The sequence below is a fragment of the Podarcis liolepis genome (assembly GCF_965112155.1).
Source record: "Podarcis liolepis genome assembly, chromosome: 6".
NCBI classification, from domain to species: domain Eukaryota; kingdom Metazoa; phylum Chordata; class Lepidosauria; order Squamata; family Lacertidae; genus Podarcis; species Podarcis liolepis.
This window is the reverse complement of record NC_139559.1, coordinates 62,053,013-62,317,492: the sequence shown is the minus strand read 5'-3', so window position 1 is coordinate 62,317,492 and position 264,480 is coordinate 62,053,013. Positions and strand designations below refer to the sequence as shown.

General features: G+C 41.8%; 5 protein-coding genes and 5 long non-coding RNA genes across 24 annotated transcripts; 3 read left to right on the top strand and 7 right to left on the bottom strand.

Annotated features, from left to right (window-relative positions):
• The first annotated feature begins 1,078 nt into the window (after positions 1-1,078).
• LOC310710109 lies at positions 1,079-58,549 on the top strand. Of its 2 annotated transcripts, XR_014527807.1 has the most exons (5): positions 1,079-1,184; positions 8,277-8,406; positions 11,914-12,081; positions 17,994-18,035; positions 56,051-58,549. It is a non-coding gene; the product is annotated as an uncharacterized lncRNA (long non-coding RNA). The 2 variants fall into 2 exon arrangements; XR_014527806.1 differs by lacking the exon at positions 8,277-8,406.
• LOC310710112 lies at positions 8,421-11,999 on the bottom strand. Its single transcript, XR_014527810.1, has 3 exons — positions 11,875-11,999; positions 10,756-10,881; positions 8,421-8,715 (listed from the first exon to the last, which is right to left on the bottom strand). It is a non-coding gene; the product is annotated as an uncharacterized lncRNA (long non-coding RNA).
• On the bottom strand, positions 24,678-27,405 carry LOC310709783 (leptin receptor-like; the record flags this gene model as incomplete). Its single annotated transcript, XM_083509823.1, has 2 exons — positions 24,678-26,313; positions 27,295-27,405. The coding sequence occupies 2 exons, from the start codon at positions 27,403-27,405 to the stop codon at positions 25,498-25,500; spliced, it is 927 nt and encodes a 308-aa protein (XP_083365949.1). The 3' UTR covers positions 24,678-25,497.
• On the bottom strand, positions 26,327-82,072 carry LEPR (leptin receptor). Of its 3 annotated transcripts, none has more exons than XM_083510466.1 (19): positions 81,387-82,072; positions 65,827-65,885; positions 63,287-63,595; positions 62,379-62,502; positions 55,916-56,121; positions 52,872-53,017; positions 51,931-52,075; positions 48,132-48,425; positions 47,928-48,045; positions 40,266-40,465; positions 37,989-38,137; positions 36,050-36,209; positions 35,852-35,934; positions 34,545-34,761; positions 33,897-34,079; positions 33,148-33,243; positions 32,551-32,653; positions 32,028-32,103; positions 26,327-30,937 (listed from the first exon to the last, which is right to left on the bottom strand). In XM_083510466.1, exons 2-19 carry the CDS (start codon positions 65,864-65,866, stop codon positions 30,920-30,922), a joined length of 2,667 nt encoding a protein of 888 aa, XP_083366592.1. In that variant the 5' UTR covers positions 65,867-65,885; positions 81,387-82,072; the 3' UTR covers positions 26,327-30,919. The 3 variants fall into 3 exon arrangements, with proteins under 3 accessions (XP_083366592.1, XP_083366593.1, XP_083366594.1); XM_083510467.1 differs by lacking the exon at positions 81,387-82,072 and adding an exon at positions 81,237-81,260; XM_083510468.1 differs by lacking the exon at positions 48,132-48,425 and having other exon boundaries at positions 47,928-48,078; positions 81,387-81,730.
• A 25,875-nt stretch (positions 82,073-107,947) lies between these two features.
• On the bottom strand, positions 107,948-118,601 carry LEPROT (leptin receptor overlapping transcript). Of its 2 annotated transcripts, none has more exons than XM_083510396.1 (4): positions 118,460-118,601; positions 116,581-116,656; positions 115,172-115,358; positions 107,948-109,921 (listed from the first exon to the last, which is right to left on the bottom strand). In XM_083510396.1, the coding sequence occupies exons 1-4, from the start codon at positions 118,473-118,475 to the stop codon at positions 109,805-109,807; spliced, it is 396 nt and encodes a 131-aa protein (XP_083366522.1). In that variant the 5' UTR covers positions 118,476-118,601; the 3' UTR covers positions 107,948-109,804. The 2 variants fall into 2 exon arrangements, with proteins under 2 accessions (XP_083366522.1, XP_083366521.1); XM_083510395.1 differs by lacking the exon at positions 118,460-118,601 and adding an exon at positions 117,289-118,135 and having other exon boundaries at positions 116,581-117,228.
• A 377-nt stretch (positions 118,602-118,978) lies between these two features.
• On the top strand, positions 118,979-250,058 carry LOC310710040. 2 transcript variants are annotated; one of them, XR_014527747.1, is made up of 9 exons: positions 118,979-119,281; positions 127,589-127,682; positions 205,604-205,670; positions 227,160-227,293; positions 229,026-230,393; positions 232,718-232,796; positions 237,720-237,828; positions 242,973-243,129; positions 249,266-250,058. It is a non-coding gene; the product is annotated as an uncharacterized lncRNA (long non-coding RNA). The 2 variants fall into 2 exon arrangements; XR_014527748.1 differs by lacking the exons at positions 118,979-119,281; positions 127,589-127,682; positions 205,604-205,670; positions 229,026-230,393 and adding an exon at positions 226,550-226,643.
• On the bottom strand, positions 120,834-175,206 carry DNAJC6 (DnaJ heat shock protein family (Hsp40) member C6). Of its 6 annotated transcripts, none has more exons than XM_083510270.1 (20): positions 174,937-175,206; positions 159,873-160,050; positions 147,605-147,755; positions 145,166-145,215; positions 144,884-145,032; positions 142,550-142,684; positions 141,437-141,570; positions 140,106-140,300; positions 139,307-139,424; positions 137,838-137,917; positions 136,108-136,301; positions 135,918-135,998; positions 134,927-135,373; positions 131,136-131,288; positions 130,115-130,186; positions 128,672-128,806; positions 126,220-126,486; positions 125,253-125,398; positions 123,800-123,976; positions 120,834-122,831 (listed from the first exon to the last, which is right to left on the bottom strand). In XM_083510270.1, the coding sequence occupies exons 2-20, from the start codon at positions 159,883-159,885 to the stop codon at positions 122,730-122,732; spliced, it is 2,799 nt and encodes a 932-aa protein (XP_083366396.1). In that variant the 5' UTR covers positions 159,886-160,050; positions 174,937-175,206; the 3' UTR covers positions 120,834-122,729. The 6 variants fall into 6 exon arrangements, with proteins under 6 accessions (XP_083366396.1, XP_083366397.1, XP_083366393.1 ...); XM_083510271.1 differs by having other exon boundaries at positions 142,562-142,684; positions 174,937-175,204; XM_083510267.1 differs by lacking the exon at positions 174,937-175,206 and having other exon boundaries at positions 131,136-131,285; positions 159,873-160,401.
• Positions 185,814-218,734, bottom strand: AK4 (adenylate kinase 4). 5 transcript variants are annotated; one of them, XM_083510387.1, is made up of 6 exons: positions 218,420-218,734; positions 217,451-217,605; positions 195,230-195,349; positions 191,181-191,353; positions 190,022-190,140; positions 185,814-188,540 (listed from the first exon to the last, which is right to left on the bottom strand). In XM_083510387.1, exons 2-6 carry the CDS (start codon positions 217,593-217,595, stop codon positions 188,426-188,428), a joined length of 672 nt encoding a protein of 223 aa, XP_083366513.1. In that variant the 5' UTR covers positions 217,596-217,605; positions 218,420-218,734; the 3' UTR covers positions 185,814-188,425. The 5 variants fall into 5 exon arrangements, with proteins under 5 accessions (XP_083366513.1, XP_083366514.1, XP_083366517.1 ...); XM_083510388.1 differs by having other exon boundaries at positions 218,531-218,729; XM_083510391.1 differs by lacking the exon at positions 218,420-218,734 and adding an exon at positions 218,247-218,327.
• On the bottom strand, positions 237,991-246,563 carry LOC310710055. Its single transcript, XR_014527767.1, has 2 exons — positions 244,026-246,563; positions 237,991-243,880 (listed from the first exon to the last, which is right to left on the bottom strand). It is a non-coding gene; the product is annotated as an uncharacterized lncRNA (long non-coding RNA).
• Positions 250,059-260,730: 10,672 nt separating the features above from the next.
• LOC310710043 lies at positions 260,731-262,612 on the top strand. The gene is made up of 2 exons (XR_014527754.1): positions 260,731-261,797; positions 262,099-262,612. It is a non-coding gene; the product is annotated as an uncharacterized lncRNA (long non-coding RNA).
• Positions 262,613-264,480: the final 1,868 nt, after the last annotated feature.

Below are 264,480 nucleotides of genomic sequence, written 5' to 3'. Positions count from 1 at the left end.
GCTTCCAGACTTACAACAAATCTGGGTGATGGAACTGCTTGTCAGCTTCCTCATCCATTGTCTCAGAATCCAGCCACAGTGTACATTTAAAGCAGTACCATACCACTTTAAATAGTCATGGCTTCCTAGGAACTGTTGTTTGTTAGGGGTGCTGAGGGTTGTTTGGACACCCCTAGTCCCCTCAGAGAGTTATAATTCCCAGGATTCCCTGGGAAGAGGGATTGATTGTTAAACCACTGTGGCAAAAGATGTTGCGAGGTCTGTGGACTGAGCCTGCCATGATGTCAGTGAAGCAAGGCATGAGATTCTACAAGGACCTACTTCACTGAAAGACAATATGATTGCAACTTTCAAGTGATATTCACAGAAAAAAATCCTAAAGGGCCTTGTCCATGGAATATAGAGGAATAATTACAAATATAGAATTCTCTATCTGAGCTGTGGATTGGGGATTATCTGATCTCTTTAATGGGAAACTGTGGTGAGAGTCCTAAGCAAAGGTGATCAAAGCCATCTGTTTGTTGTTGACAGAAGAGTGCCTCCCAGCGAGGATTGATGAAGAGGTGTTGTTTTTAGGAGTTTATACAATCAAACTGCTGTGAAACATGCTATGAAATTTTTTGCCACTTTAAGTTCTTATGCACCTTATAGCACAGTAGTATTCATTGCTATTTATTTTACAATGTATGATCAAGCTTCAAGGAACTATGAGCACAGTTCTTTTAGCCCCTATGAAAATTTGTTAATTTTTGTACAATTTGGTATAGTACTGCCATGCAGTGGCTGTTAGATATATTATTGTTGTCATGAGATTACATTAGGATGATCATTATATTTGTTATTAATTGATATGTTTTAACTGAAGGACAGTTTGTTTTATGATGATTTTAAGTGTTATTTATTTAACTTGAGTTATTTATTGATTTACTTATATTTGATATTGTAATGATGTATTGATTTGCATTTCTGCTGTAAGCCACTTTAAGCATATTTATATGGCAGGAAGAAGCAAGAGATACAAACCCTTCTCCTTCTTGTTGCCCTCTCTCTTTGCTCTCTTCTTCAACCAACCGTGAAAGCAGACATGTCTCTCTGCTTGCTCCAGCTCCAGGCTCCAAATAAAAGTATTTTGCCTGTATAGTTTTTACTGCTGCCTTTGCTGTGAACCAATGCAAGACTATCAAGTAAGTAAATCATATTTTAAACTTACTTTACAAGTTGTTTTTTGTTTTTGTTTTTTTGTTAAGTGAGGTAAGAAGGGGAAAGCCAGCTTACTTCGTTAGCTGGACGTGCTCAAAAGGCAGGTTTTGCAGCCTAATTCCCAAAGCTTCTATTTTGCTGCCAAGGATGAGATTTTAAAACCCTCTTTAACTTACGCACATGGGAGACTGAAGAGATAAATTGTAGTTAATATACCCTCTCATACTCATCAAACCAACCCCACACAAGTCAAATTTAACTTCCAATAGTAGTCCAATAGCAACCATTCTGTGCGTCCAAAATTGATGCGCAGTCACACACTTGTTGCTGATGCAGAAGTTGCCCCAAAACAGGGCCGGGGCTGAACAGGGAAGGCTTATGTACACCCTCCCACCAGATGTCAAAGAGAACAACAACTACCAGACTTTTAAAAGACATCTGAAGGCAGCCCTGTTTAGGGACGCTTTAAATGTTTGATGCATTACGATATTTTAATATTTTGTTGGAAGCTGCCCAGAGTGGCTGGGGAAGCCCAGCCAGATGGGCGGTGTATAAATAATAAATTATTATTATTATTATTATTATTAAGCTTCGCTGAAACACACAGGGATCAGGAATGGAACCCCTGTGCAAAATGGTTGCCACCTGTATAAGAAAGAAGTCCTTAATTGCTAGCATGAAGAGGGATCTCAGAATCTCCTATTAATTTTTGAAAGCTGTTGTTTTTTTGCTCTGCATTTCAGCAGCTCTTAAGATATGATAATGAAATCATGCATAACAATTCCTAAAGTCAAGAAACAGAATTTCGTCTATGTTTTGATACAATTGGACACCATTTTGAATTAAGGTGGTGGACTGAAACTTAAAAACTGCACCGACTTTAACCACTGATTTTTTAAAAAATGCACTGATTTTTCCCACCTTAGAATTCTGAGTAACGCTGGGTTTGAGGCTGCTAGTATCCTGAATAAGGAGAATAAAATGTTATTTGGGAAATTATTTTAAAACATCGCTCCTGTGGATACTCTCAGAGCAATCACTTGCCAGCAAGAGCAAAAAGCTACCATCCTTTCTGCACACTGATGGAACATCCATCATATCCTATGTTTGCTCAGGCTACACCACTCTGAAAAGGACAGGGAGCCCTGGTCCAAGTGTCCTCTGCCCCCCTGCTGTGTTCCTGCTGCTACTTTCTCCACTGCAACACTGGTGACTTTGCTCCCACTCTGCTTAGCAGGTGGCAGTGGGAAGAGGTCTCTTATTTATTTTTTTAAAAATATTTATACCCAGGGTTGGGTGGCTGGGCATGCTCAACAATAAAGTGCTGCTCAGTATTGGAGAATGAAGATGGTGGGCAGGGCAGGACAGTGATACTTGAAAAATAATTAAAGTAGCAGGTCCTGCGTTCATTAAAAAATAAATAAATGCATAATTAATATGACATGAAATATTCTGATGAAGACTGAAGCAATTATGTTGATGTGAACTGCCGTAGATTAAAAAAAACACAAAGCAGGTAGGGTGATAGCAATGCCACAGAAGCAACTTGTCATCAGGGCACAAAACACCTCTTCTGCCTCTGCAGAAGTTTAATTGGAAGCTACAAAGCAGACTCTTGCTAATTCCCCCATATTAATTAGGAACCCTGCTGTGGATTTTCAGATTATGCACATTAGTGAATAAACAAACAAGCTTGAATCATCATTACAATCCAGGAAGTCATGCTACAGAGAGCATTTTGTGCTCATTTGGGTTAGTGTCAATTAGTGTTGTTTATGGGGGAAATGTGCTTATATATTGGTAAATAGGCATTAGGGATGATTTTTTTGTTTTGTTTAAGTAATGGGCTCTCTAATCTCAGAATTTCAGTTGATGTAGTTTTTTGTAGCATTTTTGCAAACAGGATTTTCTCCGTGTGAGTGTGTGTGTGTGTATCCCTAAGTAGACTGCACCCATTAGAATTGGAGGACTGTACATATATTCCATCACAGAATGAAGGGGCAAAATCCTCCATTCTGACAATCCCAGCTTTCATAATTATACAAAAGCAAGTTCTTAGCCACGAAGAAGAGATTAATGTCTGTGAGCAATGCTAAGGTGAAGTCTCCACATCTAGAGTGGGATTCAGTATTTTTAGTGAATGTAAGAACAAACAGCAAGCTATGTATAGTTAAGTAATTTTTGACTCTGAACAACTCGGAGATATCTTACTACCCTTTCCTATTACTGGATCTTTTATGGGGGGAAATTGAATGTCACTGATCCTGGTATACAGGTGCTCAGAAAATTTCTATTACTCAGTAGTTTTTGTAGAGTGACTTTAATCAATGTAATATCCACTGCGTTTCTGCCACCCACATGTGTGCTGATATTCTCAAAGAGTTGGTAGGAAGTGTTATTAAAGCTGGAATGATTAAGCATGTGGAAAAAATCAGTCTTGTAGAAGAAGGTTCTTAATTGCTTCTGCAAAGAGGCATGCTGCTTCACTACCAAAAAAGGCCCTCCAACTGCAGAGGGGGTGGACAAACAAAAAAAGGACTTCTGAATTTGGAGAAAAGCAGAGGTATCATTGGCAGAGGTCTGAGTCCTAGGCTATGTCCATGCAATACATTTTAGGCACATGGCTGGCCCCTCAAGCATCCTGAACTGTGTAGTTTGTTAAGTTTGCTGGAAATTAGAGTTCTTTGGGGAGTAAACTACAGTTACTAAGATTCTTTGTGGGACTGTGAGACATCACATGCTTAAAATGTATTATGAGGATGTGGCCTCGTCTTTGGTGCTGGGCTCTGGAACTATTACTCCTTCCCCCTTTTAAACTTGTTTTTAAAATATCGACATGAAATCAATTTCATATCAAGTGACAGAAAATGCAGTGACCGAAGGGCTTTGCATTGTCTTTGCTATGTGCCCTACATCAGATAAATAGTTTAAAATAAAATAAGGAAATCTGATCAGAAAAGGATTTAGGGGTAAAAAAAGCATTGTTCTGCAAATTGATAGACACACACAATTCAACATCAAGTTCAACTGCAGAAGCTGGAAATTAAAACTGGAAGCTGAATGTTGCATTTCAGGCCTAGTTTTTAATTATTTGGCAACATGGGGGGAAAAATGATGCAACACAGGCTGTGCTCTCTTCACCGCCAATGCATTTTCTTTAATGTGAACAGACCTGAATATTTATAGTTTTATTGATGGTAATTCCTTTGTAGTACAAACCTAGCCCAGAACTTCTTTGTTATGCTGTTTGTAGAAACCTAAAACTTGGATTGTCTCAGATGTTGTGATTCAAAATGCATGTCTAAATAAAAAGGATTTTTATTTAGAAGTAAATGACTGAAAGGAGCATATTAAGACGGGCTCTGTTTTTCAGTACAAGTGCCCTACAGCAGAATCTTTGCAGTGTAACCCCAATCCATGCACAGCGTGCTGCTGTTCAGGATTCCAGGTGGCCTCAGGCAAGAGCCTTTCCTGTTGTTCAGGCTTCTTCAGAAGAGAGGTTTTCCTGTGAATGACAGTGGGGTAAGGTACGTGTCTGGAGAATGATGGGAAGCAGGCCCGTGCAGAGCTTGTCTGAAGCCCAGGATGAGAGTCATGTTAGAATGAAGTTATAAACTCAAACAGTCCCTAGCAGGGTCCCCCTATTAGCTTAGCCTTCCGAGGCCTGGGACAAGTGTACCCAGCTGCCCCCCGCCCCTTTGCATGGGCTTGATGGGAAGAGTTCTTCCTCTTCTCCGTTCTTCTCTCCTGAAACATCCCGCTTTACCGCAAGTAGGTATGGGGGAGAATTTTCAATTCTGTATGCATTTAAAGGCAAACCTACTTAATTTACATTTTCTTTTTTGAATATTTTTTATTAAGAATTTCAACATAGCAATTTATCAAAACCACATCATCCTCATTCCCCCCCCCTGTTTTTCCCTCCCCAAGAAAAAAAAAGCCCAACCTTCCCACCCCACCCCAGACTTCCCTCAGCTCCTCTCTCTGGTTTTTCAGCACATGTTATTCTCTGCATATTATAAAATTGTAAAGATCCTTAATTGATCTATCTATATGTTACCAATAAAAAGTTTGTGTATGTTTATTCAAAACCTGCCAAGGAGTCCAGTTCATTTTGTTGTTTCTTTAAGTGCTTTGTAAAAGGTTCCCATTCTTCTTTAAAGTCACAGTTGTCCTTATCACGTAGTTTGCGTGTCAATTTTGCCAATTCCGCACAGTCCATCAGTTTCTCTTGCCACAGTTCTTTGGTCGGGATTTCTTCGTTCTTCCATCCTCGTGCTATTAAGACTCTTGCCGCCGCCGTCGTGTACAGGAAGATGTTTTTCAATTTCCTTGGCAGGTCTTTTCCAACAATCCCTAACAAAAACACTTCAGGCTTTTTTAGAAATGTTAATTGGAACATTTTCTTCAACTCATTGTATATCATTTCCCATAATTTTTTAATTTTACTACAATCCCACCACATATGGTAAAATACTTAATTTCCATTTTCTGAAACTCTTCCAATTGAAGCCATTCTTCTAAATTGTCACTTCTCTGAATTTTGCAAGGGTATAACTTGCATATGCTTGTGTAGGGTGGTCCAACTTTTCATACCAAGTGGGCTTCAAGAGTGCTTTGACATGGAACCACCCTGTGCTGGGATATAACTGCTTAAAAGTGCATAAGCTACTAAAAATGAAAGATTCGCCACTTCCAAAATGTAAGAAGGACAATTTTTTAAAATATCACAGGATTTGTTTTCCTAGCCCTAATTCCCATTCGCTTTCTGGATACCCTTATAAACTGTAAGAGGCATGAGGTCAATTCATTCATTCCCCTCTTCCTCCAGATATCTAGAGCACTCTTCAACAGTCATGCTTTATCCCAAAGTATCCTGATAACTATAGTTTATGGAGGGTGCTAAGAATTGTTGAGTGACTCCTCAGAGAGGAGAACATTTCGTTCCTCTCTCACCTGCTTGCAACCATAGCATTAACTGATAGACTCACACAAGCTGTCTAAAATCTAGTTATTTTAGACACCTTTTTTCCTCTCTGCGATAGAGGACTTAGAGCTGTTGCTTATAGAAAACAGCAGAAAAACCCAGGAATTTAGTATGCCTGTGATTGGGCAGTTATGTATCCTCTAGGTCTGGGCAATGTCCAGGGCCGACAGTATATTGTAGGTGGGGCTTGCCTGCCAATTTTGTTTTTTAATAATAACTTTATGCTAGGTACTGCAATACCTCTGCTGCTTGGTTTTTAATAGAATTTTGGCAGCTACCTCGTGTGTGTGTGTGTGTGTGTGTGTGTGTGTGTGTGGTTTCATATAAAACTTTCAGACTCTGCCATTTTGACAGTATTTCAGATGGAGCAACTAATGGAATGTTTAGGAGTATAATAAACAAAATTATGGGCAGGATACTTATTTTACAGTAGATTTTCTCCCATACCACGAGAGAGAAGAAATTCCAAAATTCCAGTTCTTTCTCCTACTCATGAAATAGCTTTTGGTAATCAATCAATCAATCAATCAATCATTTACTCTATCTTCCAATTTATTTGTAACTCATATTCCCAAATATCTAATTCTTTGTTCATTTCTCCATGGTGTTTTGGTTATTCCTTGAACATCTTTTAAATTTTCATTCGAAACATTATAACATAGCCACTGTGCTATCTTATAATTTATTTTATAGCCTGATATTTCACTGTAACTAGATAATAACCTTATGACTTATTTATAAGATTTCTGGGAGTGAGACACAGGGATTATATTAGTATCCAAAGAGCCATATTGGATCCTATGAATGTGTATGTTTTCTGTTATTGTGATAGCCCAAGGTTAAATGATCAGAAGGTCTGCGGTTCAAATCCCCGCAACAGGGTGAGCTCCCGTTGTTCGGTCCCTGCTCCTGCCCACCTAGCAGTTTGAAAGCACGTCAAAGTGCATGTAGATAAATAGGTACCACTCCAGCGGGAAGGTAAACGGCGTTTCTGTGTGCTACTCTGGTTCGCCAGAAGCGGCTTAGTCATGCTGGCCACATGACCCGGAAGCTGTACGTGGACAAACGCCGGCTCCCTTGGCCTATAGAGCGAGATGAGTGCGCAACCCAAGAGTCGTCCGTGACTGGACCTGACAGTCAGGGGTACCTTTAACTTTATGGATAAATGACAGTAGCAAAGAGCAGAGGGTATAAAGGGCATCCCTGTCTAGTTCCTCTAGATAAATTTCTTTACAAACTTATATACAACTACATTCTGAGGGGCTCCCATTAATATGTAGAAACATTTACCTTATTTTTGGGTTGTCCTCTTAAAAACTGATACGTATTCAATCACCTGTTAATTATCAAAGATACTGTAATGATACTAAGGACATCACATTTGTCTGCAATCTATTTGTTTCTTATTTATAGGACACCATTTTATATTACTGGGATGTAATTACAGTGCAACCAGTCAGGAGTATGGGAAGTACCTGTGAAAAATGTCAGTATTTTCAACATCTCAGTCCTATACACATTTACCTGAAAATAAGTTCCACTGAACTCCATAAGTAAACAACTAAGGATGCAGAAGAAATTTGATTCAGTTCACATTCAAAGGTGAATTTATCAAATTCACACTTTCTGAAATATTTGAACCAAAGCACAGCTATCCTTCAAAATTCACATATCCAAATTTCACGATACAGTTCTCATACAGTGTTTAGAATTATGCACATATCAGGAGGAAGTGTGTGTAAAAATAAATATATTAGTCAAAATAATATACAAAAATACATTATATTGGAGAAATTCCCTGCACAAATCTGTACATTGGTTAAAATTGCATGCAAAATGTCTTTATGAGGGGAAGAGCTCATTAAAATGCAATGAATTTTCATAAGGATTTTTTAATAAATACATAAATCACAAATTGCTGCAGAAATGTGGAGAATTAGATTTAAGACTGTAGAAACTGAGGTAAGCAAAATCAGCCGATCCTTCCGTCACTAACTGTGACAGCACTAAACCTGTTGTTAATGCTACTTGCTTGTAAATAAGGTATTGTTCAATCTTTCATTGCAATTAGAATTATTTCATTTTTAAGGCAAATATTTGAAACTGAGAAGTACTTCAAATTATGGCTTGGATTTCACCCCTATATTGAAATATTTTTGATGGCAACGAATTCCAGAAGAGCATCCATGTTATTCTGCTGCAACACAAATGGACAACAGGTCTGTGCCACAGGACTTGTTATTGTTTCTGCAATACTTTTGGTGCCTTGTGCATTAAAGGCATTGACAGTAGCCTGGCTTTTTGTGTTTTTTAAAACTGTTGATTCCCGGATTTCACCTCCACTAGACTATCATCTATGAAGAAACACTTATACCACCATTATCTCCAACTGTATTGAATTTGTAGCTCCACTCTAATGCAGTTATGGCCCTGCTAATGCAACCTTGCAAGAACAGATGTTTGGACCAGGATAGCTTCAAGGGTTTTTCATAATGTTCTTTTAGACAGGCTCCTGCCATTGATGAAGTCTGAAAAATGTTAGTTGTCAGAGACTGTGCTAGCAAAGCAGGATATATTACATATATTTGTAACCTTCAGAGGGTGTGCGTGGTTGCTGAGGGTGCAAAACCGAGGGAATCTGCGGGGTCACATAGGGTCCCCATCCACACTCAAAATCCTTCACCCTTTTTCAAAAATAATAATAACCCAGCTATAATTTCCAGTTCCCAGGACTCCAGTAGGCTGTTTGTGTGCTTTAAATGTGTAGTGTGTGTAGCCATGGTGGTACATGTAAGCGTTCTAGCAGTGGAGGGGAGTGGCCACATGGTAGGCCCAATGTTGCAGGGAAGGAAAGTGATCTGACTGAAAGCCAGCTGTTCGGATTTGGGCAGAAAAAAGAGAAAGAGAGAGAGAGAGAGAGAGAGAGAGAGAGAGAGAGAGAAAGCAGCAAACTCCCATTTCAAGCTCAGCAGTGAAGAGCTAGTAATTTGAGTCAATGGTGCTGTCAGGACAGCACTCTGGAGCAGAAGTCAAGGGACTCATACAGCAGAATCAACAGCAATTGCAACAGGGCCTACTGAACCCCCATTCTGATGGAAGTGAAGTAAAACACAGGGACAGCTGTAAAGTCTGGGCCTACAAATTACTCAACAGCACCACAGAGTAGGGCACAATAGAAAGGGGATGACAGTGTTGCTCTTCTTTACTTAAGGAAGCTTCATTAGCAATTTAGAATCTTTGTTTCAGTGCCTCAAAAGTGTTACGTTTTGTTCCGAACTCTTGTGGTGGCGATCCGTAGCCCTCCATTTCCCCCCCTCCCTGGCAGCACCAACCCCTATTAACTCTTCACATTTAATGTGGGGTGCAGATTTAATTCTCTGCTCTCTCGGGCACCTAAACAAATTGAGGCAATAGAGAGAGGGAGGGTCTCTTGAACTCTGCTGCTATTGGCGTTTACTGGGAGAGTGGAATGGATGGGAATTCTGACCAGAATCCCCTTTTGTCCTGGGTTGGGGCAACAAGAGCAGAAAAGCAAGGGGGAAGAAGGGCTATCCAGTACTTCACATTCTCCCATACAGTGGTACCTCGGGTTAAGGGTCTGTTCTTAACCTGAAACTGTTCTTAACCTGAAACACCATTCCGGAGGTCTGTTCTTAACCTGAAACTGTTCTTAACCTGAAACACCACTTTAGCTAATGGGGCCTCCTGCTGCTGCTGCACCGCCAAAGCACGATTTCTGTTCTCATCCTGAAGCAAAGTTCTTAACCTGAAGCACTATTTCTGGGTTAGCGGAGTCTGTAACCTGAAGCGTATGTAACCCGCGGCACCACTGTACTTGTTTTAATTCCAAACTTGCTGGCCACATTGAGGAGCTGCTACTGAGCTAGTCCAAGCTAGTACTGCACCAAAAAAAACCTCTGAGGGCGGGATTCACTTCAGTAGGTGCCCTGTGCAAGGACTCCCTGTTGCACAGCAGGACTTCCTCACCTCCTTTCCCATCCCCTGGCCCCCCAAATTGGTTTGAGGGGGTTCAGGAGAACCTCCAGAACAGCACATGGGGGCAGGAGAGAAGGAATTATTCAATCTGGCAAGCTGAAAAGGTCTTACTGATGGAACGTTTAACATAGCACGGTGTTGAATTTCCTCCTTTATTTTAAAATATTTTCTTATTTGAGAAGAGTACCGTACCCTTAATTCTTGCACTTGTACAAAAGTGGTCTCTTCATGCCCTGTAGGTTGTGGGGGAACTCCAACTCTGAGCCAACCACTGAATGGGAAGATGGATTTAGCGGAGGGAGAAATCTCTCCTTCAGCAATTGCTTATAGGCCCCCCACATATTTTTAAAGAAGCAGTTGACAATTTAAACCATTATGTAACTGCTTAGATTAAAAAGAAGGTAGAAAATTGCTTCCAAAGCACGCATGGCTCTTTAAGTGGGGTGAGGGGAAGGGTGAGCAACAAATTGAATCCATTATAGCATTACGCTCCACATTCAGCATTGTTATCGGAAGTCATTATGCTATTTGGATAACTGGTTTGAATTGGATCATTTGGGTTTAAGGTGTACCTTGGTTCCCAGTTCATCCGGCATAATCTGGTTGTAATTTCAATTTGTGGCTGCGAAAGAAGGACTCAACGTTTCTTTCCAAGTTGTTCAGGGTGGTATAAAAAAACGGACGCATTTGGATTTTGCCTGCAAACAGTGGCGTAGCGTGGGTTGTCAGCACCCGGGGCAAGGCAAGTAATTTGCGCCCCCTAACCCGTGGATTTGCGCCCCCTAACCCTAACCCCCAGATGTTGCGCCCGGTGCGGCCGGCCCCCCCTGCACCCCCCACGCTACGCCACTGCCTGCAAAGGAAGCTTATGGGCTCATCTAGACTTCCTTTCGTGGTGTGTTTCTAGGCACAGGTCCACGTTTTCAAGCTCTGTGTCTAAGAGTTTTCTTTCTTGTTTTTTGTCATGACACTTTCCCCAGGAAAGCCTGTGTTTTACCATTGAATTGGAGCCAAGCGCAGTCGGGTTTTCCAAGGATTGCCATTTGCTCTGATTCAGTGGTAAAATGTGGGTTTTTCCAGGGAAAGCACTAGGACGAGAAACAAAAACTGCTCAGACATGGAGCTTTAAAGCACAGGCCTGTGCCTGGAAAGCATGTCGCAAAAGGAAGTCTGCATGAGCCCTTAGAGTACGCTTCTGATTCTTCCTTTTTACAGCCACCCTGCCTTGAACTTTCCCATGTCTGACATCATGTGGGTATGGCTTGCTAAAAATGGATTTGCAGGCCTGATTAGGCCAGAGGTTCCGCACCACTACACTAAATTGTGGTTTAGCATTATGTTCAAACAAATACATGATGTGGTTTCATCCGTGAATCACATGGGTTGGGTGGATTATCTTGTTACTTCCACTGCCAATATTGCCAGAGCAGACCGAACCCTGTGGAAGTTGCTCTTGTCACAATGCAGTGGGAAAATTAGGGCATAAATCTCCCTTTCCCTCAAGGAACTGTGCAGACACATCGAGTTCTTTATTAAGGTGCCTCCACATAGTGAGTCATGGGCACTCGGATTCATGGCAGGTATCAAGAAGTGGCGTATGCTGGCCATATAGAGCCATTCACTTTATAATTTGAGATGAATCATAACATCAAGGCACACTGACTCTCGCAACAAGTACGTAAGACATTCACCAGTAATTTTGTTCTGTCCCTTCCTCCTCTCTCTTACAGAGCCCATCTGTCTTTCATACTTGAAAGATGAACCAGGCTCTTCACCACTGGGGTTGCTATCAAGAACGAATGTCTAGCAAAACTGAGCCATCAGCCTTTCTGCCTCCAAGTGGTAGTGCATGTACTTTGCATGCAAAAAGTCCTAAGTTCAATCCCCATCATGTCCAGGTATGTTCCAGTCTGAAGAGTCTTGTTAGTCAACATGCACAGTACTGAGCTAGATGGACCAGTGATGTGACTCAGCATAAAGCATCTTCCTAAGTATCACTCATTACAAAGACATTTTGATGCCTTCTGAATAGCGGAGTATTTGATCTGGGCTGGTCTTTCGCAATAGTGTCTTCCTATGGAAATTAAAAGCAGGTTAATGAGTCAGGCAGATCAAGGTTTCCCAAGGAGCTGCTTTCAGCAGTTGATGCAGAGGAGGAGGCTGGGTAAGTGTTGATACTAAGCCTTCTTACATTTTGAGGCGTATATGAGTGGGTTACAAAACAAATTACTAATCTAGGCTGAGACTTCACAGGGCTGGTTGTTCAAGAAATGCTGCCGTCTTCTTGGTATGTGGGCTGGAAATGTCCCCTGACTGAAACCCTGGAGAGCAGCTGCTGCCAATCAGTGTCAGCAACAATGAGATAGATCTGACTCAGTATAAGGCAATTTTCTATGTTCTTAATAAACTTTTGGAGCTATAATAGTAATAATAGCAGAGGTGATGGTGATGGATGAATATTATGTGAGGGTTCTCTGCTCGCCTTCTATTTAGATGAGGTAGTCCAGGTTCACCCAGTTTGAAGTTTGATACTCCAACTACTTGCAACATGCTTCGTATCTCATCCTAACACTATTTTAATGAAGGGAACCTACATGAAGTATCATTTTCTAATAATTGCTCTCTTCCTCCCTCTGAAGTCTCCTTCTCTCTGTTATATTCATGCACACATTTTATGTGAGCTCTACTTAACCATGTAAATATGAAATGCCAGATAGAGTATATTACGTATTGCTTAAGCAGGCCTGGGATGAAATCTCTCGTTATTTGTGCCCCTTTATGCTGTTCATGTATGCATCTTTTTACCTTTTGTGGGTGGTGTTTTCCATTCCTTTTCCCTTTTTTGTGATACATGCACATACCATCCAACTGATCAAAATAGGGATGCTTCTTTTTTGCCCCTGAGTTCTCGCAGGAGCTACATAACTCAAGTGAGAGCGTTGGACCAAAAAGAGGGCATTCTGGGATAGAATCAGAAATCACGATGGCTTCTGTAATTCTAGGGTTTCTCACTTAAAAGTGGACGTTTGAGGGATATTCATATGGCCACCCTGTGCATGTATGCAACTTTACACTGGAGTAAATAAAAGTTTAAATATGAACATTTAGTACCGAATCAAGCTTGCCAGCCTACTGATTTTAGCTGGCTAGGCATATACCTTACTGTATATGTATGTGACCTAACAATGGTATAACAGTTTTGCTTACAATTTATTGAACAAAAGCATACCTGAAAATGTTATGAATAGTTCCATGAAACGTCACAAGCTAGTAGACCTGTTCTGACAATGCATACTCTTTAAGCAAACTGCATGATTTTAAAAACTACTTACTTCCAAGTATGAATGCTCAGCACTATAGCCCTAAGGGATACTGCCTACAAAACAAACAAACAAACAAACAAACAAAAAACGAAGGGAGGAAGACAAACTGTGATCTCTATGGAAGGTAAATTTTCTTAAAAAATAGACTATTAAGGGTATAATCCTATATTTTGGGAGTAAGCCACATTGAATTCTGAGTAAACATGCATAATATTGTGCCTTAAGATATTTATGTTCTTTAGAAAATTAAAGCCTCCTTTTCTCCCAGTTGTAAACCTGTGTCTCAACTGTATCAGTTCTATGGGACATTCCCCCCCGCCCCCCACAAAAACAATCCTTTAAATAGAAAACCTGCTGGGCTAAAACCTTTCTCTTTTTGTGTGTATATATGTGTGTGTTCAGGGATTTAAAAATATATACCATTTGTGTGTTTGAAGGAACATTATGCTATGCAAGTTCCCTGCTGTAGTCTGCAACACACTAATAGGGATGCCCAACACTGCAGTCCAATACATTTCTATGCAGAAATAAGTTCATGGAGTTCATGGGACTTATCCAGGTAAGTGGGTACAGAATTGCAGCCTTAATCAGCCAGTGCATATTACTGTAGTTTCACACAAACATTAATTCTCTTTTTCCTGTGCCTTATTTAAAAAACTGAAGTTGTTTCCATTATCATCTAAATATAATGGGTTTCCTTACTAACTGAAGGCAAGTAGAAATTCAAACTTGCTTTAGAGTCCACAAGATGGCAGGCTACTGCAGCATAAACCTTTGAGCTTAACGGGCAGGGGGAGAGAAGCTTTTTAGTTTGAAATTCAGAGGCAAGATAAATGCTACTTCAGATTTTTAAAAAATTCTTAAGTGACTTTTGTATTGGAAGGAAGCCTTCTATCATTCGACCAAGGTATTCTTTTTAAAAAGAATGTAAAGCTCCAGCTGAGAGATAAAATACATTTTGCTTTTTGTCCTGAGCACTGTATCTAATACCTGCTGTTAGTATGAGCTATGCCATTACAGAAATGTCACCACTTCCTTAAAGAACTTTGGGGGGGGGGGGAATGGGAGCAAGGAATGGCCAAAGGAACAGCACACATGCCAGAAGAGAAGGTTAAAATACACACCATCAACTAAGTCCTTTTTGTAGCCTATGTAGTTGAACATAAGACTACAGGATCCTTGTTGGATCAGAACAAAGGTCCAATTAGTCCAGAATTCTGTTTCCGTTGTGGCCAAGTGGGAAAGGCTATGGGAAGCCCACAAACAGGGCATGAATGCAAAAGCCCTCTCCTGTTTGCATTTCCCTGCAATTGGTATTCAGAGGCCCACTGCCTCAGAGACATTATATAACTATTGCAGTCACTGATTTCTTTATCCTCCATGAATTTATCTAAGCTCTTCTAAAAGCCATTTAAGTTGGTGGCCCTCACTGCATCTTGTGGCAGTGAATTCCATGGTTTAACTGTGCACTAAATCTGGATGACATTCAGAATATAAGAAGAGCCTGCTGGATCAGGCCAGTGGCCCATCTTAGTCCAGCATCCTGTTCTCACAGTGGCCAACCAGACATCTATGGGAATCCAGGAAGCAGGACCTGAATTCAACAGCACTCTCCTGAGGCTTCCAGCCACTGGTATTCAGAAGCATATCTTCGAGAATGGAGATAGAACAAAGCCATGAATTTGTCTGTCCTGAATCTTTCCATAAAAGGTTCAGAGAATGTACTGAATCTGGCAGGAGGCTGACTTTCACAGTAAGGTCTTCACATGTGGCCTCTTGACATGTAAGCAGATCACTGGAAAGAGTGTCTGGAGATGTAAGATACAACTGGGTGGTGTTTTTCTCTAACATTCAAATGATCTCATTCAGTGCAAATGAGCCCAATAAAGCTCAACTGCAGGTATTTTGTCTCTTGGCATGGCATGAGACGCACATCTACAGCAGTCATGTATCTTACTGCAAGTTTCACTTCAGATCTTACAAATAGGCACTGCTGGTCTGTGTATGAGAAACTGTACATCTAGCTGGCATTGCTTCTGTAATGTCTGCAAATTATCTTTGGCACACACCCCTTTTCACCATGTCGGGTCATTTGCAAGTCTCTGTGAACTTTGCCCTCTAAAACTAACCGCTATGTTATGGTTTGAAAGATCTTTATTATTATTCTTTTTGCCAAGAATTGATAAAGAGTCAAGAACCACTGATCTTGGCAGGGACTGACAATTCCCACTTGGCTCCTTTGAAACATATATTTGCTCCTGAAATATGTAAGGAAGCCAGAGGTTTTTAATGAGCCTGGAGGTTAGCATCCCAGGACAACCCAACTGGGTCAATAGGCCTTCAAGGCAGTTCATGGTCTGTGTGTATGCAAGGACAGAGAAACCATGTGCCACACCACCACTAAGTGTGCATTGTGATGGTGGGGGAGAGACATGTACATAGATCCTTCCAGTTCAAGAAAGGCATGAAACAATCACAGGAATTGTCCATAATATACATACAAACTTGCCCTGGTTGTTGTTGGCATCTGTCTGTCTTGGGAGACAATGGAGGAGTACGCCTTTGGTGATGTAGTCATATTACATCATGTTTAGGGAGGAGGGTGCACACACACACATAAATGTGCCGCTTGTTGTATTTGCACATGGACAAACAATAGAAGACTTATACCTGCTGCTCATGTAAAACCTTGCATTCATAACAAAGCTCCGGGAAATTAAGATACTTCCAACCCAGAATCTCCCATCAAGGTGCTAATCTTTTACTTCATCCCTACTTCATAACTGCATTTCAATTTTGAATGTAATGAGTCACTTCAAGTGTAAATTCATTTCAGTGTCTTACCAGGGGGGGGGGGAAACATGGCTTAGCCTTGAGCCAAGGGGCTAATTCTCAGAAATTGTTTTCAATGTCCAGGGCTTAGCTTCAAAACATATGAGGGAAAAATACAGAGTCATGTTCATATTGTTTTTCCTCACTATTGAATGAACCGGAAAACCTTCCTTCTTGTGAGTACATGACAGACTGTGTAATGACCAAGCAAACCTGAGTTCTGTCACCTGTCAGTTTTACTAATTATGCATTAAGATACCATAAAGAGAGTTAAAAGCATATATTGTAGCAGGTGAAGTAACCATGCCAGCTAGTCTATCTAACTAAGCTGGTGAGATTTCGCTGTTTCTGATCCCCCAAATATAGTATCAGGTTTTGCATGGTGCCTGAAACAAAACCCAATGAAGCCTTTTGAAAGGGCATGGGGGTGAGCAGGCCCGAACAGAGGCAGCGGGTAGGGGAGCCAATTGGCATGGGCCTATGATTTTCAGGAGGCCTACTCTGAGTCCCTCTGGTAGGATATTGTAAAGAGAGTCAAGGGGGATCCTTTAACACAACATATTAATATTTTAAAGAAGATACATAAAACATTAATACAAGATAAAATATAGATAAGTAAAAGCAGAAATGGGGCCTTTATTTCCCATCTGGCCTAGGCCTGTTACCAGCTTTGCATGGCCCTGAGGGTGAGGGCACAAATGTTCTCTACCCAATAAGCTCTTTCCAGCCGTGGGTGCAGAAAAGGTACCAAAAGGGTGCCAATGAAGCATCAGAATAAAAATCCTGAAATGTCCTTCACAGAAAGCAATCAACATTAGACCACTCTTTTTGAAGCCATTTCTTGGATAAATAACACTGATGGCCTCTGTTAATGCTTTTGGCCTCTGCTATTTTGAGCTGCGGAAGACAAAATGCATGAACACATGGTGTGCCAGTGAGGGAGGCCCTGATGCTGAACTACTTAGTGGCACAACTATAGCAGCACAACCTGCAAAACTTGATCATGTTGGCAGCAGCACACAGGAGGTTTCATCCTGATATCCATAGTTTTTTACACAAATAGAAACTTCTTTTGGGGGGGAGGATTAGATGCAAAGAATCAGTCTGGAAAGAAAATTGGCTGTCCTTTATTTTTATGCATATAGATTTGGGTGAAAACAGTTGTTTATGAAATCAGGATTTGGAGACCCTGAGTCTCATCCAGCTCTAGTTGCACACAACTGAGTGGAACAATTAGTGGCTCTGGACAAGCTGCACACATATTGATTTTAATGCTTAGTAGTACCTCTTAGCATATTGTCAGGTACATTGATCTTAATAGATGTGTGTACATCACTAAATGTCTCATCATTTCCTCATTAAGTAGCCAAATGTGTATGAACCTTCTGCTGAAAAGTGATCTGCCTGAGAGTTCGCCCAAAGGGCTGTTGGTGGAGTTTTATTTGTGCTGGTAGTGTTGTATATGCAGCCCACCACTAAACGCTGCAGTCACCAAACATATATGTGTTTCCTAAGGAGGAAAAGCAAGTGGAAATCCCTCCCCTGCAAGCCAGTGGGCACAGTATCTAACAACAGCCATGTTATTTTAGCACCTGAGGCAGAAAATCCCACAGGTACCTTTGTTGACTGACAGGCCTACTTGTCATTATTTGCAGGACTCAAGCATTAAGGAAAGAAGACTGTGCCTTCTTCAAAAGGTAATCTGAACATCCATTTCAAATCATTATTAACCATTTCAGTTTGGCTTTTTATTTGCTTTCCCATGCATTCGAAAAGTGCTGAAGTTTTCTTGTAATTCGTTATACAGAGAATGGGTTTGCTGCTGTAAAACAAAAGCACTCAGATTGTTAAATTTGTCATCATCTTTCTTGCAACTGCGAGCTGGAACCATGGGTGGGAGTTTTGCTGTCAAGGCAGGCTGAACCCACCCACTCTTTCTGCAGATATTTGGATGATATTTTAACCTTTAAAGCTAAGTTGCTAAGTGACATTGTTTGAAAAGAGGTAGCCTTTCTGTTTCTGGTTTGTTTGTTTTTAACTAGGACACTAAAAAGAGGTTCACATTTCTCAGGTGTGCAGCTTCTCATGCCACAACTCTGCCTGAGTGAGGAAAGACTTCACCTGATGAATGAATGCCTGACTTTTGCGAGCTCTAAAAGAGGCTGAAGCTGTTCCTCTCCTTTTGGGAACACACCTTTAATTAAAGAACACGTATAATTGCTGGAATATAACCCTAATGCATTCTGAGCTTGCATTTACCTTATGGTGTTGGAAAAGAGGCTAGAGCTAATGAAAAACTAAAGCTAATGAAAAACAGGTGCATATGAATTTATCGCAAATCAAGGGGCCTTATGCACTCAATTAACAGCTCTAGTGGAGGGATAGGGAAGCATTTTCCAGCCACTATTTTTGTTGATTTCTGGGCAATATGGCGGGGGTGGGGGGCAGGCACATGCCACTGGTGAGTAGGGCGAGAGAGAGAGAAAGTGGATAGAGCAAGTAATGTGAATTTTAGCTTGGCAAAGTACACTAATTTCTACACGCACTCACATACCCTCCTCTGTAAAGCATTATCAGAATTATGGGCGACATGCCAGCCAGGCACAAACACCCAAAAAGGATGCATGAAAATGAATGTAGCCTGGCGCGAGTTCTGAAGGTAAGATGGAGAGGATCAGAGGGCCAACTTGGCACCCAGATCTGAGGTTCCCCATCAATTCAAAGAGTTGAGGATTTCAGTGGCATTTAAGAAGGTAAATGGTTTCTGGATTGCTCCCAATGTCTTTAGTCAGTTGCATTCTATAGCTGTTGCTCTCTGCTACCACTGGGTACCCCATGGTAACAGAAGCATTAGAATCTGATACTATGCAGCAAACGTCCTGTCTTAGAAATGTCTGATCAACTACTATAAGTGTATTGGGAATGTCACCATTGTGCTGTTGGTGGATGTGGGGTTCACCGAAAGGCAAGTGACATGTGGCAAAAATATGTAAATATGTTCTACATAAGATCGTAAATATGTAGCCGCTTGAAACCTTCTAATTGCTGCAAGCTTGGGCATCACTGCTCTTGCCCCATATTGTGGTCACTGAATTTCTTCACTGGGCTCCGTTTTGCAACTCTCCAGACGCTTTGCGTCCCAAAAGTTAAACAAAGATTCTACACACAGAAGAGTACAAGGATGTTATTAAAATACAACCTCAACAGTAAACATTTTATTCACAAAAATAAATACAAAAGTACTCTGGCAAGTATTTTAAAGCATGAGCTCAAGAGATACCCCACAACTAAGAAATCGTGGTTCAAAGCCCAATTCAAGCCACAGTTTCGGCAGGAATAAAAACCCAGAACATTTTTACACTCAAATACCAAGGATAGTCAGACAGAATGGCATGAGAGGTTAACAAACCATAATTCTACAGACATACAAAAGCAACGTGGTACTTGCTACTTATGCCACTCACAGGCCACAATTTGAAAAATATAGTTAGATTATCTATCATATAATCATATCTAGCTGCAAATGACCCGTAATAGTGAATAGCATATGTGAATTCAATCTGATTTATTTTCTTGAAGGTTAACAGAAATGACTCATGGATGTATGGATGTTCCACCTGGATGTGTATTCAAGTGTAACCTGGATAAATAATTTATCACTCAGCAAAACTTAAAACTATACTACCAAAGCTGTAAGAATCAACCCTGTTTTGCGCTTAGCAGTGGCTGAGGTATATTCATAGGAAGGTGTTGGTTAAAAACTACCATTAGCACCTGTCCTGGATTCTTCCTGAACAAAAGCTATAAGTGCAGGTTTATGTGCAATTTGGGCACAGTACTACCCAATAACATGTGTCAGCATGCACTATGCTATAGAGTCTGTGGGCAGGAGCCACTAATTCTGATGGGGTTCTCCTTGTCAACAGTAGGTATGTTACTCCTTCTGACTTTCCCTTCACATCCCTCTGTTCCTACAGCACCGTGTGCTAGTGAACAGGCCTGCTATTTCAGGTTTTATAAGTAATCAGAGTTAGTTAATACAGCTTGCTACTTTATCACCTGAAAAAGTGTTGTAAGCTATGCTCCATGTTCATATAAACATATCACTCCTCTAATACATATCTGATACACAATGTGCGCATCACACACACTGTTGTTGAAAGTACTGGAAAGCTATTCATATGTTGCTCTCCAGGGCCAGTGTTCCACCAATTTAAATGACAAGAGTAAGAATCAAAGGATAATAATGATCATTTCTAAATACCTGTATAGATAGACCTGCATGGGCTTTGCTCACAGTGTGGCATTTAGCAGGTTGTAGGAGCTAGGATCATTTTGACAGCAACTGGGATCATTTTGACAGCAAAATGTACGAAACATCCTCTTACCAGCTCTGCTGCTAGAGCAATCCACAATGGTATGCAGTAAGCAAGGGTGATGCACAGAGCAGAGGTACCTGATGAGGAAATAGCTGTCATTGACTAAAACAAACCAGCTATGGCTATTAGCTATGGGTGAGGGCACTCCTTCTCCCCAGCTCACTTCCACTGAGGACTGGGTGGAAACTATGCTTCACCTATGGTGGTTAGCAAAGTGGTTCACCTATGGTGGTTACGAAGTGGGCCGATTTTGGCTGCCTGAGTACCTGCAATTGTCTTTATGACATCAGAGTGCAACATGTAGTGCATGCAAGAGCAGTAACCAGAAACATGAGAGTATTGGGGGTGGGGGGTGAGGAGGTAGCATACAAAGACTGCAAGTGATTGTCTTTGGGTCAGGATGTCCTCTGCTTTTTCAGGACAGGACTTTATCATGGATATCTTTGCATTCTTCCTATTATGTAGATCCCAAACATTTTCCCTAAGCTTAGTTGCGGCGAGGGGGTATAGTGCCGTGGAGAAACTGCCAGTGATGTTCTGTTTACAATGAGAAAGGACCAGTGCTGGGATTGTGTATAAGGCCTCGTTTTCTATTCCTAGCATAGCCTGGCTAAAACAGCTTCATGTAACAGATCAATAAAGGCTTTTGCTCAAAACCATGAAAGGTGCTGCCTGCCAGAATAGGCAGCCCTGGGCTAAATGAATCAATGACATGAACATATAATATAGACCCTTATATTTTGACAGAACAGTGTAAAGTAGAAATAGCATCAGTGTAATGCTTAAAATTCCCCAACCCCACCCCTCCGGTGTCTTTTTCATCTTTGTATGGATAAACAGGGGAATATCAAGGGAGGGCCTGTTCAGATACACTTCTAATCATATGTCCAGTGTTTATATAACAGGAAAGAATTTGGGCAAAAAGCTGTGCATCTTGACCAAATTTACTGTGAGCATCAATACATGTACATCCAAAGCAAATTTGGTTCTGCCTACCTAATTGTATCTCCCTCTTGGGACCTAGAGGAACATTTACTGGTGACCTACATACATTCTAGTTCTTAGAATTTCCAGATATTGTACAAGTGAACTGGGATAATGATAAAAACTTGCATGATGCAAATTCCTTGTCTTTTTATATTGGTCCATGAAGGTAAAAAGTATTCATATTTATTGGAACTGTTTATTTTCATGTCCTCTTGAATGTCCCAGGGCAATTCCGACTGGCAAGGCTGTATTTTGTTATTCACCTCCACCGCTCTCCAGGCAATTTGAACACTGAGATTTTACAAGTCTCATTACAGTGCTCTAAAGTAATGGAAATGCTGAGAAAACAGACCATAGATTGAAGAATCACAAAAAGCAATCGTAAAATGAAGCATTATATAAGAGTTGCCCAGGCTTCTAATCTTCACTGTCGAAGGCCTTATTCCTAGGCATCATTAGCGTTAGCTACAGTAATTACTAAAGATTAGGCTGGGGCATAGATAGAACAGAGCAGATGGTAGATGCAGAATATGCAGATGTTGCCTCTTTTATAGGAGTTTATAGGAGTGCAAGACGGAATGTCATTTTGAGATTTTAATAGCAATTCTACATAGTATATATATGCACTCTGCTTGTCTATGTCACTGAAACTAAGACAAAGAATAAAGCTTCCGAAAACTTGGGAAATTTCTATTTGTTGGTTGCAGTTAAAAACATGAACCTATTTTTTTATAACTACTTAAAGAGCAGCAACTACCCGTGATTTTGCCTAGAATTGTGTGTATACTTTAAAAGTGGGTCGCTACATCCTCCTAACCTGGATTTCAAAGTACGACAATTAGCTAAGCAGTATGAACAAACAGTAAGGCACAGCATTCAGAGTTCAGAGGCACAGCAAATAGAAAAGTTAAGGTGCTAATCAAGATTAGAGCTATGGTGAAAGAGCTGAGTGTTTTTTTTGTTTTGCCTTGCTAACTCATCGTGGTAATGCTTCTTGCTTACAAAACCAACAAGAGTTTTCCCATACATTCAAATACACCAGCAGGCCACTGATAAAACCCAACAGACAATTCCTCCAGGGCTGATTTTGTTCCATGTACCGTACATTCATTAGACAGGTAGCAACTGTGGGTTCAGCTTCAGAAATTATGTAATAGATTTCAGTCTGCAGTGCTTTTGATACCTAAAGTTAAGCTGAATGGTGAAATAGTTACAAATTATTGCTTTTTCTTACTTGGAAAGCTGTGGCTTGGTCCTGTTACCAGAATCTTTGAAATGGACTAGGGTTGCTAGCATCAATTAATTAAATATATATTTAAAAACACACACACAAATGATGACTGGTTGGGGTAGCTATGGTAAAAGTCAATAAATTTGCTATCTCTTTGAATGCCTGTTCACAGTGCTGTCATATAAATGGGTTTTTCAGCAGTTTTGGAAAGTGGGAACACTTTTGTGGTTGTGGCAAAATTGTAAGTTGCCACAATCAAATGAAAGCTTTGAAAACCCCTGTTGACCTGGGATATTGGAGACCTGGACATTTGTGAGACCAATTCAGTCCACCAAAATCCATGGAAGAAGCATGACTCTTCTAAGCCAATTCCAATGAGTTATCTGACCACCTAGAACAATACCTAGAGCATTTGTTCCCACCCTGCTTTGCGTGGGCAGAGATGCATCACTTCTCTACAATTCTCTGCTGAAGAGCAACATTGGAATTGGAACACAGCCTATGCTACCTTTGTATCAGCTCCAATTCTAAACTCATTACTAGTGAGTGAGTCTCATTGGGCACACTGAGACTTAACCTCTGAGCACACACAAACTTAGGCTTGCACTGTCAATTTTCTATCCAAATTATGAAGGAAGGCATGCTGGTGTTTGAAGATCCATTGCTGAAGGCAACGGTGTCTTACTCACTGACAAATCCACTTAAAAAACAAAACAACGTTAGAACTTGATAGCCCTGTCCCTGTTACACTGGGTAAATGGATGAAAAATATCTTTGAAGATTTTAATCAGAGACTGGGCATATGCAAGTGTTGGTACTCATATACTCTTCAGGCATCCCCTCCATGCAATGTGGTCCGAGTCATCATGATTACAGGTGTTGCTCAAGCATATCCATGTTAACAGACTGGCACTGATCCCAAATGACAGGACAAGCTTTTATACTAATCTTTAGTGTCGAGAGATTATATTTTAGGAATATGCTTGCACAATGCCACATCTAGTTGTTTAAGACAGCACACACACACACACAACCCCCCCATACCTATTCAACATTTTTTTCACATGTTCCGGGCTGGCCCACCCATGAGGCAAAAGGAGGCAGATGCCTTAGGCAGCACCCCCTAACACTGTGTGCTCCCCCCTCCCACTGCTGGAGAAGCAGTGGGAGTGGGGTTGGCCAGATCTCGCTGCTGCTGCCGCTTCTCCTCTGATGCCACCACAGTTGCCTCCCAGCATAGAAGTGAGGAGAAGCCACTACCACCTCTCCTCACTGCTGGAAGCTGACGCAGCCAAACAGTAAGCCGTGTGACTCCGACTTTGAGGACGCGCAGCAGAGGCAGCAGCTGCCAGGTGAGGTGGCCCCTTCCTGTTTTGCTTCAGGTGGCAAAACAGTCTGGGCTGCCCCTGCCACCTTCTATTAAAGTCCTGGCTAGAAAATTGTATGAAAATACCCTTGACAACAGTGCTCTTTGGAGGAGAGCTATTACTAGTTGCTTTGCAGATAATGTGTTTCAGGACAACTGGCATTCCCCAGAAAAGCCCATAGTTTAGTGCTGATTTGGAGCCAATAGCAATCGAGTTTTCTACAAATTGCTGTTTGTTCCAGTTTATAGCTGAAGAGTGTGTTTTCCAGGGGGAGGTGGTGGAGCAAAGGCAAAACTGCTTAGACCCATGCTTAGAAAGCACAGGACAAGCAAAAAGCTGTTTTCTAGCCACAGGACAAGCAGAAGGGTGGGTAAGCACTTAGTTTGGTACTAAAAATAACATAAAACACCCTACACTCAGTATAAATCAATATATCTAATATAGATGGACATTTTAAGGGTCTCTTCACTAGATCAAGCAGTATCCAGCCCTCACTTTATTCCCCATGCTCCCAGTCACCCATCCAGTTTCAGTTGCTCACTATATGCTCCCACATAACACATGCTGTGTGCGAGTGCATGTTTCTACCTTTCCGATAGCAGACAGGCTTGCTCTTCTCTCCCAAGTTTCTAAAAATGTGAATAGGGGAAAGCACACACATTAAACGGTCTTTTAAAAATGTTCATAAAATGGTGGGGGGAATATGGGGTGATATAATACAAGGCTCAGCGAGGTTGTTTTTTAAAGGGTTTTTTGTTTGTTTGTTTGTTTTTGCAGTAGCTCCATACAGCAAGAGAGTCCTTTTATGGTTTTGAAAGTTCTCAGAATGATGCAGTCATGGAGCAGATGGGGGACAGGGGAGGAAAGGATTTGTTCCTTTTGAATTTAGTAAGGCCACTATGGCATCCAAAAGATTTGGATTCAGCCACATTTCACATAAAAGTTACAATGGAATTATCGGCCAGGGGGAGGGCAGCAAACACATTTTGCCAGGTACCTAATGCTGTTTGGTTGTTGTACCTGGAGAAAATGCAATATTCTTGCAACAGAAGTGCAACGTTGAATGAAATATGTGGGCTATGAGTTAAAAAATAAATAAATATGGGCCTGTTCATTGAGCAAAATGTGAATCTCGCGGAGAGAAAAGAAGCCTTAATCAAGAGAACATCAAGAGTACACTTCAATAGGTGGCAGCTTAGACTTTACCACTGGCTGTCTCATGCAATTTAATTGCCGTTGTCTGGAACTGTGGCATGTATGGTATGAAAGCTTGAACAGGGGTTTCACACTTGCTGATAAAGGGATTTAGATCACTGGTTATATCTTGAGGAAACTGCATGCCTCCAACTAAAGCATTGGTGTGAAAGTGACAAACCCCATTTGAACTTTCTGTTAAAAAGATGTCATTTTCACTTTTGAGTGAGCTCATTCCTAAGTAGAACATGCTTCTCTTTGGACTGTCTTCCCCACTGAAAGTTCTATCCTGCTCTGAAGGTTCTGAGAAGCCCTCAGATGAAACAACAGAAAGAGAGAGCTTTTGAGGGGACACGTGTTCATCGCACTCAGGCAATAGCAGAAATGATTGATTTCCCACTGCCCAAGAACCGCCAGAGAAAGATGTTGGAACTAAGGAATCATGGCCTAGAAAACCTCTTACAAAAGAACTGCTTAGATCCTTTGGTGGCTCATAAAGCCCACTTGACATGGAGTTGGTTAAAATAGTCGCGTATTTTATATTAGACTGTCCTGTCATTCCACCACGGGTTTCAGCATCATGGACATTCTCAGAGAGACTATCACTATTGAAATGGCCACTAGAGCAAGCAGAGTCATGCTCCAAGTCTTGTGTGGTTGCAATCAGAGAGTCAATAGCTAGTAAGTCTTGTTTGTCTTCGTCTTTCATTGCTTTCTCAATACTGATATCTTCCAACACTATTTCTGACTCCAGAAGAAGAGGACCAAATGACAGTGCTTCAGGATGCTTGAGAAAGAGATGTTCAAAGGTTTCAGGCTAGAAGACAAGATACATTTTAATGCTCATTTATTAATTAATGACTTGTAACGAACAGAAAAGAAGGGTAGGGAAAAGGAAACACATTAAACACTTCAATTTTATTATTCTTAATTTGGCACAACTTGAAAAGCCTGATGAATGTAATGGCATTCACATTTCATGAAGTTGTATGCTTTATTTTAAGTAGTGTGCATAAGCATTATAACAAAAGAGAGATTAGTGCCAGAAATTTGTAACACATTTACATTTAAGATACCATTGGAGTTTGGATAATTTTGAAGGTTCCATTTCAGGTCAGTCTCTGATGAGCTTATATAACAAAGGGAAAAATAATTGTTCTGAACCAGATTATCATTCTTGTCAATGAAGAGGAAGTATGCATGCATTACATTGGCAGTGCTGAAGCCCTGAGTCTTGCTCCCTATTTATGCCTTTGGAGTAGACTGGTAGGAAAAAGTTCCTACCCATTTCCACTTTGAAGAGCTGGGCTATAGTGCACTTGGGCAGCAAACTGGTTCATACAACTAGCACAATGAGCACCCACCCACTTCAGGGAAAAGGACATCAAAATTTGTTAAAGCAATTGCTCTGAGCCAGTTTTTCATTCTTGTCAGTTAGGAGGAAATATGAGAATAATGCTGGAGGGCAAAGTTTTGCAGCACTTAAAACCCACAAGTTGACAAGTAAAATTGGCTGTGGTCAACAATTACAGTCTCTGCAAATTATTAAAGTCCACCCAAAGCCATCCAGCCTGGGTAATTAAGGTTCACAAGTTTTATAGCCTATAGTATATGGAAGAAATGATGCGGTCTATCTGCACCCCTTACTTATCCAATCCGGTAGAAATAATGATGATATACATGTTGTTGGTACAAGTGTTTATCAAGAGCAGCCAGTCCTTATAAACTTCAAGAATTTAGTCAAGTGCCATACCTAACAGGCTACTGTATCCTGATATCTGGTCAAGTTGCTCCCTACTCTGAAGAGAAGTTTTCTGGTATCTGTTAAGTCTGCATAGGGAATTATTCTGGCTTCTTGAAAAATCAAAACCGTTTCCTGCAAATTTGTATCCAGTGGCACTAAACCCATACTCCAATCAGATATTGATTAAAATGTAATGCCATTTTGCTTCCTTCCTACCTACTAGATACCCAGGGCTAGTTCTAGAGTCATGGGATAAGGCGATGCATTCCAGTTGCATAGCTTCTCCTCTTACCCTGCTCAGGTAGGCAGTTTTTATAAGCCCAACAGAAAAGAAACTAAAGAAAAGTGGCTTATAAATCTATATGACTATCAAAATACAAAAAATTGCAGTAGCTAAAATAGGAGAAGAGAGACTGCTTATATAACACAAGGGTCCCTTGGGTGCTATAGAGATTTTCTGTACAGAGAGACGTATGAGGCTCCCACAGATCACACAGTGATAGGGCTTGAGTTTACCACTACAGCTTTCTAATGCAGCTCTCTGATACTTGACCTACAGAGTCAAATCAAGGACACAGATTGCATAAATCAAATAAGCCATATGTTAGCATGAATGAATATGAATTAGAATATGAATTAATATGAGTTAATATGAGTTAGATGTTGTAGGTACTGTTTCCTGGAAACACCCCCCCCCCAATGCTACAATGATAAAATAGTTAAATGCAGAGTAAAATGCTTAAGCATTTGGCTGTTAAATATTTGCTCTTGAATATATGCATCAAATGGGAGTGCCAGGAAAACATTTTTACAGCAATTTAAGCCTGTGAAAAATAACACGAAGGAAGCATTCATAACTTCAGTAGCTGTCATATAAAATTTAGTTTGGATTCAACTGCAAGATAACGAGAGAGTGCAAAATATAGTCACTTAAAGTCCTAGATGCAATTTATTTGTATTCACGATATGAAAAAGTGATCCCACTGACTTCTCTGGGGAAACTGTAATTTGGTAGTTTTGAAGGATTGGGGTGTGGCTGCAAAAAATAATGATTTTTCAATATTCTGTAGACATGAGGTTGTCTGAAACATTAGTCCTACTCAAGAGTAGACCAACTAAGGTTAATGAAGATGACTAATTTAATTTTTACTGCATGCCCTTTGTTTATGTTGCATTTCTCTTTTGTAGAAAATCTCAATTACATTTTGGTATTTCTATGTTACTTTAGGGCATCCTTTCTGGTGTGGGCAGAATCTTATTTCTCTGTCTTCCCTCTCTTCCTGCTCCCTATCCCCAGCTCCCCATGCCTAAGTAATTAAGAATGGCTGGATGGTAGGTGTTCAAATACCTCCTGTCCCCTGCAATACCCTGGTGTGATGCCTGTGTTCTCACCTCTGCATGCATTTCAAGAGGTGACAGTAGAAAAAGGCCTCCATTGAGCCATAGGTACAATGCCCTGTACACAAGTGCTATACTTACACTAGGAAGTATAGTCCCCTTAGTGTTTCCAATAATAAACTTTTTGTTCAAACATGTTCAATATTTTTAGGAGCTTCTTCTAAAACTGAACCTCTACACCAAGTGCACTAAGGTAAACAGGAATTGGAGGGAGGGCATGGAAAATCCTGTTGCTTTCAGAACTCATCCTCTGTTACATATATTGACATTGCTTTTTTAAATGCTAATATGCTATTGATATAGTCAAGTAAATACAATAAAGAAAGAAAAATGAGTTTAATAGACTAACTAGAAACTGAAATATGCATAACCACAGAGGACCCAGTCAGGGAATTAAGGTTTTAAGAATTATGTTCATTTCAAAGGCAATTTGGAGATGTATACAGCTATGAAATGAAATTAAAGTGGAGTAGATGTGCATAGCTAAACAAACAAGTGGGATTTTCCATATATCTTGTTGCGTGACATTCAGTACTCTGGTGGACATGAACAGAAATCACATGTACTTCCGTAATAGTGTTGTCAGGCATCTCTTGTCTTTAAGAAAAGTCTCTTCATACAAAGAAGATCACAGACCCATAGAATCTAATAGCTTCTCATTAACACTTAGCTTCAGAGTGCCCTATTTTGAAGGATTTTGATCTGGAAGTTTAGTTTCTAAGGAAGTTCCTATTTCATATTCCAACTGATAACCTCAAAGACAGTCGAAAGTTTAAAAGCCATAATGTCAGAGTAATTGGGTACTTTTCTTACTAATCAAACTAAGGAGAGAGGGTTTCTTCCTGAATAAAACTGTTTGAGATGTGGTTACTTATTCATGACAGTCTCTTCTTGCTTCCTGTTCAATTTATAGGAAATATTAGAGTAACTGGGAAGAGTTCAGGGCTGTGCCTCTACTGACTATGCTACTCAGCTACAGTGGTACATCTAGTTACAAACTTAATTCGTTCCGGAGGTCTGTTCTTAACCTGAAACTGTTCTTAACTAGAGGCGTGCTTTCGCTAATGGGGCCTCTTGCTGCTGCTTCGCCGCCGGAACACAATTTCCGTTCTCATTGTGGGGCAAAGTTCTCAACTTGAGGTAACTTCCAGGTTAGCAGAGTTTGTAACCTGAAGCATTTGTAACCTGAGGCGTTTGTAACTCGAGGTACCACTGTACATACGTAGAGCTCTATTGAAGCCACAGAATAATCACGTTCTAGGTGGTCAACACACTCAGCAGCACATACTGTGAAGTGTCGGTTCAACTAGCAAAGCATTTTAAAAGACCATTTATAAATAAATGGAAATATGGCAGAAAGATTGATGTTTCTAAGGCCATGGCATTCTGGACTCCTATTGCTATTGTTGTAAACCAAGGATGGGAAATATCAGGCTTAAATGCAAAATCAGGTTCCCTTCCCATACGCCACCCCTCATTTAGCCAGCCATATACTACTGATGTTCTCTCTATGCGTTCATGTCAGTTAAGGCTGGTTAACAGGAGTCTTGGAGAGTAAAGTGAGAATAGCATGGCACACATTGGTTGCATTCACACATTATGCTCACTTACAGTTTATTAATGAACAAGCCAAGCATCTTCTTGAGCTCATATGCTCCTGTGTGGCAGAAGTTTCAATTTTGCTTCACCAGACGGATGCCAGCAAACAGCAAGAGTTTGCCATGTCATTCAGTTATGGACTTGTCATCAACATTAACTAAGGTTAGTTTAAACAAGCCTGCTTCAGAAACTGCAGTTTGAAGTAAGTTTGTTTCTAACTAAACTTAGCCCACGTTAACCAAAGTTGCTGGTCTGGATGACATGGCAAACTGCAATAAACAAAAAGCTGAGCTAAAGGTGTCCAAATTCCTCCTCCCAGCCAAGCAAGAGAAAGAAAGGGATGAGGGTTGCTCTCAAGTGTAGGCTTGTTCCCATGTTATTAAATCATAGTGTAGCATGTCCTCCTAACTTCTATCTTGATATGTATGCTCCTTTTAAACCCAGCAAACCCTTTACCTGGTCTGAAATATGGAAAGTGTTCTCAAAATTGTTTACCAGTAGTGCAACTTTTGAACAAAATCATTTCCAACACTATTATGTATGAACAAAATCAGCAGAATAATGAAATGATATGTAAATAATTCTGTCTTCTGAATTCAAATAGATAATTCTTCTAACAACTCTGTATAGGAAGTCTGGGAGCTGTCACATTGGTTCAGCGGGCAGTGATCATGATTAGACTTCAAAGAATGTCCATTCTCTGTTTAAATGAAATGAAATAAAATTAACAATAAAGATGAGAAAATAAATATTTCACTGGGAATGAAAACTGAAATAACTTATAATGGAAAAAAAACCTAATAAGCAAGCATTCTCCTTAATCATTAGTATATTTCTTGTGCCCACCTCAATTTTTAATATAACATTTGTGATTCCAAGGTAAAATTATCTAATGGTAAACATTGTCATTTAAGCTACAGCAGCTGCACTAGCTTGTGCCACCAAAGAATCAGAGTCCAGTTTACCAATAAATGCACCAAAATCCTATAGAAATGGCTGGTGGATTCACTATGGGAGTGCACCTGCTTTGCATTCAGAAGGTCCTAGGTTGAATCTTGGCATTTCCCAGTAGGATTTGGAAAGGTTACTGTAGAAACCCTGGAAAGCTCCTACCAGTTAGTGTAGACTAGCCTTCCCCAACCTAGTGCCCTCTAGATGTTGTTGGACTTCTATCATTCCCAACCATTCCCAACTAACTCCTATCATTCCCAACCATTGCCTATGCTGGCTGGGGCTGATGGGATATTTGAGTCAAGCAACATCTGAAAGGGAACCAAGTTGGGGGAAGTTAGATACTGAGTGAAATGGTCTGACTCATTCTAAGAGCTTCCTATGCACCAACTGCATGCAGAATATTCTCTTCACGTGGGCTACCCTATTATATTCAAAGGAGAGAGGAGAGCCATGCACATATTTCTGTGAGCATGAGAGATTGCTTCCTGTGATGAAGTAAAAGCCTTGAAGGAGAACAGTTTTCCATACACTGGAGTCTCCAGTTCACATAAAATATCCCTGGATTAGGGCATTTTTTTGTTGGATGTGTACTTGTGGAACCCATGTAGAACCCAATTTCATCAGTTTAATAGTAGGCATTGGCTTTCATTTCCAGAAAGCCCCGTTTATTCTAGTATTTAAGTTTGCATGAGAGTAGCAGGCACATGATTAAGTTTCATTTCTTTATTCATGGCTATTATTTACAGGGTTGTTAAAAAACTTGATGAGTAAATAAATTAGTTAAAAGCAAATAAAGCTCACAAATCACTGAAATGTATTTAAGTGGGAACCCATACCTTTTGGAAGTTAACTCCCTGTGCCCAAGAGCAATTCTTGGGGTTTGGAACATCATCCCAGAATAATTTCTTCATTCTGAAATATGCCGACAAGATATTGATTTGGCACAGTGAAGGATATAATCACTTTTCACTCTGAATACGTATTTCACAAATAAGGATTTATTCTTTTTAGAAGCCATCTTGAAACCAATAGCACATACAGATGGTTTAAAAATGACAACTGAATTTAAAAATTACCTAATTTCAAAAAATACCTAATGGCAGAGCCATTACGGCACACCTGCCAATGTTCTTGCAAAGCACAGGTGTTCCTGTTTCCTTGCTCCTTTCACTCTCCTTCCCAGTAAGCAGCAGTGGCACACTTGCGGGAGGTCAAGTAAGCACCACTGTGGTCGTCGCCGTCCCCCGCCCCTGCTGTCTGCTACTGGAAATTGCCTTTCCAGGGATTAATCTATAACACCTTTCAAATTATTCATCTCAATCTAAACTTGTGAACAGGTTCAATACAGGAAGGTTTTACCTTTGGTGCAAGATCACGAGACCTCCAAGCAGCAAAACGGAGCATGAAATAACTAGGGGTAGAATCACATAGAAGTTCACATCATTCTGTTTTTCAATTCCAGCTGAAAATAAGACCCAGCAGTTTAAAACAGCTATCACTACAGAGAATATTTACAATGTAATCCTACAGAATGAACCTTACTCCCAATTAAGTGAACATAAGATTGCAGACTTGGTTGTTTGCATCAGCTCGTACAGTTGAACTTGATTTGTTATTTCATAAAGTTAAATGAGACTTGGATATATAAAATTGTATCCAATGTTGTGTGAGTGGCATTCTGCTCATGCAATGGGACTTTCCCTTTCTCTTCTCTTGAAACCATGCAATTAAGTAAAAATAATGAAATGCTCTTGTATGCTTTAAGTAGAGAGATTGGAATTGCTTACAGATCATTAAGATTATTCATTTAAAAATTATTGAATTTTCCTGGCATAATCAAGATTCAAGATGTGCCATGCCATTCCCAACGTATTATGTGATTTTTTTTCTCATTAAAAGTTAGAGTAAGAAATCTTGGTTTGAAGGAAAAGTCTACTAAAAATGCCAGTTGCTCACCTTTGGAGAATCCATATGTCACTGTGGGCTTTGTTACTCCTTCAGGAATTATTGGGAACAAACTAAATTTGTATTTCTCAATAAGAATGAAATTATCTGGAACAAAGACAACATACCACATTTTTAATTTGGGCATACTAAATCTTCTTAACAATTCCTAATCTATAAAATCCGTAAAACAGTGTGGGCCTTGCAACGCTGAAAGATTTCTTGATTTCTCTTGATTTCTATCATTAGGGTTAATGTGTTCCTTCATATGTTGCTCCCATCCAGCAAGTCCATTGTTTAGGCATAGTGGGAGCAGTTACCCAACAACATCTGCAGGGCCATGGGTTATCCATCCCTGCTTTACAGCCTTTAGAAATTAGGAAAGAATAAAAAGTCACTACACATAACAATCCTCTGTAACTGTTCATCTCACACAGAGACCATTCAGTTACTGTACCAGTCTTGTCTTAAGAAGGATAATCCACAATAAATTTCAAAGATGAGCTGGGAAACACCATTTCTAACAGAGCAAATTGCACTATAAGAAACCAAGTATACCATTTATCACAGGGAAGGGAAAGGAAACCTGTACTCCAATGTTAAATAAAAGGCTATTGTGGAGTCCTTTTGGAATTTATGTTAAATGTACAATAGTTGCTAGCCTCTACAGTTTTGCAGTAAATCTTTATCTATAATCAAATACTGGTGGAAGATATTGAAACACAAGAGAAGCAGTAATAGATTTTTAAGTACAAACTCACCAAAAATGTGGTACTTCCTAACATTTGAGGGAATCATAATCCATTTAATCTGCTCTTCTTCGTTTAAGTTTGTCCATTCAATTACAAAAGATGTAATTATATAAGCCACAGGCGAAAGTGTCCAGGACACAATGACACAACTGCTGTTCACTGGGTAGGCACTGAGAGACTTCACAATGTTTACTGACAAAACAGGAAAACAGTATGTTGGTCATCAGGTACATTCATTATCCCTTACAAATTAGGAGAGAACTCATCAGATGCTACAGAGAACGATGAAGTATATTTCAACTGCTGCTTTTAGCCTGCAGGTTAAAAATTTGGAAAAGCTCACAAGGAAAGAAACTGGCGCACCATGAAGATCCCTTCTTTTTTAGGCATGTGGAGGCACCTGATGAAAGTTGCATTCTCCACCCCCAAACCCAAATTCCTGCCCAGGTGGCAGGAACCATGTGGCCATGTGCCTCTTAATTTTCTGCTGGCAGCAGAAACTCATACAATTAAATAGGTAGAAGAGCAATAACATGGCCTCACCACTCAAATAACTACTTGTCTAAACACGAACACATTACAAAATGAGAACGGTTTATTATAAACTAGATTACTGAGTTAACAATACTTGAAGCTATCAAAAAATGTTTTTCTTACCTGTGCTGATTTGTTGTGATAGAGTTAAAATGAAATTGACTGAGGAAGTTCCAATTGAGTTGACAGCTAGAACCTTAATGGCATGTACATCCTCCGTCCATGAAAATGTGTAGGCAGTATCATTTTCTACATAGTCAGACCAAGTAATGTTTTCTGAAGTATTATGCTCAACCACATAGTCTAGCACACTGCATAAGGAAAGATTCTTCATCAGTGGCTGTAAGAAAAAATCAGATACATTAGGCAGTTCAAATGTGGATTGAGGCTGGTTTGGGCAGAGGTGTATGTTTTTTTTAAGGAGCAATTGAGGGTTGGTATCTTGTTTTTATGTTAGCAAGACTAAAAGCTACAGTTTATAATAATTACCATGCATCTGTCCATAACTTCTGTCACCTTCGATTACTTCTAATACCAATAAATATAAATTAAAATATTTAACACAGTTTGCCAGGCAAGCAAAGTTGGGTTTAAAATAATCAAACTTAGGTTTTATAGTATGAAGTGTAGTGTAGCACAAAGAGAAGTATCTGGGTTTTTAATTGGTGAAATAAATTTTACATAAGAAACCTCATTTTAAACAGCCTTTTCCTTTGTGAATTAATGCTTGTCATTCAGAATTAGACACCTACCAAATCATCCTCCTTTCTTCCTATTTGATAAGTGATGTTAACAAAAATGAGTGACCTGTGAATTGTTAAGGGAATGCCTGACATCCTGGCAGGCTGCGCAGTAAGGGTGCTTGAAATGCTATTAACTTAATTCAATTTCCCCTTTTGAATAATAATAATCTATGAATAGTTCTTACTTGCCAGGCCCCTGATAGCTTTGGCCAACAAGGATTGGACCATGTCCAAAAACAGATTCTCTCATTCTTCATGAGAAAATGTTTCCGTTTATTAAAAAGGTGGCACTTGGAGATTCAAGAGGCTCTTTTCTTTGTTAGAGATCTTTTTCCTGTGCCTAATGGACAACTTTCTGAGTGGCGGGTCATCATCATGGGATGATCTTCATGGTAAACTCTGACGTACAAGCCTAATTAGACAGACAACAATCCTAATTTGGCTTGCAAGGCCATTTTCTCCAAGCCATTACCACCTGCCCCACATCAAACATCATATTCTGATCTGTCACAGAGCTCTATTGTAAACCTATGTTTCACTAGTTTTGCTAACAGAAATTACCAATGTCTTAGGTCTGGTATCCTTCAAAGCCAGCCAACACCCACAATATATATCATGAATATCACACACAAAAACAAACCTGAAATAGATTTCAAATATATCATTTACCCTCCTCCATTGATTTACCTTCCAAAAAAGAGTAACATTTTTCTGGTTCCTTATTGAATCTTCATTAATGGTTCTCCAGAATTCAGGTCCTCTTAAGGGAGCTGGGGGGGGGGACAGTAAGAAGCAAACAACAGCCTATTTGGTTATAAATCTAGTAAAAAACAAAAAACACCAACCCCAACAAACTGAAAGCTTACAGGTAAGACACTGACTGACCTTTGATATCCTTAACTACTGTGTAGGCGGGTCTGCTCCAATCACTCCAGTAGCCCACTCCATCAATCACACTGCAGCGCACCTGAACAACGTATACTGCGCAGGGATCCTGCACCTTTGTGCTGGCAGAGCTAACTAATGGATCAGAAACCTCCTGCACCTGCAACAAAAAAGGATGTTTAAACTAGTAACAAACAAAATCATTTCTGAGTGACAGGCCGAGATCTTAAATCTTCAATAGGCTAACTGCTACTTAATCTTCATCCAATTTGTAGGGGCCAAAGCACTCCCCAGTGCATTTTTCATTGTGCAAGTCACACGTAAGCTGACCTGAAGAACAGTTCTCCCTGGACACTGCCGCAAATTGTCACCTGTAAAATGTGCCCAAATTTCAGCCAGTTACTACTTTCCATTTTCCTTCGGGGGGGGGGGGACTGCACCAGAAATGCAATGAATTTTGTCTTTTGTGTGTGTTTACAGCCAATGTTAACAGATTGGTGTAGTAAAACATCCCATCATTTTTTCATAGACAAATAGGCAGAAGAAGGTCAAGAAAGGTCATGAAGTTTATCTAACCAAGGTCATGAAGTTTATCTAACCATAATTTGTCTAACCAAGGGCAATTTTCTAGCAGGAGTTAGAAAAACACCCCCCAAAACTATTAGCATTGGTTCTCAGTTGTAATAAAGTTGTGGGTTTTTCTTAAAGAAAGATTACAATATTTTCATTACATTTTACTTTAAAATATAGTTTTTGTTTGTAATTGTTCATAATTGAAAATAACCCATCATATGGTGGAAATCTCATTGGCGTGGAAAATACACCCCAGTTTCCCCCTTCCTCACACACAATGGATGAAAGTTAATCGACTGAAGATAGGCATGTCACAAATGTTTATTTTGCTAGACAAACCAAATGCTGGAATCCACACATTTTTACAAACTAGCGTATTTTTTGCCCCATAGGAGGCACCGGCCCATAGGACGCACCAAGTTTTTTTGGGGGGAAATAAAGGGGAAAAAATTATTTCCCCCCAGGCGCTTGTGGGGCCGGCAGCGGGGAGAAGCGCTCTTCTCCCCGCCGCCCGCCTGCAGACCAGGTCCGGGGACAGCGGGAAGACGCGCTGCGCCTCCCAGCTGTCCCTGGAGCTTGCGGGGCAGGCGGCATGGAGAAGCGCTCTTCTCCCCGCCGTCAGCCTGCAGACCAGGTCCGGGGACAGCGGGAAGACGCGCTGCGCCTCCCAGCTGTCCCCGGAGCTTGCGGGGCAGGCGGCATGGAGAAGCGCTCTTCTCCCCGCCGCCCGCTTGCAGACCAGGTCCGGGGACAGCGGGAAGACGCGCTGCGCCTCCCAGCTGTCCCCGGAGCTTGCGGGGCAGGCGGCATGGAGAAGCGCTCTTCTCCCCGCCGCCCGCTTGCAGACCAGGTCCGGGGACAGCGGGAAGACGCGCTGCGCCTCCCAGCTGTCCCCGGAGCTTGTGGGGCAGGCGGCAGGGAGAAGCAGTCTTCTCCCCGCTGCCCGCCTGCAGACCAGGTCCGGGGACAGCGGGAAGACGCGCTGCACCTCCCAGCTGTCCCCGGAGCTTGCGGGGCAGGCGGCGGGGAGAAGCGCTCTTCTCCCCGCCGTCAGCCTCCAAACCACATCGGGAGACAGCGGGATGGCGGCGTTCTGCCTCCCCGCTGTCCCCCGACCTTGTGGGGCTGGCGCTGCGACTCTCCTGAAGCCTGGAGAGCGAGAGGGGTCGGTACGCACCGACCCCTCTTGCTTTCCAGGCTTCAGCAAAAGCCTGCATTCGCCCCATAGGACGCACACACATTTCCCCTTCATTTTTGGAGGGGGAAAAGTGCGTCCTATAGGGCGAAAAATACGGTAACAGCAAAACACCATTGCACCCTTGCATCTCATGATGCACAGGCTAATTTAGATTAAGTGTAGCCATACCTCCCAGGCAATTTCTGTTCCATTGACAGCATACCGAATCTGAAACTGGAGATCATTCTTTGGAAGTTCTGGGTTTTTCCAGCTCACATTCAGCAGTCCCGCTTCCCCTGTAATTTCTGCTTTGACACTGGAGGGAGAAAACGGCTTCACTAGAAAGTTAAACAAAATAAATTTGACTGGTTTATGAGGTCTCTAATAAAATCCTATAAAGCTGTGTGTCAGCTCTTCCTTACTAAACTGGCATTACAGCAATGTATTTTTCTTATATTCATTATAGCTATATCCTGTCTTCTTAATAATTCATTTATTACATTTTGTTAAAAATATTTATAGCTTGACCATCATCTATACACTGGTACCCAAAATGGTGCCCTACAAGTGTTGTTGGACTCCAGCTCTCATCATCCTTAGGCGGCAAGGCCTGTGATCAGGGATGGTGTCAGTGTGGTCCATAAACATCTGAAGGACACCATGTTGGCTCATTCTGATGCCAGCTTGCTATACAGAGACATGGAACAAAATGGGACAGGCCAAAATAATGCAGCAAAGCAAATAACATAGAAAGAAACAGGGACAGCCAAATCAGCAGAGTACTTCAACAATCACAAGTATAAGACATTAAGATGCCTGGGTAGATAGATAACTAGGAGCCAGAATCAGTGCAACACTGGCACCAGTAATGCTTCTATGAGGAGAACTTTCCGCAGCTGTGGTGCCATCACAAAAGAGAGGCTGTCTTCCTCACCACAACATTAATAACTTGCACCGGCAATGGAACATAGAAAAGAGCCTCCTCTGAAGATCTTAAGAGAGCCTGATGTAGGGATGGCTGATGTATGAGGAGCGGCACTCCTTCATGCAAGAACTGTTTTGTATGTACTTCAGTAATTTTGATGTGTTTTTCAATACCAGTTTTTAAAAAAGCAAGCACAAGGATGGCCGGTGTGTGTGTGTGTGTGTGTGTGTGTGTGTGTGTGAGAGAGAGAGAGAGAGAGAGAGAGAGAGAAATACAACGGGACTAAACTATGGTTTCAAGGGCTAAAATATACTGTGTGGCATTCAACTAAGTTTTACACAGAACAAATCCATTGAAACTACTGGACATAAATAAGTTAGGCCCATTAATTTCAGTGGGTCTTCTCTCAATAAAACAATCTCAATCTCAATAAAACAATCTACTGAAGCAGAACTCTAAAATGTAAAAACACAGGGAGAATAAAAAGGTCTTCATTTGGTATCAAAAATATCTTAATATAGGTAGCAAGTGAGCCTCACTGTGGAGGGCATATTCCATAACTAGGGTGGTACCACCCCCGTTTAAAGCCATGAACACTTCATAGTTATTAACAGCTTTTCTTTTCAAAATGTTCATAATTCTTTAAGTTCTATTCCACATGCCATCTGAAACATTGTGTATGATACTAAGCATATCATCACCAAGGAGCTGAGAATCTATATGAACTGGGTGTAGTTTGGGGATATATGGTACTCCCTATGAATGTATATGTTTACTGTAGTTGGAGACAAATTATAACACGGGGAAAGTAACAAGGAAGTGATGTAAAATGGAAAAGGAGATGAGGAGTAATGAAAATTAAAGCCATTGTTGGAAATATCTAGTTATTGCATGCTGTGGTAATTCATACACTTAATTTTCTTTCAGTTTTAATAAAACCAGCTGTCACTGGCCATCACACAAGCTCACCATCATTGACTGGATAATTTAAATACCATAAGAAAAACAATTACTTAGAGAAGAGACCATAGTGTGTGTGTATGGAGTGGGGGAGATAAGGAACTGGAGGGGGCAGGCACAAAGGCACTTATGCAAGGAGGAAGCATGTTATAGTTCTGTAATTTACAGTTTTCAAATTAATGTCTGAATTACTGTGGGGTAGCTGGGATTTTCCATATTATATGCATCTTGAAAGTGTGGCTAGGATCCAGAATCCCCCCCTCCTCTTAAAAGCTATTGGTATACTACAAAAGTGAAAAGCTACTTTATAAACTACTTTTCCTTGGCATCATCATTTGAAAGAAACTCCTAATGAATTGGATAGCATGCCCAAGTCCCTTGAGGAAGGCAATATACTGCAACCTGTAGATACAAAAGCACCAGGGGGGATGGCCATAGCTCAGTGGTAGGTAAAGTCATCTACCCTGCATGCAGAAGGTCCCAGGCAGGCCCAGATTTAAGCAGCTGGAGGCCCTGGGCTAGGAGACCTTGGGAGGCCCAAACTTATCAATGATCCATTCTCAGAAATTTTTTTCACTTACCTACTTCTTTTGGAAGGATACACACTGGTGGTGATGTCACTGTCCCCAGTGAGTGCTTAATCTCTATCCACATTGTGTATCCAGACAGGAGATAAAAAGGCTGAAAGATGCACTCGTAAGAATTATTCCTCTGTGAAGTGCATTCTTTTACCTCCGAATCAGAAGGCATACTTGGAGAATCTGTACAATACACATCACTCCTTAAAAAGACATGAAAACATTGTTTTCAGTTTAGCTATGAGATTATATGCATCTGGAGATTAACAATGCGAAACTGTCATTTGTATATGCTGTAAAAAAAACTAATACAGATGAGAAAGCCCTCAAACACCATGTTTTTTACCCATCAATTTAACAAAAATTGTTTTTAAGAATTTCTCTCTGCCTACTCAGCTGAAATGGACTAAATATCTCTTTCAGAATCAGTCATTTAAAAATGGTTCCCAAAACCAAAACAATCCCTGTGAACACTGAAAAGGGAATAACAACTCATACATATAATTATTCTTTGCTGTTAAATTATCTTTTTCACCAACATATTTTTGCTTATGAAAGGTATCATGGTGCTAGATTTGCAAGCGGGACTGAATTCTCTTGCAAAACAGAAGTCGGGCTTATCCAAGGGAAATTCTTGTGATAGTTTGAATGCAAAATAGATGAAGCAAGTGAATGTTTATATCTCCCCACTGGCTACCTATAACCACTTTCCATGGCGGCGGGGGGGGGGGGATGTTACAGCCTTCCAGGTCAGTGAATGGAACCTCAAAAAGGTAATGAGCTTATACTGACATTGCTGTGGGTTATTCTTTGCATTGAAATGGCACCCTCATATTAACATGCTTCAAGGCTTGGACCTAGACTGAAGCCATTGCTATCCTCACCATGTTCTTTTACCTGTTCACTGCATCACTGCTCTGTCCCACTGAAGCCTGAAGCCAGTGGTGCATTTAGGAAATTGTAATCTCCAGATTTAATACTATTACAGGGATCCCCTCTTCCAATGGTAATGTGTATTAATTCACTTTGAACTGTCTCATAGGGATTATGGGAACTGTAGTCCAACAACATCTGGTGGGTACCACATTGACTATCCCTTTGGTAAGTCTATTTGGATCTCAGTACCTCTCATTTTAGAAATTAAGCACTATTGGGCTGTAGTCTAAGGAACTAACAAACAAAACATTCAACCTGAGCCGGGCAAATTTTGCAGGAACACATCAGTTTGCAACCTTGGTCATTGTACTTTAGGCTAAGCAAGGCTGCTCTCCATTTCCATTTTAGATCATGGTTACTCAAACAATCATTTAAAAAGATTCTTAATGTACCTATTACAAGATAGATGTAAATGCACAGACCTTGTGACAGATCCATATCCGTCTCGCAAGCAGACGCCTGTACAAACATTCCCTACATTAATGTTTTACATCACAGATGTGATTTGCCCCACTTGACCAAGCCAAGAGTTTGAAGTCTTTCTGAAATTAAGATCTGCCCAGCTCCTATTCAGTTTCACAATAGTCATTCAACAATGGGCAATGTATTGGCAATTTCACTAGAAAAAGAGCATGCCTTGCAGCTTGTTTAAGTCACTGGGAACCCTGCCACATAAAAATTAATAATAATAACTGGCTCTAATGTACATCCTGTTGGGAATATGAATGAATTATTCTAATACTGGCCTAAGAGCGTATTGGAAAGCAGGGGTGGGTAATCTGGGGCCTTCCAGATGTTGCTGGACTTCAGTTCCCATCAGCTGAGCCAGCATGGTCAATGGTCAGGAATGATGGGAGCTGTAACCCATTAATACTTGGGGGATCCCAGGTTCCCCATTCCTGCTGTAAAGAATCAAAACTACCAATTCTATCTGGAATCTCTCAAGGTAGATGGAAAGCTCAAAATACAGATTCTTGAGTAATTTTTATAAAACATGAATCAGCTATACTATTCTCTTTATACACTTTTTTGCAGGCTGTGGAAACTGGGGAAGAGACAAGTTTCATAATTTCCTTCTCGCTCATTGGTAGCATATTTTCATTTGTGTGTGCACTCATGAAAAAAATTATTCAGGGCTATATGTTACCCTCAGTTGTTAAATAAAACTTGTATTTATTTTTATAAAGCTTTTTATAAAGCTTATACTTCACAATCCTTTGTCTTATTCTTCTTCATATTTACTGTGAAGTAGGTAAATAATAATTTCATTTTGAAGGTGGGGAACTAAGGTTCTGAGAGTGCCTACCCAAAGATCCCATAGCCGAGCAGCTTTGAGCCAAATCTAATACTCCTTTCCCTGGCAGGAAACCTCAGAATTGACATGTTACTGCTGCTGCTGCTGCTGCTGCTGCTGCTGCTGCTGCTGCTGCTGCTGCTACTACTACTACTACTATTAATTTGTACTCTGCCCATCTGGCTGGGTTGCCCCAACCACTCTGGCCAGCTTCTAGCATATATATGGTAAAGGCAAAGGGACCCCTGAACATTAGGTCCAGTCGTGATCGACTCTGGGATTGCGGCACTCATCTTGCTTTATTGGCTGAGGGAGCCAGCGTACAGCTTCCGGGTCATGTGGCCAGCATGACTAAGCCGCTTCTGCCAAACCAGAGCAGCGCACGGAAACGCCGTTCACCTTCCCGCCAAAGCGGTACCTATTCATCTACTTGCACTTTGACGTGCTTTCGAACTGCTAGGTGGGCAGGAGCAGGGACCGAGTAACGGGAGCTCACCCCGATGCGGGGATTCGAACCGTCGACCTTCTGATCAGCAAGTCCTAGGCTCTGTGGTTTAACCCACAGCGCCACCCGTGTCCCTATTCTAGCATATATAAAACACAGTAAAACATTAAACCTTAAAAAGCTTCCCTATACAGGGTGGCCTTCAGATGTTTCCTAAATGTTATATAATTACTCATTTCCTTAACATCTGAGGGCATTCCACGAGGTGGGTACCACTACTGAGATGGCCCTCTGCCTGGTTCCCTGTAGCTTCACTCCTCGCAGTGTGGGAACCGCCAGAAGGCTGTCAGTGCCGGATATCTGTGTCTTGGCTGAATGACATATGTATCCCTTCAATTCTAGGAGATGCTCAGACCTGGGTCTGCAACCTTAGAATAAACTTGAGAGTGAGTTAGGCTGAGAGGCTTGCCCAGATTTCTCATAAGAAGGGATTTGAATGGGTTTTCTCACATATGAGCCCAATACTCTAAGCACTGCACCACACTGGTTCTATTTGACAAATTCTCAGCTCATAACAAATGGTAACAGTATGCTAATTGCAGTGGATCTTTGTGAAATGTTAGCAGGATGTTATAGCTTCATTAAATCAAGTCCAACAGTGTTGCCTCTCACATGCTTCCCAATTACAGTATATATTTTTGGGGTGGAACACCACTGTAATTTGAGAAACGCCTGGTGAATGAATGACTAGGATATACAGTGGAACATCTACTTATGGACGTAATCAGTTCCAGAGGTCCGTCCGTAAGTCTATCTGGGTCGGTGGTAGAAATGCCGTTGTGCACAGGCGCATTTGGCGGCAGCGCACTTCTGCTCATGTGCAGATGGCGGCAGCTGCTTCTGTGCATGGGCAAATTGCGGCAAACCCAGTATTTACTTCCGAGTTTGCCACGGTCGCAACTTGGATCAGGCCCAAGTAGAGGCGGTCGTAAGTAGAGGTTCTACTATAAAGACACATTTGGCCTGCATTTTGACAGTACCCTTAGAAGTAGGAATGCAAACACTGCCAGGTTTGTATTTTGATAGGCAGGTTTACCTGGCGGCTTCTCAGCTCACTATGCCATAGATTGTCACTGCTAAACGCCATGCTTTGTCTCCAAATGAACCACAGTTAAAAACATATTGACTCATAAGCAGGCATCCAAAGCACTGTAAATGGTTTTCTGCATCTTCTAGTGGCATTACTTTTCTGTTCTCAAAAGGTCAGAGGCTATTCCAGAGCAGCACACCAAGAGGCTTGAGAGAATGGAGTTGTGGGGTGGGGTGAGGAATCTTCCCCACCACCCCCAGTTTAAGGTGAAGTGCTTTGCACATGCAGATAGACATCTCTGGATATGACTGTCCCCCAACAAGCTTCATATTGGTCTTTGATATTATAAAAGCACAGTTCCTTAGCATATACCCAGTGAAGCTGAGTAGCTGTCTAGACCTCCCACTTCATCTCACACTCACATGGCTCTGCTTTGCCTCTCAGTACAGTCATAGCTTATTCCAAAACAAAACACTTTGTGAGCTCCTTCTTACTCACTCCACTTTGGCAGCAAGTATATGTGCTCCCTTAGAATGACCCAGCTCATGCTTTGATAAACATTAGTCTATTTCATACTACTTGCCTCTGGTTAGAAATATGTCCATTGTGCCCTGCAAGTGTTTTCAACTCACCTAGCAGGTTCACCCATTTCTGATCAAATAAGAATTAGCAATCCAAATGACTGTGGCCACAATTCTAACTAAGACTTCATAGCAAACCTATGTTCAGTGGCAAGCAGCAGACATAACCAAGTACTGAGCTAGTGTAAAAGGGGAGTTGGCACTCAGTGATATAAAATGTCCAACTGGGAACATAATAGGTAAGTTCATATGGGTCTCTGGAATCCTTCTGCAAACATCTGCTTTGACTGTCACATTTAAAAAATAGATAAAAAGAAACTATGGTTTAATGTGCATATTACTGAAAAGTTATCTGGGTGGGTTGGTTGGTTGGTTGGTTGGTTGGTTGGTTGGTTGGTTTGTCATAACCAAACATAGCAAGGCGAAAGTCTACCAGGCTTGGATTTTGAGCATGCTGCTTTATGGAAGTGGGTCATAGGCAACTTACACCCACCAGGAGCAATGCCTTCCATATCTCTGTGTCAGGAAGATTTTGGACATCACATGGCAGGGTGGAGTCTTAAACAAATGTGTGCTCTCCTAAGACCTCATTTCCAGCATGTTCTCAGCGACATCTACTGTGGCTTGGTCATGTCCACAGAATGGAAGATGGCAGGATCCCCAAGGGAGAGCAGCTGGCTTCCACATTAGGGCTGTTAGCAGACCAACTCTGCGTTACAAAGATGCCTGCAAACATAACATGAAGGCTGGCAACATTAACCTCGCCATACGGGAATCCCTTGCAGACTATTGCAGTGTCTGGAGACAGACAGGTTGTATATTCACAACAGTGACCAGAGGAGGAATGACTGTTGGAAGAAACACAGAGAGAAGAAACGCCCTGTTGAACCTGTAGCATCAAAACTAGATATCTTCATCTACTACACCTGCAATACAACATGTCTCTTCTGCATTGGTCTTCACAGCCACAAACACTGAAATTCTCCAATGATTCTACTTTGCCCCTGAAGGTGTACTTTTCCATTATCTTCCGAGACAGATGAACGTCAACAACTACATAAACAAAATTTGTTCTTGAGTGAAGCAAACCATGAGCCCAGGTTCAGTCATCATTATAAACTACACTCTGGCTTGTTTCCTGGAGCAGGAGCAGGAGCAGGAAGGAGTGGAGTGAGACTGTCTCACTAAGTGTACTATCCTGGTAAAAACAAACTATGGTTTAATGTGATGTGTGAGCTGGGCCACTGGTTCTTAACCTTTAACCCACTACCAACCAAGTATGCACAGGCATAAGTAGCACTGTGGTTCGTAAAAGGAGAAATATGCATGGTGGTTATTGTATTCAACCTGGAGGAATGGAACTAGGGAGTTGCTTTGACAGAAGCACTATATATGGCTGAGTCTTAAATTGGCTGATTGGTTGTTGTTTTTTTAAAGTACTGAAAGTATATTCTATATTATTAGAATGACCAGACATACCTGTGGCACATAAACCTTTCAAGCAGGCAGCCAGAAAGGAAATTGCTTATTTAATTGGCCCCTCAGTGGCATATTTAGCTGTATTTTCCCTCTTAATGTCAGACAAACAAATGCAGATTAAATCAGTACAATTCTCTCTGAAGATTTAGCACAGGATTTTTTTATTTTTTTTAATGAAAAGTATATTTCAACTACCAGCATCAAGGGAAGAATAAACATCGAATCATGACTGACCTCCCATTGGAAAAGCATTGCAGAATTCCACCTGCAAAATTTCAGTCAGTGTAAAGATCAAGGGATTTGCTTTGTTTGCTACACATTGTCTCTATCTGAACTATGTGCAGTGTTGCAGTGATACAAGATTATGGTGATTTGGAAACTATGGGCCAGTTCAGGCATAATTCTAGCATGGCTTCATGTTACCTAAACATGCATGGATGAGTCTTAGGCACATAGGAACATATGAAGCTGCTTTATACTAAGTTGTACCATTGGTGCAACTAGTTCAGTATTGCCTACACCAGCCTAAGTGCTACCAGAGAGATATGCTCTACTCCCCTTCTATCCTGCCATGGCTGTGAGATCAGTCTTAAACTAACCACAGCTCCATGTTATGTCCGACTTGGATGACTGTCATTAGTTGATACAATGGTTAGTGAAGAAGCCAGAATCATACACCATGGCTTGATTCCAGCTTGTTTGAACTAAGCATAGTTTAAAGTTGTTCTCATTGGTGAAACTGATGCATGAGATAAAAACAGTGGCCCAGATTTGACAGAACACTAAAACTATGACTTAGAGACAACTACTTACACATCTCCTGTAGAGAATTCCAGAGGTGACATGCTACTTAGAGAAGGCCCAATAACTTGTTACTTGTAACTGTGCCTCCTGAAAAAAGGAGATAAAAACCAGGCCCCCTCAAGGCACAATAGGGAGTAAATGGGTGGAAGTGTTCCTTCAACGCTGGTCATTTTGGATTTTTAAACTGAACACCATCTGTTTTGAACTGATCCCCAAAACAAAATCAGTAACCACTTTAGCTTCTAAAGAATAGATATTATTCAAGACATTCTGTCAGACATTTTCAGGAGTCTAGTTGATGCAATCTTGACTCTTCAGAAGACAATCGCTTAAGTCCTACTATAAGCAATGGAAGGAGTGAGTATCAACTAATTTACATCTCATTTTAATAGGACTTAACAATAATTTTAGCTGGATTAAATCCTTTTAGTGACCCCTGAACACAGAGTCAGCAATGTCCTATCAGAATTCTGATCACTTGATGCAAGTGATAATGGAGCATGGGAATGCCTGGATTTAGTCCCCTCCTCCAAGCAAAGTCTGATGTGATAGAGCCAATAATATATTCACAATGAGTAAGTGTGCTCAGCAGTATCAGGAATGAAGTCTCTAGTGAATACGGCTGCCATACGTATGGATTTTCTATGATATTACTGGTCAATTCCTTTAAAAAAAAGCTCAACAACTTCTTTTGGGGTGTTCTGTTTTTACTTTTTGAAATATGGCAACCCTACTAGTGAATCTCAAACCTGGGACCTCAGTATATGAGGTAAACATTTAGCCTGAACATTGCCATTAAAATCAAACCAGACTGGAAACAGGGGAAAGACTTATAAAAAAATAATTCCCAAACTAATCTTCCTGATTATAAGACTTTCCACCTCAGGCTTTCCTCTTTGGTCTAGCAATAGTGGGTCTCAGACCTGATGCTTGACTGTCCTAGGCTCAACTGCATTTATTTGCTTCATGCTTTTATCCACCACCATTTCCAATGTGACATCTTTTCACAAAACATCAGATTAAAATGAACATGTACCTGTAGTATCTCAACAGCAAAGTGCTCTCCAAAAGCAATGGGTCTGTGTTGGTGGACCATCTGCAAGTCATTTTTTGCAAGTTGCCATATGTTTCACATGTGATGCTGATATTAACATCTATTTGAAAGACAGACTTAATCAACAGAAAATCTAAGAAAAAATGGATTTACCAACATTAATTTAAAAATAAGCAGGAATCTTACCTATTATATATAATTCAGCATAACGGTGATTACATTCCTTGTTTTCATTACAACAGTATAAGGCATTAAAGAGGAAATTCCCTCCAGGCTTCATAGCATTTAAGTTGACAAGTGTTACTTTGCCAATGTAGTCATTCACAAGTGTGTACTGATGCCTAGGGATTTCTTTTGCTAAATTTAGCCACCAGACTATCTTCTCCGATGAGATTACTTTATCTTTGGTTTTGTAAATACAATAAAAGGAAACATTTGTTCCAACACTTGCCAGGATTTTTGAAGGGAAATACATGACTTCTATTACAAGAAACAAAGTGGAAAAAAGACAATAGAGACAAACATTATAAATTGGAAGGAAACAATCACACACCAAAATGTATGCAGTGCAGTAAACTTTCAAAATATATATAATGCGTGCTAATGATAATTTACAATAGAAAAAAATGAATATCCCTTTTCTTATTAATTGTTGTGTTTAAGATTACTTATCCAACCTGTCACATGTGTTATAGTCTGTTTTTAGCTTATTGTTGATTTTCATTTGTTTTTGAAATGAAATTTGTTGTTGTCAAATCATCTTTAACTGTCTTTTGTTGATAAATTCAGTGTTTTATTTTGTAGACCACTTCGAGGTTTTATTACAATCAAGTCGTATATAAATTTTGTTAAAGAAATGAATATATATATATATATATATATATATATATATATATACGCAGTGCTTTTTTCTGGGGGGATGCAGGGGGATGCATACCCTAAACATTTAGTGACTCTTTGTCCTTTTGTCCTTTTACTGTATTTACTTTTCCCGATTTTAACTATAAAATGGTGGTTTTCTTGAGTCAAAATGAGAGTGCTCCCTCAACATTTTTTATAGAAAAAAAACACTGTGTGTGTGTGTGTGTGTGTGTAGAATGTTTAGCTACAGGGGGAAGGTTCAGTCAATTTAAGTATTCAGTGAAAGCATACATAAGATACAGAGAACAGCAAACAAGAAATGGCATGTACATGTACTGGAAAAGGAGTCATACATTGAAAAAGGGCTCAGAGTTTTTCTGTATTGTATACCACTCTATAAAGGAGAAACCATTTTGTCAGTTTAAGAGGACCAGTGTGGTGTAGCGGCAAGGGTGTCAGACTAGGACCTAGGAAACCTGGGTTTAAATTCCCACTCTGCCATGAAGCTCACTGGGTGACCATAGGCTATTCACTCACTCTCAACCTAATGTACCTCACAGGGTTGTTATAAAATGGGAAGGCAGTGAACTATGTACACCACTTTGAGATCCTTGGGGAAACATTGGTGTGCACATGAAATAGATAGATAGATAGATAGATAGATAGATGATAGAGTGCTTTCCCCCCCTTTACAGAATGTTTAGGGGTACTCTCATTTTCCTACTCATATTGAAATACTGCCCCTCAATGAGGCCAAACTTAGATTCACAAAATGTTTAGGGGTATGCGTACCCTTGCATCCCCCCAGAAAAATAGATAGATGATAGATAGATAGATAGATAGATGATGATAGATATAGATAGATGATAGATAGATAGATAGATAGATAGATAGATAGATAGATAGATAGATAGATGATAGATAAGATTTTAGCAACTCAGTGCCGCTTTGGTGCCCACAGCTATGCACATACTATTCTTCAAGAGGACTCCAAAACAGACACACAAACACAGTGCAGATACAGGACATCATAATACAAGCGATCACTATAAGTGATCATAGTATGGAAACATTTATGTCAAATGTCCATATGCTCCAAGCTCAGATTCTAGTACTCCCCGGTTAGGGTGCATGTCACACCAAAAAACAGTTAAATAATTGTAATGAGGCACAGGTGTCCCTAGTGTCCTAATAAGGGTTTATTTTTTGGAACTTAGTCCTGGCACTTCCTCGGTGGGTGCCATTGCCATTCTAAGCGAATGATGGCGGTGTTCATGATGAGTTCTGGCACCTCTTCTTGTGGAAAAATAGCACTGGTCCTAATCCTTTGGTGGGTGACAAAACACAACCAGAGTAACCCAATTTGATCACTAATTGGTAAACTACTACAATGAAGTGTTTCACTATAAAGGGTTAGCTTGCTGACTCCTGCATAGTAACTCTTTAATGAAAGAATAAACATCCAGTGCAGTGCAGTTCAGAGGGAGTTCCCACAAACCAGGCTCTGCAATATGCAGCATTACCAATTTACACTAAGTACAGCCTTCAGTGTTAAATATAGGTCTGAACATAATTCTAATTAAATACATAAATATATAATTGTTTAGTTCCAGCATTTTGTACTTCTGGTGTCAATGGACTGAGGTGAATACAAAACAGCTTCTTTGCTGCCACAACTTCATTAATGGGTTAATTCTTTTTCTATTGGTTTAACATTAGAATTAGCCATTGAGAGAATAGCCCTATCTGAGTTCCCTGCAGGGAAGATATTACCCTTCCTAAGGTTCTCGTCATGCTCGTCACAACATGGTATGTGCCCAGTAAAGCACATGTTTGCTGAATATTAATATTTCATCTTATGCATTAGAGCCTTATAATCCTTTACTACATTGTTTCCCATGCATTCTGTGTGCATTGCCAGAAACTGTTTCTTACAATATACTGGCAAATGGGATGGAGTCCGGAAAGCCAATTGCTAGAGTGAGACAAAGGAGTGGGTCCAGGACTATTTTTCCTTGACTGCACATCCAAACTGAACATACCCTTGAGACCCTGTAAAGAAACTGAAAAATGCTTTCCTATTCACAAGCACAGGAATTGTGTTTTCTCCTTCCTCACACCTGAACCTGATGCCAGAACTAAAGCATGAAAAAATTACAGCCCATCCTTCCATCACCCTAAAAGTTTTTCTTTCCTTAGAAAATGGGAAAGAGACACGTCTTTCAGACACCCTATGCACACTGATGCCTGTCAGTGGGGTTGGTCCACTCACCAGTGGAGAAGTTAAGCACTTTCTGTTTCCATAAAAAAAGGTATTCTCCAAGTGCTTTCCCCCCACTATAATAATGGATAGCTATTTGCTTATAGAGGGGAAAGTAAAATTGGCTTCCTTCTTTCCTATGCCCTTTTAAAATGGGAGGTTTCTTTGGGGGGGTATTGGGTTGTTTTTGTTTTTATTTTAATTATGGATTTTGTGGTTTTGTATTTTTATTTTATTCTGTAGACTGCTCTGAGACCAGTGGATATAGGGGAGTATATAAATTCAATCAATAATAATAATAGGACAGATTATTATTATTATTAATAATAATAATAATAATACTGTAGATCCCCTGGAAGCATCCAGACTTGTGGGAGAGTTTCCCATCTTCTCAGTGGGATAAGGAACTCATGGGGGAATATCCCATTTAAAAAAGGATCCCTTGTATCATTCTCCCACTCAGTGGTCACAGTGCCTATAACTGGGCTCTGCCCTCCGAGAACTAGAATCTGAGCTTGGAGGTGGGGGGAATGTATGTGCATAAAGCAGTTTCGCATAGTGACTGGATAAGTAAGAAATGTCCAGGAACTCTTTGACCATTTTGCTCTTTGAAAGTATGATTTGTTCTGTGGTTTCCAGATGCAGAACCGTGCCACCCAGCCTGGCCTGGTGAAGAAAGTCCACACACATATATTATTCCTATAACATATAACGCCTTATAAATAGGGATATGTTTTTCAAAACAGATAATGATCAAATATTGAGATTCATAGGATTGTAGGGTTGGACAGAACCCCAAGGGTCACCTAGTCCATTCTTTGTCTTCCACAGTACTAGCAAATCAGATTTCCACTGGGGACAAACCTTGTAGATTCAAGTTATAAGGTGTGCTCCAGTCACTCCAAAGGCCTGGTCCGTAAAGCCTTTTGCATCGGACTTGAACTACATATGAAGAATCAAATAGTGTATTGCTTATGATCAATGACGTTTCCATGGTCTTCTCAACCACCTATTAAATTATGTCAAAAACAAACAGAACAACACTATTAATGCCACTCTTGCACCACTTTAACTTGAAGCAAAGACATACATTAATTAGAGGAAAGCTCCCCCCCCCCGGTGGGGGGTTTACATCCAGATATGATGTGGGCTTATGGCCATAATGCAAAGAACTGCATGTAGGAGTTCCATGTACACCTAGAGGTTCTTCCAGATCTCCTTTTCAAGTTCACACAGAAGTGGTTTCTATTTGCTCACACATCTGTTTGGTTTCTGGCCCAAACTGTGCTTGCTTAGCATATGAGTTTAAAATACATTCAGAGAGTGAGTTTTTACAAGTAGCTTGAGCTGGGCCAATGGTATATGGTCCCATTAAAGGTGAATTTTGCCTAATCTCACTTTTTAAAAAACAAACAAACCAAAAAACAGTAATAATCTCGTACATCAGTGCCCCTACAGCACAAACCATGTTAGTGCAACCCAGTAAAACTCAAGTCATCAGTTTTAATCCCTTTGATTACTTTAATTCAATTGATTTCAATAGTACTTTGGCAGCAATGTTTACTGGACCATGCCATGATATGAAACTATCATTGTTTGTATTAGTTACATGAAAAAGTCTATAGTTCTATTCCTGTTCAGAAATTTTGTAGTGCATTATTGATATTATTATTTTTACAAAATTCTCACAAATGAAATGTTCAGGGCTGTTAATATTAAGACAAGGATTTCCTAGATCAGAACTTAACTTTCATCTTTGGCTTGCTTATTTCATAGAGTGAATTTAGGAACAAGAAAAGCATCACCTGCCAAACATTTTCAGTTGAGTTTGCAAAGCATTTTATTTCATACTGAAGTGGATATGATATTGATGCTGGGCGAGACCAAGATATCTTTAACTGTCCTTCGTCTGTCATATCTATATGCAGATGTGATGGAGGTTCAGGCTTTACTGTAAAACATTATAATCAACAAGGTAGTTTAAGCATGCTGAATAGCCACTTATATTCCCGTTTTTATTTTATATTCATTTTTCATAATATATGCATATTATACATTAACATGCATACACACAATGATGCAAAACCTCTTTCAAAGTGACACAGTAACTGGAGCATGCTTTTTAACCTTACGTGGCTTTAAGCTATGAAGGATAACCTACTGCCTCATGCCCCAGTTCACTGAAAGTATTTCAACATATTCATAAATGCTTTCCTGAGTTGTGGTTGTGGTCTGGAAGAGCTGTGGTGGCAGCTTGTTCAGTTTCCAAAAGAAGAAAACAACAATTAATTCAAAATCCCTCTATCATTCAGCATTTGAAGGCTTGGAAGAGAGGCTTCATAGCTGGGATGTAACGATGAAAAGGAACCTCAGCCTACAGTTGTAGTGGTGAAGCAATAAAAGTGAGGAGCTTCTTTCAGTGATGAAGACGACAGTGCAAAAGGATGACATAATGTTTTCTAATTCTCAGGGTGACTAACAGCATTCCCTTAATTGTACCAAAGCCAGAAGGGATGTTGTAGGGGACTTAATTGTCAATCCACAAACAGTTGTTAATTTAAAAAAACAAAAACACACAAGCCACGTATGTTAAATGCAAACATGCATTTGGTCCTTAGTCAATCCTTTCTTGAATGCAAAACTCCATAAGCAGAGGCCCTTAGGGTGGGTGCTGTGGCCAAGTGTTTACCATGTCCTGGAAAGGTCAGTAGCCTCTGCTGGATGGACTTGCACTCCCTTTGAAGGAAACCTGTGCATAGTCTGGGCATCCTCCTAGCTCCGTCTTTGTTACTCAAGTACAGGTGGCCTCAGTGGCTAGGAATGCCTTTTATCAACTTTGGCTGGTACAGCAGCTATGGCCATACCGGTTAGGGATAGCTTGGTCTATGCACTGGTGGATGTCAAGATTGGTTTGCTGCAGTGTGGGGCTTTCTCCTTAAGGTTGGTCTTGAAGCTGTAGCTGGTGCAGGATGCAGCTACTAAGCAGCTGACCTAAGAGACCTACCAACAGCATGTTGTACTGCACTGACTGCCAATGTGCTGCCAGACTAATCCGTAAACATGGGCCCTGGTTTTCTGAGAGACCGTCTAACTCCCTCCATGGACCAGTGCAGTCTCTATAATCCTCAGGAGGGCCATTCGTAGAGGTATCATATGCTCCTGTAGCTGTTTCCATGGTCACCTTTAGTGTTCTAGCACCAACCCTCTGGATTTCCATTTTGATGTTAGAGGAATGCTGGCAATGCTAGGCTTCTGAAACTTGTTCAGTATGTTTTGTTCAGGCAGGCCCTTTCAGATGAGTGATTCCAGCCATACATGCTGGTATTTTCTGTTTAGTGATTTTTATCTTTTTATGGTTCTAGCCTTGTATATTGGTTGGGTATTATGAAATGATAAACAGTGAATAAATACATCTAAGAAAACAATTAAAAGTTGCGATTGGGACTTAAAGTACAATTCAAGCATTTACTGAAAGCACAGTCCTATACATGTTTATTTAAAACTATGTCCCCCTGAGTTCAATGGGAGTTACTCCTAGGTACTGTATATGGATGCAGGGTTGCAACCTTAACTGGATGTAGTCAGTAGCTGTGGTCCAGAGGACTGATTGTACACACAAGAGTATATTCCTTCAAGGCCTTACAGAGGATTTGATGTGAAATGAACTCCACCTAGTGCCATTTTTAATTCTAGATATAATTAAGCTAGATAGTACAGTTTTAAAGTAGCAGGCCACTCAGTGACATGATTTGAAAGAATCACTGTGGCATTATTCCTATAATCCCATCATCTTTCAAAAGCATTAACCTAATTTGTAAGCAACATGAAATGGTCATTCTAAAAGGTTTCAATTAATTACAAAAAAGATACTAAGAAAAATAGGCTACTGAAATGTTCTTTTCATTATGGTGAGAATGTTAAAACACTAAACAGTTCATAAATGGTCAAATGTTCATAAGGAGCTGCTTCTTCAGCCAGAAAGCAACAAAACATTAAAAGCATCCGCCATCTGATTGTACCATTTCCCATGACTTGATTAAAAAGCAGAAGCAAAGCTTTCACCTTTTTAAATGCTAAAATTCTAATTTTAAAAGAATCTGTACCTTGATTTTAAAACACCCATTAATAAGTAACCCTTTAGAACTTTATTGAGTCTCAGCATCTTCTGAATGTACTAGAAACCCTTTTTCCCTCTTGTCTTTTTTCATTGAGCTGGAATGAAAAAGGTTCTAGGGGTTGGAATTAGATTTTCCAACAATTTTTGATAGCGATGTCACCCTCAAGAATCCAGGCAGTTCATTTGAGTTAATGTATATATATTTATTTTTTTCAAATCCACATTGTGCTGTGAAGATGCAACAGTTTAACGATTCCAATAAATGAATATTTCTTTGCACATAGTATGCACGATCCAGCCAGAGTTAGGCATTTAAAAATTCCATGAATTTCAGGAAGGAGTCCTGGGTACAAAAATGATTATTTATGGAAAACATGTCAAATGGCTGTTTTCTTCAAGCTAGTAATTTTGGCAATTTTACCTGCTTTCAGATGAACATTTCCTCCATGCAAAACTTAAAGCCCATTCTTAACTTACTGATTTTACTTACTGTATTTTGCTATACAACTAAAGTATGTTGGGAAAAGCAAAAAAAGGGCTTGCAATACCAACATTTTATTCTACACTAGCTTATGTATTTGTGTGTTGCTTTGAGGGAGGGTGTTTTCCATAGAATTAAGTTCTGTCACAGTGTATATTCAGTGTATATTCTGGAAACATCATTTTGGAAGCTTCCTCAGACTCTTATTGTTATTCTGATTTTAACACTTTGGCCAATAAACTGAAACTTACCAATATCTGTAGGTTTGACTAACATTAGTGGTGACTGAAGCAATGTTATTCCATCTGTGATCTTGAGCCACATAATGTAAATATGCTTGAACTTTGCTGAAGATATCTGACATTTGTATTTTTGGTTTTTCACAGCATTGCAGTGAGTGACCGTGACATTGTCCTTTAGGGAACGTGTAGAGGTACTTCCCAATGATACATCTGTTCTGAATTGTAAAAGAAAAAGAAACCCATCAATTGTGAATATTTTGTATGAAGTAGCATGTCTAAAGCATTTTACTAGACGTTGTTTTTAAGATGGGTTAATTATTTTAGATCAAAACCCTCTAGAAAGACTAGGTTGAACATACCAGAATGCCACTTTTACCCATAGAATGGCAAAAGAAAGGTTGTGATCATTTTGTTTAAGTTTTTCCCAATGCCTAGTCATATTAATCAAACAAAAAAGCAAGAGTACTGCAGTTAATGCCATTGCGTGGCAAGACCCTGAGACCACCCCCTCATTGATGAATAAGACACAAGGACACGGATATTAGGTTAATGTTATTGGGCAAATTTAGGCCACAACTTTCTTGGTTACAGAATGTGAGCTGTATTGGCTTAGGCATTGGAACTGACCCAACTATATCTGATTCCTGCCTGTCACACAGGGAGTCCAGTAAGGGTCAACCACCGGTAGGGGGAGCCCTGTCGATGAAAACCAACTCGAGCTCCCCCTGGGTTCCCAACGGGGTCGTGGCATGGTCCTAGCCCCGCCCCGGGCTTTGGACAAGATCCACACCCCCAGATTCCTTTAACGGAATACCCTTAAGCTTGGAGGGGCAGGTGATGGCCACACCTCCCCTCCCCCATCATAAGATCAACCAATGCCTAACCACCAGTCTTTACAAAGTTGTGACGACTGCTATGAGGTAGGTGAAAGCGAAATGGCCCATGCTAATTTGCCAAGTGGAAAAATTCCTACCAGGCCCCTCAAGGGCGACCAACCGAGGTCCATAGCAAAGCCAAATTCAAAACCTGAAAAATAGGGAGGGAGGGTGGGAGATCAAGGAAGCGAGTAAAGAGGAAGCTCTCCGGCTCGCACCTCAGTTTAAATGGGGCCTGGCCACACCCCCAGCCAGCGGATTGGCTGGTTGGTGAATGACGTGACCAGGAACCTCTGGGTGACGCAGGACTTTGTCCCCCGCCCCCAGAGGGAAGTGGGTGGCCATGTGGTCCACCGCAACTCCTCCCCACTGGGAAGTGGAGGGGATTTGTAGCTTGACTGTGCAGCTTTTATTTATCCAGAATTCTGAGGAAAAAACCATATAGCAACATTTAGTCTTTTCTTAGGAACAACCTACACACTGCATATAAACTTAACATTTTCCAAGTGAGTTCCCACATATGTTTGGGTATGGCTCTACCCTCAATACAGCCTTAAAAACTGGCTATGCCAGCAAATGTCACATAGTTGGAAGCCCTACTGTGGGGACTAAAGGATGGTATTTGTGGAAAAAGCCTCATTATGTATTTTAAAACATACCATAAAATGTTAAGTACAGTGCCGGAAAGCAAGAACATATTTTTACTCACTGGAATATGCTTTGAAAGGCAATAAGAAATTAATTTTCAAGCTGTGAGATTAAAGCCTTGGAACAAGTAGATAAACTTGCACAATATTTTTTTTATAAAAAATAAAAAGAATAATAAACACAAATGCAATAAAAAGTCTAAAACTTTTAAACATAATTTCAAAACAAATCTGGGGCTGGAGAATGGAAGATACAGACTGAAGGAACTGGTGTTACAAACTGGCCAATAGATAACCATAGCTGTGATGCAAATGACAGCCTTTGGGTTGTAGCCAACTAAATTCTACTCAGAGTAGAACCAGCTGAAATTAATGGACCTAGTCCTGTCCATTAATTCAGTGGGTCTTCTCTACAAACATTGGATACATCCCTTTTTCTCCTTTCTGGGGTGGAGGAATGGTGTTTTCTCAGTTTAGCCTGAATCTCACACAAAACAAGTCTGAACAGCATACACATCAGGTCAGGGGGGGAAATAAGTTTACATTATAGGTATCAATGGCACTATCAAACTGCCTTCTCACTCTTACAGTGTTGCATCTGTTTTCAGCAGAAATTTGTTGAAACCTGTTTATACTGAGACAATAGCATAGTTTCCACACAAAGCATACTTCAAAATTCATTAGTCTCAAGTAATCCTCTAATGTTAATTTCACCGAATGTGAGGGGGGGGGGAGTTCATGTTCTGTTTTTAGATAATTTGCTTCTCCAATTCCAAGAAGAAGAAGAAGAAGAAGAAGAAGAAGACTCATTTAAACCCAATCGCTCCTGCTATAGCTTTGGAATAAACCATGGAAAGTATTCATATTCTGGCTTTTTAGCATTCTGTTTTGTTCCTTCTGCAAAACTCAAATAAGCCCAAAATATCTTTGGTTGACCTCTCCAAATAAATTTTGTTTTATGCATTTTTTTAATATATTGGAAAACTCCCATAGACTCAAGCAAAACTTTTATTGAAAAAAATGTACTATTTAACTGAGCTATCCAAAATGTAAAGCACAAACACTACAGTATGAAGTATGCAAGTTTAATGTATATTAAAGACCAGCTGCAGAAAAACCAATTCTTCATTTAATTGTCCATAATAGTTAATGCAAGTGTGGCACCAGTCTCACATTAGACCATCCACCATCCAGAGAACTGTGTAATTAACTCCACACACCAAATAGTGGTTTTAGCTTGCCTCTCACACAGCAGCCCAGCCAAATGACCCCTATTTTGAAACACAGGTTTATTTTAATTTAAATTAATTCATCAGCGTATGAAATGTAAACATAGATGTGGTCTTACTATGCTTTCTATCTTAAACTTCTGTCACTTGTGCTGAGCCTTGGTGATAGTATGGCTATTAACTGAGATAAAGGACCTCCCAATCTGCAGAAAACACTGTTGAGGATACTCTGCGGCCAGGACCCAGATATGCAGCCAGGTCATTTGTTGTTATTTTGCTACAGATGTTCCCAGTGTCAAAGGGGAAACAAAGCCTCCAGCTGTAGCCTTGTTTTCTTCTGCACATGTGGAACACTGCTTTGGATGATGACCCACAAACCTAAGTGAATGTGGAACATGCTGAAATTCATGAAAAAGTGACACATAGTAGAGGATGGTGCAATGGGGCGCTGCCCCACCAACCTGTCTGCATCAGCCAGCCCCCACTTGCCTGCCTTCTCTCTTAGAAGCAGTCCAGGAGGTGGAATGGCTACCAGCATACTCTTCAGTCTCAAGAGCTGCCCTTGTAGAACTCAGCAGGGAGGAGGATGGGACAAAAATTCGGATCCGTTGATGCTACGTATCATTGGTTATGGCTCTACCTTCTGTTGGTCTCCTTGTCTTCCACCCTACCAGTTCCAACATGCACCAGCCACCATTGCCATTAAGTAAATGCTGAGTCCATGTGCCCACTGGACCACTTCGATCAGTGCAACTGGCACTATGACAGGTGCCACATCATACCCATTCCACATTTATAAGAGCTCGGTCATTTAGTTGTGGCAGCACCTGCACTTTGGAACTCCTTGCCTGTTGAGATCAAGCAGGCACCTTCACTGTACTCTTTTCGGTGCTTGCTGAAAAGTAGCACAAATGCACAGCCCCTTTTGAGACTGGTCAGATACGTGCCAATGTGCTGCGGGACAGTCATACACTGCATGTTTGATACTTACAACTTAGCTACAGCTCAAGTAAGCACAGCCTATGTGACAGATGAGCACATAGATCAGCAATCTACCAGAAGTACTGGGTTCACGCATCTCACACCATTCCCAATTTAAATCCTTTCGGTTCCTGCAATACTGAATGCTATAGAAACAAGTTGCCTTTCCTCCCAATCTTGGGGGGGGTATTAAAATTAGGATAAGGAAATTAATAACAAAAAAATAACAATTGTGCACAGTGCAAATAAGTTCAGAATTATGAGAGAAGACCAGCCTTCCAAATAATCCACTGAGCCCCCAAATGATAGTTTCTTCTAAAGCACTCAAAGGCAGTCTGGGGAAAGGGAATGCAAGCTTACTATGAGACAATCACAAACGTTATTGGTGTTTTCGGGTGGTGTTTACAGTTCACAAACCATGAAGAACTAACATGAGGAGATAATGACAAAAGCTCACAGCAGCAAAGAATACTTCCCTTAGTTTTGCAACATGAAAGGTTAGTTCTTGAAACTGGCATGAAACTGCAGAACTTTATTTTTAAAGTTGTAAAATTAATGTTTTCCTGGACCAGACTTTGGATAAACAGAGTGAAAAAATATATACTCTTTACGGTTTGGCTTCAGCTTACACTACACTACTTGAAAGTGGAAAGTCAGCATTGTTCCACTTGCCACCGTTTCCTTCTGTAGTTATAAGAGAAACCAGCTGTGGTATTCATTGGCCACTGTTCTGTATTTTCTCTTTTTTATATGTTACAGTTGCATTGTAATGTGATGGAAAATTCTTTGAAGCACTCAAGAAAAATGTTGTTATTGTTTTAAAAAAAGCATTTGGCAAGGTTTCATTGTTGCCTATTATTCATATTAGAGTTTTGCAAAAAAAAATTGTACTCTAAAATCATCTGTGGAAAATATGTTTTGGGTATTTTTTTAAAGGAAGAATTTGAAATAACTGGGTATATTGGGAGTTTAAACAGCCTTTCAGTAAATTTTTTTCAGCTACCATAGAGATCAGTGTAAGAAGACATATGTTCATATTGCCAAAAGGTAGAAGTGAGAAATCAAATTTCTTAAGAAAAGTTTATTATCTGAATTGGTTGTTTAGGGAATCTGTTCCACTGGAGGAAATATGCAGGTCAATTCCAGCTCATCCTACTGAACAGCGAAGGAGATGTTCTTGGCCAGAGTTAGAAACTGCCTGGCTGCATCTGCATATTTGGTGGTTATGAGGGTACTTGTGACTGCATCCTGGCTATATATGTCTGTTAAGCTGTCTGTTAAGAGATATCATAAATCATGGACAGCTATTCAAAAGTTTGAGCAAAATTAATGCAGCTATTTTTCTCAGTAGATTTATATCCCAATAAATTCTTACACTGCTTGACTCACTGCAGTCAACATTCAGATACCCAAAAGACTCTGGAGCAAGAACTCTTCACTCTGCATGCAGCCTAATTCCACCACCAAATTCCAAGAAATAATCCTTGGTTTCCCTTAGTTTGACAGACTGATTTTAGAACCCTTGTTGTGGCACAAGAAAGTTAAAGTCCCTCTGTTTAAAAGGGGGGCACATTATTATTATTTTTGTCTGCAGTTAACACAGCAGTGTTTGAGAGAGCATGTTGTATTCTATAAATATGATGTGGGATATAATGTTTGAAACTACTTGCTGATACATTTGCAGCCTAATTCTATGCTGATACATTTGCAGCCAGTTCTATTCTAACTCAGAAATAAGTTCCACTGAGATCAATAGGTCTAGGCTTGCAGCCTTCAGTAGAATATACTCAACTCACTGTTCCCCACAGAGGTTAATGTCCAAGGCTGTAATAGCTATTACATATTTACAGAGAAGCCAGTGCTTTCATAAAATATGGGCAGCCCATATCAACAATTGTAGTATTCTTACGATAGGAGATTGGGAAAGGCTGGAAACATGCTGGATCCTCTGTTATATGTTTTTGCACGGTAGGTCTACATTATAGGAGACAAAGATTTACTATAGTATCATGAGTGTCTGATGTTGTGTTTGTAGCTGAGAAGAACATAGTCCTTCTACAAGTCCTAACAGAAATGTGTACCATTCATATGAAAAGCAACATGCTTAGATCAATGCTATCATCAAAGTTAACCAAACATACACTTTTATGACTAAATTTTGCATTTAACATAAAGGACACCAGGTCATGTAAGCAAAACATCTAGCTATTCAAAAGAACACATGGAACAGCAATAAAAAATTCCAAAGGGGCTGCGTGAAGGGTACTGCTGGAAAACATGCCAATAGTAACTGAAGAAATATAAAGTATCTGATGTCAACATGATGAGGCAGACTAAGTTCATCCTTTATGGCTAAACCATGAAATATTGCACAATAAGTATATTGACAGAAGAGACCTCTGATCTAAATAAAATGCTTTGTTGTTGTTTAGTCGTTTAGTCGTGTCTGACTCTTCGTGACCCCATGGACCAGAGCACGCCAGGCACTCCTGTCTTCCGCTGCTTCCCACAGTTTGGTCAAACTCATGTTAGTAGCAGTTTCATAAAAGGACAAAGATAGAGCAGGGCAGGGGGAAATCCCAATGTTAACAATTTGCTTTTAAAGTTTGGTATATAGGGGCAGCTGATAATTTCCTATACTCTTCTCCCAAACCCTTACCACCACTAGTATTAGAAAAAGTAAAGCAGAATTAAAAAAAATAAAATGTTAAATTTCACATTTGACATAGATTATACTTACAATGTGTACAACAGATTCACTGAAAGGTCTTCATCCAGGTATGGTGACTTAGTAGATAATTCCACAAGACAAAATAACTCCTCTGTGCTTTCTTTAGACCAAAACTGTAGATTCCATATTGAATCTAAATGGAAAATTTACATATTTTTCAGAACTTCATTGCAAGCCAAAACCACTGAAATACCATGTACTGGAGAGAACACATTTCTAAGAAAGTTTCCAATATCAAATAAATAATCAAGTGTTCTTAAATTATGGGGTGATATTAATTCTTTTACTGGTACCAATACCAATAAATTCAAAACATCCTCTTACATTTTCTGCAGTTGCTCCCTGTTTGTGGAATGTTCATGCGGGGGGGGGGTTGGTACCTTCAATTACACACCTACACACCTTCAGGTGCCAGGCAAAAATGTTACTCTTCAACTAGGCCTTTGGCTGATTAACATCCTATACCAGGGGTCAGCAACCTTTCTCAGCCAAGGGCTGGTCTACCGTCCCTCAGACCATGTGGTGGGCCGAACTATATGGGGGGGGTGAACAAATTCCTATGCCCCACAAATAACCCAGAGATGCATTTTAAATAAAAAGACACATTCTACTCATGTAAAAACACGCTGATTCCCGGACAGTCCGCGGGCTGGATTGAGAAGGTGATTGGACCACATCCAGCCCATGGGCCTTAGGTTGCCTACCCCTGTCCTATACCCTTTTAAATGTGTTTGTGGGAAGGGATGGAGGTTATTAGTTTGCTTGCTTTTATTATGTATTTTGTTTTTTTATCTTGTATTTTTATGTTTCGAACCGCCATCGAAGATATATGGAAGAAGGGCTGTATACAAAACAACAACAATAATAACAATGATTTTCTACAATAATAATAATGATTGTACCTTTCCCAAGCATACCTATTTGTTGAGATGTAAAAGCACCACTTTCTGAGTATGTAAATGCCTTGATTTCCATTTCTGAAGTATATACAAAACAGTTAATATGTGTATCACTCCACTGGCAACATAGGAAATGATCTTCAGTCACCAGTGATGTGGCATTGGCTTTAATTGTACCATGTTCCTCATTTATGCTAGGACCATTCTCTGCAATTCCAGCGGGCAAAGAAATGTTAGAAGTCTTCTCTGATGGCACACATGGTAGCTGAAAGCTCTGTGGAGGAATCTGATATACCATGCAATAGGAAATTACCATTCGAAGAAAATCTGAGGGTACAGGGGGGGAAAAGGATTAGTCTGAATACCTCATATAACTGAGAGCTAGAACATTTATTAGCACAAGATAAAACAAATTCTGGGCAAAATTACGGAACGCACACTTCCAAAGACATGCATAAAATCACAGAAATACATTCACTGATACTTAAATAATTTTTTGGCCATCAGCTTAATTCCGGGTTCCCCACCACCCCCCATTCTTTTATTTTGTCATTAAAGGTGCCCCTGCCCGTACGGGCCAGTCGTGACCGACTCTAGGGTTGCGCGCTCATCTCGCTCAAGAGGCCGGGAGCCGGCGCCGTCCGAAGACACTTCCGGGTCACGTGGCCAGCGTGACAAAGCTGCACTGGCAAGCCAGCACCAGTGCCACACACGGAAACGCCGTTTACCTTCCCGCTATAAAGCGGTACCTATTTATCTACTTGCACTTAAGGGTGCTTTCGAACTGCTAGGTGGGCAGGAGCTGGAACCGAATGACGGGAGCTCACCCCGCTGCGGGGATTCGAACCGCCGACCTTACGATCAGCAAGTCCTAGGCACTGAGGTTTTACCCACAGCACCACCCACGTCCCTATTTTGTCATTACTCATGAACAAAACATCAAGAACTAGATTCACATGGATATAAAATAACTTATGTAAACTGATGTGAAGCAGTTCAGCCACAGTTCTAGCCCCTGAGAAGCACTCAAAAATTGCCTTCATCTTTCAGCAAGGAAGGGTATATATTATAAACGAATGTATTATAGAACAGCATATTTATATTTAGTAAAATTTAGTTACAAAATTCAGGGGTACAAATTATTATTATTATTATTATTATTATTATTATTATTATTATTTACATCGCTTTATATTGTCGAGTTTTTAAATTTTGCAACTGGTGTTTTTTGTCTTGATACTGGTCACCCCCACTGCCTAAAACCACTCACTTGTACTGACTTTGCAAAAGTATGTCTCTGTACATACAAAGGCCTCGTGCAGTAGATCAGTAGAGGAGAGACAACTATTAGCCCCACCCACAACATTACAGGCAACGTGCAGCCCTTCCCCCTGGAGCTCAAGGGGACAGCACAAATATGTGCAGGGAGGGGGCCTTCCATGTGACCTGGAACCCCCTGCACAGTTAAATGTCCTTTCCTCTTACAGTAAACAAAGCATCATTCATCTTCATATCTTTTATGCCTAGGCCTTGCCCCATAAGACTGGACCCCGCAGTCACTGAATTCCTGCTCTCTATGTCGTATCACTGTTTTTATGATACTGTTTTGTTGTTTTCATGTTGTAATTCTGTCCACTACCCAGATAAAATACTTTTAATTAAACAACTAAATCATTACCACATGTTTCACAGGATTCCAGATCATGTGGAAGCCATCATCCACACAGCTGAACACACAAAGCCTCCCTGCTGCAGAAGCATGTCTGGGTGACAGCAACAATTGCTAGTGAGCACATGCAACATTGGTGGTGGTGTTAGCCAGCACAGCCCCACACACTGGTTTGACATGTGAAGGCGATATATAAAACCTTAGCGGCTATTAACTTTAAGATGGCAATTCTGACCATATATTATGTATATTTTGTAAGAAATCAACAGAACAGAATCATGTTGTTAATGTTGAGATAATATATAGTGTCCCCTATCTTTTGAACATGCACCTGTGTATGTGGTCAAATTATCTTCTGGCACAGCTAGTGAACACAGAATGGGAGTGGGTGTACCTTGGAACCGCAGCTACAGTTGCAATTGAAATTATTTAAAAAAAACCAACCCATTGCAAATAGGGTTATTATTGAAATTTACAGTGTAAGTTGCTAATTGGGGAAACCACTTGAAGCATCTGTTGTGTTGAGCTATTTCAATTGCTTTTGTTTGATTTGCTCATTGCAAACAGCTGAAAGCCTTTAAATTTTGGTAACAAACCCAATTTGCAATGGGGTGGGTTTTTTTTGAATAATTTTGATTGCAACGGTATGCTTGGCTTGCTATACTATTATGATATCTAGAACAATTTCATCACAAAAATGTTTCCTCTGATATGATCTGAGCTATAATATTCGTCTGCCAATCTGTTACTAATTCTAGCATCAAATCCCTCAAAGATACAGAGAAATTCAGGGACACTGGCCAAGAAAGAAGTGCACCAAATAGCGGACTAGCATCTTCTAAGATTATTTTCTTATGCTGTTGTTTAGAAAGAGTATCCGACAACTTACTCAGCTGTAGAAATCCAGTCAAAATATTATACCAGTTCATCTTGGTCTAAACAGCAGATCTGAGGGCAAAAACAATTGGGGGGGAAATAATGTCACACTGGCATTTATAGAAGAATAAAGAATATTTACGACACAGCAAACCAACTCCTACTTAAGGCTGACTGAGAAGGACAGCCTTGGATCTGCTGGATCCAAAGTCCATTGCTTGCCAGTTCTGAGCTCCTATACTTATAGGAATTCCCCTTCCCACTGAAAGCAATGAAATGTGGTTTTTAAATAAATGAATGAATGAATGAATGAATGAATGAATGAATGAATGAATGAAAATAAAATACACCTCCCTCCCAATGTGAACCAGCAGCACTTTGGAAGTGATGGATTGACTTGCCACTTATCTTGTCTCCCACCCCCACTGCCTAATTAGGATTTCTGTGTTACTAGAATTGCATTTCTTAGAGATCCTGTACATAAAGAAAACCTAGAATTCAAAGGCATTTTGTTAGAGGAGTTGATGCTTTCAGCTACGGTAACAACAGTTCTGTATTTGAACTGTAACAAGTTTAGTTCTTCTCCCAATAAGGAAGTTTACATGGTCAAGCATTACAGCAATTTAAAAGGAGTGGTTATAACTGCTATTGTGCATTTGAGAATAACACCACTATAGAAGCTATTGTGGTTATAACATGCTGCCAATGATATAGCAGAAAAACACAAGCAATGCGTCTTAGAAAAAGTCAACAGAACTCACATACATTTAGCCTGTCCATTCATTTTTCTATGGCCTTGAGAGCCCCAACGCACACACAGCACTGACTAGACACCCACCATTCATTTCAGTTGAGAGAGAGCAGAGCTATCTGCACATTCTTTTATGAAGCACAGATCTGCTCTTTCCATTTAAGTAAATGAAAAACACCATACATTGTGCAAGAGTCGTCGTCCCCCACATTAGAAGTCTACATTTTATATAATGCTCCAGTTATTTAATAGCATGTGAAACAAAGAAAATAAAACAGAATATGGGTAGAATTGTCTTCTCACCAGAATAGGGAACATAGGAAGCTGCCTTCTACTCTGTCAGACCATTGTAGGATTTGAAGGTGCTCTTTCCCAGTCCTATGGTAACAAACGCTTCTGGTTATGCACGCTTTGGGCTATGAGCTCCGCTAACCTGGAAGTAGTTGCTCCTGGTTGTGAACTTTGCCCCAGGATGTGAGCAGCAGGCACGCACGCAGTGGGAGGCGCCAGTAGCGAATGCGCACCTCAGGATAAGAACGGTTTCAGATTAAGAATGGACCTCTGGAACAAATTAAGTTCGTAACCAGAGGTACCACTGTATATCTCAACCTCTTATGTAAAAATAAACAGCATCCATTTCTTCTGCAGCCTGTAGTATATATTATCAACATTCACTAAACCCAAATAGCTTTGTCTGCTTAAAAGCCAAAGCCAGAATGTGATGTACCTTTATAGGAAAACTACTGTTTGAGTTATTAGCACAACAGCAGCTGCAACCAGTTAAAGTCAGCTTCAAGAGGTAATAGACTGTCCTTCCCATACATCGGGGTAGGGAACCTGTGACCCATGGTCTAACTAGGCCCACAGGGCCTCCACATTTTGCATATCGGGCCATTTTGGCTAAGCTACATCCACCTACCAATCACTCGACCTCATACATGACATCCGGTGTAGGCAGGTATAAAGGTGGCCAGGTTGGTGCACCCGGTGCATCAAAGCACAGTGCAGGGCTCTTTACAAAGGGCTTCCAAAGAGCCTTGCGCAGAGCTTTAAAGTCTTGCTCATCTGAGCTTCAGAACACCATGAAGGGCTTTTTAGAAGCTTCTTGCAAAGAGTGCTTTGATGCCATGATAATCAGCTGATTGTTGGGACCTCAAAGTGCCGTCCAGGGGTCCTTGCTTCATATTCTCTTTCACTATTAGCAAACCATAATTATGATGCATCTTACAATAACCTTAGAAGATACTCCTTCTAAGGAAATGAAAAATTTAGCTACCTCAGATCCATAGCAAACAATTAATTAAAGTAACCCAAATGGATTCTGCAAATCCACTCTGTTACAAATAAGGGAAGATTCCATATTCACTGAATATGCACCAGTCCAAACTAGATGTGGCTATTTGTTAAAAATTTGTCTGGGGGGTTGGGTGGGTTCTATTTAGTAAACGGCAAGTGAACTGGTGCTGTCAGAGCTGGACAATGGTAGGGTAGGCAGCTTTAATCCAAAAAACCATAAGCTATCAGATCACACAAATCAATCCCCATAAAAGCCTGGGTGAACAGCAACACTGTTTTCAGTCAACACGGAAATATTTCCAATGCTCATGCCACAAATTACTGTGCAGATTTGCATGTACATTCACTTCTCTCTCAATATCTGCTCCCATAAAGACACAGAAAGTGAGTGTTGAGGCAGCAAGCCACTGTGGCAAACTGGGGGTGCAGAGTGATTCCTTAACATCCTGCTTAACTCCCCAGTTCTTTTCTGGGCTTCCACAAGAAACGTGGCACTAAATATGCCTGGATATACCTATATAAGAGCCAAAACTCCAAGCAGTATATAGCTAGAACACCAGCATAGGTGAACTGAGCATGAAATAGCCATGCCACATGGTTACAACTAAATAGTAATGTTGAATTTATTTAGGGAAATCAAGGGTTTGACAACACTGAAAATAAGGAAAAGAAGGAACTTCTAAAATTGGCATCACAAACACACACAAACAGAGAGAGAGAGAGAGTTGGATCCAGATGTATTCCAGAAGAAGAAATACTGACAATGCTATTGTTCTGTAAACTGTTGCACAAGAGCCAGTGGAAGACCTCACACACTACGCTCTTTCAGGGCCAGATTCAACTAGCAAGTCCCGCATGCCCCCAACATTGGCTCTGGGGAGGTCAAGAGAACCCCCAGAATAGCACAAGAATAGCACAAGCACAGAATAGCATGGAAGAGTAGGGAATCGTTCCATCTGGCAAGCAAAAATGCTTGCACCGATGGGACAATTGCCATAGTGCTACATTCATTTCCTCAGTTTATTTTTCACATGTGTGAGGTCAGGAAATGCTCTTCTGCTTGTGGAAAAGGTCTATTTGCAGAAAAGCATCTCTGAATCTTATCCACTGTATCTTAAGCTCTTTACTTCATTGTCAGACAATGTATTAATCTAGACAGGGTCCTTTAAACTTATTTGATTCCCAAAGTTCATTTGTTGCTCAAGGCATTTTCAAATTGAAGACAAGCTGGCTGTGTCTGGCACACACAAAAACCTACCTCATACTGGAAACTCTCTGGTCAATGTGGAAGCTGACTTTGAAATTTCCTGCAGAAGCAATCGCATCTAGATGGGGTGGACTTTGGCCAGGGAAGATTTCCCACTGTCCCTGATGCAGATCAAAGTTGGGAGTTTTAGCTAAGTACTGGGTGCTTTGGTGCATGCCACATCTGGTCTCACAGAAAGAGGAAGATGCTTTCAAGCATTTAAAACTGAATTAGCATTATGTCACTGACAGAGGGGGGATAGGAAAGGCAGATTGCAGGTGTCAGCTGCAGACTTTGATGCATAAATGGTATATGGACACACACATAGTCCCATCCCATTGCAATGTTAAAGGATTGCCCTGTGGAAGGCAGCTATTATTTTGCATGCGTGCCGATACCACCAGCAACCATTTCCCAACTCTGGAAGCTGCAGATGGCAGTGGGGATGCTCACAATGTGTGGGCTCCTATCCACAAGGCAAGAACTTCTAATTTTAAATGTGGTATGTATAGCATTCACTACTTGAATGCCACTTTCAACAGCATTCCAACAACGAATGCAAGATCAGTCTTAAACGGGAGCTGCTTACAAGGTCTGTAACATTATTTAGGAAGGAATTCAAATTTAATGTGATGCAGCCTCCGTGTAATGAAGTCCATCACTTTAAATCAGGAAATTAAATTGAAATTCATTATTCATATTCACAACAACTAGGCTAAAAATGAAATAAAAAGGGCTGCCCACTGTGAAAACACATTTTATTGCTTATAAAATAAGATAAAAATAAGAAAAATTGTTCTTTTCCATTCCCTAGAGTTTCACTTGGAAATGGCAAGTCACAAATGTCCCATCAGTCATGGCTGCCAGTGACATATTGAAGACATTAGTACCAAGAGACCAAACAGGAAGCCAAGGCACAGGCCCAAGAGATGTGTGCTATGTTATTTTTCTGAATTGGAGGAATGTTATTTGCTTACCAAACCAGTTTTAGTGTTATTTACTACTTTGAAGGAATGGAATTTCTCAAACTATTTTATGGATTTAGCCAAGCAATTTGAAATAATAGGTAAAGTCTGCAAAAGCTTCAGTGCAATAATACACATTGCATTATGTGCAATCTCTACTTGGATAATCTGAATTACATAGCACACACTTCTAATTAGCCAGGTTGACTGCAAAATTGTATGTGCTCAGTTCAAAAAATGTTGCGATTCTCAGTAGGGGTACAAAGTAAGCAGTCAAACGCTGCACACTGCCCAGTCTAAAGCAAACATATTGCAAGCATCTGTCTTGAAAGAATAAATAAAGCAGATGCCCCCCTTCTTCTCATTCAATGCTAGAATAAAAAATAGAGGACCCAGAGAAGCAGGGTGCAAGAACAGTGAAAATAATAGCCATGCATACTATCTCTAAAATTCAGAGGATGAGATGTTCTCTTAATAGCTCTCATACAGACTTCCTGCTTGTCAAACGTTGTGTAATGAGGAAGCTCACCAATGGTGAACAAGGTGCTGGAAAGAAACAGTTCATCCACTAATACCAACATTCCCCCTCAATTGCCGAGCCAGAGGGACAGTTGGGCACATTCTCAGTTGTGTTTTTATTTCACTTGTGCATGAAGTAATAGCTATGATGTTTTTCCCCCACAATTCAATTTCCAAAGTTTCATCAGCGTAACAACTTTGTCTCCATGTATCCACACTTTCCTGTACTCTTTCAGCCCCAATCTACTTTATCTACAGGCTGTAGCCATAAGGCTGTTGTTGCCATGCTGCACCATAACTGGTGTTTGTTGGCAGTGTTACCATGGATATTGTGACACTGGCTGTAAAAATTGTTACGTTCTCTCCAATTGTTCATGTGCTGAACAATTTGCATTTAGCTAAATGACTGATCAAAACAGGAAATTTGAAACATAATTTTAGGGATATGCAGCATCCCCCCTCCCCCGAACAAATCAGGAAAGATAGGTCCTCTGCAATATCCCTGAAGTTTTGACAGAATCAAAATTGCAAAACTTAGATACATTTTGAGCTACCAAAAATGCATTAGAAAATGCATGTGCCCAGCAACATGTGAGCTTGAAGACTCACAAGGGAAGACAGTCAAGAAGACAGGACCTTGGACAGCTCTAAATGGCCCTGCTAAACCAGCCACAGGAGATGCTACAACTGCAGGGAGTAAGTGTTAACTAAAGTGTTATGTAGCCTAACCAGACCGGAAGTGCTGTAAGCTCTGCTTCAGGAGCACCTGGCTGGTCAGCCAAACAGCCCTTGCCTTATTTTGTAGCTTTTGAGTTCTGTGAGGAGTACTGCAGAGGACCCACCCTCTGAATCACAGGATGGTGGCAATAGTCTGCTTGAGAAAGTTGCTGTCATGAGTTCCATGGTGATGCCTTAAAGAGGGCAGTTGGGATGACAAGAAGGAGTGGGAGATGCTCAGAGAAGTCTGACCTCAGGAAAGATCCTAGCTGGTTGGGGGATGGAAATATGGGACCCTAGAAGGACTCTGGCCCAGGAGAGAGTCCCAACAGCTTGGAAGGTGGAAATCCAGAACCAAGGAAGAGGCCTAGGAAGGTAGCAAGAGAACAGCCTGCCCCTGCAACACAGGATACCCCAAGCGCAATGTCACAGGCCACTAAGCCAACTGGCACCTTTCCATGTCAGTGAAACACCTTCTGGGGAGGCACCTGGTGCTAAGTCTGACAGCAAGTTAGCTCCATCAGTATCACTTCCATCTCCAAGGACATGGAGGTGACACCGCAAGCAAACCATACATGCCCAGCCTTGATGTAGGACTACCCATTTATTTATCCTGAGGCTTGGGACATCCACTGCACAAATAGCTATGCCTGCCCTGCTCTTCAAAACGAGAGCACGGGGACATGTCAAATGCTGCATCAACCTCTTAGCTAAGTCTACTCATGCACTGTCATGCTCTGCTGTGCTTTACTAGCTTGTAACCTGTATTTTGCTCTCTCCTCTTTCACCCTCATTAAGAGGTTCTTTAATTCCTCCTCCTCACTTTCTGCCATCAAAGTTGTGTCATCTGTATATCTGAGGTTCTTGATGTTTCTTCCAGTAATCTTAATTCCGGTTTGGTTTCATTCAGCCCAGCCTTTCACATGATGAATTCTGCATATAAGTTAAATAAGCAGGGAGACAATATACAGCCTTGTTGTACTCCCAATTTTGAACCAATCAGTTGTTCCATATCCAGTTCTAACTGTAGCTTTTTATCCCACATAGAGATTTCTCAGGAGACAGATGAGGTGATCGGGCCCTCCCATTTTTTAAGAACTTGCCATAGTTTGCTGTGAATGAATAGAGAGATGGAAATGGAAGCAACTGTACCTCTGAAGGGAAGGCATTCCACAGATGAGATGCCACCACAGAGAAGATGATATCCCTTCACAGTGGATCTGACATGAACCATAGATACTGTATGCAAATTTGTTTTTCATTATCAATATTCTGATTGATATTTCCCAACAAACTTTTTTTTAAAAAAAACCCCAACAACCATTAATGACATATCAGCATGTATGTAGCATTTCTTTAACATCAACAGGAACTGGAAACTTTTGATTAATTGTGTTTTAAAATCCAGTCCATTCCTATGCTGAATTTGAAGATTAGGGGTGGCATCCAACTAAGTCATACTCAAAGCAGACCCACTGAAATCAGTGGGTGAGTGAAGAAGTTATACTCTATTTCAGAACCACCATAGAAGAAACAGCACTAAAATATAAGTGGGTCTTTCAGCAATAGTTCAAAGATCAAATTAGTCACCAATGATCAAATGCAAACCATACAAGAGTGGGAACACATCCAGTAGTTCTGGCGCTAAATGGCAAGTGAAAACATAAACTTTGTCTGTTTGTTTGTTTATACCCCACCCATCTAGCTGGGTTTTCTTCAATTTATCTACAGTGGTGCCCCGCAAGACGAAATTAATTCGTTCCGCAATTTTTGTTGTCTAGCGAATTTTTCGTCTTGCGAAGCACGAAATCCCATAGGAATGCATTGAAAATCAATTAATGCGTTCCTATGGTCAAAAAAAGTCCAAACAAAGCCAAATTTGGTACAACAACAGTTTATTAACTGCTCTTTAAAGTCACACATACTGTAAACAGCAGTTCAAAAATTTAAGGGAAAATAAATTAACTTTATAAACAAAACATGTCTTTGTTTTTAGTCAAAGAAAAAAAAGTCGCGAGACGTTTTCGTCTTGCGAAGCAAGCCCATAGGGGAAATTCGTCTTGCGAGGCAAATCGCGAACGGAAAAACCTTTCGTCTAGCGAGTTTTTTGTCTTGCGAGGCATTCGTCTTGCGGGGCACCACTGTATTAACAGGACAAAAAAACTTGTGAAATAAAAACATCAACAGCTGTTAGTTAACATGAAATGGGACACCCAAACTATCTTTAAAAATAAACAGCTGGTTTTGAATATTAAATAAATGCCTCCAAAGCATAACATCCTACTAATAATGCATATGGATATAGTGCACATGGCTATGTGTTCTGATTTTCATAACTAACTACATGCACCTCCTATTAATTTCTTTGAGAGCTAGAAGTCACTCCACACGCCTAAAAATTGGGTCCTCCATATTATTAGCTTTCTCTTAATTTGAAATGTGGCTGTATATTACAAAAAAAGTGTTCTGAAAGAAGTAAAGGCCTTAAAAACAAAGCAGGACTTCTGTTTGTAGCTTGATCCTCCCCCCCCAAAAAACAAATCCTGCAATATTAAATGGGACTCACTCAAGACAAGTATGGATGACTGCACCCTTAACTTTAGAAAGCTATGTAATTTTCCCAATTATTCTCTACATGCTCAGCAGAACACCGAGTTCCCCATTCTGTTGCTTTAAGAACTGCACAAGAATACGAGAGCGAGAGTGGGGCTTGTTAAAAATCATCTGCTGCAGGGTATTAGTATTTATTGTGAACATGTAGTGGTATGTATTTCTGCTGTTGTGCCACGTTTAGGAGGAAACGTAGCATACAAGTTAAAATAATAATAATACAAACAAAGCAAATATACATTCAAGATACCTCGGGGTTGCACCAATAAAAGTGAAGGAGTAACATACCGCAAAATGCTATACGTGTTTACTCAGAAGTATATCCCATTGTTTTCAGCAGGAATTACTCTCTAGTTTTCAGCATAGCAGCCTTCCATCAATAAGTATTATCCAGCACCAATAGCAGGCCAACCTTGGATAGACTAAGGGAGAAATTCTGTTAGCTGTGAAACAAGGGAGCTACATCCCTGGGATTGGAGTAATCGATTCACAGGTTTGTCACACATACATGATTACAGAGTTGCCACCCACTTACCAAGAAACAACTATTTTCATGTTACATAAGTAGTCCATGAAACTTCCATGGTTGCTTCCAGATGAGGTGTGCATTCATCCCAACTGATTTCTACAGTTTGTGCGAGATTACATGATGTCCACCCTTTATTGATCATTTGTTCTTATTTGTTTGTGGGGATGTTATGCAACATCAGGTCAAACAATTGTTATTCCATATTTTACAGTGCATTTTCCCATCACTTGTGATAAAAATGACTTGTATTTCCCCCCTTTCTGAAGTGGCTTCATTGCGGAAGAGCACCATAACCACTTTAAATGTACAACTTGAACTTACTGATATGCACTTGAATCCCATCCACAAATTAGCAACAGACTGGAAGCACCCCATGCTAAGGTAATTTGGAGGATTGCTTCACATTTAACATCCAAACATGGCTTGGCATCAGCAGGCTCTGTGCTCAGGGTTGGCAGGCTGAGAGAAAACTTCAGCACTCCCTCTTCCACCTGCATACTATGTTTTAATCCATTATTTCCACTTTTGTGTAAAATGTGGTTTACCACTAGGTGCAGACAAACCAGAAAACTATGGTTTGTATGACTCCTCCAAACTAGTAGGAGAAATCATTGTTTGATCCTGATTTGCAATCCTAGTTTTGAGGTATTTTCCAATCCACAGTTCATGCTCATAGCTTTTTGGGTGCAACAAGTGTAGAATGATTTGGATTCCACATGGTCATGTTTGCATGTAACAGTAAGACAAAAACCTTAGCTTAAGAAACCAAACTGTGAGTTGTGTTCTGGTGCATGTGTCCTGATCACTTCTGCTTTGCTCATCCCTCTTTGAGAAGCAAATAGATTAATGAACCCAGGATTACCAAACCCAGGGTTGTGATTTATTTCTCCCTAACAAACAAAAATCAGCCTTAAACCAAGTTCGTTGCTTGGTGGCAAATCCAGGCTTGTGCTGCAATATGTTTAATTCTTTATGGCAACAAATTACTATGCATGCTTGTCAGGAAATAACACAGATTACAAAAAGAGAGATTTGATTCTTCAAATAACTTATTCAAACTGATATTTTCATTCCTAGTGATTCAAATCCTGATTTGAATCAATTATTTCAGTGAAGCCATCATGAATACATGTATAAATAATCAGCATATTAAGTCTCACCACGGGTTATTTTGATACTATGGGCCATACCCAATGAAGTAGTTCTGACAACACAAGGTTGTGCAATAGAACTTCCCCTCCTTCTCCTCTTCCTGCAACCCCAATTTGTTCTAGGGTTTCCCTCAACCCTCCAGAGCAGATTTTGAGAGCGTGCGGGGACAGGAGGTACATAGGGAGAAAGAAGGGAAGTTCCATTGTGCAAGCAGAAATCCTTGCACTAGTAGAAGCACTTCATATATATTTAATAGATCATCACATATCATAATGCCTTCAAACAAAGACAGTGAGTCACAGAGGAACAGGCTGTATATCACATTTAGACATAAATATTTTTAACTGAGTAGGTTTTGTAGACACAAAAAGACAATCAAGAAAGGGCAAGGTCACTCCCCCACTCCCACCCTGCAAAACAAAACACTTATAAAACTCTACTGATTAAGAAGGTACTGCTGGCTGAAAATTTATTTTCTGTATAGACATTTCAGTTTTCCAGCTGTCTACAGGGAAGAAGTTGATGGAGCATATAAACGTTCCATTTTGGCAAGCTTCTAGAATTGGTCTGACAACTATGAAAAAGCTCCTCACTTTCAGGTCATTTGCTTCCTTAAGAAGTATCTTCTGGCACTAAGCAGAGAATACACAAAGTACAAAAAAACCACAACTTCACTATGTCAGTCTACCACCACCATTGTTGCATTTACATTAAACACAGCACACTACACTTGATCTTAGTCAAAAGACTGAGAAGCAATTGATTGCAGACAAAAGGTAATCAAAGTTTTCTTGACATACATAATTGGCTTCATAGTCGACCTTAGTGAGAATTTTTAACATGATGCCAATATTATACCGGAAGTAAATTTGTTTTACATAGATTTTTATATCATAATTGTTATTTGCAATTGTGGACATTACTTTACGGCTTGCGGTTGGCATCCATCTGCCTCAGAAGACAATGGAAGAGTGTGCCTTTAGGGATGAAGTCAAACTACTGGAGAGTTACAGCGCCTGATGTAGCTGTAGAGACTGATATGGGAGAGACATGTTTTACTGCAACTGGGGCAGATGAAGACATCCAGTTGTGCTACTGCAGATGCACCAGGGTGTTTCTTCTCTCTGCACTCCTCCCAACAGTCATTTCTTCTAGGGTCACTGCTACAGATGCACGACTTGACTGTCTCAAGGCACTGCAGTCATCTGCAAAGGATTTCCCACACAGCAAGACTGATATTGCCAGCCTTCATGTCACATTTGCAGACATCTTTGTAACACAGAGTTAGTCTGTCAAAGGGCCTGGTGCCTGAAGCCTGTTCCCTGTAGAGCACATCCTTGAGGAACCTGATCCTAACATCTTTTATTCTGTGGACATGACCAAGCCAGCGTAGCTGTCCCTGAGACAAGAATGTGAGCATGCTAAGAATATGGGCTTCAGAGAGCACATGTTTGAGACTCTGTCCTGCAATGTGATGCCCAAAATCTTCCTGATGCAGTGCATGTGGAAGGCATTGGGGCATTGTTCCTGGCGGTTGTAAGTTGCCCATGACTCACTTCTGTAAAGGATACACAATACACAAGCCTAGTAGATCTCCAGCTTGGTACTGGACATTTTCCCATATCCTTTTGGAGAGGCGAGCCATTGCTGTAGCTGCCTTGCCAATAAATACATATGTTCAGCTCAGCATCAATGAGGAGGTTGATGGTTATGGTGGAACCCAGGTAGACAAAATCATCTACCACCTCAAGCATGTAGTCATCACTGCTGATGCGTGGAGTGCTGGCAACATCCTGACCCAGGAAGTTGGTCTTCATCAGGCTGATGGAAAGGCCGAACTCCTTGCAGGCTTGGACAAAACAGTTGAGGAGTCTCTGTAGAGCTTCCACAGAGTGTGCTGTCATTATCTGGAAACAACATCTCTTGGATAAGGATCCACCACACTTTTGTCTTGGTGCAGAGACCATACCAGGTCGAACAGACCCTTGTCTCTCCTCGAATGTAAGGAGACACCATCTTCAGTTGAGCTGAAGGTGTATGAGAGCACTGGGGAGAAGAATTTGCCAAAGAGAGTTGGGGCAAGAGCACAGCCCTGTTTCACGCTGTCATACTGTTCAGTGCTGCATTTGTTATCGTTGAAGGATATCATCATCTTGTGAAGCTTATACAAAATAAACTTAAATCAAAAATTGAAAGTTCTGTATAAAAATTCCTGCAGAACACAATTTTTATTTGATTGATCTCTACACTAAACCTCATTCTCTTAATTCAAGGCAAGAATCCAATGGCTTAGCATGCAGAATAGGGTTTTTCAAAAACCTTTTTCTTTGAATAGCAGACCTCCATGCCATAGAAAACTGCTTGCAATTATTAATAATAATAATAATAATAATACCCCGCCCATCTGGCTGAGTTTCCCCAGCCACTCTGGGCAGCTCCCAATCGAGTGTTAAAAACCATACAGCATTAAATATTAAAAACTTCCTTAAACAAGGCTGCCTTCAGATGTCTTTTAAAAATAAGATAGCTGCTTATTTCCTTGACATCTGATGGGAGGGCGTTCCACAGGGTGGGCGCTACTCCCAAGAAGGCCCTACTTTTCAAACTACCCTCATTTTCAAACATAGTTCACCATGTGACGCAGGATTATGTTGGCAGGGGGCAGGGGGCATAGCCCAAAGCTTCCTTAGCTGTGCAGAACTAGTTATATGGTACTATGGTCAATGTCTCTTAGTTTGATGCAAGGTCGGTTCTTGCCCTATTTGCTGTGGTCTCAAGGCATACAAAGTGAATGTGTGATGAAAGCCACTATGTCTCATGTGCAAGCATTCCCCATAAATGTCTGAAGGGGCCTTATAACTGTGTTCAGCTGAACATTGTTAGAAACATGCAGATATTTCCAACGTGGTTACTTAAATACTTCATTTTCAGCATGGCACAGGGCAAATTAGGGGTAGAATGCATGCGCCTGTGCCTCTGTCACACATTCTTCCCCATGCCATGCAGGACTTCTACCCCTCATAACTTTCAAATATCTGGAATTCATTATTTGCTGGTATTTGTTATTGTTTAGGGTTGCCATGTGTCCTCTTTTTCCAGGACACGTCCTCTTTTTCAGAGGTAAAATTTCTGTCTGGGCAGATTTTTAAAATTTGCCAAAATGTCTCTGACTATACTTTCTGGGTGAGACATAGACATAACTAGTGGCTGAAGACTTGCTTTCCTCTTCTCTTCTCCTGCCCCCCTCAGCAATATATCACAGCTTCTATAGCCAGCATATATTTGGGGTATTTAAAATTAGAGTCATCATGGCATTCTCTTTTTTGCTCTTCAAAATATGGCAACTCTGTTGTTATTTGTTAACAATAATTTTGAACCTACTTTTATTAAATATTTTCTCTCAAATGTTTACAAATTAACTCTCTGCTATACAGATTTGCTACAGGAAGAAATCTTGTCTAGTCTTAATTGTACTTGTAGACACTTCAGTCGGGATCCAAAAAGATGTGAAACAAATGGAGCAAGTCTTTGAATATATATTTTTTTTTCAAGCAGCACCTCTCATAATTTTATGCACACTGTGAGTAAGCTGTTCCGGACACAGTGCAAATTCTGAGTAAATCTATATGGGCTTGCTTTGTAGGAAGACTTTCAAAAGCAGTTTGTGATGTGGCATAGGGGTCAGCTATCCTATCAAAATGGATTTTAAAAATCCACTCCGTGAACAGAAACTCTAGGAAGCTGCTTGGATCTCATCTATGTAGATAATAAGTAATAAATTCAGATAGCCACATGAAGAGTTTTCTCTCTCTCTCTCTCTTTCATTACGTACACCTATACACAAGCCATGGAGTAGTTTGCATTTGCTCTCCAAAATATTAGAACAGCTAATATTTCAAAATAATTTAAAACTGTATTTATTAAGCAAACAACCAAAGGTCTCAATAAAATGACTCTTCACCCTGTTCTGTGTCGTGCAAATCCCACAAGGGTTGAAAATGAGTGGAACATTATTACACTAGGAAACAAAACAAGTGCCAATGAAAACACTTAAGTCCTAAACAGTCCCATTGCATAACCCTTAATTATGTTATCTTTTAACGGCTACTGCATTTTTACATGACTGTTACAAAGTTAATGCCAACAACACATTGCTTGTGTAATTTCATGCAAAATAATAGATAAGTTAGGAATGTGTTTCAAATCAATAAAACTGTTGTGTGTGTGTGTGCAAAGGGGCCATGTTAGTTCATAAGAAAATGAAAGGGGGGAACCCCACAGTTGGGCAAGACTTTTATTAGTATCAATTTCCCACCATTTTTGAACCTATTTCTGGAACCAATTCCAACTGATGTAAATACACATTGGCACATTGTGGTAAGCCATAAGCCATGACTTGCTGTGAATGAGCAGCATGCTAGCGCACACTGCTGAACTGCTCCTACCTTTGTTCCTCCCACCCTGGAGCCAGGAGCAACAAACCATGAGCCTTGGTTTACCGTGATATAGGAACCAGCACTTGTGGCTTTGCTTCTCTCCAAACCATGTCACCCACACCGGAACACTGTCGCTCTGACCCAAATTGACAATCTGAAATCAACAGTACTTTGTACCAAAAGCTTTTTAGAATTTGGACTTGGAGCAGCAACTCATGAATGCAAATCCCTGCACAGCCATGATCAAACTTGCAGCAGTGGCCTAGGGTATGGCATTGTATACACCAACCTACCTTAGTAGCTTGTTGTGATGATAAAAATGGAATAACCCCTGCCTATGCCACCAGGAGGTCCTTGGAGGAAGGCTAGGATGAAAATGTGGTAGATGTTGGGTCTTCCAACTGCATTACAGGAACTATGGTAAACATGATGTGCAAAAATGCCATTGGTGCCAGATCACTAAGAGAGTTGTAGGTTACAGCTCTGGTGAGATTTGCAAAGGAAAACCTTACCAGCTTTCATTACAAACTTCTCTTCGGTTTATTTCCCCCCCCCCACTCTTTTTGTTTTTGTTTGCAGTCCTTGTCATGAAAACTTTTGAGAGAACAAGACAAATAGCTCGTTTAAGGTGACCAAACTACCAAGGAGCTGAAAGCATCGTTGCCTCTCTTTTTCCAAAGGACAAAAGGAGCTTCACTGACTTATAGACTGAAGAGATCTGAAACATAACCTAGGAAACTCTACAATGATTACAACTTGCAGCTGTAAATGTCAACTCCAAGCGAGTTCTTCCTGTCCTCGGTGGTTCCGCTAAAACTGTTGCACGTCCCATTTGAGAGACGACGAGGACAACAAGACTGACGCGGATGCGCAGTCTGGTCCGCGGCAGCGCAAACACAAGCCTGCCTCTATCGCCTGGCAAATCGTCTCCCAGCCAGTCGCAACACCTCACACGCTCTTCGCTTTCCCCTCTCTGCGCAAACTTCAGCAGGTCCTTCCTGCAGCATCCTTTATGCAGTGCAGTCCTGGCCATGTTTACTCCGAAGTAAGCCCTCCCTGGCTTCAACGAGACTTACTCTCTGGCCAACCTGCCGTCCCAAGCACCCAGGAGGCACCCAAAGTTAACTGAAAGTAGCCCTACCCGACCAAAATAGTAACACCATATTAATACCAATACTAATGATACTAATAATAATACTAACGATTAACGCTCCTGCGAGCTGTGGTGGTTATAGCGGTGTGGCGCACCAAGGCGCCCACTGACGCTTGCGCTCCCCAACGCAGTCGGTGCCAAAAGACCCTCAGCCAGAGCTAGCCAGGCAGAAGAAGAAGAAGAAAAGGAAAACACGTACCTTTGCTGTGGCGACCAGCTGGAATCTCGGCCGCTCTTCTCACGCAGGGGGGGAGAGAGAAGGGGGGAGGAAGAAGGAGAAACTGCTCCTGCTCCTCCTGCTCCTGTGAGGCGCGCGCCCTTTCCCCTCAAGCCCCACGCTCTTCACCCGGCTGGCAGTGGAACCATAGCTCCCTCTCCCTCTCCCCGCCCCCCAGCCCCCTTCGGCCTTTATCCCAGCCAGCCAGCCGGTCAGCTCGGCGTCGGCGCCGTCTGCAGAGGAGCCTTGAGGCTGGCGGGCGCGCGGCGCTGGTGAGGACAAGCAGCGGGCGGGAAAATGCTGCAGCTTCTCGCTCGCTACCTGTGCGGCTACTAGCACTCCCTGCTGGGGACGCGGGAAGCGCCGGCTGGCCAGAGGCTGGGGCCAGCGTCACGTGGCGCCCGGGTCTCTCGCTACCAGGACTTATAACGCGCTCCTTCAGCCGTTGGTGCTGGTCGTGGGAACCTTGCTCGGCGTCTCCAGGGAGGGCTTTGGCCACCCCACCACCGGCACCTGCCGTCAACACAACACCTGCGCGGTTTCAGCGCCACCCAACGCCTCTGACCTTTCCCGCCACTTGGGCACTATATGCTCGTGACAGCAGCCCAAGTTGTATTCGGTGGAGAGCAGCCAGGGCTCCGCACTAAGCTTTCAAAAAAGTTGTTGTCGTTTTCCAGGGCATAAATTAAGTACACACAATACGAAGTTAAATTGCACAATACTTAGGAGCATAAGGGAGGAATGGACATGAGCAGTTTGGTACTATTCTTGGGGGACCTGGGTATTTTATTTCTTAGAAATTTCGCACTGAGGACAAATGTCCACTATAGGTTTCACCACATAAACAAGAGTTCAATTTCCCCTAAAAGGCTGTCCCTGAGGTCACTGTAGGGACAAAGTAAGACATGCACTACTGTGTTCCATATTACTTATTCTTTCATTGGAAGTCGCCAAACTTTTAAACATCAAAACATAAATCTACACTGGTATTAAGGAACACAAAGAGAATACACAGCAGATAGCCAGGAATGGTGGATTATTTGACTAATGTTGCTTGCTGTGAGAATGAGGACAGAAGATGGGACTAGGGCCTATCAGAGGTCCAGTCCATTTCCATCTTTGGACACCCGGACTCACAACAAAAACTAAAAATGAAGAGTCAACACACAAAAACAATGAAAGGCATTCCTCATTCAACAACCAAACACTGCTTCCTCGATTCGTTAAGGTTCAGAGCAAAAAATAAAAATAATTGCCATGAATGCAAGTCTGAGAACTAAATAAACAGATTGATTGGGAGAACTTTGCATATTGTAAGCCCCTCGGATTCTCACTCCTAATCCCACTTTCCCATTGAATTCTATAGGACTTACTTCTTAGTAGACTTGGTTGCTGTCCAAGTGGCTTTTTAAAAAATATGATGTGGGGGGAGCAGCGCTTTTAAAAAAGAAAATCTAGACCTGCCTAGCGCAGTATATGGTTATAATTTGTGTACAATGCATACAATGCTATAACACACCTCTGTGTTTCCCTCATGTGTGCATAAATGCTTGCTTGTTTAGTGTCGCATCCCATGGCATTTAGAAACCTGCACAGAGTGGTAGGAAATCCTCACAACTGGGACTTTGGCAGCACTTAATGCAGAGAGGTTTATAGCCAAGCTTTGCTCACGAGGCACCTTGGAAGAGGTCAATAAAGTTTTATTTGGAGTGAAAGATATTAAAAAAGAACAAGAGAAGAAGCCGCAGAAGCATGCACACTGTACTGCAGGCCTCAGCTCACACCTTCTTAGTACACAGACTGTGAAAGAAACAGTGGCCTAGCACAAAATAGCTGCCACCTTCAATAAAAACAGAAAAAGAAAAGGGACAACAGTATGAAATTGTACTAATAATGATGAGTAATACAGTGGTACCTCAGGTTACAGATGCTTCAGGTTAAAGACACTTCAGGTTACAGACTCTGCTAACCGAGAAATAGTACCTCGGGTTAAGAACTTTGCTTCAGGATGAGAACAGAAATCGTACAGCGGCGGTGCAGCGGCTGTGGTACCTCAGGTACCTCAGGTTAAGAACAGTTTCAGGTTAAGAACAGACCTCCAGAACGAATTAAGTGGAGGTACCACTGTAATAGTAACGTTGATGGTATCAGTGGTGTTTGTGCCTTTGCGCTGCAATCCCTAGACCTTGCTGGTGGCAAGCATCAGGGAACAGATCAGGATGATAATGATGCCTCTGCACTGCCCACCACAACTTTGGAACAATTCCTGCTACAGGGCAGGCAGCAGGAACAAGAAAAGGTTATCATAACCCCATCCCCACCGCTAATGTTCAGCAGAGGTCAATCTCAAGCAGTTGCTTCTTCCCCCACTCCTACATTTTTTGAAGTCCCTCAAGTAGCTGCCTGCTACTTGCTCTGCATGGCTGGCAGGCAGCAAAGCAAACACAGCAATCCCCAGGCTTTTTTCCTCCACCCCCCCCCCCATTCTAACACACGTTATAAGTTTCTCAGGTAGTTGTTTGATGTGGCCAGCATGGAGCAGAGCAAATACAGCAACCAACCAGCTGATCCCTGTGCTTGTTACATCACTTCCAGCCCTGCGTTTCCCTCCCATGGTCAGATCAGTTGCCCACTGCCTGCTCCACAAGGTCAGCAAAGGAAACAGGAGCTGAATGTGCTCCAGTGCTTCTTCTCCCTCCCCTCTTTTTCAGAAAGCCCACAGAAAGCATACCTTCTCCTATCCTCTTTTCCCCCCCCAAAAAAGCCCTTCCATGGGCAAAATAAAGAGATGGACAGCCCTGGGGCTCCCAACACCCTCCAAATAAATAAATAAAATGGGTAGCAACCATCCTAATTGCCTTGCAAGTCTCTCCTGGCATAAAGTGCAGCTGCCCTGTCTTGTCCTTCGCTCCAAAGAAGAGAGGAGTTGACACCACAACCAATTTCAGAGCAAGAACTGGCAGCAAAATAAATGCAGCAGCATATGGATTGACCTCTGTGCTTCATCCTTCCCAAAGCAAAGAGCTAAACAGGCCCTAGCACTGCTTCTCTCCCCTTCTCTTTCTATAAAGCCCAGGAAAAAAAGATTCAGATGGACAGAGAGGAGGTGTGCAGATCTAGTTCTTCCTCCACCTGGCATAGCTGTCAGCGTTTCCCTTTTTTAAAGGGAAATTCCCTTATTCCGAATAGGATTCCTCGCAAGAAAAGGGAAAAGTTGACAGCTATGCCACCTCGACATCATCTCAAAAATGAAAAGGAGAGCACCATCTTCTCACCATGAACATTTTCAGTGACTCAGCCTTTCCTCCAGAGAGGAAGGGGAGATGTTAACAGCCAACTGGACTACTTACCGGTAATTTACTTTTTTACATTGTTATCTTTCTCTCTCTTTTTACATTGCTTAACGTAATTCAGCTTCTGCATGACTTGCTGGCAGAAGTGGATCAAGAGTTAATTAAATAAGAAGTGATGACAGCGCCACTGAAGGGTGGTCCCATCGTGACAGTCAATTGGTTTGAGCGCTGGGAACTTTTTGTTAATAGCCAGTAAAAAGCCTAAATTTCATTGAGAAATTTAGTTACTTTTAGCTAAGTCATTAAAAAGGGTTGTGCGTAAAGCGGTTCAGTCCCTTCAGGTCAATGGGACCTGACCATCGCATAGGGCAAGCATGCTCAGTATCATGTAAAGGGTAGAGGTAGGAACAAAATGGCAACTGAAACAAAATATTTTGAGGAACTACAAGATCTTTTTTCAATTATATCATTAAAATTGGTAAGTCACAGTTTATAATTTTCTTTGCAGGGAATTCTTAGATCAGACAAGCGATCTTGGGACATTGTTGACAGATAATACTTTATCCTTTTTTAGTTTAGAAAATGATATTTCACCAGTACAGTTTGTAACCATTAAACACAGGAAAAATCTGAAAATTGTTTCTGCATTTGGAAAACCTGTCCAAATTTTCTCCTGGAATATTATTTGATACATATATCTTGGTAGCTAAAATTTTCATTTTCTGGATGAGCTTGTTTGACATATGGTTGGGAGTGCAAGAGTTCACTGACCAGACTAAGGTTAACATTCTTTGGATATTCTTGCATTAACATATCGCCACCATTGTGAATCTGTTGATAGCAAAATTCACCAAAAATGAAAAATTGCCAGCTGGATTCCTACAACCTGTTGCTTTTCTGTCTTGGTTGGCTTTAAGAGCATCCATGACAGGAATAAATGAATTTACCCTAAATTTGTCTCTTGGATAAATTTTGTCTAAAGGTGCCGTCCCATCATTGGTTTTTTCATAGTCTCTGACTTCTTCTGATAGTTTTGTACTCTACATTCAATAGAGCAAATTTTGCTTGCTGTTCAGTTTCATCAATATTAGCAATAGTGTGCTGGAAATATTTACACATATGCTCAATGAAATTTGTGAACTGTGGAGTGCCTTGCTAACTTGTTAACAGACTACCTGTTCTATACAGTAAGGAAAAACCAAATGCACAAATATAAGATGTGTGGGATGTAATCCACTGGGAACAGTCAAATACAACATTCCTTGTTTTGCTAGAGTGGACATGTAAGGGAATGTTTGGTCCAGCCAGTTGAAACTTACTGTTCCTCCTGGCCTGGAGCATACTTCCTTGCATGTGACTAGTGGGTGGTGGGCATGATCTTTCCAGACCTGGTAAAAGGACAAGGCATTCTGCCACTCTCTCTGTTTTCCATCTTCCTTTCATCCTGCGAACTTCCCGGACTGCTAACTGCAGTCACTAGGTCAACCCACATATGGGGTAAACCTGTTTGTATATTTAAGTCTTAAGCCTGCTTTCAGTGATCACACTGTGCTCTGCCTGATCATGAGTAAACTTTCTTTTTATTGCTTATGAATAAGACTGTGGTGTCTTTATTCTTTTAGGAGGGATTCAAGGGGTTTTACCAGGAAAATATTAGAACACATTTCAATCTGGACAAGCCAGATTGAATTGTGTATTGTCTTAAGAAACTCACACGAGTTTGCAACTAGTTTTCTGCTGTGCATGAGAAGGGGAATGTAAACTCTGCTAAGTAAAGGAACTTGCTAGCACAAGTTAGGAAGGTTATTAATAAACAATATATCCTCTCCTGCCATCCTGAACATTCCCACAAGATGAATGATGTAACTACCTAGGGAGAAAGCTTTTCAGGTTGTACCAGATAATAAACTGAACATTAGTCAATAATGTGATGCTGTGACTCAAAAGTCCTTAGTCATTTTAGATGCTCTCAATACACAGAAGGTATTAGTCATGATATGTGTAAGGCAATGCTTACAAAACACATCATTTGAGGAAGCTAGACGAACAACTTCATTTTCATGAAAAAATAACACAGTAGCAAACTCCTTGTGAATGGGAAACTCCTGACTATGCAGATACAGTTTAGGCCAGTGCCATCCAGTGATTAAACTATATAACAATGCTATCCATGCTGTATGCTCAGCATTAGAAAGCAGACATGCTATTGCAGAATGATGGAAAACATTAAACAAGGTCTGAACATCCCACTCTTAGCTGCATTCAAGATGAACAAAAATGCATTTAAGATTAATTCTCAGCATTTTAAACCTATAACTATAAGCAGTGTTACTAATCCAATTGTAGCAGTCATGAATTGTCATAGTGCAACTTGCTAGGAAAATGGAATAGGGTCATAGGGACCACGCAATGGTGTTAAGACCAGCAATTAATGTATTGCTTGCATTTGGGAATTTGGGGGTGTTGCCTTACTATATAGTAATTTTGACCTGACCCCTTAGGTAGGGAATCTTCAGCTCCAATGCCAGTCATGGCCAACCAGAGGGTCCAAGTTGGCCCACAGGACCATTTCTCCCAAACCACACCTACCTGTCTATCAGCTGATGGCACTGGGTAATACCAGCTGATGGGCACTGTGGCAGTATTCAATCTAGCTTACAAAGCTGGCCTCTGTATCTCACAGGATTGAACACTCTTCTCATCAGCTGGTGAGCAGAGATTTCAATTTTGCCGGTTGTTGCTTTGTCCAATCCATTCCAAATAACTTTATTGTACTAGCCTCTGGCCATGACAAACATGTTGTTTTGTCAGCGTATTCCCTGAAGGAATAGGCAGAGCTTTTCCCCAATCCCATGGGTTAACTTTAACAGGTCTTGTCCCCCTATCAGTCACCTAACACCATCATTATATATAATGATTGACAGGTGGGTGGCACTGCTCCCCTGTCAAAGTTGACCACCACAGTTTGGAGGGGGAGAGATAAAGATTTGGTCCAGTGGGCCAAAAAGGTTCTACCCCTTGCTTTGGGGCAAGGCATGTGCTTTCGTTTAGTTTCACTTTGTGTTCCGTTAGTAATTTTTAGCTATGCCCAGGCACAAACCAGAAGCTGTTTTGCACTGGCTCTAATAAAATTCTCAACCCCATGAGCATCCACAGGAATTTGTGTAAGAGGAAGGGAGAAAATAAATACTCCAAACAAATTAACAAGTTAAAGGCTGAGAGAACTATGCGTGCATAGCCTAGCAAAAAGAAGTAGAGAGATATAGGTTGAGGAGGTTCAACCATGTAAATGCACTTCAGAAAGAAGAGGAGCAACAATAGTTTATTCTATCCACTGAAAAGAGGTGCAGAAACATGTGATATTAATAACCCTTCACCCCAGAAAGAAACAAGATCATTGCGTTTTACTAATCACAAGCAGGAAGTTAAGAACTGTGTGGGATGGATTATAGCTAAAGAAAGGATTGGTAAATGAGAACGGAGGAAAATTCTATGACGCAGTCAAAAAATGGCGTCTCGCCAAGACAGGCTTGCCGGAGAAAGAAGGACAGGGGGAGGAGAATCAGGACCATTGGAATGAGAAGGATTGCTGGAATGTAATTTTGACCTGACAGAGCCTCCTGATATACTGGGCAAGTTTGAGAAAAGTAAAGGACAGACTGAAGATTAATATTTTTTTTTATGGAAGCGAGGAACAGCGGCTGTCCCTGAGCGATATGATCTTTGGAGAGTACAAAACCCACACAGAGCATGTCTGTTTCCAATCTGCTTGTGAAAATTATCAGAGATTGCCAAGAAAGGAATATACGATAACAACAAGAAGATGAAGAATGTAATAAAGGACTATCTGGATTGAACTGGATAGAACTGTTTAATTAATGCAGCAATATAAGTGATGTTTGGACTCGTCCGAAGCTTGATGTATGGGTACCCCCAACAAAATTTAAAATTCGGCTGTATAATTTGGAACTAATGTGATTTGGATAATGTGATGTGATTGGCCTGTTAATAAAAAGAGGTGCAGAAACAAAGACTGTAACCAAAGCAAATCATTTTACATGTCAAAAAGATTGTTCATGCCCAGTCCATATTTTATACTCTCTCATACATGCACACCCACACCCACCCACACCTGCCAAATAGCAACACTAACTCCAACTTCTGTGTCACATCACACAACTATTTCAAGTTTCAAAGCTGGTTGTGGCACTTTATCTTGTGAGGTAGAGCAGAGCAGGTCTAACTGAGTTAAGTACTAACTCAGAACAAAAAAGGAGGGAAACTTGTAGTATGCATGCAACTAACGGTGTGCTTCAAGCAAGCATATTTGCAACTTTCCTACTGTTCAGACTGGAGGTGGTGGGGACAACTGACAGCACTCATCCATATGACCTTAGTGACTGAGTTGGGATACAAGGGTTCAGGCGGTCTTTAGGGTATCCGGGACCCAAGTTGTTTAGGGCTTTGTGTATTAATAGGGGAACCTTGAACGTGGCCTGGTAGCATATGGGCAGCCAGTGCAAATGTTTTGGCAGAGGTGCTGCAAGCTGTTAAGTGTCTGCTCCCATAAAAAATGTTAAAGCTTAGAATTCTAAATAAGCCATGGCTCTAGATCAGACACAACTTTGGCTTGTCCCGTACCTAGAAAGCATGGGTTCTGAGTGGTTTTTCTGCTTCTCCTGCACTTTCTAGGCATGGGTCTAAGTGGTTTTTGCCTTTGCCCAGCTGCATTTCCCCAGAAAAAAACACACTCTTTGGTGCTAAATCAGAACAAATGGCATTCTACAGAAAACCCCATTGCTGTTTGTTCCAATTCAACGCTAAAGATCAGGTTTCCCTGGGGGAAAGCAGTGAGGCAAACACAGGTGTGGATAAGCCCTGAATCACACTAACTTTCTCTGAATTAGGACCTTTGAGAACATTTTGGATTCATTAAAATTAATGGTTAAGCTTTTTTCTTGTTAATTGTTTTAAGTACTTTTTATATTTTTGTGAGTTTGTATGTGTGTGGAGTCTAATGAAGGATCCCATTGTTGAATTAGCCAGGCCAGGGCTACAATGGCCCTAAGTATGGGGTGTTAGTATAAGGAAGTTGCTTTGTGCCAGAAGGCAAATAGGTGGGCTGGTAGTTAGAAGGACAAAAGCCATAGTTGGACTGGTGTGTGCTGAGCTAGAAGCAGACTGCTGGCAGAAACAGAGAATGAGAGCCATGCTTAATTTCTGCTTGAATCCAAGACTGTGGCTGTTATGTACTGAGTTGAATAGGATCCAAAATGCAGCAGTCTGATTGGTCCTAGAACAATAGGATTCAGAATGCAGCAGTCTGATTGGTCCTAGAACAATGCAGCAGTATGATTGGTCTGCAGTAGCCACCCAATCCAGCTCTAGGTGGAAGTGAATCCGCAACCTGATTGGCCTACAGGAGAATTCTGGGATTAGCCAATCACGTGCGGCCCATTGTGTAAATAATGTATATAAAGCAGATATTGTGGGGGAACTTTCATTCCTCCTCACCACTATGAGCTGAATAAAGAGCTTGAAATCCATTCTCGACTCCGAGTATATTTCAGTGGCTATGGAAGAAGCAAGACCTTCTGGGGTGTTAATGCTTTGAGTCCCTCCATTTTAGGCTCAGGTTGCATGTATGTGTAAATAAACATTATATCATAAAGATACCATCATCTCTGCTCTCCCTCAGTTCAAGGAAACCGAACCTCAGGTAAGCGCCTGGAACCCATGGAACCTCACACCACTCAGAGATTGGGGTGATGTGCAACAATATTTTATTTTTAAATTGTTGCAACCCACCCTGGTACATCATGGTGAAAGATGGGCAAGCAATCTAACAAATAATCATGAGATGTGATTCAGGATTGCTTACTTGTGTTATCCTCTGAAAATTATAAGAACGCAAACCAGACATTCGCATTGTCAGTTCTGGTAAGAAGCTGTACACAATTGTTATATTTTAATCTGCAATGGTGGGGAATTACTTTGCACCCATTCTTTATAGCAATAGCTATTAAATACCTACAGCTATTATTTAAGTTGATTCATTTACCAGACTTAATTGCCGTGAGTAAATTAGTTTGCACTCTTATTCCAATAAAATGAATAAGAAATAATGTTACTCTGTTGTAGCTGCCTCTTTCTTCAGTGGAAGATTGTAAATGTTCACAGCAAGTGTTTGATATTAAAATATTCAATATCTTCAGTGTGCTTTGGCCACACAGTTCTCGTCTGAAAGGGATCCACAAATGCTTACTAATAGGAAATAAGACTGCACAAATGTTTAAATGTTCAGTTTTGAAAGTCTCTTTCTCCCACTCAGTCAACATACCTGTTTGAAGTTCATTAACTCAGTTTTTATTTGCAATAATATCCAGAACTAAAACCAATGCAAATTCTGTGTATTAACATAATGGCATAAAATACAATAAGTATATCTGTCTCTTGTAAACGCATACCTTCTCATGCTCCCCCCTCCCCAAACAAGGCAGCCTGGTGGGAAGAAAAAAAGCTGGTTTTAAGCCATAGCAACATTTGTTAAGAAATTAAATGGTGTTCCATTCAAGTACTTTTGGCCATAGCTTTACAGTGCAGTATGCCTAAATACCCACGTATTCACGTATTATAGTGTAGCAGAAAGAATTACAAAGCTGTGCCTCTCACTCACATCATGTCAATTTATAAAGTGATTCAGTATTCCTACTGGATTGTGTTTTTCAAGGATGCTTAGTTTCAAGGAGACAAATATCAAATATGCAGATTTTTCTTATATACCGGTACCACTCAAGTGGCATCATACCAGTAGAAGTTGGGGAACGAGGTGCAAAACCCATTTGTTTTACTTTCTAAAAAAACCTTTGGAGGATTGCCTATACAGTGGTACCTCAGGTTAAGTACTTAATTCGTTCCGGAAACTGTTCTTAACCTGAAGCACCACTTTAGCTAATGGGGCCTCCTGCTGCTGCTGCACCGCTGGAGCACGATTTCTGTTCTCATCCTGAAGAAACGTTCTTAACCTGAAGCACTATTTCTGGGTTAGCGGAGTGTGTAACCTGAAGCGTATGTAACCTGAAGCGCATGTAACCTGAGGTACCACTGTACTGTACATATAGCGAGATTTGAGATGAGGGCACTTAGTTCCTTCTCTTGGTGTGCAGTCCTGGCCTAGATCTCACAGGGCCAGCTTGGGACCTGAAATGGGGCGTTCTAGGTGTGGAGAGGTCTCAGCTGGTCCAGGATCAATTGGATCCCAAGCTGGCCCTGCCACTCTGTTAATCCCTGCTGGATAAAAGCTAACATTTGTATTGCAAATGAAATGCTCTGGATGTTTAAAATGTTCTGGGGCTTCTCCATTCAGTTAAAACGTCGGATTGATCCATTCCTTTCTCCCCACCCACCCATTAATCATTTTTATAACAAGGAATCAAATAATTTCATCCTTGCACTCTTACCCAAACTCCCTGATATTTAATCAGCATAAGTATGTAAACGATTGCCTCTGATTTTCCAGACATATTCAGGGCTAATACAAACTCTAAAATAGCATTAATCTTCCTACAGTTCTTACACAGTTCTTCCCCCATGCTAGACCACAACTTAAAATCAGGGAGATGATGATTGATTAGGTGCTCTCCTGATGCGAGCGGCTGCACATGGAGGAACTTAAATTAACTCACACGCCAAATAATCCATGGGGAAGTGCATCTCCTCATTTCTTCTCATGGTAAGCACCCTCTGAGGAATTCAACAGAACAATATTTTTTTTGGGGGGGGGAGTTACTTATCAGACTGAGTGCTAGTTTTTAACCCTGTATCACTTCCATGTATTTACAAAATTATGACTTTGAAACTTTCGGACTGTGAAGGAACCAAGAGCTTCAGGACCTCATGTACATCTTATATGATATCCCCATGGTCCTGGGTGCACAGGTGATTGTATATATATTATCCCCAGCTCACCCTTCCCCAGTATCCACATTTTAAACATGAGCAAAGGCTCCAATTTGCTCTATATCAAGATACAGAATTTCCCTGCAATGAGGATAAGTAATAAGACTGGGTGTCTTAATTGCTGCAAATATGTGTACCTCCAAGCAGCTAGAAGGTGGTCAAGAACTGTAACAAAACAACCATGATGATGGAAGCAAATGTCTCTCACCTGCCCTTAAAATAAGGTTACCAGATTTTTTTCAATGAATCCGGGGACACATTTTTTTCAATGAATCCGGGATTTTGTATGGGGACTAGTTTGTAAATCCGGGGACTGTCCCTGGGAAAGGGGGACATCTGGTAAAAGGTGATGTTATTTGATCCAGTTCTTAGCTTTGGTGTGATAGCAACCTGCATGCCCCAGAGTTGGTGGTAAAAAGGAGGTGGTGGTGGTGGTAGAACACTGGACAGGTCACTCACATAACTAGTCTCACTCCTATGGCAGTTATATAGCAAGGGCAGGCATGTGCTTCACAGCTTTTGTTTAGCCCCATTTCCATAATGCAACAGGTATTGCAGAGTAAATAGAATGTTAGAAATTGGAATAGACTGCTAGCATGATAATCAGCAAAACTCCTGTGTAACACTGTAAATGCCATGTCTGAATGCAGCCTATAGCACTGCTTCTAAACTGGTCTACCTTAGAGAAAGTGAGGAGAGCTTAAATGTTCTTTTCATAGCTTCACTGAGACACACAGCATCAAATTAGCAAGACCATACTCATTTGTATTTCACAATGACTTTCAATTATATTTAAAAATGTATTTCATTACAATGTGGCTTAATTTACATGGCTAACATATCCATAGTTCCATCTGCATGGCCAACAGACTTTCATTTTCTCAGGAACAGAACTTCAATTACTGCAGAAATACAACTGAGAGATTTTCTTTCTTTCTTTAAGAAAAATAAAGGCAGTGTTATAGCTGAGGGAAAGGACTGACAATGAAGAGGTGTGAAAGGTGCACTATTTCCAAAAAAACTCAGATGCATATTAACATGTACTTCAAAGATCAGCATAAAAGGTTTCAATCTGTTTCTTCTGCAAGGTGGTACATCTCTAGCAAAACAAACGCTTTCTGAGATCCGTATCCTCCTGTCCTCCCACCCCATTTTTCTTGCCTATTTAGTATTGAACTTGTCTTGAAATGAGGTTGAGTTTCTTAAGCTCAAGCACTGCTCTGAGCAATCACCAAACAAACAATCACCACGTATTTAACAGATGCTAGGCATCATCGCAAAGCAATTGAGAAGGCTTCAGTACAAGATACTTATGGTTCATAACAGCCTGACAACAAGAAGAGCTTGGCTTTAAGTAAAGGTTCCTTGATGGAATAAGGTCACAGAGCACTTTGCAAGATTCAGATCTGAAGATGCAGCATAAACATAATTCCATACACCGATATGATCAAATCTTTCTGCACCAGTTTGAGGACTATTAAAATTCATTATGGTGTAGGGTTTAATAACACCCAGGGTATATTAAGACATGAGCTTACTGGAGTTTTCCAGGTTTTTCCCTTCCTGGGTTTTAACGATATATTCACACCATGTGCTATTAAGCTGACTTTTCTTTCTTTCTTTCTTTCTTTCTTTCTTTCTTTCTTTCTTATTTCCGTTTAAAGACCACTTACTATCAGAAGATCTCAAAATGGCTTACAACAGATAAAAAGATACAGGGGGAAAAATATATAAACACAATGGAGCAGATTCAACGAACGAGTTCTGCTAGCAGATTCACAGCTCTCCATGGAAGAACAGGTCACTTCTGTGTTCAGGACAGCTGTTTACCAGCTCCATCTGGTACACTGTCTGAAACCCTACCTGCCCACACACTGTCTCGCCAGAGTGGTACAGCTCTGGTTACCTCCCACTTGGACTACTGCAATGCGCTCTACATGGGGCTACCTTTGAAAGTGACTTGGAAACTGCAACTAATCCAGAATGTGGCAGCTAGACTTCTGACTGGGAGTGGCTGCTGGTGCCATATAACACCAGTCCTAAAGGATCTACACTGGCTCTCAGTACGTTTCTGAGCACAATTCAAAGTGTTGGTATTGACCTTTAAAGCCCTAAACAGCCTTGGCCCTGTATACCTGAAGAAGCATCTCCTCTCACATCTTTCAGCCTGGACACTAAAGTCCAGCTCCAAGGGCCTTCTGGCAGTTCCCTCACTGTGAGAAGTGAAGTTACAGGGAACTAGGCAGAGGGCCTTCTCGGTAGTGGCACCCTCTCTGTGGACGGCCTCCCATCAGATGTTAAGGAGATAAAGAACTACACAACTTTTAGAAGACAGCTGGAGGCAGCCCTGTATCGGGAAGTTTTTGATGTTTTCTTATGTTCTTTATATGTGTTGGAAGCTGCCCAGAGTGGCTGGGACAACTAGGCAGATGGACAGAGTATAAATAATAAAATTATCATTATTAACCCGGTTCAAGAAATTCCAGTAGCAAAACAGGGCTTTCCCTGCCCATCCTCTCACCCACCCCCAAAGTGGCTCTGGGAGGGGTCAGAAGAGGAGAACCCCCCAGAGCAGCGTGCAGGGCAAGGAGAGGGGGACTGTTCAGTCTGGCAAGTGGAAATGCTGACGGAACAATTGCCATAGCTCTGCATTGAAAAGGTACAAGAAATTAAGGTACAAGAAGTACAAGCACCATGCTAGATGACTATCCTGCAAATGCACTATTCTGTGCATTTATTTATTTCACAAAATAATATACCTTTTGACTGTACTAAAACCTCAAAGCAGTTTGCAAATCATTTCGTACTTGACCTTGTTCCATCAATAAACCTTTTACTTTAAGCCAAGCAGGCTATTGTGAACCATAAATACCATGTACTGAAGCCACCATCAACGGATTTGCAATGACGCCTAGCATCTGCATGCTTGAGGATGTTCCCTTTGTGGTCACAATACCTTGAGTTGTATATCATGATCCAAGCATCCCATGACCAGTTGTAGCATTCTTAGATATTGCACTTCCATTTTAGGTTCGCAAGACGAAAACAATCGTAAGGCAGCTGCTGAGGTGGCAGTGCAAGACCAACCCACTTTTCACTACTGGCGAGACTCAGACTTACATGCTAGAAGCAGTATTTGAAAACATTGTGGAGGCAGGAAAGCGAGTAAGACATGTTTATGGGAATCACTTGGTATGCCTTTTCAGTGCTAGATCCAAGCAGTGAACATCAATAGTAGTACTAGACCTTTGGTGCGTCTAAAGGAAACATCACAAAGTAGGGAGAAAATACTCAAGTTCATGCGGGTGGCGCTGTGGTCTAAACCACAGAGCCTAGGGCTTGCCAATCAGAAGGTCAGCGGTTCGAATCACCGCGGCAGGGTGAGCTCCCGTTGCTCGGTCCCTGCTCCTGCCAACCTAGCAGTTCAAAGCATGTCAAAGTGCAAGTAGATAAATAGGTACCGCTCCGGCGGGAAGGTAAATGGCGAATCCGTGCGCTGCTCTGGTTCACCAGAAGTGGCTTAGTCATGCTGGCCACATGACCCAGAAGTGTACGCCGGCTCCCTCGGCCAATAAAGCGAGATGAACGTTGCAACCCCAGAGTCGTCCGTGACTGGACCTAATGGTCAGGGGTCCCTTTACCTTTACCTTTTACTCAAGTTCACAGGACTTATTCAGGCCATCTGCTGAGGGGGAAAAGGAGGATGGATGAAAAAGCCCAGTCTGTGGGTTGCAATAGTTGTGCAGTCCAAACTTACACTTGGGATTTAGGTCTATTGTGTTCAGTTGCACTTGCTGCTGGACGAGTGTATGTAGAATTGTAGCCTTTTAAGAGAAGGTTATTTGCAGGCTTAACCTGAAATCACACTTAGTATTAAACTGAATCACAGCATGCTGGCTGGCTGGCGGCTGTTTGGGTGCCACAAATTCTGTAGGCTTTATAAAATATGGGGAAATTAATGCAAAAATATGGGCACTAGCAATTAAGAGGGAGAAGCCACACTTTCTCTCATCAATAAACAGGACCTCTAGCATCATGAAGTGGATTATATTGCCTTTAAACATATTATTTTTCCTTATGGAGTGAAAGTGAAAGAACACCTTGGGAGGAAGGCTTGCCAAACTCTGTACTTTCACTTTCTACTATAAGAACTCTACCAGTAAGGTGGTCTAAGTTGGATGCTCCAAGCTTAGACCAGGTGGCTTAAGCCAGCCATCCTTGTGTTTCTATACAAATAATTTGGAAACTTTCACCATTTTAGAACCTAAGTTATACTGCCTGTCTTTTCTTGCTGTTGTATGGAAAAGCACATGAATCTGGCCTTTGATGAGTTTGTAAGTAAACCATTTTTAACTTACCAAATGTGTGGTCTCTTTGTATGCTAAGGGAAGTCAGGAACTTTGGAAGCAACTTAGAAGGGATAGTTTGAACATCTAACAGTCTATATTTCCATGCTTTACTTTGCTGCATATTTTGTGATTTTAAGTCTCTGCTGGGGCTGTTCAACCAAAGAGTCCTTGCCCCAAAACCTGGATCTAGGCATCGCGGGAATTCTCTTTTTATTTCACCATATCTGTTTTTCTTTTTAACCAAACTAATCCAACATAGAATCCCTAGTCTGATCTATTTATAACAGAGCCAGAAGCAGAGTTTTGACAGACATGTCTAGCAGTGCGTTAATAAAGGCCAGAATGAAAACAACAAGGAAATATAACTTCTGGCAGAGTGGATAAGAAATGTCCCCAGGACAGTGATGAACCATGAAGACACCTATGAGATTAACATTTATTGAGCAGGACTGTAAGCAGCCACTCTGCTCTGTGTGTGAAAACGGCACAAAGGAGGAGAGTGCTTTGGATGAGCCCAAATGTCGACTTCAGTGGAAACTTCAGTCAGGGAATGGTATGAACATCCTGCAAAAATATTTTTTTTAATGAATGTATTCATTGCATTACATAGATATGATGCAAAACCCTTGTTGAATTACCAGGGATAACAGAATTAGATAACTGTCTGTGACTCGAGTCCAAAATAGGTTGACTCATAAACTGCAGTGTTTCCCCAGGTTTTATCATTCTTTCCCCTTTAATTAGTAACAGATATATGCAGTCACCATTTCACTGGTTTGCGATTACTCCCAAGTTACATTTTCACTTTAGCAAACTGGTATGCAGATTAGCAAGTACAAAGCATATAGAAAAAGCCTTGCGGAACTTCTTAATGTGAACACACAGAGATACTTATTCAGGGGAAATATTTGGAAAACCTCTCAATTTCCAGAATAGGTGGACAATAAAGCTTTCAGCATAAATGGAAGACATCAAGCATATGACATAGCAAACCTTGCCCAAAGTAGGAGATGGATGCAGAAAATCTTGTATTATTTGGACACACATGCTTCTTCCTTATGTTTCTTGGGATTTGATCTGCAGGATGAATAGCAGCAATGATATGTGTTCATATAAACAGAGAAAAAGGATAAAGCAAAAGGAACTGACTGCAGTGCTTGAATTAAAAAAGACTGAGGCCTCTCTGATCCTTCATGCTGCTGAAGCATCATCCAGGTAAAGGGTTTGGGGGCAGAATCCAGACCCCATCACACTCTCAGTTGGGCTTGGAACTAATGAAGAAATTTTCTACTATTTGGGGGAAAACAGCATGGTTAGCTGACCAGATTTCCAAACTGAATGGTGAGCAGGGGAAGTTATGAACCATTATGGGGAAAAAAGGTAAATAAGAAAGTGGCCTAGGCTGCACAGAGACACCTAGGGAACACCAGGAGGCACTGAAACTCAAAATTATCCATTGCTCTTGGTCAGAGATCACCAAACTGGACCAGTTTCATAATTTTCAGAACGTGCAGTGGGTACCTGCCACAAAATAGCTGCTGTGGGGGGCATGGCATAACACAAAATTAGAAATTGCAGTCACTGCAGTGAAGCTTTTCTCACAATTGTTTTTCCATACCAGGAAAGGCTTCACTTGCTTGCTGAATTTCTGCCTGCCATACTGTTTTTAAAGGCACAAGAACCTTGTTTCCCTACCAAAACCAACCCTAAACCAAATCCTAGGCTACCATCTCTTACCTGGAAGTTACTGCCATTAAACTTCTGACTAGATATGAATGCCATTGAACTGACAGTTACAGTGAGGGGGGAAAGTATTTGATCCCCTGCTAAATTTGCCCGTTTGCCCCCTGACAAATAAATGACCCATCCATAATTTTAGTGGCAGGTTTATTGTGTCCTGTTGTTATTCTGTCTCTCACAACTACAATAAACCTACCATTAAAATTATGGACTGGTTATTTCTTCGTCACAGGGCAAATGGGCAAATTTAGCAGGGGATAAAATATCCCCCCCCCCACTGTAACTATACAGCTAATTCTTAATGAGTGTGTGGTCTTTGGTTTCTGCAGGCAAGTCACATCGCTAAGTCTCCTTGCAACATTTTCACATTTGCCTTTGGCGGGGAGCAGGGGTTGTTTAACCCCCTTAGCTGTGTAGTGGTATTTGTGTAGCAGCATTCTAGGGACTATGTGCTGTCACATGAACCCATCAAAGGACAGATACATTCTGTTTGCTAGGGGGAAATGCAAAGCCAACTATGGACATTTCTAGACCTTGTAATCTCCCAGGATTGCAGCACAAAAGCAGAAAATGACCACTAAGGAGGATGGAGAAACAGCAGTCCTTTAGGACTTAAGGGACTCCTACTGCCTGGTGTCCATCACAACTCTGATTTCATTCATTGATTAAAAACAGCAATAGGGAGGCTGGCTAAGTTCACCGAAATCATAGGGATATGTACCTGCACATTTTCTAATTTTCTTTTTAGAAGGGCTAGAGACTTACTCCAACCCCCCTCAAAAAAAAAAACCCTCTAAAAGCTTGGAGTCTGGAGTCCCTGCCCAGGTGTGCCAGTGAAGGCCTGCACAGGTGCCCAGGGGTTCCAGGTTGGTGACACTGAGGTTATTGTTCAGGGAGAAAAATGGAATCATTCTGTAGGAAGAAGCAAAAATGTTTCTAAAATAGTGTCTTCCTAAAGATACAGCTACTGGGGAGAGTACATAGGGAAGCATATATTTTTTTAATTCTAATTTTTTCAGAGAACACATTATCTTCACATTTCTGTCAACTGTGAACTGCCAAAAAAATAAGCCTTGGACATTTTCACTCTCTTCACACATGGGAGCACAGGAACAGGTCACATCCTTCGTAATAAACTCTAATCTAGCCTTCCCCTGTCCTTTCTTTTTTTTTTTTTTTTTTAGCTCTAATACTGGTAACTAAGAAAAATAATAGGTATCAAGTGCCTTAATACAAAGTAAATATGCATGTGCAGAAAAGTGCAAGGTAAATGTAAAGCCAGACAGTTGCACCTTATGAATCCGAAGCATACCTGTGTTCTGCAAGCTTGTTTATGGAGTTTAAATTGAAAAAAGTAGTTTCTATAGTAACATTTGCATCACGGTTTGCACTTATGCTGCTGCTGCTAGAGAAAGGCATTCTGACATGTGAACCTTTTGCATTTCTTCAGTGTTACAAAGAACAAGTCTGTTGTCCAACAAATACTGTATAAACTTCCCTCCTCAAGGTGGATGCTTTTCAATGTCAATAAGCACATATCTGATCTGTATGCACGTTTTAAATGATTATGAGGGGAGACGAAAAGGTACATCTTATCTCGAACAGCTGGATCTCTCTCTCTCTCTCTCTCTCTCTCTCTCTCTCTCTCTCTCTCTCTCTCTTTCTCTCTCACACACACACACACACACACACACAGAGAGAGAGAGAATGCTGATTTTTTATATGTCTGGTTTTGTTTCCCTTAGAATTCTAATAGTGGTAGCCAGTAGCTCATTTAAAGTGAACAGAGCTTTCCTCTCTAGACTCACAGCAACTGCAGCAATGGAAAACCAGTACTGTAAAGGCAGGCTGTTAATTAACTAATTCTATTTGTCAATAAAATTGAAGCACACCACTGTGTTCTAATATGGATCTACAATGAGCGTATCTGTATACAGTATAATAATATGAAAGGCAGTGAACAAATCCACCCTTTTCAGGAAAAGGTATGTTTGGAGGACCTGGAGGAGTAGGTGAGGGCAGCTGATTTTTTGTCCCTAGATCCATAAGCAACCTCTGTGGCTCAGAGTGCTGTTAACAGCTAAGACTGATACACCAAGTGCAGCCCTACTTGTTTACTGGGTTTACAGTCATCCGTGCCTTATTAAACTCCCTTCTAGACTCCTTTAATGCATTATTTGTATGGGCTGCCTTTGAAAATAATCCAGAGGCTGCAGTTAGTGCAGAATATGGCGGCAAGGGAGATTATTGGGACTGGGCAATATGAGTCCATTATGCCAGTACTTTTAACATCTTCACTGCCTTCCAGTCCATTTCCAGGCCCAAGTCTCTGCCCCACCTCCTGGCTGATCTAAAAACCCAAGAGAAAGGGAAGACATGCAGAATACTTGATGGGTATATCTATCCAGTGGTTCCAATTATCCGTGTCTCCAGGATAGCCCTTTCATTCAGTTTTTCAAGTGCAGTTGGGAACCACCAGTTTTCCTAAAATGATTACTTCCACCATTTCTTTGAATGAAAGCAAATTAAAATATCCCTTATGTAGTTTGCTGCACTAGTCTGGACAGAGACTGAAATTTGACAAGCACCTGAGTTTACTCTGTATATTGCAGGACACTCTAGACCAGGCACCCCCAAATTCGGCCCTCCAGATGTTTTGGGACTACAATTCCCACCATCCCTGACCACTGGTCCTGTTAGCTAGGGATGATGGGAGTTGTAGTCCTAAAACATCTGGACGGCTGAGTTTGGGGATGCCTGCTCTAGACGAAGGACATTTGCCAATACATATGGGAGGCACTAAATTACCTAATTAATCAGCACATTTTGTTGGAGGAACTCATGTGTCTCTTTGGATATTAAACCTCCACTAACATGGAAGGCCCAGCAGGATTATTTATGGTCCTCATGTCACAGTGCCATCAGGGGGCTGTGGACATAGCAGAGCAAGACTTCATTTACTGAAGGACCCAAACCATCAGATGTTAATTCAATTCGTGAGAGTTTTGATTAGTAGGGGACTATAGGATTCTTCATGTCTGACCCTAGAAGCACCAAGGACATGTTTTTTTCATGTATTTATCCCACATTGCTGCAAAAAAGTTACATGTTCAGTACAATATGCATGTGCGTGCATGAGGGTGGGGTTGGCGGGGGATTGTGCAGGTCCTTCCCATCTGATCAGCACCGCAGGATGAGACCTACTTTATGGTGCTATATACTACTTTATGGTACTTTATAGGCATTCAAATATTATTGTAGTGTTATGGGATGAAGCCATAGAATGGCAACTCCTGTCACACAGTCACAGGCCTAGGATTTATTGTTCATTCTTAACCTGGAACTATCTCTTTTTTCAATACTTATTCTGACCAATGTGCTACCTTAGTTGTTCTATGAAAGCGGTTCTGTAATTATGGTTGGTAGGTCACTTGATACAATTCTTCATGCAACTATTATATTAAAAGCCAATTCAAAATAACCATGCTGTACACAAAATGTGCTTGATGCTTAATAGGATGTACGTGCTGAATAGAAAGATGTCTCAGAGGGGGAGGAAAGTGGAAGAGGACTATGGAACAAATAAGCATGTCTTTTTTCACATATAATATGAAAAATTTTCGCATGTTCTAGCACTGCCAATTAAAAAAAAAAAGTCTCTAGAACCTGACATGAATTAGTTGCTGGACCATTTAACACAGCAGACACTATAATTCAATTAAAGAGAATATATGGCTTTCTAAAACTCCAGACAAAGAAGCCAAAGAACACCGCAATTTAGAATTTTGCATTTTCCTCTCCTTTTTCCTCTAAATGTATGACTTATGTATCATACACCATGTGGAAAACATAAATTGACCCTGCAATAGCACAGAATAAGGATATGCTGGTCCCAAAATGCTGATGGTGTCAAATGTGAGAGATGAAGAGTCAGGGGCACCTAAAAACATCACTATGCACAAGTAGGTTCTGTAGTAATTCATAGTGAGGCAGCTGAAGGAAGGGGGACTTTTAATATTTTCCTTCATCTTGATCTTTAACCAAATTGCTAAATGTGAACGGGGGGGGGGGGAGGGTTGTTTTTGTTTGTCATTATGTTATGCATTTTTTGTGCTTTTATATTGTGAACTGCCCTGTGATCCTCGGATGAAGGGTGGTATGGAAATTTAATTATCCTCTTAATCAACATCGTCATCATTTTGCATTTGGACAGCAACATAGTTCTTACTTGGCTCGTTACAATATAACAGGGCCAGATTTGATGAAGTGAACATGCGTGAGGGCTGACCAAAGTTGTTGACCTTTTTTAAGGATTTTACCCCAGGAAATAAACTGCCATAGGGGCCAGATTAAACTGGCTGATGGGCCGGATTAGGCCCCTGAAACGGATTTTGGACATGCCTGCAATATAACAATACCACTCAGTGCTGTCACTGAGGTTACCCACTATGATTTCACACATATTGATCAGTTTCCTTAACCGAAAGGTCTTGCCATGAAACATGTCAAGCATGATCCAGCAATTTTGACAGACAGCTCTTCCCCTTGCAAAGGTTGCATCTAACATTATTCCAAACTGTATTTTCCCCCCTCATCGATTATAAGATTGGAGTCTATTTTGTATAAACACCATCAACTAATGAAGCTAGCTGAACATAAAAGCTACATATAAAGTATGTTTTATTTAATCATAGCAACAACAAAAACAAACAAACAAACAAACAAACAAACAAACAAACATATGCCACATGAACATTAAGAGATAAGATTTTTGAACCTTTATCCAAGAAGCAAACATATTGAAGTTACATTTAAATGCAGGTGCCACATTTTTGCCACAGTTGCTTGTAAACAGATTGATAAAAATACAATTAAATCAATAATTAAACATTCTTAAAGACCATAAAATGTAAAGAGCCATTAGATGCAAGAAAATATTCTCAATTTGTACCGTTGGTCGAAAGCAGGCTGGAGAATCACTGGCCCAGGAAATAAGCCACATTGAAAAGCATAGGACTTACTTCTCAGTAAACATTCACATAATAGTGCTGTAAGAAGACAGTATGAATGAATGATCACTTGCTGAAACCTAAAAGTTTGCAAAAACCTGTAGAAAATGCTACAGAGTTAATGAAATTACCTGAAGTGCTACAGGGAAACATACATTGACTTCTCCTAATAATGAGTTTAACTAGAAGACTTCCTCATTATCTACACATTACAAAAAAGATTTAGAGGTGGGAATAAAATTAGTTTCAACAACTTATAATACCTTACTTTACCTTGGTGGAGACGTGTGCTACAAAATGTCTATCTTGCTATTAGAAGAACAAAACCAAAAACAAGCACAATCATTAAAGCTTGTCCTTTAACCTACTTGCATTAACAGTTTTTACAAAAGAAAAAACCTTTGGATGACTGATTTCATAGCCTCCAATATTTCTCCAATGAAAATAGGGACGTCCGATTTCATAATTTTATTTTTTATATTATTTATATCCCACACATCTTATTGGTTTGCCCCAGTACTCTGGGCAGCATCCAACATATATAAAACCATAATAAAACAGTAAACATTTTTTTTTAAAACTTCTTTGTACAGGATTGCCTTCAGACAACTCAGGGATTGTATAACTCCACACCCTCCCAACATTTCTGCAATGAAAACAGGGACATCTTAAGGAAAAGCGGGACATTCTGGGACCAAATCAGAAACCAGGATGGCTTCTCAAAATGAGAGACGTCCCTGAAAAATAGGGACACTTGGAGGGCCCCTCTACAATAAGCCAATTTCTATTTATATTAATCAGGATGTAATAGAAATAAGAAAACAATTCTGTTTATCATCTTCCAATATATAGTAATATTATTTATGTGATGTGCAGGAATTACCAAGCTTTTTGGAGAAGTTGGCATATTTTGAATTTTGAGGTAGTGCTATGGCTGCCTGTCACAAAATGGCAGCCATTGCAAAGTGGCATAGCACAAAATGGCTGCCATGAGGGTCATGGCATTGCTGCTTCCCCCAAAGACAACCTCGTGCTAATCTTAGGAAGTCAGTTATTCCCTGAGCAGAACCTAGCAGCGTACTGCATACTGCAAATATTTCCCACAAACTGTCTCTTTGGAACATAAACCCAATTGCTAACTGTGAGTGCTACCCTTCTCTTTTTCTTCCCAGAAGAAATATACTGTAGCGAATGGAGATGTAATGCATTGATCAAATAATGAGTATAGCATTTGCTATTCCAGTAAATGGCCTCAGCTTGAAAACAAACTGCCATTTGACTACCTTTTCAAACATTGCTCAATACAGCCAACATTCATTTCTGAGACTTGAAAACCTTGACACCAAAACCCAGCCAGTCTCATCTGACTGCTCTGTGTCCTAAAGTGTGTCCATCAGGTAAACACAATTTGATAGCTACATCAACCTCAATAAACTCACTCTACAAAGTCTGTTAATCATGATTATAAATAATATGGTAAAACCTCAACAGGCATTGACTCATTTTTCAGACCAAGAAAACAACACAATTCATTGTGTTCAATATTATTTCGTCTGAAACTTACTATAGGTTGAAACGAAATTGGAATTATGTGAGCATATGATATTGGTCATAGTTCTGAGTGTCCTTGTTCCACAAGAAGTCCTAGGGTAATGGATGGTAGCAGTCTATTAATATCTCGTTGTTGAGCTCCCAATTAAAGCAACTTTCATATAACTCAGCCACTAATTTTCACACATACACATGTGCACACTTCCATCTTGTAAGGGAAGCTTCCCTATTCTACAAAACACCACTCACATAGGATGTGATGGTAATGTATCTCATTTCAGGACCTTGCAACAGCATTGCATCGACCAGTATGTCTTATGTTAAGATGTGCTTTGTGGCATATTGCTAGGAGGCAAGAAAAGTAACACCACTTAAACCTTAGATATGCATTTCCCCTCTGGGAGAAAAGAGAGTCGGCAGTTGTTATTCTGTTTCCAGCTGGCATAAAGCACAAAAGAGGGGAGAGAAATATTGCAGGATGTATTTGCCCTGTAAAATGTCACAGTGGTACACTAGTTTATTATTGTGAAGTTTTTAAAATGTCTCAATGACAATTACTTCAAAGATCTAGTCTTGAACATCAAGTTTTTTGGTGTTATTGTATTAATGCAGCCTTAACCAACCTGGGGGCCTCCAGTTGCTTTGAACAAAAAGTCCCATCAGCCCCAGCCAGCACATATCTCCTAAGCACTAGTGGGTAGAGTGGTAGAGCAGCAGCAGCAGCAGCACTCACCAGACCTCCTGCCAGTTGAATTTCTTACCCAGAAGGAGAGGAGAAAGGCAGTGGAGAGGTTGGCTTGGTGCAAACACAACAGCAGGAGCACTGAATTGGCATATGCACTACGTCAACCTCCCCACTGCTACTGATTCTAAGAAACAGAATTGGGGGAAACAATGGACCACGGATGAAGAATTATGTTGACTAACCTCAGTAGAAGAAGAAGAAGAAGAGAAGAGTTTGGATTTGATATCCCGCCTTTCACTCCCCTTCAGGAGTCTCAAAGCGGCTAACATTCTCCTTTCCCTTCCTCCCCCACAACAAACACTCTGTGAGGTGAGTGGGGCTGAGAGACTTCAAAGAAGTGTGACTGGCCCAAGGTCACCCAGCAGCTGCATGTGGAGGAGCGGAGACACGAACCCGGTTTCCCAGATTACGTGACTACCGCTCTTAACCACTACACCACACTGGCTCTCAAAGCTTCTTTCTATAAGGCTTCATGGCCTTGAACAGGGTTGGAGAACCTCGGGGCCTATTTGGCCCTCAGGACTTTCGCAATGCCACCCACCGTCCCAATTCTGCACATGCCTCAAGCGATTTTGCCCGGCTCAAATGTATCCTTGAACTGTGATAATGCCTCTTGCTTGTTTGGATGTAGGGGAGTGTACATGGGATGGTGGTGTAGACATGTCTGCGTGACTGGCACGTAGCCAACAGTACAGAGGTAGGAATCACATCCACATTTGCCTCTGTCCCTGCCCACCACTGGATGGAGGATCCTCTGGAACAGCATGGGAGGTGATGCAGGGTGAGGGGGAATCCAACCCAGAGCTGCTACATATCTACCCAAACCTTTAGAATGCTGTAATTTGGAAAAGTTAGAAGCAGCAACTGATTTTGTAAGACCGGGCTCTTCCAAGGCTATATTAAATGCTGAAGGAAAATATACACATTTTTAGGAGTGTCAATTGCCAACCCCCTCACCAAGCCTCCCTAGATCTCATCCACCCACCCCTGCCACTAACCTTTGCTTGTCAAACCTGCCTAGCCTTCACAAAGCCCCCATGTTTTGTGCCAACCCCAACTCCTAGACTTTGCCATCCCTCCAGTCCCCCCATTAATCTATTTGTCCTTCTGGTTCCACCTCATGCCACCACTGCAGCCAAGTGGGACCACTGGCCACCAGGAGAATCACTGCAGGAAACAGACCTGAAGTGGTGGCTAGCCAGCCTACAGATCTGCTTTAGGCCAACTCTTCATTATAAATGGTGAGAGTAATGGCAGATTACCAGGCTAGCTAGCTAGCCACCACTACCAATCACCTTCCTGTGCTATTCCTCCCACTAGGCTGGCTCTTCATCCTAACTGGTGGCAGAAACAGTGGATCCCCCAGATGGCTGGGGCAAGGCAGCTTGCTCTAGCTGTCCCTCCACTGCTTCTTATCATGCTGCAGTTTACAGTGCCACACACCTGTGGCCAAGCTTACTACAATGTGAGAACAATCTTACATTTTTATTATATGTATACAGAAAAAAGCTATCACTTATTTGAGAAACGCTTAATCTGCTGAAAATAAGAAAATCTTAAATTGCATCTTCACTTGATTGTAGAACCAAATTTGCTATTAAATGTAATTAGAACCTTTTTGTGTTGCATTAAAGACAAGTTTAGATAAACAGTTATTATAAGGTTTCTCTTGTCAGAACTGATAAATGCTCAACATTATATAAATTGAGCTTGTTATGATTACTAGGCAAAAACTGCTGCCCACATGTGCTGTCCACATTTTACTGCAGTTACAGTAAGTTTTTTACTTGCATTTATATTTTACTTTCCACAGATAAAGTCAGTGCAGTCCTTACTTCTTTTAATTTGTTATAAAATCAAAAGGGACGCAATAATTCAGAATACACGCCACAAATAAGACTTTGAAGTAAAATTTTATTGAGTTTTTAAAAAATACATTCACAAATGTATTCTAATACTGTGCAATTCCAGTACTTCAAATGACATAAATTACAAAGGTTACAAAAGGTCATATATGCTGTATATGAAACATCGTCAACAAGAGAATGCAAAGCAATGTTTATTAAATACATGCAGCATGGCTTTGATGCACATGCCTCCTGCAGAACACAATAATCTTGGAGAAAGGCACTTTGGAGTAAGATTACTATGAGTATTTAGGGTACCACAATACTTTTTTTTTTTAACTATATAATGAAAATTGCTAACATAAATGGTCACAGATACTGGCAGGATGACAAGCTTGGAGCCAAGCAGTATCAGGCTCACAGGAACCTTTATAACCCTTGCAATAACTCTTATTTCACACCACCACAAATAGTAATTTGAGTTTGCACATTAAATGGGGGGTGGGAACTTTTGCATCTCACCAATAAAATAACTTGTGTTCCCACTTTAAAGAGTAAAGCACCTTTTAGAACAGAGATGGCAAAACCTATCTCCTTTTGAAGGTCACACCTGGTCAAGGTGGGTGCAACCAAAGTCAGTTTTGGAGGGGCAGATCCCAAAGCTAGGCAAGGCTCGCCCTTTTTGATACCCATATTAAATCAGGTTGAAGGCCACGTGAAATAAGGCCAGAGGCTGCGGGATACCCATCCCTGCACCAGAAAGTGAACATTATCATTTGCCTTTATCATGCCACCTTTAAAAAGGTGTATTCTGTATTATTTGAAAGTGATGGTGAAAGACAGACTTTTGGAACACCAGGAAAAGAAGATCAAAGCTAAATTTTTTTGCTGCAGCATAATTTATAAGGCAACTTCACAACCTAACCCTATGCATGTTGACTCAGGAATAAATCCCACTGTCTTCAGTAGAGTAAACTGGTGTCTGGGTTACTCCCAAGCAAACGTGTAGAGGAGTACATTAATGTTTCATACCTCTACTCTTACCAGAGCTAAAACTACTTTTAAAATTAATTATCTCAAAACTTCCAGCAACACAGAATAGAACTGTCAATGAATGAAATGCATCTGCAGGATTGTATCCCATTTTCTCACTCATGCAAAAGCTCTTCTTTAAGAGTGTATTTCAAAGCATTACAAACCCTGAGTAATTTAAGAATCGAATAGTCTGAGTATTTTACAAACATTAACATTAAAATGTCTTTGTGCTATTGTCACGAAGAAATGCTTACTACAGTTATTTCAGCACTTTGGCAAAATGAAACTTTTTTTTGCATTTGATATACTTTCAATACCTTTTTTCTGTACTTCAGGATTTTTTTGTTTTTAAAAAGCAAAAGTTGTATCAAATTTAAGTATTGAAACGAAACTCCACATCACTGCAAATCCACCTAACCTGCAAGACAGTCCCAATTTGCAAAATGTAGGTTGCAGTCCAAAAAATTCTCACAAATTGCAGCAAGTTGCATGTATCCAACTAAAAAGAGAGACTAGTACTTAAAAGGCAGTACATTTACCCTGTGTTAGGCTGGCACCAGATACAAAAAGCGGACCCATATCCAATAGTGCATGGTTTTTCCCATTAGTTTTGGACTACAACTCCCATCATCGCTAGCTAGCAGGACCAGTGGTCAGGGATGATGGGAACTGTAGTCCAAAAACAGCTGGAGATCCAAGTTTGGGAAGCCTTGCAATAGTGTAAAGTTATTAATGCATGCAAATAATATATGTCATCATATGTGTATGCGTGTATACACATACATACATACAATGCACTCTAAGATCCGTGTCATAGTAAAGCTCCCTGTAAGCCCTAAAGTGCAGATCCATATGAAAATCCATGGTGAAGTCTACCACTGTTCCCAGGAAAAATCATCTCCTCTTCCAAATAGAACAAAAAAGCCTAAAATGGTAATGAAAATTACTGCATTTCCAGCCAGAACAAGGCAACAAGCTCCCCACTTGATCTGAAATACAAAGTGAACAGGAAGAAAGATTTACTCTCTATTCATTGATAGAAAATGCACGCTACTTTGAGCATTAGACACATACAAAGAAATACAACATCAGGATGCTAAAAGCGCTTACGATCAAACAGTAAATTTTGAGCACCAAGCAAACTAATGTAAGCTGAAATTGTTACATACCTAAGTAGTCATTACAGGAACTAATTAAACATTTCGCTAAAATGCAGTGATATATATAAACAATTATTTGTCCTTTATGAGTACAGTAAAACTGGTCGAGAGAGCAGTTCGTGAAAAGTTTACAAGATCTTCAGTGGTAATTTTTCAAGCTCATCCACAAAGGAAGGGGGAAATCATTTAGAGTAATTTAGCGGCAGCCAGCCATAGTCTTCTCAAAAGAGCAAATTAAAAGTCTGCCCCCATTACTAGAACTATGAAGGCCTGGACACCCCACTGTCCACACATTACTTCTCTTTGCCACCTTGGCCAAACTTATATTTGGGTGAAACTGATAAAATAAAGACAAATATGATATCATTTATCTTTGAATGGTGAGTAAAATGGTTTTGGAAAAACAATGTTTTAAAATAATATTAAAAAGAATTTACACTGTTGTAAATCTCTTACAGCTAAAATAAATTTAAACTGTTAAGTGATTGTTGACTAATAGGGCAAACCTCTATCTGTCTACTCAAAAATAAGTCCCATTAATTCAATAGTGCTTGCTCCCAGATAAATGGGCATAGGATTACAGGTCCACCAAGCATTATTCTCAGAACTTGGTGCTGGAAAACTACTTTCAAATGCACGTATATGCAACAACTCTGGTCAACCTGGGAACATTGAGTTCCTGCAACACGGAAGGCAGAAAGACATTTTAACAACACAGTCACTAATCTCTTGTGCTTCTCACTGAGCCTTCAATTCCTGATCTTGTGCATCAGGGGACGCAAACCAATATTGTTTAAAAACATGCACACTATTAAGCAAAAAGCAGACATGGAAGATTGAGAACAATGATCCAAGGAAGCAGCCCATTTTTAAAAGTTGATGATATAAACTTTATAGTAACACTGCTTGGCTCAATATACATATTAATGCTACTTCTTGATTATATTATAGGTTTTCTGAACTTTCTAAAAATATGGAAGTTTTTTAATAAAATAAAATAAAATGGTATTATTACTGCTAGCAGTCTGTTTTATATAAAAGCACCTAAAAAAGCTAGAAGCTGTAAAATGATTGTAGTAAACAAAATGTAGGTTTTATTACATGGTTTTATTATTTGTTAAAGTTATAGACCCATAACACAAACTCGATACTTTCTACTACAGTATTTTATTTAAGTTTTCCCAACTAACAAAAACTAAGATATACCTAAATACCTTTGGAAGCAGTAACTTTCAAAACTCCATCTCTAGCACTGGCACTATTGAGAAATATTGTTTCAATACAATTGATGCTGCAAACCTATAAAGATCTACTGTACTTCGGAGCAAATAAGTCTCACAGAACTCTGTGCAGTTTACTTCAAAGCACTGTGCTGCGTAGCACTTATATTTTTACATTTCATAAATATGCCACATAGATCAGCAAATAAAATTCTATTGGCTTAGCCATTATTCACTTTAAGCTCTTCCAGTAAAGTAATTTTGGGTTTTTATGTATTGTACAGATTTTCTTTCACCAAAAACCTGTAAAAATGTTCCTCCCACCCATGGTTTCTGCATTTCCAGATGTTTTACAATCTTCAGCCTTTAGCAAAACATTGTTTGGTAAGAAAAGGAATTAGAGCTCTCTCTAGTGGTTGGACTGTATTATTTATTCTTATTTAACATTCTTAACAAAGAGAAATGGACTAAGTAGTGGGAGATGTATACAGTCATACCTTGGGTTACGAACGATGTGGGTTGCACGTTTTTGGGTTGCGGACCGCGGCGGACCCGGAAGTACCAGAACGGGTTACTTCCGGGTTTTGGCGCTCACGCAGAAACTCAAAATGACATCATGCGCGTGTGCAGATGCAGTGCTGTGGGTTGCGAACGTGCCTCCTGCACGGATCATGTTTGTAACCCAAGGTATGACTATATACTACTACTAGAAAATAAATTAGATAAGATCTTGGAAAGGAGAATTCTAGACATAACAAGTTTATGGAACCTCAACTAAGGGCTCGGGAGTAAGGAAACCAGGGAGAATACTAGTAGATATGAGAAAGATATAAATATATCTTTATGTGCTTCTATTCTGGTAACAAAGCACCCTGGCTTAATCATTAAGGCAAAGTCAAGTGCACTAACCAAAAAAAATTATTTATCTTAACCTGTCCTATTAAGGTCCCAAAGTGAATGAGAGCAAACAGAGCAGTAAACAAGATAGAAATGTAAATTGGGTGAAACAGACTGTTCACCATTTGTGAATGGGAGGGATGTTTTAAGAACAGTGAGCTGGAGACTGGAGTTTCAAAGGATTTCTAACTGGACACTGGAAGCAAGACAGCCAGCATTCTGCTGCCCAGTATGGTTGTCATTAGCCTATCTTGTCACAGGCAACCAACAGGGGAAGGAGAACAGAGCACAATAATAACATGCAAGGGCAGCAGCTCTCGCCTACTGATGCTGCTGAACTCACTTACTCCTGCTGGTAGGGAAGCAGATAGAGAGGAATACCTGAATGAAAGCCAAAACAGCATCTGCAATAGCTAACACAAACACCCAAAAATAATTCAGGGGAGCCAAGCATTAAAGCAGGTAATAGTTTGCATTCTTAAAACATGGAAGGTGAGCAACTGCTGATATCAGTAATCACAACATGAAGCACCTCCTTCTGCCTTCCTGCTCTCTGTGGATTTGGAAAAGTTGCCGAGCAGATAACGGAAAGCAGTATGAAGTTCTGCTACGCATACTTGCAAGCACAGGTGGGCATATAAAGGAGCTCCCGTCATCAAAGCCAGACAATGCAATCCAGTGTGTGTTAACTATGCCTAAACCCCCGTAAGTTCTGCTAGGTGTTCACACTCCTCTAGACTGCAGTTAGAAAACATTTACTGCAGAGATTTCAGAATTCCACCCGCACAACCAGTGGTTTATTCACGTGAAAACCTTATTGCGAAATATAGTTTTCAAAAGGAAACGAACCAGAATGCATGTAAACAATACAAGAAGACCACAGTGGCCACAGTGATCCATGCGATGGTCACCTCCAGGCTTGACTACTGTAATTCGCTCTATACGGGGCTGCCCTTGAAGCTGTCCCAGAAACTCCAGCGGGTGCAGAATGCTGCAGCGAGGCTCCTCACAGGGTCTCTGCCATGGGAGCATATTCACCCAGTGCTTTTCAAGCTGCACTGGCTCCCAGTGAAGTACAGGGTCAGATTTAAGGTGCTGATTTGACCTTTAAAGCCCTTCACGGCCTAGGACCCTCGTACCTATGGGACCGCCTCTCCCGGTATGCCCCACGGAGAGCCTCAAGGTCCATAAATAGCAACACCCTAGTGGTCCCGGGCCCTAAGGAAGTTAGATTAGCTTCAACCAGAGCCAGGGCCTTTTCAACTCTGGCTCCGGCCTGGTGGAAGGCTCTGCCTCATAAGACCAGGGCCCTGCAGGATCTGATTTCTTTCCGCAGGGCCTGTAAGACAGAGTTGTTCCGCCTGGCCTTTGACTTGGATCCAATTTGATTCCCTCCCTCCCTCTCTTTCTTTTTTCTTTTCCTTCTCCTCCTGCGATGAGGCATTTTAATGAGGCATTTTAATATTTTAATATTTCAATATTTTAATGTTGTATTTTAATTTTGTTTTAAGTTGTAATCATTCAACTTGTTTTTATTATTGCTTGTTAGCCGCCCTGAACCCGGCCTTGGCTGGGGAGGGCGGGGTATAAATAAAAAATTATTATTATTATTATTATTAAAAAGTTATCATTTTGCTTCAGTCTGAGGGCAAAATGGGGGTTCAGCCAAGTGCACTTAAGAAGCCCTCTTCAGGCCTTAACACTAAACACATGAAGGTCAGGAGTGAAGGAGCTGACATCTGTATGTACATGTACATGTACACACGCACCCACACCCACAGCACAGCTCACTACAAACTTTTTGCCCTCTCGTGTTCATGCTGGATTCCAGAGACAATGTGAATAAGGAAGTTATTAGCATCTGTGTCTGCCTCACACCTGGCACTATTTTTTTTACAACACTGGCTGAGTCAGCTACAATCACAGTCATTCATAGTACCTGTGGGCTCCATCCCCAGTGCATGTCAGGGTCTGAGCCCAGAGATATGGGGACTAAAGAAATTAATGGCAATAACAGCCACTTCCTCACTCAGAACTGTAACTGCAAGGGCAGGGCAAATCCAAGGTTGTTCAGCTTGGGCTACAAGTTCAAAGGGGGGCTTATATTTAGTCACTTGTTAATTTTTGGGCATTTGACAACTCGCTTTTATGCACACTGGACCTAAATGTGACACTATCACACAGCACACAGCTGAAAATTTAAACAAGAGGTGATCTGGTAAAAGGCATATGTTAGAAGAATCATTTGCTAAATAACTTATTTAACGTTGCACTCTTTTTAGTGCTTTTTTGTTTTCATGTATTGACATTTTGTTATTATGGCTGGGCACCTCCAGAACCAGAAGCATCCAGGCCTCTGTGGATTCCTGAGAGGGTCTGGAAAAGTGTTGGGATAACTTTCTTTATCCTCAGTTACTCTGGGTCCTACCCCTCACCTGAGAAGTTAGCAGTGGCCGCCTCACCCAGTATTTGTATTTACAATGCTGAGCAATTATTATTTTTAATGTAAACTTTTCTTTAAAAAAAAGGGGCAGCAGCATCACTCACAGTGACATCTGTGAAGTTATGCTTGGTGCTCTGTCTGGTTTACTGTGAGCAGCAACTTAACCAGACGACATTATTAAGATGACTCATTTTGTGAAGTGTTTATCTGCAAGGCAATGTGCCATACACCAGAAAAACTGGGCGTGAGATTTACCTAATGACTCTCATCAGTAGAAGCCCTGTGCAAGGACTTCCGCTTGAGCACCAAGCTCCCCCCCCCCAAAAAAAAATTTTTTTTTGACTGAATGAGAGGAAACAGCATACAGGGGAAGGATTTTTTTGGGGGGGGGTCATTCCATCTGGCAAGCTGAAATGCTTGTGCTAATGGAGCAATCAGAAGAGTGGGATGTTGTATTTTGCCCAGGACTGTGAGGGGTCAAAAGGTGACATATAAACTTTTCTTGTGATAAGACCTTACCACTTCAACGCGTGCAAGGATAATAGGAAACGCAAAGGCAGAAACCACAATTCCAGTCGTGAAGAAACATGCCAACTCCCTGCAGGCGCTGCTTGCGGCATCAGTATCATCGCTTACTCTTTTTGTGATGAAGTGGGGAATAGGACTTATGAAGTAAAATATCAAAACAAATAAAGGCCAGTAGACGCTGCAGAATGACAAACACAAAGGATGAGAGAAGTTAATGCCGTATAAAATGAATTTTATGCACAACCTATTATCATCCTCTGAAATCGTAACAGCTGAGCACAGAAATATACACATAACTATATACAGTGGAACCTTGGGTTACGTACTGTCCCCTTTGCAAATACTTCAGGATACGCATGCAGCAAACCCAGAAATAACGGAAAGGTTTCTGCCGCCCGCGCCTATGCAGAAGCAGGTTACCGTCACACACACCTGCGCAGAACAGGCACCTCTGGATGCAAATGTTTTGGGGTAAGAACGGACCTCCGGAACGAATTAAATTCATATCCAGAGGTACCACTGTACATAGGAAAAAGTCACTGAAGTATAAATATAGGGCCATATACATTTGTTCTTCCGCTCACTTCAGGATACTCAGGTTTCCAGCCCAACTGCATTTTCTTCCTCCTCCCTTCTTTGCCCCATGTTTTCTGCAGTTTCATCTCTTTAAAAAAGGGGTAAAGGACCCCTGGACAGTTGAGTCCAGTCAAAGGTGAATATGGGATTGCAGCGCTCATCTCGCTTTCAGGCCGAGGAAGCCAGCGTTTGCCCACAGACAGCTTTCCAGGTCATGTGGCCAGCATGACTACTTCTGGTGCAACAGGACATCGTGACGGAAAACAGAGCACATGGGAACGCCGTTTACCTTCCCACCGCAGTGGTACCCATTTATCTACTTGCACTGGCAGGCTTTTGAACTGCAAGGTTGGCAGGAGCTGGGACAGAGCTTAGGGAGCTCACCCGGTCGAAACGCTGACCTTCTGATCGGCAAGCCCAAGAGGCTCAGTGGTTTAGACCACAGCGCCACCCGCACCCCTTATCATCTCCTTCCCCCTATCAGCTCAGATTCTAATCTGTGAACCTTTTAGCATTCTACTGCATCTTCTCTATCTGACATGCCAATTTCTATTCCTCAACACCCACTGCTTCAGCAAAGGTTTACCAAACTACCCTAAGCTTCATTTTTCTTCTCGGCTGTCAGACTGCTCTCCCACACGTTAACCCCGTTACAATCTCTGATGCCGTTCATTTCCCTCAATCATCTGAAAGATGTAAGAATGAAAAAAGGATTCAAGCTGCGTTCATAAACCGCTTGCTTAAGGATTTCATTCTAAATAAGCAAGCTTAAAACCATCACACAACATAGAACAGTGATATATCTCGTATTAATTCAGTCTTACCCGTAACTTTCCAGTGCACACCCCAACACAAGAAACGTCAGACCCATAGCTCCAGTGAACGATAAGCCAACAAGGGCTACACAAGTGGAAATAAAAAGAATGACATCACTAACATGCTTAACATACATTTGTACAATCACAGTCTGTGCAGTTTAATTCACAAAGTGATCCAACATTGCAGTTAAAGATGTAGCTTCCTGATACAGCCGATGTTCGATCTCAAGAGGTGGTCAGAATTCAGGCTTGTTGGATCTACTTTGTTTTTTACTGGAACTCCAATCAGAGCCATTTAAAAACAAAACAGTTAGCATTAAATACCAAAGTGGCTCCTGAACCTAGGAATTTCTTTCCAGTACCAGAACATAACTGAGCTCACAGTCATTTCATGTAAAAAAAATCCACTCCTGGCTAGCTTTCTTCATTTCAGCAGCCTACATAGGGGTGGAGTGGAAATCACCTTGTTGCTGCCATTAGTAATCTAATGCATATCACCCAGAGATCTACCAGTATACAGTATTCTGATCTACCTTAAGAATATGAGGAGCCTGATGGATCAGACCAATGCCCCAACATCCTCTTCAGTGGCCAATTAGATGCCTATGGGAAGCCCAGAACCAGGACCTGGGTGCAATAGCTCTCCCCCCGCCACTTGTGATGCTATACAAGTGGCCTTCAGAGGCCTGCTGCCTCCAACAGTAGAGGTAGTACATTTATCATGGCTAGTATCCACTGACAGCCTGATCCTCCATGAATTTGTAATCTCTTCTTTAAAAGTTATCCCAAATTGGTGGCTGTCACTACTTCTTGCATTTAGACAAGCCTAAATAAAGAGAAAGCCGAGGTAATGTCAATGTTTTAGTATTTTAACTTTTGTGTGTTTTAAAGTAGGGTTTGTTGAATTTTCCTTGATTTTACTGTTTTGTTTTTTGCAAACCACTTTGAGGATTGTTTGTTTTTACTATCAAGTGGTGTATAGATCTTATGAAGTAAATAACGTTTGTTTCACTTTTGACAGCCATACTTCCAGGATGGGACCCTCTTGCTGGATTTTTTTTTTAAGGGTTTCACTGATCACTTAAATTATACTTCTGTAATTGGGATGGAAAGAGATTTTAAACGAAGTGAAGTACCACACTCTGCAAGAGCTGTATACTCATTACCTCGGTGACCACAATAAACAGAGTTAGAAGTCCAAAAGTTTGTAAGAACCAGTTCTTTTATTCTGGGGGGACGCACACCCATAAACATTTTATGAATCTAAGTTTGGCCTCCTTGAGGGGCAGTATTTCAATGAGTAGGAAAATGAGAGTACCCATAAACTTTTTTTTTTTTTTTTTAAGAAAAGCACTGGTAAGAGCTATAGTGGGTTTCTTTTTTTGCTTTCGAATCGAAACCGATCGCATGTAAAACAATGGTTTGGGGAGGGTCACAGCAGCTGGGAAAACCCCTGAACTTTTAAATAGGCTTCAAGGGAAAGGAATTTTCAGCAAAATGTGACCGGCCAGAGCCTTTCTCGGCAGTTGCTCCAGAGAAAAGAGCCCTGCCCTCGCCGGCGCCTCCGGATTCCCCACCCCGCGTGCTTCACATCCACACCCTGGAAAAGGGCGTAGGAAGGAGGAGGAAGAGACCCAGCGCCGGCGCAGTGCAAAAAGTTACGCTGCCCCAGAGAGGAGTCTGTTGTTGCCGACAACCGAGAGGGGGCTGCACAGCGAAACGCTCCTTTAGCCGTATTTGCAGAGGAACTTTCCCCGGGCAGGGGCGGGAACGAGGTAGCCATAGCGACGGCGGAGCGAGAGCGCCGCGCCGACGGGGAAAGCGGAGGGAGAGAGAAAGAGAGACAGAGGCCACCCGCCGCGCGAGGAGAGAAGCGGCCCGATACCTTTAATCCCCGCCATATCTCCTTTTCTTTTGCGGGGCGCCTTTTTTGCGCTCGCTCTCTCTCGCTGGACGACGAAGCAGAGGAGGCGGAGAATAATGTGTCGACTTCTTCCGCCTTCTGCTCACGTGGCTCCTGCTCTAACCCTTCCCCTTCTCACAGGGGGAAGGGAACAACAACAGAAAAGCAGCACTTTCTTTTTTTAAAAAAGAAACTAAGACTCTTTTCACGCCTATGAACTGCCTCAGGGCGGCGCCAAGGCAGTTGAAGGGAGGGGAATTTCCCTCAGAAATGGCCCTTAAAATGCTGCTCCTGGTCCTGCTGCTGCTGCTTGTGCCAGATGTTCAAACATATTTTTGTGGATCCATCCACCCACATTTCCCTTTGCCCTCCCAGAGCATATTCGGATTGCAAAGGCTTGGGCGGCCTCTTATCTCACTTTCAGGGTCAAGCATAGGCCCCACAGAGCAAAAACCTTGGGTTTGAGGTCGGGCATGTGCTTGTCTGATATTATCTCCATCTTAAAAACAAAAACAACAAAAAACTTTAAATTGCTGTTTAGTCTGGGCTGCCATTCCAGACACACTTCCCTGGGAGTAAGTCCCATGAGGTTAGCGGGCCTACTTCAGAGCAGACAGACTTAGTAGGATGGCCCTGTTAAGTAAAGAAAAGACCTCAGCAAGCAAGCGTCGTCATGCCAGCCATGCACAATTCATCACCTCAGTTTCAAAAGAAGTCAGTGGGAGTTTGTGGGCGTGCTGGTTTTTTCGCCCAAACAAATCGCATTTGTATGGATCCATTGATGTAGATCCATTTCCAGCGAGGGTAAGTCTTTTGACTGCACACACCCATGGATACAGTCGTACCTCAGGTTACATATGCTTCATGTTACAGACTCCGCTAACCCAGAAATAGTACCTCGGGTTAAGAACTTCAGGATGAGAACAGAAATCATGCTCCGGCGGCGCGGCAGCAGCAGGAGGCCCCATTAGCTAAAGTGATGCTTCAGGTTAAGAACAGTTTCAGGTTAAGAACAGACCTCTGGAACGAATTAAGTACTTAACCTGAGGTACCACTGTATTTAGAAATATGGGTGACATCTGTACAGCCAGGGGTTTCCATTACTTAAATCAAGCATTAAGCATTGTCTAATTAGTGCTCCTTAGGGTCCTCATGCATATTTATATACCCACACACCTTTCAAATTCATGCTTTCTACTGTTTCCTACTGCAATTTTCTCCACAGCAGAAAGTGATTTCACCACAATGCCTATGTTTTGTATAAAGCAGATGCGCCAACCTGAATGAAATTTTGTGGGGGCCCAGGTAAGCCCTGCACCACATAATCACATGACGCAGTGCACACACACCCCATTTGAATAGGAATGCCCATCAACTTTGTGGGGGCCTGGCCCCCTCAAATATTTTATTGTGGGGGCCCCCAGGAGTTGGCTTCTATGGTATAAAGCTGGGAAACATGGCAGCTAGAAGCATTTTTGCATTCAGTAAAACATATTCTATAATGTTAGACACAAGTTCAGAAAGAGGAGCAATAGTTTTAAGTTTATATAAGAATGAAGTCATTTGCTCCTCTTAGCATATAAGAAGGACTTACAGCTGCATTGCTATCTATTCTTTCTTACCCAGGAGTAAGCTCCACTGAACTCAATGGGACTTACTCCTATGAAGACATATAGGATTGTACTGTAAGGTAACACAAGAGAGTACATTCAGGAACAGGTTATTCAGTCCCATGGAGTAGTGGGTTTACTTTCGCCTTCTGCTAGTGCCTCAGTATCAATATACTCAATAACATCCCCTTTGAAGGCGCTTTATCTTCCTCTCTCTGCATAGGATAAAATACAAATAAAAAGGACTGAAAGTTCTTTCACCTTTTTAATATATATACAAATGCTTTCAACCAGTCACAGTTCATTGAGTATACTGCATATTTACAAAAAAAGAGATTATAATAGTGGTTTTAGTCAGAACAGTAAACCTGAACATTGACGAGCAGATAGGACAAAAAGGAAAAGGAAAAACCCTTTTGGGTTCAGTAGTTTTGACACATAGGTCTCACTTTCATGCACCATTGAAAGCACTGCACTGCAGTTAGAGAAGGTGTTTAAGTTGGGTAAGTTTTTTTCCTTTTTACTGAACTAGATGAAGCTTAAATGATATATTTATTTTGTTAAAATTTGAATTTATCTTCGGCTTTTAAAAAAAGATCTATTAGTCTGATGCACAAAGCTAATGTTATTTTTGTAATTTCAAAAACTGATGCTACATTAACTGAATCCATTTATATTTCATAAGCATAATTCACACAATATCTACAGAAGTGAATGAAAGATTAAAACAAGTCACAGGAACATGATTCACATTTCAAAATGTTTTTAATAGACAAGCACATACTTGATCAAAACATTTCATAATATGTTAATAAATAACATCCAGTTTGTTATAGTTGTTCAAACGTCTTAATATCTTGTACATATAAAAAGGAGAGCTTGGTGTTTTGTTTCACATTGGCAGTAATGGCAATAAATAATGGATCAATACAACAAAAAGATGGCATTTAATATAAAAATAAACGTAGGCTGGTGGACATGCTGTATCTGCAGAAAAGGGTTTTCCACTATAAAGAAAATAGAACAACAGAAAACAGATTGTCTTAAAACACCAATTTGACCAAGATTTTCACGTCATCTAGAGAGTTTTCCCTGCATGTGGAAACCTTTTTGTCCACCTGTTGAACATCAAAAAGGCAGATGTAGGTTACCATTTCCCCCCATACAGTGACTTTTGTAGCTACTATGCAACAGCTCCATGAAGAAATCGGCTGCATAATGGGATCCAATGTTCAATGGAGTCAGGTGGCACGATGCCTTCAACAGCCTGTAGATAGTTGGTTTTCAAGAAAGATATCAAATCAGCATCTATAAACACATCGGACCTCTATAAACAACCAAGTTTCACATGGCTTTTGCTGCACGTTGACTTAACTATCAACTGCTTAAAGGAGAGGAGACCAGATAATATTCATCTACCCCATGCAAGGCAGAGACCAGATTTCATTCAGGAAATGTCAATAAATAAAACTCCCATTATAAGTTTCTCTGCAAAAGGAGAAACAGTTCAAAGTGCTATGTAAAATTAGTTTCATTAGATGAGAGAACATACTTTTGTTTTATCATCAGATACCATAATGTGAATATATGAACATTATTGCTTACTGGGCCAATATAACTTTAGTAAGTAAGTAAATTTTCGTATTTTTTGCTCACCTCAGATCTTACAAAACTACATGAACATAGTAAGTTACCTATAGAAGTTCAGAAGTTGAGTCTACATGGTAACACTAGCTTGTGTTCACAAATGTTCTGGAAAAACTGGATATTTGATTCAATTTAGATATAAATTTTGAATCAATTAAGCACATAACTTCACAATGCTGAAGAAGGCAGCAAAGTTTGTTTCAGAGGCAGGTTTCAAAGTGTTTTTTAACTGGGAATTTTTTGCAAGGTATTCTTGCACCCTTACTTTAATAATAATGAACAGCAAACAACTTTAGTGGTCTGTTGATTTGGGATAATGCTTCAACAGGCTTTTGCATGTTAATAAATAAATAATAATTTAAAGACACTTCCCAAATTCTTTGTTGGTGTAAAATGTCTAGCTGTCTGCTTGTCTGAAACACGAAATACAGTACTATGTTTAAGGCAGCAGTAAGTTGCCGAAGACATATCCAGTTGCCTAGCTGTCATATTAAAAAAAAAGAAACACTACAAGAAGTAATTGAAGGGTCAAATTATTATGAGAGTTTAGTGTACAGCAAATAACCACATATGAACATCCTTATGCTTTGTTTTGACAAAGCTTGTCCTGGATACAAACTTTCAAGACTAAGCCACATTCCTAGTGACACAGCATCTATTTGGTTTGTAGTGAGAGAGACCATTCATTTCACCTCACTTGTTCCAAGACAAGCAATCCCAGTTTTCTAGAATGCATCCTTACCTACCCTGTTTATACCTGAAAGAACACTATAAGATTAACTTCTAGAACTCCTCTCTTTGCATCTGTAATTCATGGCATACCTAAGGAGCAGCCTCCATACCTTCCCGCTCTCCATACGAAAAGGTTTTAGTGTTAGGGCTAGTCTTATTTTTTCCCAAATTTCCAGCCAGATACTAATTCAGCTGTGAAAATCTTGTGGCAAGGAACTATATGAGCACTAGCACAGGTCTACAGCAATGTCTGAGGAAGTACGCTAATACAAGGGCTTTTGGCCTTGGTTTTCAAATTCTGACCAGGCATCATTGAGCTCCATAAAAATCATCTTTGCATATTGTTCATATGGCTGCCCCGTAGCCTACAAGAAAGCAAAACAAGATACATCACAAACATTAAAATAAGCTTAAAGATGACACTGTTCATACAGAAAGTCAATAGCAGAGTGTAGGTATAATTTACGCTCATGCTGAAAAGGGTGGCATGCAACCCTGAATTAACCCAGAATAGTTACGAGTTGACAAAAATCTTTTCTAGCCTATATCCCCACATCTACTTATCAGGTATTTGTAGATTAAAAGAAACAGTCAATGTAGTATAAAGTTTTCCTACCTAGCTGCCTAGAGGCAATTCTTACTCATAAAAGGCAAGCATATCTTTGATCTGTGCATACATGTTTTTTTGCAGCATTTACCCTGGGGTAATAGGGTATGTTTTAATGACACTATAAAAGTAGGTTGTGGTTGCTCCTGGTACATTTTCACTTGCCTTTAGTGAATTCACTTTATTGTAATCTGTAGTTCTTATTAAGATAGACTTACAACTTCCAATAGGCCAGCACAGTATTTACCTATTGATATAGTTTTGAGCTATAAAGTAATGCTGTTCACCATGACCTCACACCTTGCCCACACAATCTATCAACATTTCCCCTTGTTTAATTTTTTTCAGACCCATCAGACTTTAATTCTTAGCCTAAGCATATCAGTTTTATGAACCACAGTTTTTATTTTAAAACAATTTGTTTTGCTGCAAAACTCAAACCAGAAGCATAATTAGTAAACATGCAAGGTCTTATTATTTTCATCCACTTGACTGAGCCATATCACATTTTCAGACTATTTCTGAAATTATCCCAATAAACTTTCCCTAAGCTCCCACACAACTGGTAATAATTGCTACACCAAAGATTTTCAGTGGACTGCAGTGACTCTTCGCTCCATATTGTTTTAAAGTGATAATGGTGAAAGTAATTGCAGGGATGGATCAAGTAGGAATCATTAAACTAGTACATGAGGTAACAGATTAACATAAAATATTATTACTTACTTTATCAGGATGCACAACAAGCACTGCTCTCCGGTAAACCTTCTTTACTTGCTCTGGAGTAACAAGATCTGCCATGCCCACAGGTTTCCATTTTGTCTCTCCTTCCCATAGTACTGTGTGCATTGTGGACAACAAGGCTCTTATGTTTCTCTCCTTTCCTTCAATCCATTCAAGGATCTGTGAAAATAGATAATGTAGTACTAAAACAATCTGCAAGAGAATATCTATACTAGCATGAATATTTATTTGATTTGAACAGTTTATTGTTTGCTTCTTCCCAGTTTGCTTTGGATCTCAGAAAGACAGGAGATAGATATCATCAAATGGAAATGTCAAATTGTTACCTCCAAGAACAGATACATAAAACTGCTTCTGAATATGGAGATTCAGCTAGTATTGTTCTGTAACTCTCCAAATTAGAATCGTGGGATACATGGATATAGCTAGTGACCAAGGAAATTAGTGTGAATCACATGCCCAAGGATTCAACAATATAAATAGAATAAACTTAGCAAAATAAATATTAGGTAACTTGCATACATAATTCATAATCCTCCAAATTAAAGACTTGTACCGTTATTGGGACAGACCCTATTTAGTCCTTCATAAAAGATTAATGTCAGTTTAATTATAATAATTATTCACAAGTTTTTCTGGTAATCATTCCAACTAGTGATTAGTTGGAACCCACAGACCATATGAAGAAAGTTGGAGCAGAAGGCATAGTGAATTTTGCACTTATCTTCCATCTAAACACCTTCATTTGCCATAGTGATCACAGCCCTTTTCACCCCTTAAACAGTAATTAGAAAAGAGCAAAATGGGTTTAGAGACCCCCATGACCAAAGCCATTGTTGGGAGAAGCTGGGCTAAGTGGGCTTAGCCCCCCACCCCCTTTGTTGAAGGGATTGAAGCTGGCTGATTATGAAAAATTGATGAGAGGGAATTAAGGTCTGAGGGAGCAGGCCGAAGGCCGCCCTTTTTCCTGATCCAGTCCTTGCTCCCCACACAGGCCAAGACCTAAAACCTGCATGCTGTCCTCTCCTGCCAGAGATATTTCCCAGGTAACACGAGGGAAGAATACATGCCAACTTTCACCCACACAGAGCTTAGGAGAACAGAGATGGGGAAACTGTTTTAATCCTTCTCCCACACTATTTTCCTGCACAAATAGGGAGTCTCTACCATCAAGACAGAGTCTTACCTACATTTAGACACAGTCCACCCGCACCTTTTCAGTTTTGGACAATCAGTTCCCTTGTGTGGATACTGAAGTTTTTAAGAAAAATATAGGCATGCAAAACCTAAATACTGACAAGTTCCTGTTACTGATCTTGGTATCATGCTTGCATCGTAAAACATCTCTGAAGCATTAAATATTCAACTATTATACAATCCAGTCAAAGCAAAATCTTGAACAATTTGGAAATCAAATCTGAAGCATTCAGCTTACTTTTAATTTTTCAGGGTCCATCTCCTTGGCCATTTCTTCTTTCCTCATTTCTGCTATTGTTCTTGGTCCCTTTCTGTCTTTGTGAGCATTAAAGCCTTGGCCAGATAAGAGGTCTTCAAAATCAGCAGACACTTTTGGTTTCGATTCTTAATGGGGGAAAAGTATAGAGTGTTAAAAGGAAGTATTACTTGATTTAAGAAGATATAAATGTCACATTATTCTAAATACTTTACAAAATCATTCCATACGATGCAGAGAAGTACATATGGGCATACCTGTATTTTTCCTCTGCAGCGCAAACAGAAGGAGTTTAAGCACTTTTATTCCCAACACCACCGTTGTCAGAAAGTTGGCACATTCACCCTTCTGCTGAGTACAGGTCACTCTAAAAACACAAGTCACTTAGCACATCACCCTTTCTAAATTATCCATGTACAAGCAGGATCTCCCAGTTGAATCTTACAAGTTTTGCTTGCGCGTTTTGAACTTGAACTCACTCAGCAATTCAAATTGAATAAAATAGTGTGATAAATAAGAACTAGATGCCTTCTAACTATTTGCTCACAACATCTGTTAAATCTGACACCCATTAAGTTGATGCAGAACATATTAGGGTGAAGCTGAACATTCTGGCAGATATGGGACTGCCACCAAATATGACAGCACCTCTGAGTTTCTTCCTTCCTATCTTCCCAGTAGCATCTCATGCTAATGGCAAGATGCAAGGTCATAATGCTGCAGGTTTCCCCATCCCTATTCCACACTGATGACAACGGTCAGGGCATGACATCATGTCTGCAATAATATCTAGTTCTTCACTTAGAACCAGAATGCCTAAATTAATTTCAAAACACATCGCCTGTATTATAGCTGACTGAATATTTTCAGCTTGGAAATACTCCACCTCTAGGCCTTCAAAACTACAAAACCGCATCAGAAGACTAAAAAGATCAAAAAATCAATTTACCAGAACTGCCTGGTCCTTTTCCACGGTCATTTTGGCCACCGGGCGCTGCAGAAAAACTCACATTATAATTAGGCCTGTTCTGTGGAGAGGAATGTGGCATGCTTTGTTGGGGTTTTGTCTGTGATTGTGGCCAAGAGTATCCAGTGCCTTGTTGCCAGCTGCCTCCTCCCATTGGCTGAGGAGATGGTTTCTGTGGTGACCCCATAGGAGGAAATACTCCACCCATTCCTGTCGGTGTGCTGGGTTTGCTAGCAAAGGAAGGACAGCCTGAAACATGAAGCAAAGCATTTTGTGTTAATAATACTGCCTGTGTAATAGGAAAGCAGAATTACCAGTTGATATCTGGTGATTTCCTTACTAAGATTCAAAGGACTGCAGGTGGACCTGAATCCACGCATTGAGGCTTGTACTCATCCCTTCTATAGCTGAAGGTTGGAGACGTGTTGCAGTGCAGCACAAGAAGCAAAAATAAAAATCTCTCAAGTCAATAAAGTCTCCAGGAAGCACTTTAGATATGCACACATAAATATTTGGATTTCACCTACGTCTATATATTCTATAATAACTGAAGTTTTGTATACTTGTTAACAAAATCATTTAATATACAGATTTTAAAATAAATACATATAAGCATTTAAAGAAGAATATTAGTATCATTGGGTTATAGATATATATTCCAATGAAGCATAGGGCAGGTGGAAATGACATAGCTTATATTGAAATGTGCTGCACCAGAAAACAGCAAATATGCATTTCTTGGAAGGTTTGGCATAGATTAAACTTGCAAGTTCCTCAAGAGTGTAAATACTGAATATCATTGCAGTCTACACAAATACAGATCACATATGATTACTCAACCTACTAATAATTGGAGGGGGCCAAAGAGAGAGAAAGAGATTACGTCTCCAAGCTATTAGCAATTTGAAGGCTAAACACAATATTCAACAAAATAAGGATAATGGTATTTCCACATGCAGGCAGCAATTTCTGGATCAGAATGAAAATCTAATCAACACCAATGTCCTTAACAATTTTTTTTTTTACAGCATTCAAAAGCTTCACCCATTTGTTTTGGTAAAGTACCATCAGAACTTTACCATTTCCACCATTTCCTCTGATCACATAAATATAGTAGAAACTATAGATTATTTAAAAATTGCCTTTTTGTTGCTTGTGGGGTTTTTTTTTGGCTGCTTGGTTTTTTTTACTTCAGATATTAATATCCTGCATATTCAACTTCTTTTTACTTAAAATCATGTACTGCAGTAGTGCAGTACTGCAGACTTTTCTTTTTTTAAAAAAAGAAGAAATAGCCACAAGTTGTTGCACTACGTGACATCAGACACATTTTCTGTTTTTGATCCTGCAGAGCAGCAGAACACCAGCAGAGGGAAGCAGGACACCTAATTTCAGAACCAATGTGAGATTTGGACACATGAAGTGGTAAACAACAGGGAGCGGAGGTAATGCAAGCTGTTATTGTTATGGTAGAAATTAGGGGGCCAAGGAGGGAAGACGGAAGGGAAGCCTATTTAGAAAAAGGAGGAAAGACAAAAGCATCCCTTGAAAAAGGTACTTGCAAACAAGGCAGTGACCTACATTTTACTCTCAGTTTTAGTACATTTTCATCCTTCCCACCCCCTCCCAGAATTTCCTACTTTGTTCCTCAACTGTATTTACTAAGCAAGGGCAACTTTTAACATACTGTTGTCAATGACAAGAAGTCAGTCCATTACTTTTAGGGTTGTGCTCCACATTTGAGTGATGCCCTATGCAATCCACACATTGCATTGTTCACAGGACAGATCCATCTGTCTTGGATCTATCCAATTAATCATGATATATGGTTAAAACGGGTGGGCTGGGGAGAGAGGAAAGACTACCTTCCCAGGATAATTTTTTCACATATTAAAGCTTGTATTAGATATTGGAGGTTAAACCTTGAATTGCAAACACAAATATTTGTGTACAATATTGTGTACAATAAGTCACGCATATTAAATACAACATTTTATTGAAAGTCTAATCAAGCTACCGATCTATATTAATTGACTCAAGAGATGGAGCAGATCCTGCCTTCTAAATCTGTCAGTCTTTGCAAACAGATTTTAAAGCTCTCTGCCACTGAATCTGCCTGCTTTTACCATCTTTCTCAGATCAGCTCCCCGCCTGCCTTTTCTCTCTCTTTCCGCTTCATAAAAAGCATAACAAGTTGAATATGCAGCAATAATATGTAAGGATCACAGGATCAACCTATGTAGTTCTACAGCATTTGCTTGCCTGCTATGGATGGGTTTGCAAGGGCTATTCATTCCAGAGAAGCAGGCAAGTGGTTAATTGCTCCATTGTGCAATTCACTGTGGTCCCCCTTTCATTGCCTAGTGTAAAATGCACATCTGATTGTCCATGTTTTTGGCTACCCATTCTACTCAATGTTCAGGTTTAATCTAACCTGCCAGATTTGCACCAAGAGTTCCCAAGTCAGCAAAAGGATCCAGTGTTTGTGGTTTGGCTTGATGTGTAGGTGTGCTGTGTAGTGACCCTGTAGGGCTGGTAGCAGCTGATTTGCTCCCCATACGTAGACCACCTAAGAAGAAAAAAGAGAATGCTTATAAAATATAATTTAATGACCTCAGATACAAAATTAATATAAGATTGCTGCTGCTTATCATTTGGTCATCTCAACACACGGACACCCCAGCAGACGTGTAATTTAGAGATAAATGATAAGTACAAAATTCACACAAGAAGATACATTGAACAGAGCATTGAAGGTGTTCCTGCTGCGACCCAAATAACTTTTGGCAAAACTCACCAGTGGTGGCAGTTTCTCAGGCTGCACCCTCATTAAATTTTGCCATCAAATGAACAAATACTAAAGAATTTTAACTTCGTTCATGTTCTATGAAGTGGCTTTTGACAATTGTGTAAATGTAGCTAGCAGTATGAATAATATGCCAGTTTTAATAGCATACAAGCCATTTGGGAAGTTTTTAACGTGTGATATTTTAGTGTATTTTTGGTTTCTATGGAAGCCGCCCAGAGTGGCTGGGGAGGCCCAGCAAGATGGGCGGGGTATAAATAATAATAATAATAATAATAATAATAATAATAATAATAATAATAATTATTATTATTATTATTATTATTATTATTATTATTGCCATGTTTAGGCATGCACAAAGAGAGTTGGGAATCTTTGTGTGTAAAAATGTTACATTTTGCTCAGACTTTTAAAACACATTTGAGTAGTTCTTACTTAAAGCTTAGACTAGTTTTTTCTGCGTTATATGTTTTGTTTCTGAGGGCCAAGTTATAGACGACATCAACTTTATCATTGCATTTAATGTGCACATATTTAATGCAAATAGCAGCTTCTGTGTAGGGTGATGATTATTGGGATCACAACAGGTAGGGAAAAGGGAGGTTAAACCAAAGAGGGATTTATTCCCAATGCAAACAGCAGCCACAGAAGGCATATGTTCATCAGGACTGCAAAAGGTAAGGAAAGGGTTAAATTCCTCTCCCCTGATGTTTTAAATTATAATTATTATAATTATTAAGCACCAACCATTGGCTATTTGCATTGTTTTTAATGCATGTTAAATACAAAGACACATTTAGCTTCATAGCTAGTTTGGACCAGAGGTACAATCTTCTTGGTAACTTTGGTGTGCATGTTTTACGTTCAAATAAGAACAAATGAATTTGATAAGTTTATTTAAGATAACCATTAGAGGTCTCTATTTGTGCAATTACTTCATCACATAGGTTCATTTTAATGTAAAGTGGACTATTTGGAAATTAGTGGAAAGTGTCACTGTTCATAGCCAATAGGAATGAACATCACATAGCAAATCATCTTAAACAAGTTAGAAACTAGTTTCAGACAAACCTGATTTGCTAGGCCATTCCCAATCACCTGAAACATCTGGCTGAATGGAAACAGATGGTGTACTAGAAGAAGCTAAACAAGAAGAGAATTGCCTATTAACATACATTGTTTATCAAAATTAAGGGAAATGTCCTTCCAGTAATTCTGGATGTACGCTATTTCACTATATTCATAGTTTTGACAGAACACTGAGTGCATTGGTTACCCATTGTATCAGAAATTAGTACTTGCTATTTTCCAAGCCTGGATATTAATACAGTGGTACCTCTAGTTACAAACATAATTCATTCCTTAGGTCCATTCTTAACCTGAAATTGTTCTTAACTAGAGGCATGCTTTTGCTAATGGGGGTCTCTTGCGGCTGCTGCGCTGCCAGCACACAATTTCCATTCTCATCCTAGGGCAAAGTTCTCAACTCGAGGTAACTCTTCCAGGTTAGCGAAGTTTGTAACCTAAAGCGTTTGTAACCTGAGGCGTTTGTAACTCAAGGTACCACTGCATTAGATTAAGCTTGCAGCCTGCTGGAAAATTTAGATGCACCTATACTAAGCTTTAAAATTGAGAAAAGTTCTTCTGTAGCCCTCAAAGAAACCCAGCCCATCTAAACCTACAGTTCATAATGACATGCTTTTTGATGCCACACAACCATATTCCATGTGTTCATTCTAAAGTAAGCACCACAGAGTTCAATGGTGTTTGTTCCTACATAAGTGTATATAGGATTTCAGTCTTATTCAAATTTTATGGAAAAGAATACAGTCTCCTCAAGAAACTTCCTGATATCAAACAATTTTATATTGTTTGGCTTGTGAACAATTTGGAGCCCATGGCTTGTTGCTGTTAACTTCAAAACATGAAAATCATATCTTAGTATTGTGTATCTGAGGCCCACTAACCACTTAAGAAACTGGAAGAGAAACTATTTGACCTAATGAATAATCTGCAAGTGTATGAAGATACGGTTATCATCATTAAACTTCTATTCAAAAACAAAAGAGTGGGCATTTGAAATGTTTCCTACCCATATTGAAAGGATCTCCTTGAACAGTAGGTGAAGGACTCCGTGCTCCTTGAAGAAAAGGATCAGTGGTGGCATTTGATGAACCAAGAAAAGAACCTAGAAGATCAGGGGCAGGCTTCTTGGGACTACTGCCAAATGGGTCAAAGGCAGCTGCTGCAAGAACAACATATTTGTTCTATTAAATGTGTATCCCATTCACCTCAAGTCCACTATTAAGCTGTGTTCCTTTACTCCAGAGCAAACCCATATTACTCCTAACTGTTTTGTACATAAAAATAGGATACAATTAAGGAAGAGATTAAGGATATGCCATCAAATCAAGAACTATAGAAGACAAAGACTCATGTAGATGTATTGATTACATTGCTCCATCTTCTGGTGGAGGAAGGAGCAGGAGAGGCTGAAACTAGAGTGACAACCTTCTTCCACACGCACGTGAAATTGGGAGTTTATGGGAGAGTGTTTAAATTTCAATTCGGGCAACCAAAAAAACAATCAAGAAGGCAATAACTCCTCGCAATAGGCAAGTTTGCTCTTAATTTGCATTTGGATCTTTCTCGTTATGTTCTGCAGCTTTCTTATTTATACCTACTGTTTCCTCCAGAATGTACATAAATTTCACTAGCACACAACTTCAGTGAGTTCACTTTTAGCATTTCAGTACTTTCTTCTCATGTTTCCTTTCTGTTTGTGTTCACTGTGAACTAAGATATTTCTTCTTATCTTCTAAATTTAGTTAAGAGGCTAGAAGGTTTAAGGAACAGCAATTCTGACACAAAGAGGAAGCATTTAAAATGCATGTTGCCTCTTATGTACCCAGAAGGTGCCCCTGAGCTGTTGTGATGCCATGTTCAGGTGTTCTGTCAGCTCAAGGTGAATGTGTCAGTAATGTTAGTACACAGCAGGTTTTGTGACAGATGTTCAGAATCAGGTTGAACGGAAGAAAGCTTCACATAGGACCAAGAAACAGGAGGGGCTTTGTGTCATCAGAAAATTTGGGATAGGCATAGTGCTAAAAGGCAGGTGACTAAAAAGCGGAGAAGAGAGCAGGAGTGGGATAGCAAGTGGGAGGTAACAGAAGCCTAGGAAAATGGGGAGTGGACCCAGGTAGAAAGAGAAGAGAAGAAAATAGCAAGAGAATCTGTTAAAGGGACAGAAGCAAGTCTGTGAGGATAGCAAATAAACTTTGATAAACGTATGGGCGGGGACTGAATTTCATGCGTTGATTAGGATTATGCAGGCATCTTTAACTGCATACCAATATAAAAAAATTCCTTCCAATAGCACCTTAAAGACCAACTAAGTTAGTTCTTGGTATGAGCTTTCGTGTGCATGCACACTTCTTCAGATACACTGAAACAGAAGTTGCCAGATCCTTCTATATAGTGAGAAGGTGGGGAGGGGTGTTACTCAGAAGGGTGGTGGGAATGGGAGATAGGCAGATAGCTGGGAGAGCCTGTTGACGACTCTTAACGACTGTAATAGGTCTTACAGGAAAAGGCAAGGGGTGAGAAGGTGGGAAATGGTATAGTCATGTATAGTGAGATAAGAATCCAATGTCTTTGTTCAACCCAGGTTTTTCCATTGTTTTGAGTTTGGTAATGAGTTGTAATTCAGCAGCTTCTCTTTCCAGTCTGTTTCTGAAATTCCTTTGTAGTAAAACAGCTACTTTGAGATCTTGTATAGAATGTCCTGGGAGATTGAAGTGTTCTCCTACTGGTTTCTCTGTTTTGTGATTCTTGATGTCAGATTTATGTCCGTTTATTCTTTGGCGTAAGGTTTGGCCTGTTTGTCCAATATAGAGAGCTGAGGGACACTGTTGGCATTTGATGGCATACACAATGTTAGACGATGAGCAATTAAATAGTCCCGAGATGGTATGTGTGATGTTGTTGGGGCCAGTAATGGTGTTGTCCGGGTGTATGTGGCAGCAAAGTTGGCATCTGGGTTTATTGCAGGCTCTGGTGCCAGTGGAGCTGTCGTCATCATGAACAAAACTGACTACATTCAGGAGGCTCACAGACAACTTTCCAATACCGCCTTTTACACAAAATTGGACTCAGACCCCACACAAGAATACAAGAAAGAACTAAACAAGATTGTTAAGGAGCTACCCCCACACATCCAAGAACAGATCCTCACCAACACACCAACAGAACCTCGACCAGGAACTTTCTATCTTCTACCTAAAATACACAAACCAGGAAACCCAGGACGCCCCATCATTTCAGGTATTGGCACTGTTACAGTGGGTGTCTCCGGTTATATGGACTCTGTTCTGAAACCATATGCCATCAGTGCTCCCAGCTATGTACGTGACACCACAGATTTTCTGAGGAAAATACAATCTTTAAATAATCTTCCCAACAATACCATACTAGCTACTATGGATGTGGAATCTCTATATACCAACATCCCACACAACGATGGTTTACAAGCTATAAGGAACACCATTTCAGCAACTTCTGTTTCAGTGTATCTGAAGAAGTGTGCATGCACACGAAAGCTCATACCAAGAACTAACTTAGTTGGTCTTTAAGGTGCTATTGGAAGGAATTTTTTTATTTTGACTATGGCAGACCAACACGGCTACCTATCTACTACTGCATACCAATAGTTGTTTATCAAGGTTTTTCATTTTTAAGGACAGAATAATGTGATGAGTTTTAATAAAAAACAGCAAATTCTAAATGGTTCCTGTTGCAACACACGTAAACGTGGAAAAATATGGCACATTCCCCCCCTGCAGTGCCCAGTTGCTATTGGATCAAAACAGTAACAACAACAGCACTCAATCAGTGTTGGGGGTGGGGTGAGGGGATGACATAGGACTGCTGCCAGCATGTGCTAAGGAAGGATAGGCATTTAGCATGCTGTCACAATCAGAAGCAAGCTGGCAGTTGTGATTACGTGCTAAAAACTCAGCATGTTCCACTGGCAGCCACAACATGCACTACCTTCTTGGCATACACTATGGGGCTGAAACAGAATCCAGTAAACAATAAGCATGGCTGTTTTGTCTAGTTAGGGGGATTGCAGAGTTTCTTACAGAAAACAAGTGACCAGAATGACTTGAGATAATAAAGGATTTGTGACTGATACAACAAGAAATTTCTTGTTCTCATAAACAAAGGCTTGAGTGCTCACAACTGTGAATGGAAGGGAGTTCACAGAAGGGGGCTTTCTCATTCTCCCATTACATCTTCAGCTTCCTGCACCCAGCAAAAAGGTTCTCACCTGGGTCAGGAGACTTTCCTGAGAAGTGGGGGATGGGACATCACAGGAGCACCAAGGGCAGGAGGAAATTTCCCAAATTTGAAAACACACAGAAAGTTTTCTCCCATTAACAATTCTCAGAACCAAGCCAATGGTTACTCCAAGTTAATAATCATGAAATAATACTATCTGAATCTTGATTGTAATATAGCTTAGCTTAGGCTACCGTAACTGTTAATATAAAACAGCATTTATCTTTCTTAGAATTCTTTAGTTGTTTAAGGGTTTGTTTGTACAATCTTAAGTTCACTTTGCCACATCAATTTGCATTTTTTAAAAGTCCTCATTAATATTTGCCATCCTTTTAGTTCTTGTGATACTATTTTTGCACATTTCCCCTGGTGTCATGTATGTTATTGTTAACAATATATACATGTGGTACGCATTTCAAATGTGAACTGAACTGAGTTTCTCCCCCATTCCTAGTAGAAAGAGAATCCTATTTAGAAATGATTGCCTAGAAAATCTTTTAGAAGGTTTTGGGTTTTTTAAGTGTCACAATTAGGAGTTTTTACCTTCTCCTACTCTTGGGGACAGAGATGGGGATGCTGAAGCTGCAGACCGCCGTGGGGTGGATTGTGTGGATCCAGTTCCACCCATCTGAAATACATCCTCAACAGCCGACTGTCCACCTTGATTTGGTCCTCCAGAGTTACCAACCCCAAAGATATCACTCAGCAAGTCTGAGTTTGAGGGCGGTGCGGCAGGTGCTGCTGGGAAGTTCTTGCTCATAGGACTGCCTTCCAAGCCTAAAAGATCGACATCCTCTGGGGGTGGTGGAGCTGGTGGCTCTTGATGCTTCTTGGTATGCTTTGGTGCCCCATGGATTTTGTCACTGCTGGTGTTACTGTGCTGACTGGAGAGGGATAAGAGTTCATCATCTGACTGCTCACTTTCTTCATGCACCAGTGCCGCCCGGTCCTCAGAGCTGGGATGAGAGCTACTTCTCTCCAGTTTTTGATCTAAGTGACCAAAAGAAGCTCAAGATTAGCTAGTAGTTCTGTTGATCCTTCAGTGCTGGATACAAGGGGGGAAATACCCCTTCTCTCTCTCTCTCTCTCTCTCTCTCTCTCTCTCTCACACACACACACACACACACACACACACACACACACCCCACATGTGGAAGTAAACACTATCAGCAATAGCAACGTTTACACTTAACCGAAGTACACACAATGGACAACACAAAATTGGAAACGCACAGTGCTGACAGCACATTGATTTTCCAAGGGGCATTATTACAGTCAACTGCAATGATGAGCGCAAAATAAGCCTGTCATGAGAACTTGGCCAGAAGCTCTGTGAAGTGTGATGAGCCCATGAATACTATGCATGTCTATATGCTGTCCAGTTCTTTCCTACGAGTCAAGAAAATGCTTATGCTTTGCCATGGGGCCATGTAAACACAGCATTCCCGAGCTCCTTGGGGACAAGAAATGAGATAAGGGATAGAAGAAAACTAGTATGTGAATTATGAGTTCTGAAAAGATATGTTACCCATACCTTGCCAGCTGAGAGATGTCAAGAATGCACCCTGCCCCACATTCTTCAGGTTATCTTGTGGCGCATCTACAGGACCTCTACCTATAATGTACAAAGTGTCAAGGCATACCAAAAATGTGTGGAATAAATGGCCAACTTTGGCATTTTCATTAAAGTCAAAACTGCAGCACTAAAACTGTAGAGCTTTTACCTGCCAAGGCGAGGGTGTCCTGGTGTTCCTGGTGCGATGAGAAAAGAATGCTGGGATTGATATCTTTTGTTGTGAAGTTTTCCCATGGAGGTGTTAGATCAGTCGGTCTATCAGCAGAATCTATTTCTATCTCCAACATGACATGGAACAGCGGGGGGTACTTGTCTGACGAGTCGCATGCATCCAATTCAGGTCTAAACATTGACAGAAAGTTCTTCAAATTAAAATAAAACAGTTTGAAGATATCATGTTAAAATCAAATATTGAGCCTGCATAGGATGAGCACAAAGAAGTACTTGATATGGCTGAAATATGTCGCATTCTATATATGTAAAGTAAGTTTTACAGAGTGTGACATCCTAGTGGACAGGAGCAATGACAAATTATTACCTTAGTGGGTTTTTTTTACTTTGTGCTCTCAATCTGAAGTATTTAAAATCTCAGAAGAAATTTCTGATTGCAGATGAAGAGGATAGTTTGGATTTGTAATTCTAGTCCAAATGGGTTCAAGGAGTATTTAATAGTGATCCGCAGCGACAGGACACCTACCTTTTATTTTAGAGCATGCAAAATGAAAGTTGATTCACATTTAACTTTCTCCCTGATAAAAAGCTATTTCAGTTGAAAACATGTTGTGCCTCAGTGAGCAGAGTTGTATTAAAGGGCTCCTTTCTGCTACTTCAGAAATCTTGAACCAGCTCTAACATGTATAGAAGCCTTGGGCTAGATGTAGCAGATTAAGTTCTTGCTGTTGCCACAGCCATCCATGTTCTAGCCCATTTAGCAGGCATACTACTGATGCTACCAGTGTTTATCTCCTTGCTCATCATAACAGTGGTTGGCTTCTTCAGGAAGCAGGCAAAACAAGAGAGCCGTGGCTGAAAGAACTGGCATTAGCTGCTCTGGTGGCTTTGCAAAGATGAGAGCAGCTATCTGCTATGGCTCTCACATGCAGGGGCTGGTTCACAGGATGCTAATTTAACCTGCCTACTTTACAGACACCTGTAGGAATGTACCTTGCTTAGTCTTGCTGACCACTTGTGTTTTAAACATTCAAGTCATGATCTACATGACTTGTATGGATGGTCCTGCCCTGGAGCAGAGGGATACATTTAGAGCATAATGGTCCCTTGGGCTTTACAATTAAGTACTATGGAGAGAAAGTTAAGAATTTTCACATATGAGTTTTAATCTCAGCCTTAACTTCAAACACATCCTATTTTGCTACTAGGAGAAGTGGAACATTTTCATGCCAGGGAACAGAACACCTTACTCACTAGCAAAATTACAGTGTCTAGAAGGCAAGACTTCTCTAGTTTATTTTAGAATATTCCTTAATTAAGGAGCATAATCTTGTTGCATTATGAGGTAGATCTATGACAACCAGTTAAGTATACAGGCTTCTCTGTGGATTTTGTTTCTGGGCTTATGCAGGCCTTCTGCTTGAAACAAAACTCTAATGTGCCTGAAATCATGGGATGAAGCAGGAGAATGCCCGGTCTAGTATCTACAACCTTCGCTAACGAGGTTTTAAAAGCATGCATTGCTTTTGCAATGAATTATATTAAGATAAATAGGGAACTACATGCTTCATTTACTCAAACTCCTGAGATTTCTATTGAAATAGGTGTTGCTTGATTGCATACCAACACTTATGGGTGTTGCTGCAATAATCCATATGCAGCTAACTACTCAGAACACAGCATCATTTCTAGTCATGAGATACTTACTTATTGAATTTTAATACCGTTGTTCCCAGGGCTATAAATCCAGTGTGAAACTGAATCTGGAATATTTGTGTGTTCGTCATCTAAAAGCAAACATTAAAACACAATTTTAAAATCAACCCCCCTCACAAAAATAAAATATTTGGTGTATAGTATGCAGGTACAGTGGTGCCCCGCAAGACGAATGCCTCGCAAGACGGAAAACTCGCTAGACGAAAGAGTTTTCCGTTTTGGAGGTGCTTTGCAAAACGAATCTCCTATGGGCTTGCTTCTCAAGACGACAATGTCTTGCGAGTTCCTGCGGGTTTTTTCCTTTCCCCACCCCTTTTTCTAAGCCGCTAAGCCGCTTATCAGCTGATCCGATCAGCAGATAAGCCGTTAAAAGCCGCTAATAGCGCTAATCCGCTAATCAGTCAATGGGCTTGCTTCGCAAGACGAAAAAACCGCTAGACGAAGAGAATCACAGAACAGATTCTTTTCGTCTTGCGAGGCACCACTGTATTAGTAAATTAGACTGTAGCAGGCTTTAACAGTTATTTTGCAAATTCAAATCCTTCATTATAACAAAGTGTGAAAATATTTCATTGATGAAGACATACTTTTGGATCAGGGTTAGGAAATATGTATCTTTCTATTGCATTCAATTCTTACAGTGGGGGGAGAAACAGAAGCCCATTTGCCCTGCTTACCATGAGTACATAAAATGTAATGATATCTGAGTCATAAAACATGATGGCACTCCCTCCTAATATTCATGTGACTAAGCAGAATCCAGACATGAATGAAACATACTGCTCATGGTATAGAATTATTCTGTACAATATAGAATTATTATCACTTTTATGTTATCAGTAATAACATAAATTCTGACTTAGTTCTGCATGATCTGTCCACCCCTTTTGGAAAGGGAATGGACTATGCATAATAAGAATTTGTGCGTTGTTGTCACCACATAGAGGGATATTACTTTGTGAAGACCGTTCAAGTTTCCCCATAAGTTTCTGAACTGGACTGTAGTCTAAAGTGACATCAATACTTGTTCAGCAATATTATTAGACAAACTACCAAACATCTTTCAATAAGTAGCATCACTGCCTCGTTCTTATTTTGCTTCCATATCTCCCAGGTTTTTTTTTAAATGGGTGTACTGCAGAAAAGGGAACATCTGTTTTCTTTTTGGTCTACTTAGATGAGCTGAAAGAAAAGCAATACCAAGCATTCCCCCCCCCCCAAGTATTGGAATAAAATTCTCTTGATAAAGTGAATGTCTTGAAAAATATCAGGAAACTCTTCTCTTTTTCAGCTGTCTCTTCCCTTTTGAGATTTGACTTCAGCAGCTGCTTTTGATCTTCTCATTGTGTCTTTAGATTTTGACACCCCACTGTTACCTCACCACAGTATTAAAGAATCTGGAGTTGTCTAACCACCCCCACTTGTTTAGCTTTACATTCAACAAATGCATCAAGTCATACTTTAGCTTGAAGTCGTCCCCCAATGGTTGATCGCATATGGTAGACAGAAACCACTACGTCGCCATGGACAGTGACTCCTAACGGAATTACAACTTTTCCTTCTTGAATACGGAATTCCCTAAAGAAAAGTAAAATAACTTTTAGTTTATAACTCTTGTAATATTAATCAGAACTGTCAAAACAAAATTCACAGTGACCTTACCCCACACCCAAGTACTATACCACTCTACCCAGTAGAAAGAGTAGGCTGGGCCAGTTAACAAGAAGGAAGTCTTGGTTTGGCTGGTTTGTTTACCTTCCTTCTCTTTCACAGCACAAACTACAGCCTATGCCAACATCCACCAATGTACTATATGCAGAAAATGCACAAAATTTGAAACAGCCCATAGTACAAAAATCAAAACTTCAGGGGCAAAACATTATCCCTATTTAAGCATGATGTATCTGTAGGTGCCCAATGTGTGAAGGGCCCATCCAGAACATGGCCAACATGTATGGTGGCAGCGCTTCCCAGTTCATGTGTGATAAGAGTCAGTGTGAAGATAGGATGCCCCTACACACATATGCATTGGGAAATCCTGGTTCCCATCCAAATAGCCGCAGCTGTATTGACACAGGCCCAAGCAGATACCCATACCTATATTTCAGACTGGTGTTTATCACGTATCAACCAGGGGATGCAACCAGCATGTTTACTGGTGCCTGGGGGCATAAGTAGCTTGTGTGCTCTAGATAGCTCCTTCCCCTGCTTTGTATATATGGGTGCAGAAGTATTCTAAGTAAACACAGTGGCACTCACTTCATTCTTTCATACTCTTGGGAGGTCGTGAAGATTCTGGTTTCTCCAATAAGAATGTCACAGAAAGGCCGGCAGCCAGTTCTCTGCTTGTTGAAACAGGGCACTGGACTGAAGAGGACTGATTTGATAGTTAGAGGCTTGCAGTGAGGTTGAATAGGTTTGTCTGCTATTAGATCACAAATATATCCTACATACCTGCAATGAGAAAAATAATTTAGAGGGGCCCATTCATATTACTGCTGTGCTGAGGTCCTCTTCCGAGGGTCTTCTGCTGGTTCCCTAACTGGGAGAAGTGAAGTTGCAGGGAACCAGAAAGAGGGCCCTCTTGGTAGTGGCACTCTCCCTGTGGAATACCCTCCCTTCAGATGTCAAGGAGGTAAAGAATTACACAACTTTTAGAAGACATCTGAAGGCATCTCTGTATCAGGAGGTTTTTAATGCTTGATGTTTTTATTATGTTTTTTGATATGATGTAAGCCGCCTAGGGTGACTGGGGAAACCCAGCCAGATAGGCAGGGTATAATAATAATAATAATAATAATAATAATAATAATAATAATAATTGCATCTTTTAGCTCTATAAAAGTATTTGGGGTTTCTCAAGTTGCAGAATCTAGTATCTTCAATAGTAGAAATCCTGCTGTCAAGGAACAGGAATGCTATCTCTAATTTTAAAATATAAGATTAGAGATCTCAGGGGCAAAAATCCCATGAGGAGAAAGCAAATATAACATAAGCATCTTACAGATGCAATCCCTGGTTGCAGTTCTGCTTGAAAGTTGCAAAAGGATTTGGCTCTTCTCTCCCCTGACAACAGGACTACTACCAATTGAGTGTAAAAACAGGTCCTAAGTTAATATTCCCTTAAAGTTCAGAATAGGGGTCAGGAGCCTGTGGCCCTCCAAATGCTGCTGGATTACAGCTCCTCATTTGTGGTAGGGATACCACATTTTAAAGTCTTGATGCTCTTGTGATTGTCAAAAACCGAGGGCTTCAGATTACTAATGACTAAAAGTTATTATTCCCACTTATACTGGAACAGTCTAATTTATACAGGACCAAAGCAATTTAGGAATACTTGTGTTTTGGAATGCAGCCTTAGGAACCCAGTGGGAAGCCCTAGCTGAAAGCATTTGTTTTGCTGAACTGTTGCCAATCTGCCTTCAACCAGTCAGTGACTAGCTAAAATGAATTCCCACTGATTTCAGTGCAGATACATAGCTTTAAACAGACAGGAAGGGTGGAACTGAATAAAATCTGACTCCAAGAAATAAAGAAACAGAAAGTCACATTTCATGAGTTTAGACATTTGGTCCGTCGGGAAAACTTACCTTCTGTGGGATGGCCAGAGTACTATTCCAGGTCTCTTTGAATTTAACAACTGAATGGCAGGAATTGGATTAGAGAAGAGATGACAGAAACAGAACATTGCACTGACCAGGACTGCTGATGCTACACGACCATCCTGTCAAATAAAACACAAGAGCATCTATCAGGCTAATTAGAGGGGAAGGTTTGCCGGTTTCTATGTAATGCATACAACATTATTTGATCAAGGTTCTCTCAAGGTAGAAGTTTCCTGGCTTTAATACTAAATTCATACAGTAGCAATTGAATGCAAATACCATTAATGCCCCCAAACCACTGTATAGATACAACTCAAAAGCCAGTGACATCCACACAATTAATTCTGAGGATCGATACAGAGTCTATGAAAAACTGTTTCTATTAAACCATCAGCAAAACCTCTTCCTGCATCTTCCAGCCTCCATACCAGCACTGCATTTCCCTAGCAACTACAGTAGTGGCTCTAGTGTGGAGACTCTCCATGCAATTGAGTAGGCAGATGTGGCAAAAAGCTTGTCAACATTGTAGCAATGCCACAATGAAACAGTTTTTATTTATCTCCACACTGGCTCAGTAACCCATGAATCAGCCTTCTGTTCAGCTGAGATTTACTCAGAAAGGTACTTCTGTGTCCCTGACAGGCTGGAATTGATATTCCTTTTTATTTCTCTTTTTGTCTTTGTTGTTGGGGTACAGCATCAAGCATATTAGTAAGACTGTGACTTTTAATCAATTAGGCTTACTAAAAAGTTATCCATAATTAATTGATCTTTAAAAATAAATATATGCAGGCAGAATCCAACCAACAGGTCCTGTCAGCGCAAGGATTTACAGTTGCACAACTCCCCCCCCACCCTCTTATCTCACTTTGTGCACCCTCCCCAAATCTGCTCCAAGAAGGTTGAGAGAAGAACTACAAAATATTTAGGGCACCACAATCAAATAATTTCGCTGACAACAAATGACTTAATTGGATACCACTATACACACTTTATTGTACACCACCATGAGCTTTTAAAAATGAGTCAGCAGTTTCTCAGTTCCTCTATAAACAAGCTGTTTTGTGATCAGACTTTTCTTGAAAAGTGGTTACTTACTGCCTGACTTACCATACAGTGGATGACACAAACATTTTTGGGATTCTGCTGCAACCAGTTATGCATGTTCTTACATACAGCATAGAGGTTATGGAGACTTGGTGCTTGTCTAATTGGCCAGCTACATTCAGATACCTAAAGAAGTCACAAAGTAAGGAAAGGTTAATTTGAAATTTCATAGTAACATGTTAGGTCATCTGCTCCATTCATTTTAATGGACAAGCTGTCCCTTTAAGCACATTTCTCAAACATTTAACAAAGGGTTGCTTAGCAAACATAAAAATTCATGATTTGGAAAGAAAAGATTCAAGTCTTTTCTGTAGTTTACCCCTCACAGCTAAAATTCCCAGCACCCTAAACCAGGCATAGGCAAACTTGGACCTCCAGATGTTTTGGGACTACAACTCCCATCATCCCTGACCACTGGTCCTGTTAGCTAGGAATGATGGGAATTGTAGTCCCAAAACATCTGGAGGGCTGAGTTTGCCTATGCCTGCCCTAAACAAACAACAGTTCCCAGAATAATTTGGAAGAAGTTGTGGAAGTTCCTATACTGATTTACAAGGCCCTCAGACCTTGGATACCTTAGGGATTGACTGATACCTTAAGTTCCTGCCTAATCACTGAGGTCTTCAGAGGAGTCACTGTTAATGGTCCCCCAAGGCTTGGGTGCACAGCTCATATCTCTTAGGAGCTGTGCATTCAGTGTTGTGGGTCAAATTTTGTTTCAAATTTGCAGTTTAGGTCAGGCATCCACTGAAGACTTCTTTTATTATTCCAGCAGGCATTTTAGTTGAAGTTTTTTTAAATAGTTTTTTTAATTTTGTTTTATTTAATCTTCTGCACACCACTTAGAGATTATTGTAAATTAAACTGTATATAACTTGTTGAAACAACAACAATATTAATAATAATAATAATAATAATAATAATAATAATAATAATAATACTGTACTTTAAATGTATGGTGTATATGCATGCAGCCCTGGTGTTTTGAGTACTGTAAAAACAGTCTGTGCTTGCATAGCACACAATAATTCAGCAGCTACCCAGTTAACAGTAACAATTTATTACAGAATTCAGGAATTAAAACAAAATTTTCAGGCATGGCTTTTTTTAAAAAAAATGATCATACTACTTTGAAAATTACAGTATATTTAATAAAGAGAGAGAGGTCAGCTAACCAAATAAAATTGATATAATTGCAAAGAGACCTGTGGCAACTAAGGACAATGGCTGCAATTCTGTGTACAACTGGGCTGCTTACATCTCACTGAAAGCCACAAGATTAAGGCAGCTTAAGCTAATACATGAGTTTCCATGAACAAGAACTTTCTTTTATTATTGAGGCACAACAATATAAGTGCCTGCCATTCTTTAGCACTGCAGCAAAAGAACTGTCTGTGCGAATTTAGATAACACCACAAACAGAATAATGAACAGTGAAGAAGATACACTGGAGGGGCATTTGCCCAGAAAAACTGCCTAAAACTATTTTAAATAATATTAATAATAATTAAATAATTTAAATAATAATTAAAGTAGCTCTTCTGAAATATGCATTACTTTTTCTGCATGCTTGACTAATAAGTGCTCTTTGTATCAAGTATACACCAGTCCCTAGCATTTTGTCCACAATGTATTACAAAATTTCAGCTTGCATGCACCCACATTCTTCTGTGGTAGTACACCTTATAAGTCTCAGCGGTATTTGTTTCCAGTAAGTGTATTTATCCAGCTTGGGGCAAGGCCCTGCCATTGTTCTTTAAGACTCAAAAGCTGCATTCACATGACAGTTTATTCCATTTTCATGACACTTCCCTAAAATCTAATTTCCATATTATATAAAAGCAGCTTGATGTAAAAGCTACTTCCAGAACTATAGTGGATTATAGTAGAATACAGCACAAGTAAAGCAATTTCCATGTTATTTCCAAGGGGATTTTTTAATGGAAGCATATAACATCCTAACAAAAACTGTCCTAACAATACACAAACTAACCAAATATCAGTAACACAGCACCATATAAATATCAGCAAATAACAAACAAAAACTTAGTACAGGCTCCATCCAAAAATGTAAGTCCATCAGAACAACATGGTCTTATGATATTGGTTAAAAGCAGGCAATGAAGTACCCATCTGAACCTCCACTGAGAGGCTTTAATTTAGGCATCTCTTTTTTTCCTTGCGAAGTTGAGTGGATGTAGCTCACCAGTAGAGCACCTGTTTTGCATGCAGAAGGTCGTAAAGATAACATGCCTAATATTACAAACAGAGCTAACACCCTGTGATAGTCTGGGTCAAATCACAGTACCAGCAGAAGTCACTTACTCTATTATGAAACCTTGTAATACGGTAAGACTTCGGTGACAAATTGAAAACTGTATAGTGGTCAGGATGTCTTGTATCCAAGAACGTCCGTACATCATCAATATGATTCCTAAATCCTAGTTCAACTCCTTCACCAGGAAATGACATCACTATCAAGACATGAAAAATGTAAGTTTACATTCTAAACCAGAAAAGGTACAAGATTGACAATTAACAAGTCTAACATGGCTGCATTGCTACATGGAGCACTGCTTCATTGTTTGAAGTAACTCACACACTTACCAATAATTCTTGAGGTAATGTAAGAAATATCTAGTTCTCCCTTGGTGTAGCTATTTTAAAAGACAGGAAAATAAATGCTGGTTAATACACACACCAAAATCAACTGAATTTTTATAGATGTTCCATGTCCCATTAAGGCCTATGCACAAGTCTTCCCTGTGTCTGTAAAGTAATAATCATATTTGCTCAGCACAGAGACAACTGCAGCATCCTGTAATGCACAGCATTTCCCCATATTTTGGGGATGCACTATGCCCCTGTGGTTCCTCTCCGATTGCTGGATTCATATTACTTCACTTCTGACTATGCAGCGGAATCTCTCTCTCTCTCGTGCAATTATGTAGATATTTCATGTCAATTAGCTATTGATTTTAAACTGGCCCTGCACCAGAATGCGTTAAGAGATGATGAACCAAAAATATATTTTTATATGTATACCCCTCCTTTTCTTCTGTCCTGGAACCTAAGGTGCTTTAAGAAATAGTTCCCATGAGCTTTCTCTCTTGCTCTCGCTCTCTCGCTCTCTTTAAGGTAACAATAAAGTATATGAGGGATGGGAAACCTGTGGCCTCAGATGTTGCTGGACTCCTTCTCCCATAAACACCCACCAGGAAGTACAATAGTCAGGGATGATGGAAGTTGTAGCCCAACCTCTGGGATGGCCACAGTTGCTTCATCCCTGAATTGGGATTCATTGCCTTTCACTCTCACGACTCTATTGGAAATATCTAAAATCTCAAACTATTTTGTAGTATTAGAAATTAGGTAGTTAAAAAAAGAAGTCTACAAAGCTCATCCTGAGTCTTTATTTGTAGACAACTGCATATAATGGCAGCTAAATAATTCAATAGATAGTATCCAATAATGTAGTTCTGTTAGGACAAGGATCCCTGGGCAGCCAAGAAAACTTCCCCTCCCTCTTCTTTTCATTCATGCTCCCTAAATCTGTTCTGGGTTTTCCCCAAAACCTCTGGAGTAAATTTAGGGAGGGCAAGTTCCATTGTGCAAACAGAAATTCTTGCACTAAGGGAACTACTTTGTTGGCTACCACCTATGGTGTCTACTCAACTAATATTAAATGTTCCTTTACTGTTTCAGTACATTTGACACAAAGAGCATAATGACAGAAGGGCCTCTTAGAGCAAGAAAATGGTGGCTGCAGGGGTTACTTTGAACATTAGTAAAGAAGCTGCCTCATGAATTTGTGTTCATGGTTACCACCAGCTTGAATACTGAAGATCTCAGCTTTCAGACAAATCCCTTACTTTTCTGTCAAATTCCACACACTTTTAGACCAAGTTAAGAATGCAAGAAGAGCCTGCTGGATCAGGCCAGTGACCCATCTAGTCCAACACCGTTCTCACAGTGGCCTAACCGATGGCTATAGAAAGTCCATGAACAGGACCTGAGGACAACAGTGATTCCAGTAAAATGGCATTCGACAGCAAAGACAGAATAATAGCCATTGGGGTTAGCATCCACTGATAGCCTTAGCTTCCATGAACTTCTCTGACCCTCTTTTATAGCCATCCAAATTGGTAGCCAGCACTGCTTCTCATGGGAGTGTATTCCATAGTTTAACTATGCACTGTGTGAAAAATTATGTTCTTTTGTCTGTCCAGAATCATCCAGTATTTAGCTTCATTGAAAAGCTTCTTTCTCTATACTTTCTCCACACCATGCAAACTTTTATAAATTTTTGTCATGTCACCTCTTCTTGCCTTTTCTCTAATTTAAAAGCCCCAAATGCTGTAACCTTTCCTCACTGGGGGTTTTTTTCCTATCCGCTTGATCATTTTGGTTGCCCTTTTCTGAACCCTTTTCAGTTCTACACTAACCTTTTTGAGGATATTCATTTCCAAAAAGTGAATAATTTATGGATAGAGAGAAATTCTTCTTCCTTTCTATAACTCAGGGTCTACTAGTGGTTTTGACTGACAGTAAGTTCAGAGCAAACAAGCGGAAATAAAGTGTCACTCAGTACAGAGTTAATTTATGGGGTTCACTTCCACAAGACAGCTTCTAAAAGGAGGATTGGACAAATTCATGGAGGATAAGGCTATTGATAGCTAATTAGTTATGATGGCTAAAGGGAACTGTTTAATATCTAGAAGTATGCTCCTGAGTATCAGCTGGAGAAACAAGAGAAAGGGCAAGTTAGTAGCTCCATGCCTTCCTTGTGGGCTTCCTGGAGTTTGCCACAGTGGCTTGAGGGCCATCATAATATTATTCAAACTTCAGGCTTCCACGTTTTGCTTTAGTGAATTCAGCTTAATTCACAGCAACCTTTTCTGTTTCCCTCCTAAGATCTCACCAGGGTGCTAAATAATCCCTTTGTCCAAGCCTACTAAAATCTGATTATTTCCCTGTGACAGGGAAATAATTACTAAGCTTACTATTTTGCTAGGTGAGCTCTCCAGGGCTTTTGTTTCATAGTACCTTGCAACAGATTGCATAACTTTCGTAGAAGTGTCTTTAAGAGTGTCCTTCAAGTTATCCTTTAAGTTGCTGAACAGTCTCCCTGCTCCTCCTTTCATCATGTCTAACAGGCCTCCCCCATAGTTAGACTCTATGTCCGGAGACGAGGCACCTTAAAAGAAGAAAACCAGACATAAGACAACACACACACACACACATTGCTTTGCTGGAGATTTACCAACCACCACAAGCACCAGATCTTAGCACACATCAGCAGCAACAATGCAGCTTCCAGTAGAAACAAGCAAATGGAGATGTAAATGCCAACCAAGTTAGTCTCAATCTCTGGTAAACAGCAGGATGCATCAGAGTTATTTAACTGTGGTAGTAACATAACCAAAGAATGTTACAATTTTTGTTTTAGCGGCGGGGGGGGGGGAGGTTAATAGAATTTTCCCTGGAAAGCAAAAAATCAGATTAAACGGTGCAAAAAGAGAGGCTACCAATGACATTGCATGGTCACTACAAAACCAGGCACATATGAGGAGCACCAGTTCTGCAAGAAACACTGTACTATACTGTTTTGTTCTGTTCCATGTGGGCTGGACAGAATCAGAGGTGAATGTACCTGGAACAGAGAGAGACTAGCAACAGGAAACAGGGTATCACAGAAAGAAGCATTTTTCAGATAGGAAAGCCTGTTTTTGGGTTGCTGCTCAGCAGGATGTACTGCAGGACCCGAGACAGCTTTCAGAGGCAGGTGTTGATGTGACAAAGCCCATCTGAGTCATTATATCACTAATGCATGGCTTGCTAAATACAGAGCCACATGTCTCAAGTAAAGTTGCAAGGTATTTAAAAGAATGGTGCTCTAGGTCTGTAGCTGTGTTACTTTTGATTTTTAAAAAAGTCATATGGAATAAAGGCATACTATCAACCATGCCCAACTCTGACAAATGCAAAAGAATTTCTGTTTATCAGTCTATTTTCCCTGGACAGTCTAAGCCTGTGGCATCAGATATTTTCAGCATTTGAATACACTACCCATTTAAAGAGAATTTAACAGAATTACATTGCGAAATTCACACTCTGACATGTATCCAGACATTGGGTTCTTATGATCTGAAACTCAGCGGTGATAAATTCTGATAGCAGACGCAATGATATCCATGCAGAGAGAGAGCATTCTAACATCTCTCACTCTTCTTATGCAAGTTCCCCTACTTAAAAGCCCATTGCACAGCTCTCTTCGAACCATTTTGTCAATCTGCAATTTGTTTTGTGGAAGCTAGACCACATATATTGAGTGAATGACTGCATCAGCTTTCCCATTCACTCCAAAGGAGGAAACAGATCCACAGAGTTGAATGGGCAGTGGATCCTTGGACTGGAGCACACATGAACACAAAAGAATTAAATAAAACAAAGGTGTGTTTGTAACAGCACAGCTGCTAATTAAGAATGAGCAAATGGGTGTAGATGTACACAGCAGTATGTGTAGGTGCCCTAATGGAGTGCTCGGTCCCCCACTGGGCCACCTTTGTGCTATTTATTCCAAGGCAGGTTCTTCTTCCACACCTTCCTTGCATGCACCCAAAAGCTAACTGTTGTTGTGCTTCTGGGCAGTAGCCTCTTCATCGGGGTCCACAGATTCCCCCTGCAAATGCTTACAGAGAAGGTGCGGAAAGCCTGCCTTGGAATTAACATACTGGCCACAATGCTGTGCACCAGGCAGCACAGTGTAAAGCTCTACTAAATACTAGGGCAACCTCTCCATAACACTCTGTGTGCTTAGCATTGCATCTACAGATTTGAAAGTGCTTTATGCATAGCCAAGAATATAGCTGGGATCCAAAGAGCCTCTTGGGCATAGCTAGTGCAATTGGTTCTTCTTTCCACTTTTTCAACAGAGACCACAAACAATTATGTAGTACACCAGTTATAATCTAGTTAACTCTGAACTTTTTGGTAAAGAACTGCTACTTTGGTTGTGAAATAAGACTAGGATATTTGGTAACAGGCATGCTTTCCTAAGTCAGTTGCTAACATTTCATTGGAAGGATTTTTTTTTAATGAAATGCAGCTGCTTGTGATAACTGCCTCTGTTAATAGCCTTATCTACACCTTTATGAAAGTCTTAATTGCCTTGTACATTGTTTTATTCTTCTATGGTTTACGGACCTTAATTAGATAACACAATAATAATAAATACTGTTCTGATTCTAATAGCCTTGATGGCAGAATAAGTTATAATCCTGCATGATTTCACCTACCATAGAAAAAGGGAGGCGGAATGTTTAACTTTTCTCATTACCTTGACATTTCTATCTGCTTGTAACTTAAGCTTTATGTGGACTAAAATCTTTTATTTATTTACTTTTTCAAAGTATTATCTCACTAGCAAAAAAGCAATTAAATTTGTGCTTAGAACTGTCATTTAAACGACAATACGAAACACAGTCAAGGGCAAAACTGTGTAAAAACAAGCACTAATGATGCAATGGCAAAAGATGTGCAAGCGATCTGGCGGTGCTATTCAGTTCTTAGAAACAAAGAGGCTTATGAAATGGACTCTTCTGTTTTAAAAAAGGAGAAAGACAGACCAGACATTGTCTAACAGATTGTTTTGGCTTATTTTGTTTTCACTGATACAGAGATATCTCTTGGCTTATTGAAAAGCAAATATAAAAAGACAAGAGATGTTAACTGCTAGAAAAACAAAGAATACTTTGCTTACTTCAGCTTATCACTGCTAGCTCTTGAGATTAATCTATGAGAAACCCAACTCCAAAGGTCTTATCTTCATTGACGTTTCCTGGTCTGAAGGTATTTTGGACTAATTGAATGGTCAGTGTTTTGTAAATGAATCTAGTTTTGTCAATCAAATAGAGGATGTTTGTTCTCATAGTCCACCCTGCAGCTATGAAGTTTCAGAAAGCAAATTTAAAGTGATATTTTGCATTTCTAGATTCATTTCAATTGGGGTTTAGGCCCGGTTTTGGCACAGAAACTGCTTTGGTCACCCTGTATGATAACCACCATTGGGAAAGAGGCAGCAGAAATGTGTCCCTATTAATTCTCCTCAACCTCTCAGTGGCTTTTGATACTATCAACCATGGTAACCTTCTGGAGCAGCTGTCCAAGTTAGGGGTGGGTAACACTGCTTTGCAATGGTTCTTTTCCTACTTGGGTGATCATTTCCAAAGGACGCTGCTTGGGGAGTGCTCTTTGGCCCCATGGAGCCTTCAATGTGGGGTTCTTCGGGGTTTGATTTTATCCCCCATGCTGTTTAACATGTACATAAAACCTCCCACGTTCAGAGTTTTGGATTATGCTGTCAGCAGTTTGCTGGTGACACACAGCTCTACTTCTTCTTTACATTTGCAGGTATGGGAGTGGGTCTCCTGGACTTTTGTCTTGCCTTGCTAATGGGCTGGATGAGAGGCAACAAACTGAAGCTCAGTCCAGATGATTGAGACTGAGACACTGTTAGTGGGTGTTTCCATAGATCAGATGGATAGGAGGTTGCCTGTTCTTGATGGTGTTAAACTCCCACTGAAGGAGTGGGTACACAGCTTGGGGGTAATCCTGGATCCATTGCTGTTGCTTAAGACTCAGGTGGAGTGCCTTCCATCAGCTTCAGTTGGTGGCCCAGCTGTGCCCCTATCTGGACAGGAATAGCATAACTTCTGCTGTCTGTACTCTGGTAAACTCTCGGCTAGATAACTGCAACACGTTATACATCAGGCTGCCTTTGAAGACAGTTCAGAAACTTCAGCTAGAGTGCAGAATTCAACAGCCAGGTTGCTCACCAGGGCAAGATGGTTTTGAGCATACTACACCAATCCTGGCCAAGCTGCATTGGCTGCCAGTTAGTTTCTGGGCCCAATTAAAAGCACTGGTTTTCACCTATAAGCCTTAAACAGCTCAGAACCATCTCAGAACCACAATATTTCAAGGACCACTTCACCCCATATGAACTGACCCAGAACTTGTTATCATCATTTGAGGCCCTTCTTTGTGTGCCTCCCCTACGAGAGGCCCAGAGGGTGGCAACAAGAGAACAGGCCTTTCCTGCAGTGACTCCTCATTTGTGGAATGCTCTTCCCAGAGAGGCTCAGCTGGTGCCTTCATTATATAGCTTTAGGTGCCAGGCAAAAATGTTGCTCTTCAACCATTACAAAAGATTGCCAGTGTCCGCCCCTAGGGCCTCATATAGCAATTATATTGAAATCACTGCTACCAGCACCCAAAAAAACAAAGCACACCATGGCAGAACAAAATTATCTGCTTATGGTCATCAGCACTGCTTTATGGAAATCAGTGGAAATGTTTTTTCCTACCTGTTCAGAATCTGACAGGTGCTGATGGTAAAGAACTGTACAGTCTTCTACATACTCTCATTTGTCTAGTTATTACAACTGAATTATTAGAATTTTTAGCAAGGCCTGCAGAAGATGTATTGCTAGAAGTAATAAACTGGAAATATGCATGTGCCTTTATCATAAAAAGGAAGATAATTAAATTCATAGAAGTACTAAAACTGGTATGCAATGCCTATAAATTTCAGAGAGTAGCTCACCATAGACAGTTTTAAAATTAGAATAACTAAATGAATGAAAATAATAAAAATGAAGATATTCTCATGTATTTTTTTTTAAGCATGAAGGTTTGCAAGAATTGATAATAGCTTACAATGCAAAATCTTGAGAGCAGGGAAAATATATTATCCCAGGAGCAGTTTGGGGTCAGAAGCATTTTTGCTAGTGATCAATTGAACAATGCATCCACACACACCAGCTATTGCAGAACAAATGCAGCAGCTTAAACAACTGTATAATATTCACCACATGGCTTTTATATTCATGCATAAATTGCTATCTGTTTTATGTAACATGCCTCTTTTCATTATCCTGGTGCATTCAGTTTGATTACTTTGAAAGTATACTCGCTATGCAGTATGCATATAGTAAATTTGAAGCGGACATAATTGTAGTATGTTGGTCTTTTTTGATGTTAAGAAGTCCCTTAATACCCACTGATCATTAGGTATAGACTAAGCAGCTGAAGGATCTGGTAGATGCTCACAGAACTGGTTTTCAGTAGTTCTTTGCATTCTGGGCTGAGTTCCCATCTTGCCTTTCTGCTAAAAGCAGGGAAGGGAGATGGAAAGACACAAGATACCTAGAGCAGTGTTTCCCAACCGGTGTTCCGCGGCACACTAGTGTGCCGTGAGAGGTTGGCTGGTGTGCCGTGGGAGGGAGGCGGGCGAGTCGGGCGGTGAGAGGCGGCGGCGGCGAGGATCCGCGTCGAGCCGGGGGCGGCTCCGCGGTGGTGGTGCCGAGGTTTCTCTCTCCATTCTCCCCTCACACACACACACACAGGAAGATCAGCTGACAGGACCCAGCCAATGGGGCGGCGGCGGGGCAGCGCGTGCAAAAGGGAGGAGCGCGAGACAGCGGACGAGGAGGAGGCCGGCATGTCCAGGCAGCAGCAGCAACAACAGCAGCAGCAACTCCCGGCGACGGCTCCTCAAGCCCCGGGCAACCCTACTCCCTCACCGGCCTCGGCCGCCCTCCTGCTCCACCCGCCGCCGCCTCCCCCGCCGCCGCCGGCCACCTCGGCCCCGCCGCCGCCCCCTCCTCCGCCCGCTATCGCCGCCACCACCACAACAGCCGCCGCCGCCTCAGCTGCCGCCGTCCCTCAGTCCCTCGCTTTGCTGCGCTGCCTCCTCCCCCCCCACCCCCAAAGCTTGGAGGTTTCCCGGCAAGGGGGAGGGGAAAAAATTGAAAACTTTCACTTTCGTGCGTCCCTCCCGGCGTGACGCTGCGCGCTGACGTCACGGGGCTGTAATGGTGGTGTGCCGCGAGATTTTTTTCTTCAAACAAGTGTGCCTTTGCCCAAAAAAGGTTGGGAAACACTGACCTAGAGGGAACAAAGCTCTTCATGGAGAGAAAGGAATCTGCAGCAGGCTAAGTCAGAGGCACTTTGGTTGAGACAATGGAAGCTACATAGAGGAAGTGGGTTTGGAAATTTCTGGCTGCAGTTGGGTTAATCTATGTCCTGCTAGGCCTGCATATGCATCGCATGCTGCAGTTATAGTATTTTGTATGCACATAGAAATGTAGCCATGATGTATTAGAAGTGATATTAATGCCCTTACCAGACTGCATAGGGGGAAATGTAACATAGTCCGGAGTTGTTCAGGACCTTATATGTTAGTAGTAGAACCTTAAAACTGGTTCAGTGGTTAAAGGCAGCCAGCACATATCTTTTAGCCCTAGTGTGATATGTGCTTGATGAGAGGCATCACTCACCACTGGGGTTGTGGCATTCTGCACCAGCTGCAGCCTCCAGACCAGCCATGAGGGAAGGCACACATAGTGGCCAAATTATCCCTGTTCAGGAAAGGATATAGTTGATGTACCAGCCAAAGCTGGTGATAAGCACTCTTCACCATTGAGGTCACCTGAGTTTCTATGGACAAAGATGATCCCAAGAGCATTCCTAAGCTTCATACCTGTTCCTTCAGAGTGAGTGTGACCCCATCTAGAAAAGGTAACCCCCTCTCCCAGTTCTTAGACCTGTTGCTTAGTATTGCACACTTTAAAAACTAAATAAATGCCAATTCAAAACAGCTGCAGTTTCATACAATGCATAGCATGGTAGGTTTGCCTCTCAATGGCAATGTTTTCTAGTAATATGTTACCCATGATTAAAACTGCAATATCACACCTACTTCCCTGGGAGAAAGTCTGACTGAATTCTATGGAACTTGCTTCCAAACCGAAGTATATGGGATGGCACTGTTAGAATCTGTACTGACAGCATCATTGCCCTCACAAGGCTTTTTAGCTTGGTAGAGAGGCAAAAAGAGGAGGCATATAGTGGTGTATAGAATTATGTCTGTAGAGAAAGTGGACAGAGAAATTTTTTTGTTCTCTAAATAAAACTAGAACTGGGTCACTCAAAGAAGCTGAATGGCAGAAGACTAAGGACAGAGAAGTACTTCTTCCAGCAAGTAGTTAAATTATTAAATTCACTGTCACAAAATGTGGTAATGGCCTCCAACCTAGATTAAACAATTTCACAAAGGATAAAGCCTACTAGCCATGATGGCCGCATACTACTGATGACTATTTTATCTACTACTGTATTTTAATTTTCTCAGTTGTTTATTCAAGCCTTGAATTTTAATGTAGTTTATTGATCTCTTGTAAGCCATTTAAGGAAAATAAACACTCTAAACAGTGTACTAGAAATCTATCCGATAATTTTAAAAGAACCAAAATGACTACCTCCAAGATCAGAGGCAATGTGCTAAAGCATCGGGAGTTGGTATTGCCCTCATGTCCCAGTTGTCGGCTTTCCATTGCCATCTGGTTTTTCACTGCTGGAAAAAAAGATGCTGGACTAGACAATCCTTTGGCCTGATCCAGAAGGGGTCTTATGTTATTATTAACTGTATTTGGATTTGACATTTAGAATGTTATGGTCTTGGGACAAAAAGGTATTAAAAGATTTATGTCATGTTTTCCATCGTAACTCAGCCATCTCAAGAATGCACAAGACAAAAAATATAACCAGCAAGGAGACACAGAGGTTCTCCCAGGGCTGGCCTGAAATTGCCTATTCTCAGAGGTCCATAGAATTATGAGCCTAAGCATATTCTAATAAAATGGAAGCATATATGTATTTTAATTTTAAGATCTCTTTACCTGTCTCAAATTCATAGGACATGTTATATTTCTTTAGACAAATCTATATTCAGTTTTTCCTTTCATTTTACCCCAGTGTGTAGATACTACTTTGTGGCATTTATAAAGCGCCAACACACTTGATTCCTATATTCTTTGGAAGCTTAGAGCTTATAGATCTGCAGAAATACAATTCCACCAAGTCAATACAGACACATACATGCAATACTCAAAAACATTATACCTTACAGATATGTTTACCCATGGGCAGAACACAGAAGAATAGTGAACTAGGGTGGAGGAAGAAAGAGAGTGTCTCTTCCTTAATGCATGGAACACCAATTAATTTGTGGTGTTCTGATTGTGGCCTCAACCAAAAGCATCAGATTTCAAAGCTGAAGATTCGGTATTTGAAAACTTTGCCCCCTGTGGCTTTCCTCTTTACTGTTTACTTAATTTCAGTGGCAAATGCTCTTAATGAAAAATTAGGCCAACTTTTGCATGGTTTCTCTTAAGTTTTCTAGGATTATATTATTAACATCATTATTACATTTATTACCTGCCTTCACCAGCAAGTCCCAGGGCAGGTTACAATAATTTAAAATTCTTTATTATTTTTTAAATAAATTAAATAATATTTAATTAATTTATAAAATACAAATACTGGACTACACAGAACAACAAAGTAAGGGTAAGTTACACCTCCTCTCATTTTAAATGAGTTGATTCAATAGTGTTGAATATATCTGTTTTCAGATCTGGATATTCGGTAATAAAACTTGTTAAAACAAATTATAGTCACAGGAATAGGATGTCTTCTGGAAACACGCTTCTCAGTTGTCAAAGGTCAGAGTAAAGATGTATGTCTCCAGCATTCACTGAAAGCTTTATAGCAGGCTTCCTCAAACTTGGTGCTCCAGATTTTTTTTGGCCTACAACTCCCATGATCCCCAGCTAGCAGGACCGGTGGTCAGGGATGATGGGAATTGTAGTCTCAAAACATGGAGGGCCGAGTTTGAGTAAGCTTGCTTTATAGTGAAGGTGCCAGATACATCTCTGTGAGGAGGAAATTCCAAAACTCAGAGGCTATCACAGAGCATGTCTTCTCCCAGGGTGTCACCTGTTGAGATTCTGCGGATGGTGAAACAACCAAAAGGGTATCCTCTGGCAATATTAGAATGCTACAGGAAAGGAGTAAGCCTTTCAGGTATTTTTGGCCTAAGTCATGTAGGGTTTTCAACACTAATGTGAGCACCTTGAACTAGGCCCAGAAACAAAATGGTAACTAGTGCAGCTGTTTTAAAATAGGGATTATACAAGAGTTCTAAGGAAAACCCTAGCCAGTAATCTGGTCACTGCATTTTGAACCAGCTGAAGTTTCTGAGTTGACTTCAAGGGCACACCAACATAGAGAGCACTGCAATAATCCAATCTGGAAGTTACCAGATCAAGGTGAAACCCACAATGTGTAGCTGACAAACCAGCTGGAGCTGGAAACAGGCACTCCTGGCCACAGAGGCTACCTGGGCCTCAGGTGACTTCACTGGGTTGAGGAATATCCCCAAGTGACAAGCCTGATCCTTCCAGGGGACTGCAATCCTGTACAGAACCTCTTCAACTCAAGACTTGGAACACATAATACCTTTGTCCTTTCAGGCTTCAGTTTCCAGTTGTTGGCCCACATCATTGCGTTCATACCTCAGCCACCTCTCTTGATTCATATGGAACAGAGAGAAAGAAGTGCTACCCACATATTAGTAACACTTCACTCCAAAACTGCTGGTGACAGTTCCCAGGGACTTCATATAGGTGTTAAATAGCATGGGGGACGAGTTGGAATCCTATAGAACAGTGTTCCCCAACCTTGGGCCTCCAGCTGTTTTTGGACTACAATTCCCATCATTCTTGACCACTGGTCTTGCTAGCGAGGGATGATGGGAGTTGTAGTCCAAAAACAGCTGGAGGCCCAAGGTTGGGGAACACTGCTATAGAACACCACAGGGAACTCCAATGGTGTCAGTGGCCTTCCATAAATGCTTTCTAGAAATGACCCTGGAGGTAGGAGTGGAACCACTGAAATACAGTGCCCTCAAACACCACCTCATTGAGCTGCTCCAGAAGGATGCCATGGTCAATGGTATCAAAAGCCTCTAAGAAGAATAAACAGGATTGCACTCCCCTCCATCTCTCTTCTAACAAATTTATCAACCACTGTGATCAAGACAGTTTAGGGCCATGAATGGGCCTGAGGCTAGACTGAAATGGATCCAGACATTCATTTTCCTCCAAGCATGTCTGAAGCTCAATTGCAACGATCCTCTCAAGCACCTTCTCCAAAAAGAGGATATTTGCCACTGAATTCCAGGTCTAAGGAGGTTCTCTTAAAGAGTGGACACACCACCGCCTACTTCAAGACAAATGGTTCCTCACCCATTCCAATGAAGCACCAATCACTCCCTGGACCCTATTAATCTCCTATGGTTAGCTTTAAGAAGCCAAGATGGGCAAGGGTCAAGAGGGTTGAACTGTACCTGGAAAGTCCAGCACAATTTATGAGTTTGCACAGACCTCATTTCTCCTTCTATTCCAAGAGAAACCAAAGCTTTACCCCTTACATCCTTCTCTGATCAGTAACAATTAGGAAAAAAGACTCCTTACCTCTACAAGACCAAGACAAGGGTTTCTTAGATCAAAGTTATTCCATTGTGGGTGCACACTAACACTAAACACACCTGTTTGTTTAAAACGAACTGATGCATGTAAACTGGGATTCGGCCTTTTGCTAATTACCAAGTGGAGGTAACGCATTGTGTGTGACTGTACTAGTCTTCCTCAGCCTGGTGTCCTCCAAGCACTTCATGTCACAACTCCCATCAGGCCTAGCCAGCACAGGCTACAATTTAACATCTGCTCAGCTCATTGGGGGAAGAGGAGTAATCCTGGCAGATAGTTTTGAAAAGAAGCATTAGTTCTTCTTCCACCATTTTGAAACCTACATGGAGTCTATTTTTTAAAATAAACCATTAGTTCAGTAGTATTGTATTATAAACTGGACTCCCAAATTCAGGTCATATGGTTCATCATGTGTATTACTCTTATATCATGTAAAGCATCTGGAATTCTATCCCCAACCCTGAGACAGTGAATAAACCAGTTCTCAAGTCTGATCCTCTTTATATCAACCAAGTTAATCACACCACATAAATTCAAGGATGGGGACTAAGTACTTGTAGACTATCATATTCTCACTCGAACAGTTGTGCTTTGGGATTCCACTTCACTGGATATGAGAATATATTTTTAAACGGACTGGCAGCACATCACTTTGTGGAAACTGCTTATACATCAAGAAGATGTTCTCTGGAGGAAAAAGGAAGCTAGCATCAGAAATGAAACAGAGCTATGGATAAAATTGTTGGCAAACACAGCTGGTATCAATAGTATTGAAATACCTTTTTTTTAAAAAAAAAGAAAAGAAAAAGGAAGGAAGGAAGGAACACACCCATCCACACATTTCAGTACATAGCTGATAATCCATCAATAACTACTCTCAGCAATCCAGGCCAATCTGAACCAGGACCCCTGAAGTGCATAGCTTCTCATTACCAATCCTGTGAGCCATCTGGCTATACAATTGGAAGATTTAGCAAGGGGTGGGGGTAGTTTCCCAACTCATGCAGCATGCCAGTCTAATTCCACTGGTCATGAAGAAAACATTCCAGCAAAATTACATACAAGCCTTCCTTCCCTTTGCTATTGTGAGGGGGCACAACTTTATTTACCTGCCAATAAAGCAGTGTTTCCTAATTTATTCTTGTGTTGTTCCCTATCAATAGATCTAGAGACAATACCAGCATGCTTGTTAGCGTTTACAGATAACAAAAGAACTCTTTTGGCCAAGCCACTCAGGATAGTTGTTTGCAGAAATAAATGAGCCATTGTTTAGTAGCCTTCATGTCCAATACAACATCAACATTTATTCCACATCTGATATTCAGTTGTATTTTACCCCCATTAAACAATGACCCAAAGCACTTTTTCCACTGTTATAATGTGGTCCTTTTAAAACTGCTCTTAAGCATGTTCACCATAAGATAAACTGGACATGGACCCAATACTTTCTGAAAAATAATTTTCCTTCTTTCCAGTGATCACCCTGAGTTTACTATGATTTCTTCACTTATGTTAATAAGGCACACCACCAGCCAACAAAACCTAAGCCATCTTCCCTCCATCACTCTCCTGCCCACTTAGCACACATCCTGAGAACAATACACTGACCTCAGCAGTTCCTTTGCATCTCTCCTCACTCCTTTCCCCATCAATTAAGAGAAGAGAGTGACAGCTGGGATACGTTTCCTCATTAGCTGGTCTTCAAAGCTCTTTAAATTTGCAACACCGGGCCCTCTTAGGTTTCCTTGCCTCAGAAACCGGAGGATGGCCTGGACCCCGGCCAGCCTTGCCATCCTCCCAGCACCAGAGCACGCCTGGGCCTCTCAGATCTTGCTGGGAAGCAAGGTGGGGCTGTAACCAGAGCCTCCCATCACCCACAGCCTCCTTCCCCTCCCCGGCCAAGAAGTTAAAGCTGCTACCTGAGCTGTCCATGGTGCTGCAGTCGAGCGGCTGGTGCTGCTGTCGCGCTGGGCTCCGGGCTGCTGCTGCTGCCGCCACCACCGCGGGGATCACCCCTTGTTTGCTGATGCTGCCGCCGCCTCCGCCGCCGCCGGTTCGCTCCCGGCTGCCGCAGAAGTCACCGTTGCTGTCCACGAGCTGCAAAGATTCATAGCCATCATTGTTGGTCTTTTTCCGGTAGCTCCCGAGGAGGCTCATGAGCTAGTCAGGCACAGAGGGTCTCCACTGGCATAAAGGAGGAAGCGGCAGGAGGAGGAGGAGGAAGAAAGGGAATCACAAGTGCATAACCTTCCCCGAGAGGCGGAGGCAGCCACACGCCCAGAAAGGGGGCTGCAGCCCCAGCAGGGCCTTCCTGGCGAGCGAGCTGGTGGGTGTATGCGCGCGCGGTGGCAGCCTACCCGCCTCCCTCCAGCCGTCCCCGCCTCTCTGCCTGGAAGCGATTGGAGCAGCCTGGGCAAGGCACGCCTCGCCTTCCACGGACGAGAGCCGGGGCCTGGCTATTAGGGAGCACATCGCTTTCCAGAGATCTGGTGCCCGGAAGCAATCCGGGAGCCGCCTTAGCCGTGCCTCCGTTGCCATTGGGCTTCTCCTCTCCGCGCACAGAGCATCGCCAGCCATGCAACTGTCAATCTCAATGGTCATGCAGGAAGGGGACGCGGGGGCTCGACAGCAGGAGCAGCCCTACTGAATCCCGACGGTGAAAGCTGCAGAGCTCCGCGTTCCACAACCCAGGAGTGTTCCTCGGTTTTAAGTCAGCCGGCAGAATTCCATCAAAGCGGAAGTTTTCCCAGCTGCCTCCCACGCCCTGTATGTGATGCATCCTCCACTCTTGACTCCAGCACTTTCTCACTTCCCAGTTCTCCCAGATTATTTTTTTAAAAAAATTTTGCCGCCTCTTTCCCTTGTTTTAGGAAGGAGCGAGAGAGATTACAACCAAAGGAAGGGGAAGGGAAGCATAGAGCTACCCTGAGTTTGTAATCAGGATAACTGGAATGTTAAAAGAAAAGCGAAGTAGATGGGGATCTGTCCAACAATAGCATCCAGGTACATGTGGGTGTTAAAACACTGGATGCTATGCTAGTTAAAAAGTAAGTATTACTGAGTTAAACAGGGTTTTTAGACTGCACAGATTTGCAGCCTAAAAGGTGGCAATAGGTGGCCCATCTGCAGAAAGAGAAAAGCAAAAACAACCATATCACTGGAAGGAAGTGGCCCAAACTTGCTGAAATAAGTTGAGTTCCTTTGCATGCCCTAATGTGGTCCATTAAGAAACCTTTTCTGAAAGGAAAAGATAGTGCTGTAGAAACAGGCTCTGTCTGTTAAACCTGCCACCTATGGCTTGAGCCATTTTTTCTATAGCCTTACTACAGCTCTGTTTACAAAGGCTGCAGTCCTAACCATACCTCTAGGGTGCTTTATTTTCCAAGACTGTGAAGGCCTTACTATTCAGTTTGGGAGTAACACAGAACTACAAATGACATCAACTCAATTTAAGCAGCTATAGGGCTCAATGCAATTGACTTACAGCTGCTAACCTCTGTGACTTTTGCAAAAACTATTGGTGGGGTGAATATATGTACCATATATAAATCTAAAACAATTTAAAAAAAAAACAAAACCTGATGGTGGGGTCAGCATGAGAAGTGCAGTTACAAATGAACTTCTCTACCATCACGTTGCAGCCTGGGAAACTGGAAGGTCTTACTTGCTAGATAGGTAGGAGTAGATTCAGGAAAAAGGTTGCGATAGTAAATGATACAACAAAGTCACTATGGGGTGAAATGTTTTGAGAGTGGTGGCTAGAGGGTTACACCATTCCCTAGAACATTAACACAGCCTGGGTCAACATGGAGGCAGGTTAATGATGATCAGCTAGCAGAACTGTGACACACAAAAACATCAAAGAGCAACTGGTCACCATGCCCAAAGTCACTAGGTTTAGGATGACCTTAATGATTCATCTGTTATTATAGCAAATCAAAAGAAGAGCAATTATTTGAAGAAAAGAAAGAGCTGTTGGACTCCAAATTGCCTGGGAGCTGTACCCTGTCATTGAGAAGCTTTTACTCTTCCTTTGACCCACAAAAATCCCAGAGCCTGAGGCTGACCATAATTATTCCATAATGTGAGAAAGCAACACAAATCATTCTTCAGCCAACATAAAAAACAACCATAGGCAATATATATTTTATGAAATAGAGTGTCAGAAGTTTTTTTGCGTTCTCATGCTTATATTGTCCTAGCTTCATTAACCCAGATAGAGGCTAGGTTCTCCTCTCATTGGGTACAGTGATACAGAAGGACTATAGAACAAGGGTAGAGTGGCAGTGAAATTGAGTGATTTCAGTGCAAATTCATTAGAATCCCAATTAATCCTTTCTGGGCTCCTGAACAAATCCTGTCAGCCAGGCTATAGCACACAAGTACAATGAAGATGATTAGCTTATTAGAATGGATTAACATTTACAGACCGATCGTATCATACAAAAAGATGCTCCTCCGCATAAGTTTGTTTATAAAATTGTGTTTCTAAATGCTATATAAGTTGTTGAACCAGTATAATATTCATACATATTGTTAGAATAGTCTATAGCAAACACAAAAAAAGGTTTTGAAATGGATGGTATTCTTACCAATATCTACACATTTCGGAGATCTATACAGTGGTCTGTGAACATGGAAAAAGCTTTCTGCTATTGTCCCAGCTTCAATCCATGCACATTCTTTAGCACAAGATGCTGCTGCACTTTCATCTATGTGCAAAATGCTAAATGTTTGCAAGAGAATGCAACTAAGAACTACTGAGATAATTTGGATAAATGTAATGCTTTCTTTTATGCCTGCAGCTCACTGAAGTACATCAAGATGTGTATTCATTACTAGTGCTTATATTCATTACTAGGACTTCCACTCAGTGGCCTGTTAGTGATTGCATTTAGACTTCTATAAATTAAATCTGTGTATATTGTTATGCTCTCTCTGCTTGTCTGAGCTGTGACAAGCTCCAGAGGTTTGTGTTTTCCTTTCAAATGAAGGATTACTGGAGGTTTATTGGATTTTGTAATATTTGCATTTATTTACAAATACACAGGTTGAACATAGGTGAACTTAAAATATTCCAACTGACAGCCAAAGCTCACTGCTGCCACATTGGATCTCCAGAAGGAGGTAGCTGGCACCCCCAAAATACTGTTATGTAAAATGAAATTTGTTTGTTGCCACCTAGATTGCTTGATAACTGCTGCTGGATAACTGGATCTGGCTGGTGAGCTAGAACCTTCCTACCCTTGTGGCACCACCTATCTGTCAATCACCTGGCATTATTATGATGTCAGGTAACAAGTTCAAAGGGGCTGGCTCTGTGCACCAATCAGCTGATTAGTGAGCAGAGCTATCCCTTCTGAAGTCCACTCATAAGCGCTTTGTATTGAAACCACCCCATCCCAATGGGTAACTTCTTAATGCAATCAAGCCCAGTGGGGCTTCCCATCAATGGCAGTTGAGAAGCATACCTTCTGAAACATACAGCTGATGGAAGTTCCAAGCCACCTCCTTTTGCTGTCCAGCAGGCTATTTATTCAGTCCCTCAAAAATGTCTTCCTCTAACATTACTGGCATCCTGTCTGGTTTTGCTTGCCTTGTGTTTTTCTTCATTGACTCACCAAATAAAGCAGCCTTTCCCTTTTTATTGATTATTCTCCCAAGGCTTTCATTTCAGCAGCAGTTATCAAGCAATTTCAGTCTGTATGTCATTCTCTTGCTCCTTTCCTCATCCAAGAGAATGAATGTGATTTCATAAAGAATGTATGAAGTGGGAGGGCAGGTGGAAAGAGGGTGGGGGGCAATCAATGAATTCTTCCACAATTATTCAATGGAACAATGTCTGTTTCACTGTAGAATTGTCAAGGTGTTTGAGAAGATTGTGCAAGTGGCAGACCTTTCATAGAAATGAATGAAAGGCATTAAACTTTCCAAGAGCAGTTGCCACAAAGTGTTGCTTTACAGAGGGTTTCCAGTGCTCAAATGTTTTTAAGCAACTTTTAAAGTGAGTCAGGGTCAATATGGCTGCTTACCCCTATGCACTGTGGCTTTTGATGAGAAGAAATAGATATGAAAAGACAGCACCAACATAGTTTAAAAAGATGGGTGGGAACATTAACAAAGCTAAACATTTTCCCCACTCCATCAGTAGGCAAACCACCCTTTTTAGAACATTTTGAGGACCTGGATGTGAAGAAGCAGCTGTTAGACTGGCCACTTGCTCATGAGGAGTGCAACCAGTAATTAGCCAGGATGCGCTATAGGTGGATAAGGCTGGTGCTGACAATACAGGCTACAAGCCTCCAGACATCTACTGATAATATATAAGCCTCAAGAGGGAGTCAGAAGGAAGAGTGAAAGCTTCTAAATGGGTTGTTTAGTGAGCAGTCATGCTCATATGTTTCCGAAGAAGCTACATGACATTGCAAGCACTTGGCTGTTATTTTGTGCTTTCCACTGCATTTCCCCTCTCACTTTTCCATACCCACCAACATTTCTCCGATAAAAAATAGGGACATCCTATTTGATAATAATAATAATAATATTTATACCCTGCCCAACTGACTGGGTTGCCCCAGCTACTCTGGGCAGCTTCCAACCTATAAAAAAGCATAACAAAAAACATTAACAATTTTTTAAAAAAACCTCTATACAGGCCTGCCTTCAGATGTATTCTAAAGCTTGTATTTTTACTTATCTCCTAGGCTCAGGGGTCACATAGTGGCAAAAAGAAACACAATATGAAGATTGAAGCAGTACAGTGATCAAAGGAAGGGAGCAAAGCTTTGGGGGGGGGGGGAATGGGGTCCCAATTGCTCCAGCCATTTTTTTCACTCTCCCCCCCCCCCCAACCCCCAGCACTTTCTTTCTCCAGTCTGCTAACACACAAAAATGGGGAGGGGGGCTTTCCCTGACCATACATGAGAGATGTGTGTTTTAACTAGCTATCCAAATGCCCATTGGACAAATAACTTTTAATTAGGACTAAGAGAGCTTGAGATCATTTTTACTAGCACGCTCGCTCTTTCTTTTCTTAGATCTTTCTAGTATTGCAGAATAGAGTCAGCTTATCTGCAATCAATGGCTAATGCACTAGGGTGGGGTGGGGATCCTGGCATTGAGGCACACAGAGTATACGGGAGACCCTGAAGGGGGGAAGGGGAAGGGGAAACAGAGAGAGGGACCCCCTCAAGGAGCCTTTCCCGCCTGCTCATGGGCAGCTTACTGGGCACCGACATGCCACATGCCCAACAGCTCGGACAGGTCTAGGTAGCAGCCTTGGATCCACCGGTGGATGATGAGTCCAGGCTAGCACCATAGAGAAAAGGTAAAGAGTGATCCTCGTGTGCACACTTCCTGGCTCTGCTGGCAGAGCAAGTCTTTGTACGGAAAACAGGCGTGTCCATAGAGATAGGAAAAAGTAAAGAGTGATACTCGCGCGCACACTTCCTGGCTCTGTTTGCAAAAAAAAAAAAAAATTATTTTTGCGCCGATAGCCGCCACCAGCTCTGGCAGGGAAAGCGGGACATTCACGGATCCAATCAGAATTCGGAACGGGCTTCTGTAATCCGTGATGTCCCGCTAAAATAGGGACACTTGGAGGATCTGATATATTCTGCTGTGAAGACAGATGGAAATAATTCATCCAGCAATCCTTATCTTCCTTCAGCACGCCTTTAACTCCCTTATCACTCCCTCCCTATACTACTCCTTCTCCTACTACTAATATATTTAAAGATTTTGTTGACAGTGATTGTCTTTATGTTTTTAGCAATGTCCTCCTAAAGTTTTATGTAATTTTATCATCCCTCATTGTCTGCTTGCATTTCTTTTGCCAAATTTCTGTTCCTTTCTGTTCGCGCATGTTCAAAACTTCCATTTTTAGGAAACCTTATTGTCTCTAATAGCTTCCTTTACTTTGCTTGTATACTGGCACATTCTTGGCCTTGGTGGTACCTTTTCTGATCTGCAGTATGCATGCCAGTTCTAATTTTGTGTTTTTAAACAACTCCCAAGCATTTCAGAGAGATTTGACCCCCTTGGCTTTGCTTGTTAACTTCCTTTTTACCAATCTCTTCATTTTGGGGTGGTTTCCTCTTTTGAAGTCAGATGTGACCATATTGAGTTTTCTTAGCGGTTTGCATGTATATTTAACATAATAGCTTTATGGCCACTGCTCTCAATTGGTCGTGTGTGAGTGTCTGAGGGCCCTGCTCCTTCCTGGCACTCACCACCTGGCCCAGGGCAGGGCCTGACAGGCCTCACGGGGACGGTTGCTGTCACTGCTGCTGCGGCCCAGGGGGATTCGGAGGGGCGCAGAGTTCTTTTTAAAATCTTTTAAAATTTTCCTTTTCCTTTTCCTTTTATTTTTTTGTATATGTGGGGATGGGGATGGGGGTGGGATGGATGTTTAGTTGGGAATTTGTTTGATTTTAATGGATTTGTAATTTTTATAGTTTTTCATTTGTATTGTTTTTTGTCTTCTGGGTTTTTTTTGTTTTTGTTTTTATTGTTTTAAGGTCTTATTTTGTTCTTAAGGGGAAGGGTCAGGACTGCCGGGGAGTGGGTCCCAGCCAACAAAATGGCTGGGGTATGTTCCACAGAGGGGGATGCGCTGGGACAACCAATCTCAGTAATCACGGGTAGGAGGAGGAGTTACGCTAAGACCAGACCATGTCATTACAGAGGAGGCAGGTTTAGTCGTTGTCTGAGGACTATCCCTGCCTCCAGGTCTGGTCCTGACCGGACGGATACTAGAATCAGCAAGGGATACCCACATAACCTGAAGGTGCTGCTGTGCAATGCCAGGTCAATGATTCATAAGACTACTGCCATCCATGACTTGATCATGGATGGAGGATTTGACCTGGCATGTGTAACAGATACTTGGTTGGATGAAGCAGATGGGCCTGTTCTTGCCGCTGCTTGTCCACCAGGTTTCTCTTACGCACAGCAACCCAGGCCTTGTGGGCGGGGAGGGGGGTTGCAGTGATTTTTAGGAAGTCATTAGTTTGCACCAGGCGTCCTATTGGGAAGACCCAGTTCTCTGAGTGCATGTTCTGTAAGTTGGGCAATAGGGGCAGTACAGGATTCCTTTTGGTGTACCGACCTCCCCGCTGCACCAAGGATTCCCTGCCCGAGCTGCTTCAGGTCATGGCGGATGTTCTCCTGGAGACACCTAGTTTGGTTGTCCTAGGGGATTTTAATATCCATGCCGACACGACCTTACAAGGGGCCGCTCGGGACTTCGTGGAAAGCATGGCCTCCATGGGGCTGTCCCTGAATAAGTTTGGCCCAACCCATAGCTGCGGACATGCCTTGGACCTGGTGTTTACCTCCATGGATGTTGGTGTTCTGACACTAAGTAAAAGCGAAACAAAAGAAGTGCCATGGTCAGACCACTTCCTGGTGCAACTTGACTTCTCCACGACCCTTCCCCTCTGCAGGGAGGTGGGACTGATTTGGATGGTCCGCCCCCGCCACTTAATGGATCCAAATGGTTTCCAGAGAGCGGTAGGGGATGCTTTATCCCATGTTGATGGCCTTTCAGCTGATTCCCTGGTGGCCCGCTGGAATGTGGAGTTAACCAGGGCTATTGACTGTTTGGCTCCGAAGCGCCCTCTCTGATTGCATGGAGCCCGGACAGCCCCATGGTTTTCCACGGATCTGAGGGCAATGAAACGATCGTTGAGACGGCTAGAGCACAGGTGGCGGATGACCCATTCTGAAGCTGACCGGACACAGGTTAGAGCTCAATGTCGAGCCTACCAAGTGGCAGTAGCAACGGCAAAGAAGGCTTTCTTCACCGCCTCTATTGCATCTGCAGAAAACAGCAGCAGGAGACTTTTTCAGGTGGTCCGCAATTTAGCGGAACCACCTGCTACATCGGGGCCCAGTACGGGCCACATGATCTCCTGCAATGATTTTGCAAAGTTTTTTGCAGATAAAGTTGCTCAGATTCGGGAAGAGGTAGACGCCACCGTGGGAGCAGGGCCGGGGCAGGAGAGTGCTAGAGTCCTGTCTAGTCAAATTGCGTGGGATCAATTCCAATCTGTTACCTCCGAGGATGTGGATAGGCTGCTTGGACGAGTGAAACCAACCACCTGTCTCCTTGATCCTTGCCCATCCTAGCTTATAAAAGCTAGCTGATGGGCTTCGTGGGGTGGTGAATGCTTCCCTCCGTGAGGGAGCCTTCCCAGACCCACTGAAAGAGGCGGTTATTAAACCGCTTCTTAAAAAACCATCTTTAGATGCGGCCACGATGGCCAACTATCGCCCAGTCTCAAATCTTCCATTCTTGGGCAAGGTGATTGAGCAAGTGGTTGCTGAACAACTCCCGGCACACCTGGAAGAAGCGGACCATTTGGATCCCTTCCAGTCGGGATTCAGGCCTCATCACGGGACTGAAACTGCCTTGGTTGCACTGGTTGATGATTTCCGGCGGGCTAGGGACAAAGGTGAGAGCTGTTTCCTAGTTCTGCTGGATCTCTCTGGTTTGATACCATCGACCATAACATCCTTCTGGACCGTCTTGAGGGGCTGGGAGCTGGGGGTACTGTCATACAGTGGTTCCGCTCCTTCCTCCTGGGCCTTGTTCAGAAAGTGGTGGTGGGGGATGAGTGTTCAGACCCCTGGGCTCTCACTTGTGGGGTGCCTCAGGGTTCTGTCCTCTCCCCCATGCTTTTCAACATCTACATGCAGCCGCTGGGAGAGATCATCAGGGGGTTTGGGCTGGGTGTTCATCAGTATGCGGATGATACCCAGCTCTACCTCTCTTTCAAATCAGAACCAGTGAAGGCGGTAATGGTCCTGTGTGAGTGTCTGGAGGCGGTTGGAGGATGGATGGCGGCAAACAGATTGAGATTGAATCCTGACAAGACAGAAGTACTGTTTCTGGGGGACAGGAGGCGGGCAGGTGTGGAGGATTCCCTGGTCCTGAATGGGGTAACTGTGCCCCTGAAGGACCAGGTGCGCAGCCTGGGAGTCATTTTGGACTCACAGCTGTCCATGGAGGCACAGGTTAAATCCGTGTCCAGGGCAGCTGTGTACCAGCTCCATCTGGTACGTAGGCTGAGACCCTATCTGCCCGCGGACTGCCTCGCCAGAGTGGTGCATGCTCTGGTTATCTCCTGCTTGGACTACTGCAATGCGCTCTACGTGGAGCTACCTTTGAAGGTGACCCGGAAACTACAACTAATCCAGAATGCAGCAGCCAGACTGGTGACTGGGAGCGGCCGCCGAGACCATATAACACCGGTCTTGAAAGACCTACATTGGCTCCCAGTACATTTCCAAGCACATTTCAAAGTGTTGGTGCTGACCTTTAAAGCCCTAAATGGCCTCGGTCCAGTATACCTGAAGGAGCGTCTCCACCTCCATCGTTCTACCCGGACACTGAGGTCCAGCACCGAGGGCCTTCTGGCGGTTCCCTCACTGCGAGAAGCCAAGTTACAGGGAACCAGGCAGAGGGCCTTCTTGGTAGTGGCGCCCTCCCTGTGGAACGCCCTCCCACCAGATGTCAAAGAGAACAACAACTACCAGACTTTTAGAAGACATCTGAAGGCAGCCCTGTTTAGGGAAGCTTTTAATGTTTGATGTATCACAGTATTTTAATATTCTTTTGGAAGCCGCCCAGAGTGGCTGGGGAAACCCAGCCAGATGGGCGGGGTATAAATAATAAATTATTATTATTATTATTATTATTATTATTATTATTATTATTATTACATCTCATTACAGTGGTACCTCGGGTTAAGTACTTAATTCGTTCCTGAGGTCCATTCTTAACCTGAAACTATTCTTAACCTGAAGCACCACTTTAGCTATTGGGGCCTCCCACTGCCGCCGCGCTGCTGGAGCACGATTTCTGTTCTCATCCCAAAGCAAAGTTCTTTACCCGAGGTACTATTTCTGGGTTAGCGGAGTCTGTAACCTGAAGCGTATGTAACCCAAGGTACCACTGTATATCAATGCTGTCCTCCGAGACCAAGCACACCAGTTTGCCTATTTTGGCTCAGTAAAGAAAGGAGTTCAGAACACTCCTTCCACAGCACCCTGCCTTTTACCACACAAATTGTTTATCTCCTAGCTGGATTCACTTTCAAACTGGAGCCTGGCTGATGAAAATGTGATATTGGAGGAATGACTTGTTAGAAGTAAGCCTTGCAGTAGTGGTGGCGATGGGAGGGTGGGCAAGATTCCATAGTCCTGAAACATGCATTTTAGAATTGGGTGCACACAAATGATTGTGGTGGACCCACACTACCATTAGTTTGTCATTATGAAAAATATTTGAAATGATTATTAGTATTCTTTATAGCATGGCCTACCATGTCCTAAGGTCTGTCCTTGGGTGGTACGGGGTTCACTGCAGCTTGTGCTTCTCCCACATTATTCAAATAATGTTGGGAAGATCTGGGCCACATGGGCGGAGCTCATAATAAAAACCAGTGTGGTATAGTGGTTGGAGTGCTAACCTAGAACCTTGGAGACTAGAGTTCAAATCCCCAATCAGCCATGAAGCTCACTGGGCGACCTAGGGCCAGTCACTCAGCTTAACCTTCCTCATAGGGTTATTGTGTTGTTTTGTTTTTAAAGGGTCAAGTAGCAGGTGTTGAGGAAAGGTCTGTATCTGAGAACATGGAGAACTGTTTCCAGTTAGGGTAGACAGAGATTAGATTAGATTTGGGACCTGCAGTTTAGTTCTTTAGATCTACGACTCTTTCTGAGGGTTGGTTCAACCATTGTACTTAGGAGGTCAACTGAGGGCTTGCTATCTATCTATCTATCTATCTATCTATCTATCTATCTATTGCTTGCTTGCTTGCTTGCTTGCTTGCTGTAACAGTGCAAAGCTTCTTGGAGCAGCTTTAAGGCATCGTGCCTTAACTAAAAACACTTCGAAAATTCTTCAGGAAGTCTGTAACTGTATGTACAAATGGGCAATGTACGTATGGAAAATGGCATATTCATAGTACTGGTATATACATAGTACATAGTATTGTGCCTTATGCCACCTGTGGAGCATAATAACTGGGTACGTGGTATCCTGTGCCATTCTGAAATAGCCATCAGTACATGGGATCGGTCATCTATTTGTTCATAAAATGCCCTTTGTACATACCATTACATGGAAAGCGGCATGCAGTAACTTTCTGTACCATTTTTGTAGTGTTTAAAGTACACGGAAGAGGTGCAATGGGATGAAATAAGTGTTAAAATAAGAAAAAACAACCCAAAGGAGAGGGTAGGCCTTGGTTCACCTCATAAGTACTCTGCATGTGTATGTGTTCTGTGAATGTTTTAAATACCCTTTTAAAGGATTTCTCCAGTTAACCTTTAAAAATCCACACAAGGATGAGGTAGGACGCACTTTAAAATGTCCATGTGTAGTACTAGGATAAGTGCAACTGTGGCCGCATCTGCACTATACATTTAAAGGAGTGTCATACCACTTTAAGCGGTTGTGTCTTCCTCCAAAGGATCCTGGGAAATCTAGTTAGCTAAGGACGCTGGGTGTTCTTAAGAGATCCTTATTCCCCTCAAAGATTGTTAAGCCACTCTGGGAATTGTTGCTGTGTGAGGCAACTAGGAGCAATGACATAGCTGTCAACTTTTCCCTTTTCTTGCAAGGAATCCTATTTGGAATAAGGGAATTTCCCTTAAAAAAAGGGAAAAGTTGACAGCTATGAGCAATGATTTTAAAACTATAAAAAATTAAAATGATCTGTATTAAAACACTGTGTAAAACACAATATAAAATAACAGTCAACAATTAACAGAAGCTGCCCCATCAAAATACAAAATACTAAAACTTTTTTTTTACAGTTTCTATTATTTGGCTTCGCTAAAGAATTACAGAACTATGCTCAACTTGCAGAAAATGCAATGTAGCTTCAGGCACTGACAATGTTTACTCAGAAGTAAGTCCTGCTATGTTCAGTCGAGCTCAGAGTCCTGAGTAAGTATACTCTGCAGCCTGAGCTAGGATCTTCTATGTAGCCAGTCCAATTACTGGTTAACAAAGCACATCATGCATCTTGCACTGTGTGGCCAAAGTGCAGCAATAATAATTAAAAAGAGCACCAAGTCAGAGGTATCTTTAAAACAAGGGATGAATTTACGTAATGCAGCCAGATGGCTTGAGAATGTGAGTCATAGAATCCAGGGAAAGTGCCCCTTTGACACTAACAAGCCAAATGAGTCATATTCTGAGATGGGGGAGAAACTTGATTCAGATCACATTTAAAGGCAAATCTAGTGAATTTGTGAAACAAAATAGTCATGGTTCAAAAATCTGCACTTCTCAGAGTTTTGTAATGTACTTGTTTGCCAAGTGATGTGTAATTTTTTTCTCTCCATATACTGAGGACAAGTGTGCATAAAATGCATATATTAGTTTTTAAAAATGAACTTTTTTTATTGGGAGAAATAGCTTTGCATCAATCTGTATTGGGCAAAATGGAAAACAGTACAAAGTGCATATTAGGGGGACTTTAAAAAAACCACTTACAAACTATTGAGAACCGAAGTTTGGAAAACTTAAAGATATAAAAAATGACAAATTTGTCTATCCCTAGTCATGTACCAATGAGGAGACTGGCCCTAATCACTTTGATCTAGAGTCAGGGATGTTTTCTTTGTATCCCTAAATAATCTCTCAGGGCACATGTTTATACATTCAGCAGAATCAAGTTGAAAAGATTTCCTGGGCTGTACAACAATAGGAGCGGGAGCACATTATATATTTCCCTTCATGTATTTCCCTTCATGTACAAAGCTAGCATGTAAGGGAGAATTAAGTCTCAAAACCTAGGAGTGTTCACCCTGGTACACCATTTTTCTGTATGTGCTGGGCAGCTTTGGCAGTGTGAAGTAGTAAAGGTAAAGGTGACCCCTGACCATTAGGTCCAGTCGTGACCGACTCTGGGGTTGCGGCGCTCATCTTGCTTTATTGGCTAAGGGAGCCGGCGTACAGCTTCCGGGTCAAGTGGCCAGCATGACTAAGCCTCTTCTGGCGAACCAGAGCAGCGCACAGAAACGCCGTTTACCTTCCCGCCGGAGTGGTACCTATTTATCTACTTGCACTTTGACGTGCTTTCAAACTGCTAGGTTGGCAGGAGCAGGGACCGAGCAACGGGAGCTCACCCCGCCGCAGGGATTTGAACCGCCGACCTTCTGCTCGGCAAGTCCTAGGCTCTGTGGTTTAATAGTACAGTCCCAGAAAAGCTTTACTGTTTGATTCAGCTAAAGGTACCAACTATTCTTCACCTTTTAATTCAATATGCTAATGTAATATTATGCAATATGCAATTCTTGTACAAAGGTATTTACACCTTGAAAGTAGAAGGTGAAGAAGTGAATATATACTGCAGCTTCTATATAATTCAGTTGATAAGATGGTTTAATGTGTGTACATATGACTGGCTTACTATTCATTCAAAATAGTCTCTACAGATCTCCGTCATACGGTTCCCTCTGTAATATATAATATCCTAGTCTATAGATTTTGTGCTGCATGGGAAGATCCATGATGTTGTTTTTAACATGCCTGACTCTGCAACAACTCTAACTCCACTCTGAGTGGGAAACAGTGTATATAGACTTGAGGCCTAGGCTTTCTTTCCTACTCTGAGGATTAATCTGCAGCTGGGTAAAAGCCGTATGCAGAACAGATTAGGTCAGTCAGCAATTAAATGAGAGTGCTTATACTACCGTTGGCATGCAGTAAAAAAACCAAACACACACAACCATGAGTTTCAAGGGCAAAAAAATCACCATGGTTTCTCCTTAAAGGTTAAAGAAATTCATAAATGCTGCACATATGAGCTTTGGGTTTCTTGGATCAAAAGGAAACAGATGCTGTCACAGCTGGCTAAATATAGTGCACCCCTGCATTGTCTTCAGGCTGCTATTGGTAGCATCTAAATTACATGAGCCGATAGAAAGAGGCTGTACCTCTCAGATGAAGCTGCGACTGAAATAAACAGCTCTTTCCCTCAAAGGAGCATTGGAAGCTGGAGGCCTCATCCCAAATTCGGCATCTGAATCTATACTGCTCACATTAATTTTTGCTAAATTGAAAGGACATTTGTATATAAATCAGAAACATGATAGGAAAGGCCAAACACTTCAATGCAAAATTGTGGAATAAACCTACCTATAGCATCGAATAGTGGCAGTAATGTCACATCACTGTCTCAGCAACATTGTGACAAGCACACAGTTCAACCAATCTCCCTTCACTCCTTTGGGCAGCCTTAGTTTTGATAATTCAGATTTGAAAGCAGAAATAATGTGACATAAATGTGAGGTGATTTGTAATGTAGATTTAAAAGTATTTTCCCCTAAAGGAGAAAATTATGTTGAGTTTTGCAATATCACTCTGATACAATTATGAAGGTCAAGTATCCTCAAATACTGGATACTTTTCATACACACACTGAAAGGAAGTAGAGGTCTGTTTATTTACTGTAGACCACAAGCTTCCATAAATATTTTAATGGGGAGACATCCCATTTCTTTTTGCCATTACTGTATCAATATTATCAGATAACATAACATTAAACATTAGGACTGCAATCCTATATACAATGACCTGGGAATCAGTCCCATTGAGCTCAGTAAGGCTTGCTTCTGAGTAGACATGACTAGGGTTGCACTGTAAATATATACATTGGTACTTGAAGAAAGCCTTGGTAATACAGTCATACTGTAAGACATACTGCATTCACAGCTATGAACTAACAAATTTGGCATCCTAATTTGTGCTTCAAATAAGAAGGAGATTTCATACAAAGTCTATCCCTTAGCATATTATATAACTGCATTTATTTTTAAACATGGCTTGTTTGCATTCAAGATGCACGATGCAGTTTTAAAATGGTTACTCAGCAGAATAGACTGTAAATAGTACCACATAAATGACTCAAGCATCATATGTTTATAACACTGTACATGTTCCTAGTTATAGGTTTTCCTTACCTTTATTTTCAGATTCTTTCATCCTCCCTTCCCTCTCCTTGCTGCAGCTCAGCAGGAAGGAAAAAAAACCCAGCTGATTTCTGAAACGCTGACTTTTGATTTGTCATTCACAGCCAGTCATAGGTCACGAAGGCTACGTTCCTCAGTCCGAGGCAGTGATGTGGTGATAATTTGTATGAAAACGGTGTATAACGCTGGGTTATAGTTCGGATTATACAAAATCAGAGGAAGGATGAGGATGCAAGAAGACATAGCATATTTTATAAAATCTGGCATGGAACAGAGGATCTGGAGTCAAAATGTTTTTCCTCATTTCATTTCTACAGGCAATGTTTGTTCTTTTTTTTTAAAAAAAAGATCCAGATCTTTCTGTTACTTTTTTCCAACAAGAAACAGGATGAAAGAAAAACAGCTAAAAGGTGTTCTTTGTGAAGCTAATGTTCATAATTCACATGTTATGATAGATTCTAGCATGAAACCTAGAATCTGTGCGGTTTAGAAATCTGGATAGTTAATTCCCACATTTAGATATTTTTGTCTTGAGAATTCATTCCAGAGTTTATCAGAATGCAGTTTCCTCCTTGTAATAAATACCCAAATTATATATATAAAAAATGAAATAAACATATATAAAGTATACTTAGAGGAGAATAAATTATACTGACCTGTGTCATATAAATATGTAAGTGGCCTTGATGTTTTATAGAATGTAAAGTATGAGATTGTTTATAAAATTCCATTTTTTCTGCCATGGTATAACCTTACTAAAGAAAAAACATGCCTGCACCAAACTGTTTATTTCCATGGAGCAATTTATTCTGGACCTCTGCTTTAGAACCAGCTCCAATTTAGCATTGGTTGGTCTGCAGCTATTAACAAAAATAATGGATGGACAGGCACCACTTTTCACTGTGAAAAAAGTGAGTTCACTCTGTTTTCTTCATTGCAGCTGCTTCTCTCTCATAGGGCAATCCTATATGTGTGTACTCAGAAATGTCCTAGTAGGTGACTCCCATTTAAGTGTATGTTTATAAATGCAGCCCTATTGTCTTCTAAATTATTCTGGATTGGTGAAATTAACCAGCCCAGATATAATCATAGAATTGTATAGTTGGAAGGGACCACGAGGATCATCTAGTCCAATTCCCAGCAATGCAGGAATCTCAACACATGGTATCCCATCCAATTTGAAACCATGCTGGACCCTGCTTAGCTGTGCAAGTTTGCTTGCAATTTTATTGTTACACCAAGCTTCTGGTCTAGTCAATTTGTAGTTGAGGTTTAGCAACTTTCCCTCTTTTTAAAGGGCTTGCTATATCTTGTTTTACACCTATTCTTTCACATACAGAAGTCTTTTAAAACAGTCTCAAAGTTGTGCCAGATACAGAAATTAGGATTTAAGTGTTGTATGTACCCAACCCATAAATCAAATATACTCAGACCTTCAGCTAGCTAGATTCTGGGGCAGAGTTGGAGGACTCTTAGCGAACAGTCCTAGAGAGGAATACTCAGGGCCTTGGAGCTTTCCTGCTGGGTGGGGAACTGCCTCTCAAATCTTGTTCTAAGTGCAATTGTCCCATTTAGACTTTTCTTTTTCTCCCTTCATTCTGCTCAAGTTCTCTGTGTTTGCTTCTCCTCTTGACCACATAGTATTTTCAGGAATACATCACAAGCAGCCTGCCACAGCATGCATATTTTTGCAATATATAGCATGCTGTTACATGTCAGAGATACTATCAAATAGCTGCCAGTCATAGTCACACTAAAATGTAAACATGCCTATATATTTTAAAGCTACATTTATATCCCACCTTTCTTATAAAGACCTCAAGGCAGCATATGTTGTTGCTCTCAAGTGAGCGTTGTGGCAAAGTGAGGATTTGAATTCCAGGTTTTTTCCAGCCTTAGTTCAGTAACTATTACACCACACTGGCTCTCACTAGCTTAGATCACATTAATGGGGACTAGTGTCAGTCTTTACCATTCAGAGATATTAGTGCCACAAAAATCCAGACCTTGCTGCAAAACCATGCCAAATTGGGCAGGATTCAACTAAGTTGTTGCATGCATGGAACAAGGTCTACTCATGCAATGCATTTTCAAATAGAAACGGGATAATAAATGGCAACCCAGCACAAAGGTTAAAATGGATTTGTTTTGAGCTGTTTTGAGCTGTTGAGTTTTTTGTTTGTTTGTTTGTTTGTTTGTTTGTTTTGAGCTGTTTTGAGCTGTTTGAGAGCCAGTGTGGTATAGTGGTTAAGAGCGGTGGACTCGTAATCTGGTGAACTGGGTTCGATTCCCCACTCCTCCACATGCAGCTGCTGGGTGACTTTGGGCTAGCCACACTTCTCTGAAGTCTCTCAGCCTCACTCACCTCACAGAGTCTTTGTTGTGGAGGAGGAAGAGAAAAGGAAGTTGTTAGCCACTTTGAGACTCCTTAGGGTAGTGATAAAGCGGGATATCAAATCCAAACTCTTCTTCTTCTTCTCTTCTTCTGTGACAGGTTTACTTGCCCACATCAAAATTCTGCCCCTTTAATAATAATAATAAAAGATCAAAAGACTTGTATTAAAGGCACCTGCACCTGTAGCGATTGTACTACTCTTCTGTTCTTCTGGGGGAAAAGGCAAATATTCTGTTGGTCTGAGAAAAGTTTTTAAAAACCCACAAGGGAAATGTAGGATGACATGCAATAGATGATAGCATTGTGTGGATGCCCCATAAAAAGTGAATAAGTTAAGCATAACATTAAATATCCCATGTACTATATAATCATTAACATACATGATGTGTTTCAGAGCACAAGAGGACAGATCCCTCCCTGAGGCGCTTATACAGGAATAGTGTAAAAACATTGCATATTTTACACAGGTCTACACTCATTGATTTTATAACGTATGACTAGTAACACAGATGTCATGTGTTGCTGTCCCAACCAAACATACAAAGAACTGACTTCGTGAATCACATGCTGCAATTTTTTTTGAAAGACAAAGACCAATGTAACATAATGTGATGTAGACCTTGGCTTTGCCTGCTGAGCCATAAGAAAAAGAAAACAGGTTGTAAATTTTAAGACATAATTTATTCATGGTCATTAAATTAAATGAGTCTACTCAAAGTAGGAAAAATGTTGGATGCAATCCAATAGGTTTGTTCTTATGACAGGTGATCTACTGATAGATATTTTATGATGGATTGGCATGGATTTTTGTCCTCTAATCTTAGTGACAACACTAATTTGTCCTGGCTGACCTTCTTTCTGTTGACTACTTATCTTTCCATCTTAGTTTTCTTCACTTGTAAAATAAGAGTAATGGTTGGTTTCCTTTGACTAGGTCTTTTTGCAGCTCTGTTGGCCTGTTGTAGAGCTTTGTGTTAGCATCCCTGATCTGTATTAAAAACTCAGGTGAATATTTGTCCTTGGACTTGCAGCTTATCCCAGGGAATGGGTTATGGGATGCACAAGATTATTGACTCCACCCAAGCCCCAATTTTGCATCCAACTCTGTATGCAGATTCTTCTTGCACTGCTTTGCACCTTACTTCAGTTGGTGAATGTGGGGTTATAGTAAAACACAGTCCATTCCACAAGCCTGATGTTCACCCCTATGCAAGGGCTACTTAATTACCCTACAAGAAAACTAGATGGGATGATGCATATTGTGGTATTTGAGGCCCAGATTTTATTGATCTTTATCTCACTCATTTTCATCAAGGAGGCATAGATGTCCCTCTCATAGGCTAACAGGGCAGTGAGAGTCTGGGTTAAGTCTATGTGCCTAACCTAGATCAATCCATGACTTGGAGAGGATTTGAGCTGAAGTCTCCTTAGTTAGTCTAACACTATCCCCTGCAGGGACGCGGGTGGCGCTGTGGGTAAAACCTCAGTGCCTAGGACTTGCCGATCACATGGTCGGTGGTTCGAATCCCCGCGGCGGGGTGCGCTCCCGTCATTCGGGCCAGCGCCTGCCAACCTAGCAGTTTGAAAGCACCCCTGGGTGCAAGTAGATAAATAGGGACTGCTTACCAGCGGGAAGGTAAACGGCGTTCCATGTGCTGCGCTGGCTCGTCAGATGCAGCTTGTCACGCTGGCCACGTGACCCGGAAGTGTCTGCGGACAGCGCTGGCTCCCGGCCTATAGAGTGAGATGAGCACACAACCCTAGAGTCTGGCAAGACTGGTCCGTACGGGCAGGGGTACCTTTACCTTTATCCCCTGCAGCATATTGGCTCTTGGCTCTCTAAGAGACATATATTGGGTTACTCTGAAGTCAGAGGTAATTTTAATAAAACGTGTTGGAGGCTACAGTAAATGCCTCTATGGATCTCATGCGAAAGGCAATGCATATAGGCTACATTATCAGAGCCTTTTGGACACAGAACAATACGATAGAAGGGTAGAATGGCCATATAGCATGAGAAGTTAGGACCCTTTAATATACATATTATGCTTTGGGGCCTCCTAAATAGAGCCAGATCTTTGTGGAGGTGGGTTTGTCCAATAAATAAGAGATTCAAATCAGTTTTAATTGCCAAGCCTGAGTGTGCTGGGGGTATGATTGAATCCCACCTGAAAATAGTGAGTCTAGAAGCAGCCCCAGTGTAACAGAGTTCTTCATTCTAAATGTCTAAGCCCACAAACAAAATCCGATTTATGTAATAGCTCTGCAGAAATGTCTTTCCTCTAATCTATCACTTAGAACAAATATAATCCTCTTGTTAAATGCGGGTTTCCAGCACTTTATTTTTATTCCAGTTTTCCTCATAGTTGCATCCATGACTGTAATGCATATTTAAACAGAGCAAAAAAAAAAAAAATTCAGCTAATTAAAGCTGTGCTGTTGGGCACATGATTTAGGACACAGGGCAGAATCCAACACTGCAAGAGTGCAACAGAATGCTTTCCTCTCCTCTCAGCAAAGGGTCCCCCCTCAACCTCCTGGAGCAGATTTTGAGGGTATGTAGGAGCAACAGAAGAGAATAGATGAAGGTGAAGTTCTGTTCCAAGAGAAGTCAGTTCCACTTATGCATGAACCAATTTGGATTTAACCAGCAATAAATTGTGGTCAAAGCTTAGCATTTTGCATAGGACTGGGAACGAGGAGATTGGACATTAATTCAATCCAGAGGGAAGGGAGAGGATTGTCCTACTCAGATTTCTAGCAACAATTGCCACCTCCAATGGCTTATCGTGTAGGGCATGGAGAAGCAAGCAGGAAATGCAAGACCCAGCACTGGAACTGGGGTAATTTCCCCGCTCATCTTACCTTAGTAGTAGAGCCCATGATTTGCATGCAAATCAGTCCTGGCTTCAGGCCCTTGCATCTCCAGTGAGGATTGGAGAAAGTTTTTGACTGAAATGCTAAAGAGCTGGTGGTCAACACAGACCAGGGTGAACAAATGGCAGATTGGGATCTACTGGTAGAACTGTGGGTGATTTGCAGTAGATAGCAAGAGTTCAACTCCCAACTGTTTAATAACAGCAGGAGCAAAACCATTCCACCGAAATAAGGCTGCCGAAATGAAGAAAGCTGACCAGAAGTGGTCTTGATATGAAAGGACTGAGAGCTCAGTTCAGTTCTGGGACTGAAAACAAAATTCTAAGCCCAGAATATGCTCAGGGGTGGCCTGCTGGTTAATTCTAATGGTGTGCCTTTTGCATGTAGCTCTGGATTGTTTCATCTTCGAATTCTAGTCAAAAACAAAGAAGATCCCACAAGCTTGAAAATCAACTATTCGTGGTCAAAACTCTGTTTATGCACAGTCCGTCCCTGCCTCACTGCTTTCTCTCACTCACACACTCAAAGTGCAGATTACCTCATTAGCTCACATCTCTTAAGTAATTTATGGTGCTATACACCACATGGGGGGTGTAAGCTACAGGTTTGTTTTTTTAACATATGCATAGTTAATCAATTGCTTATGAAGATGCTAGACTTGCATACAGTGGTGCCTCGCAAGACGAAAAGAATCCGTTCTGTGATTCTCTTCGTCTAGCGGTTTTTCCGTCTTGCGAAGCAAGCCCATTGATGGATTAGCGGATTAGCGCTATTAGCGCTATTAGCGGCTTTTAGCGGCTTATCTGCTGATCGGATCAGCTGATAAGCGGCTTAGCGGCTTAGGAAAAGGGGGGGGGAGGAAAGAAACCCCGCAGGAACTCGCAAGACATTGTCGTCTTGCAAAGCAAGCCCATAGGAAATTCGTTTTGCGAAGCACCTCCAAAACGGAAAACTCTTTCGTCTAGCGAGTTTTCCGTCTTGCGAGGCATTCGTCTTGCGGGGCACCACTGTACAATGAAGTCTCCTCCTGGGTGAAATGAGATGAAGCCAACAACGAACAGCAAGCCTGGTGCTGCAAGCCCTCTCCTCTAGCCTCTAGAGCAGTTGTAGGGAACCTTTGGCCCTCCAGTTGTTGTTGAACTACAACTCCAGTAATCCCTGCCCATTGGCCATGCTTACTGGGGCTGCTTATCATGTGTGTGTGGAAATGGAACATCACACCACATTATGTTACTGCATACCACAGGAAAAACAGAAGTATGAACTCAACTCAGGATTGCTGTTTTTGGCAGACGTCCTGTGTTCTTTGTTCTGCTTATTTCCTCCCTTGCAGTACTATGCATGAAGGTAATAGGTTTTTTTAACTTACCAAATACCACACATTTAGAAAACTTGGATCTTCCCCTTTCATAATATAGAAGGGTGGAATCATCTTTATAATTTACAGAATTGGGTTTCACCAACAAATGTAGGTAATGGAATGAAACACATCTGAGAAGATGCAGAGTAAGTTCAAAATAACTTTATTTACAAATATCAAATGGTTAGGATTAGCTGTAGGATTAGCTGTAGGATTTTCTTGGGGGGGAGGGAGACTATCCAAAACAAACAAAAAAACCCCCACCTCCCTCAATTACAGTAATACAAAGACTGTTCCCTAGAACAACTAAGTACAGAACTCCCTCCCAACATACTCTCATTAGTACAAAACAGAACTATAACTTTAGAAAATACATCAGATTCACAGTAAAGTGCCAACATCATGAGGTGAAAATTGTGGTGCATTACAGAAGACTGTGATTCTGAGGAAAAGCTAAAAACCAAAGCAATAGAGAACATAGTATCTGGGTAGCTTCTAAATGGAGCGCTTTGGAAAGTACTCAGAGCAGCAACAATAATGTATTTTGACCCTGGAATAATTTCTACAAATTCTATAAAATTCACCTAGCAATATATTTTAATAATTAGACCACTCTTGGTTTGAATATGAAATTAATGAATATGTAAAGTGAATCCATCACTTTGAACAAGTCAAATTTCTCAGAGCTGTTACATCCGAGTCAAAAGAGCACACCCAAGCTCCTCTATCTCCACACACTTGGCTCCCCCAGTTTCAAATTTCCAGCTCTACCCTGGCTTATTTATAAAGGACTCAAAATAAACCTTACTTAAAATTAAAAAAGCACAAACTGAGCTCTGCCAAAGGGCTTTACAACCTTGAAATAAAAACACAGAATAACAGAAGTGGATGGATTCTTTGTTATCTTTCTGCAGTTCTTTCCCATCACTCTAAGGCCAAACAACATTTGTTGTTTACATAGTTACAGTCTGGAAGCAGCCCAAGTCTCATACTCAATATATTCTGCTCACATAGGCCAGTTGCTCTTAATGCATAGATATACAAGCAGGTAAGAAAGGTTGGGGTGCTGAGCAAGCAACCTCCGCCATATTGTATTAAAATCCAATGTTGCATGAGAGGAAGACAGCAGAGTGCAAGATTCCTTGGCCAGTTTGGGGTTCCCTTCTTTCACTGCAGCCCCAAATGATAAGGCCCAGAATGTGTGGTCAGTCCCCACCCCCCTGCACAACTCTTTGGCAAGGACTTTTGTTGTGTCTACAGGGGAGAGCAGGTGAAAGAAGGGGATCCATTGCACAAATATGACTTCTGCTTCTGCAACCCTGGAGACAGCCCATGGTGAAGAAAAACATGATAAAATATAGAACTCAGTCAAGACATGAATCAAACCCTTAAATATATATATATATATTTACTGTATAAGTGGGGTATAAGTCTTCTCTCACCTGCCACAGGCTGAACAAACAAAGAAGCCCCATAGAAGGCAGCCATACCTTCCTGCCCCCTTGAAACTAGAGTGCTTTGAGTTTCAGTGAATGAAGGTATCTCCCAATGTCCCTCCCACTTAAAGACACCTTCAGGAGATGGTTTACTAAAAGAAGCTTCTCCTTGGAAGCCAGGGAAGGAGAGGGCACTTGGTGACCCATCTCCCTAGTTATTATAGATATTCCTTTTTGTATAAAAATGAAGATCTAATAAAAAATACAAAAGTGCATTTTATCACTGGTGTCCAATTCTTTGTGTAAACATACATTTATTACACATTTAATTATGTGCACCACATGGAAAAATCCCTTTAAAAAAAATTAACATTATCACAATTCATGGACATCTGAGCCTTCTCTATATAATTGATGGCCTCATGTATACCTGGCCCACTCAGAAGTAGTCACAGTGAGAGGTAATGGATTTTTTGTTAAACTCTTTGGATTCTTTGTTATTAGCTTAAAATGTGCTCATCATTGTAGCCAATTACAGGGATACATAAACCCTTCACCTTCTTTCTGGAAACTCCCTGCATTAGATGTTATAGAGTTGCAGTGCTGGGGTCCTCCATACATAGAATCAAAAATTGTAGAGCTGGAAGGGACCCTGAGGATTGTCTAGTCCAACCCCATGCAGGACAGGAGTATGCCACTGTCCCTATGGGGATCGAACTTGCACCCTTGGTGTTATCAGCTCCACATGAGCCGTCTCAGGAGACAGTTGGCCTTCAGAAGACCTTTAGTCTTTCTAAAGCACAAATATAGTAGTTGCTTCATCTACATTGAATGTCCAGATTGTCTTGATAAAAGTGCAAAAAAGAAAAAAGCAGCAATGCTAAAGTCTAGTTCCTGGGATGCATCTTTGTATACGGAATGCTTTTTTGGGTACTGGCAGAGCCAGATGTCACTTTGCTCTACAACAGTGCAGCCTGAAAAGCTCAGGCTGCATTCAGATAGCATGCTCCTCCTTCTCAAAAGGAAATACTTATCATGGACAGAGTCTTGTCTGTTAGGATGTGGATGTTCAGGGAAAAGTGCTTATCCACACTTTACATCCAAGTGTAGAGAAGACAACTGAGAACAGCCAACATTTCCACTGCACCAGAGGGGGATTTAGGGGAGCGTAACTAGTTTGGTCACAATGGGCGCTGCAGCTATGAATTAGAGTGGAGCAAGAGAAGCAAGGGGTGCCAAATTTTGGCGTCACACAGGGTGCCACTGAAATTTGAGACCCCCAAGGTTCACCATGGTTAAGACATTGTGAAGTATTATACCTATGCTGCCAGGGCTTAGTGGGTTCAAACAGTTATGCAAACAGCAATTGGGTAGAACAAACTCTAATGTAGGTGTAAGATGGCATTAAGCTGTAGTCTTGCACTGCTGATGTTAAAATGTTATTTCATTTGGTTTGGCAGGTAATGCAGTAGCCCATTCTCAAATACTATAAAGCTTCTTGTATAATACGCTAGCCAGTGGGGAGGGGGGGAGCTTAAACAACATAATTTTATCATCAAACTAGCATAGGTCTCTTGGTGGTGGGGACCATAAAGCATAATTCAGAATAATTTCTCCCCTAAATACATTCCCCCCGCATTTTATATAAAATAAGGCAACTTGAGGACACTCAGATCAAGTTATAGTTCCTGTCAAATATTATGCATCAAAATTACAGTATTTGCTTCCAGTTTAGGAAAGCTGCTATATGAACTCTGGATATAGGAAAAAATACACAAAAATGGGTATGTGCGCGTGCGCTTGCGCACACACACGTGTCTCTATACATTTAAGAATTGTGGAAAACTCCCAGTTTTTTTGTTTTGTCCATTTAAAGAGAAACTAGTTTTTGATTCTGGGGTAGAGATGGGTAAGACCTGCAGGACTTCCCAGTCTGGTCCACTGGCCTTTCCCCAGCAGTGTTTCCTCCACTCCTGAGCTATAATCTCTGACCAGCTGAACAAGGCATGGGGAGAGTGCGGGGGGAAAGTTCAACCACAGCCAGTGCTGCTGACTGGAGATTAAGCTCAGGAGCAGGAAAGACGGGGCATGCATGAGATCACTGCTGATCTGCCCATGAACAAACAGATTACATTTCTTTGCCATGTAGTATAAAAGGAAGTCTGCTTTACTTCAATGCTGTGTAGCATGAAAACAATCTGTTCACGGAAAAGTATCACACTCTTTCTCTATGGACAGCAGCCTACATTTTTGTGCTCCTCGCATTAATAGGAGACACACACCCACTTTAACCAATAGCCTTTGACTATTTCATATACTACAGCAGGGGTATCCAACATTGTGCCCTCCAGATGTTTAGCTACAACTCCAGAGAGCCCCAGAGAGCATTGTCGATGGTGAGGGTTGATGGGAGTTGGAGTGCAGCAAACTCTGGAGGGCACCACATTGGCTATGCCTGTACTACAAGAAAGGAAATAGAAAAGTGGAAACAAAGTTAATTTGCACTTACATCCTATTGATTTCAGTGGGATACAAGTTACTCATCACTAACATATCACACTGAATCCAACAGGTCTTAAGTGCAAGTTACCGTATTTTTCGCTCTATAACACGCACCTGACCATAACACGCACGTAGTTTTTAGAGGAGAAAAATCCGTAGGCATGCCACCCGTAGGCATTCCCTCCATAACACGCACAGACATTTCCCCTTACTTTTTAGGAGGAAAAAAGTGAGTGTTATGGTGCAAAAAATACAGTATTTTGCTCTGGAACCAATCCAACATGCAGGAAAGTGAGGAGATTTGATTTGATTTGATTGATCTGCAACAGTAGCTTTAAGACTGGTCTGGAGAACTCTGGCATTCCTTGCTACAGGTTCTACAGTGAGGAGATCTTATAATGGCAGACCAGCTTTCCCATCACTACTGATCTGATTAAATGCTCTCTCTGAGGGAGTGTGTTGGAAATACTCTAGGGTACCATCCCCCATTTTGGATCAACACCAAGAACCGTGAATTATGGCTGGCCCATACATGTACTGCAAATCATAAGCTAAAATATAACCTAGAATCCTATGTTATGTTCAGGGAATCCTGGAAGTAACAGAAGTAACAGCCATGCAGAAACTGGTTCTTTGAGGAAAGAAAGTTTTGAAACAATTGCTCTGGAAAAATCAAGTGTTTCTGTTCAGCTTTTGGTCTAAAGTTATTTGGTAGCAATCTGCTCAATGTTCAAGTCAGCTTAGCATACTTAGCAATACATTTCAAAAGCAACATTCCAAATGGCCAGCTATCAAGGAATACATGCATAGTAGACCATTTAGCTTCCATTCAGACCTGAGTGCTTACTTACCTTCATTTTCATTCAGATTCTAGTGAATGATGCAAAGAAGCGTTCACAGAAAAGTACATTGGAACTAAAAGACAAGATCTTAAGACTTATGTGGACAAAGACAGATCACTTAGAGAAAAGGGAAAATTGGTTTAAAACAGGCCAAACTCACACAGGAAAGAAATGACTTCAGTTAAAGACAGGTGGTTAAAACACACAGAGAGAGACCAACTGAGGTAAAGCTATGTACACATTACCATTGAATCTGACTCTGGTTTGCTCCCACCAGCTGGGTTTGAAGCCATGCATACATGTCATTGGCCACAACTCACATCTATCCTGTAGTTTCTTGAGAAATACAGTTGTTTGATGTGTTCCCTTCAAACCAGCTTCCATCCAATTAGAAAACTTCACTCGCATCCACTATGCAATTAAGCTGAGCGGTGTACATTTGAGATAGCCATTGCACATGCATAATGACCATGCACGCACAATGACCACTTTATAAATAGGAGCTGGTAGCGGGGTTGCAGGCATGGAAAAACTAAACAGGAAATGTGCATTGGGTAGGATATTCCTGTACCCTTTCTAGTGTGTATAGCAACATGCAAATGCAACTTCAAATGCAGTGGGAGAGAACAACCTCACTGTATTTTAACACGGCTAAAGTGTACATAGCCTAAGTCTTTGGTCCAGTACATAACTTTTTTTCCTTTTGCACATGTGAGCCTTCGCAACTGATTGTCTTTATATGAACAAGTCTAATAATCAAACCATTGATATATATTGGCAACAGTTTCCAGATTTGTGATAGCGTTTTTCCTAGACTGTGTGGTCATGAACATTTGTCACTTACTGTCCTGGTTCACATGTCACAATAAACCACAGTTAAACTAAAGGGCTTAAACATTTAATGTGAACACACAGCGTGCTAGTGCATACTGCCAAAATTGCAGGCATTTCACTCGTCCCCTGCTTTTGCCATTGCCCAGGAAACAAGCAATGATCTGGCTTGCCATTACATCTGAACCTAGGTTTATGGTTTGTTTCTGTCCAAATCACAAGCCGTAACCAAGATTTGCTCTTTGTTTCTTGATTGTGATTTGTTTATGGGAGGAAACAACAAGTCTCTGGTTTGGACAAAACCAGCAGTAAAAGTGCATGCCATTTCAGTGGTTAAACTATGACTTAATGTGACTTGCAAACAAGTGACTTGTGAAGCAGCTCAATATAATAGTGATCATCTGGACAGGTCATTATGTTAGATCATACGATCACTTGTCTGGGAGATAATTTGGGACAATTTTAAATGTGTTAAAAAGAGAGCAGAAGCTCACTGGCAGTAACAGGCTGTAACACTGTATAATATTAAGGCTATAATAATACTATCCAAGTTGTGCAACTTTTCTTGATAAAAAAATAGACCACCTTTATATCCTAGTATACAGGATGGCCTAAATCCACACCACTGAATTACAAACTAGTTCCATAAACATTACAGCAGCATTTTTATTATATATATTCTTAAATGTTGGTATTTTCCGCAAACCAACATGTTTAAAAACAACCATAATTTCCATTCCCCATTAATTGATACTCGAACACATTTTTTGTTATTTGAACTATATAATGCATATATGCTCCACAGTGCTTCTTGCACTGCAGGTACATTTAGAGAAGTGTTTGTTTTTAAATTGCTGTGGAGTGTTAGATCAAGGAAAACAATTCCAAACATTCATGAAATGGCACATTGAATATGCAGAAGAATTAGCTGTGGCTAGATGGAACAGACAACAGGCTCTGTAAGCCTCCTAAGGTATATCTGTCTCTGCATAACAATTTAGGATTCCTTGGAAGTCCATGCACAAGTACTTAATACGCTGAGGACTAGGATTCCATATAGCATTTTCAGAGATGTTCTTAGCTATCACTATATTTCTGCAGCTATTCTCCAGTAAAACCAGGGAGACAGCTGATATATATATATAGAGGCAGAGCACAGATACAGAGATACAGGACACCACAAACTTAATAGAAAATCAACTCTGGTTATATTAACTCTTGCTTGTTTTGGAAATGCTTAGTTTGCTTCTTTGGCCTGGAGTGGAGGAATTTTGCTGGACACCAGAGAATACACATAAGGCCATATTTTGTTGGTCTCTGTCCCAGAGAATGAGTGTAGGATTCCTCTGTTTCTGAAATAAAAAAATAAAAAAAATGTAAATGAAGAATCTTTACAAACCAACCAACCCTGGTATTGCAAGTTTAGTTACAATGCAATTATTATCTTACGGTAGAGTGCTGATTCATATTCCCTTTTTTAGTGTGTATACTTGTATTCGTACTTGTGACCAAGGAAGGCAATGTGTGAAATATTCCACAAGCCATGGGCACCGACAGAATAAAAGAGAAATGCATCTACATGAATGACTATTATATATAAATGGCATGTTATTTCCCACATGGAAGAGCCTTGTGTGTTTGGATTCTGTAAAAGGCACAGTGGTAGAAGACGCTGTTGTCTAAACCTCTGGAGTGGATTTGCAGATTAGAACAGGGCGCAAATATATGTGTGTGGATGCACAGTACCTGTACTTCCACTTTCCATCACACACTGTCCTCTCTAAGAATAGAACCCATGCAAGGAGATCCATGGGCTTCACCAACATGTGGTAACCCTTGTGCATATGTTCTGTGTACACATAGCTATTTTCTAATACAGTGGTACCTCTGGTTGCGAACGGGATCCGTTCTGGAGGCCTGTGCACAACATGAAATAGCGCAACCCGCAGCAGCGCATCTGTGCACGCGTGGGTCGCGATTTGCCACTTCTGCGCATGATGTCATTTTGTGTATCTGTGCACGCGCGAGCGGCGAAACCCGGAAGTAACCCTTTCCGGTACTTCCGGGTCGCCGCGGGACATAACCTGAAAGAACGTAACATGAAGTGGACATAACCAGAGGTATCACTGTATAAGGTTTTGTTTGTTTGTGTGTGTGTGTGTGTGTGTGTGTGTGTGTAGCCAATCATGCATGCTCCAAGTTCCAAAGCTTGCACTCTCTTAAAAGTGCTTTATTTTATTTTATTTTATTTTATTTTATTTTATTTTATTTTAAGTGTGGTGATCACCTTCCCAAACCAAAGACTTTGGTTTCCTAAATGGTATGGAGACAAGACATCTCATTCCAAACTTTAATCTAGATGCCCAGCTATGATTTCATTAGCCAAAGTTCAATAATATAATGTACTAATATAATACAGTTTAGAGGATATTAAGTTGGCCAACGAAACTGCTTCCAGAAATGTATGTGCCATGATTATGGCAGCAGAATTTTCATGAAATACAGTGGTACCTCAGGTTACATACGCTTCAGGTTACATATGCCTCAGGTTACAGACTCCGCTAACCTAGAAACAGTACCTCGGGTTAAGAACTTTGCTTCAGGATGAGAACAGAAATCGTGGTCCGGTGGCGCGGCGGTAGCAGAAGGCCCTATTAGCTAAAGTGGTGCTTCAGGTTAAGAACAGTTTCAGGTTAAGAACAGACCTCCAGAACGAATTAAGTACTTAACCCGAGGTACCACTGTAATATGAAAACTCTACTGCCATGCACATACACCGTATCTCTGTAACAATTAAATTTTGTCTTAGATGGAACTTGGGCTTCCAACTCACTTGTACAATTCCATTACAGGCTTTGCAGCATCTTTGTATTTTCTAAGCCTAGCAGCAACAGCTTCAGGTTTATCATCTTCCCGTTGGATTAATGGCTCACCAGTAACGTCATCAACCCCCTGTTAACAAGAGTGGCATGACAAATCAACATGTTAGTATTACCAAGGGATATGATTATGCTGCATTAAAAGTAAAATTAACATTCAGGCAAAAAGGTGTCAAATTTTGGCCTATCTTCACAGCCTTGGTTGTGGCAAGGAACTAGGGACACAATATAGCCAAACACTTCAGACAGACACATATGCTACTGGTATGCCAAATTATACACAGCCCTCACCCAAAAGAACCACACCCAATGTGGAAAAAATGGGAACACAGGCCAAGCCAATTGGTGAGTACACAAAAATGCTAATAGTGTTATGTAGCACCCAGTATTACAATATAGTTTTCAATGAATTTCCATGTTCCCACTGGGTTCTATTGTTTTCTGCCAGGGAAAATCTCCTATGTAGTACTTCTCATACACATAAATGGTTCCTTTTCTTTACCATTTGGCAAGCACAGATGGAACTCACCTGACCTTCCTGTTTCAAAATGGTGCATGGAAGGAATTACCATATTTATCGCTCTATAACACGCACCAGACCATAACACGCATGTAGTTTTTAGAGGAGGAAAACAAGGGAAAAAAATATTCTAAACGAAATAGTGGATATATGATTTTTGTGGTTCATGCTGTGGCCAAAGACATGTGATCTGACAGTGAGTTTGGAGTAGCCCAATGCAAAAATCCTGAGGATCCATGTGGATCCATGCTTTGTAACTACGGAGGAGGGAAGGAAGGGGAACCATGGATCCTCTGCTCACGACTGTAGCAGATTCCCCCCCGCCACCCGCAGGCATTCGCTCCATAACATGCACAGACATTTCCCGTTACTTTCTAGGAGGAAAAAAGTGAGTGTTATGGTGCAAAAAAAATTCGGTATTTGTGTGCCTGAGAAGCAGTGCACTGGAGAGTTCCCCTGAACAAAGACAACATCAAAACCCAATGTCAACACACTGACAACTATTAAGATAATTCACCATTTTTAGTGGTGGATGAATAGTCTATGGTTTCTCTTGCCAAGTCACATTGTTTGGGCAGGACTAGTTATCTTACATGTACTTGAGGTGGGTTGAATTCCATATTATAGACTCTCCCACTGGCTGGGTGAATCCAACGAGCACTTAGGCGGTCTTTTAGGGACTCAAATGGGATGTTCAAGCTTATCACTAGATCCAGTTCACATATTGTGTCAAGTGCTTCAGCTTGACCCAGTGTCCTTGGAAAACCTATGTGCAAAAAGAGAACAAAAATTAATAACCTGTTACAAGAGTTTGCTGTGAGTTTTGAATTCATCACCTACCTATCTACCCCCACTTGTGTTGTGACTCCAGACTTGAAACAGTATCAGGATCTCAAGTGCAACAGGCTATAGGAGCAATCACATCAGGGATTGTTCTGACTGCTGCCCCACACAACATAATATGCTAGTATTAAGCTACTTCAATTATTACATGAGCTTTCGTTGCCAAACTTGTATAGGAAGGCATTTTATGTTTGATGTTTCATTATGTTTTTGTATATGCTGGAAGCTGCCCAGAGTGGCTGGGGCATCCCAGTCAGATGGGCAGGGTACAAATATTATTATTATTAGTCAGTGTCACACCATACTAATTTAGATGGACCAATGGCCCAGCTCAGTAGAAGGCAGATATTACTCTCGGCCTGATTGATAACCATATTTGTCCCCAATTCAGACTGTCCAACAGCCCCCGAGGGGTGTTTTGCTTTGCTTTCCACCACAAGGTTTACCAAGCACTGAGTTAACAGAACAAATGGGTTTTTCTCTTTTTATAAATACACAGTGCTATCTTCTTGTACTGGCAGTCTTGACTAGATCTACACATGTCCTTTGCAACAGTGAGAATCACTGTAAGAGAGGATGGGAGTGTTAAAGATTTACTTCATGTCTTTCGTTAGGAAACAACGTGATCTTTTACAGTACTGCAAGCCATGTGCATTAGTTCCTGGAGCTCTCAACCCACACTGGTTTCTTTATGTAGATGAACAGGAACATTTCAGAACCTGCAACAACTTATTTCTCTTTCTGAATACTGCAGTATTTCAGCAAGGACACATTTATTCAGGCTAGTGGCTGTTTAAGTCTCATGCAAGCCACCTCTTTAATATTATAGAGATATAGATCTGGAACTTGGTCAAGGAAAAAAAGGAGACAACTACTGAATAAATCATAAGTAAGTTATAGTGAGCAAAATAGTGCATAATATTTGGCTAGATTCCTGCCCAGAGCTTTCTCTGAAGTATAAGCAACTTAGATAGAGCTCCTTCACTTTTATATCAGATGTATGTACCTTATACCATCTCGAACTAATGCACACTTTGCACCAGCTTTCCCCAACCTGGATCCCCCAGGATGCCTTGAACTGCAACTACTATCATCCCTGATCCATGCTGTTGTGGCTGGTGGAAACATCTGGAGAGCATCAGGTTGGGAAAAGTTGGTTAACGCCAAGTAGCAGCTGCATTTCAAGGCAGAAAGCCTTTATTGCTTTGCTACTCAAGGTTTGTTAGTAAATAAGTCCCTGGGCAGAAAAGAAAGAGTCTTTCTCATCTGATCTGCCAACTTGGCTGCAAGTCTCATTGTCTCTCTGTCCAGTGTGGCGCTGTGATCTAAAGTTCTAAACCACTGAGCTTCTTGGGCTTGCGATCGGAAGAGTTGGTGGTTCGAATCCATTCAACAGGGTGAGCTCCCGTTGCTCGGTCCCTGCTCCTGCCAACCTAGCAGTTGGAAAGCACACCAGTGCAAGTAGATAAATAGGTACCACTGCTGTGGGAAGGTAAACTGCATTTCCGTGAGCTCTGGCTTCCATCACGGTGTTCCATGTACCAGTAGTGGTTTAGTTATGCTGGCCACATGACCTGGAAAGCTGTCTGTGGACAAACGCTGGCTCCTTCGGCCTGAAGTGAGATGAACGCCACACCCCATAGTCGCCTTTGACCGGACTGAACTGTCCAGGGGTCCTTTACCTTTACACATTACTCAGTAATGTCTTAGAGAGAGATGGAGAGTGTTGCAGAATTTTTATTATTATTTACAATAAGTTAAATTCAAGTATGCATGGGAAATTACTGCTACACCCCCCCCCCCAGTAGTATTTGTTCTATTTTTGACCTCTATCTTCCTGCTTTAGTATGGAGGCTGGGTTCAAAAATACATATAATCAATTCTTCCCATAGTAATTTGTCATAAACTCAAGTTTCCTGAATTCAATGAAACTTGCTTTTTTAAAAGAAAATGATTTTTGGATGAAGCATCTATTTTTTTTAAAAATAATAATAATCAGGATGCAAATTAGCATAAATGAGGCATGGCTAGCAATTGTTCATAGCACACAGATGATGTTGCTATTAGCAATTTATCTTGGCTCTATGCCTTCCTTCCCACCTACCAGTTGCTACTTGCCACACGTCAGACACACAGAGAGATCACACTGTTTCATGCAACAGAAGGCTGATCCAGGAGCCTCACAGCTTAGTCATATCCCCAAGCACTGGAGGGTAGCAAGACTCCTATGTGTCATTTTTCACTGGGAAGGATGGCAAAGCTAAAGCATGTGTTTTTCAGCCACTGCACAATTTCATTTCAGAAGGTCAAGACCATGCTGAAACAACAGACAGCACTACTGCTGCTTTCAATGCACAATTCAACGTGTTGGCACTTGTCTTTGAACTCCTAGATGGCTTGGGGCCTAGTTACCAGAAGGACTGTGTTGTCAAACATAAGCCTGGCCAAACCTGAACAGGACCCTGCAGGTGGGGCAGTGGAGGAAGAAGACACCCCTCCACTGCACAAGTAGACACCCCCTCAGGCTACATAGGATATCACCCATTAAACAGCAATAAAATTTCCATCTTATATTTTCAAAAATATAAGTTCCTAGTGCTTTTGCATTCATTGGCCATAGCAGAAGTAGTTGAGAGACAGTCTAACACAGGATATGAATATAGCAGGGGTTGCCAATCATTTGGGGTCATTGGGCAACATTCACCAAATAGCTGCCATGAGGGCATGGCATAACACAAAATAGCTGTTACATCTAAATAGCAGAAAAAGAGACAGGACCACAAAGTGCTGTGGGCATACCCTATCAATGCAGGAAAAGATACCGTCTTCAACAAGAACTGCTAGGAACAGCTCTTTGTACCTCTCCTCTGTTCAGAACAAATGGGATGGTGGGTGTCCAATTGTGGCATCCAATGACACGTTGACATGTTCAAGGCTATGTGATTAGCGTAGGGTAAGCCGAGCAAACAGGCACTGAACAGGGAAAGCAAAAAGCCTTGAACATCCACACACTCTGGATTTTGAAAGGGATCTTTACAACAGTATTATTTTTTGTGGGCACCTGCTGGTAGGCACACTGGTCCCTGTGGGCATCACACTGATGACCTTAGGAAAAGATAACACTTCCTGCTTAGTATCCTGTATCTCCCACAGTATTATGATTTCCCCCCCCCCCTAAAAGAGTAGGCCAGTCTTTTTCACCTTTTTCAGGTATTGAGGTGAAAGCGGCCATTTTCTTTCTTGAACATAATTGTGTGCCGACGCGGGAACCAATAATAGCCAGTTGCAGGACACACTGCTCTAGGCATCATCAGTAACCTCCCAATTCATTCACCGAATGAACATTTGAGGCAAAATGAAATCGAATGTGTTGGGATGTTAGGAACAGAGTAGTCCATATTAGTACTTGAAGATAATTCAGGCAAGTACGTAACTGTACTGAGCTGCCCCAAGAGAAATCCAAGGTGGCTTGGACTGTGGTCACCTTTCTTCAGTTGCTCAATAAATGCAGCATTGTGAAAGAAATCCAGATATTTTCATCTCTTAGTTTCCATGTGTGGAATCATAGTTGCCAAAGGTTTAACTATGAATCCTCTGTCCTTAGAAGCTCTCACCTACCTCCCCCATTACACCACCAGTTGCTAAAAATACGGGAAAGGCTGTTTTCATGTTACATTACTTTTCCACAAATAGCATGTTATTTAAATCAAATTTAAAAGAGCCTGTAGAAGGAGGGAAGTGCAAAATGGTTTTTACCAGCACTTGAAATGTTTAAAGAAAAGGGGGGGGGGTCACTTACCATCAAGTAACCAAGGCTGGGTCTGCATTTTTTCCAGTTCTGTTATCATTACTCGTGTGAATACATGATCTGGCACCAAAAGGCCTTTCTCAAGATACTGCTTTGCTAGTATGCCAACATCTGTTCAGGAAAGAAAGAAGAAACAAAAACTTGTTATTGTTCTGCATATATATATATATATATATATATATATATATATATATATATATTCTGGTCATATTCTGAATGAGTTATTCCCTCCTCTTGAACTGCTTCACTAACTCAGAAGAAAGAGGTACAAAACAGAATGCCTGGGGGAGCGGGAAAGAGCAAGAGAAAGAAACAGGCTATGTTTGAAACCTCCATTACTGTCTACCCCAAAGCAATGCCCCCCCCCCAATATCTCCCCATGCCCTATGCTCTTTGCAGAGAAAACCATGCAAAGACTGGCTGGCTATTCAGTGTTCCGTGCCTTTTGACACCACTAGTAATTAATTAATTAATTAATAATTTTATTATTTGTACCCCACCCATCTGGCTGGGTTTCCCCAGCCATTCTGGGTAGGTTACAGCATATCTAAAAATATCAATCCTTAAAAACTTCCCTAAGCAATGGAAACATTATACCTCTCATCTCATTAGAATAATTCCAACTCCCAGCATTATCTGCCAGGCTAAGATGAATCATTAAGTTGCCATGTACATCAGCTTAGCCATCTTGCATCTGGCAGGCCAAAGACCAATTCTGAAGCCTTAAGGGTGGAAGTTCTCCCATACTCAATCTATATAGCTATAGCTATATCTGCAGCCATAAGGGAAGTACTTGCATGGACGTGGGGAGGGGTGGTATTAGAGATATTGCTGCAATATACTCTTGAGCAGATTACCTATTTTGCTCTGCAAATTACCATAAAGTCAGTTAATGCAGAAATTGCTGTGGAAAGACAATACAAAGGAAGCATAAATTGAAAGCATAGGACAGGGGTAGCTAATCTGAGACCTTTCCAGATGTTATTGGACTGCAAGTCCCATCATACCTGACCATTGATCATGCTGCCTGGGGCTGATGGGAGATGGAGTCCAACAGCATCTGGAGGGCCACAGGTTAACCACTCCTGGTCCAACAAGAAAAAGCAGGGAGCCATGGAAGAGGGGCCAGAGACTTCAAGAAGAAGGGCAGATTATGCATCAGCCCAAAACACAACAGCTAAGGAAATCAGAGGTGGAAGAAGCAGTGAGTTTAAATAAAGATAACTGAGGAAAGTAAAAACCAGTGGGGAGAATTGTAGATCTAAGAGGGCTGGGTACAGTGGAGGCGAATGGGGACCCAACTTTAGAGCCACATCCCCAGTATTTAAGTTGCTAAATGATTTAGTTTCCTTGATGACCTCCTGCAGAGTCAGACCTACAATCCTACACTGATTACCTGATAATTCATTTGCTTATTAACATACCTAGCTATGTTTTGAGTACAATCCACTACATGTTTACTCAGAAGTAAATCCCACTGCCTATAAATGGGTCTTACTCCATTCTGGAGTTCAGTATTTGTCTGCAGGTAGATGGCTACCTTTCCCCACAATTCTGGTAAGAACATAAGAACAACCTGCTGGATCAGGGCCATGTCTCATCTAGTCCAGAGACCTGTTCTCAATGCAGCCAACCAAGTGCCTGTGGGAAATCTGCAGGCAGGATTGGAGCACACGAACATTCTCCCCTCCTGTGGCTTTCAGTAACTGGTACTCGGAAACATTGCTGCTTCCCAATTGTGGAGGTAGAGCATAGCCACCATGACTAGTAACCATCAATAGTCCTCTCCCCCATTAATTTGTCTAATCTTTTAAAGTCAGCTAGGCTAGTGGCTATTGCTGCTTCCTGTGGCATAGAGTTCCATAGTTTAATTATCTGCTGCTTGAATCGTCCTGAATAGTCTAACATTAGGCTTAACTGGATGTCCACGATTTCTAGGGTTATGAGAAAGGGATAAAAAACACTCTCCCTGTATTCTCCATGCTATGAATAATTTGCCATGTAAGGAAGATTCAGATTAGAAGCTTCAGAGATGTAACTGGGGAGGGGGAGAGAGAGAGAAGAGGTAAAAGGAAACAATGCATGACAGACAACTTATCTGGCAAAGCAACTTACTGACAGAGTAAACGAGCTGTTACATTTCCAGGCATTCAATAGCTTGGGCATGTAACAACATGAACATTTCATTTTAGCTCTGAACAGAAATAAGACCTAAGCTCGAAAGAGTTCAAAACATTGAAAAGGAATTTAAATGAGCACTCAATAAATACTCCCCTAGCAAACAAACAAAACACCTTACACTTTACCCCTGCTTTTTGTAAATGTTGCAAAATAGCTATTAACACTCCGAATAGCTTTTCAGCAAGCTATTCGTATCTGAATGTTACTAAAGTAACATTTAGAATAGTGTTCTAGATCCTTGACAGTACATAGAATGCATTTTAAAAGTTGCTTTTTGATAGCGTATGAGGTGACATCACAAGCATTGTTTTTAATTGAACTGTATTATTCAAAACAGGATAAAATGTACTTTCCATAAAAGCAGGTTATCTTGGTTTATCAAAAACCTAAAACAAGCATGTAATCAACCCACCTGCCTGTCAGAACAGGAACAGCAGCAGCCAGACAGCTGGTAAAATGAGATTAGAGTCCAGACAAGGGGAACAAAACATTCAAATGGGGTGTGCATGTAGCGCCATGTGATCGCTTCTGTGGGGTGGGGTGGGGCTTGCCTGCCCTCCCATATTTTATTCAAGTTGGCACCCCTGCTTCCTACCCGCAGACCACACCCCTCACTAGTCCTGCTTCAACACCCCCCCACACACACAAACACACTTTTGCCTTGCTGGAATGTGTCATTGAGCTCTGATGATGCCTTTGGCTTGCCTGGATAGAGGATAGGTGTGTGGAAACTACTGTACAAAGGCAGAATTTACCAGCCAGATGGGCAGGGTATAATTTTGATTGTTTGTTTGTTTGTTTGTTTGTTGCACTTTCCACTTTTGCCTCAGGCCCCACTCACCAATGGCAAGTACCCCTCAGAAGGCTGTTCAGGAAAGGGTGTGGCCCTTGGGCTGAAAGCACTCTCCCCCTCCCCCCCCAAAAAAACCATAGAGGTAACAGGCGTATGATCAAAGACTCACAGAACTGTAGAGGTTTAATGAACCATAAGGGTCATCTAGTCCAACCCCTTGTAACGCAGGAATCTTTTGCCTAACAGGGGTTGCACACACAACCCTGAGATTAAGAGTCTCATGCTCTACTGACCAAACTATCCCAGGTCTGTTGCCTCTGCTAAGAGCTGATGAAGAGTAGAGAATCACAAATTTTCCATCACTCCTTCTAGTAGACCAACTTCCTTTGGCCTTCAGTTAACTATCACCTACCAGCAGCCATTCCATCAGGCTATCTGAAGTGTTTCCATCCCAGTTGGCCATTAAAAGAACAGGATTTTTAAAGAACTGCTGTGTGAGCTTGCTCTTCTCTTCTTTACTCCCTACCCCCTGCCCCTTTCCCTGTGCATAATGTTTTTCAGATTATAAACCTGAGGGCAGAAACTGTCTCACTACAGATTCTTGTAAGCCATTCTGAGGCTTCAGTTAACAAGTGAGGTGAAAATGCTTTAAATAAATCATATTCAGCTTGCCTGACTGACTTTTCTTTTTAGGGAAGGCTAACACAGAGACAGGTACAGTGGTACCTCGGGTTACATACGCTTCAGGTTACAGACGCTTCAGGTTACAGACTCCGCTAACTAACCCAGAAATATTACCTCGGGTTAAGAACTTTGCTTCAGGACGAGAACAGAAATCGTGCTCCAGCGGTGCAGCAGCAGCAGGAGGAGGAGGCCCCATTAGCTAAAGTGGTGCTTCAGGTTAAGAACAGTTTCAGGTAAAGAACGGACCTCCAGAATGAATTAAGTACTTAACCCGAGGTACCACTGTATAAGATGACAGAGACTTAAGATAGTATAAAAAAGGTAAAGGACCCCTGACAGTTAAGTCCAGATGCGGCGCTCATCTCGCTTCACTGGCCAGGGAGCCGACGTTTGTCTGCAGACAGTTTTTCCGGGTCATGTGGCCAGCATGTCTAAGCTGCTTCTGGCAAAAGCAGAGCAGCGCATGGAAACGCCATTTACCTTCCAGCCAGAGTGGTACCTATTTATCTGCTTGCACTTTGATGTGCTTTCAAACTGCTAGGTTGGCAGGAGCTGGGACCGAGCAACAGGAGCTCACCCCGTCGCGGGGATTCGAACCGCTGGCCTTCTGATCGGCAAGCCCTAGGCTCAGTGATTTAGACCATAGCGCAAATAAATAAATAAATAGTTATTAGTTTATACAGACAACTTTATTCCAGAAAGATATTAAGTTTATTTATTTATTTATTTATTTATTTTAACCAGGCACATTTATCCCCCAGTACTACAAAATCATATTAAGCCATCTTTTATCTGGTGATAATTTAGCCATTACATTACATATATGTTAAATTGTTAAACAATATATACAGCATGTTAAGATGCCTAAAGATTGAGTAACCTTTCACCCATTCAAACTTCCTTTAGCTAACCCTTCCTTACCAATGTTCTCAGTTGACCAGTACCTTTACATATTAACTCAAGAATGCAGTGGAAAAGTCTGCAACTCATTTACTAGGTGAAAGGGAGCAATCCAACCCTTTCCCTAAATATACTTTTATTAGTATATGACACAACAAAAGCTTTTTTATTTCTTCACAATAGTTTCTGCAAGAAAAGCTAGAACAACCTCTCTTCAGCAGACTGCATTGTTAGCTAAATGAATCTTTGATTTCAGAGACAACAGATACAATATACTAGACAGAAAAACCAAATACCACGGCTTGTAAGTCTTCTCTGACACGGAAGCAGTTCAAAATAAAGATGGATGGAACAAGAGATCACAGGTCTTGTAACAGAAATGCGTGGCAGAGGATACAAATCCAGGCCTGCCTTCCTACAGGGTTAATAAGGGAAAATATTTGTAAGGCCAGCTCTGAGATTTATCTGTCTGCACCAGCTGTCAGTTCCAATTACTATTCATCATAGCAAAAGTCAAAATAACAGAAGAGAATATCATGGCCTAATTCATACACACAGAACACATTTACCAACTCCATCCTAAAACATTGTTCCAGGTGATATGCATGCTTGCTATCACATCTATGGTATATGTTTCATACATGCAAACTATCGTTTGGCATGGCTGTTAGTAAGCAGTATACATACATGCGATGTGGCACCAGAGGTACAAAGCAGGGATTCTGCTAGTGTAGCATCCACTACACATGACTAACATGAGCATGGGGTTGTCTCAAAACATTGTTGGTTCATTATATGAGGCAGGCCATACCCTAGATTTTTTCTTCTTCAACTGGACAGCTGGTTGATAGTTATGGTGGTAGTTACCATGTTGCCCTAGACCAACCATCTCCTGGTAACATTTGGACTGACTGCAGGGATAGAGGGACAATTAGGATGATCTACACAGACAGAGCTGTAACATTGAGTAACTCCTTGCATGAACAGAAGGACTTCAGCTTGCACCATTGGACGTTCTCCCTTCTCTCCTTGTGCTCCCCCCTAATCTGCTCTGAAGAACATTTGGGTGTGGTGCAGGGGACACATGGTGGGAGGAGAAGGGGGGGGAGTCCCACTGCTCAAAGCAAGAGTAATTCCATTTGCACAGTTATATACTAGTTGGATACGACTTACGGATTCTGGTGGATTCCTGAAGGGGGGTGGGTTTCCATGGATGGTGCCCCATCTTGGAATGGTGCAATGAAAAGGGCCATAAACACAGCTTTTTCTAAATGCCCTCTAGAGCACTACAACCCCTGGATGTCCTTGGTATAAAAGAGAACTCTAGGGGATAAAACTTCTAGCTAAAGTGAATGCAGCATAAACCTTGTAACAAATGGCAGGCACTTGGAAGCATTTCATAAAAGACTGCTGTTTAACTAGTGTTTGGCTCTCATACAAAACACTATTCTTTATACTAAGCTGATGTAAATTATTAATTATGGCACAACCAAAGCTCCTGTCCAGAAAAAAAAACTTGGGTTTTTTTGAGAGGGGACACCAACCCTGCAAACAATCAAAATCTGGGATGGGTATTCCATAACTTGGTTACCACTAAAACTCAGCACAGTAGTTAGGAATTTAACTAAAACACCTGTGTTATATTACATCTTTGAATTACATCTTCTCTCACACTGGGTGGACTTACTGTTTTAAAGGATGGTTCTGGCCATCAGTAGTTGCATCAGGCACTTTTGTTTATCAGGAATATTTACTTACACTATTTATATTCCACCTAATAACAAGTTATCTGAGCAGTTTAAAGTCCAAGAGCTGAGTGATGAGCCTTGGGGCTGGAATACAGTCCCCCTTCAAGTTTCCCTCAAGTACTTTTCCCTGCCTAGAACATGTCCTTGAACTATTTAAATGCCTCTTGCTTGCTTGGAAGAGGAACGGAACACACGTGTCCATGTGTGTGTGTGTGTGTGTGTGTGTGTGCGCGCGCACGCGCGTGTGTGCATGCATGTGTGAGAGAGACTGACTTTTGCATGATGGGAATTTCAGCTAGCTATACAAAGACGATAGTCACATTGCTAGCTCCACTGACCTCTGGCATGCACCCCTCAGAAAGTTACCCATGAGGGGACGCAGCCTTTGGGCTGAAAAAGATCCCCCTACCACTGCCCATGAGAATACAAAACACACATAGAACCAAAAGCCAATAAAAATAAGAGAAGAATAATTCCAAAGTAAAACCAGTGACAGGGAACAACCATAGTGCAAATGATCTTTAAAAACACTAAACATTTGAGACCTGGTGCCCAAAAGATCACAATGTAGACACCAAGTGATCCACCCAAGAAGGGCTTTTGACAAACAGGCAGCACCACAGTGAACCTTCTCTCTCTAGTAGGCAGCCACCTAATATGTACCAAACACTTTTCATCCCATCTCCTTCCCAGACACCTTTTCAATAACTCCCTACCACATCTTGGTGTTGTGGTCCAACTGAAGCTTTATTTTAAATGGCTGTATAATTGTGAATCAATTTTTGATGGCGTATTTCTAAACAAAGAAGCAAAATAAAATTCAGCCCCAAATCAACAAGCACCAATAATATTTAGGACAATTCTGAGAGGTGTCAAGACACTTCGTGGCAGAGTCAGCTAGAAATCACCACAAACTGGGATACAGGAAGGTACCCATTTTAATATGGAACTTAACACAAAGTCCTTCAGAAGGGGCAAGTAACTGTGCCAAGCAAATGGAGAAAGAAGATCTACAAATCATTAGCATTACCAGTGATAAAAGGTATACCAAAGTTTAAAAACTGTTAATTCACATCTTCATTGCTAGGAATGCTTTTTATAATACTTAATGGATATTTCTTTGCATTTCCCTGCCGGAAGCATAAGGAAGTTGGATACACAGCATATTCCAGATAATCAACCTTATGTTGAAAAGTGAGCTCATTCATTATACTGTAAAGAAGATGAGTCACTGGTTAAAGCAAGGTATTTTACCTAAAGCAAGTTTAAATCAGATGGGGAGATTCGTGTGCACACATAGTGTCAGTGAACATCAATTTTGATTTTCACTGAAGAGATTTTTGTATACAGACACATCAACATTCTTTCCACTCCTCACTGCAACCTTGGCTAATGCTCCTTAATAGAACTAGAAAAACACAAGTTATGAAACCAACCGTTGCAGATGACCTGTAATAACACCTTCCTGATTGCTTTTTTGTTTTAACAACTTTGCTAAAAGCTTGAGAATGCACTGTTGCTAGGAAGAGCCACTCCCCAACACAGTTGTTCGTGTGAGTTGGTTTGTGCGGCAATTCATTCACAGACTCAGGCTTGTTTTCAAAACCTCAGTGCCTTTATCTGGGGTGAGAGTAAGATCTGTCTGCTCAAGTACAGCGTCAAAGTGCTACCTTCACAAACACATCCCTAGAACTGTGAATGGATAACAATAAAGATGGAGTCACAAATTACTCTACACCTATTATTATAATTAAAAGGCACCTGCTCTTTTCATCACTGGCCAATAGTATCACAACGGAAAGCATTCCATTTCTATGAGATGACAAATGCCTATCCTAGGAGCTGCAAGAGGTGGAGGAAGCAAACTATCCCTTAGCTGCTTTTCAAAATCAGATGGCAAGAGGCACTTCATGCAGGCAAGACCAGACATAGAAGAGCCACATCCATGGCTTGAATAGTAACAGGAAGCTGGAATATAAACTGTCCTCCCTCCTTCGAAGTGCATCATTCAGGCACAAAGGCTGAACAGGGCCTAGGCCCTGCCAGTTGAAGGGCCTAGCAATGCGAACATGGAATTGGTGAAATATCATAACCAATTTCATCATAAAGTGAAGAGCCACATATGTCAAAAGTTACATTATATAAAATTGGGGGGGGGAGAGATCTCTCTGCTCCCAACCCACAAGGCCTTGAACCAAAGCTTCATATTCTCAGAATATGCCTCAATAACTATAAAGAAAGCTGAGAATTAAAGCAATACTTTATGAATATACAGTCCTTGGCCTTTCGAAGGAATGCTGGCGCTTACGAGGCCAACCCACATTTTCTTAGCTAGGAAAGGCCAATAAATCCTAAATTGAGATAACTAGCAGAAATCACTTATGGTGCTTGTGAAAAACCAGTGTTCTGATATTTGAAAGTCATAAAATAATTGACTCTTTTTCCAGGAAAAAATTCTGTGCAAATTAGGGTAATTACCCACAGGGAAATTTGCTACGGGTAAACTTGCATTAGAATATTTTCAGTTTTCATGGTAAAAAAATTTGGTGCCCTAGAGAGTGATCTAATTTAGCATGTTTCTTTTTCTTGCATTTAATAAGAAAAGCAATTAACATTTGCTCTTGGTTACCAATGAACTCCTCCTGCCAACCTAGCAGTTCGAAAGCACGTCAAAGTGCAAGTAGATAAATAGGTACCACTCCGGCGGGAAGGTAAATGGTGTTTCCTTGCGCTGCTCTGGTTCACCAGAAGCGGCTTAGTCATGCTGGCCACATGACCCGGAAGCTGTACGCCGGCTCCCTCGGCCAATAAAGCGAGATGAGCACCGCAACCCCAGAGTTGGTCATGACTGGACCTAATGGTCAGGGGTCCCTTTACCTTTACTAATGAACTCAAGTGTGTACAAGAGTGATGCTGAGTAAAGGAGCGCACTATATCAGTGTTTCCCAACCACTGTTCCGCGGCACACTAGTGTGCCGCGAGATGTTGCCTGGTGTGCCGCGGGAAAAATTAAAAAATTCGAAAGATAGCTTCATATCCGGAGAGGCGGCCTTCAGGCGAGTTTTAATTTTAATTTTCCTTCTCCCACTTAATGCCCCACGCTCGCCCGAGCAGCTTGCAGTCCTCGGTAACCACGGCGACCCGAGGGAGGGGAGGGAACAGGGAAGTCGAGGGCGGCAGCGAGCCGCGATGACGTCAGTGGGCCGCGCCGCCTCGCCCTGGCACAGTGTGAGAGCCCCGGCTAGTGGCGCAAGCTTCGGAATAAGTGGGATCCGCGTGCGCGAGACCGAGATCGCGGGTAAGGAGCTTGGCCCTAGGCAGGAGGAAGCGGGGCCGCGCGTGCGGGCCACATCCCCACAGGGAGCAAGCCTCCCCCGGCCCACCACTCCAGGCAGGTCCACTCGCATGAGGGGGCGGCGATGGCGACGGCCAGCAGCTTGCCTGCAATGCCATCCCTCGAGCAGGCGAGGAGCCCAGAGGCTACCAGATGCGAGTCCTCTTTCCCACCCTGCTTGGGAGTCCAGAGCACTTGGTCGCATTCAGGATCTAGAGTGGGGAAGCGGGGCTTGTGTCTGGGCTGGACACATTGGGCTGCCTGTGCCGTTCGACCTGCGGGGAGAAATCAGGGTGGGAGTCACGACCGTGAGGCAGGGCTGCCAAGTGTGGCAGAAGAGGACATGGCCGTCGCACCTGTCCTTAGGTAGGAGCTTCTTCCGTGTCGACCTGCTGCCCTAAAGTCTTGGCTTTCTGGCGGTTGGCACAGAAGGAAGGCAAGGGGGAGGGGAAAAAATTGAAACTTACACTTTCGTGCGTCCCTCCCGGCGTGACGCTGCACGCTGACGTCACGGGGCTGTAATGGTGGTGTGCCTCGAGATTTTTTTCATGAAACAAGTGTGCCTTTGCCCAAAAAAGGTTGGGAAACACTGCTCTATATACCTTTATTATTGTGGAATAAAGAACAACCCTTTTAACATAAGTAGCATCTAGCAATCCTATAAGTTTTCTTGAGTAGGCATTAATAAGATGGCGCTTTGTTTTATTTTCTGTTTTCACCAACAGGTTCTACAGTCAAATTCTATGAATGTGTCCTTAGAAATTCCCATGAGTCCAATGGATCAACTCTCAAGTAAGTGTACATTGGATGACAGCCTATTCCCATGTGTAAAATTGCCCTAAAAATGTGGAGGCACACCTTCCATTCTAAAAGCAAACCCAATTCAACCTAAAAAGTGTCACTTCCATATACTTGTACGTAGAACTTCACAGTATAGCTCACTTTAACTGGCCTCCTGCTGAAACAATCTGAGGGATTTTATATTATAAATCATATTTTTATTCCAATTCATCTTTGACATTCTCAATCATTAATACGTATCAGAATTACATCCACAGTTGGAATACTCTTTGGAAGAATGGAAACAGCCAAATCCTTTACTATTCAAACATGCTTAAAAGCATGCCCTATGGAGTGATCAAGATGTAGTAAAAGATTTGTCCACACTAGGAAATGATTCTTATAGCGTGAGTGACTCTTCCCTTGCCGCCTAACTCAAATAAACATGTGAACGGCCTCCCCTGCAAGTATTCCAATGAGACTGGCAAATGGTCCTCCTGGCTTAACCACAGTGCTCTTCTGTTGGTCACTGAAGCTAGTTCTAATCCCACAGAATTCTTGCGTTATACTTTAATTCATGCAACTTTCCCAAATCCCTATTAAATCAATAGTGCAATATAGCCAGTCTTGAGCCCTTTTAAGCTGTTTTATGCACTTCTAATCAATATTTTTGCAGGTGGATTGCATTGGGGTGGCAAGCTCCCACCTCCAATGAATGTGTGTTCATTGAGAAGATCTGTACACACAGAAAGCTCTTCTCTGTACTATTGGGAAGCTTGGAAAAGCAGAGGGTCTGAATATGCCGTGGTTCGAGTCCACTGCACATACATTTACACACTCAGGAGGTCTTTGCAGTCACTACAATGATTAGTACCGCTGTATGTGGTTCACTGTATATGTGTAAGGTATCTTCAAACAGCTCTTTAACTACTTTCACTTGCCAAATGCACTCTATCCATCGTGATCAAGGCCAAAATCCTCAAAACAAAACCTCTGGTTTTTCTTTAATTTAGCAAAAGGCTTTCATTAATGAGGAAGCATGCATATTTGCTGTAGTTAATCCTACACTAACCACAGTAAATTATGCACCAAGTTGATTAGAGTTCATCTATTAAGACCAGCTTCTTCCAATACCCAAAAGCCATTCTAACAATCCTCAGTACTGTTCTGAAGCAATATGAACTTTAGCAAGGCAAAAGGAAAACCCATTGCTTTTATCATGGTATTTTGCATTTCATTGCAATGAAGACATTTCCTGAAGGCTCAGAACTAGATGGGAATTTGGGTTGGGGAAGAAAAAGACAAAATGTCACGGGCATTTAAAAAACCAAAACAAGTTTGAAGATAACAAATAAGCATCCAAACAGAACAACCATTAAGTATAAAAACAACCATTAAGTATAAAATAAAGCAGATGGAAAGTCCAATAAAATACATAAGGATTAGTTTTATAGAGAATTTCCATTTGCTACATTGGGTGAATTGTTATTTTAAAACCTACAATTGGTTTAAATTGCAGTCTCCTAGATTTGGTAAAATCCCCATAATTAAAAAGGATTCCACACTCAGATTATGTTTCTTGTTTAATAAACTATGACTGTTTATCGTAAAAGACTTGAAAGCATGTCAGATTATGATAAACCTATATGGGCTGGCAAGAAGTCAAGAGTGAATTTAGCAGTGATACAAAAGAGCAGGGTGGAAAGGTATCGCTTTTGGAATATGCCTAGAAGTCTGAACAACAAGCGTCGCTTGGTCATTTGTTGTTCCACATCTCTATGACATGATGCAGAGCAGCACTGCATACTTACATAATAGCAACCCCTAAAACAAATGCTAAAGACACAGGTACAATATGAAATTAAATCCCAATTTCCCATCCAGAAAATTCATGTGAAACAATTTGATCTCCATAAGGAATTAGAGAATTTTGACATGAAAAACCCATAGACACACTGTACAAACCTATGGACCTTATCCATGGGGGGGGGGGAGCCCTCCTTTGATTAAATTGCCTCAAAGAGATGAAAGCTGTAGTAGCATCAGTCTTGCTTGTGCCTCCCCAATGAATTATCGGACAGATCAGAATGTAGGCATGGCTGTAGCCAGGATTTATGTTAGGGGGCAGGCTTTATGTTATGAGGGGGCAGAACCTCAGTTAGTGGAATACTTTTTGCTTAATTTAGGGGGGCAGTTCCCCCCCGTCCCCCACCTTGGCTACACCCATGGATGTAGGAGAGTCACCAACAAATCAGAGGGTGGGAGAAGTGAGACTTAGGAGAAGGTAACACCATAAGGATTGTGCCTTTTGATCATAAAAAAATTATCAAGGTGACCCTTAACTTTGTTATTTGATTAGCCATGTACTACCCAAGTACTAAAATTCATAATAACTTCAGATATCTTTCGGTAAAGAGTGAAGACCAGTCTCCTGCAACTAGTTGTCTAGCCTTAGGGCTCATCCACTCTGCCACTTGTGCCGGGCCTAGAAAACACGGGTCTAAGCAGTTTTCTGCTTGATCTACAACTTCCCAGGGAAAACCAGCCTGGGAATAAATGGCAATCTGGGAAAATGCTGAATTGCTGTTTGCTCCAACTGAGCACTAAAGAGTGGTTTTCCCGAGGGAAAGCAGCAGAACAAGAGGAAGTGTAGACAAACCTTTAGACAGGGTTTGACATTAGAAGAATACACGGTTTCAGCAAGCCCATAATAAACCGAAGTCAATAACTTTTCTTGCTATAGTGTTATAGCTGAGAACAGGAGCAAGAATTTAACCTGCGTGAGTGGCTTGCTGCCATAGGTGTGTAACAGAGCTTTACCCGGACCAGAAGGAGGCCAGGCCACTTCAGTTCACAATATTGTTCTCATTCAAAAAGATCTATAAATGTGCAAATCCTAACAGTTGAGTTTGGGATCTGGCCTTGCATTCAATCCCCCATCTCCCAAGAACCACTCAAAACAAAACAAAAATAGAAAACAACTATATAATTAAGTCTTTTCATTAAAAAAGCAAACCAAATTCTTTTTCTAGGACACTGAGTTCCTTTACCCAAGAAGGATTATCCTTGCATCATAACACCCTTCGTCCTGCAACCTTTTATTTCCTGCCCCAGTTTGAACATTTCAGTGTGTTTAGACTAATGCCCTGCCTTTAAAAAATATGTATCTGTCACTCTCTCCTTCAGAGGAACATAGCATTAAATTACCCAAGTTCTCTTATCTGACATTGCATCTCCTAGGTAACCAATAAGAACAACACTTTTCTTTCAGATACTGAATTACTATTTGTCCAATATTTACCCAACTAGCTAAGAAGGACATGATAACAGAGCGACACAGATACTGTATCTGTGCAAAGAGGGTAATGCAGAAACAATGGAGTAAGAGAAAGATCAGAAAAAGAGCTTTGTTCTTGCTAACAAACACATACATACCTGTCATGCTGAATTTTAATATCCAATGATGCAATCAACTCAAGTGGTATTCTATCCCTACTTAAGGGTGCAAGGGCCAGGCAAGTATAATCTTTCCATTCAGATCTTCACCAAACACAGCTGGGGTGACATTCACTCAAAAAAAACCCCTTGCAACTCAAGGTTTATTAACATGCCACAGAAACTCATCAAATAGGGTGCCTGAATGCCTCCAGGTGGAAAGAATTCAAGCGCATATCTGGAAACTTAGGTTTGTGCAATTAAGATTATTGTTAATTCTTTTTATCAGTAATTTGTTAATTGCCCAAATTATATGCAGAACTGATTGAGCTCTGGTGGCAAACCTAGGACAGTATCCAGAGTATCTTGCTGACTCTTCATTTATAACAAGTTTTCAAACAATTGACTATGGGGCAATGGAAAAAGTACATTCAATATGATACCAGACACAGCTGTGTTTCTCTTGTAGAATCAAGGCACATACCATCTATCATGTATTGGTATGGGATTATCCCATGGAGAAGCAGCCCACATCATTGTTCAAATGAAGCCAAATATGGGAACATAGGGTGGGAATCTTAAGGCCAGAAGTAGGAGCTTTGATATTGACTTATTTCTTCTGGATATATTTCTTCTGTCATTGTTTTGACATGAATGTAGCCTTGGTTTATTTTATATATGCTGCATTTTGTTATATTAACCATTCTGCTATTTTGTGCTAAGCTGGATTGTTTTCTGTTTGTTGTTCGCCTCTTGTGGCTTCTCTTGGGAAAGAAAAGGGGGATATAATCAGTAAATTAAACCATGGAAGTACTTCCCTGTTGCTGGGTTATGGAGTCACTTAAGTGGGTAGATGCTGAAAGGCAGAGCAAACCAGATCTGACACTATTGCCGTTATTGAATGAAGGCACAGCAGACTCTATGCTGGCACTAGTGAATGACCAGCATTCAAAATTTCAAATATGCTCCATTCATCAGTATGCTACATTTTTGTCCTCACGGCACTATCAGAAAACATTCATCCAGGCTAGGGTGGGAAAACTTGTAATCCTTCAAGAGGCTGCTGAACTTCCAGCTTCTATCAGCTCCAACTTGCATGGCCGATACCAGGGACAATAGGAGCCAACAAGATATGGAGTTCCACAGGCTTCCAACCCTAGAGCTAGGCAGCACACTCTTCCCGCCGCCCCCTGTAACCTCTTGTCTTCATGCCTTGTAATTATAACAAGACATTTGCTTCCTGAAGCAGAGAAGCAATTTGCTTCAATAAATGAGACAAGATGCAGTCCTGAATAATTTGTAGATAGTGGGTGAAATCCAATGGTGCTGTTCCATTAGTGAAATAGCTTTTGTTCCAGTAATGCTAACATAAGAAATGGTGAGCCTGTTTCCTCAAATTCCCCCATCCCTTCCAGCTTCCTCCCCTACCCTTCTGGACAGTGCCCTAAACCTTTGGAACAGAATTTTGGGGGTGCAGGGGGATTTGGATAAGATGTCCTCCCCTCCTCTTACACAGAAGCATTCGAGGGGGGAGAAGTTGCATTATCCTTAGGCCATGGGTCCACCTAGATCAGGATTGTCGATATCATCTAGCAGCATCTCTGCTGGATTTTCAAAAGGTCTCTCTCCCAGTCCTATCTGAGGATGGCAGATGTTGAACCTGGGAAGTTCATTACTTGGCCTGGATAGCTCAGTTGGTTTGAGCTTGGGGCTGATAACACCAAGGTTGCAGGTTTGATTCCCATATGGGACAGCTGCATATTCCTGCCTTGCAGGGCTTGAACTAGATGATCGCCAGGGTCCCTTCCAATTCTACAGTTCTTTTTTTTTAAATGATATTTATTACTTTTTCAACATTTTCAACACAACACTACAAACAAAAAAAGAGAAAAAACAATACAAATACAATACAAAAATGCTACATGAACTAACAAAACAAAACAAAAACCAACAAAAACAATTTAAAAATACCTCAAACATTTTCAATATCTTATATTTCATTCACTTATTTCCGGCGACCTCCTCACACCTCCCTTTTTGTATTCCACTTCTATTAATTGTTTCAGCAATTCCTTTCCATCTTACTCTGTTTTCTATCCTATAATTATCTTAACACATTCTTGCCTTATTTTTTCCTTTAATTTTCTATTAATCTATTTATACTTAATTCCTTATAACATTTCTACTATATCCATATAACTTCATTCCAACATTTTTCTAACATTCCTTAATTTTACAATATTTCTATAAATAGTCTATAAACTTTTTCCAATCTTCTTCCACCGACTCTTCTCCCTGGTCTCGGATCTTGCCAGTCATTTCCGCCAATTCCATATAGTCCATCAACTTCGTCTGCCATTGTCCAACACTTCAGTGTTTTCAAGAAGCAGCCATTCTCTCAACCAGCAAAAAGCAGATGGTTCACAACGAAATTTAAAGGTCTGACAGGGCAGGTCCACCTCCTTCTTTGGCATCCATCAATATCTTAAGTTTTACTCAAGGCTTCCTGCCCTGCCAAACAACTCCAAAAACATCCCTCTGCCACCTCCTGAAACAATCCATCCCATCCAAAGCTTGCAATGTTTGAAACAAAAACAACATCCCCAGCAACACAGCAGCCCTCATCCCCACCACAGTAACTCGGCCCAACAGTAACAACTTCTGATTTGTCCATATTTCCAAATCCCCCTTCTCTTCAATCCACCATCCTTCACAGTTATCCTTAAACAGATTCACAATTTTGGCGGTCATACTAACCCCCAAATACCTCTCTTTCTCAACCGATGTTAGTCCTGTCACCTCCTGAAACTCTGTCAAGCTTTCCTTTTCCAGTTCAGATAGGGCTCTGGTCCTCAAATTCATCTGTTCTTCTTTAAGTTCAATCATAACGAATGTCAGCATATGTTCATCAGTTTGTATGGATGGGACTCTCCTCTCCAGTTGAATTGCTTTAAATTCAGCAGCAAGGGTTTTTTCCCTGACTTCATCTGCAGTTTGCCGTATCAGAGTAGATTCCTGTGTCAGTTTCTGGGTGGTTTCTGAATTGGTATTCACCTTCTGTCCCAAGTTATTTAAACTTTCTACGATTAAGTCAATTTCAATATTTGCAGCATCCATTTTCACATTTATCACATCTGTTTTCTTGTGAAGTTGTTCCAGCGAATCGTTTATTTTCAATAATGCAGCCACTAAGGCCTCTTCTGTCAACATCCCGACTGTTTTTTCCTTTCCATTTGCCATAACACTTAAGAGATTCAAGGTCAATTCCAAAGTCTCACACTTTATTATCTTGCAGCTGGAAATTCCCCTAGCCAAGCTCCTGTAAAGTAACCAATTTCAAAAGCTTCCACTAGGGGAAAACAGTTTCTATTTGTATCGGTCAGTATGTCCTCTTTTAAACACAGTTTCAATAATCCAAAGTTAGTTTCAATTTTCAGTTACTTTCCTCCTTTTTTTTTTTTTTTTTTTGAAAACAACCGGAGACAGTAGAAACAATGTATTCTCTTGTTTAGCTACCTGTCAATGAACGTTCTAAACGCTGTCAATGGACGTTCCAAAAAACATCAATCCTGCTAGCAGCCCGTTTCCAGGGTCAGAGCGGCGGTATTTTAACTCTCTTAACTCTCTCCTACAGGCATATTCAGTCCACCACTCCCCCCCCCTCTTCTCCTGTCTCCAAAAAGGGGGGGGGTAGTTATTTACCAATGGAAATTTAGTTTTTTACAAAAGACTTTCCAAGACTTTAGCTTGCAGCCTCCTTGCTTCAGTTTATCTACAAAAGAGGGAGGCGGACTTCCTGTATTGAACCTCCCCGTTTCGATGCCAGATTAGACGTTTAAAAATCCAATTCTTCCCAATTCAGCTCTACTCACGGGTAATTACTTTAGAGTCAAATTGTCCACAGGAAAAAGTCAGTGCTCTCTGACAACAGCTATGCGGCTTCGCTCCGTGGAAGAAGCAGACGATTCAAAGCACCGCGCCACTCACCCCACATCGCTCCGGATCCCCGAAACCGGGTTTCCCCGCGAGTAGGGGAGGCGCAAAAGGTGCCCGCCGAATCCCACGTTCACAGGCTTCTCCCACCTGTGATTTTTATGGGTCTCCACCTTCGCCGTGGTGGTTCAGACCCAAATTCCCACGGGGCAAATTCCTCCCGATCAGAGGAATTCAGCCATTGCCGGAGGCACCAACCCGGAAGTCCCAATTCTACAGTTCTATGATTCTGCATGCAAAGCAGATTGTCTCCTGCTGAGCCACAACCCTTCCCACTTTTACATTAGTGGAAGCATTTTTTGGATCAAAAACCATGAAATACTTCCATCCAGCATTTTAAAGGCTACATTCATTGTAAATTAATACATTAAAATAATAAAATAAAGTTACACTATAGTTGAAAGCACTGTATTTTCTCATCCTTACAAGATGGGGAGAAATGAGAAAATGTATCTGCTTGTTGCTGCTTATTTCCTGAAAGATACACTGAATATAATGGGAAACAGCTTCATTATTTCCCCTTTTTGCTTTCAACAATATAACAATTCATGCATAAGGGGACAGAATACTTTCAGCATTTAAAGAAGCACTTAAGACATATTTTGAACTAATTTCTTCAGTACAATGGGCTTAAAGCCACCTGTTCCACAGAAACTCTGCCGGGCTGAAATAACCCTCCACCCACAGTTAGATATACCAAGTCCCATTTAAATAATTGGGATGTCAGCACGTTAACAGAGCACTCAACAGCTGCAACTAGGTTCAGTAAGCCTGTCAAAATTGCTACTTAGGAAGGCTCAACATGAAGGCTATAAGCCTAAACCCATTTACTCAGAAATGAACTCCACTGAAATCAGTGCAACTTGTTTCCAAGGACTGTAGTTAGTATCAGGTTATATAATCACATGCTTCTTTGATACAGACAAGATCCATGGCATGATCCAGCCCATGCTAAGCAAGTAGGTGTGCTGCTGGTTTTAACAGGAGTGATGAAAGAGGGAAAAGTTTGCCCCAATTGATGAACCGATACTTATCATTCCTTCTCCATTATTAAGCAAACGTGCAATGTAAGTATAGTACAATATGTGACTTGCATGCATCTGTTCACAATTTTGCAAAAAGCCATATAACTGGACATTCAGAGGTTACGAGACTAAGTAATACAGCAATACATAAGCGCAAAACCAAATTGATAGTTGGTTTTTAGGCACAATTATTGATTCTGGATTCCACTGGATAATTACATAGTAGTAGAATGAAGAATAGCTAAATAATTAAATGCCAAAGTTCAGTCCTGAGGAACTTGAGGCAAATTCTATCAACAAATGTTTAGAATAAGTCAATTCTGACATTTTGGCTATGGGTTCAAATTTCAGCTTCAAATCTGCCGCATGTACAAGGCAGTGATTAGATAGGCAGATTGCTCTTACTCCCTTCTGCAGTTGTAATGAAGCAAACACCTACAAAACAAGATCTTATGCAATGCAAGGAAGAACAGCACAAAACTGCATCAGTGTTATAAACTGGTTGCCAGATTTAAAGATGTTAATGTCTGCTACCCTCTTTAAAGGAAAAATGGATCATTTAAAAAAGTATTCCTGTACCAAGTCAGGGACTCCTTTTGGAAGCAGATGGCTGTCGTTGTTTTGGCACAGGAATGGGGCCAGCTGTTGGTGCCAGCATCTGATCCTATATTCTGTCCTGTGTGGCATGCTTTCTAAATGCTACAGTCTAAATAAAAAACTTCCCATTTAGGGAGCTAAGTGACATTTTCATTTATCAAAACACTTGGTAACATGCATCATTTACAAGGCTCATCTTCGTTACATTTTTAACAAACTGATAAAATGGCAATGTTGGGGAATGAATAAGATATGACTAACAAAGCCCAAAATGTGCAATAAAGGCTGATATTTATACCAGAAAACTGCACATGCATTAGAAAAAACTACAAGTGACTGGGAGCCAATGTGCTTAAGAGCATATCTGCAGCCTAAAAAAGCTGATTGCAAAGAGCACATTTTTGGCAACATGTCAACACCCTATAGCATGGGTAGGCAAGCTAAGGCCTGGGGGCCAGATCCAACCCAATCGCCTTCTAATTCTGGCCTGCGGGCGGTCCAGGAATCAGCATGTTTTTACATGAGTAGAATGTGTCCTTTTATTTAAAATGCATCTCTGGGTTATTTGTGGGGCATAGGAATTTGTTCATCCCCCCCCCCAATATAGTCCAGCCCCCCACAAGGTCTGAGGGACAGTGGACCAGCCCCCTGCTGAAAATGTTTGCTGACCCCCTGCCCTATATATAGGTTACTACTGTGAGAACATCCACCACCACACCTGCATGTTTGTCATCAGCATATTTCTGACAACATACTCCAAAACACTGGATAACCCCACTTAGCAGTTTCATGTAAATGTTAAACAGCATGGGGGAGAAATTCAAACCCCCACATGGAAACTCCATGTAACTGAAGAACACTCACCAAGCATCACCCTCTGGTAATGATCACCCAAGGAGGAATGGAACCGCCACAAAGCAGTGCCACCCACCCCAACTCAAACAGCTGCTACAGAAGGATACCACAGTTGATATTGAAAGCCACTGAGAGCAGAGGCTGATTTAGGAGAGCGCAACCGATACAGTCACACTGGGCGCAGAGCCTCAGGGACGCTGCAGGGGACGGCACAACTAAGATGTAGAATGGAAGGCAAGGAGCACCAAATTTTGGAGTTGCACAGGGCATTGCTGAAATCTGAGACCCCAAGGTCCGCCACAGCTGAGAAGCTGAGGAGAATTGACAGGAATATATTTCCCCATTTCCCCTCTCTCTCCCCCGACAGAGGTCATCATACAGGGCAATCAAAGCAGTTTCTGTCAGAAGCCATAGCTGGGGGGGGGGGGACTAGCCAGGATTCCCCCCCCCCAGTGAAGCCTGCCATTGAGGCTGCCACCTTGTGTATGTACACCAGTAGTTTTCAACCAGTGTGCTGTGGCACCCTGGGGTGCCTTGAATTGTGGTCAGGGGTGCCTCAGGCAACTAGCCTCTGTCCCTCTTCCCTTCCCTACTTCCTCTGATGGTGTCTCTGCTTCCCAAAGGCTTGTGCGGCTGTTTGTTGCAGCAGCCCTGGCTACAAGTTCAGCAGGTGAATGGTGCCTCTGGGGCTGGCCAGGGGGTGCTGCTGCCAGGAGCTGAGGTAGCCTCTAAGTAAGTAAGAAGGTGAGGGAGCCCTGCCAGCCCTTGTTGTTGGGAATGGACAGACAAGTCCCATGCCCCTGTGGAGCAGTGTGAAGAGGCACCTCTCTTTGGAACAGGGGGGCAGCTCAAAGACCAGGGGCAGCAGTAGCAGCTGCCCAGAGGACTCCCAAGGAGAGGGGAGAGAGGAGGTGGACACTCTACAAGGAAGCGTGTTCAAAAAAGCATGAGAGGCTGCTAGCTCTGCAGGAAAGGGATGACATAACTGGACTTCTGAGCCTCATGGGGTGCCGCAGAAAGAACACAGTTGATCAAGGCAGCCGTGGAATCAAAAAGGTTTAAAACCTCTGGCATACACAAATGTGCATCTTTGACTTGGGAGAAATAATGCCTAGTTTCGCCCCTGGTTTCTGCACCAAAACTGAGTTTAAACCCTGATTGAAATGAATCTAGAAAATCAGTTTCCTCCAAGAACTGTTCCCTCCCTGCTGGTTTCTAATCAGCCAAGAGGAACAAGGATCCAGAGCACACACAAGTGGTCACCCTGACCTATCCAAGCACCTTGTCCACAGTCTCCAGCCTTACTAACTGAAATACAGAAATTGTGGTGTTGAAATCTTACTGTGTAATCGTTTGCATGACTATTCAGAAGAATGCATCACCAAGTTATATAGGACTTGCTTCGGGCAATACAGGATACTGTGTAGATATAGGATGGCAGGTCAGCTTAGATTAAACAGAGGACTTCACAACCAGCTCTCAGAATACTGGGGGAAAGGCTGCTCTCTCCCTCCCATGTAACTGGTTCTAATCTTCGCCCTGCACTCATATTGAAGCTTTTGCACAAGTCCCTAAGACAGCATGGAGATGGAAGGTGCAATGTTAAATCTTGTAGTCCTCTTCCCAAGTTAGTACTCCACATGAAGCCCTTTCCAAAGTGCAGGTTCTGATGATACACGCTACCGCCCCCACCGAAAACAACGCATGCCAATCTGTTCCTTTCCTAGAGGAACTGTGTACAGTCATTTTGAACAAATCACGAAAAAGAGCTGGAAGACAGCTGCTGCAACTGATTTGCTCCGTTCCAAATGTATCTTTTGCATGCAGCAAAGCACGTACTAGATCTCAAGCAGTAGGAGGACTCTCCCCCCCCCCGCCTCTACTTACCACTGTTTGCTCTGATGTTCTCCCTTAAAAACTGCCCACTGGAAAGATGATGGAGGCCAAAGCTCTTGGCGATCCTCTCGCACACGGTTCCTTTGCCGGAGCCCGGGGGACCCAAGACAACAGCTCGCAGAAGCTTGGAGGCCATTGCGCCCAATCTAGGAGAAGAAGCAAAGAGTCAAAACCGTGACGTCCAGCAAAACCTGCAAAGCAGAGTGCGGCTCCCATAACGCTCTGCCTTATCAGAGAATTGCATACGGTCCCGTCCTACGCTTCCTAACTGCCCTTGCTTCCGTGTCACAACACCCCCCCCCCCAGTACGGGGTGGGGGGGGAGGACATCCCAGATTTCAAATCATTCCAAGTCCGGAGCAAGCGCCACAGCAGTCGTTTCCGACCGTGTTGATCTAGCAAAACTTTCTTCCTCCCCGCCCATCACCTCCGGAGACGAGGCAGGAATGTTCCCCGCGAGGGGTGGGGAACGGAGAACTGAATGGTGGTTTGTCACTTCCAATCCCTTCCTCCCAGAGCCAGTTAAATAAATGCAGAGGCACAGAAAGCAATATGGAACACACAATTGCAAAAGTTTGAACGAGAGCTATGCCCGTGTGCACTCTCTCCCTTCCCCACCTCGCCTTTTTTGCACGTGGACAAAGTCTCCCCAAACGCCTTTTAAGCGGCAGCAGTGATTCCACAGAAATCAGTAATGAAACTTCCTTCGCGCCGTTATGAGTGAAAATTCAGCCCTGCCGTCCGCTAAAGCAGCAGGCTACAAAAAAGAGAGAGCCCCAAACACTAACTTGGCTTAGAGACCCTTAGAAAACTCCCAGAAAACTTTTGACGCCTGAACGGAGGGGGGGGGCGCAAGCAAGCAACGCGGTCCATTCTTTTATCCTAGTCGGGAAAACTGACACACGCCCAGATTTAAACAAAAATAGCCTGTTAAGGTAAAGAGAAAGAAAAGTCAACTCACCACTTCTTTGGAGCGTTATAAAAGAGAGGAGGGCCGAGGGAACACCAGGAAAGCAAATAAACCCGCAAAATGGCGTTTTTAAAATGTTCAACTGATTGTTTCACATGTTACCTCTCTATCCTGACATCCAATGAAAAAATACAAGCTCGCAATGCACCCCCCCTTGCTGTCCCGCTGCTCCGCCTGCGCCTTTAAGAGGAGAGAGTGAGCGCCTGCAAAGGCAAACTGCTGCTCTCAATTACTCATCCTGCCCGCGAAAGCAGCGGCGGCAGCAGCAGCCAGCCCAGCACATCATTAAAGCAAAGAAATGCCAGTTGTATGTAGACAACAGCGAAGAGAACTCCGCCCCTCGTAGGAAGCAAAGAACTTCGGGATTTGTAGTACTGATCTGCATTTTAAAAGCCTACCGTTCTTTAACCTCTGCCGCTCGGCTGGACTACGTATCCCAGCAGCCCAGTGGAAGTCGACCGTGTCCCGCCCTTCTCCACCCACCTTGCTTATAGGAAGACGCTGGAATGTAGGTGCAACTGGGCAATGTGTGATTTTTAAAATGGGGATTTTTGATACGTAGGCGCTGTTTCGTAATGTTACAAAGGATGGCGGGCGGGACAGCTCGTGCAAGAAATGTTTTTAATCAGCAGCGAATAGTCTAGAGGTAGAAGCAATCATTTTATCAAAAGCGTACTATTTGTTGTTAACTATTTGAAACCTGGAAGTTTGTTCCTCGGATGCAGAGTTTCTCCATCCCCTTTGCTAATTTTAAGGGTTGGAAACACAGTAGAGAAAAAGGAAGGCAGCGGGTCCCCCTACTGGCACCGAGTGAGTAGGGAACAATTATTTGGAGCCGGAATCCTGCTTACTCGGAAGTTGCCTTGATTTCTATTAGACGAGGCGGTATCATGCAGTTTGCACAGTATGACTTTTTAAAACAAAAAACACACCCATACATTAAGAAACAACCTTCTAACAAGACTGCTAATTGGTAGGTTTGCAACGTCTAGGAAGAGGACAAGACAAGTGGTGGAATTTTTAAAGAACAGCCACGGACATAGTCATTTCTATAAATTCTTCCTCCCCCCCCCCCAATCCTCGAAAATACATAAATAAAATTTTCATTGAGATGGATATAAATATTACAATTAATGCAGTTACATTTTTTTACATAAATATCACTACTCATTTAATAGATATCATTCAACATTAAAAGTTTCTGTATCCAAGTTCTGAGGGCAAAACACCTCCTGCAGAATGTACAACCTGACGCTTACGCTGTATAACAAAATACAAGCCACAAAGCTGAACTTGATACATATCTGCTCAAAAGAAAGTACATTGCAGCCTTGAAGTACTAACTTGGAGAGGCCCTGGGAGTCATTTTTATACCTGCTTTACAAGGGCCCTCACATCCCAAATTAGGAAATGCATGCAACCCTCTCATGCTGTGGATGCACAATCCCTAATAATAATTAAAATATGGACCCAGACAGGTGCCCAGCCTTATCCTTATACAATCCTTGGACTGAAGGAGCGTCTCCACCCCCATCGTTCAGCCCGGACGCTGAGGTCCAGCGCCGAGGGCCTTCTGGCGGTTCCCTCATTGCGAGAAGTGAGGCTACAGGGAACCAGACAGAGGGCCTTCTCGGTAGTGGCGCCCGCCCTGTGGAACGCCCTCCCATCAGATGTCAAAGAGATAAATAATTAACTGACATTCAGAAGACATCTTAAGGCAGCCCTGTTCAGGGAAGTTTTTAATATGTAACGCTGTACTGTTTTTAACACTGATTGGGAGCCGCCCTGAGTGGCTGGGGGAACTTAGCCAGATGGGCGGGGTATAAATAATAAATTATTATTATTATTAATATTACTACTACAGACAAAAACTAGAATTACAGTGGTACCTCGGGTTAAGAACTTAATTTGTTCTGGAGGTCCGTTCTTAACCTGAAACTGCTCTTAACCTGAGGTACCATTTTAGCTAATGGGGCCTACCACTGCCACCGTGCAATTTTTGTTCTCATCCTAAAGCAAAGGTACCCGAGGTACTATTTCTGGGTTAGCAGAGTCTGTAACCTGAAGCGTCTGTAATCCGTACCACTGTATAATGGAAATAATGTTTCAGACATCACATAATAACAAATTGAAAGGCAAGGAAGGAAAATAGAAACATTTAAGCAGTTTCTTCTGATGAATCACAAACATCTACATATGAGCTTCATATGCAGCATCGCTCATCATTCTCTGCTATCTTTTGAAGAAACAAGTTTGTTTTCAATTTGGAGGGGGGAATCTAACTACAAAACTGCAAGCCGTTTTGTGACATTTTAAAAATTTAAAATGCAATTGGTTACATAGCTACTCAGAAGCAAGTCCCCTTGAGTTCGAAAGTATTTACCTAGTAACAATACTTACCATGGAGTAAGTTCATAGGCGCCGACTCCATGGGGCTTGAGGGGGCCCGAGCCCCCTCAAAAATTCGTTTGGGGGGGCTCAGCCCCCCCAATAATCTCGGGCGGCGGTGGGCGCGTCCGCGGCTTTTATAGGGCGCCCGGCGCGCACCAGCTCGATAACGGGCACCGGCGCGGCAGGGGGCGGCGGGCCGGGGGAGGGGGGCGGCCGACCTGTCTCCTTGGCAACCCCATTGAGCAGCGCTGGCTCCCCCGGGAGGGCCATCCCCCCGCGCCGCCGATCGCCAACACCGCCGACGCTGTGGCTGCCCGAGCCCGAGCCTGAGCCCGAGCCCGAGCCAAAGCCCGAGCCCGTCAGGAAGGAAGGAAGGAAGGAGAAATGGGGAGGGAGACGAGGGAGGAAAATTGCGCGCAGGGTGAAGAAAGGAGAAGGGCGAACGAGACGAGCTTCCAACCCAAAAAAAGGGCTGGAAGACTGGGAGGATGAAGGATCGGGAAAGAAAGCGACGCCTTCCCCGCCCGCGACGTCGCCCGCTTGTCATTGGCAGCGCAGCGGGCGCCCAGAGGGGCTGGGCACCGGCGCAGGGCCGCTCCACAGCCGCGGAGGACAGGCAAGCTCGGGCAGGGACCCCCATGCGAATCTAAGACGGGGGAAGAGGGCAGAGCAAAGGGGGTCCCTTCCCCAACCTCCGGCTCTGAGACTTCCCTGCGCCCCAGAAAAGCGAAAGGATTTTCTCCTCTTCTTTTTTTATAAATATTTTATTAAGTTTTCAAATACAAAGTTAGAAACATACACTGAAGAAAAAAGTAAAAGAACAAGAAAAAGAAAAAAAGAAAAAGAAGAAAAGAAAACCAACCATTCAACACATTTTTTATATAACTAACTGGACTTCCTCGCATCTCCCTTACCCTGCATTCTTTATAATAAAGATATCAGCAAATTATTACCTTGTTTCGTACCTTATTTTGTACTTTTCAAATACTATACCTCTAAATTTAACATACTTTTCATCAGTTACTTATATCTTAAATTAAACATAGTATTACCTTAGATTTTGACCTTTTCTTACTTAAAATATAATTTCCTGTTTCCCAAATCTAATTGCTGAAGCTATAGTTTCCGAATCGTGTAAATTTTAAACATTCATACAACTTATATTGTTTTTGTAAATAGTCCTTAAAATTTTCCAGTCCTCTTCCGTTGTTTCTTCTCCCAAATCTCGGATTCTGCCAGTCATTTCAGCCAGTTCCATGTAGTCCATCAATTGCGTCTGCCACTGTTCCAGTGTGGGCAAATCTTGTGTCTTCCAATATTTTGCGATAAGTATTCTTGCTGCTGTAGTTGCATACATAAAGAAAGTTCTATCCTTCTTTAACACTTTCTGGCCAACAATGCCCATGAGGAAGGCCTCTGGTTTCTTGGGAAAGGTATACTTAAATACCTTTTTTAACTCATTATAGATCATTTCCCAGAAGGCCTTCACTTTTGGAAAAGTCCACCAGAGGTGAAAGAATGTCCCTTCAGCCTCCTTACATTTCCAACATTTATTATCAGACAGGTGATATATTTTTGCAAGCTTGACTGGGGTCATGTACCACCTATAAATCATTTTCATAATATTTTCCTTCAAGGCATTACATGCCGTGAATTTCATTCCGGTGGTCCATAACCTTTCCCAGTCCTCAAACATGATGTTATACCCAATATCCTGAGCCCATTTTATCATGGCTGATTTGACTGTCTCATCCTGAGTGATTTTCTCTTCAACCTGCCCTCCATCCTCTTGCAGAAAACTCTTTGCCTGCCCTGCCCGTATCTCGTTTTTGCTTTTTAATTCCACACACGCACCCTTCGGACTTCGTGGCAATCGGGCGCGCGGGTGCGTTTCCTAAGAGAGTGAGGACCCCCGCCTCCTCCCCACCTGCTCCCTCGCCAGCCAGCCAGCCGCGCGCCCTAGCCGGAGAGCCCCGGCCGTCCCCGTCGCGCAATCGGCTGGATCTCCCTTCAGCAGGCCGTGCTCACAACTCGGCCCAGGGACCCCCAGCAGCGGATCTCTGGCTCAGCTGAAGAATCCGGCAACAAGCCCCCTCCTCCCCAATCGCTCCGCCGAAATACGCTCCAAAACCCCCCAGATAGGCCGCCGGCCGCCAAGTCTAGTGGCGCCCTGAGCGAGGGTCTCTCCCCAACACCGCCACCTCGAACTGCGTTCTCCCAGCTACCCGAGCGAACCAGCGGCAGGACCCCGGTATGGGCCCCCCCAATATTTTTTATAAGTCGGCGCCCCTGAGTAAGTTGCATTTATTTCAATGGTGCTTGCTTCTGAGTAAACCTGTTTTAAGATTGCACTGATTGTTGATGATTCAAAGTTGATGAGAGGTCTAGAGGAGGCAACATGAGCTTGTGGAATGCTCTCCCCAGGGACCTTCAGCCGGCACCTTTGTTACATATCTTTAGGCAAAAACATTCTTCTTCTCCTAAGCCTTTGGCTAATTAAGCAGTCTATGGCCTTTTAAAGGGGGATTTGTTTGTTACTATGTAGTGCACTTTTGTGTTTTTATATTTTATATTATAAACTGTTCTGTGATTGTAGAGTTGGAAGGGATCCCCGAGGGTCATGTGGTCCAACCCTCTGCAATGCAGGAATCTCAACATGTGGCCCCCTTTCCAAGCTGAAAGCATACTGGACCCTGCTTAGCTTTGCAAATGTGCTAGCAGTTTTATTGCTGCACTACAGAGTGGTATAGAAATTGAATAAATGAACAAAATACTGTAAGCTAAGTACAAGTACAAATCTGTGGAATTTCACTCCACATTTTGTGGCTACTTGAGCATGCTTGGCATACATACTCGTCCTCTTTAGGCTGTGTGTGTATTAGCAGTAGAGAGATTCTCACACTCTCTTCACAAAAGGATGCTTCATAAAATAGTAATAAATCTGAGCACTGCTTTGAGTTTCTTACCACTTGGAGAATCATGGAACTGTTCATTTCTGCAGCACAAGAAACCTGGGAGAAATATCCCATGAGAAGAAGAAGAAGAAGAGAAGAAGAGTTTGGATTTGATATCCCGCCTTTCACTCCCTTTAAGGAGTCTCAAAGCGGCTAACATTCTCCTTTCCCTTCCTCCCCCACAACAAACACTCTGTGAGGTGAGTGGGGCTGAGAGACTTCATAGAAGTGTGACTGGCCCAAGGTCACCCAGCAGCTGCATGTGGAGGAGCGGAGACGCGAACCCGGTTCCCCAGATTACGTGACTACCGCTCTTAACCACTACACCACACTGGCTCTCATGAGGGATGTCTGAGAGGTCAAAGTGTGCTGTGGGCTATGCTGGTTGAACCTTTCTCAGTCATAGGGCTGCACTTCCTTCTGGACAACCTTCTGCAGCCTGCATAATAGTGGTGGTCAGGGCTGGACGACTCTGGGGTTGCGTGCTCATCTCACTCTATAGGCCGAGGGAGCCTGTGCTTGTCCACCGACAGCTTCCAGATCATGTTTACCTTCCAGCCGGAGTGGTACCTATTTATCTACTTGCACTTGACATGCTTTCGAACTGCTAGGTGGGCAGGAGCTGGGACTGAACAACGGGAGCTCACTCCATTGCGGGAATTTGAACCACTGATCGGCAAGCCCTAGGCTCTGTGGTTTAGACCACAGCGCTACCCGCATCCCAATGTGAATGTTAGGTTCCTACAATAGGCTACTTTCCGTATTCAGTCCCTCTCTGCCTCTCTATGACAAGAGTGGTTTAACAATCAATTGTTCTTCCCAGAGAGCTTTTGGAATTGAAGCTCTGTGAGGCAAATTGTCTCCTAACAACTCCTAGGACCCTTGACAAATTACAATAGCCAGGATCCTTGAGGGGAGGTGATGACTGTTTAAAGTAGTGTTATACTGCTTCAAATATATAGTGCAGATGGAACCTATAGGCAAGCAAAAAGCGTTAGGAGAATTCAAGGACACATTCCAGGCCAGTGAGGGATGTGGCTTGGGGAGAATCCTGAACACAGGTTAGACAGGCCAGGAAGGCTGCATTTGACCCCTGGTCCAGAGGCTCTGCATTCCTGTTTTAATGGAAGGTTTCCGTTCTAATGGTGCTGTTCACACTGCTGTTATATGCTGCCTGAACTTTTATTGCTTTATTTACACCACCTGAGCTTTTATATTTTGTTTTATAAAATGTAATGGCATGTTGGCATTCGTCTGCCTCGGGAGACAATGTAGGAGTTCTCCTTTGGGGGCAAAATCAAACTGTTGGAAGGTTGCAGTGCCTGCTGTGGCTGTAGAGACTGATAAGGAAGCGACATGTTTGTTGCAGCTGGGGAAGATGGCGGCAACTTCAGATGCACCATGGTGTTTCTTCTCTCTGAGCTCCTTCCAGCGCAGAGGCAAGAGCTTGCAAGGGCAATTGGCGGGGGTGGGGGGGACATTATTCGCACGGTGTTGTGCGTGCAATGGGAGGAGCCGGGGTGGAGCTGAATGCATCAGCAGCAAAATTTCAGTGGCCACTGGCTCCTCCTCCTCCTGCTGCTGCCACTGCCACTGGTGAGGGGCTCCTTTGGCCCTCCTTCCTCTCCACAGGAGAAGAAGGAGGAGGCAGCCACTGAAGCTGTGCACGTTTGAGGGGCTTACAGTGAAGATGCCATATGAACTGTCAAAGGTCCAACATACACCATTATGCTATTTTGTGTGAATACTGGATCTATGAAAGTTCATGGCTCATGCCAATATTTAAAATAGTAAAGGAGGCTGCAGCCCTTATTTGCATGTGTAAAGCTGCCACCAGAAATTAAACAGCCACAGAACTGTATGTCACCTGCACCCGAATGCTTTTTCAATGCAGTCAATTCACACCTTTGGTTCTGAGCATGAATACCAATTGTGAGGCACCACCAGTGTGTGTGTGTGTGTGTGTGTGTGTGTGTGTACACACATGTAAACTGACCCTTAATCCCTGGCATTCCGTCTTATTATTGATGTTTTAAAAAGCAGGAAAAGAAGCTGTTTACCATTGTGCTTCAAAACAGCAGCAGTTTCCGAAATCAAACAAAACCCAAGGGGTAGTGTTTAGTATCCTTAATGCATTTTGGAAGTAGAATTAAATGCCTTGAGTTGGTTCCCCAAGATGTCATGTTGCAGAAAGCCCTTTCGGGTGCCAAGGATGGAGCGAAGCCAATTTTGCTTTGATACCATCTGAACTGTCAATGACTCCGGGGTAAGCGACGCCTGCCCTGCGTCGTGTGGTCCTGGTCGGACACTTTAGCCACCAGCTGATCGGGTGTGCAGGTTAGAAGCGATGCGCCCTGTGTTTGCTGCCGCTCTGTCAGCTGAGACTCCCGCTTGGATAGGAGAGGGACCGAGACAAGGTGCCCACATGTTCCCCAGAAGTTGTCTCCTTCCTTTCTTGTTTTGCTGCTTTCATTCTGGTCATGAGACCCGGAAGTGTGTGTGTATGTGTGTGTCTTTCTCGGTGGTGTTTTTTTTTTTTTAATCTATCACATGGCAGTGAGAGAGATATATAATAAAAACAGAAAAATGGCGACAGTCACGTTGTGGCGAGTCTATGCTGCGTCATTAGATAATCTTCATGCAAAGATCGCTAAGAACAAAGAAAAAAAGAGAGAGGGGGTAGAAAACGCGGCTGGAAAGGTGGGTGGGCAGAAGGCAGAGGCTTGCGGGGAGCGGGGGTTGGACGGGATCAGGGAGGGGGCGGGCGGGCGTGTGTGTTTTTCCAGGGGATCGCAGCCAGGCAGCCCAACTCCCGAGCTGCCAGGTCTCCATTCACATTTCAGACTCTCCTGGAAAGCCCAGCTGCCGAGGTTGGTGCATGTTTCTACGGCGAAGAGGGGAGGGGTGTTTCTCGAGGGTGCGGGGTCTGAGGGGAGGAGTAGCGGGTCAGATTCGGGTTCCCTTCCCCCTTGTTTTCCCTTCCTATCCGCGATCGCCCGTGGCTGCACGCCGCTGGAGACGCTGGGTTTTGTTTACAAGCGGGTCTCCCTAACAGCTGGCTAATTATTCTGCTCTAACCGTCAGGCACGCCTACCGCAGGCGCACTTTTCGGGTACGGGAGCGAATGTTTTGCTTTGCTTTGGGGTTTCTTCCCCACCCCCGAGGGACGGGGAGGTGGGTAGGGGTGGGGTCCCATCTTCTCCCCAAACCCTTTGACGGAGCGGATGTTTAGAACGAGGCGAATTTTTCTACCCTGCGGAGGGGAGACCTCCTCTTGCGCTGCGATTGTGGAGGTGGCGGGGGGGGGCGCATGGCTAGTGAGCCCCCCGAGGGCGGGTGCCTGGGTAGCTTTTTTAAAAACGTTGCGCACTCTTATTTTGCTTAAGAATCCTGGCGCTGCTCCCTTCCAGTCAAGCGATTGTAAATATAGCCTAGATGTTGTTTACATGAAACATCCAGAGGGAGGAGCCTCGGAAGCAGAAGGAAGAGGAAGACGGAGGAGGCTCCCAGGCTGGCTGGGGTGAGTATCCCGAAAGGAGGAGCTACAGCTGGGGCTGGAGGCTGTTGTCAAGCAGCCTTGGTACCGCGCGCTTTTGAGGGTCGCTCCTCGGACAAGTGCTGCTCCTCGGATACCCCAAAGCTTCTTCCCTGTTGGAGATTCTGGGCTGGCAAAGGGCAGGCGAGCCGGTTGTTCTGGCCTGCTGCTGTTCTCAGTGCTGGGAATGTCTCCTGCCTCAAACCCTGGAGATGCCACTGCCGTTCAGAGTAGACAGTAGGGGGCTAAATGGACCATTGGTGTGATTTGGTCTAAGGCAGCTTCCTGTAGAGTCGTGTTTCTCCAGTATGGGCACTTTTTGGTGTGCATCTTCTTTTATTTTCAGCTGGTAAGGTAGGGAGGGCCAGGGGTGCCTTCCAACATAATAAAGCTGAAGATGCACTGAAGGGGCAGCAGATTGTCAGTGACTCAGTGTAGTGCGCTCTGTTCTGTTTGTTTTACTGCAGAGTTTGGATTTTAAGCCAAAATGCTTTGAGGCTGTGCATGAAATGATCATCTTTTGAATTAAAGAGGGGGGCGTTGTCAGCTCTTAGCTCTTTATTGCCTGTCACTTTAAAAGTGAAGGAATCTGCAGTTCTGTGCCACCTGCCCTGTTCCACCACTAGCCCCTGTCACCCACCTTTCCCCTCTGCCTGCTTTAGGGCAAGATCAACTCCTGCTTGTTAAGGCAGCTGGATAGGAAACGCTGAAGGAATGGAAAGGACAGCCTAGTGGCTGTGTCTTTGCTCTTGCTTCAGAGGTTTCAAAAGACCACACATGATCTCTACCCTGTCAGCTGACAACACTAACTTTGGGGATCTTGTGTTTTTTGACAGAGAGATTTGGGGAGATGGAGCTTAGCCCCATCAGTACTGTGGTGAGGTGAGGTGCGCAGTGGGTTGCAAGTTGCATCCGCTAAAATTCCCTCATCTGCACAACTAGGGCCCTGGGTGTTTAAAAGGCTGCCCCTATTATAAGCAGTCATAGCATGCACACCACATTTATCTTCTCTGAGAGAGAGTGACTTGCCCAAGGCCATCCAGTGGCATCTTGGCTGAGCAGATACCAGGACTTGTATGTCTCTTGTCAGAAGCCAGTAGTGTGTTACTGTCTCACACTGGCCCTGTAAGGCTTGAGTTTATCCAGAAACGGTGGTATGCCAACTGACCCTAGTCACGTTTATTCGGAAAGAAGGTCTATTTACGGCAGTTCATTGGGGCTGACTCCCAATTAAGCGTGCAGGACTTCAGCCTTTATCTCCATCTTGTTTTCAATTCCTGGCAATGCATGTAAGACTAGAGTGCCTCTTGGTATGGCCAGAGTGTCTTTCCATCACACACTGAGTCACTACCAGCCCTCTCCCGCTCATCCTGAAAATTAACTACTGGGCCAGATAAAGCCTGGGACATTCTGACCCTCAGATTCCAGGACTATGCTCTGAAAATATGGAGTTAGGGAACAAATTTCAAATACATGACATCTTTAAAAGAATCAAGGATATCTGATAGTTCTAGTCATAACAAATCCTTATGAAGCTATTCCCGCAAGATCCAGGGAGCATTTCCTTTCTCTTTCTCCCTCCTGTTTTATTTTTATGTTGCAATTTAGCTGTTTCTGAACACGCTTGTGTCAACTGGCTACTTGCCAGCCAAGCTTCAAGGTCTTCCTGCTCATCCAAATGTACTAATTATTTATTTCTTATTCTCTCTTGCTCCAGAGGGCAGGGTGAAAATATCAGGGAAGCAGACCCCAGCTAAAGATTAGAAGAAGTAGGAGATATTTGGCACAGAGGAACAGGCTGACCCTGGGAAGCAGCAGGCGCTCATGTTTAAGCAGAGACTGGGCAGCCTATCCTGCCAGGAAGGCCGTAGTTGGATCCCACCTTGAGCAAGAGGTTGCACTTGAAGTTCCTTCCCTAGGTCCCTTCTGCTTGTGTTACCTGAAACATTTTCAATCTGCCAGACATCTTTTATTTCATTTCTGAACTGTATACAATAAATAATTTTAACAAAAATAAAACTGAATAAAACACTTTAAAAATTGACTTCTAGCAGATTAAAACAGCTGGGTAATAATAATAATATTATAATAATTTATTATTTATACCCCACCCATCTGGCTGAGTTTCCCCAGCCACTCTGGGCGGCTCCCAATCAAGTGTTAAATACATTGTTGCCTAGTGCCAACATTATTGTAAAGTTGGTGCTAGGCAAGCTTCTCTAAGGAAGGTGTTCCATAGCTGGGGTGCCACCACTGAAAATGCCCTGTCTCTTGCTGCTGAGTGCTATTCCTCTGATCAAGGAAATATCAGAAGGAGGGCTTCAGCAGAGCACCAAAAACATAAGTTGATAAGGAGAAGAGGTGGAGATACTACCAACCCCCAGTCTCACCTGCAGTTGGATCCTAGTTTTTTGCTTTATACAGGAGATAAGATCATTTAACTCTACTTGGCAAACCCAGGGATTTTCTAGGGCTAAGTTTATATATGAACAAACAGAATGGCCACTCCGTCAGAATGCTTGGATAAAGCATTTGCTTCTTGGTGACTGACTGAGGTTATATTTTAACAAAATATAGGGATGTTTGCTCTCTTTGGCCAATAAGTGACAAAGGTCCAGGTCTATGGCCTTGGTTCCATGACTGCAGCATCCGTGAATTTTGATAGGAATATAGGAAGCTGCTGTATTTCTACTGAGTCAGACCATAGGTCCATTTAGCTAAGTATTGCCTACACTGACTGGCAGCAGCTTTCCAGAGTTTCAGACAGAAGTCCTTCCCAGCCGCACCTGGAGATGCCAGGGATTCAACCTAAAACCTTCTGCATACTAAAACAGGTGTTCTACCACTGATCTACAGCACACCTGAATATGGCAGAGACATTCTAGAAATAACAGCTAGCTCTTCTCTTCCCTTTATTTTTGAGTGCTAATAAGGACTTTGGAAGTGATTGAATCTAAACTTATTTGGGATCAAAATTTATCTCCATTTCACTTGATAATGGGAAGAGATGAAGATACTAACCTCACAATTCTAACCAGGTCTGCTCGGAGGTAACACTACTGAATTCAGTGAGGCTTACTCCCAGGTAAGTGGGATTGCAGCCTTTGCCTTAGGAGACATAGGATCAATGCTGCCATAATGTTAACCTGATATCTTCCATTGTTCTTATACAAGAGCACAGGTTTGGGAGTTCATATCTGAGGATTTTTTAGAGAAGGTTGTTTGGTCCATGAGGCTTCCAGGGAAAAGAAAGACAGGATTACATGCCTGTGAATAATAGCTAATGCATAACTAATAAGGCATTTTGGAGACTTATGTGTTGAATTATTCATTTGTTTGGTGCTCTGACAGCAGAAGTTGCCTTTCAGGGTGAGTAAGAATTCTCTTGTCATATGTAGACTCTCAAATAACAGCTGTCTATAAAGAAAGGTGTGGTAGAAGGGAAAGGAGAAGAATGGACCAAAGAAAGGCAGCCAGAAGCCTTTTGATGACTGATGGCCCAGCTGAGATTTTGTTTATGTCGTTTGTGTGATTCTTGTGGACCATCAATGTTCAGTTTTTCTTAAGCCACAGACAACAGCCATTTAAGCCTATGGCTGGGGAAGCTGCATAGGACTTGCCTACGCCATATAGGTTTTCATTTGGTAGGATGTAACCTGGAGCCTCACCTAGGGTCTCTTCCTCTAGCAGCTACCATCTGGAGAGGGAAATAAAAAGACAGACAGGGTGAGAAAGGAAGCAAGTGAGAGAAAGGAAGATCTAAAAAGATGGATCCATTTAGATGGATAATAGTAAGTTTACCCAGTGTTGAAGATTGGGATTAAATATGGGCCCTGACTCAAAAAAGGTTGGAGCCTGACGCTTTAAAATATGCAAGGAAAGAGAACTCAAAAATAAAATATAGGGCAGAAGTCTTGCTCATTAAACTTATTGGGAAATTGATTGATTTTAATGACAGTTTCAGAACTATGGCTTTTCTGTTGCTGTGTCTACATTTTCCTTCTGTTAGTAATTCATTTGTTTCAAAAATATAGATTTTCTTCTTAGTAGCACCCAGAGCACTCGGAGCTCTGCTCTTATTGTAATTTCATACAGCATTGTCTGCTGGGAACCTTTCCTGCCCAAACCACAATGATATGTGGCCCTGATTTCAATAGGCCTTGCATACAAGTTTCCCAGTGGATTGTACTTAATATCTCCCTTGATTAAAATATTAATTCTTGCTAAACATGATTATGATACATTTCCTTCTTGTAGATGTAAATGCTGGGTAGTGTGGAGGCTGTTAATGAAGCATATGGTGCTATGGGGAAAGGGAAAAATACATTTAGCAACAAGCTGAACTTTGATTGTCATTACAGATTATATAATTAAGAAAATATTGTTGGAACAGTGAAGTGTGCTATAGCTCAGTGGTACAACATATAGTTTACACCATCCTTATAAACAGGCTGTGTATTCCTGCATTGCAAGGGGTTGGACTACATGATCCTCTGGGCAGTGGCGTAGCGTGGGTTGTCAGCACCCGGGGCAAGGCAAGTAATTTGCGCCCCCTAACCCGTGGATTTGCGCACCCTAACCCTAACCCCCAGATGTTGCGCCCGGTGCGGCCGCCCCCCCTGCACCCCCCACGCTACGCCACTGCCTCTGGGTCCCCTCCAACTCTACAATTCCATGAGTCTGACTGCATAGCATGTGCTCTACCGCTTGAGGCATGGCCCAGAACTATAGCTCTTTCTCCAAGGAGCTCAGGAGCATATGTATATTTAAAGAAATTGCACTTTTTTGTGCAGTATGAAAGGGGGTGACTTTTGCTAATTCTCAATTTTCCTGCTTCCTCTTGATCCAAACCACTGCCTATTTTTATTACAGTATTTTCATGTGTAGGTATTTTCTGGAGAGACTGGGTGCTGTTTTGGTTTAGCCTCTTTACCATTGGCAGTTCCTATTGTTTAGTTCATTCTGGAGAGCTAGCTGCACCTCAGTGGTCATTTTAAAAGAAAAGTGAAATGGAAAATAAGGTTTCACATTCCAATCTAATAGGCATTAAATGGCAAGATCCAAAACATTCACTTTCTTATGTTAGTTGCATTGTGCTTGTTTGGAATAAGAAGATTGGGAGTAGTAGCAAACTCACTTTATGGTTCAGTCACAACATATACTTTATATGTGGGAAGTACTTATACTTACTAGATGATGGGCATGTGAAGATGGGTAAGGAAGTTGAAGTCGGTTGCCTAGCTCTGTTCAATTTCAGAGTCTGTTATTTCTTCACTTGGGGAATTTGATTAGCAGAGTATGTGAATTACGGTATACCGTAATGAGGACTCATTCAAATACTGCCTCCGACCTTTCTCCTCTCCCCCAAAAACCCCAAGGCAATATGTTATTTTGCTTTTCTTGCTGTAGGTCTCCAGTAAGAATGCCTCTTTCAACCCTGTTATTCAGCTTCTCCAACATCTGGCACCATCGTATCTGAAAATGACAGGTTTGTATTAAGAGGTCTGGATAAGTGTGAGTGCCAAGTCTGTACTTGGAAACAGCCATCTGTGTGTGAACTGCTCTTAGGGCTGCTGGCCAGCACAAACACAAGGGGGAAAGCCCACATCCAACACCTGAAAGTGTGCATACAGTGCTGACCTGGGGGGTTGGGAGACTAACTCAAGGCAGTGTCTCCTTCCCCAACAGGTGATCACTATCTGAACTGAATATCTTGCTCATCTGTTTTGTGGTGAGTGCAGGAAATCCTCACATCTTACATCTTGCAGCTTATGCACAGCTGTTTATACACAGTATGATCTCTGGATCTGGGGCTATTATGTTACATGCCTCTTTTCTTTTATACTGGCACAGGGGTTTGTGGGAGATACCCAGAAAATTTGGGTAAATAGGTTTGTCGGATCACTCCTGGTTTCAACTAACCAAGATCGGATGGCTGGGGCTTCATATCCCGTTGTGTAAATATCTGTCTGCTGTTATGTAACATTTGCTTGGGATTTATTTTTAAGACGTTAAAAGTATTTTTCCAAGAAGTTTTTCTGTCTCTTTATTGCCCTCTTGTGTTTAACAAAGTATGCAAGATTTATTCTAATACTAATTCAGCCTAGCAATTTCTCTGTGCAATTGCTTGATGGCTTTATGATTCCCATCTTGTAATATGGAAACATTCATTGGCGTATACATAGTTAGTTTGGGAACTTAGATGCAGATTTATTTATTTCTTTGCAGTTCTGTTTCCTTTCATTTCTAGAGATACTGGTTTAACATTTTGTATTTTGGATCTAAATGTCAAGGAACATCGTAGCCTGAGGTTACAGTTCACGTCTCGCTGAAGTTAATGGCTAAGCAGCCATTGATTTGAGTGGCATCCTAAATCACCAGACTTATATAAGCCATCTTCTTATGTAATTTTTCATTAGCTTTTGTCTTCATATGGAAAATATTGACATCTTTCTGCAGGTCGCCTTTTTTATTCTACTTGCATTCCAGTAATTGAGTGCAGTACTGTTTCTAACAAAGGCAGGACTTGCTCTGGTTTCTTGCTATGTTTGTAAGAGTACAGTAAGAGGTTATGTCCCAGAGCTCCTTGGAATAACCAGAGGGCACTGAGGCTCAATTTTGACTACAAAAGTCCAAACTGGTGTGCAGCACCAAATGTAGCAGGAACCCTTTGTTGAAATCTTCTGTTCCATGGGACTGGAGGAGTGGGTTAAGACACATTAGTAAATAAGGTAAAGTTAAGCTTACCTGAGCAAAAAATCAAACTAGAGTTTCCTCTTTACAATTTTTTTTAAAAAATGGCTTGTTTGCTTTCTGTTTATTCAGAACTATCAGTGAACATGATATTTAACAGAGAACTATAAGCAATACAGGGACGCAGGTGGTGCTGTGGGTTAAATCACAGAGCCTAGGACTTGCTGATAAGAAGGTCGGCGGTTCGAATCCCCGCAACAGGGTGAGCTCCTGTTGCTCGGTCCCTGCTCCTGCCAACTTAGCAGTTCAAAAGCACGCCGAAGTGCAAGTAGATAAATAGGTACCGCTCCGGTGGGAAGGTAAACGGCGTTTCCGTGCACTGCTCTGGTTCGCCAGAAGCAGCTTAGTCATGCTGGCCACATGACCCGGAAGCTGTACACTGGCTCCCTCAGCCAATAAAGCGAGATGAGCACCGCAACCCCAGAGTCGGCCACGACTAGACCTAATGGTCAGGGGTCCCTTTACCTTTATAAGCAATACATCGTTCCCTGCCCCAACAAGCTTACAATCTAAATATAGAGGTGGAGAAAGCAGAAGGAAGGATGTGGTGGGGGGGGTGAAGATAAGCAATATAGTTTATATGTTTGTGTGTGGATGCAATTGATGTATATTCATATTAATGCTGCCCCAAATCACCCTGCCTAATTAGAGATGGGCTGCCTGAATTGGGCAGGTCCTGAATTGGGATGAAACATTTTGAAATGCTTTGTGAAACAAAGTCCTTTTACCCTGCTTGTATAAACACTGGTGCAAATGGTGAGACATCAGTTGTAATATGTGTTTTTTTGATGTAACATGAGCATTTGAAACACAGTGATTTGCTGCTTCCACCTGTTTAAATGGCCACAGTGCTATTAGGTTCATTTAATCATTCGTCATTTGGCTAACATAAGGATGGCTGGCCTTTCAGCAAGAGGTCTCGTATATCTTTATCACAAGGAAATTTCATTGAGGGCTCCTTGCTATTTCAGAGTTCACATACCCAGGTTCTCATTCCTCACTAATGCAAAGTTTGCAGTACCTATTTTTCAGATTGAAAGTGCACTGCAGTGCCCAATATATTTTCTCAGCATTTTGTATTTTATTATTCAGGAACTTGGGCCTCATGACAAAGCATGAAGACTTGCTAGTAATATTTAGCACTTCTGCAGTACCTTTTTCATATTCTGAGTGCTTTACCATACCTCATCTCAGTAACTGTTCTGGTAGACCTGTAATGTAGATCACATTCTTATCCCCCTGTTACTGAAAGGGGGTTGCAGTTTGCCTGAGGCTGCCTATTGCATTAACAGTCTCTTAGAGTAGTCACCCCATCTCTGATCTCTCTCCTGAAATTTGAACTGGCAGGTTTCATAACAAATGCAACACACCAGCCACTGGATGGCACTGACTTTCCATTAGGGAGTAACACTACTAGAGACAAGAGTTCTGTTGGGATCAGTTCCCGAGAGTTTTGCTGCATTGTTTTTGGAAAGATGTACTCACAGATGAGCCCTGGGTCCTGGAAATTCCTTTTTTGTGCCACAACAGTTATTAATGCTACAGTAGGTAGTCACAAAAGCCCTATTTAACCTAAGACTATAATCCTATACTCACAGACCCAGGAGGAAGTCCCATTGAACTCCATTAGACTTGCCTCTGTGTAGACTTGCCTTGGATTGTGCTGTTGGGCTATGATGAATAAAACACATAGAATAGCAAATGGTATGCAAACAGCAATTTACAGGTATTGTACAGTATATCTTCTTTTATCTTAGTGGTTTTTAAAAAATGTATTGCTGAATGCTTTTTAAAGAATGTTTTATTTCCTGAGCTGCTCAGAGAATGTTGCTGTTGGCATGGGGTACTTATAAGTAATGTAAATTACCGAATTTTTTGCTCTATAAGACTCACTTTTTCCCTCCTAAAAAGTAAGGGGAAGGAAATGTGTGTGCGTCTTATGGAGCGAATGCAAGCTGCGCAGCTATCCCAGAAGCCAGAACAGCAAGAGGGATTGCTGCTTTCATTACGCTGCGATCCCTCTTGCTGTTCTGGCTTCTGAGATTCAGATTTTTTTTTTCTTGTTTTCCTCCTCCAAAAACTAGGTGCGTCTTGTGGTCTGGTGCATCTTATAGAGCAAAAAATACGGTAATAATGATTTTACCTTCTGGGATAGATGTCAGAAGTTGATGTGACTGGGTACCTCCAGTGGCTCACAATCTAGGGGTCCAGTCATGCCATAACCTCTAAGCACTGCTGCTCACTTGTCCTTTGGATCAGAAGTGATGAGGAAGCAGGTGATGGTAGTGAGAAGATGGGCAGAAGCAGCTGACAGCCCTCCCTTCTCTCTATCTTACCTCTTTGCTTTCTTCTTGGAGAGAGCAGGCAAGAAGAAATAGGAGGAGGAAGAAGGGCAAGGAGGGAGAGGTAGGCCAACTGAGGGCATCTTCCCTGCAGCCTCCCACCCCTTCACCCTCAAACTAGGCACTGCAAACCCAGAGGATCTTTAATGTTTGCTGACAGCAATTCTGCACTCTTCCTTCTTTATTCGGCACCTAGAAGTTTAAATGTATTGTGGACAAAACAGTTTGGACCTCCCCTCCGCCTCCCGCCACAGTTAGTCATCTGCTTAGATTTTAAAACTCTTGAGACCTAGATTAGATTTGTAGTCAAAACAAGACATAACAGCTCTGGTGGTCTTGGTGGTGGTGGTGTTTTTTAATTAGTTCTTGATTTACCTTTCACATAGGTCCAAAGGTGATTTACAACCATACCATAAAAACCATTAAAAGCAGGTGTAAAAAATACAAAAACAACAACAGCTAGATATAAGCAATATAAGCAAGCACCCAAGACAGAAGCCTCAAAAATTGCAATTGCAACACCATTGCTATTCTACCTGTTCTATTAGTAATGGTCCAATGGCACAAACCTAGGCATGTTTATGCAGAAGCAAGTCTAATGGAGTTGAATGGGATTCCCAGCTACATGAGTAGCGTGATTTATAAACCTACCATAAAAACAGTACAAAACAACTACTGAAGATAGGTGAAAAACAATACAAAACGAACATCTAAAGCAGAGACCCTTTCATTCAGCTGGAAAAAGCTTGTTGAAACAAAAATATCTTCAGGAGTTTCTGGAAAGTACATGCTGGTGACGGAGCAAACAAACTGAGGTTCATTGGGTGATGTTTCTTCTTTCAGGATCTCCCCATCCCAAGTCTGAAAACTGCTTTTAAAAATAGGTATTGTGTAAAACATGATTTAATGTGAAACGTTTCCTGAGGAAAGTGACATAATAAGGCCTAGTAGGAGTGCCAGTCTAATAACTACGCATCACTGAATCCTGACTCAACATTTCAGTTGGTTTCAGCAGAGCTGTGAAAGACAAGCCATGCCATGTTTCCCCCCTGTGTGAACGGCTTTTCAACCACAGTGTTGTTCTTTTGCACAAATAGGAGTCTTTTGAGCATGATGCCAGTCTCTCTGGAATGACTCGGCCACCATTTTGTCAATAAATGCTGTACCAGTGATTTTTTTTGTTCTCTGAGCAGTTTGTATAAAAATACATCTAGTCATACCATGAACAATTAACTAGAGTGCCTGCAGCATGGTTGCTCAATTACTGAATAAGCTTCCAAGCAAATTTTCCTGTATATTTATTATGTGTGTATCAGATTCAGCGGTGACGAGAGTCGAGCATCAGTGCCCCCTGTGACCTTCATCTTTCTGCACATGCAGCTGAGGAGAATTAAAGCTTTTGAGTCTTGGGGCCATCTGCAACTGGTAAATGGAAGTCCAGTCATCCCAAGAACATGGGTAGGCAATGACTGACAGGCTGCCCTGGCTCAGTTATCACTGTGCTGATGCTGTCTATACAAAAGGTACAGTACTGTGATAACTGAAGGATGGCAGCCATCTTAGCGTCACAGGAACTCAGCAAGCGGTGATCAGAGAAGACTGTGTTCTGTCCTGAAAACCTGGCTGTATTTTATTGATGAAAACCAAAGCCAGCAGCACATACCAAAGCTGGAAAACACACATTCACTATTTTTGCAGCTTAACATTTCACTTCAAGGTGGTACCTTCAATAAAATTTGAAAGCAAAAGTTTGCTTTTTTCATATAACTCCTTTCTGCTGTTTAGAGGTTCTCCCATAAATTATAGACATTAGAGTAAAGAGTGATAGGTGGGTTTGGTGATCTCTCCAAAAAATGAAAATCAAACTTTGCTGCACAATCACCTTTTTAATGGAAGGACACTTTTAATATGACGCAGTTTGAAAACCTGAATCTGACAAATATCCGTCATTCATCCAAAGGTACAAGGAGCCTAGCAAAGCATAACAGCACACCCACACAATCCAGTTAAAGCACTTGGATTCCACTGTCACAGTCATGGCTTTTGTCCAACAGATACTCGGAACTGTAGTGGTTCGTCAAAGTGCTGAGAGTTGTTAGGAGACTCCAGACTCCAGTTCCCAGGATTCCTTGGCAGAAGTCATGACTGGGAAAGTGGTAACGAAGTACTTTAACTGGATTGTGTGTATGTGACACAAATCTTCCACTGTGACTTTTAAACATTTTAAATTGGCATTCAGAATTGATGGGTGAGTCCCTTTCCCAAGTTGTGGGAACAAAGACAAAAATATATGGTCATGGTGAACGTTTCACTAGAAAACACAAACATAATGCTATCAGTTGCACAGTCATTGTTAGACAATTTGAGCGAGAGAGAACAAGGTAATGTTTCTAAGCAATATTTTTGGAGCTATAAATTTCTTCTGACAGGATTAAGCATGGTTAGCTATTTAGGGCCTGTATCCACTGGAGTTTACTGTATGTTTGCAGCTGTTTGCATTCCCATTTAATTTGCATAGTCCACAAGACATTGACCTCAAACAGTACCAATCTCCCATGTTTGTCCCTCTCCAGTAAATTTGAGTTTACTCTATATGGAGATAATTGGATGAGTGGGGGGGGGGGGGGCTGGGCTCCAAAACTTGGTGCTTTGGAGTGGGTGGATCCATTGTCGCTTTCTCTTCCTCCCCTTTCTGGGCCCACTACTTCCTCTATGCTGTCATTTCTTTTCCAGCTGTGCTAATAACTATTTCCTGGGTCCTCCCTCTTTATCGCTCAGATTTGCACTAATCCAGATGACTGCACAAGCAAACCACATTAAAAAATTATGCACTAGATATATAGGGCACCAATCTGACCAAGGCCTTTGACACTGTAAATCATAATGCTTCTGAAAATTGGCTGCCCAGATATATTTGTGAACACCCTACGGCTCCTCTGTGATAATATCACAGCAACAATTGCAGACGACAATGGCTCTCAAAGTGAACCATTCACAGTAGGATCAGGTGTTAAACAGGGTTTTATTATCACCCCAACTCTGTTATTTTCATTGCCATGATCCCACATGATCCCACTGGGGTAGAAATCATATATCAAACAGATGGAAAGCTCTTCAATCTGAGCAGGCTGAAAGCAACAAGTAAGGTTACCATAACATCCGTCATAGAGCTTCAGTATGCTGATGACAACGTAGTGTGTGCACACTCAGAGAATGACCTCCAAACCATCCTAAATATCTTTGCAGAAGCTTTCAAAAAGCTTGGCCTTTTATTCAACATCCAAAAAACCAAAGTGTTGTACCAACAAGCACAAAACAACCCCTCTGCAGCACCACAAATTGAACTCAATGGTGTAATGTTGGAAAGTGTTGATCACTTCTCCTACATGGGCAGTTATCTTTCCACAAGGGCTGACATTCATGCTGAAATCTAGAATCACCTGAGCTCTATGAGTGCAGCTTTCTCCCGATTAAAGTGCAGAGTGTTTGAAGACCATTTGCAGGGAAACCAAAATGCTTGTTTATAAAGCTATTGTATGACCAAGCTTACTGTATGCTTATGAAACATGGACCACTTATAAATGCCATCTTCAGCTCCTTGAAAGATTCCATCAAGGGTGTCTCCGAAACATTTTACATATCACTTGGGAAGACAGGCGAACTAATGCCATTGTACTGGAAGAAGCAAAGATCACCAGTGTTGAAGCAATGATTCTTCAACATCAACTTCATTGGACTGGTAATGTTGTTCAAATGCCTGATTATCATCTGCCAAAGCAACTACTCTATTCCGAACTTAAAAATGAAAAGTGTAATGCTGGTGGTCAACAAAAGAGGTTTAAAGACTGTCTCAAAGCAAATCTTAAAAAAATGTAGTATAAACACCGACAACAGGGAAACACTGGCCTGCGAGTGCTCCAGTTGGAGAACAGCCTTTACCAAAGGTGTCATGGACTTTGAAGACACTCAAACTCAAATCAGGACGAAAGGGAGAAACGTGCTAAGAGGAAGGCATGTTTGGCAAACCCTCATCCATGATCAACTCTCACCCGGAAAGCAATGTACCCACTGTGGAAGGACGTGTGGATCCAGAATTGGCCTCCACAGTCACTTACGGACTCACTGCTAAGACCGTGTTCATGGAAGACAATTTTACTCGGCTACAAATGATTGCCAAAGAAAAAGAAGAAAACTTTCTACACTAGATATATTGGGCACCATTCTGAAAAGAGTGTGCTGAGAATTTACAATTCCTTTCTTTTCCAGCATGGCAGCAAGGATGTGCCAGGTGCTTGGCCTTTTAATATACAGTACTTTATATATACTTTTCCTTTTATCCCTCACATTTCCACAGAACCAGAAAGCTGCACAAGCAAATGACAATTGCTTGACACTGTGATTTTGCACACTTCTTAAGGGGGAATTAAAAACAAAATGTGAGCAGCTATATGTGATCATGCCCTGTCAGTACTTAACTTGCATAACAGAATCACCAAATTAGAAGGCAGGGACAAACACGAAAGAGATAACTACTGGTATAAATGGGGAAAACCAAAGTTGCTGTTCATACATGAATTTAAAAATGTGCAGGTGGGAACTATTCTGGGGATTGGGTTAACAGCTAAATAATGCTCAGGTGGGACAAGCGCCCTGTCAAAATCAACATTAACTATGTGCAGGACTAACCTAGGTTCTACTTAACACGAGACCTGAAACCATACTTTAGAGCTAGCTTCAGATCCTAGATTATAATCAGACAACCTCAGTTTATCCAGTAACTCTAATTCCCCTTGCTGCCAATTTAGTTGTTAGTCATGGTTAAGCCTGGTGGAGGAATCTCTGCTTCATAATAGAGGGGAAGGAGAGTCTAATCGCATGGCCTGTTCCTGATTGGGTATTTATGTTAAGCAATTCTACATTCTTCAGCCTCAAATCCCAGAATGACTCACATATATAAAATCAATAAGCAAAAAACCCCAAGATGGATCCTAGCTGCAGGCTTTTCATCTGAAAGACAACACAATAGGAAAACGATGGGGACAGGAGATTTTAAAAAACCAAGCACCCAGGCACTGCTAGTTCTTGAAGCTACAAATTTGTTATCATGACCAGATTGAAAGGGAATTGCTATTAGCTTGCAAATGCAACACAGAGCCAAAGACCAATATTATATAATTTGGTTACTACCTTCACATTCTGACCCCTTACAGAGCCACTCCATGCTAATCAAGAGCAATCCGGGTTCACATCATTTTACACCCCCCTACTTGAGTGTTGAAAATGGGTGTAGGGAAGAAGATAGAATTTGTCTTCATAATGTTAATAATGGTCAGAAATGTTGATAGTTACCACATTAACAGTACTGGGCACTGAGAACCAGTGCACAGATGTGAGTCACACTGCCAAATTATTTGAGCTGTGTAAACTGGGGAGCTTAGCTTGATAGATGATTTCTGATGGGTGACTTCAGTGATTGCCCAGTTGGGGGAATGGAACAGCCACCAAAGCAAGAAGTGTGACTGAGCTGGACTGCTGCTTCTCTGTGAAAACAAAACATGCACACCTTGACTTTGGGGGTGTACGTCTGTGTTCTGTCCTTCAAGAGATTGGGCGGGAGGGCAGTTATAGTTGGTGCATCTTCCATGGTGCATAAAAAGCATAAAAACCAAAGTAGTGCTTGATCACATTTCCATCAGCATTTGTTACAACATCAGAAACTGCTCTCAAACTTGTATCAGGCTTTGTAAAACAGAAGCAATGCTGGAAGCAGCCCTTGAAAGTCTCGCATTGTTGCTGTCTAATGCTGCAAAATTAAGAACCCGACGCTAGAGGGTGCCAGAGTGTCTTGATTTTTAGGTTTGCTGAAATTTTAAAACCGAGGTTTTATGTACAGGGAGGAATCTAAAGAATGCTTAACCACTTCAGCTTGGCTCCAGTGTTATGAAGTTATTGGTTTCAGTAGGAATGGCGAACTCCAGATGTTGTTGAACTTCAGCTTCCATCTCCCCTGACTGTTGGCTCTGTTGACTGGCACTGATGGCAACTGGATTCCCATAAGTGCTGGGGGACCCCAGGTTCCCAGTCCCTGGGCCACAGTCTTTGTACTATGCAAAACTGAGGATTTAAAAACAGAAATTAAAGCATATCCATTTTGTGCACATTTATAGTTTACTTCTTGCTCTTCACCAAACTATGGTGAAATAGAAGCCCTTTTGCCTATCTGCCAAGCTTACAAAGCTTTTTCCTTATTGTATACAGTGGTACTTCATACGCTTCAGGTTACATACGCTACAGGTTACAGACTCCGCTAATCCAGAAATAGTGCTTCAGGTTAAGAACTTTGCTTCAGGATGAGAACAGAAATCGTGCTCCAGCGGCGCGGCAGCAACAGGAGGCCCCATTAGCTAAAGTGGTGCTTCAGGTTAGGAACAGTTTCAGGTTAAGAACAGACCTCTGGAACAAATTAAGTACTTAACCCGAGGTACCACTGTACCTTGAACTGCCAGCCTCCTAGCTATCTACCAGTTTATGTACATTCTCCCTTGTCAATCACATGTTCCCCCCCTCAGGTTACAGGCTCAAGGAAGTCTGGAGTCTTTAACTTCAGAAGAGACGTGTCATCTCTTACATGTGCAATGGAGTTTTAACTACAGTGGAACCTCGGGTTACGTACTGTCCTCCTTACAAACGCTTCGGGTTATGAGCTCCGCTAACCCAGAAGTAGGTGTCCCAGGTAGCGAACTTTGCCCAGGGATGCAAGTGGAAGTCGCACGGCGGCAGCAGGAGGCCCCATTAGCGAAAGCATGCCTCAGGTTAAGAACAGTTTCAGGCTAAGAACGGACCTCCAGAACTAATTAAGTCCGTAAACGGAGATACCACTGTACATACCTTGATACTTGAGTCTCAGAGTATTTGCTAGGTTTCTAAATTAACATTATACTCCCCAATGGATAATCAAGAATGATATGTTTACAAACAGGCAAAATATCCATGCCTCTATGATATGCAACAATCCATACAAGTAGCCGAAGGAAACAAAGTCCAGTCCCCCCCCCTTCCCCTCGCCCTCCTCACAGGCCTTTTAAAGATGTGTCCCGTTTTTCTTTCTATTGGAAACGTTTGTGATTGTGCCTTACATCTTGAGTTTCTTTCTCCATTAGTATATCTAGCCATGGAATCTTACCTAGTATCTGAGCTTTTTAAAACTAGTCTTCCTGAAATCCACTATACATCTTTGCCTATACAGTACTAACTTTTAGCTTTCCATAACTATAAGAATTCCAGTGTTGAATGGTCACTCCCCCCCACCCAGGTTCTTCCTGATTTAACCTCACTGACCAAACTACTGGTTACGATCAAATGGAGGGCAGCTAATCTCCTTAGTCCTTCCTCCAGTTTCTGCAAGAGGATGTTGTTCTGCAGTGCATGCCAGGAATGTGTTTGATATTCCATGCTTAGCGTTTGTCTAACAAGCAAACTGAAGTGTGTGTCTGAAGAAGTGTGCATGCACACGAAAGCTCATAGCAAGAACTAACTTAGTTGGTCTTTAAGGTGCTACTGGAAGGAATTTTTTTATTTTGACTATGGCAGACCAACACGGCTACCTATCTGTAAAAGCAAACATCAGGGCAGTTGAATTTCTCTGTGACTTCTAATTCTTGCTTCTCTGAAACATGTGTTGCAGGAAGACACGATCCACATCCTCTCTTTGGTGTGGTGGCCTATAGTAGTAGACGCTGACCACAATGTTGTTTGACTTTTTTGTTGAGGGGTTGCTCTATTTAGCCTTGCACAGATGCTCTCCACAGGCTAAATAGGTGTTCAGTCTCTTCAGATTTCTGTGCAGGTGAACAATACTATTTTATGTTGCACGGAGCCAGTAGCTCCCAGCAACTGAAGCGACTATTAAAGAAACAATTAAAATCAGCAATAAGCTATTAAAAAAACACACCAACCAGATTAAAACATGTCTTCATAGGCTTGCCTAAACAAAAAATGTTTTTAGCAAAAACATTATTAAAGCCAAACCAGCATTTAAGATCTGGACATCATTCCAAAGTGCAGTCAGATGTTGCTTTGGGTGAATTTGTTTGTTGGTTTCTGTTGTATCCCATGCATCACAAACATGATGGACTCAGCCAAGTCTTGATCTTGGCTGAAGTTGCACACATCTGGTACTTGTTCTATCAAAGGGGAAATACAGAAGATATGAATGTGTTTTGAGTGGAGTAAACAGTTTCTGGAATCAAAATACTGTGAACACCCAACATTACAAACCTTCTTCTAAACAGAAACACAAAGCAAACTTCAAAGTCCAAAACACTCCTCTCCAGCACCTTTTATTATGCACAGTAACGAAAAGAACAAGAATCAATTTACGATTGCTGTTTATGCAGCCATACAGAGATACCATTGCATATTTTGTCTACTTTCTTTTTTAGAAGCTGAGCACTTCCTTCCTGCTCATATCCTGTGAAGCAAATAACCCCATAAGAGTTAGCTTTTTTCCATGCTGAATTAAGACTTTTATGTGCCACAGAATAAGTTCTGAATTATCCCTCCACCCCAATACGATTGAAATGAGATATTTGCCTTCTTTTTGCTAGGATAAGTTCTGAATGATCGCTGACCCCCATCCCAATATGATTGGAACGAGACGTTTGCCTTCTTTTTTCTAGGAGGGATCCTGTGTTTTCAATAGCTTCACAATATACAGAAACCTCTTTCTTCTCTGGTTGTGTTTAAGCACATGTTGAAAAGTTTGATTGCTGTGGATATATTTTTTTTAAAAAAGCAGGCCCTTTAAGTAATGCTTTGTGTGCTGCTCTAGGTTTGCATTTTTGGTTGATTTTGTATAGTGAGGTCAACTCTTGAGGTATGGGTAATTTTCTACTAGGGCTTATTGTTTCTTACTTTTTCAAACATTATCCTGCTCCTAGTGGTCCAGCAATAAAGCTGCTAGCACATTCACAAATCTAAGCAGGTTCCAGTATGGTTTCAGATTGGATGGGGGACGGCATGTTGAGATCCCTGCATTGCAGGGGGTTGGACTAGATGACTCTCAGCAGGTCTTCTGATTTTCCTAGTTTCTTATTCCTTGCACCCAAAGGGCAGTTTGTCTTGTAAAAAGCGCATGCCTCAATAAAGCATAATCTATTTGCTATAGAATAAGGCTGCCTCTTTTTTCCCACCAGTCTCTGCTTCTCTCCCTTTTAACTGTAGCTTGATCTTCAGACAGGAGCAAGTGATAATGCTTATCTCCATGTTGCAAAATTTTCACCCACTGATCTCTCTGAAGATCCAGCTGCTGTTAAATTCTTTCTTTCTTTCTTTCTTTCTTTCTTTCTTTCTTTCTTTCTTTCTTTCTTTCTTTCTTTCTGTTTGCTTTTCTTTCTTTTTCCTGCTTAGCAGTCCTGTAATAGGGCCACAGTCCTGCGTTTGTTCAAGCCTTGTCACCTTTTTTAGTTCGTTTGTGGAGAGAGTGTTTCTGTTTCCCGAGGAGACCCTTCTTATAGGACTTGCTGTGTGCTCCATTTGGGCCTGCATCACTGTGCTCGCACGTCTCTTTACATTAAGGCATGTTTGCTTTGAACCCAGTGTTTGGTTGGGGCTTGTCAGTATCACTAAGGAAGTCTGTCAGTTACAATGCAGCCCACTTAGAGCATTTCTAGAAGGACAAAGGAAGGTCGGGTGGTTTCCAGTTGTCTTCTTCCCAGCGACCCTCTTGCTTCGCATCGAAGCTCAGTATTGACTGCCTTAATTAACTTTATAAGTTGACAGGAGATGCTAAATAATTCAAAAATGGGCAGAGGGGTGGAGGTGTTCAAAGATTCACAGCAGAGCAATGTTCTTTTAGCTTTTAAAAATGCACAAAACATCTGTGCAGAACCAACTGTGTTTCCCATGTAATAATAATAATAATAATAATAATAATAATAATAATAATAATAGAAAATTCAATAGGAATTTGAATGAGTCAGGGACAGAGCCTCCTTAGATTTTATGGGAACTGTGTTAACTTCAATGGGCTGTGCCTCCCTGCATTTCTGCCACAGGCCATTGCCTGTTTACAAGTCGTATAACTTGCCTGGGCCAGAGTAATCTGAAGTACTATGGCGCTTCTGGTATTGACACCTGCCAAAATGTTTACAATGCAGCCATGTAGCACCTTCCTTAGGGAGCACCGATGAGCTGATTGACACTTCAGAACGAGGCAGTTCCCAGCGCTCAGATAACAGCCTGCAGTGATGCCCTGGCCTTCCCAGTGACAGGAAAGGAGTATAATAGGTCCTCATGGCACAGTACAAAATGAAATCAGTTTGGCATTCAGAGAAGAAGAAGAAAGCTCAAGTAAAGCAAACTTTGAGATGAGGTAAAACTGAGTGCACATTGGGTGGAGTTTTATAATTCACAACATAACACAAAATATAAGTAGTTAATATTTTTTTTATAAAAAATTCTGCATTTGCATAGAAAATGTGCTGTGGACAAGCATCAGTTAGTCATCCCACTGGTTTTTTGTTTTTGTTTTTTGCATTCACTATCTAGAAAACCTGAATGTGGGATCATATTTGCTTCTAACTGAGCAATTAAACAGTATATTGCTTGTGTGGTTTGTTTGATGTTTTCCTTTTCTCTCTCCCTTAATAAGGGGACTAGGCTTTTAAAATGGAGAGGCTAAGAGTTCAGGGAAGAAACCTGAAAGATCATCAACATCATGGGTTTCCCTAGACTTTTGCCCCTCTCTGGCATTAACTGTGTTACTATACATGCCCTGTCTTATGCCAGCAGATCTGAGTCCAGTTTTTATAAGAAAAACTTCAATCCCAGCAACCAAGGTCTGTTAAGTTCTTTGCTTTTAGTTCTTGGCATGGCTGACTACTATTAGTGGGATTTTTTCTTTTCCTGGCAATCAGTAAAGAATTTTGTTTGAAACAGCCAAGTATCGCAATAGTAAACATACTCAAATCAGCAAACTAGTATTTCCCAAAGGAACATTATTCTCTCTAAATGGAGCAGAGCATAGACAGTTGCAAGCTAACCTGTGCGGGGGGGGGGGAGTAGATTCAGGAAAACATGGTATAACAAAAGTAGGATGCTGCTAATTAGACTGATCAGGGTGTGCAACCTAGAGAAATTGCACATATTGAGTACAGCATAGCATTTCCTATACAAAACTGAAGTTCACTCTGTCAGAACATACACCGTACCTTCCTGGGTACCACAACATGGTCCTAGCATGTTCTGAATTAAAAGCATTTCCAACATTGCAATTACCACATGATTGGCACAGGAAGAGCTTCTGTGTAGCGATGGCCACATGCAATATATTCTACGTTTTCTCACAGCTGCAGCTGTAAGCAGTGGCTGTGCAGAAAAAAAAATCCTGGTGCTTCTACGTACGTGTCAGCCGTGATGTAAGAAAACTTTGAATGTAAGAAACCACCATATAAAGATAGTCCATAACATCTCCTGTTTCTTTGCCAGTCCCCTTACAGTATGGTCCCTTTTGCTGCCAAAGCACTGACTCGCTGAAGTCAGTGAGTGCTGCAGATAGTTCTTGATGCCAATTTTTGTTGTGAATTTCTGTATCCTTCATTTCTTACATTTTATTTTTCCGAAGACATTAAAAATATTGTGCCAATTTATAAATGTTTTCAGGATCTTTGATCCTTGGCCTCTTTCCCAAAGTAGAGGCCAACTGTTATGGTGTTTGTATTGGCCATGTGTGCTCAATTAAATCTGCTACCCGCTTGACTAACTGAAGTTGCTAAAGTTGCCCTAGTATTGAAGACTTAGACCAGGGGCTGCCAACCTTTTCGGGCCAGAGGGCACATTTGGAAATTTAAGGAAATGTCACAATTAAAATGCATTTTGCATTTAAAAATAGTTTTAGTAAGTGCTCGTTTACATTTGCTCTGCATTTCTAGGGATGGGTCCAGGCTTTCCAAGCCCTTCTCCAAGCACTTCTTATTTTTGCCCTGATGCTTTCCCTGTGAAAACCCTCTCTATGCTGCTGAATCAGAACAACAATCTGTGGAAAACCTGAAGTGCAGTTTGCTCTGTTTCAGCAGCAAAGGTTTTGGGAGGATCATCTAGTCCAACCCCATGCAGTGCAGGAATATGCAGCTGTTCCATATGGGGATCAAACCTGCAACCTTGGCGTTATCAGCTCTAACCAACTGAGCTATCCCCCAGTGCCTTTTTCCTGGGGGAAGTTTGTGGGGTATTATTATTATATACCCCGCCCATCTGGCTGGGTTTCCCCAGCCGCTCTGGGTGGCTTCCAGCAAAAGATTAAAATACAATAATTCATCAAATATTAAAAGCTTCCATAAACAGGGCTGCCTTCAGGTGTCTTCTAAAAGTCAGATAGTTGTTTATTTATTTGACATCTGATGGGAGGGCATTCCACAGAGTGGGCGCCACCACCAAGAAGGCCCTCTGCCTGGTTCCCTGTAACTTCACTTCTCACAGTGAGGGAACCGCTAGAAGGACCTCAGTAGTGGACCTCAGAGTCCGGGCTGAATGGTGGGAGTGGAGACGCTCCTTCAGGTATACTGTACTGGAGTACTCAGACAGACTGAGAAAGTGCAGTAAGTCAATGCTTGCTGGAGTCATTTATGTTCATGATATATTCTTTATTACATATAGTGCTTTTAAAAAGCAACACATCTTAATTCCTTTCTGCCCTTTCATTTATTACATTTCTTTAATACAGTAGCTAGATTTAAAACTTGGTATAATAAAGCCCTGCAGATTCTCTATCAGTAACCTTAAAATCAAGCCTAGATGTTTTTAGCAACTGCTTAGCAACCACATATCAGAACAGATACCTTTTTCAGAATGGTTTTTCTTACAGGGGCTGAAGAACAAGCTGGAGCAAGCTGGATTTTGCTGCTTACTCTGGGCCTCTACAAACGGCTGTTCCCATGCACGTGAATCAAGACAGGCCTGGGTTTTGGCACTGGATTTTGGCAAAGGGTAATGCTTTCACAATCTATGCCATTAAGGTTCCTGGAACATGGGTCTTTGTTCTCTAAACTACATGCCATTATAGAAGTAGTTCTTTCTCAGTGCTGATTTGGAGAAGGCAATTCAGGGAAGGCAACATAGCAAAAACCCAGAGGCAACATGGGGCTGCGGCTGCTTCTCTCAAAGCCTCACCTTTTCCCGTATTTGCTTGTTACAAGGAATCCCTGGCCAGCATCCTTTTGTATGTGTACCACCCCAGTATTGGTATGTGTGTAATTAGGCTTAGGGACTATTCCCGTCACTCCAGTGCAGTCTTTCCTTTTTCCATGGTAACTCTTTATAAGGGAGAGGACTCAATGGCTGTGTAAAAGTTTGGTTAGGAATGGAAAGGAGGGCAGACCCCAGCCAGGGAGTCTATGCAATAATTTGCAGCCAGCTGTTGCTGGGCTGAAGCCCTGGAGGTCAGGCAACCCAAAATATATCCTCCCATCAGCTGCTACCATGTTTGCAGTGCTGCATCTTTCTTTGCACCTCTCCTCTGTACAGAACAGAACAGAAGGTGGGTGTCCAGTTCTGGTATCCAATAAAATGTGGACACGTTTTGGGGAACATGTTCAGTGCATGAGAGGCTGAGAATGTGCAAACAGAAATTGAGCAATAAGAATAAACAGACTCTTGTGCATTTCGATTTTTGAGGCAATATTTACTGAGAACTTTCATGGGCACCACAGGAAGTGCTAGTGGGCTCACTGAACAAGTGTAGTGGTGGGTGATGTAGGTATAACTTTTAACTAATGGGCAGCATGCCACACAATGTGGTCCTGTATTCCTGCTCTGAACTGCTGGCCCAAAGGAGGGCTTTTGGGAGTGGTTGGGTGCAGGGATACCAAAGAAGGATGTCAAAAACATCAGAATGGCCAGTTCTAGTGCTTTATTAAAGATGGGTGTAGACTTACAGCAAAGCCTGCTAGGTCTCCTAGACATTACAAACGCAGGATGAACACTGCACTGAAGAGATGGCTTGTCTGCACCTAAGCAAAAGTGCACATATTCTTTATACGCAGAGCATCATAGGTCACTTTATCTAGGACTTCACATCACCTCACTTGACTAGATGGGGGCATAGGTGGCAAATACCAAAGTCTTACAGATAGTTCCCTTTTCTGAGCTCAGAGCCCAGCACCCTCAAGCCCAAAATAAGGGTAACATCGAAGCCAGCTAATAACTGCTTATCAAAGCAAGTGAATATAAACATATATGAGCTCATTGCTGAAGCAACTACCAATTAATTGTGGTAATCTTTGACTACCAAGATGGTACTAGCTGAGCTTCCAGAACAGTTCACCTTTTGTTGAACACAATCCCCCTCTCACAAAAAAAAAATTAGATGTAGAGGCCATTTTGTGTATGCCATACCCCAAGAGCAGTCATTTTGTGGTGGGCACTCATAACAGTTTATCAAAATTCAAAAGTGGCCACTCACCCATGAAGGTTGGCAAGCCCTGGTCTAATTTTCCAACCAGATAATTACCGACTCCTCATTTAGGTCCACAGCTAAGAGTAGACAGCACTTTCTCATACACTATTACCCTGTTCCTACTCTTGAAAGTAAGGTTTGCTCCAGATTTTCCCCATTATTTTAGTTTTTTGTTAGATACAATGGTGCTTCAGTTTAAGAACAGCCCTGTTTACAAACTATTTGGTTTAAGAACTCTGTAAAACCAGAAGTAGTGTCCCGGTTTGCGAACTTTACCTCGGTCTAAGAACAGAAGCCAAACGGTGGAAGGGCACCAGCAGCGGGAGGCCTCATTAGGGAAAGTGTGCCTCGGTTTAAGAACGGTTTTGGTTTAAGAATGGACTTCCGGAATGGATTACGTTCATAAACCGAGGTACCACTGTATATGGAAATAATGTCTTGTATCCAACTAATATACACCCAGAGCAGACCCACAGAAATAAAGAGACCTTGGTCATGCCCATTAATTGTTGTAGTTCTCTTCTGAGTATGACTAATATTGGTTATAACCCAAATACAATTATGAATGTATTTTCATAATGATTAAATATACATTATATCGATGAATCTCAAATAGTATACTAAAACACCTGTCCTTTAAATAAAAATGTTTGAAAAGGCCTTATCACTCTTTGGTTTCCCAGAACAAATTATTTCAGCATTGCCTGCTCCTAGGGGAAATATCTTCCCTGGAGGCATAAAAATTGCAAACAAACTCATTCCCAGCACAGAGTCTTCATTTCAGCCAGTTCTTTTAAAAGCTTCACATTCCTCATGGAATAGAAGACTACAGTACATGAACGCTATTTCCATATATTTTGTGCATTTGGCCTTCAGATTCGCCTTCCATTGCATATGTTGGGGCAATATCCAAGTGGAATGGGGAAATATCTACTTGAACTGCAATCCTATGCACACATACCTGGAAGTAAAACCTACTGAACTCAATAGTACTTACTTCTGAGGAGGCATGTAGGGGATTGCACTGGTAGAAAGGGGTACTATTGAAAAAGTCTATATATAAAAAATTGGCCTGAGCCGTTAAAGCTGGGTTTCATCCTTTTAGGTACGGTTGCTTTACATCCTACCTGACTCAGTGTCACTACCATGGGCCAGGAGTCAGTTTAACCTGCTGAATAGTAGCCTGAAGGGGGAGAAGGGGGAGTGACTCCACCTGCAGCTGATCAGCCTTCAAGGACACAGAGAAAGCACTGATAACCTGCTGGCTTCAGCCTTCTTGAGCAGAGCTTCCAGCAGCAGTCAGATGCGGGTAACAGCACTGGAAGTTCCTGGCCCTACCTTGCTGCTTCCTGCTTGTCTTAGGCCTTGACCCTTGACCCCATGATTGCTGTTCACCTGAACCTAGGACTGGACCTGACTTCTGCCTCCAGGCAAGTACAGTTGAACCTCCACATATATATCCCTCCGGTTATGTAAACTTTGGGATATGTAAGAGGTAAACCCGGAAGTATATTTATGGGTTTTTGCTCCACGCACATGTGCAGAAGTGCTCTACTGCCATGCGTGCATGCACAGAAGCTGTCCCTCTGGTTGTGAAAACCTTGGGATCTGACCGGAGATCCAGAACGGATCCCGTCCACAACTGGAGGTACCACTGTACACCTCAGAGATTCTTCTGGTTGGCTGGCTTCCCACTCCACTGAGCTCTGCACATTGTTGCTCAGTAATGAGATTATGACAGTCAGGAGCAGGAGTCAGGAGCAGGTCAACAATAAAACACACAGTATCAGAGAAGTTAACTCTTCATTCAAAGAAACCAAGACACCTCATGCCAAGTGATTAGATTTTTCCCAGTAGGTCTTGCCCCAGCAGAGCAGTTGCCAGGACTGAAGGTTCCGTCCTTCCCACCACTCTCCATGACTGCTCCCCTGGGTCCTTCCCCAGCAACCTGAGGTTTCTTCGTCTTGTCCTTCTTTGCTCTGCACTCTTCATTCCTTGTCTGGTTCTGAGAGATCGGGGGGGGGGGGGGAGCTGGTCGCAGCAGGAGGGGGAGACTCCCTGGCATCTTCAGCAGCCTGCCTGATCTCTGCCTCTTGGTCCGCTTTTCTTTCCAGCCTCCACCCCTCTCTGCCTCGGATTCTGGACTGTTCTCTGGCACAGCCACTTCCTGCTCACTAAAACCCTGTTACCTCTTCAGTTTCTGACACCTCCTCCTCCCAGTCTTCTCCCGCTTCTCCCTCTGACCACTCATCACCATCCTACCACCAATCCCCTGTCTCTGAGTGTTCCTCACCACCTTACATGCCTTACTTTTTCCCTCTCAGGAGAAGAGGGGTGTGTGACATCAGTAAGCCTACTCTATAAATTTAGAACTCTGTGGTCATTAACCCCTTCACATACTAACTCACATTGTTAGGTTTGATAGCAAATCTCCCACACATATCCCCTTATGGTCCCCGCAAGCACCCTTCTTGTGCTTCTACACTAAGTGGAAGATGGAGAGTGCACACACAACAGGTGGGGTGTAACTATGCTCTAGGACAGTAATGTGAGCACCCCCTTAAAGAATGATCTGAGAGTAAAAGGGTAAGAAAGAGAGCCGGTTTCCCAAAGAAAATGGGACCTGATTGGGTTTGAAAGCAGAATATATGAGAGAGTGGGGGTTTGGTTTTGTAAGAGAGAGAGAGAGAAGGGGGAAGGGCTAATAACTTTCCATATGTCTACAAGGAGGTGGTTTTTTGTGTGGTTGAGATGAGGGCACCTGTTCAGCAACAGAAAGTGACAGAGGAGGAGGTGAGGCAGGGAGGAACAGTCACATGTAAAGGAAATCAGGTCTCTTTGGGGACCCCAAAAGCAAAAAGGAACCATTTTATGACTAAGATAGGGCTTTAATGATTAAAAGGAGAACAAATACTAAGAATCCCATTTTCCTGTCTTATCAAAGCTAGGATTAAGAGATTACAGTCTTAGTTAAAGGTTTTGTCTTCCTGAGCTAACAAAAGGAAGGTAAAAATTAACAGCCAATGCAACTGTGCCTGTTGGTTACTTCTCAGTTGGAGACTTAATTTTCTCCCCCTCTCCCCGAGTAATTCCAAAAGGAAGCAAACAAAGCAAAAGAATTAGGCTGGAAACAAACAGTGGGCATGCCACAGGGGTGTTTTCTTACCATGTGGGCAACAGTTAGTGTTCTGCCTGGGTTTTGGTTACGCCTCATGCTTTTCCTAACCCTGCCTGTGGCTGCAATTTCAGCTGCCATTGCACAGACTATCTGTAGTAAGTTGATCTCATATGACACAACAGATACAGCCCTCCTGGATAAAGGTTCAGCATTCACCCAGGGATGAAAAGACTCTCTTGCTAAACAGCCAAGGGCCAGGAGTTGCAACATAAGTCTTATCATGCCCAAGGTCCACACAGTTATTAACCTACATAGAAACTGTCTTCAGCTACATTCCAAACCACAGCACTGGTCTTTACTTCTTTTACATTTGTAATTCTGTATAACTTTCTATATGGCATCAGCCCTGCCATTGGAGCCCTTTTCAGTAGGACAAAAGTGCCTAACAACAACAACAACAGTCGAGCCTGCTGAATCAGGCCAATGGCCTGCCTAGCCTAGCATCCTGTTTTCACAGTGGCTGACCAGATACCTATAGGAAGCCTGCAAGCTGGACTTCACCAAAAGGTGAAAAGGGCAATTATTCATTTACCAGGTAAATAAAGACAGACAAACTGTCTTTTTTCCCCTGGCCAGATATAGTATGCAACTAGAAACAGATTAAAAGATGATACAGCTAGGTTTACTATACAGCGGAACTAAGTTTACTATACAGCGGAAAGGAGCAGCCAAGCATACTAGGACTCAATTTCTTGACTTTAAGAAAGCCGACTTCATAAAACTTAGGGAAGTGCTGGGTGAGATCCCATGGACAGCAATACTAAAAGGAAAGGGAGTTCATGATGGCTGGGAGTTTGTTAAGAGGGAGATAGTAAAAGCACAACGTCAGGCAATACCAATGAGACGGAAACATGGAAGGTGCCTAAAGAAGCCAGGGTGGCTATCTAAAGAACTTTTAACTGAATTAAGATTAAAAAAGGATGTGTACAAAAAATGGAAAAGGGGGGAAACCACCAAAGAGGAATTCAAACAAATAGCCAGCACGTGTAGACACAAAGTCAGAAAAGCTAAAGCACAGAATGAACTCAGGCTTGCTAGAGAGGTTAAAAGCAACAAAAAAGGCTTTTATGGGTATGTTCGTAGCAAAAGGAAGAACAAAGAAACAGTGGGGTCACTCAGAGGAGAAGATGGTGAAATGCAAACAGGGGACACAGAAAGGGCTGAACTCCTCAATTCCTTCTTTGCCTCAGTCTTCTCCGATAAAGAAAACAATGCCCGACCTGAAGAATTTGGAGCAAATGATTCAGCAAAGGAAACACAGCCCAGAATAACTAAGGAGATAGTACAAGAATATTTGGCTAGTTTAGATGTATTCAAGTCTCCAGGGCCAGATGAACTGCATCCAAGGGTATTAAAAGAACTGGCAGATGTGATCTCAGAACCACTGGCAGTCATCTTTGAGAATTCCTGGAGAACAGGCGAAGTCCCGGCAGACTGGAGGAGAGCAAATGTTGTCCCTATTTTCAAAAAGGGGAAAAGAGAGGACCCAAATAATTACCGCCCAGTCAGTCTGACATCAATACCAGGGAAGATTCTGGAGCAGATCATTAAGCAAACAGTCTGTGAGCACCTAGAAAGGAATGCTGTGATCACCAATAGTCAGCATGGATTTCTGAAAAATAAGTCATGTCAGACTAACCTGATCTCGTTTTTTGACAGAATTACAAGCCTGGTAGATGAAGGGAACGCAGTGGATGTAGCCTACCTTGATTTCAGCAAGGCGTTTGACAAGGTGCCCCATGATATTCTTGTAAAGAAGCTGGTAAAATGCGGTCTTGACTATGCTACCACTCAGTGGATTTGTAACTGGCTGACTGACCAAACCCAAAGGGTGCTCATCAATGGTTCCTCTTCATCCTGGAGAAGAGTGACTAGTGGGGTGCCACAGGGTTCTGTCTTGGGCCCGGTCTTATTCAACATCTTTATCAACGACTTGGATGATGGACTCAAGGGCATCCTGATCAAATTTGCAGATGACACCAAACTGGGAGGGGTGGCTAACACCCCAGAGGACAGGATCACACTTCAAAACGACCTTGACAGATTAGAGAACTGGGCAAAAACAAACAAGATGAATCTTAACAGGGAGAAATGTAAAGTATTGCACTTGGGCAAAAAAAATGAGAGGCACAAATACAAGATGGGTGACACCTGGCTTGAGAGCAGTACATGTGAAAAGGATCTAGGAGTCTTGGTTGACCACAAACTTGACATGAGCCAACAGTGTGACGCGGCAGCTAAAAAAGCCAATGCAATTCTGGGCTGCATCAATAGGAGTATAGCATCTAGATCAAGGGAAGTAATAGTGCCACTGTATTCTGCTCTGGTCAGACCACACCTGGAGTACTGTGTCCAGTTCTGGGCACCACAATTCAAGAAGGACACTGACAAACTGGAACGTGTCCAGAGGAGGGCAACCAAAATGGTCAAAGGCCTGGAAACGATGCCTTATGAGGAACGGCTAAGGGAGCTGGGCATGTTTAGCCTGGAGAAGAGGAGGTTAAGGGGTGATATGATAGCCATGTTCAAATATATAAAAGGATGTCACATAGAGGAGGGAGAAAGGTTGTTTTCTGCTGCTCCAGAGAAGCGGACATGGAGCAATGGATCCAAACTACAAGAAAGAAGATTCCACCTAAACATTAGGAAGAACTTCCTGACAGTAAGAGCTGTTCGACAGTGGAATTTGCTGCCAAGGAGTGTGGTGGAGTCTCCTACTTTGGAGGTCTTTAAGCAGAGGCTTGACAACCATATGTCAGAAGTGCTCTGATGGTGTTTCCTGCTTGGCAGGGGGTTGGACTCGATGGCCCTTGTGGTCTCTTCCAACTCTATGATTCTATGATTCTATCATATTATTATTTTTTAACCGTCTCATGTGACTTTTTAAAGGAACAACCAGTCAACATGAAAAGTATAATTTCTTTTTTTTGGGGGGGGGGGGGAAAGCCAGGTGAGAAGAAGGAACAAATGCAGCTGCCTTCTACTGAGTCAGAGCACTGGTATCCAGTACTGTGTGCCCTGTCTTCCACAGAGCCCCTTTCCTTTGTTCTCCTTACACCTCGCCTGGCTATTAATTTTAACACTTGGTGGATCCAGGGGTTCAGGAAGCTAGCCTGTCTTGATTAGATTTTAACACTTGCTTGATCCAGGGATTAGAGGGGTCTGGCACCTAGTCTGACAAACACACGCACCAAATTTATAATGAAACATTTATCCCCTCTCACACACATTGCTAACTAGGTTCAGTCAGGTTTTGCAACAATAGCAAACCCTGCAAAGCCAGTTTGCTAGCAATGCAAATGAGGTATGTACAATTGACAAGTAGCAATCTTTTTAAAACAGCCTTCAGCTCTCTAGGAAAAGCAAACAATCATCTGTTTCCACCTTGGAATTAAAGACAAGCATCAAGTTTACTGATGAGAAGCAGGAAATCATTTCCCTCTGTAGCAAAGGGGAGCTTATGGCAAAGGAACATCCTAGCTCCAGTTTCCATACAGGTAGCATTTGAGCTATGTTGCCCTGTTGCAGTAAAAATAATATTATGGCACCTTAAAGACTAACCATTTTGTATGGCAGAAAGTCTCGTGGGTGCTATCCAGAGCACCTGATGAATGGACTACAGTCCACAGAAGCTATGCCAGTGTAATTTTTTATCCTATAAGGTGCTTAAGACTCTTTGTTGCTTCTTGCCCCAATTTCCAGATACTACTTTCTCTCCAAGGCTATGCTACTCACCTTCAGACATCATCGTAGTAAGTATATCTTAAGCAAGAGCTTATAAAACTTTCTCCCCATTGTTGCTTACTAGGCAACCTTTCCACACCTGATTTTGTCAGGAGGCAATATCATGTTTGGCACTTTTTCATACCTTCAGGGTTCACTTTAGCTAATGCTACGGTATTCCCAGCTTTAATTACTATATACTGGAAAATACACATATGCATCAAACTGAAAGTACACTTGAGCTGCTTCTGGAAATCTAGCAGAATCAAGTAGAGGTTTAGCACTCATCTCTGTGTTAATTGCTTCTGGGGGGGAAACCATTTTCAGCCCCATTAACCTAGAAAAATTGCAGGACAAAATTTGGGGTGGTATCCTGGCATACTGTGTTTTCCCACCATTTCCATTGGCAACTCTTTGGGGAACAGAAGCACACATGCGCATAAAGGGTGTGTAGTGGTTGGTGACATGTCCAATGACATCCTCTGCTGTGTCACACACCAGCCAGTGACGTGGATGGAACTTAGCATGACATGGGAGTACATCAATTTTAAAAAGCCACAATTCCACAACACAGCAGGTAAAGCAGTGTAAAAGGAACACTGGAAATCAGGGCAGAAGCACCAACATTGTAATCAGAAAAACTAATGCGATAACCCCCACATTGGAATACATCCTATGTCAAAACAAAACTTATGTCTGGCTTCATTATTACAGAGGGAAACGTAACAGGAAAGGCTTGAATAATGGAAAAACAAGTAATCCCAAAAGACATCAGTTATACACTGATCATAGGTAATTCCCAGTTCTATGCAGGTGCAGAACCTTTGGAGTCTTATATGATCCCCACTGTAATCTCAAAGGGGGAAAGCTGGCTATCGATGGCACCTGGAACATAATGTATAAGGTATTAGGCTTGTGTTGATCTGTTCCAGCTTTGTTTCAGACTCAGTTTTGACACCACAACAGCCTTGGTCAACCTGATTGATGACCTCTCTTGGGAGACAGATGATAGAAATGAAACCACCTTGGTTCCTTTAGACCTCTCAATGGCTTTGGGCACTATGGACCATGGTGTTCTTCTAGAGTGACTGGGGGAAGCGGGAGGTGGTTCTGCTCCTACCTGCATGGTTGCTACCAGAAATTAGCACGGGAAAATTGTTGCTTGGCTCCATGGCTTTTTCTGCAGGGATGAGAAATATCCATTTCCATTAGATAAATAAAAAGTATATTGCATTCTTGTGCCAGAAAATATCTCAGTGTGTGTACCGTGATCACAGCCTCTGAGGTACCCCCCCCCACATGAACTCTATAACCGGGTTGTTGAAATTCAAATGCGACTTCAGCAAGAGGCAATCAGTAAAAAAAATAAGCAAATATGCTTGAGGGACAGCTCAGTTGGAAAGGGCCACAGGAAACAAAATAGCTAGGCAGAGCTGAAGCCAGGAGCAAATTGAAGTCATGGTGTGCTGTTAGAGCAGTGTTTCCCAACCGGTGTTCCGCGGCACACTAGTGTGCCGCGAGACGTTGCCTGGTGTGCCGTGGGAGGGAGGCGGGCGAGTCGGGCGGCGAGAGGCGGGGCGGCGACGGCAAGGAGAGGCCGCCCAGCGCGGGGCTCTCGCCTTCTGCCTGCCTGGCTGCCTGCGTGGCGCTGACGTCACGGGGCTGTAACGTGCCCCACATAGGCACACGCGGGGCGGCGAGCTCCCTCCCTCCCACATCCCATCGCCGCTCGCTTCGGCCGGCCTACTGGGCTGTCGCAGGCGGAAGGCCTGCGCATGCGCGAGGTTTTCGCGCCTTCGGGATTCCCTTCACGCCTTCCTCCTCCCGGGTCCTTGAGAGCGCGGGAAGCGGCAGCGCGAGACCGGCGTTGAGCCTGGTAGGTATTGCGCTTGCCAAGGCAGTCATTTGGGAAATGAAAACTTGCAAAGCAAGCAACCAGTTCAATCTGAAGTACGTGTATGCTTAATATCCTGTATCTGAAACCTGTTCTGCCCCCTCCCCCACACTTGGTGCCATTTTCATCTACACATGCAGCAGAGTAAGTTGACCCAGAATAGTACCAATTCAGATGGCAGATGGGAGAATGACAGTGCTGAATGCTTTCCCATGTAGAACAGTCCCTGCAAATAAAAACCTAGCATATTTGGAAGAGGGATGCTAGCCTAACCATTACCTTCTATGCTGTTACTATTTTTAAATTTTTTTTACATAAGTAAAAAGTGACCTTTCCCCATCTGGCATGGTGGTGTGCCTCGAGATTTTTTTCATGAAACAAGTGTGCCTTTCCCCAAAAAAGGTTGGGAAACACTGTGTTAGAGGACACCGACTGAAACATCACAAACTGGATACCCATAGTCCCACGTCCCACCTGAAAACCTACACTAATGAGCTTCCACACTAGCAGTGGCGGCAGATGTGTGTTATTTTTTACTTTTGTAAACCACTTTGTTTTCTAAACTTAAGCCCTTTGTGAATGTTATGAAATAAATAAATACTTGGCATGCACCCTACCCTTAAAGCACATTCCCTCCCTCCCTCTAGAGAATCCTGGGAACTGTTTGTTGTTGTTGTTGTTAAGACTGCGGAGGGTTTAACTCTGTGTGGAAGGTTAACTACAGTTCCGTGGGGGGAGGGGAGAGAAGGATGATGAGCTTTGAATCTGCTATGAATGATAGTCTGGTGTGTGGATTTTCCGTGGTAAGAGCAAATGCGGAATAAATGTTTTTTTTAAAAAGTAGTAGATAGGTAGCCGTGTTGGTCTGCCATAGTCAAAATAAAAAATTCCTTCCAGTAGCACCTTAAAGACCAACTAAGTTAGTTCTTGGTATGAGCTTTCGTGTGCATGCACACTTCTTCAGATACACTGAAATAGGATACATGCACACGAAAGCTCATACCAAGAACTAACTTAGTTGGTCTTTAAGGTGCTACTGGAAGGAATTTTTTATTTTAAAAAAGTAGTAAATGCTGGCATTTTAATGAAGGTGTTGTTGTTGACGACTCTACAATAACCGCAGCAACCTTGCTTGCATGAGCAGCACACAGCTTTCTGAAAACGATTTCCATCTGCAATGGTGCGATTTATTGTAGCTCTTTTCGGCCATCGTTACTACTCCAACCTTGACTTTCCAGGAAGAGCCGTGAGTAATGCTCGTTCCCGCACCGCGCGCGCACACCCCTCCCCTCCGGCGGCGAGAAGACGGCAGGGCTCAGGTCCTCGCGAAAGGTTAGCAAGCGCAGGATTGATCCCCACTCTGAAAACCAGCAAAGGACTCGAGGCAAGCAGGGAGACACGACAAAGTTAGTGGCACGCATGAAACCTGATCTATTCATCTCACAACCAAATCAATACTTGATGGGAATTCCAGGATATCACATCCAAACCCCGCCAAGCGCAGTACACTTTCGGTAAAGCCCTCTCTCCCCGCCTCCTCCGCCCACCTTCCACTTTCCAGCAGTGACGTCTCGGCGTACGCGCAGCACCGAGGGCTGCGAGGCTCCGCCCGGCCTCTTCCTCTTCTGGCTCACTGCAGCTGCCGGGTCCTAGGGAGCAGCGTCTTCTGCGCTTGGCATCAGCAAGGGCACAGGCCGGCTCTGCAACGCCCCGGCGGGAGAACAAACGGACCATCCGCCTGCAAGCGGTGCAGCCGCGCTGGAGAGAGCGGGCCAAACCCAAACGCAGAGGCGAGAAAACAAAACGAAAAGGACGCGCGTTTCTGCACGTGTCGTGCAGCTGAGGCGAAGTCTATGGAACATAGGTGGAAAAAACGAGGGAGAGAGGAGACTAGCTCCCGTTTGCTGTCCTAGAAAAGATGTGGATTACTCAGGTTTAGCATCTCCGCCTATGGATGACCAGACCAGGGCTTTCTGCAGAGCGGCCTTCGTCAAGCTGGCGCCCTTCAGATGATGTTGAACTTAAGCTCCTATTAGTATCCTGGAACAATTTGAGTTGGGGTCGATTAAATGTCCGAAGGGCACCAGAATCTGGGAGGCCGATTTCGACAGAGCTGTAGGATTCCTAAGCTTGGCCCAAGGCCTGAGGTGGGAGAACAGGGTGGAGGTGTATACTTCTAAATCCTAGTACTGCATTCTGCACACCTTATACCACAAGCATTTCTGTCTTCCTTTTCTGCCTGGTAAAATGCTCTTGCACTACACAAACTCACACACCCCTTTTGCATCTGTTGAGTTTCTGCCAGTGCCAGTAGGTGTCATTTGCAGGAAAAAGGAGGAAATCTTACAGAACACTGCTAAACAATTCCCCTTCTGCTCAGTTTTGCCCTTCCCTTGTCTAGAAGATCTACCCTGTCCAAACACCTCTCTATGTGTTCTTACTTTACAGTGAAGATGTTAGACAACACCTGATGAAGAAGAGTCTTCCCTGCTGTTTGATGATGAGCTGGGAACCAGGAACCAAATTCAACCTTGTAGCTCAAGCGCAGCATGTCCCCTGCTCTGGGTCCATACAATTGGCTTGTTGTTGTTGTTTGACATAGAGATGGGAGCTGGCAATTTTTAGTTCTCATCAATTCTGGTGCCATAATGTTTTATGGCAAGACTGAGTCAATCCTTACCTCCCCCATTGTCTGTGGCTTATTTCCCCCTGCTGACCAACTCATTATCTCTTGAGACCCGCTGCAGGACAGAAAAGCAGAACATGAATAGCATAGAATAGTATAAATATACAAAAACATTGACTGATTTGTGTAATCCATGCTAACCTGCCATTTGGTTATACATTTGGTTGCATATGTGCCAGCTAAACTGGGTTTAGTTCAGGGTATCCAGTATAAGATTTATTACTTCAGAAAGGATGCCATGGTGTGTATTATTCCATAAATTTCCTATAGTATTCATTGGTGCTTGAACTTCCTACCAGGGAATGCTAATATTCATTTTCCATTTTGCTTTTGAGTGCCTTCTTCAGGCAGTGATAGATGAATGCATATTTGTACATACTATCTTTTATCTCATTATAACTTCAGATTGTTTTATCTAATCTCTTTGGGAACTTTCAGCTTTAAGCAATCCTAACCCCACTTAACTCGGAGTGAGCCCCATTGAAGTCAATAGAACTTACTTCTGAGTAGAAATGCTTAGGAACTTGTTAGCCAGTTATTTTGTTGCTTAAAATCTCTTATCCTTCATATTTGTTGAAGGGTCTCCATCTGTGAAGATGCCCCCCCCCCCCCGTATTTCAGGTCACATTTTTTACATTACTGCACACACTGGATGCATATGGATTGTGGCTAATGCTATGTGTACTTGGCTTCAAACACCACTGGTGCTGGAGAAAATGGTAATATATACACAGCCTCCGTTTATAGGATGAGAAAATCACTAGAAGTTCATTCTGAGTCAGTTAATCTCTGGGGTTGTTTATTCTAGATCAGCTTTCTAGGTTTTTTTTTGTCACTCAAACAATGACTGATTGTAGAATTTTTTTATTAACTACACTGGGTCTGGCATCATTAGATAATTTCTCAAGATATACACTGATAAGAATCTTTACAAATGCCCCCCTCTTTGATCCATCTGTTTAAGAAAGTGGTGTTGTGTAACAATTGCACAAACATGCTCACTATTTAAAATGTGCAAGCTGTTAGTAATAAAGGCAGAAGAGCTGTTAGGGTATGACTCTCAGCCAGGGGGAATAGGGATCCTGCTCTGCTGGGTGTTAGTGGGCAGAGGTTTAGGTTTTCAACTTTGAAGGAGGTAGGTTAGGGGGAGGTCCTAGGAGCAGAATGACAGGCTTGAACAAAGAGACAAAGAAGATGCCCCCCTTTTTTTGCTGTCCTTTGAATCCAATGCTGCTCCTTTGGTGGAAGCCAGACCTTCATAGGATGTGAATGCTCTGCAAATCCCTCCATCAGCAGCATAGCTAGCCGCTTGGGCGCTCAGGGTGGTACAGGTTTGTTGCTTTTTCAAGCAGTGCAGAGTCTGCCCACGGCATCTCCCTCAGCTGCAGAGTGGCTGAGGGGGAGGCCTGCCCACACTGCTGTTTCAGGCAGCATGGAGCCTGCAGGTGCCTGAGCCACCCCATTACTCCCAGGAAAGATGCATGGCTCTGGTGCAGTAAATGCCACCCCCTGCAGTGTGGCACCCAGTGCCCCCCCGCTCCACTAGCTACTACTCCGCCCTCCATCTAGGTGCAGATTGTAGACCAGATCCAGATGCTTTGGGGAGAAACTGATTTTCTGGATCCATTTCAATCGGGGTTTAGGCCTCTGTCAAGAGATGACCTCTGTCGAGAGAGACAAGGGAAACATGTCACTGTTAATTCTTCTCAACCTCTCAACGGCTTTCAATACCATCGACCGTAGTATCCTTCTGGAGTGACTGTCCAAACTAGGAGTGGGTGGCACTGCTTTGCAGTGGTTCCAGTCCTGCTTGGGTGGTTGTTCCCAGAAGGTGTTGCTTGGGGAATGCTTTTCAGCCCCGTGGGAACCTTCAGGGTTCAATCCTATCCCGTATGTTGTTTAACATCTACACGAAACCACTGGGTGAGGTTATCCAGAGGTTTGGAGTACATCAGCTGATGACACTCAGCTCTGTTTCTCCTTTACATCTGCAGGTGAGGCAATGGAAGTGCTGGACCAGTGTTCTGCCTCAGTAATGGACTGGATGAGAGCCAGCAAACTGAAACTCAATCCAGATGAGACAGGGGCACTGTTGGTGGGTGGTTCCCTAGACCAGATGGTTGGGAGATCCCTGCTGTTGATGG

Excerpts from the sequence above, each read along its gene's own strand:
- AK4 (XM_083510387.1), bottom strand. The coding sequence starts at position 217,595 with ATGGCCTCCAAGCTTCTGCGAGCTGTTGTCTTGGGTCCCCCGGGCTCC. Across the intron at positions 195,350-217,450 it reads GAACATCAGAGCAAACAGTG|ATGTTGGCATACTAGCAAAG; the intron begins GTAAGTAGAGGC and ends TTTCCTGAACAG. Across the intron at positions 188,541-190,021 it reads CCTGTAATGGAATTGTACAA|AAACAGAGGAATCCTACACT; the intron begins GTGAGTTGGAAG and ends TTTTTATTTCAG.
- LEPROT (XM_083510395.1), bottom strand. The coding sequence starts at position 116,708 with ATGTATGTTAAGCATGTTAGTGATGTCATTCTTTTTATTTCCACTTGT. Across the intron at positions 115,359-116,580 it reads TGTGCACTGGAAAGTTACGG|CGTCTACTGGCCTTTATTTG; the intron begins GTAAGACTGAAT and ends GTCATTCTGCAG. Across the intron at positions 109,922-115,171 it reads TCCTTGCACGCGTTGAAGTG|ATCAAGTGGGGAGCTTGTTG; the intron begins GTAAGGTCTTAT and ends TTTGTATTTCAG.
- DNAJC6 (XM_083510266.1), bottom strand. The coding sequence starts at position 160,110 with ATGAGCCTCCTCGGGAGCTACCGGAAAAAGACCAACAATGATGGCTAT. Across the intron at positions 137,918-139,306 it reads GGGGACGACTTCAAGCTAAA|ATGACGAACACACAAATATT; the intron begins GTATGACTTGAT and ends GTTTGCTTTTAG. Across the intron at positions 135,999-136,107 it reads GGACACCCTCGCCTTGGCAG|GTAGAGGTCCTGTAGATGCG; the intron begins GTAAAAGCTCTA and ends TGTACATTATAG.
- LEPR (XM_083510466.1), bottom strand. The coding sequence starts at position 65,866 with ATGAACTGGTATAATATTTTGACTGGATTTCTACAGCTGA. Across the intron at positions 56,122-62,378 it reads GTGAATCTGTTGTACACATT|AACAGATGTATCATTGGGAA; the intron begins GTAAGTATAATC and ends TTTACAATTCAG. Across the intron at positions 33,244-33,896 it reads TAGGAAGTACCACATTTTTG|ATAATTTCATTCTTATTGAG; the intron begins GTGAGTTTGTAC and ends TCTTTGTTCCAG.